General features: G+C 44.7%; 2 protein-coding genes across 2 annotated transcripts; one reads left to right on the top strand and one right to left on the bottom strand.

Annotated features, from left to right (window-relative positions):
* Nucleotides 1–46,910: 46,910 nt before the first annotated feature.
* LOC309564175 (oxidized low-density lipoprotein receptor 1-like) lies at nucleotides 46,911–276,559 on the top strand (the record flags this gene model as incomplete). Its single annotated transcript, XM_082268801.1, has 4 exons — nucleotides 46,911–46,979; nucleotides 50,002–50,153; nucleotides 262,619–262,731; nucleotides 276,415–276,559. The coding sequence occupies exons 1-4, from the start codon at nucleotides 46,937–46,939 to the stop codon at nucleotides 276,557–276,559; spliced, it is 453 nt and encodes a 150-aa protein (XP_082124927.1). The 5' UTR covers nucleotides 46,911–46,936.
* Nucleotides 104,979–195,839, bottom strand: LOC309563274 (C-type lectin domain family 2 member D-related protein-like; the record flags this gene model as incomplete). Its single annotated transcript, XM_082267679.1, has 7 exons — nucleotides 104,979–104,992; nucleotides 109,543–109,622; nucleotides 110,911–111,017; nucleotides 129,421–129,602; nucleotides 143,617–143,724; nucleotides 173,471–173,530; nucleotides 195,788–195,839. The coding sequence occupies 7 exons, from the start codon at nucleotides 195,837–195,839 to the stop codon at nucleotides 104,979–104,981; spliced, it is 603 nt and encodes a 200-aa protein (XP_082123805.1).
* Nucleotides 276,560–288,358: the final 11,799 nt, after the last annotated feature.

The following is a 288,358-nucleotide window of genomic DNA, read 5'->3' as shown; positions in this document are numbered from 1 at the left end:
TGCACTGGATTGTCTATGTGGCTGAGCTCTCTCCACATGCGTCTTGCTCCGATGACATCCAGACATGCCTCCCCATAATATTTTTATTGAACATGAAACAGTGAAATATACAGGATCCACATTTAGTACAGGAATGGTAAAGTTAAACAGAAAGGTAGGCCTGGATTATCCCAATGCCTATAAAAACTGCAAACATATGTGGGTAGCTTGACGTAGCCTTAAGTGAACGACAATGAGCATTGATGAAGCTTAAAGTCAAATAAGAAAATCTTATCCATGCATATCTGCTGAGTCTAAACATTGTGTAGCACCCTCCTAGTTAGGTGCTAGGTAAAAGCATTTATTTGCTCTCCTGCTTATCAGGGAGCAGGATTTCTAGTTTTGCCTGTTACATGTGTCCATGTGTGATTCACTTGGTCTGAGGGAGTGTCCCCACTGTATCCAATAGGGGAGCCTGTTGGACAGTGGAGGAAACCCAGCCAGTGACACACAGGCTTTTGTGACAGTCCCAGTGGGAGGGCACAATTGCAGTACATCCTGGGATTGGTGATAAAGGCCAAGGGCACATGTGACAGGGCATCTTTGGGTGGGAAGCCAGGTCCCGGGAAGGAGGGTGACGGCTGTCTCTCCTTCTGTCAGGTTGGAAAGTGGTCACAGGCAGTCGGCCTTGTGGAGCTAAACTGTGTGGTCCGGTGGAAACTGACAGTGGAGCAGTGGCAGATATTCCTGTGAAAAACACTGTCCATGAGTACCAGGGAGCTTGCCAAGGGTCTGCCCAGGAAGGGGACCACTCCAGGGAAAGTCAGTGGACAAGAGCCAGCACACACAGTGAGTAAGAAAGGGGGTGCCAAGTTAGACCCTAAAGAGAAATTCAACATATTATTCACCTTTGAAATCTTCACCTCAGTGGCAAAGTAAAGCAGCGGCCTTGCCGCATACACCTCACGTAGTTGTCCTCAAGTTGTGCATTGTTGCTAGTTGGAGCATCCCACTCATCCCTTCTCCCATCCCAGTTCTAAATAAATACAAAAACAACCAAATCCCTTGGACTGTTCATTGACTTAGCCGAGGACTTAAAGTGATACGTTTATTTGCCTGTTGCTATGGGTAACCCAGGGGAATCCATTCTTAGCAGCTCCCATGGGGGCAGTGCTACAATTGATTAGAAATATTATGGATGATGGCATGCAAAGCATTTCTGGGATCGGGGCAATATAAGCTTATATGTGACCTGCACATATATTTCTTGGAATGAGAGATTGCTGTGGATTGTTGAGGTACATAGAGCGTGGGGTTATAAGGGGCGGAAGAGGAGGGAGATGTGATTGAATGCATTTGCGATAGGGTTAAGAAGGCGATGATATGAGTGCATATATAACGGATAAGAAATGGTCACCATAGTGTTGTGGGGATAAAAGGGGGGGGAGGGATAGGTAAGGAGGGAGAGTGTGAGAATGAGGAGAGAAAAGATTAGAGAGGAAAGATGAGGAGGAGAGGAAAAAATAAAAAAACATTTGGGGGAAGTAAGAGGACATACTCTTGGTTTATGTGTTTTTGTATTGGCCATTTTCCCTTGGTTTTATTAAATTATATGGAGGTTAGGAAGGTTTGTTTAGATCCCTTTGATAAACTGCAGAGGATTGGTAGTGCAACCAACTTTCCCAGGTGGACGCAAATTTGGTTGGCCTGTCTTTGGCTGTAGCAATCAGTTTTTCTATTTTGGCTACTTTCCTGTCATGGGGCCGGGTACTTCCGATAGATGGAATTTGGAACAAGCCTGTTTGAAGCATTGGAGTGTTGGCCCAATGAGGGGGTGGTCACTTAGGGATTTGGGAATATGTGAACGACGTAACCAGGGGACTGAGCTTATACACAAAGGGGAGAAAGACTCCTCTAGTACAACACAATCTTTGGTTTGGCGGTGTATGTTCCAGTTTACTACACGGGATAAGTGGCATGCCCAATAGTAGTGTTGCAAGTCCAGGAAGGCGAGTCCTCCTTTGTTTGGGCCTTGTAAGTTGAGAATAGCTGATCCTAGGGCGTTTTTGGTTCCAAAGGAACTAAAAGCATAGATGTCTGATCGAATGGAAGAAAACTTTTCGGGAGGTTAATGGATATTGTTTGAATAAGATATAGTAGGCGTGGGAGGACATTCATTTTAATCATTGCGGCTCTACCAAACCAAGAGAATGTAGGGTTCTTCCTTTTTTTCTTTTTGAGGTTTTCAGCTTTGGTGTGAAGGATTGGGATATGATTGTTTGCGTATAAGTCATGTATTTGAGAGGACAAGTGAATCCCCAGGTATGTAATATTAGACTGCCAAGTAAAAGGAAAGTGGCGCTGGCAGTGTTGTATTTGTTCGGGAGAAATAGTTATGTTAAAGCTTGTGATTTAGTAAAGTTAATTTTAAAGTGGGATATGTAATGAAACAGGTTGAAGTCCACCAGGAGGTTCGGTATGGTGATTAGGGGCTCAGTGAGAAAGAGTAAGATATCCTCAGCGCAGGCTGCAAGTTTATATTGATAGTGAGCTATTTTCACACCCTTAATGTTATCGTTCAGGCGGATCCAAGTCAAGAGTGGTTCCAAGGTACGTATAAACAATAGTGGGGAGAGAGGACATCCCTGGCTAGTACCATTTTTTATGGAGAAGGCGTCTGAAAGAAGGCTGTTCGTTCGCACCCTTGCCCTGGGGTTACTGTATAAAGCCATAATAAAGCCAATTAAGCGATTCCCCCAACATGAGTGAATGCAGTACTGCTTCCAGATTGGCCTGGGACTATCTGTCAAACGCCTTCTCTGCGTCTAAGTATAGGAAAAACCCCTTCTGATTTGATTTGGGGAGCCAGTGGTGAATGCTGATTGCTTTTATGGTGTTGTCTCTGGCTTCTCTTCCCGGCAGGGATAATGTTTGTCAAAAGCGGGAGAAGGCGGTTTGCCAAGATTTTTGTGAATATTTTGATGTCTACATTCCGTAGCGAAATGGGTCTATAATTAGATGCTTGGGTGGGGTCCTTACCTGGTTTTGGAATCACTGTAATGTGTGCTTCAAGGAGGTCATTCTGTGGGGAATGTGATTCGGGGAAAAGATTGAATGCTCTTAGGAAAGGTTGAGTTAATGAATTCGTAAACGTTTTATTGTAGACCACAGATAGGCCATCTGGGCCTGGGCTTTTACCTGGTTTCATTTGGTGTAGGGCCTCGGTGAATTCCTCAGAAGTAGTGAAGGACGAACATCGGCCGGGGCGGTTCGCGAAAGTCAGCCGCAAATTTTCTCAAAAGTCTGCAAACCGCAAGTTTGCGGCTGGCCCCATTGACTTTAATGGGAGGCGAATTTTAAAAACCTTTAGGTCATATTTGCAGCCACAAAATACATACTAGCTGTGCACAAATAGTCCCAGCACATGGACAATGTCATAACAGAAGTATTGCAATTGGAAAAGTTGCCCTAAAAATTATTATTTTATTATTATTTTTTTTCATAAATCAGCCAGAACTGACAGCAGCCGGTAAATACATGTCTAATACATATAGGGTCCATTCACACATCTGTAAAATGAGTCCGCATCCATTCCACAAATGGGTCCGCATCCATTCCACAATTTGGCGGAACCTTTACAGACTCATTGATTTTCAATTCCAGTCTGAAAAATTAGTCATTCACAGGATACAGAAGTAAGTGTCGGCCATTCCAGGCCCCAAAAATTAGCCCACATGGGTTTACCTGACAGCTAAGAACGTAGTATTCTGTGGCTGAAGGTACATTAGGCATTCACAGGATACAGAAGTAAGTGTCGGCCTGTATAGGTCCCAAAAATTAGCCCACATGGGTTTACCTGAAAGCTAAGAACGTAGTATTTGGTGGCTGGAGGTACATTACGCATTCACAGTATACAGAAGTAAGTGTCGGCCTGTATAGGTCCCAAAAATTAGCCCACATAAAGGGGCACTCTGACAGGGACACACTGTCAGCCTGTGTCCCCCCTCATCCAGCCTGTGTCCCCCCCCCTCACCCAGCCTGTGTCCCCCCTTATCCAGTCTGTATTCCCCCGTCATTCAGCCCATGTCACTGCTGCCATGCAGCCCGTGTCCCCCGCCGTCATTCAGCCTGTGTCCGTGTCCCCATCAGAGTCCTCCTTTACATCCAGTGTGTCCCTGTCAGAGTGCCTCCTTTACATCCATGTCCCCATCAGAGTGCCCCTTTACATCCAGTGTGTCCCCATCATGCCCCTTTACATCCAGTGTGTCGTCTTTAGAGTGCCCCTTTATGTGTCCCGCTCAGAGTTCCCCTTTATTATTCCCGTCAGAGTGCCCCTTTATTATTCCCGTCAGAGTGTCCCTTTAATATTGCGGTCAGAGTGCCCCTTTAATATTGCGGTCAGAGTGCCCCTTTATTATTCCTGTCAGAGCTGCAGCAACGCTCAGTCACCACACCTGTCACAATGCTGCACAGTGCACAATAATACTAATAATCCACTATAATATGCTTTCTACAAAGTATATTATACTGTGAATTACCCCCCCCCCCCCTCTATATAGTGCACTGCACAGCAATACCAAAAAATTTGCAGCCCTTTAAATGACTTTTGTGGACATTAACAGAGCAATTTGTGTGACTGCAGCCGATCTCTCTCTAACTGCCCCTAAAGCACAGACTGGATACCTGCCCCTAACCTGAAAAGAGACTGGACCTATACCGAAATACCAGCCCTGAAAATGACTTTTGTGGACATTAACAGAGCGATTTGTGTCACTGCTGCCAATCTCTAACTGCCCCTAAAGCACAGACTGGATAACCTGTCCCTATACTGAGAAGATACTAGTAGACCTATACCGAAATACCAGCCCTGAAAAGGACTTTTGTGGATCTTCACAGGGCTATTTGTGTCTGGCAATCTCTCCCTCATGAGCACAGCAGACCTCTCCCTACACTGACAAAATGTGGAATGTGAAATGGCCGACAGCTCAGGTCTATTTATAGGGTAGGGGGCATGTCCATGTGCTGAAATGTTTTAATTGGCTGTCCCGTTCCACCTGACGGCTGTGTCATGGGTCAAAGTTCTTCTGAATGAAAAAGAAAATGGCGGCGCGGACATATTCGCGAACATCGGCAAAAGTCTGACTTTTTGCGAACAAGAAAATTCTCTGCGAACCGACCACCGGGCGAACCGCAGGGCCATCTCTACTCAGGAGTGATGGGGTTATACAATTCATTTGCATGAGGTTTAGGCATTGGCGTCAGGCCATATGTTTTGAGGAAGTCTTCTATAATTTGTGAGCGGGATCTCCCGTCTTTGGGTGGTTTTTGTTGCAGGGGAAGGGAATTCGGAGTAGAATTGTGCAAAATGAATGGCGATGTCATCATTATGAACTAGGGTATGGCCATTGTGGTCCCTAAGCTGTCTGATTGTCATGTTGGCTTTCTTGGCTTGTATTGCTCTGGCTAGAGGTTTGCCGCTTTTGTTCCCCATCTCATAGAAGAGATTCTGAGAAAAAATGTAGTAACGCTTGGTCTTTTTGTTTAGTTCATCCATTAGTAATGTACAGGCTTTAACCAGCTCATTCCAAGTGGTTTGCATTTGTGTGAGTGTATGCACTTTTTCTAATTTTTTGATTTTCGCGAGAAGTGCGTTTATGGATTCCTGTTGTGTTTTTTTCCTAGCTGCTGCGAAGGCCATAAGGGATTCCCTGATAAAGCACTTATGTGCTTCCCATTGGGTAAAATAGCAGTGGTGTCTTCTGTGTTGTTGTCAGTGAAAAAGTTTAAGTTTGTTTTCAAGGATTTTACATTTACAGGGTCTGTCAATAGCGTTGCATCAAGTCTCCACATTTTGCAGAGGTGAATTTGGTTTGGAAATTCCAGAGAGATAGTGATGGGATTATGGTACAATTTATTATTATCTTTTCATGTGACAACACTGAAGAAATTACACTTTGCTACAATGTAAAGTAGTGAGTGTACAGCTTGTATAACAGTGCAACTTTGCTGTCCCCTCAAAATAACTCAACACACAGCCATTAATATCTAAACCACTGGCAACAAAAGTCAGTACACCCCTAAATGAAAAGTCTAAATTGGGCCCAAGTGTCAATATTTTGTGTGGCCACCATTATTTCCCAGCACTGCCTTAACCCTCCTGGGTATGGAGTTCACCAGAGCTTCACAGGTTGCCACTGGAGTCCCCTTCCACTCCTCCATGACGACATCACATAGCTGGTGGATATTGGAGACCTTGCGCTCCTCCACCTTCCGTTTGAGGATGCACTACAGATGCTCAATAGGGTTTAGGTCTGCAAACATGCTTGGCCAGTCCATCACCTTTACCTTCAGCTTCTTTAGCAAGGCAATGGTTGTCTTGGAGGTGTGTTTGGGGTCGTTATGTTGGAATATTGCCCTGCAGCCCAGTCTCTGAAGGGAGGGGATCATGCTCAGCTTCAGTATGTCACAATACATGTTGGCATTCATGGTTCCCTCAATGAACTGTAGCTCCCTAGTGCCAGCAGCACTCATGCAGCCCCAGACCATAACACTCTCACCACCATGCTTGACTGTAGGCAAGACACACTTGTCTTTGTACTCCACACCTGGTTAGCACCACACACACTTGACACCATCTGAACCAAATAAGTTTATCTTGGTCTCATCAGACCACAGGACATGGTTCCAGTAATCCATGTCCTTAGTCTGCTTGTCTTCAGCAAACTTTTTGCGGGCTTTCTTGTGCATCATCTGTAGAAGAGGCTTCCTTCTGGGATGACAGCCATACAGACCAATTTGATGCAATGTGCGGCGTATGGTCTGAGCACTGACAGGCTTACCCCCCCACCCCTTCAATCTCTGCAGCAATGCTGGCAGAACCCATACATCTATTTCCCAAAGACAACCTCTGGATATGACCTTGAGCACATGCACTTAACTTCTTTGGTCCACCATGCGAGTTCTGCTCTGAGTGGAACCTGTCCTGTTAAACTGCTGTATGGTCTTGGCCACCATGCTGCAGCTCAGTTTCAGGGTCTTGACAAATCTTCTTATAGCCTAGGCCATATTTATGTAGAATAATAAAACGTAAAAGTGTAGCGCTAAAAGTAAAAAATGATAAATAGTGTCCAAATGAATAAACAGCTAATAATCACAATACTGTGTATATGAGAAAAAAGGAAAACAATAGTGTCCAAATGAATGAGTCCCATAGAAAACTGGTGTGAAGTCAAATCAATCCGCATGCACAATAATCCAAGGGGGGATTCTTCCCGTAACACCAAGGGTATGTGGAAGAAAGGAACACCTCTGTGATGGGGTAATAAAAGCAGCTTACCAGATTTCCGTGGCTGCTCAACTTAATGAGTCAGCCTCTCCCAGCTCTTAATCAAGACCACTGAAGATCTGATATTGCATGGATGCTTATTCAATACAGATGGACCACCTCTCAAGATGTGTAAAGGGATCAATACAGGATAGAATTTCCTCAAAATTTTCCAACAGTCATAAATGAATATGTAGGGAAAAAGAAAACGTAGCCCATAGCGTGATCCCGTTTAAAAATACAATCTTATTTATTTAAAATGGTACTCACAATGTGGCATGAATAAAAAGGCAAATCAATTGGTATTCCAAGGGATGGAGGTGCGGCGTCCCGCAGGTTATCCCAGGCAGTAAGATAATAAAGGCCGGCGAAAGTTGCAAGGGGCGTGTGGACGTTGCGTCTGGAGTCGCCAACGTTTCGTCTCAATAGACTTCGTCTGGGCGTGACTCCAGACGCAACTCACACGCCTAAGTACCCCCAAATCTCAGCTTATTGGTCATGGGGTCCGCAGCAGTCTGTCTGCAATTAGCTATAGCGACGAGCGTCTACCGATCCGCAGTGGGCGGAAGCGACGCTCGTCTGCCAATCCGGTGTCCGCATGTCTGCAATTGGCTAAGGTGACCGGCGTCTACCAATCCGCAGTGAGCGGAAGCGACGCCAGTCAGCCAATCTAGTATCGGCGGAAGTGATGTTCATCATCCCCGGCGGAAGTGACATGACGTGCGTCAGTCAATCCTATGCCGGAGGAAATGACGCTCACTTCCGGCGGAACACCATAATGACGAGCACCTGCGGAGATCACATGACTTGACAACAGAGGAAGTAAACAACCATGTAGTATATCGCTCCTCCCGCTGCCCCCAGCTTGGCCAATCTATTCATGGCCAAGTGGGAGGAGGATGTCGTCCTTACTAACCGTCCACAGCAATTAATTTTGTGGCGGAGGTACATCGACGACATCCTCCTCCTATGGGATGGCAGTGCCCCGTCGCTTGACTCCTTTATTTCCTGTTTAAATGTCAATAATAGAGGCATTAAACTGGATCATACCAGCAGCTCTACTGACATTACTTTTCTTGATCTGAACTTGATGGTACAGGGTGACAAAATTATAACCACCACTCATTTCAAGAAAACAGACCGGAACAGCTTTATTCCACGTGATAGTTGCCATCACCAATCATGGCTTAATGCCGTCCCTAAAGGCCAGTTTCTGCGGTTACGCAGAAACTGTACCCGACGGGAGGACTTCCTATTACAAGCTAATACCCTTAAGGTTAAATTCATAGAAAAGGGATATGATGCCAATCAATTGGATGCCACTATTAAAGATATAGTGGCTGTAGATAGGTCGTCTTTACTATGCCCAAAATTGAAGGGAAATGATAGCGAAGGTTTCAAGAATTCGTTCGTCACTTCCTATTCTACTCAACATTTTCTGATTAAGAAAATTATTAAAAAACATTGGCCGGTTTTGAAAAATGACCGGATCCTGGGCCCTTTATTATCTGAACATCCCAAGATCATCTTTAGGGGTGTGCCTTCCTTGAGACATAAAATAGCCCAAAATGTTATCGAAAGACCCATCCAACCTACCTTCTTTGGCGATTTTAAAGGTTTTTATCCATGTCATAGATGTAAAATTTGTGTTCTCAACTCCTTCAAGGGAAGGAAAGTTGAGAAATTTACATCCTCTGCAACAGGACGAGAGTATAAGATTGACTCACTTATTACCTGCTCGTCCACTTATGTCGTATATATGCTTCAATGCAAGTGCGGACTACAGTACGTGGGCCGCACGACAAGAAAATTACAGGTTAGGTTGGGAGAACATGCTGGCAATATTAGGAAGGGATTCCCAGGCCATAGTGTATCAAAACACTATGACCAGTGTCACCACAATAACCCTAAAAATACGCTATTCATAGGGATAGACAAGTTTTCACCTCATTGGAGGGGATCCAATGCGAGACGCGAAATATCAAAAATGGAGACTCGCTGGATCTATATCCTTAAATCTTATACTCCCTATGGGTTAAATGTGGAATGGGATGTAAATGCTTTTATTAATAATAGTTGATTTTAAATACATTTTATCCTTTTAAATTAGTCTTAATTCTCATGTTTTTATGTATGAAATTCTTTGTTTGTGAAATCTTTGTGGTAGTGTGTCTATGTGTTACTATCATTGTGATACACATCTTGCTGTATATATTTTTCATAAATTTGCACTTTATATATTCAGATAAGGCCGTTATTGGCCATTTTTTGCTTAGCACTTTATATAGTTTAATGTGTGATCGTCACTGATCTTTTTTCATATTCACTATTATATAAATTATTACGGAGTCACTCCCATATAGTTTTTCATGAACACTTTTAATATTTCTTCTTTAAGTTTTTCTGTCACATGTTTTTTTAGTGGATTTATATATTCTATTAGGTGTTTAAATGTCACACCACTTTTTGGCCACTAGATGGCGTCTTTTATAGCCAGATGAAATAGACACACTGCCTTAGAGTCTCACTATAATTATTAATTAATTATTTATTAAGAGATTGTTAAAATTTTTTATAATGATATAAATTCTTTTTTGTCCGCTCTTCTATAATATTATATATATTTCCCACCGTTTGTGTCTTATAAATGCCCGCTCCCTTGTTAATACCAACAGCGGGAGGAGCGATATACTACATGGTTGTTTACTTCCTCTGTTGTCAAGTCATGTGATCTCCGCAGGTGCTCGTCATTATGGTGTTCCGCCGGAAGTGAGCGTCATTTCCTCCGGCATAGGATTGACTGACGCACGTCATGTCACTTCCGCCGGGGATGATGAACATCACTTCCGCCGATACTAGATTGGCTGACTGGCGTCGCTTCCGCCCACTGCGGATTGGTAGACGCTGGTCACCTTAGCCAATTGCAGACATGCGGACACCGGATTGGCAGACGAGCGTCGCTTCCGCCCACTGCGGATCGGTAGACGCTCGTCGCTATAGCTAATTGCAGACAGGCTGCTGCGGACCCCATGACCAATAAGCTGAGATTTGGGGGTACTTAGGCGTGTGAGTTGCGTCTGGAGTTACGCCCAGACGAAGTCTATTGAGACGAAACGTTGGCGACTCCAGACGCAACGTCCACACGCCCCTTGCAACTTTCGCCGGCCTTTATTATCTTACTGCCTGGGATAACCTGCGGGACGCCGCACCTCCATCCCTTGGAATACCAATTGATTTGCCTTTTTATTCATGCCACATTGTGAGTACCATTTTAAATAAATAAGATTGTATTTTTAAACGGGATCACGCTATGGGCTTCGTTTTCTTTTTCCCTACATATTCATTTCATTTAATTCAAGTTGAGCAGCCACGGAAATCTGGTAAGCTGCTTTTATTACCCCATCACAGAGGTGTTCCTTTCTTCCACATACCCTTGGTGTTACGGGAAGAATCCCCCCTTGGATTATTGTGCATGCGGATTGATTTGACTTCACACCAGTTTTCTATGGGACTCATTCATTTGGACACTATTGTTTTCCTTTTTTCTCATATACACAGTATTGTGATTATTAGCTGTTTATTCATTTGGACACTATTTATCATTTTTTACTTTTAGCGCTACACTTTTACGTTTTATTATTAATTTGAGTCATTGTTGGTTGATTTTGTGTTGGCTGCTGACATTTATCATTATTTCACTTATCACACTAGCGCGGAAATTTTTTTGAATTCTATTCATATTTATGTAGAGCAACATTTTTTTTGTCAGATCCTCAGAGTTCTTTGCCATGATATGCCATGTTAAACTTCCCATGACCAGTATGAGAGAGTGAGAGCGATAACACCAAATTTAACACACCTGCTCCCCATTCACACCTGAGACCCTGTAACACTAACAAGTCACATGACACTGGGTAGGGGAAATAGCGAATTGGGCCCAAATTGGACATTTTCACTTAGGGGTGTACTCACTGTTGTTGCCAGGGGTTCAGACATTAATGGCTGTGTGTTGAGTTATTTTGAGGGGACAGCAAATTTACACTGTTATACAAGCTGTACACTCACTACTTTACATTGTAGCAAAGTGTCATTTCTTCAGTGTTGTCACACAAAAAGATATAATAAAATAGCTACAAAAACGAGAGGCGTGTACTCACTTTTGTAAAATTCCCAGCTCAACTCACCAACCAGTCTGATTACCAACCGAATTAACCTGTCCAACTGTATGCGTTAAAAACAGGGGTTTAGTTAGCACACATTTGCAAAACGCATCCGTAAGCTGCAAGGCCCCTTCTAGGTCGTCTGAGAGTTCCCCTCAGTCCTCTGGACTTGCTTAAAGTAATTCTAAAGGCAAGAGGTTTTTTACATCCATGCATGCTTTTAGAATCACTTTAATAGTCTCAACTTTCTCAGGCCTCCAGTCTCGCTTAGCCGTCTCCACTTTTTCAGCCCTTCGGACAAGGAACCTCCTGACTCCAGCATGGAGTACTGTTTTCTGAGCAGAGTACACCTGTTTACTAATGGGAGCCCTGATTTATGCCCAGGTCTGTCATTATATAGGCTGTGCACATGTCACTCTTACTCCTAACATAGGTGGTCAGACACTATAGCTGGCTTCTGTGTTCGTCACCTATAGCAGCTCCCTTTTCCATAAGGTAAGCAGGCCTACCGCCACTTGGTTGCCCCCAGGACTTATACACAATGTTTTAGTGTCTGGCAGCCTGTCATGGACCTGCAATAGCGTCTGGCAGCTTACCTTCTCCACCATGTCTTCATTAAGAGGCCTGATTCTCCTTCTGGCTGCCTTTTATCGTCTCTCCTCCCTGTATGGCTCCACCCCAGGCCATTCCAGGAAGTCTATATTAACCAGTGCACTGCAGGTGTAACGTTAGAAAAGCATACCCCGTGAAAATTGCATACCCACGTCACTTCCTGTGAGGAACAGCTGAGCAACGTAGCAGTGCGCATGCTCACAGCCCCAGATACGTAATTGAACAGCTGAGGAGCTTACTAGTGCGCAAGCACGGAGGGTATGAAATTATGACGGCAGTGTGTGTAACGTTACACCGACTCAGCTGTTGCGGCGGTTACATTAAAACAGCTCTGCTGCAATATGAGTCATCTCCGCTCCTATCCCGGTCACTTCCCTGATCTTCGCTAGTAAATATAAAAGCGGCGGCGGGTGTATGTAATCTAAATGAACGGCGATCTCGGCTCCGTGATTTATCTTTTCATACACCCGCCGCCGCTTTTATATTTACTAGCCCAGATCAGGGAAGTGACAGGGGTAGGAGCGGAGATGACTCATATTGCAGCCGAGCTGTTTTAATGTAACCGCCGCAACAGCTGAGTCGGTGTAACGTTACACACACTGCCGTGAAAAATCCATACCCTCCGAGCATGCGCAGTAGTCAGCTCCTCAGCTGTTCAATGACGTAGGTGCTGAAGTAGGTGCACCGGAAGTGACGAGGGTATGAAATTTTCACGGGTAGGTTTCTTTCACGGAACACAGGTCTGCTTTGCTGTTCAACAGTGTTTGTTTGCTTGTGTTCCTGTCTGCCGTTTGCTACATCTACCTTTCTGTGTACCGATTTTGGCTCGTCTCTGACTACTCCTGTTTGCCTGTGACCCTGACCTTTGGCCTGTTCCTTGGTTACCCTTGTCTGCCTGTTGCCCTGACCTCGGCTTACCCATCACTATCCCTTGTGTCCTGAGTGGCTGCTTCCCCTCTTTCCAAAGAAGCGTGACCCGGGGGACCCCAGGGGCCGTGACCTGGGTCCAGTTGCAGCGAAGTCCATCCTCACCACTAGAGGCTCTGGTGAACACCTGCTTGGCCTTAGACTCCACAACCTGGGGAATCTTGGGCTCACGTTTCCTGTCCATCTGCAGCAGTCAGCTATTAAGTTCACTACCTTGCGGTGCATCCTTGTCCCCAACAGAGTGCAGCTGTGACCTGACACAACCACACCGGGGCAGGTGCAAACACAGCAAAGAAAACAGGTACTTGTGGTTAGAAGACAGGCAGAGTGGTTCAATGAAAATCCAGGTACAAAGCAGGCAGAGTTCAGAATAGTAAGGGTCAATTGTTAGCCAAAAGTCAGGCATAGTTCAGAGAATAGTCGATATCTAAACCGAGATCGTCAATTATGGGAATCCAAACCGCAGAGCAGGACAGGCAAACAGAGAGCTTGGAGCATGTGTTACAGATGCAATGTCACAAGCATGAGACTGCAGGCTTGGCTGGCTTAAATCCAGGACAGGCAAACAGAGAGCTTGGAGCATGTGTTACAGATGCAATGTCACAAGCATGAGACCGCAGGCTTGGCTGGCTTAAATCAGGTTTGGTCTCCACTCAGGAACTGGCCACATCAATCACCTTGCAGGTGGAAAGACAGAGAGAATGTATCACAGCCAAAACCAGGATGCTGGGATGAGACCAGCAGCTGTCAAAGAACAGGGGAGGTCACAGTACCTGTTCCTGACAGCACACCTGAACACACTGCCTGCTGGTCTCCAGCAAGACCTGGACACTGGGTTGGACACTGCTACTCTCTCAAAGCACTTTGAAGACACTAAACTATGGAATCCGATCCGGGAGGGACTATCAAAAATTTGGAGTTAATAAAACATGTTTCTCTGCTCCAAATCAATATTCCAGATCCCCGCATTTGACATTCATATGAACCCTCTATTTCCCTTTTCACAGTGGCAGGGCCTTGCACTGTCACAATGCTAATGCACATTATGTGTTAATGCATGGCCTCTTAAGGGCCATACACACTATAAGATTTTCTGAAGACTTTTTCCTTTAGACTCACCAAAACCATATAATATGAGGTCAAACCTAAACACTTTCAATTTGTATGCAATCAGGCAGGCCCTTGCACTACATAGAAAAGGTAAATCTGAAGGAAAAAGTCTTCATAAAATCTTATAGTGTGTATCCAGCTTTAGAGTTTTATGAAATTTGTTAGCTTTATAAGGGCTGATTGGAAGGAAGAGTTCTCCAGCAACTAACATAACTAGGAAGAAGTGGCCCTACTTGGTCCTGGCCACATTTTCCCAACTATGGCCGTTAATGAGTACAGCAGGTAAACTGACAGTAATAACTGTGATGTTCTGAGGCCTCAGTGGGTGTTTATGGTCAGCCTTAAGGTAGACTAATTATATATTTGATGTTATCACACAGGAAGCCGACTGGAAATTAGGGCAATGTATATAGAGGTGGTTTCAGTAGGTGGGGATTTCAGACACCATTCGTCAGTAAGCAAGACATGAACACTCAGGGTAGGTGGCTAATCTCTATTATTTGTGACATTCTATTATTTATTGTGTATTTATTTAATATATATTTGCAATATACAGTACATATTTATAATAAAATTAATTATTTTAATTATAATTATATTGTATGATGTCTTGCAGTTTGGAAATGTTAAAGGCAAATTTTGCCATTTTGCTGGTTTTCTATAGAGTGGCAAAAGGTTCAAACTGAAGTTTGGGTAAATTTTTTGGTATACAACACCAGGGAAAACACTTACTGAAGTGCTCCCCCCACCCCTGTCCAGTTTGTTTATGCATATTGTAGAAATCTTCTCCCAACTTAGTGCTGATCTTTAGGCTTTTTGGTGGTTAACACTGGCATTTGACAACATTATTATTATTATTATTATTATACAGGATTTATATAGCGCCGACAGTTTGTGCAGCGCTTTACAATATGAGGGAAGAAAATACAGTTACAATACAATACAATTCAATACAGGAGGATTTAGAGGGCCCTGCTCGTTAGAGCTTACAATCTAGATCAACAACCCTGGACACAGCCGTAAGCAACTTCCTCCTTCTGCTCCAGGCCAACCACAGAAATGTTGCTAAGATGGATTACCCTGCAGCTGCCCAGACCAGGGACGCAATTACTAAACTGGAAAGACACATCCTTTTAACTGGCGGCAAAATCAGGAACTTTTGTAACTCATGAAAATGAGGACTGTCCCTGGAACCTGAGGACATCTGGTCACCCTAGACTAGGGTCAGCATTTCTGCAGAGTTCTGGCCACATTTAATCCCCCCAGGTGGCGTGCACCCATAGCACAGAATGCAACAAACTACACCTCCTTGGCCATCCGACTAAATGCAGCCTTGGAAAACTTTTACAGGGACAGGTGTCCTCACTGGAAGATTTTACCTTGCTTTATGTCTCAGTAACAAAAGTCAACAGGACAAATAAGGAAGATGAGTCTTCTAAGCAAAGGTCATATACCACTATAAAAAAATAAATAAAAAATTTACAAATGTAGTGCTACCCCGTAGGAGCCGCTGGTATGTTCCCCTGCTCTTTCCCACTTTTGTCACACAGCCAGGCACACGGTAGATTCACACAGCTAGGTGCACACACTTTGTTTTCTTCAATGGTCAGTCTAGGGGCTTTGTTTTTGTTGATTTATTTTTGGAGAACTTGAATAGGGAAGAGGATTTAGTGGGATACTCCAAGAAATAGTGCTCCCAGAGCATTAGAACGCAATCACCCTGCCATTATTGTCATTCCTGGGACCGACTGTCACGGACCTGTTAACGCGGAAGTGGTGCCGCCTGTGTCTGATTCGGACCCTGAGTTGAATGCCCTTTTACCTGTTTTTGATGTAAGTGTGTCCATTTTATTTTTAATAAAACTGCTTGAACTTACTTCACTATCCTGGCCATTCCTTTATTTATATATCGCTGAGGAGCGTAAGGTGGCGGAGGAGTGTGGAGTTCTTTGGTTACAGGCGCACTGGAGTGGATACCTTTGGAGGGCCTGGTCTTTCACTTTGGAGTCTGGTCACAGTGAACCATTCTGCTTGCACTGACCCCCTATAATAAGGGGTCGGTGCCTTCTGGTAAGCATATTCATGCACTGGGTGCTTATTTGGTGAAGGGACTGAAGATATGTGCTTATGAGGAAGATTTATCCCTTGGAGATTGTACTCGTTATCTGTTCATTTATTTGCTGATATTTGGGACTGTATTTCCTCATTGACTTTTTGATGCACTCTATATATGCACCTTTTTTTTAAGGAACGATTGTCACGTTTACATACACATTTTTGTAATTTTCCAGGAAACAAGTTTTATTATTTATGCACGCTATATGAGAATTTTACTACTTATTGCACATTGTACCTTTTTTTGGTGAGCGCAGCTTAGTACACCTTAGGTGTATCATCTAACACTTTCCACATTTTCACGATTAAGCCACAGCTCCCCATTTTTGGTTTACACCATTACACTGTGCACTTTTACCTATATCATTAATTGAGTTATACACGCACAACTCTTTCCTCTATTATAATATATACCCATTAGCGCAGGTACTTTTGGCGCCTAACGCCATTTCATTTACCACTCCAAGAAATAGAACTATTCACACCGAGGACTCTAGCTTCCTTACAGAACTGTAGTGAAGTCCTTGCAGAAGGCAGATAAAGACTTCTCTTCTTCACAGAGCTGAGCAGTGTCCCTTAAGTAGTGGGCAATATTGGGCAAAGCTCTTCTGAACACAAGCCAGTGATCCCTTGCTCAGACCCTCAACTGACTAAATAGTACACCAGAAAGGGTTCAGAGCACAAGTCTATAGATCCTTTAGGTTGTTTGTAATCCCCAGGGACAGCTGGTAGCCTCCTTCCAACTTCCAAGGGACACTCTATACCAGTAATACCAGATCTTCGAAAGGAAGCCCCCTCAGCCAGCTCTCTGTAGAACCAGGGTCACTCTTACTAACTTCAGGCCCTCAAGTCACCCACCCACCTAAGACCACGTGTCAGCAATCTAGACCCTCAGGTCGCCCACCTTAGGCCACATAGCAGAAATGGCCAGGGGGGGGGGGGCAGCCTCACCCCTAGCTGGTACAATGCACTCCTGGGAAAAGACCCAGAGCCCATGTGCTCCTAGAATATAAATACAAGCACCCAGCATGCCTATGGGCACCTTTACTTGTAGTTTTCCAGGGCTGTATGAATATTATATCTCGCATCTGCATGTTTTTTACCTATTATCCAGAACCTTCCCTGGTTGCTTGGATACAGGGAAACTCATAAGCAGCACCCGAGCATACTGAGCAGACTACACTAGCCAAACACAGCTCTCTCTTAAGCAGACAGTCATTAAATTTACCTAGCTGTCCCTCTGTAAAGCAGAGAAACCAAAACTATTCTATACCAATCCTAGCACCTGCCTAGGAGGGTGCTGCATAAACTTCACCTTTTCTACCCAAAACTATCAAAAATCCTTTATATGTACTTTTACTAGTGCAGCACTGCCCCCGCAAGGACTGCTTGATATTCACTCTGTGGGTCCCCCCTGGTTACCAGCACATGGCCATAAGCAAAGATGATTCCTTAATTCTCCTTGACTCACACTCCAATAATCAGTCCAGGGGTATTTGGTTGTTTTTGTGGTTCAGGGCCGGACTGGCCATAGGGCAGACCGGGCATATACCCGGTGGGCTGACCTCCGGTGCATGTCATTTTGTGTCCCAGTCCCAGACAGTGTCCCTCCCTCCGAGTCCCGTCCCGAGCTGGCCTCTCCGCGGCCGGCCGGCCGCATTACCGCATATTCTTCTGGCCGGCCGCTGGCCGGGTATGTCACTGCACTGTGTAGTGTCCCCACTCCTAGTCCTAGGCACTTAGTGGCAGGCTGGCAGCCGCCGGGCTGCGCTCACTGCGGCCGGCTCCACAGGCGCAGCCATCGCCATCCAGCGTAGTTAAGCTCAGGACTGGAGGGGGAGGACTGGCTGTGAAGGGGTGGAGCTAGAGGGGACCCCTTATGCTTGATTTGGGAAGCGGGAACAGTGTGCAGCTGCACCGAAGACACCGGCACCCAAGGCTTGCAACTGCAAGGTAAGGAAGAAAGGGTACAACACAACTTCACAAGACACTCTGCTGTGCCTCATCCCATCCCTCCCACCGCCATCCCTCTGCTGTGCCTCATCCCATCTCTCCCACTGCCATCCCTCTGCTCTGCCTCATCCCATCCATCCCACCTCCATCCCTCTGCTCTGCCTCATCCTATCCATCCCACCTCCATCCCTCTGCTCTGCCTCATCCTATCCATCCCACCTCTATCCCTCTGCTCTGCCTCATCCCATCCATCCCACCTCCATCCCTCTGCTCTGCCTCATCCCATCCATCCCACCGCCATCCCTCTGCTCTGCCTCATCCTATCCATCCCACCGCCATCCCTCTGCTCTGCCTCATCCTATCCATCCCACCTCCATCCCTCTGCTCTGCCTCATCCTATCCATCCCACCGCCATCCCTCTGCTCTGCCTCATCCTATCCATCCCACCTCCATCCCTCTGCTCTGCCTCATCCTATCCATCCCACCGCCATCCCTCTGCTCTGCCTCATCCTATCCATCCCACCACCATCCCGCTGCTGTGCCTCATCCCATCTCTCCCACCGCCATCCCTCTGCCTCATCCTATCCATCCAACCGCCATCCCTCTGCTCTGCCTCATCCCATCTCTCCCACTGTCATCCCTCTGCTCTGCCTCATCCCATCTCTCCCACCGCCATCCCTCTGCTCTGCCTCATCCCATCCCTCCCACCTCCATCCCTCTGCTCTGCCTCATCCCATCTCTCTGCTCTGCCTCATCATATCTCTCCCACCGCCATCCCTCTGCTCTGCCTCATCCCATCTCTCCCACCGCCATCCCTCTGCCTGATCCCATCCCTCCCACCGCCATCCCTCTGCCTGATCCCATCCCTCCCACCGCCATCCCTCTGCCTGATCCCATCCCTCCCACCGCCATCCCTCTGCCTGATCCCATCCCTCCCACCGCCATCCTTCTGCCTGATCCCATCCCTCCCACGGCCATCCCTCTGTCTGATCTCCAGCCCTCCCATGAGGCAGTGGTGATGGGGGGGATAGGGATAACATCAGTAGCGCTGGTGATGGGGAGGTGGGGATAGGGATGGCATCAGTGGCAATGGTGGTGAGGATAAGGATGACATCAGTGGCAGTGAACATTGTCATTCCTATCCCCACCACCACTGCCACTGATGTCATCCTTATCCCCACCACCACTGCCACTGATGTTATCCCTATCCTTTCCACTACTCATACTATCCATCCCACCTCCATCCCTCTGCTCTGCCTCATCCCATCCATCCCACCTCCATCCCTCTGCTCTGCCTCATCCCATCCATCCCACCGCCATCCCTCTGCTCTGCCTCATCCCATCCATCCCACCGCCATCCCTCTGCTCTGCCTCATCCTATCCATCCCACCGCCATCCCTCTGCTCTGCCTCATCCTGATGTCATTCCTATTCCCACCACCACTGCCACTGATGTCACCCCTATCCCCACCACCACTGCCACTGATGTCACCCCTATCCCCACCACCACTGCCACTGATGTCACCCTTATCCCCACCACCACTGCTACTGATGTCATCCCTACCCCACCACCACCATACGAAACTACATACAAATTTTGGGGGCGCCTGTGAACAAAAACCTTGATTTTACTACACGTGTAATATATGACCCTGCACACTGGAATGAGAGCATTAATTATAGGATCATTATTCATGGTTAACTCTGAACTGATGACCTCTATGATCTTTAATAGCTTTGCCTATAGAAAATATAGGGTACTGAAATGTGTTGCTATTTTCGGGCATGCATAGTCTTAAGGTTTGACATGTTGGGTATTTATTTACTTGACACGAACTCATCTTTTATATTTTACACAAAAATTGGGTAATATATTTTTAATGTACCCTAAAATTACCTGTTATCTCTTAGCCTGGGTTCACACTAAATGCGGACTGCATCTAAATAGCAACCCGTCCATGCAAACAGATTGTGGAGTGTATGTTAGGTTAACGACACCCCCCAATCGGTTTTCAAAACACAGTGCGATTTGCAGAATCGGATCGCATGGGTGTGCAGGCTAAATATAACTAAAAAACATAGAGACACCGGTAGTTGTTTATCATTGGTCATTTAAAAAAAAAAATGGGCTGCTCAGCCTAAAAGGCCCGGGCCTATTTTTTGTCCCAGTCCGGGCCTGTTGTGCTTTATTGTAAAATGGGGATAGAAGAAGGAAATAGTGGGATACTCCAACTTTACCTATTCACAGTGATTGAGGACTCCTATCTTCTCTGCTTTACTATAGATTCGGAACAGCCAGGCTGTTGATTCATCCTGCCACTTTGGATGAATGTGGATTAAGCCTCTTATCCTTAACCTCCCTGGCGGTAATCCCGAGCGTGACTCGGGGTGGATTTTTTAGTCCAGGATCGGTAACCCCGAGTCACGCTCGGGGTAGATGTGCAGAGAGCGCAGCTGTGTCTCTTACCTTCTCCTGGCAATCCAGCGATGATCTCTCATTGCTGTGACCGCCAGCCGAGAGTCCCGCCGCTCGTCCGTCCTCCGTCGGTGTGATGACTTCCTAGTTCCGTTCCCTGCAGCAGCAATGCTGCATGGGAGCGGAACTAGGGAGGGAAATTCAAAATGTTGCACAAAACACAAACACATAACACATTTTATAATATATATATATACACACACACACACATATAATATATAACGCATGAATTATAATCTAATCAATAATATAATTTTATTATAAATATTATATATTATATAATAAAATTATATTATTGATTCGATTATAATTCATGCGTTTGTGTTTCAAATTTATCACATCTGGGATGTCTACTAGACTCTTGTTTTGGTCAGGTTTAAGTCAGTAATTACTAAGAATTGTAGGCCTATAATACATAACGCCAAATTTCCATGAAAAAAATTGTACCGCTTTTGGTATATAATTCCTGACATAATCATACCGCCAGGGAGGTTAAGATGACTTGGTGAACAACTAGTGATCTTTAGGACACTCTCCCTAGTATCTATTCTCTTTGGCTGACACCCATCCATTGACTGTCCTACTAGCTCCTCTCATAAAAAAACAAAACACAGAGCGCTACGAAGACCTCCAGCATATGAAGGGTGGATAAACAAAACTAATAAGCAGCTGAATCCAGGGAAGGGAAGGGGGAGGGGAGGGAAGGAAAAAAGAAAAAATAAGAAATAAAAAAAAAAAAAGAAAAAATAAACACAGGCAATAAAAGGGGTGTAGCTGCAAATGGACATAAGCATAAAATGGTACCATACAATAGGGGACAGTGGGATACCATAAATAGGTTGATGATCCTTGTGATGGTGTTCACCATCACTGGAATTTGGGTGAGGGGTTGAATTGCTTCATTTTTGTCAGCAAGGTCAATTGTTCCCTTTGCCATGAGGTTTCTGAGCAGGAAGCCCACTCCTAATATGGTCATCCCAGGAAGTTCTGAGGAGCCGGACTGTCTGGGGTGGCTCCCCATTCAACTATTGTCAGGTGGTCTAATGCTAATGACCGCACCTGTTGTCTGCTAAGGGAGGTATTGACACAGAGTAATGTGTATTGAGGGCTCGTTAGGGACCCATTGTTCTGTGTCTGACTATTGTGTGCATTGACTGCCCCCTGGGGCTTCTGTCTCCTTGCATTGGTCAAAGCTACCTGACCAATCCCTGTTGACTCATTTTCAAGTCCTCATTTGCATTTCCTGGTCAAGCTATTTGACCAATCACTACTGACTCATTTTCAAGTCCTCATTTGCATTTCCTGGTCAAGCTATCTGACCAATCACTACTGACTCATTTTCGAGCCCTCATTTGCATGTCTGGAGAGGACCAGAATGGGAACTGCAGGTACTTTGCAATTGACCAATGGGAAAGCGGTTGTTGGGGGCAGGATGTTCCAAATTCTGTATAAAAGTGTGCCGTGTTCTTCCAATAAATTGTCTTCCTGTTTGAACTTACATACAGCTTGCTTGGTGTTTGTTCTAATGGATTCCGGACGGCACATAGCTGTAGTTCGGATCCCGGATCCTTGGTTGACCGAACCATCAGACGTTGCGATCTGCAAGCTGACTTACTAGAAACAAAGGAGTGTCGGGAGAGTGGACAGAGCGAGCAAGGGTCTCATCACAATCCTAAAAGGGATAAAGACCGTAGGCGCTGAGCTGCTCTTCCACAGATGAGGAGGAAAAATCTGTATAGACAAAAAGAAGAGGGGAGAAGCGCTCAGAAACGCGTCGTGCATGCCGTAACACATTGGACAGATTCCACCATCCCTGTGGGTGAGAGTGCCTCCATCCATCACTCGCAACACGGAGCTGCAGATCCGAGCTGCTTGACCGCTCACCGCTGATGGTGTGGGAGACAGCCGGCTTTTTTCCCTCCCACCGCCAGTGACAGTACTGCATACAGCTTCCTGTGACCAGAGGACACCCTCCAGAGGATGGCTGCAGGATTGCTTTGACACATACAGCTTTTCAGTCTTCATGTCTAGTGAGTGTATATTACCTGCCTTGTTATCTGCAATAAATTGTCTGCACTTAGAGCGCTTCTCCCCTCTTCTTTTTGTCTATACTAGCTCCTCTCCACCACTGCTCTGGCCCTCAGGATGACTTCCTGCGACCGCATGGCACCTCTACAGAGGAGGAGGCAGCCGCCCCCCTCCCTCCGGGACTCTGCTTTCCAGCCAAAGACCCCGCAGCACATGTGCTACTGGTTTTTATACAGTATCCCAGAATGCACTGAGGCAACCTGCCCTCTGCCAATCACCAAGACTGTATAAAAGCCTATGCACCCATTCGTCAGGTTTCCTCCCACTGTCCAACATGCCTCCCTATTGGACCAGTGTGAAACCCTCTCCAGACTGAATGAATCCCATACTGAGAACAATGAGCAGACCTCACTAACAAATACTGCTCTCTAATAGATTTACCTGCAGCCCCTCTGGTTAGCAGACAGAGCTCAAAACTATACTCTCTCACTAGCACCTACCTAGGAGGGTGCTACACTATTTAAGCTCTTTGATCATACTACGTACGTCCAAAAATTGAACCCTTAAGCAGAAGTAGCCATCTGCCTGTGCCCATTTTGTTCAGCCGGTTCATGGCTTGAAAGTGATCTGTATCTGTGGCTGTATAGCCGCTGGATCATTTTCACAGAGTGGGCGGCGCAGTGCTACCATCATGGTTCCTGGGTTCCCAATTTTTTTACCGGAAGCCCGGGACAACAACTGCCGACTTAAGGAAGGAGATCAGAAGAAGACTGAGACATGGATTTGTAATGCCTCTACTGAAAGAAACCGGAAGCAACAATGATTTTGTCACTTCTAATTTCAGATACTCTATTTCCTGGTCGGTACAGCCAGGGGGAACATCTAATTAAGCAAGTCTGTGCTTGGCTAGATGGTGTGAAGGGTGGGGGAGACATTGGGGCCAATTAGACCCCTAATGTCTCAATAAAGAGTACCTGTCACCTGCCAAGTGCTGTCTCACTAGGCTTCATTAACCGTTTGTGATAGCAATAAAGCAAAAACAAACAAGTAAAAAAAAAAAAAAAAAAATTAAAATAAAAGGTAATAAAAACAATTTTGCCATAATTTTCATATAACCAGTTATAACCAGTGTGTGTGGGGGGGGGGGGGGGCAGTAGACGGACCTGACCACGGACCCCACCAGCTCCAGGCCGCACTGCACACCATACCCCCCCCCCCCGGTCGCCGACTCACTCACCCTGTGCTGCCCTTGGACTGATACGGCAGTGGCGGCGGCTTCCCCCTCAGTCTCCTCCGTGTCCCCCTTCATTGGTCGGATTTCCCCTGTGTCTCCTCCCTCCTCCTCCTTCGCAAATAGGATGGCTTCTCCTTTCAGCCAGTTGGGAAACAGGTCTCAGGACCCGCTTCCTCATTGGCCAGGAGGAGAATCCGTATGACAATAGTGAATATTCATTTGCTATTGTCACACAACGGGGTGGGTTCAGGGCGCAGTGCTCTGCGCCCCGAGCCCACCTTTTTTGAAGCCTATTAGAGCCTCTGGCTCTAATCATGTGCTTCAAAAAAAAAAAATTCCCCATTGGAATCCATGCATCCAGCACCCTGCATGTAGATTAGGGGGCCCGACGCATGGAGGGGGGGGGGGCTGCCACTGGTTATAACCCCTGTCACATCTTTTCGCCATCTGTGTCTCATTGCAGAGATTTCCCTTCACTTCCTGTCCCATAGCCAAACAGGAAGTGAGAGGAAATCCCAGCAAATTAAGGGAATTCCTTGGCGACCTCTAGGCCAACAGGGCTAATGTACCCGTTGGAAGATTTGCCCTCCTATTTCTTTTCTGGGGACAACCGAAAAATTTGGGCAATTGTTTTACTTTCACTTTTAACCACTTCAATACTGGGCACTTTCACCTCCTTCCTGTCCAGGCCAATTTTCAGCTTTTAGCGCTGTTGCATTTTGAATGACAATTGCGCAGTCATGCAACACTGTACCTAAACCAAATTTATGCCATTTTGTTCCCACAAATAGAGCTTTCTTTTGGTGGTATTTGATCACCGCAAGGTTTTTTTCTATTTTGCTACACAAAAAAAAAAAAGAAACACCGAAAAGTTTGAAAAAAAAAAAGTTTTTATGTTTATGGCATAGAATTTTGTAAATAAATAAGTTTTTTTCGGCACTGATGAGGAGGCACTGATGGGGTGGCACTGATAGGCGGCACTGATGGGCACTGATAGGCAGCACTGATATGCAGCACTGATGGGCACTGATATGCAGCACTGATGGGCACTGATAGGCGGCACTGATATGCAGCACTGATGGGCACTGATAGGTAGCACTGATATGCAGCATTGGTGGGCACTGATAGACGGCACTGATAGGTGGCACTGATAGGCGGCACTGGTGGGCAATAATGGGCACTGGTGGGCGGCACTGATAGATTGCAATCATGGGCAGCTCTGATGGGGAGGGCACTGAAAGGGTCCCTGAGCCCTGATTGGCATCCCTGGTGGCCATGGGTGGGCATCCCTGGTGGCACCCCCCCCCCCCCCAAGGGTCTGCACTGGTAAACCCCCGGGGGCGCGCAGAGCGCTCTATCCTGCTGGATGTCATATGACGGCCAGTCAAGATAATACAACGATTTTGCCGCCGTCAATACGCTATAGGGCGGGCGGCAAGTGGTTAATGATAATGGTAAACCGGACAAACAGAGAGGGTGAATCCCCTTAACGGGGGCACAGACTGCAAAAATAAAAAAATAAAAAAAACTGACAGGTGTTCTAATCCTTTTCCACTCTATCCAAAACTTTAAAATATAGTTTTGCAATTAGTTATACTTTAAGATTTTTACTTTTGTTATAAAAATAATTAGCAGAACTAGTTAAATAACACTCAGTTGACAAATCAGGTGCTGGTTGGTTCTTTTATCATGCAACAACAACAGCTTTTTAAAACATTAGCATTCATTTTATAAAGATCTACATAGTAATCTGGTAACATTTGCTCATAGCATTATAAAGCAGCAAGTGTTCAGCTCTTTCAGGACATCTAGTGGCTATCCACACAAACTGCAATGCCTTAAACTTTTTTGAACCCTTTTGCTGTCAAAGCTGTTTTTTTCTTTTGTTTTTTTTTTTTTTCGCACACATAAAAATCCTTTTAGACCCGAAGATTATGTAAAACCCCCCTGACATTATATGTTTTCTGAAAGCAGACACCCTAGGGCAGTGACGGCGAACCTTGGCACCCCAGATATTTTGGAACTACATATCCCATGATGCTCATCACCTCTGCAGTGTAGGGGAGCATCATGGGAAAATGTAGTTCCAAAACATCTGGGGTACGGCTCTCCGTCACCGCCCTAGGGAATAAAATAGTGGCAGTTTAAATTTTGTATGCCATGTGATATTAGAGCAACAGTTTACGAAACACTAAATTTTTGTAAAAATACACTAAAAAGTCAACTTTAGAGCACATAAAAGCAAGGAGTTATTTTTTTGGTAAAATATAAAAGATGAGTTTGCGCCAAAGAAATAGATACCCAACATGTCAAGCTTTAAAACTGCACGTGCCTATGAAAAGGCGACAAACTTCAGTAGCCTATATTTTCCATAGGCGGCAATGTAAAAGCCCCTACAGAACTTCAGCTTAGAGTTAGCCATGAATAATGGGTCTAGAAATATTGCTCTCACTCCGGTGTGGTGATGTATAACATTTGTACCGCAATTGACATTTTGGTGTGTAGCCCCCCCCCCCCAAAAAAAAAACGTATTTACAGTCGTACGTGCGTTTATGTGGGGGTGGGGGGGGGCTTCAAAAATGTTTTGATGGGGGATGTTACAAAATTTTTTTTTAGGAAAAATTAAATCGGACACATAAACAGGGTAATACAGATATGGTATATAAAATAGCAACAATTAATATACAATAAAAATATATATTTGGAACAAAAAAATAAAAAATGAAAAAATAAAAAGAAGGAGAAGGGGAGGAAAAAGAGAAGAAATAAAGGAGAGTAGAAGAAGAGGTGGATTAGGATATGCTGGGTTTAGGTGAATGGTGGATCTATTTATGGGGAATTTAAAAGTAACAATAAAGGCAGTTTATTTTTTTTATACTTACCTGCTCTGTGTAATGGTTTTGTACAGAGCAGCACGATCGGGGGTTGGGTCCCCCCTTGGCACTCAAGCCCCCTCCCTCCTGCCTAGTGCCCCCATAATGGGCACCCAAACAGGCTGGCTTCCAAGCTGCTGCTCAGTGTGTGCATTGACACATGGAGCACAGCTTGGCCCTGCCCCAATTTCTCCTCATTGGTGATTGACAGGAGCATGTGCCAATGGCTACTGCTGCTGTCTCAGCCAATGGGAGGGGGAGCGACCCGGGAGAGCTGAGGCTCTCATGGACATTGCTGGATTGAGATGGGTTTTAAGTAAGTATTGGGGGGGGGGGCTACTGCACACAGAATATGCTTATAGAATGCATGAAGGTAAAAAAAAACTTGAGCCTTTACAAGTGCTTGGGTGAAACTTGACATTTTTTACAGTATTTTTTTTAAATAAACTTTTTGTTTTTCATCACATGGGGAGAAAAATTCCCCTATGTGATATATTTTTAGTGACAGGTTCTCTTTAACCTCTTAAGGACTGCCCTTGCAGATATACTGCGGCAGGGTGGCCCTTCTGCGCGATATCAAGTACCTGTACGTGATTTCGTACAGTGGGTTCGAGGCGCTGGCGTCCAATCACAACAGGAGCCAATCAGCGGGTGCGGCAAATGCGTAGTCTGCCAGAACCCACCGATCGTTCTCAGGAGAGGAAGAACAGCGGTCTGCCTATGTAAACAAGGCAGATCACTGTTCTGTGGGAGGAGAAGACAGAGATCCTGTGTTTCTGATAAGCAGGAATACGGATCTCTGTTTCCCCACAGTTAAAGCACCTCCCCCACAGTTAGCATGCACTCCCTAGGAGCACATTTAACCCTTTGATCACCCCTGATGCTAACCCCCTCCCTGCCAGTATTATAGGTACAGTGACAGTGTATTTTTTTTAGCACCAATCACTGTATTGGTGTCACTGGTCCCCAAAAGTGTCAGTTAGGTGTCCAATTTGTCATAGTCCCGCTAAAAATCGCTGATTGCCACCATTACTAGTAAAAATAAATAAATAAAAAGTCCATAAATATATACCCTAGTTTGTAGACGCGATAACTTTTGCACAAACCAATCAATATACGCTAATGTCAATTCGATGTCCGCCGACCACCCGCGATTATTCCCGGGAGAGGCAGAACAGCGATCTGACAGGGGAGAAGATGGAGATGTTGTGTTTCTGCTAAGAAGGAACACAGATCTGTCTTCACCCAGTCAGAGCACCTCCCCCACAGTTAGCAAGCACCCCCTAGGGACACACTTAACCCTTTGAGCGCCCCTGGTATTAACCCTTTCCCTGCCAGTGTCATTAGTACAGTGACAGTGCATATTTTTTAGCACTGCTCATTGTAATAATGTCACTGGTCCCCAAAAAGTGTCAAATGTGTTAGTTAGGTGTCCCATCTGTCCACCACAATGTCACAGTCCGGCTAAAAATTGCTGATCGCTGCCATTACTAGTTAAACATAAAATAAAAATTAAATAAATATATCCCCCAGTTTGTAGACGAGATAACTTTTGAGGACGCCAATCAATAAATGGTTATTGGGATTTTTACCATTTTTACCAAAAATATATAGCAAAAATATATATTGGCCTAAATTGGTGAAAAAAAATGTGATTTTCTTTATTTTTAATAAATTTGCAAAGATTTCAAACAAACTTCTTTCACATTGTCATTATGGGGGGTTGTTTGTAGATTTTTTTTAGGAAAATAATAAATTTAATCCATTTTGGCTGTAATATAACAATATGTAGAAAAAGTGAAGTGCTGTGAATGCTTTCCGGATGCACTGTACATATTTGGAACACTACTCAAATTTTGGCATGAGGTTCTCTCATTGGTATGGCCAGCTGAAGAAATACATGGGTGACCACCTTACTCCAACAATGTTACATGAAATGTGCCATCACACCATACTGATATACTAATAATTCACATACATTTTATTATGAATCACTACAGATAATAACACAAGGAACCTCTGGCTGCCTTCCTGGAAAGGAGTAATTATCACGCTGCTTGTGGGAACCAATATCATTCTAATCCGTGTCGTTGGAGCTCTGAGTAAGTAATGTCCTTAAAGCGTATCTACGGTCAAAATGTAAATATCTTCATTTCCCTACTGTAATATTTCTCGACTACTCTTAACCACTCCCGGGCCGCCGACCGTGTACATACGTTGGTACTTTGATGCTAAATACCGGGGTTATGGAAGCTAGTTGCCATAAATCGGAGGTCTGTTGGACAGTGGAGGAAACCTGGCCAAATGATGCACATGCTTTTGTGGGAGTCCCAGTGGGAGGGCACCACCGCAGTGCAGCCTGGGATTGACCTTAAAAGCCAAGAGCAGAGTCCCAGGAGGAGGGTGATGGCTGTCTCTCCTTCTGTATGCTGAGGAAGGTGGCCACAGGCAGTCGGCCTGGTGAGCCAGGTGTGGAGCTGAGCCTTAAAGGTCCTGCAGAAACTGACAGTGGAGCTGAAGGCAGAGCTACCTGGGAAAAACCGTGTCCGTGAATACCAGGGGGCTTGCCAAGGTGTCTGCCCAGGAAGGGGACCACTCCAGTGAGGTCAGTGGACAGAAGGTCAGCGCACACAGTCAGTGAGAAAAGGGGTGCCAAGTAGAACCCTGAAGAGTAATCTACCAAGTAGTTTGCCTTTCGCATACTTCACTTTAGTGGCAGGGTGAAGCAGGGGCCTTGCCGCATTCAATATAGATAGATTTCCTCAAGATTGTGCATAGTTTGCTAAGTTAGAGTATCCCACTCATCCCTTCTCGGATCCCATCATCAAATAAAAACAACAAAAACCAAATCCCCTGGACTGTTTACTGACCGAGCCAAGAATCTAAAGTACTAGGAATTTAGTCGTTGCTATGGGTAACCCAGGGGAATCCGCTTTAAGCAGCTCCCATGGGAGTAGTGCTACATTTGGGGGCTCGTCCAGGATGCCGCCCTGGGTTACAGGAACAGTTGCTAATGGCAATGACCAAAGAAATGGCAAAGAAAATCTGTGAAAATGTCTTTTTTTTTCTCTTAAGAACTATGTTCTAATGCTCAAGACAAGTGTGAGGTCTGCTCTACAGGAGATAGGGAGAGTGGAATGAAGAGAAAATTGCACAATAATGGTTGCCCGGGGCCACGGAAAATTTCCTGTCAGAATCGCAAATTGTTTGCTCAAGTGATGTGCTGGAGAGATGCATCTTTCTGTGAACATGGACTGTGTCTGCCTAACAGTAAATGTTGCCAGTGTGGACGGAGAAAATGGCGGCCCAGGGCATGCGGATCGGTGTGCCAAGAGCCGCGTGTGTGCCAGAGCTATACAGAAAAGTTTAGTGCATCTAATGACAGCAGGACATTCTTTTGATATAGTGGCAATGTGGATGCTGTAAATAAATCTGTCGGCCATGCATTTAATGACAGTGGGACATTTTTCAAGTATAGTATGGTGAATCTTTCTTGTACAAGTGCTAACAAGAGAAATGTTGGCCGTGCATATGACAACGGGACAATGCTACGGACTAGCAAAGAGGGTCAGCTGGCTCAGAGCCCTGGTACAAGTAAGGATGACGGATGAGTGCAAGTTGAGAGGCCGCTTTACAGTAACTTCCATGCAGGCTGATTTGAGAGAGAGCAGCATTGGAGGGGTTACTGTACCGCGTGGGAAAGCGCGCATTGAAAGTTCTGCCTGGCAGGAGGAGCCACCGCCAATCTGTAGATGTGGGCGGAGATGCCGCACACGCACAGCCAATCGAGAACGGGAAGGAAATTCTATAATTACTTCCACCTCCAGGTGTGGCTGATAGGGAAACACATGTGCGGAGGAGCAAGATGGCGAGTACCGGATTGAGCTGCAGCGCAAAGGCTAACCCACATCTTGGTATAGAACCTGCGGAGCAGACCGGAGAGCCAAAGGCGTCCACCCTGTGGGATACAGGGGTGCGGATGGTGCCCAACGGAAGACTGGCTTTGTGCACTAAAGGAGGCGTGGAGCATTTGGGCCTGGTATGTCCTCAATGTCTGAATGTGTCCATGCGTGTGCAAGCTTGGGGCCAGTGCAGGCACTTTGGCAATCTTCTGCTGTGGGCAGAGAGGAGTGAAGGTTGGAACAAGAAGTTAAGTGTGACATGGGAGACCGGGGTCACTCGTGTTTTGTTGGCTGCCGAGTCAGGGCCCCTCCTGGGCCGTGGAAGAGGAATGCTGTGGTTCATGATGCAGCTGGAGACCATGCAGACTGACAGTGGTCCAGCATGCAAATGGAAGAAGGCCTGAATGTCCGAGCCAGGGTGCATGCAGGTAGTGCGGGCCAGGGAGTGGCCACCTGGTGCATTGACGACTGCAGTGGCAGAGACAAAGTCTGCTCTTACACAGGCAGAGGAGAAAAGATGGCCAGTGGTGACCGGGGCTGCTAGTGTGAGTTTGAGGCCGGGGTCATCGATGTGGTGTCTCCTAGTTTTCAGAATCGATTTGGGCCCTTGGAGAAAGAACTAGATGTCTGGAAATCTGAGGAGGAGACTGAATGGGACTGGGGGTCCGAAGAACTGAGCAGTCCAGCCAGTCTTGATGTGCTAGATGAGAAGTCTAGGGATTATGTGGTGTTAGGAGAGTGCACCAGGAATCTGGGGCTCTGTGAGGCCTATATCATTCTGGTCCCAGACCTAACCCCACCCAAGAGCTATGCCCATGCTCGGGATGAAAATGAGGCCTATGACTCCCTCATCAAAAGAGAAGAGACCCCATATTCTCCAGCTGGGAGAGGAAACCGGAAGACCCTCCCTAGATTTTCCAGGATGCAACGGTAAATACAGAGGAAGGTGGCCTTGGAGTATGGGTATGACTATCCCTACGCTCCACGGGAGGTCATGCTTGAGATCGAGGCCAGGAGAAAGTCCTGGTGTGATAAGGCCATATGGGACTTCCTTTTTGTCCCCAAACCACATCGGAACCAATCCAGGATGGATCTTTGGAAGATTTTTTTTGTCAGTCAAAACTTGGAATCATGGGTGGTCCATCTACCTGGACCTAGTAGAGGTCCACAGCCCAGATGGATCTGGCCAGGCTTGGTCGATCCGCATACGGGATCAGGTTCGCATCCCCCATCCAGATTTCTACTGTTGAGGAGAATATTCAAATTCAAGTAAGGCTGGCTAGCCTCTGTTTGTGAACTGAACAAGAAGAAAAAAAATGTCAAGCTCAGTTATTGTATGGGCTTATGCCCTCTTTCCATTACCCCTCCCCCTTCTATCCTTGCAGAAGGGGTTGGGAAACTAAGAGACACCCACAGTGAATGGACTTATATCAGAGGGCCGACCCTCTCAGGAGAACTTTGAAAACCTCAATTTTTCCAGAGAAACCCTTTGGGCCATCGGGCCAGGGTCACGGATTACAAAAAAAAGAAAACGAAAATAGCACTACGTTCCATGTGAACTACTTAGGCCAATGGGCCAGAACTGGAACTATGGGAGTGATTGCCTGGAAGAAGTGGAAAAAACTCCAAGATTCTTTTGTTGGGGGGTACCCTGGTGCCAGGGGCCCCTGAAGAATTCTTGTTTCACGGGACTGTTGGGTTGCCCAGGCTCCAGAAACCCAGTTCCTGTGAGAGGAAGAAAATTGATGCTGGGTGTGCCTAGAAGAAGGACATCGCAGTCATCATCACTGGGCTGTTGTAGGTAGTCAGTGGCAGGGTTCAGGATCGCCTTGAAGGAGCGAGCTGAGCGCCGAGTCAAGACTACGTGTGGAACTGATTCATCTAGTTAGGGATGCTGGACGAGGAGGCTGCCCCCGAGGGGAGGGTCTTCTCATCAAAACTGAGTGAGGTTGCATTGCTTTAAAATATGTGATTGCAGAAGTGCCTAAATTATATTTTCTTTTTTTTTCAGGTTGTTAGAACTAGAGAAATAGATAGATAGGATGTTATAACACCCACCAAGCGGAGTTTTGTTTGGTGGGGGGTGCATTCTCCTAAATGAACCGGAAGTGTATATTTGTACAGCGGATGTCTATTTTTCTACTTAATTTATTATGTATATTTGTTCTCCCTTTTCCCCTCTCCAAGTTGGTGGGATACTCTGTTTTTTTTGTAGGATTTTTGTAGGGGGCGGTTGCCCCAGAGCCAATGGGGACATGGCTCAAATTTGGTGGGGGGTGGATGTAGCACCCTCCTAGATAGGTGCTAGGTAAAGCATTTGTTTTGCTCCATCTGCTTATCAGGTTAACCTGATCTTTTAGTTAGGCCTGCTCTCTGTGCTCAATGTGCATTCATTTGGTCCGAGGGAGTGTCCCAATAGGGAAGTCTGTTGGACAGTGAAGGAAACCTGGCCAATGATGTACAAGCTTTTGTGACACTGATGGGCACTGATATGCAACACTGATGGGCACTGATAGGTGGCACTGATGGGCACTGATAGGCGGCAATGATGGGCACTGATGGGTGGCACTGATGGGCAAATATGGGCACTGATGGGTGGCACTAACAGATGGCACTGATAGGCAGCCCTGATGAGGTGGCACTGGCAGGCAATACTGATGGGCACTGACTAACATTACTAATGGGCATTGATTTGGCATCCTTTATGGGCACTGATTGGCATAAAATGTGGGTACAGGTGGGCACTGATTGGCATCACATGTGAGTACAGGTGGGCATCACTGGTGTAGCACTAATGGGCATCACTGGCGGGCACTGGTGGGCAATGCTTATGGGTCTGCACTGATAATCAATACGCTGATTATCAACGCAGACCCTCCTGTCAGGAGAGCCTCTACCTGCGCTTTGTCAGCACAAATAGTGGAATGCAGATAAACTGCACTTCCTGGTTACCATGTGATCAGCTGTGATTGGACACCATAGCCTCTTTACCTAGATCGGAGATGCGATGTGTTGGATCGACACACTGCACCACTGATTGCCATGATGCGCGCGCCACTGGGGGCGAGCACAAGGGGCTCATCCTGCTGGACGTCATATGGATAACAGAACCACCCTGCGGACATCATTCTGCATACGGCAGGCAGGAAGTGGTTAAAAAAAACCTGATTGCCCTCCCCCAGGGTAATACAGTTTTACTATGCACCAGGGAAGCAGCCAATTAAATACAGGAAACAACAGCTCTGAAAACCAGAAGTGATGAAATCCTTGTTGTTTCAGCCTTTATTCGGCATGGAGGAGATCAGAGAATGGTGCTTCCTCCATCTCCTCTGCAGGAAATTGTCCTATCAGCTTACCGTGGCCCCAGGCTCCCTGGAGAAACAGGGACAGTGAATTGCTGACTGAAAAGAACGGTAACAGGGTCATGGCTACAGCTGCTTGATGTCCACAATGTTTTAATAGTGGTTAAACTAGTGGGGGCCCATGGACTGAAACAACTTGGGGCCCAAAGTACAATTAACAAAACAATAATTGAAGATATATTTTCACGTATTCTTTGTAAAATGTAAGCGTTGTATTGGTCCGGTTTTATCATCTTTCTCTGTTTCTTCCAGTTTCTAAAGGTCAGTCTTTAGAAAATGAGATCAGCCAGATGAAGAAGTTGTTGATGAACAGCACCCAGACTTCTACAAGTAAGTATATTAATATTTTTAGAAAAGCCCTAGGTGAGTAATAAATCCCCCACCGACTCTCACTCCTGTTTTTGTTTTGTGTCTTTTAAGGTTCTTTGCGGTATAAGCACGGAAGCAATTAAACTTCTGTTTAAATACAAACTATTACAATTATAGGAATACGGTACAAGACTGACAGATATTACTGAATATGCCTACAATGTACACATGCACAAGCTATCTTTTCTAGCAAATTGTCATGGATAATGTATGCAAGAAGGATACACTAAAAGTTACCTAGGTTGTAGATTTATTGTCATCCCCGGGTAACATTCCTATTTTCAGTCTATCTTTATGATAGAGTCATCTTCCAGGAGCCAGGAATCTTCCAGAACTGAAGTCCTGCAAATCTTCCTTTTGCCTCTAGCAAAATGTTACCAGTACACGCCCCTTTGTCTTGAGCACATGGTATGTTCAAGTCCCTTTCCCTCCCTACTTCCTGTAGCACCATTTCATGTCCTGAGTTTCAAAAACAAGTCTAACAGGGATGTTAACATATCAATAGGAGAATCTTAGCTTCTAAATAGTGGTGGTCGAACGAACGGTACATCGTCTGTTCAGTAGTGATGTCGCGAACCTAAAATTCGCCGTTCGCGAACGGCGAACGCGAACATCGGCAAATGTTCGCGAACCGGCGAACCGGGCGAACCGCCATAGACTTCAATAGGCAGGCGAATTTTAAAACACACAGGGACTCTTTCTGGCCACAATAGTGATGGAAAAGTTGTTTCAAGGGGACTAACACCTGGACTGTGGCATGCCGGAGAGGGATCACGCAAAAAAAAGTTCTTAAAAATTATAATTTTTTGATAGAGAGCCAATTATTGGAAAAATTAAAAAAAAATAAAAATAAAAAATTTCTTTGGATTTAGCATCTGGGGGGTCTGAAAAGTGTACCTGTGAAGTTTCAGCTCTGTAGCATGTCCAGAACCCCTAAAAAACAGCATTTGTCTTATATTTTCAGGAATATGGCTTCTCTGCGGCTGGCTTTTTCTCTTGCAGGCATTTATCGGGCATTTTTTTAGACAGGCATGTCATTTTTTGTATTTAGTGTCTGGGGGGTCTAAAAAGTGTACCTGTCAAGTTTCAGCTCTGTAGCATGTCCAGAACCCCTAAAAAACAGCATTTTTCTTATATTTTCAGGAATATGGCTTCTCTGCGGCTGGCTTTTTCTCTTGCAGGCATTTAGCGGGCATTTTTTTAGGCAGGCATGTAATTTTTTGTATTTAGTGTCTGAGGGGTCTAAAAAGTGTACCTGTCACGTTTCAGCTCTGTAGCATGTCCAGAACCCCTAAAAAACAGCATTTTTCTTATATTTTCAGGAATATGGCTTCTCTGCGGCTGGCTTTTTTTCTTGCAGGCATTTAGCGGGCATTTTTTTAGGCAGGCATGTCATTTTTTGTATTCAGTGTCTGGGGGGTCTAAAAAGTGTACCTGTCAAGTTTCAGCTCTGTAGCATGTCCAGAACCCCTAAAAAACAGCATTTTTATTATATTTTCAGTAATACGGCTTCTCTGCGGCTGGCTTTTTCTCTTGCAGGCATTTATCGGGCATTTTTTTAGGCAGGCATGTCATTTTTTGTATTTAGTGTCTGGGGGGTCTAAAAAGTGTACCTGTCAAGTTTCAGCTCTGTAGCATGTCCAGAACCCCTAAAAAACAGCATTTTTCTTATATTTTCAGGAATACGGCTTCTCTGCGGCTGGCTTTTTCTCTTGCAGGCATTTAGCGGGCATTTTTTTAGGCAGGCATGTCATTTTTTGTATTTAGTGTCTGGGGGGTCTAAAAAGTGTACCTGTCAAGTTTCAGCTCTGTAGCATGTCCAGAACCCCTAAAAAACAGCATTTTTCTTATATTTTCAGGAATACGGCTTCTCTGCGGCTGGCTTTTTCTCTTGCAGGCATTTAGCGGGCATTTTTTTAGGCAGGCATGTCATTTTTTGTATTTAGTGTCTGGGGGGTCTAAAAAGTGTACCTGTCAAGTTTCAGCTCTGTAGCATGTCCAGAACCCCTAAAAAACAGCATTTTTCTTATATTTTCAGGAATATGGCTTCTCTGCGGCTGGCTTTTTTTCTTGCAGGCATTTAGCGGGCATTTTTTTAGGCAGGCATGTCATTTTTTGTATTTAGTGTCTGGGGGGTCTAAAAAGTGTACCTGTCAAGTTTCAGCTCTGTAGTATGTCCACAACCCAAAAAAAACAGCATTTTTCTTATGATTTTTAGTAGAAAACTAATGCAGTGTCTTTCCAGCTGTCTTTTTTTCTTTCTGGCAAGCTGAAATATGATATGCCAAGGCAAACATGCCTATCAGTTGAGCTATGACACAGACAACACTGCACACATGGGGAAATATGTAAAACAAAAAACAGGAAAAGGAAATTAGGTGACGGTCACAAAACATGATATTGTGATTGGCCAAATAAAAAGTCGCCTCGCGATGAGGTCGCGCCAAAGTCACGCTAAGTCGCGCCAAAGTCGCACTGGAAGCGACGCTACTTTAGTGGTAGCGGCAGTGTAAACCAGCACTAAAACATCCAGTGTGTGAATACGATCAGGTATGATGTTTTATCGGTCAAGTAGTGTAAGGGTTACGCCCGTCGCCAGCTTCACAGTGACAGACCAAACTCTGACAGACCAAACTCCCCGTTTAACAGTCAGTCAGTCCATTTGCACAACCGCAAACTCCCCATTTGCACAAGGTTGGATACCAAGCTAGCCATGTCCCGTTCCTTGTCCTCACTGACATCATTGAAGGTCTCTTCCTCCACCCAGCCACATACAACACCAAGGGTCCCCGAAAGGTGAGAACAAGCCCCCTGGGACGCCTGCTGTGGCTGGTATTCCACCTCCTCAAAGCCACCTTCCTCCTCTGACTTCTCTTCTTCAGACTCCTCTCTCTGCGTTGCCACAGGTCCAGCAATTGACAACGACAAGGCTGCTTCTGGTGGTGATGAGGACCACAACTCTTCCTCTTCATGCTCATCTACAGCCTGATCCAGTACTCCTCGCAGGGCACGCTCCAGAAAAAACGCATATGGGATGAGGTCGATGATGTTGCCTTGGGTTCGACTGACCACCAGGGTTGTCATCTCCGCAAAAGGACGCATGAGCCTACAGCCATTGTTCATGAGCATTCAGTAACGCGGCCAAAAAATACCCAGCTCCGCAGAAAGAATGAAAGAAAATGAATGTTTTTTTTTATGAAAAATTATCCTGCGGATCGCTTTTGGTCTGTACACAATGAAGCAATGACCTTATCATCTGGGGTGTGCCAACACAATCCTAGAGGTGATCGCTTCATTGTGATACACAAGCCCCTTCACCACGACAAGGTAACGATCACGAAGGGGAATTGACACATGTATGTGCCTTTTTTTTTGTTTTTTGTTTTTTTGCAGCCACAGTGTAGCACCAGAGGCCAGAAAAATTAGGCATGTACACATGCATGAAAAAGTAGGTATTGTTGCAGCCGCTGCTGTAGCAGCGGCCTGAAAAATTGAGGTTTTAAGGCAGAAAGTGCACTAAAACATTGCGGCTTGAACCGTAGTTGGTGGCGGAGACGTCACGTAAGTCATCCGGCATGCAGAAAATGATTATATACAGCAGCGTGTGGACCATTTTTAGGCCAAGGCATCTCAGTCATCACCAGGCCTTTTTTAGTCAAATGCATCCCCCACTGTCAGTCCCTTCGGGATCCATGCCTCATTCATCTTAATAAACGTGAGGTAATCAAGACTTTTTTGACCTAGGCGACTTCTCTTCTCAGTGACAATACCTCCTGCTGCGCTGAAGGTCCTTTCTGACAGCACACTTGAAGCGGGGCAGGCCAGAAGTTCAATGGCAAATTGGGATAGCTCAGGCCACAGGTCAAGCCTGCACACCCAGTAGTCAAGGGGTTCATCGCTCCTCAGAGTGTCGATATCTGCAGTTAAGGCAAGGTAGTCTGCTACCTGTCGGTCGAGTCGTTCTCTGAGGGTGGACCCCGAAGGGCTGTGGCGATGCATAGGACTAAAAAAGCTCCGCATGTCCTCCATCAACAAGACGTCTGTAAAGCGTCCTGTCCTTGCCGGCGTGGTTGTGGTGGTAGGAGGAGGATTACTTTCACCTCTTCCCCTGTTGGATTCCCGTTGTGCTGTGACATCACCCTTATACGCTGTGTAAAGCATAGTTTTTAACTTATTTTGTAGCTGCTGCATCCTTTGCGACTGCCGGTAATTGGGTAACATATCACAGACTTTCTGCTTATACCGGGGGTCTAGTAGCGTGGCCACCCAGTACAGGTCGTTCTCCTTCAGCCTTTTTATACGAGGGTCTCTCAACAGGCATGACAGCATGAAAGACCCCATTTGCACAAGGTTGGATGCCGAGCTACTCATGTCCAATTCCTCGTCCTCACTGATGTCATTGAAGGTGTGTTCTTCCCCCCAGCCACGTACAACACCACGGGTACCAGATAGGTGACAACGAGCACCCTGGGATGCCTGCTGTGGTTGGTGTTCCTCCTCCTCAAAGCCACATTCCTCCTCTGACTCCTCTTCCTCACACTCCTCTTCCAGTGTTGCCGCAGGTCCAGCAATCGATGGTAAGGCTGTTTCTGGTGGTGGTGATGGTGACCACAACTCTTCCTCTTCCTCTTCACGCTCATCTACGGCCTGATCCAGCACTCTTCGCAGGGCACGCTCCAGGAAAAAAACATATGGGATGATGTCGCTGATGGTGCCTTCAGTGCGACTCACTAGGTTTGTCACCTCCTCAAAAGGACGCATGAGCCTACAGGCATTGCGCATGAGCGTCCAGTAACGTGGCAAAAAAATATCCAGCTCCGCAGAGGCTGTCCTAGCACCCCGGTCATACAAATACTCGTTGACCGCTTTTTCTTGTTGGAGCAGGCGGTCGAACATTAGCAGTGTTGAATTCCAACGTGTCGGGCTGTCGCAAATCAAGCGCCTCACTGGCATGTTGTTTCGCCGCTGAATATCTGCAAAGTGCGCCATGGCCGTGTAGGAACGCCTGAAATGGCCACACACCTTCCTGGCCTGCTTGAGGACGTCCTGTAAGCCTGGGTACTTCTGCACAAAACGTTGCACAATCAGATTCAACACATGTGCCATGCACGGCACATGTGTCAACTTGCCCAAATTCAATGCCGCCAACAAATTACTCCCGTTGTCACACACCACTTTGCCGATCTCCAGTTGGTGCGGGGTCAGCCACTGATCCACCTGTGCGTTCAGGGCGGACAGTAGTGCTGGTCCGGTGTGACTCTCTGCTTTCAGGCAAGTCAACCCCAAGACAGCGTGACACTGTCGTATCCGGCATGTGGAATAGCCCCTGGGGAGCTGGGGGGGTGCAGTTGGTGTGGAGCAAGACGCAACAGCAGAAGAGGACTCAGCCGAGGAGGTTAGCAAAGAGGATGGAGTAGGAGGAGTAGAGGAGGTGGCAGCAGGCCTGCCTGCAAGTCGTGGCGGTGTCACCAACTCCTCTGCAGCAGAGCCACGCATTCCATGCTTGGCAGCCGCCAGCAGGTTTACCCAATGCGCAGTGTACATTATATACCTGCCCTGACCGTGCTTTGCAGACCAGCTATCAGTGGTCAGATGGACCCTTGCGCCAACACTGTGTGCCAGACGTGACATGATTTCCTTTTCCACAATAGAGTACAGGTTGGGGATTGCCTTTTGTGAAAAATAATTTCGGCCGGGTACCTTCCACTGCGGTGTCCCAATAGCGACAAATTTTTTGAAGGCCTCAGACTCCACCAGCTTGTATGGTAAAAGCTGGCGGGCTAAGAGTTCCGACAAGCCAGCTGTCAGACGCCGGGCAAGGGGGTGACTCTGCGAGATTGGCTTTTTACGCTCAAACATTTCCTTGACAGACACCTGACTGTGGGCAGGTGACGAGCAGGAACTGCTGAAGGTGAGAGGCGGAGGGGCGGGTTGTTGATAGGGGGCATGGAGGACAGCAGTGGTTGACGTGGCTGAAGATGCTGGACCAGGAGGAGGATGGTGGCTTTCAGTTTGTGTGCTGCTTTTACTCATGTGTTGATCCCATAGGCGTTTGTGATGTGAGATCATGTGCCTTCGCAAAGCAGTTGTACCTAGGTGGGTGTTGGACTTCCCACGACTCAGTTTCTTTTGGCACAGGTTACAAATGGCATCGCTGATATCAGAGGCAGACACACAAAAAAAATGCCACACTGCTGAGCTTTGCAAGGACGGCATTCTGGTGGTGGCAACAGCTTGCGTTGATTGGCGTGCTGTCTGGCTGACCCCGGGTGCCGAATCTACATGCTGTCTGACTGCGCCACTAGCTCCTTGCGATGACCTCCTCCCCCTGCTTCCAACTCGTCTCCTCCTCCTCTCTGTCTCCCCATCTGAACTTTCCCCCTCTTCTTCTGCTCTTCGAGCAGGCACCCAGGTGACATCCACAGACACATCGTCATCATCAGCCGCTTCACTTGACAACTCAGCAAAGGCAGCAGCAGCAGGTACAACATCATCATCATCACAATGTACGTCCATGTGTATAATGCTGCCTGACTGAGACATATCCCCGTTATCTACATCCTCTGGCACTAATAGTTGCGCATCACTTATTTCTTCCAACTGATGTGAAAATAACTCCTCTGACGGATCAAGTGAAGCGGCTGTGGTGCTAGTGTTGGTGGTGGTGCCGGCGGGCTGGCGAGTGGTAAATTGAGAGGTGCCCGAAGCTGAGCTGGAGGAGGATGGTGCATTAGGTTTCCGAGCGGAAGCTGTAGACGATTGGGTGTCTTGTGTAAGCCAGTCAACTATGGCCTCAGAATTTTTTGAGTTCAGGGTCTGTGGTGGCCTCTGAACACTGGGCATTATTCTAGGGCCTAAGGAAATCACAGCACCACGACCACGACGGCCCTTGCGGGGTGGCCTGCCTCTGCCTGTCATTTTCTTTTTTAATGTGTTGTGTACTATGAGTGCAAGGTGCTGTGCCACCCTATAGGAGTGTTGGGCAGTGGGTACACTCTGTGGACCTGACAGTCACTGGCACTCAGGCAACTGCAATTAAAAAATATATATATTTTTTTTACTTGGCAAGCTGCTGTGCCACCTTATATATCAGTGGTGGGTGGGCAGTGGCACAGTACACTCTCTGTGGACCTGACAGCAGTCACTGGCACCCAGGCAACTGCAATTTTAAAAAATATATATTTTATTTTACTTTGCAAGCTGCTGTGCCACCTTATATATCAGTGGTGGGTGGGCAGTGGCACAGTACACTCTCTGTGGACCTGACAGCAGTCACTGGCACCCAGGCAACTGCAATTTTAAAAAATATATATTTTATTTTACTTTGCAAGCTGCTGTGCCACCTTATATATCAGTGGTGGGTGGGCAGTGGCACAGTACACTCTCTGTGGACCTGACAGCAGTCACTGGCACCCAGGCAACTGCAATTTTAAAAAATATATATTTTATTTTACTTTGCAAGCTGCTGTGCCACCTTATATATCAGTGGTGGGTGGGCAGTGGCACAGTACACTCTCTGTGGACCTGACAGCAGTCACTGGCACCCAGGCAACTGCAATTTTAAAAAAATATATTTTATTTTACTTTGCAAGCTGCTGTGCCACCTTATATATCAGTGGTGGGTGGGCAGTGGCACAGTACACTCTCTGTGGACCTGACAGCAGTCACTGGCACCCAGGCAACTGCAATTAAAAAATATATATATTTTTTTTTGCTTTGCAAGCTGCTGTGCCACCTTATATATCAGTGGTGGGTGGGCACACAGTGGCACTGCAGTGGGCACAGTACACTCTGTGGACCTGACAGTAACTGGCAGCCCAGGCAACTGCAATAATAAAAAATATTTTTTTTTTTTAAATTTGCAACAAGATGCTGTGCCACCGTATATATATCAGTGGTGGGCAGTGCACTGCAGTGGGTACAGTGCACTCTGTGGACCTGACACAGCACTCACTGCAATTATGACAGAGGAAAAAAAAAATATTTTTTAAAATGCAAGGTACTGTGCCTGTGCCACCCGAAATGAGTGTGGTGTGCACACAGTACAGTCTGTGGTAGGTCTGTGGCCTCTCACACACAGCGGGCAGGCAACTGCAGTGTACAATAGATATATATAGATATATATATAAAGAAAAAACTCTATTACCTTACCAGCCCTTAAAAGGGCTTTTGGGGACACTATATATATATATATATATATATATATATATATATATATATATATATATATATGTGTATATATATAAATAAAAAAAAATCCTCAATTACCAGCCCTTAAAAGGGCTTTTGGGGACACTAGATAGATATAGATTTATATATATAAGAAGAAACAACTCAATTACCAGCCCTTAAAAGGGCTTTTGGGGACGCTAGGTATATATATATGTATATATATAAAAAAAAAAATTACACAAATACCAGCCCTTAGAAGGGCTTTTTGGGGTGCTGATATTACAGCAGTAGTGGACCAAGAACACTGCAAGACCAGGAACACTGACTAACTGTCCCTAGCTTAACAGCAGCAGCAGCAGCAGCAGCAGCAGCTCTCTCCCTACTCTCACTACACACACTGCTTCAGAATGATCTAAGATGGATGCTGCCCTTGCTTATTTATAGGGGGTGGGAGGGTGTGGGAGGGAGGTATGCTGATTGGCTGGAAATGTGTCTGCTGACTGTAAAGTTCAGGGTCAAAGTTTGCCTCAATGATGTCTTATGGGGGGCGGACCGAACATCGCATATGTTCGCCGGCAGCGGCGAATGCGAACATGCTAAGTTCGCCGGCGAACAGTTCTATACATCTCTACTGTTCAGGTGTTTGCCAAACATCCAAATTTTCTGTGCGTTCAGCAGGATGTTTGCCCACCAAGCAGACAGTCAATATGTTGTTAATAAGTGGGGCCAGGAAGTCCTTAACAAGAAATGAGTCATAGACTCATTTTTAGTAGGGATGATCAAACTTTTGAAAAGTTTGGGTCGACCAGAACACCCGAACCTCCCAAAAGTTCGGTCCGGATTTCAGAACCCCATTGAAATCAATGGGACCCGAACTTCGGTAATCAAAAAACACCATTTTGAAGCCCTAAAACCCAATAAATGCCCCTAAAAAGTGTCTAGGGTTCTGGGTCATACCCCAGGGACTATTAATCACACAAAAAAAGTTCTTAAAAATTGTCATTTTTGATAGAGAGCCAATTATTGAAAAAAAAAAAAATGTCTTTGGATTTATTATCTAGGGGGTCTAAAAAGTGTACCTGTGAAGTTTCAGCGCTGTAGCATGTCCAGAACCATAAAAAAAAGATTGTTTGTATTTTGTCACTTATAGAACAGGTTAGTGGCTTCTCTCTTTTCACACCTTGCCGGTTTAGTAGCAAGCGTTTTTTTGGGCATTTTTTGGGGTCTTTTCAGGCAGGCAAAACATCTGAACTTGTGTATACAGGTATATATACACACATACTTATATGTATATATACACCTAGACATATATAGGTGTGATAGTAGCAGAAATATATGCTTGCGCTAATGAAATCATTTACACGAATATGGCTCCGCTCCTATAACACCTATATATGTCTAAGTGTAAAATACATATAAGTATGTGTGTATATATACCACTATACACAAGTTCAGATGTTTTGCCTGCCTCCAGAGAACCCAAAAAAATGCCCAAAAAAACGCTAGCGCCAAAAAAAAGAACGCCCAGGTGTGTTGTTGCAGGCCTTTTTTGGGGGTTTTTGGAGGCAGGCAAAACATCTGAACTTGTGTATAGTGGTATATATACACACATACTTATATGTATTTTACACTTAGACATATATAGGTGTGATAGGAGCGTAACTATATTGGCGTTAATTATTTCATTAGCGCAAGCATATATTTCTGCTGCTATCACACCAATATATGTCTAGGTGTATATATACATATAAGTATGTGTGTATATATACCACTATACACAAGTTCAGATGTTTTGCCTGCCTCCAAAAACCCCCAAAAAATGCCTGCAACAACACACCTGGGCGGTTTTTTTTTTTTTTGGCGCTAGCGTTTTTTTGGCATTTTTTTGGGTTCTTTGGAGGCAGGCAAAACATCTGAACTTGGGTATATGGGTATATATACACACATACTTATATGTATATATACACCTAGACATATATAGGTGTGATAGTAGCAGAAATATATGCTTGCGCTAATGAAATAATTAACACCAATATAGTTACGCTCCTATCACACCTATATATGTCTAAGTGTAAAATACATACAAGTATGTGTGTATATATACCACTATACACAAGTTCAGATGTTTTGCCTGCCTCCAAAAACCCCAAAAAAATGCCTGCAACAACACACCTGGGCGTTTTTTTTTTTTTTTTTGGCGCTAGTGTTTTTTTGGGCATTTTTTTGGGTTCTTTGGAGGCAGGCAAAACATCTGAACTTGTGTATAGTGGTATATATACACACATACTTGTATGTATTTTACACGTAGACATATATAGGTGTGATAGGAGCGTAACTATATTGGTGTTAATTATTTCATTAGCGCAAGTAGTGTTTTCTGCTCCTTTCACACCTATATATGTGCAGGTGTATATATACATACATGGGTGTGTATATATACCCCCTATACACATGTTCAGATGTCATGCCTGACTCCAAACATGTGCTCAAAAAATCCCTATAGACGCCTGCAGCCAAAAAGCAAGCTGACAGGGGCGAAGCCATATTACTGCAGCGAAAGTGACTTCAGAGAAACTAGCTTTTCTCTATAGCGGTCACCCTGATATGGAAGGGTTTGGTCACCCTGCCATAGCAGTCAGTGTCAGTTCACCCTACACTACACTACGGTCACCCTGGCACTTAACACTTTCCCTACAGAAACTAAATTATTAAAGCTAACTAAAGTGTAAAAGAGCACCCTAACTACACTAGATATCCCTTTCCTCACACTAATAAATGTTAAATGACACTTTGTAGCAGAAGTCCACGAACTGCTTCCACTCTCTTCCATGTCCCTGTATAACAATGCTAGGAATTTGGCGGGGGCTATCTTATATACTGGGGGGGCGTATTCACTAATGATTGGCCTATGGACCCCCTAGTCACTCCAATCACATTCCTAGCATTCTCCTGTCCCCTCAGTTGGCTTTTGCTAATGGTTCTGGTCCAATCATGGGCTTTTAAAGCCCATTTCCTGTCCCATTGCATTTTGGTCGGTTCTGGTTGCCGAATTCCGAACTTTTTGGGCAAAAAGTTCTAAATTCGGCCGAACCTCGAACAGCCAATGTTCGGGTCGAACCGATGGCCGACCCGAACCGTTCGATCATCCCTAATTTTTAGCTGTCAGCCGGAAATTTGCCCGGAATGCAAAAAAATAAATAAAACAGAAATGGCCCAACACCCTTGTGCATGCTGGGTCTGTGATATCACAAGGGGCAGGGCCACCAGGAGGTGTCGCCAGATGGCCCTGCCCCTTACCTATTTAAGAACTGTCAGACGGCAGAGGAAGCATTCGGTGGTCTGCCTTTGACGAGCGCAGGCATGTGGCCTGGTATGGGGGGGGGGGGGTGGATAAGGTGGATAAGGGTCGGCTATGGATATAGGGTGGGACACCACGCCGTTTTTTTCTTTTAATTTTGGCATGGGTTTTCCCTAAAATCCAGACCAGACCCAAAGGGCCTGGTATGAACTGGGGGGTGGACCCCACGCCGTTTTTTTTTTTTTTTTTAAATAGTCAGGTGCCAGCAATTGCAACTGCAAGTCAATTTTTTTTTTCTTTAGAAACTTAAGTTTTGCTGCAGCAGGTTCTATACATGCTACAGATACACCACTTTACAGGCAGACTAAGGGGACCCCACACGCACTATATTTAAAATAATTTTTCATTTTTATTGTTGCACTTTAAGAATAAATAAAATAAATGCTCCTTTAAAAGTTATAGTTTTTAAAACATTTTTGCATTAATACATGTCCTCCAAGGGCAGTATTTGGGCCCCCATACCCTTTTTATGACCAATAACTTGCTTATAAGCCTTCAAAATTTGGACTTTTGATTTTTCATGTCCGGCTCCCATGGACTGGAAGTTTGCGGTTCGGTGGTCGAGCTTTTCCCCTGTTTGGGAGTTTTGCTGTGAACCGAAACAGGGCCCAACTCTAATTCTAAACAATACATGGTCTCAATTTTTTTTTTCATATTTGTTATAAAAATCACTAAAATAGCCATAGCAGCACAACATCATATGGGGATTATCCTCTTTTAGCTCATGTCGTGCTTACCCCCAAAGGACCCGATGATGTATGGATCCCCTGACTTTAGCTTTGACTAAGAGTTTCAGGGAGAAAGCCAAATGGTGTTATTCTGAAAAAAAAAATGATACTGTCACTGTATATTGTATATATTAGCTATGTCAGTAATATATTCATACAGATTTGGAAAATTGCTAACGTATTCACTTTAAATAAAACCTTCATGGCCTATGTCCTTTTTTCGTTTCTAAAGACCATTCACATGTTTTGATAACGATGGAACGGATCAAACAGCAGCTGTGTATAAATTCTGATTCAGGTAAGAACAGTCCTTTGTGGACATCTGTCTTATATCTGGTTTGTGTCCCCCTTTAACACCTCAAGTTTGATGTGGCCTTCTAATCAGGGAAGATTTGTTAGTATGTCTTCAGCTGTCGCTCATCTTTTAAAGTTTGTCATTAGTTAAAGGCCAAATGTTTCAGGCCAGCCACAGGACTTGCAAGGTGTTCTTACTCTGTGGAGTGATTAGGTTACCCCTGCGCCGTTTTTTTTTTTTTGTGCCAGAAATACCCCATAAAATCAGTACCAGAACCTAGTCTGGGATAACGGTCTGATATGGATTTTTAGGGGGGGCCCTATGCTGTTTTTTGTTTTCAATTGAACATGAATGAGTCCAGTTGTATATATCAACACCACGTCCCAAAGTAGTGCAGGAAAAGCAAATTCAAGAAAAACAGGGATTTTTAAGGTGTTGAGTCCTTCTATTAGAATGATTCACAGATACCCTTGCATTCTTAAATAATATGTTTTATTACAAATTCATATAGTGTATCAATCCTCTAAAAGCATAAAGATATTCAGCAAACCATATTCAATATCGCAACCCCAAAATGAGAGGCAACTCCCCTCAATACATATATATGTAGGGCTATCCCCGCAGGAGCCGATGGGTTCTGAAATCTGCCTCTCAACCCTAAGAACAATCTCAGCCCCTCTGGCACACCTGTTAATAGTGTAAGTGCAAAGACCAATTGAAACAGACACATTATGATGAAACACAGACATATCTTTACTGTAAGGTTTCTGTGAAAACGTCACAAATAATAACAGTATATTCTTGAATTTATTAGCTAGAGAGCAAAAACTGAGGGCAAAAGTAATATAATTCAATATATTATATCAGGCTGCTTCTAGGGGTTCCACAACTGTAACCCCCAGAACCAGAGGCAAACATTTCAAGGACAATAAATTGAAATATTTCAGTAGCAAAATTGGGAGTGACCCCAAAAAAAGAAATTAAAAGAGGAGATAGGTACTAAGTGCCAGAGCCTGTCACCAAAAGTGTTGAAAGAGGAGAGGTTGTCCAAGGAGAAAAGAAGGACAGGAAGGGAGTGAAAATAAACAAAGGGCTGGTGGGATTTTTAATGGTACCGTACCACTCTAAATATATAGACACATTGCCATAGAATAAAAAATACAAGATGTATTTATACAAAATATTAAAAACAACATTCACATAACAGGAAAAATGTAGAAATATTTGTAATACATCCGATATGAAAAAAACGGATATTAACCCAATACCCTTTTTATTACTAATACCTACCTCGAACACTACTCCCTTCTTTTTAAAATATTTCAGCTTTATATTGGCTTGATGACCTTCTACTTAGATTGGCGCTATGAGTCCAGTCAGGAGGAGAGCAGAAGAATGACTTTCTCTCTTCTATCCCCTGACATCAGAGGCCCAATCACCAACACTGTACCTAATTCAGTGCTCAGTGGCTTAACTCCCAATTGAGACTACCATGCATTCACCCTACATACACAGAGCCCTTAGCATGTGTGTGAGAGTTAGTATGAGACAAGTAACTTCAGTCCCCAGGAGAAAGATGCGGCCTTGTATCTTCAACTAGCCACTGCAGATGATGAACTTTAAACTCCTGCTATGCAGAGTGTAAACTGTTGTATACTGACAGTATCCAGATAGCAAGGCTGACACTGTGACTGCTTAACAAGACTCCAGTGAGATCCAGGTGCCAGCAAGTGAGGGTAAAATGGAGTAACTCTGTCTGTATTAAATGTGCCGGATTCCTGCAAATGGGCAAGTGCCCTCTCACCAATCCTGCAGTCAAGGGCCAAAACTGGTCACCTCACCCTGGAGTGCTTCACACAGATGTTGCAGGTGTGCCTGGATATGTACCTGGGTTCCCCCTCTCTCAGGCTGGATGTCTGGAACAACGCGGGGGGGGTGACTGGGGAGATAGCACCTCTCTCCTACATCCAGTCTCTTCTCCTGCCTCGTGGTGAACTGATCTACTTAGCAGACAAGATGGACCTCTTCTCCTCCTCTTGCCAGATAATCCTGGGGTGTGTAGTTCTGTTTTCATTCAAGGCTATGGGGCCATTTTTTTTGTGGGGACTACATGTCCCATAATGCTTTGCTGATTGCTCCGGATTGTCTCTCTTCTCTCTGCCAGTGAGGAAGCAGGGGAGGGAGCAGAACAAACAGAGTCAGTGTCAGTGAGGAGAAGGAGAGGGGAGAAATCCCTTGCAGGGGCTGAGAGGCATTCTCTTCTCTCTGTGAGAGACTCGTCAGCTTGGCATGACTGTAATAGATGCGAGGCACCCGCTACATATACACTGTGATATTAAGTATGAATACAATAACCCACATTCCATAAGAAAAAAAAGGGGGAAGAATGCCTCATCTTGACACATTCTGCACTGAAGGCTTTCTCAGGGGTTCATAGGGTGCAGTAGGGTATGCTTGCTGGAAAAAGAAGAATATACATAATGATACATGAACAAATACATAATACAATATTGCACTGAAGCTGCAAAAGCCTATAAAACATACAAAAAACACTGAAAAACAATGTCCACCAATAAGGGATACAGTCAATGACAATAATGATCTCCCAAAACGGGGTTTGGGAGCATAAATGATGCAGAATAGAAACAGTGTAGGAGTAGGAGCAGTGATATAGGCAATAGCCTCAAGGGGGTCTTGGGGGTTTTTGTTTTTACTTAGGGATGTGGGCTGGTACGATTCATAATTGGGGGGGCGGTACACTCAAGACCCCCTTTCCTGGCTGCATGCCTGGATAATGGTCTGGTATGGATATTGAGGGGAACTCCATGCCAAAAAACAACAAACTGGTGTGGGTTCCCTGAAAATTGCATAGCAGACCCTTATCTGGGCATGCACATGTCCTCAACACTTGAGAGTGCCACTTGCTGGGCACATTGCCCTCATGTTGATGAGAACATCAGCATTTACATAGAATGTTTTTTTCTATTTGAGATACAAACATGGAATAATACAATATCTTTGACAGATTGCATGGTGTGTCCATCCGGATGGTTGTGGCACAGAGCCGACTGTTATTACTATTCATCTGTAAGGCAACAGGGGACATGGAGGAAGAGCCAAGATTTGTGTGCTGTGATGGGAGCTCATCTTCTGGTTTTACAAGAAAAGAAAGTGCCGGTATGACATAGCAACTAAAATACCAACTTGCAACCAGAACTGTTATTTTCCTTGAGATGGCATTGCTGAGTTGATTCACAATGATGGCTTTGTATATGTCCCACTCTCTCTAATAGCAAAACTTCTTCTCAGGAGTAGTTTCTACCTTTGAATTAATTGGGTTTATTCCCACGCAAAAGGTATATGATGTTCAAAATGTGTGTCCCCTGATATCCAAATGAACTTGCTGCCAACCCGTCTACTTCCCCTGGAGGAAAGTATAAAAGTACTTTTTTCTAGTTTCTACCTCTGCTCGCTGCCACAAGGCCAAACTAACTAGGGTTCCATGATACCCTAGGGGCTCCATGAGGTCACTAGTGTTTTAATAAACATTGTTTTTGAACCTAGTGCTCACTGTGGTTAGAAGTGACTGATCAGCTGTGATAGCTATAATATCTGTGGGCATGGTACAGGAGATGCAGGGGCTGCGGGCATGGTACAGGAGATGCAGGGGCTGCGGGCATGATGCAGGAGATGCAGGGGCTGCAGGCATGGTGCAGGAGATGCAGTACTGTGGACATGATGCAGGGCTGTGGGCATGCTAGATACAGGACTGTGGGCATGGTACAGAAGATGCAGAGGCTGCAGGCATGGTGCAGAAGATGCAGGGGCTGCAGGCATGGTGTTTGGAAGATGCAGGGCTGCGGGCATGATGCAGGGCTGTGGGCATGGTACAGGAGGGGCAGTGCTGCGGGCATAGTACAGAAGATGTAGAGGCTGCAGGCATGGTGCAGGAGATGCAGGGGCTGCGTACATTAAGCAGGGGGGGGGGCTATTATCCCCTCTCTCATACAACGTGACCAGATGGGATTTGTGAAGGAGTGCCAGACCTCAGAGGCCTTTAGAAGGCTTATAAACATTATTCATTACGCTGAAAAAACACAAACTCCTTCTTTGCTACTTTCCATAGATGCAGACACGGCGTTCGAAAGGGTCCACTGGGGAATATGTCTTTGGTCCTCTCCAAATTTTAATTCCAAGGCCCTATCTTACAATCTGTGCTTGCACTATACTCCTGCCCTACTGCACAGGTTTATACATCTGCCCTCCTATCTAAAATCTTTAACATTTCTAATGAGACTCGACAGGGCTGCCCCCTCTCCCTGTCAATCTTCAATTTGATGATAGAACCCCTTGCAGAAGCGATACGCACACACCCCTTAATCACAGGATTCCAGGTTGACTCTCACCCACATGTAATCAACTTATTTGTGGATGATGTTATTCTCCTCTTGACAGACCCACTCACATCTCTTTTGCACGCCCATAAGGTCCTAACAGACTTTGGTAACATTTCTTACTATAAGGTCAGCTTTGCTAAATCCCTCATCCTAGAATTAGGAGTACAGAAGCACAACAGGCAAAAACGTAAGCAAACCTTACCCTACAAGTGGAATGACCACGGTATCCTATACCTAGGCATAACACTAACAGCCACATCATCATTAGCCAGCAACAATTTCAAGCTTCTAATCACCAAAGTAGAAATCCAATTAAAAGAAATATTAAAGAGAGAACTGTCCTGGCTAGGAAGAATAGCAGCATTTAAGATGACATTACTACCCAAAATCCTATATATATTTTGTGTTCTGTCTATCCCCACCCCCTCCCATCACCTCTAAACCTTGTTGAGGAGTGGAAATGTATCTGGGGGGGGGGGGTATAAGAGAGAGATGCAGATGTTCTAACCTCATTACCCACAAACAAGCAGGATGAGCTAGACTGGCAGATATCTGTGACTACTTTTGAGCTGTTAGATTAGACCAACTTAGATGGTGGTTCAATACAGACAGCGAGCCATTATGGGAGGGGCTGGAGAGGTTCCCAACCCCCAATGAAAGACTTAACAGCATTTCTAGTAGGAGACCTTTGGAAACCATGGGATACCCTGGACCCCTCCATACAAGTCTCTATACAGGCTTGGAGACTGCTAAACAGCCACGGTGGTACCAAATCCTCTATAGTGGAATACCAACTCCTACTACATATACTAGAAGCCAAAATTCCTATGCTATCTACAAAACCGTTCCAATGCTATGGTACCACCTCAATACAAGACTTCCTATCCAACTTTACTCCAAAGAATGTCGAGCGGCTAATAACAAAATATGGTCTGCCAAGAAGCATACACTTCCCCTGTACATGTGTATTGCATTTCCTGGGCAAATACCCCATTCCAGAGATTCAGCTCCCTCCCAATATCTGGCAATTTTACTACTCCCCAAAACCCATCAACAAAGGTATATAGCTCTTTAATAATTTTATTCAAGAGAGGCAAACATTTTGTAAATCTGTTGCTCTCACCAAGTGGGAATCAGATCTAAGCCTCACATTTACAGCGGACCAGTGGAAGTTGGGTTTCATCGGAATCTCTAAAGCTTCGCATTGTATCAGCCATTGAGAAATGATGCTTAGGATTTACAATAGATGGCAATACACTCCCCATAGACTAGCAAAATATTCCCTAACACATCCCCTATGTGCTGGCGCACCTTCTACACACCTTCTGGGGATGTCCAAGTCTAAAAAGCTTTTGGAACCAAGTTTTCCAACTAATCTCCTCAACCACAGGATGTATAACACAGCCCAATCCTGAACTTGCAATACTCCATATTGGCATTGAGAAATTCCCTCCGAATTTCAGACCTGTTATTTCCCACGTGCTCTTAGCTGCTCACACACTAAACTGGATAAAGGGTAATAAAACTGTTAACATATCGGAGGTAAAGACATTAGTTCAACAAAACTATACCTTCTAATGCCTACTAGCTACCGACTCCCTGTCATGCTCATCCTTCGACAAATTTTGGAAAATTTGGACTAAATATTGTACAGGTCCTCAGCCCTAAATATTTGTTATGTCATTTTTGTTGATATTAATCATATGAATAGGGTTGAGCGGACACCTAGATGTCCGTGTTCGACGGGTTCGGCCGAACTTTAAAAAAAAGTCCGGGTCCGTGTCCCGGACTTTTACCGAACTTTTCCCGGACACCGAACCCCATTGAAGTCAATGGGGACCCGAACTTTAAGGCACTAAAATGGCTCTAAAACACCAATGGAAAGGACTAGAGTGCTGCAAATGGCAGCAAAACGTAGTTAAGAGCATGGCAAGTGCTCTGCAAACAAATGTGGATAGGGAAATAACTTAAAACAACAAAAAAAAAAAAACAGAAAAATAAAACAATGTTCTTCATCTCTGAAGGACGAGGCCCATATGGAGTAGGAGGGAGGTTGAGGTGGTGGTGGATGTGACGGTGTCATAGGCGTGCGCACAGGGTGTGCCGGGTGTACCTGGGCACACCCTAATCACCTAGGGCACATAGCATTATCGCTCTGTTTGCCAGTGAGGAGATGGGAAAGATCTCCCTCGGACCTGCTCTGCTCTATTTCTCTTTGCCAGCAGGGAGAGTAATGTATCGGGGCCATGTACATGTAGGCAAACACATGCATGTGTATTTCAACTTTGGGGTGCACACCCTAATGCAATAGGCTGCGCACACCTATGGGCGGTGTAGGTGGAAGCGGCGGTGGAGGAGGACCAGGGCCGGATTAAGAGCATCATGGTCTTGGTGCTGAGGATTTTGAAGGGCCTTAAGGGCCGTGCCTTGGCATGCACCCAGAGGAGGAAGGGTGCAGCCATGCATGCCTAATTCAACATGGGATGCTGTCTCTGAAGCCCATAAACACATCCATGCATCGGCAACTGTCCCTCCTTGTCAGGCCTTCGCGCTGTGTGGGGAGGTTCTGAGGGTGCTGCCTGGGGAAGCGAGCATAGAAGCCAGACTTCTGTGTTTACAAGTGACAGAAGAGCGGTCACAGTGAATATGGCCAACCCGGGGCCTATATAAAAGGTAGGGGCCTGGAGCTGCAGCTCCAATAGCCCCTACGTTAATCTGGCCCTGAGGAGGAGGACGAGGTAGCCAACACTGCTTCTTTTCACAAATTTTAAATGAGGGTACACCCCAAAAGAGTGAGAAAGAGCAAAAATGGAACAATGGGTGGGTAAGGTCGGTATCCATTGCTATTCTGCACAAGGTACTGAAAAGTCCCGTGGGATCCATGCCTGGTTCATTTTAATGAACGTGAGCTTGTCCACATTGTCTCTGGACAGGCGGCTGCGCTTGTCTGTTATAACGCCCCCAGCCGTGCTAAATACCCGTTCAGATAATACACTGGCTGCAGGGCACGCCAGCACCTCCAAGGCGTAAAGGGCAAGCTCAGGCCATGTGCCCAATTTGGAGACCCAGAAGTTGAAGGGGGCAGACCCCTCATTCACTACGTGTAGGCGTGTGCACACATACTGCTCCACCATGTTGGTAAAATGCTGCCTCCTGCTAAGACGTTCCATCTGAGCTGCTGGTGCTGCTGTTTGTTGTGGCGTGCTGACAAAGCTTTTCCACATTTCGGCCATGCTAACCCTGCCTTCTGAGGTGCTGGCGGTGCCCTGATTGTGTTGGCGACCTCCTCCTCCTCCTCCTCTTCCTCCTCCTCTGCCTTGTGCTTCCACTGTGGCCCCGCTGTCAGATGGGAATGCCAGCAGCATCGTATCTACCAGCGTGCGCTTGTACTCGCGCATCTTGCGATCGCGCTCCAGTGAGTGAATTAAGGACGGTACGTTGTCCTTGTAATGGGGATCCAGCAGCGTGGCCACCCAGTAATCAGCACAAGTTAGAATGTGGGCAACTCGGCGGTCATTGTGGAGACACTGCAGCATGTAATCGCTCATGTGTGCCAGGCTGCCCAGAGGCGACGAAAGGCTGTCCTCTGTGGGAGGTGTATCGTCCGTGTCCTCTGTATCCCCCCAGCCACGCACCAGTGATGGCCATGAGCTGGCCTGGGTGCCACCCTGCTGTGAACATGGTTCCATCTCCTCCTCCAGCTCCTCCTCCTCCTCATCCTCCAGAACTGTGCCCCTGCTGGACAATTGTGTCCCTGGCATTTGTGTGTGCAGGAACCCACCCTCGGAGCCACTTGCAAATGACTGCCCTGAAAGCCTTTGAAATGTTACCTCTTCATCCTCCTCCTCCTCCTCCTCATCCTGTGCCACATCCTCTTCCATCATCGCCCGAATTGTTTTTTCAAGGAGGCATAGAAGTGGGATAGTTAAGCTGAGAACGGCGTCATTGCCACTGGCCATGTTGGTGGAGTACTCAAAACAGCGTAACAAGGCACACAGGTCTCGCATGGAGGCCCAGTTATTGGTGGTGAAGTGGTGCTGTTCCGCAGAGCGACTCACGCGTGCGTGCTGCAGCTGAAACTCCACTATGGCCTGCTGCTGCTCGCACAGTCTTTGCAGCATGTGCAAGGTGGAGTTCCACCTTGTGGGCACGTCACATATGAGGCGGTGAGCGGGAAGGCCGAAGTTACGCTGCAGCGCTGCCAGGCGAGCAGCAGCAGGGTGAGAACGCCAAAAGTGCGCACAGACGGCCCGCACTTTCTGCAGCAGCTCTGACATATCGGGGTAGTTTTTAAGGAACCTCTGCACCACCAAATTCAGCACATGCGCCAGGCAAGTGATGTGCGTCAAACCGGCTAGGCCCAGAGCTGCTATGAGATTTCGCCTATTATCGCACACCACCAGGCCGGGCTTGAGGCTCGCTGGCAGCAACCACTCATTTGTCTGCTGTTCCATGCTCCTCCACAACTCCTGCGCGGTGTGTGGTTTGTCCCCCAAACAGGCAAGTTGTAAAACTGCCTGTTGTCGTTTAGCCCTGGCCGTGCTGAAGTTGGTGGTGAAGGTATTACGCTGTCCGGATGAGGAGGGGGTAGAGGATGAGGTAGCGGAGTAGGATGAGTTAGGAACAGGAGGCAAACTGAAGCGCCCTGCAATCCTCGGTGGTGGAAGGACATGCGCCAAATTGCTATCCGCCTCAGGCCCATCCGCCACTGCATTTACCCAGTGTGCCGTTAGGGAGATATAACGCCCCTGACCGTGCTTACTGGTCCACGTATCGGTAGTTAGGTGGACCTTGGCACAGATGGCATTGCGCAGTGCACACCTGATTTTTTCCCCCACTTGGTTGTGCAGGGAAGGGATGGCTTGCCTGGAAAAGTAGTGGCGGCTGGGCACGACGTACTGTGGGACAGCCACCGACATAAGCTTTTTAAAACTGGGCGTATCCACCAGACGGAATGACAGCATTTCAAAGGCCAATAATTGTGAAATGCTGGCATTCAGGGCCAGGGATCGCGGGTGGGTAGGGGGGTACTTCCTCTTCCTCTCAAGTGTTTGGGAGATGGAAAGCTGAACACTTCCACGGGACATTGTGGAGATGGTTGTTGGTGACCCAGGTGGTGGTGTTGCTGACAGATCGTCTGTTTGCGGGGTGGCAGGTGCCGGTATGACTACAGAGGTGGCTGGAGCGGCCGAGACTGCAGCAGAAGAGGAAGCAGGATGAGGCAGAGACGTTTCTTGGTTTTGAAGGTGTGTACTCCACTGCAGCTCGTGCTTTGCACTTAGATGCCTGATCATGCAGGTTGTGCTCAGGTTGAGAAGGTTTATGCCTCGCTTCAGGCTCTGATTGCACAGGGTGCAAACCACTCGTGTCCTGTCATCAGCACATTTTCTAAAGAACTTCCACGCTAGAGAACTCTTTTGAGCTGACTTTGGTGCGCTCGTTCCCTTGCTGCGTTGGGCAGTAGCAGGCGTAGTGTCTAGGGCACGGCCGCTCCGCTTCTGCACCCTGCTCCCTCTTCTGCTGTGCTGGTGGCTCTGTGCGACCACCGCCTCTTCCTCCAAAATACTCAGGTCACCTGCATGACCTTCATTCCATGTGGGGTCGAGGACCTCATCGTCCTCCACATCATCTTCCACCCAGTCTTCACCCCTGCCCTCCCTGTCGGTCTCCACAATGCTGAACGCCGCAGCAGTTGGCAACTGCGTTTCGTCATCATCGGAGACGTGCTGTGATGGTCCTTCCATGTACTCATCTTGAGAAATAAGTGGTTGGGCATCGCTGCACTCAATCTCTTCCACTTCTGGGGCAGGGCTAGGTGGATGGCCCTGGGAAACCCTGCTGACAGAGTCATCAAAAAGAAGAAGAGACTGCTGTATGGCTTGGGGCTCAGACTGCTTGCCTGATTTGCAAGGGGGTGAGGTGAAAGACGGTTGGACATTGGCTGCAGGTGCCAACTCTGACCTTTCTGCAGTAGACTGGGTGGGAGACAATGTGAAGAAAGTTCTCATATAAAGTCCCAAATTGCCCATTTCTTGTATCATACTAGGGATGGAGACGCTTGCTTTACAGGCGGGTGTCTCACTCAAAGTCCCCATTTGCCTATGGCATCTTTACTAAAGGGATGGGGGTGTGTGTCTCCCAGCTGATCACATTTAGTTTGCACCCCATGGCTTTTTTGTGCAGCCATGCGTTTTTCGTTGCCAGTCGTGGATTGGAGCAGGTGGGGGAGGATTGGGCGGTCTCCAATCCCATCTGTTTCCAATCCACCTATTAGCAAGCATGTACTTCCCTTTGTGAAGACACTTATACACTCAGGTTGAGCAGTGTTATTTAGTGTTAGGTTCTGCAAGAACGCAGGATGCCTTGTCGCTGGCCTTGCAGCTTCCGCATGCATTTGCAAATATGTGTTAACTAAACTCCTGCTTTTAACTTATTTGTTAGACAGGTTTATTTTGGTTTGTTAGCAGACTGGTGGGTAAGTATTTCAAACTAGGGATCGGCTGTTTTTCACACACCCTCATTTATCCCATCTTGTTTTTCAATTGACAGGGATGGAGACACTGTGCAGTGCTCGCCAGTTCTCATATAAAGTCCCAAATTGCCCATTTCTTGTATCATACTAGGGATGGAGACGCTTGCTTTACAGGCGGGTGTCTCACTCAAAGTCCCCATTTGCCTATGGCATCTTTACTAAAGGGATGGGGGTGTGTGTCTCCCAGCTGATCACATTTAGTTTGCACCCCATGGCTTTTTTGTGCAGCAATGCGTTTTTCGTTGCCAGTCGTGGATTGGAGCAGGTGGGGGAGGATTGGGCGGTCTCCAATCCCATCTGTTTCCAATCCACCTATTAGCAAGCATGTACTTCCCTTTGTGAAGACACTTATACACTCAGGTTGAGCAGTGTTATTTAGTGTTAGGTTCTGCAAGAACGCAGGATGCCTTGTCGCTGGCCTTGCAGCTTCCGCATGCATTTGCAAATATGTGTTAACTAAACTCCTGCTTTTAACTTATTTGTTAGACAGGTTTATTTTGGTTTGTTAGCAGACTGGTGGGTAAGTATTTCAAACTAGGGATCGGCTGTTTTTCACACACCCTCATTTATCCCATCTTGTTTTTCAATTGACAGGGATGGAGACACTGTGCAGTGCTCGCCAGTTCTCATATAAAGTCCCAAATTGCCCATTTCTTGTGACAATGTGAAGGAACTGGAGGCACTGTCAGCAGCAAACCAATCTACTATCGTCTCTCTGTGTTCTGGCCTCATCACTTCTAGAGGCGTATGATGCCCTACCAAATACTGCTGCAGGTTCTGTCGCCTACTCACACTTGAGGAAGGTGTTTCACTTGTGCGTGTAGCTGGCACAGATCGACCACGTCCTCTCCTTGCAACAGGAGCTCTAGCAGCAGCACCACGACCCCGGCCACGGCCCCTATTTGACGCTCTCCTCATATTTCTGAAATTTAAGATCTTGCCCTAGAAAGGTTTTTTTTGAATAGCAGAACAAAAGAACAACAGTATCGCACGGGTGTATCTCACAGTCAAATATGCAAACTATGCCGCAATTTAATGTTTTTTACACCAAAAGGGTGTGTATTGAATAGCGGAATAGGATAAAAAACTGTGTATCTCACACGTACAAACACAGACTAGGCCCGATTAAATTTTTTCCTACCCTAAAGGGAGGATGAGGAAGAGGAGTATGGAACAGGCAGCACCCTCAAATCTTCAGAAGTATGAGATGAACCCCAAAAACTTGGAAAGGTGGATCTCACACGTACCGACACAGACTATTCCGCAATTTAATTGATCCCCAAAGGTTTTTATTGAATAGCGGAATGGGAAATATGATCAAAAAAAGTGTATGTATCTCACACGTACAGAAGCACACTAGGCCCCAATTACTATTGTTTGTACACCTAAAAGGATGGAGGAGGAGGAGGAGGAGGAGTATGGAACAGGCAGCACCCTCAAAGCTTCAGAAAGATGAGATGAACCCCAAAAACTTGGAAAGGTGGATCTCACACGTACCGACACAGACTATTCCGCAATTTAATTGATCCCCAAAGGTTTTTATTGAATAGGAAATATGATCAAAAAAAGTGTATGTATCTCACACGTACAGAAGCACACTAGGCCCCAATTACTATTGTTTGTGCACCTAAAAGGATGGAGGAGGAGGAGGAGGAGTATGGAACAGGCAGCACCCTCAAAGCTTCAGAAGTATGAGATGAACCCCAAAAACTTGGAAAGGTGGATCTCACACGTACCGACACGGACTATTCCGCAATTTAATTGATCCCCAAAGGTTTTTATTGAATAGCGGAATAGGAAATATGATCAAAAAAGTGTATGTATCTCACACGTACAGAAGCACACTAGGCCCCAATTACTATTGTTTGTACCCCTAAAAGGATGGATGAGGAGGAGGATGAAACAGGCAGCACCCTCAAATCTTCAGAAGTATGAGATTGTGTTCACTGTACCCCACAAAGATTGTGTTCACTGCACCCCAAAAGGATTGTCTTCACTGCACCCCACAAAGATTGTGTTCACTGTAATCCACAAAGATTGTGTTCACTGTACCCCCCAAAGATTTTGTTCACTGCACCCCACAAAGATTGTGTTCACTGTACCCCACAAAGATTTTGTTCACTGCACCCCACAAGGATTGTCTTCACTGCACCCCACAAAGATTGTCTTCACTGCACCCCACAAAGATTGTGTTCACTGTACCCCACAAAGATTGTGTTCACTGCACCCCAAAAGGATTGTCTTCACTGCACCCCACAAAGATTGTGTTCACTGTACCCCACAAAGATTGTGCTCACTGTACCCCCCAAAGATTTTGTTCACTGCACCCCACAAGGATTGTCTTCACTGCACCCCACAAAGATTGTGTTCACTGTACCCCACAAAGATTGTGTTCACTGCACCCCAAAAGGATTGTCTTCACTGCACCCCACAAAGATTGTGTTCACTGTACCCCACAAGGATTGTCTTCACTGCACCCCACAAGGATTGTCTTCACTGCACCCCACAAAGATTGTGTTCACTGTACCCCACAAAGATTGTGTTCACTGCACCACAAAAGGATTGTCTTCACTGCACCCCACAAAGATTGTGTTCACTGTACCCCACAAAGATTGTGTTCACTGTACCCCACAAAGATTTTGTTCACTGCACCCCACAAAGATTGTGTTCACTGTACCCCACAAAGATTGTGTTCACTGCACCCCAAAAGGATTGTGTTCACTGTACCCCACAAAGATTTTGATCACTGCACCCCACAAGGATTGTCTTCACTGCACCCCACAAGGATTGTCTTCATTGCACCCCACAAAGATTGTGTTCACTGTACCCCACAAAGATTGTGTTCACTGCACCCCAAAAGGATTGTCTTCACTGCACCCCACAAAGATTGTGTTCACTGTAATCCACAAAGATTGTGTTCACTGTACCCCACAAAGATTTTGTTCACTGCACCCCACAAGGATTGTCTTCACTGCTCCCCACAAAGATTGTGTTCACTGTACCCCACAAATATTGTGTTCACTGCACCCCAAAAGGATTTTCTTCACTGTACCCCACAAAGATTGTGTTCACTGTACCCCACAAAGATTGTGTTCACTGTACCCCCCAAAGATTTTGTTCACTGCACCCCACAAGGATTGTCTTCACTGCACCCCACAAGGATTGTCTTCACTGCACCCCACAAAGATTGTGTTCACTGTACCCCACAAAGATTTTGTTCACTGTACCCCACAAAGATTGTGTTCACTGTACTCCACAAAGATTTTGTTCACTGCACCCCACAAAGATTGTGTTCACTGTACCCCACAAAGATTGTGCTCACTGTACCCCCCAAAGATTTTGTTCACTGCACCCCACAAGGATTGTCTTCACTGCACCCCACAAGGATTGTCTTCACTGCACCCCACAAAGATTGTGTTCACTGTACCCCACAAAGATTGTGTTCACTGCACCCCAAAAGGATTGTCTTCACTGCACCCCACAAAGATTGTGTTCACTGTACCCCACAAGGATTGTCTTAACTGCACCCCACAAGGATTGTCTTCACTGCACCCCACAAAGATTGTGTTCACTGTACCCCACAAAGATTGTGTTCACTGCACCACAAAAGGATTGTCTTCACTGCACCCCACAAAGATTGTGTTCACTGTACCCCACAAAGATTGTGTTCACTGTACCCCACAAAGATTTTGTTCACTGCACCCCACAAAGATTGTGTTCACTGTACCCCAAAAGGATTGTCTTCACTGCACCCCACAAAGATTGTGTTCACTGTACCCCACAAAGATTTTGTTCACTGCACCCCACAAAGATTGTGTTCACTGTACCCCACAAAGATTGTGTTCACTGTACCCCACAAAGATTTTGATCACTGCACCCCACAAGGATTGTCTTCACTGCAACCCACAAGGATTGTCTTCACTGCACCCCACAAAGATTGTGTTCACTGTACCCCACAAAGATTGTGTTCACTGCACCCCAAAAGGATTGTCTTCACTGCACCCCACAAAGATTGTGTTCACTGCACCCCAAAAGGATTGTCTTCACTGCACCCCACAAAGATTGTGTTCACTGTAATCCACAAAGATTGTGTTCACTGTACCCCACAAGGATTTTGTTCACTGCACCCCACAAGGATTGTCTTCACTGCACCCCACAAAGATTGTGTTCACTGTACCCCACAAAGATTGTGTTCACTGCACCCCAAAAGGATTTTCTTCACTGCACCCCACAAAGATTGTGTTCACTGTACCCCACAAAGATTGTGTTCACTGTACCCCACAAAGATTGTGTTCACTGTACCCCCCAAAGATTTTGTTCACTGCACCCCACAAGGATTGTCTTCACTGCACCCCACAAGGATTGTCTTCCCTGCACCCCACAAAGATTGTGTTCACTGTACCCCACAAAGATTTTGTTCACTGTACCCCACAAAGATTGTGTTCACTGTACCCCACAAAGATTTTGTTCACTGCACCCCACAAAGATTGTGTTCACTGCACCCCAAAAGGATTGTCTTCACTGCACCCCACAAAGATTGTGTTCACTGTACTCCACAAGGATTGTCTTCACTGCACCCCACAAAGATTGTGTTCACTGTACCCCACAAAGATTGTGTTCACTGTACCCTCCAAAGATTTTGTTCACTGCACCCCACAAGGATTGTCTTCACTGCACCCCACAAAGATTGTGTTCACTGTACCCCACAAAGATTGTGTTCACTGTACCCCCCAAAGATTTTGTTCACTGCACCCCACAAGGATTGTCTTCACTGCACCCCACAAGGATTGTGTTCACTGTACCCCACAAAGATTTTGTTCACTGTACCCCACAAAGATTGTGTTCACTGTACCCCACAAAGATTTTGTTCACTGCACCCCACAAAGATTGTGTTCACTGCACCCCTAAAGGATTGTCTTCACTGCACCCCACAAAGAGTGTGTTCACTGTACCCCACAAGGATTGTCTTCACTGCACCCCACAAAGATTGTGTTCACTGTACCCCACAAAGATTGTGTTCACTGTACCCCCCAAAGATTTTGTTCACTGCACCCCACAAGGATTGTCTTCACTGCACCCCACAAGGATTGTCTTCACTGCACCCCACAAAGATTCTGTTCACTGTACCCCACAAAGATTGTGTTCACTGTACCCCACAAAGATTGTGTTCACTGCAACCCAAAAGGATTGTCTTCACTGCACCCCACAAAGATTGTGTTCACTGTACCCCACAAGGATTGTCTTCACTGCACCCCACAAAGATTGTGTTCACTGTACTCCACAAAGATTGTGTTCACTGTACCCCACAAAGATTGTGTTCACTGTACCCCCCAAAGATTTTGTTCACTGCACCCCACAAGGATTGTCTTCACTGCACCCCACAAGGATTGTCTTCACTGCACCCCACAAAGATTGTGTTCACTGTACCCCACAAAGATTGTGTTCACTGTACCCCACAAAGATTTTGTTCACTGCACCCCACAAAGATTGTGTTCACTGCACCCCAAAAGGATTGTCTTTACTGCACCCCACAAAGATTGTGTTCACTGTACCCCACAAGGATTGTCTTCACTGCACCCCACAAGGATTGTCTTCACTGCACCCCACAAAGATTGTGTTCACTGTACCCCACAAGGATTGTCTTCACTGCACCCCACAAGGATTGTCTTCACTGTACCCCACAAAGATTGTGTTCACTGTACCCCACAAAGATTTTGTTTACTGCACCCCAAAAGGATTGTGTTCACTGCACCCCAAAAAGATTGTGTTCACTGCAGCCCACACACAGAAAAATGGATGTGGATCACTGACACCTGCCTATCCCACACCACACAGCAATATCGATTGTAGTTTGTAGAACACACTGACCCTATAATTCAGCAGACTCTATCCCTAAAATGCCTACAACTCGCCCTGCCTAAACACTCCGACCTGACCCTAAATTCTATCCGGACACCAATTCGTTTTCCCTGCCTGTCTTTCCCTAATCAGCAGCCAGCACGTATGTGTGCTCTGTCCCTGAGCTAAGCAGCAGAATGACGCCGCTGCGGCTGCCTCAAACTTATAAAGACTTGGTCACATGCTTCAGACGGCCAATCACAGCTACTGAGACATTTGCAGGCATGGCTGGGATAGCTTAAGGCACACCAGTTAAACGATTGTTGATTGGCTGTTGAAAGCCCGCCATGAAAAGAGCGCCAAAACATGCAAAACCCGGAAATAAAACGACCGAACACGGATTTTTTACCCGAACATACAGTAAAGTGTCCGTGTCCGTGTTCGGGTAACAAAAATCCAATTATTCGGTACGAACACGAATAATACAGTCCGTGTTCGCTCAACACTACATATGAACTATTCTATGTTTAATGATAAGCATGTATCCACAAAAAAATTGACAACATCAATAAAGGTTATTGAAAAATGAACTGAAATCAGAAAAATTATCGTAATTTTGTCCAAAGATTTTTCTGTTGGGTTCAGATGAAGCATTAATGATCCAATCCCCCTGTGGTCAGTTGAAACCCCTAATTTTTTAGATCAGTTTCTCACAATTTTGGTGTCAGCTCAATTGAACGTGGTTGAAATTGTTGGGACCGGTATGGCCAGTTGAGACTTGTGAACATGAGTTTGTCTGCATAAGAATTACTTTTCTCTGTACAAATCAATAGGAATGCAAACGTGTCTTGAAACAGCTGGTTGCACCCAAAAGCAAGGCGCATTAGTCCATCTACACAAGGCTGTGAACAAGCTCTTCAAAGGGAGTACATTCATGGTAAATTTGCATTCTATAGAAGAAAAATTTTACTACTAGTATAAAATATCAAGGAGGACATTTACAAAAAATGTTCTTTCCTATAGCTTACATGCAGTACAAATGATACCTTTTGTGGCGATGGGGAACCAAAGAAAAATGTAGAAGAAAAAGGCCGAAAAAATTGTATTCTCTGCTCAAAAAGGCATTGACAATTATTACAGGATTGGCATATCTTTAATAATTTAAAGAAAGTTGAGAAAGATTGCTAGAGAGAATCCACTGTAATGGGCGCATGAGTTGGGTGGAGGTCCAGTGAGGACATCTCATTGCTGGAGTCGCAGACACATAACAAGCCAGCATATGATTCAAATTTTCAGCAGCCATCAAAACTTAAATATCAGTTTTGGATAAAGTATTCTTTTACTAATCAGCTTTTCATGACTCATTGTTTCATCACATCTAGGAGTTTATACAGAGATTGCTCGGACAGCAAACGGATGACAAATTCTGGACCGGAATGTACAAGGATGGAGATGTATGGAAATGGGTAAACGGTCAACCATCTAATAGCAGCCTGTAAGTAAATCTAACATTTTACTGATCTGTGGATTTTAGAGCAGCTAGTGTGGTGTGTATTTGAGCTCAAAATGTTCCCTCCTATTGCTCCTTTTTGCCTTGGTAGGATGTGGAGCAAAACCTGGCTTCATATATCTATCTGGGTGTATTCAGATGTGGCCAACTTTGCCCCAGGATGACCTAGTGAAGCTGGACAAGTTTGCATAGGACCTAAAGGACATGTGTGGTGGGACAATCTTATGCATGTCTTTACCATATACAGTATAAAAGTAAAAACATATGCATTTTGTTGTAACGATAAGCTCATAAAAATACACATAAAATCAAGGCTGATAAAGAAGCTTAGTGTCAGGACCTGGGTCTGAACCTGCAACATCTGCCGTGTTTTGCAATGTATCTTCTTGCTGAGCCACCTGAGATGCTGGACAGCTTACTGTTTGATTGTTTGGACTTTCTTGCCTTGCCTTTTGTTTTTGGTGAACCTTGAATTCTTTGCTCCTCCCATGAACTTCCCTTATATAAGTCAAATCTCTGCACTTCATGTTTGCCTGATTATTGTGCTCTCTCTAGCTGATATCTCACTCTTGTCTCTACTGCTGCTGTCCGTATCTCCACTACCACTCGTTACTGACCTTTGAGCTATTCCTCGACTACACTTATGCTTAGTCCCAACCTGCAACCACTTGTTACCAACCTTTGGCTTGTTTACTGACCTTGCTCCTGCTTGATCTCTACCTGCTATATCTGCTACTGGACCCGGCTTGCTCCCCTGCTGGTGGGGCGATCCAGAGGACCGTGATCTGGTACTAACACCTATCAAAACCCATCTCCACCATCAGGAGCTCTTTTGAACACAGTTAGTGCTTAGACTCTGCACATCAGATGTGTCACCTGCCAGGTTGACCTGCTGCTGCACTTATCCAGCTGGTCATGGGAGCTATACCTATAGCTACTGGTCTCTGAACCTGACCCTGGACCGTGACACTTAGTCCTCAAGAGGATATGGATTTTCATCAAACTTTATGAATACCAACAACAGGTCTTGCATAGCACATAGTGTTGATCTTGTGGATAACCCAATGCGCATTGATGCTTTCTTCCTCAGGAAATAGAATAAATATAAGAAAAGTACTTATTACAGAATTGGTCAGCCATGCATTATAACCACTATCAGTTTCTCCCATGCGGTCTGCCGTTACGTAGAAGGAGATAGGAAGGGCGTGCACAAAGGGTTGCATGGAGAATCCCCAATGGTACTATCCATTACCACACTGGTCCATCCTCCCAAATGCCATCCAGCCCATTCCAAGCAACCCTTTGTGTGTGCCCTCCCTGTCTCCTTCTGAGCGACAACAGACCGTACTGAAGAAGCTAATAGTGGTTTTATTGCATGGCTGACCAGATTTGTAATACAGTGTATGTACCTTCCTTCCAATTCACTAGGAAGAATAACTTGAATCACATTGGGTTATCCACAAGGTCAGGGTCCTGTGCTATACAAGATCTATCGGTATTCATGATGTTTGGTGTAACATAGAATGTGGAAATTTATATTCTTTTGCATGAGGACTAAGCATCCTTGTCAGCCTTAATTTTATGTGTATTTTTATGGGCTTATTGTTACAATAAAATGTATATGTTTTTTACTTATACATTGTATGTGGTATAGAGACATTAGTTGCATATGACTGTGCTTAAACAAAATCCCACCACACATGTCTTTCGGGTTATTTACAAAATTTAGGCACATCTCAGTACAGTTTGCATAGTACCCACCAAGACTAAGAGGGAAACTTCTGGCCTTTTGTTGACAGCTGACAAATGAACTTGTAAATTCAACAGAGAAATGAGAGTTACACACAGGAAGAACAGTCAATCACATTGCTAAGACAGCACGATTGAGATGACCACAGTCACATGTTTGACTCTGATATATGTTGCACTGACTTCCACACAGTTCCATCAAAGTCCTTTTTTGACTAATGCAACCTTGTTTTGGCAATGACCTCATTCCTGTATACTTTCAGTAGGTGAAGACAATATTCCAATCTTCTTAAAGTAGATGTAAAACTTGAATAATCTCCTGCAGCCTCTGCCACCCGCTTTTTATCTACATACACTCACTTCTGCATCGAGTCCACATCATTGGTTTATGGTAGACCAAGCCAGTGGTGGGATTCAAAAATTTTAGTAACCAGTTCCGACTTTCCCAGCAGAATGACCAGTGTGCCCCCTTTTAATGAAGAATGACTAGCGTACCCCCTTTCAATGCACAGTGACCAGCGTGCCCCCCTTTCAATGCACAGTGACCAGCGTGCCCCCCTTTCAATGCACAGTGACCAGCGTGCCCCCCTTTCAATGCACAGTGACCAGCGCTGCGTGCCCCCCCTTTCAATGCACAGTGACCAGCATGCCCCCCTTTCAATGCACAGTGACCAGCATGCCCCCCTTTCAATGCACAGTGACCAGCGCTGCGTGCCCACTTTCAATGCACAGTTACCAGCGTGCCCCCCTTTCAATGCAGAGAGACCAGCCTGCCCCCTTTCAATGCACAGTGACCACAGCATTGCCCCCAATCATTGCAGAGTGCCACAGCATTGCCCCCAATCATTGCAGAGTGCCACAGCATTGCCCCAATCATTGCAGAGTGCCACAGCATTGCCCCCAATCATTGCAGAGTGCCACAGCATTGCCCCAATCATTGCAGAGTGCCACAGCATTGCCCCCAATCATTGCAGAGTGCCACAGCATTGCCCCCAATCATTGCAGAGTGCCACAGCATTGAATAAACACACACAAATCATGAAAAAGTATTTTGCTAAAAATTCCATAAATAAAAAAACAATGTCACCTGCTGTAAATTCATTATCAATTTCCAATCAGGCAACAATGTAGAGCCAGCCTCAATCATGAAGACCCACCACCACAATGTCCTCCTACCTGATAATGTTGCCCAGGTTGCCTGTCACCACCATGACCTGCTGTCTGACAGTCTTCTTCTTCTCCAGGTTCTGTGAGTGACAGTGAGTCCCATGCTGCGCACCTGCAGACAGTGCAGTGAACACTGAAAGTGGGTAGAGGCGGAGCCAAATTGTAATAGGCAGGGACTGGGAGGCGGCGGCGCGGCGGCCTGGAGGAGAAGAGGCTCAGAAGGGGTGACGTCACTGGTTGCTAGATGCTAAGCGGCCTCTAGCCTAGCAACAAGTGCTCCCCACAGAGAGAGAGCGCCGCCGCCGCAGCCACAGGACACAGAGGACAGGCGCAGAGAGCGGATGATAGATGGTCAGTAAGGCAGTTCGGCAAACTGCCAAATGTTTAGTAACCGGTTCTGTGGAACCGGTGAGAACCGGCTGAATCCCACCGCTGGACCAAGCCATCACAATGTGTGTTGCCACTTCCACTTTTAGTTCCTTTAATCACATCCCACAAAAGAGCAAAGTGAAATCTACATAACACAAATACTGTATATGTGACTGTAAAAGTGACAACTAAATATTTCATTTAAAAAAATAAATACAGTATATATAATATAAAATACTGTGAACCTTAAAGTGATCAATAGTGAATAAATATGTCCAAAAAAATCCATGAGCAGTAATGTACAGGTACATCTCATAAAATGAGTTTATCGTCAAAAAGTTCATTTATTTCAATAATTCGACTCAAAAAGTGAAACTCATATATTTTATATAGATGCATTATACACAGAGTGATATATATTTCAAGCATTGTTTTCCTTTTATTTTTAAAATTATGGCTTACAGCTAGTGAAAACCAAAAATTCAGCATCTCAGAAAATTAGAATAATACACAAGACCAATAAAAAAAGGATTTTTAATACAGAAATGTTGGCTTAGTGAAAAGTATGTCCATGTACAGTATAGTATGCACTCAATACTTGGTTGGGGCTCCTTTTGCATGAATTACTGCATCAATGCCCTGTGGCACTGCTGAGGTGTTATGGAAGCCCAGGTTGCTTTGATAGCGGCCTTCAGCTCGTCTGCAGTGTTGGGTCTGGTGTCTCTCATCTTCCTCTTGACAATACCCCACAGATTCTGTATGGGGTTTAGGTCAGGCGAGTTGCTGGCCAATCAAGCACAGTGATACCATGATCATGTGACCAGGTATTGGTAGTTTTGGCAGTGTGGGCGGTGCCAAGTCCTGCTGGAAAATGAAATCAGCATCTCCTTAAAGCTGGTCAGCAGAGGGAAGCATGAAGTGCTCTAGAATTTCCTGGTAGAGGGCTGCCCTGATTTTGGACTTGATAAAACACAGTGGACCAACACCAGCAGATGACATGGCTCCCCAAATCATCACAAAAAAATAACAAAGACTAAAATTGTAATTCAGTTCATTTTTAACAGATTAGAAATGTCTGTTGTATATTTACATTAGAAGACTAGCAGGCTAAACGAATGGAATGTAATCTGGGGGAAAAAACATATTCCAGTGCCTTTGTTGTGAAATTTTAAGTTGTGAAATTTCTCCACAACACCCATAGCTACAGAGATAAATAAAGACTTGTTTTAAAGTGCTATAGTGCTATTTAATAATAGCTATTTAATAATTTATTGTGCCTAGTCTGAGCAAAGGATCGCTTAATCATCCCGCCCGGCCAATAGCAAAATGACGGCTGGGCAGTGGCTTTACCGGGGGAATATATAGATAAGCTCAAAAAGCATAAAAAAAAAACTGAAGGAAAAAATAGAAATCCCCTGTTCCATGGCTGCTGATTTTATTGATTTTATTATTTTTTTATTATTATTATTTTAATTTTTTTCTTTCAGTTTTTTTTTTTTTTTATTCTTTTTGACCTGATCTATATATTTCTTGTATCTACTCCTGATGAGTGGGCCAGCTCCATGAAACGTGTAGCGTGTTAGGATGATAAGCGTTTCTTTTATTATGCGACAATATTTATGCCTATACTGCGATGAATATGTAATTATAATTTTATACCTATTTATTGATTGTGGATTAGCTCATTATATATAATAATTTTGGGTGCTAGGATGACAAGCAATTATTTTATTATGCAATAATATTAATGCCTATACTGCGATTAATATGTAATTATATTTTTATACCTATTTATTGATTGTGGATTAGCTCATTGTATATAATAATTTGATGTCATTTTGTACCATTAAATCTATTTTTTCTACCATGTAATAAAAGTATTAATATGCTTATTTTGTGTGTTGCCTCATCTAAAGTCCCATGACCCATGTATTTTCCATAGTATTGTATTTAGGGATGGAGGCATCTCGCTTTTGATGCATCAGATAATTTTCTCTTTTTTGGCAGTACAAACTCCCCCCTTATGTCCGGCCACAATTCCATGCCACATTTTACCATTCTACTCTCTTAGCCATGAATTCCAGAACAAGGTCTTTTTAACGCAGTTCATCACTTCTTCCTAGAGTGTTGTTTATTCAGCAGTTGATGGATAGTCATAATGATGTCGTATTTTTGTTATTATCAGGTTCCCGCCACCAAAGGAATCCTCAGGAAATTGCGTATTGTTGCAGCAATCCGGTGAATATTACGCTGAGGACTGTATTACACAACACAGATGGATATGTCAAAAGAATGCTGTGAAGATCGACTTCAATGTCACATACTACTGACACCGTGGAAAAACAAATAACACCCACCTCTGCAATATAAATATATTTTAAAGTTGGTTTAACCACTTGCCGCCCGCCAGCAGTACATACACTGCGGCAAGGTCGGATCTATTGCGCGAAAAGGCTTACCTGTGTGTAGTTACATGAAATAGCCAGCGGGGGCCCGAACGCTGATTAGCCAGAGGGTGAGCCAATTAGTGGGCCCGGCGGACATCACCCGCGATCGCTCCCCAGAGAGACAGAACAGCAGTCTGCCGATGTAAACAAGGCAGGCCACCGTTTTATCAGAGATGAACACAGTGATCTTTGCAATTTAGGAACACGGATCTCTGTGTGTTCATTTAGTGCAGTAATGGTGAACCTTGGCACCCCAGATGTTTTGGAACTACAATTTCCATGATGCTCATGCACTCTGCAGTGTAGTTAAGCATCATGGGAAATGTAGTTCCAAAACATCTGGGGTGCCGAGGTTTGCCATTACTGATCTAGTGAATCCATCCCCCGCACAGTTAGAAAGCACCCCCTAGAGCAGTGATGGTGAACCTTGGCACCCCAGATGTTTTGGAACTAGATTTCCCATGATGCGCATGCACTCTGCAGTGTAGCTGAGCATCATGGGAAATCTAGTTCCAAAACATCTGGGGTGCCAAGGTTTGCCCTCACTGATCTAGGTATACATGTAACCCTTTGATCGCCCCTGAAGTTAACCCCTTCCCTGCCAGTGTCATTTGTACAGTGACAGTGCATATTTTTAGCACTGACCACTGTAATAATGTCACTGGTCCCCTCAAAAGTGTCAGGTAGGTGTCCAATCTGTCTGCCTCAATGTCGAAGTCCTGATCACCACCATTACTTGTAAAAATAAAAGAAAATGCCATAAATCTTTCCCCTAGTTTGTAGACGCCATAACTTTTGGGCAAACCAATCAATATATACTTATTGGAATTTTTGTTACCAAAAAATATGTAGCAGAATACATGTTGGCCTAAAGTGATGAAAAATTCGATTTTTTTTTATTTATTTTTTTTATTGATTGTGTTTTATAGCAGAAATTAAAAAATAATGTTTTTTTTTCAGAATTGTCGCTCTTTTTTTATTTATAACGCAAAAAAAAAAAAAAAAACCCACAGGTGATCAAATACCACCAAAAGAAAACTCTATTTGTGGGAAGGAAATAATATAAATTTAATTTGGATACATCGTCGCAACACTGCGCAATTGTCAGTTAAAAAAAGCAGTGCCGTATCACAAAAAATTACCTGTTCAATAAGGGGGTAAAACCTTCTGGTCCAGAAGTGGTTAATTACTATCTCTCACCTGTAGGGCCAATGCCAGACTTTTTTGTGCCCTAGGCAAGACCAGCTACTTGCACCCCCTCCACAAAAAAATAAATAAATAATGGCTCCAATTGCAGCCTTCATAGGGATGCTTTCTCACCTCCTTGCTAATGCTAGCTGCTCCGTATGCAGGCTGACTAGGGAGCTGGGAGGAAGTGATGTTGCGCGCAGCACAGCTTGGGTGGCACCTCATTGGCTGGATACTTCTTCTTCACGGATTGGCTGAAATTTGCAGGAGACTGCTTAGCCTCCAGCTAACATCAGCCAATCGTGCAGAATGTCGGAGCAGTGTGTGGGGAACAGAGCGCCCATCAGAAATTTTGGGGCCTCTTACACAGCTTTAGGCCTGGGCCCCTCCAGGCCTGACCCCCTTACATGAGAGTTTACCCCTTCCATTAGGGTCGTCAAAGTTTCCTACCCCCACTTACATCAGGGTCCCAAGAGTCCCTCTTGTTAAATCAGGGTCCTCAGAGTCCTCCCCCCCCCTCATCGACCTACATCAGAGTCCCCAGAGTTCACCTTTACAACAGAGACCCCACTTTCATTAGGATTCCCAAAATCTTCCCTTACATCAGAATCCCAAAGTCCGCTCTTACATCAGGGTCCCCATAGCGCCCCTTATATCAGGGTCCCTTGAGTCCCCCTGGCCGTGGCTGTCCCCTAGGCAGCAGTGCGTCCTAGGTGGTTGCCTAGTTGGCCTTGTGGTTGCACCGGATCTACTTATCTGTATGTTGCAGTGTTTAGGATGCATCATGGAAATATGACTGTGTGCAAAAGCAGCTGTTTTGTCTTCTGACATGCAAGTTGGAGCTTGAAGTGGTTCCAATGCATTTCCTGTATTAAGGTAAAAGAAGACCCCGCAAACTGTTCCTCCACACCCTTAAACCTCACTCCTGTCACTGTCCCAGCGCTGTCTCTGCTGCAGCACTGCTCCTCTCACTTCGTGGTCACACAGGAGACATTGTAGGCAGTAAGGGGCCATAAGCTCCTACTGCTGTCAGTCACCACTCCTGTGAGGAGGGAGCGGGGGCGTGGCATACCAGTGCTGCGTGTATCTATAAACGCACACACCCAGTTTGCTAAGGAGGCGCCCAGAGCAAGGAGAAGCAGACAGTGCCAACAGAAGACTTCCAGAATAGGAGGTAAGGGACTGCTCTGTGCAGTATTATGGTGCAAAGCAGGTAAGAATAACATATTTTTTATTTTATTTAAAACAAAATAATAACTTCATTATCACTTTAAGTGAACCCGTGCTTTCCCGATGTAAGGCAAATCAACAGGTTCATTCCCACTCATCCTAATCACCCACCATAACCTATCGAGGCATGGACACCACTAGACCTCTGAAGGTATGCTGTGGTATCCAGCACAAAGCCGTCAGTAGCAGATCCTTTAAGTCCTGTAAGTTGCAAGGTGGAGCCTTCATTGATCGGACTTGCTTTTCCAGCACATCCCACAGATGCTTGATTGGATTGAGATCTGGAGATATAGGAGACCAAATCAACACGTCAAACTCATGGTGTTCATAAAACCATTCTTGAATTCATCAGACTAGGCCACCTTTTATATTTGCTCCATAGTCCAGGTCTGATGCTCATGTGCCCATTGTAGGCTCTTTTGGTTGTTGACACGGGCCAGCATGGGCACCCTGACCGTTCTACGACTACACAGCAAACTGTGATGCTCTCTGTGTTCTGACACCTTTTCAGCAATTTGAGCCACAATAGCTCTTCTTTTGAATCGGGCTACACAGGCCAGCCTTCCCTCCCTATGTATATCAATGTGCCTTGGCCACCCATGAATCCGTCACCAGTTCACTGGTTTTCCTTCCTTGAACTACTGTGGTTCTGACCACTGCAGACCAGGAACATCCCACAAGAGCTGACCCAGTCCTCTAGACCAGTGGTCCCCAACCCTGGCCCTCAGGGCCCACTAACAGGCCAGGTTTGCAAGATAACTGAAATACATCCCAGGATATATAATTTGCTGCTCAGTGATTGCAGTATTCTAGTCTGCATCTCTGCTCTAGACATTAATATTTGGCCCTTGTCAAGGTCGCTCAAATCCATTTAACCTGTCAGTGGTCATAATGCTGATGGATGAAAAAGTGGGAAAAAATTCTGAGTTTCGGGTAGAGGGTTTTACAGAGGCAAAGTGGGTTTCTTGAACAAAAAGGATATCTCCTCTCAGGGGTTGTACTTGCAGGCAGGTGTAATTCTCCCTATATTCAGTAAGCAGCATCTGGCCGCTGTGTGGAAGGAGTGGAGACTCAGGGGAATGATGTTCCTTGGCTTGTGTGAAAGTTATAATGTCCACAAACTATGTTAATTATTTGAAAACTGATCAATCCTGATGTACTGATGGCTGATCTAATTTCTTGAGGTCCAAAAATGTCAGGACAGTACAAATACCCCCCGAATTACCCCTTTTTGGAAGGAAGGCAGTCCAAGGTATTTAGAAAGAAGCATGGCGAGTTTGTTCTCATTTTTCATCACAATTTAGAAAATATCAAATGGGATAGAACCCTGGGAACAAAGAACACGGAGGAAAAATGGGAGTGCTTCAAAATCATACTTAACAAAGGGATTGACCAGTGCATTCCAAAGGGAAATAAATTTAAAAGAGCAAAACTAAACCCTGGGTGGCTAAACTCCAACATAAAAATGCATATTAATACTAAAGAAAAGGCCTTCAAAAAATACAAGACTGAGGGGTCATTGGCAGCATTCAAGCATTACAAAGAGTGTAATAAGAAATGTAAAGACGAAATCAGGGCGGCTAAAATAGAACACGAGAGACATATAGCGGAAGAGAGTAAAAAGAACCCCAATAAATTCTTTAAGTATATAAACAGTAAGAAAGCGAGGCCAGAACACATTGGCCCCATAAAAGACGATAAGGGAGTTTTGGCCACTGAGGACAGGGAAAAGGCGGTAGTGTTAAATAAATTCTTCTCTTCAGTCTTCACAAAAGAATAGGGGGGGCTACACTAACCCAGCTTGTAAGGCCAAACTAAACAACACACCTCAGGAAATACCGCCATGGCTAACAGAAGATAGACTTAGAACTAAACTAGAGAAACTTAACATAAATAAATCACCGGGACCGGATGGCTTGCACCCGAGGGTTCTAAAAGAGCTCAGCCAGGTGATTGCCAGACCATTATTCTTGATTTTTAAGGATAGTTTACAGACGGGTATGGTGCCAGCTGATTGGAAAAAAGCCAACGTGGTACCAATATTTAAAAAGGGGCCGAGATATATCCCGGGTAACTATAGGCCGGTCAGCCTAACATCGGTAGTCTGCAAGATTTTCTTTCCAGTGATGTCATCCACATGTTCCCGCTGACCAAGCCTCGCTTTCAATCTAAGGACGCTTCCGCTCCAGCTTCGCCGCTTACTGCCGGCTGCGGTGAAGAACAGACCGGCCCCTAAGAGTTGGCAGCACGGACTGGATGACCTCTCTCCAACCGATCCATCTTGGAATCTCACAGGAGGGTTCTTGATAGATTTTCTTTACACACGCACAAATGTGAGTGCATATTTTTATCCAATAAATGTGTCTTTTATAGTCTGCACTTAGAGGCGCCTCTCTCTTTCTTTTTTTGCATTCAGTTTGGAGAACCCTTGGCTTATTGGTTCTGGACGGCTGCCCTATTTGCTGGACTCTCCATGTCTCTTCCCCCTTATCCTAATTTATTCCATTTTATTTATCTATATTTACTGGACATTATATGGACTTATATGGACTCGTGTTTTATTGTGTGGTCAAGCGCCTGTCATATGTTTTTTAAGATTTTGGAGGGGATGTTAAGGGACCACATACAAGACTTTAGTAATGAAAACGGTATTATTAGTAGTAATCAGCATGGATTCATGAAAAATCGTTCTTGCCAAACCAATCTATTAACCTTCTATGATGAAGTGAGCTGCCACCTAGATAAAGGAAAGCCTGTGGATGTGGTGTACCTGGACTTCGTAAAGGCCCACAAACGCTTACTGTAAAAACTAAGGAAGGTAGGTATGGACCATAAGGTGAGTACCTGGATAGAGAACTGGCTCCAGGGGAGGTTGCAAAGGGTGGTGATTAATGGGGAGTACTCAGATTGGGCGGGTGTGGAAAGCGGGGTTCCCCCAGGGTTCTGTCCTGGGGCCAATCCTGTTTAATTTATTCATGAATGATCTAGAGGAGGGGATATCGAGTACAATCTCAGTATTTGCGGATGATACTAAACTAAGCATGCCAATATCTTCTGGGCAGGATGTGGAAACCTTACAAGCGGACCTGAACAAAATAATGGGGTGGGCAACTACATGGCAGATGAGGTTTAATGTTGAAAAATGTAAAGTAATGCACCTGGGTGCCAGAAACCAGAAAGCAAGCTACTCACTAGGGGGGGGGGGAACCTCTGGGTGAGTCTAGGATGGAAAAGGACCTCGGGGTACTGGTAGACAACAGGCTTGGCAGTGGCATGCAATGCCAAGCCGCTGCAAGCAAAGCCAACAGAATACTGGGATGTATAAAAAAGGGGATTCACTCCAGAAATAAAGAGATTATTCTCCCACTATACAAGACTCTGGTCCGGCCACATCTGGAGTATGCTGTGCAGTTCTGGGCACCGGTCCTCAGGAAGGATGTGCTGGAACTGGAGAGAGTCCAGAGAAGGGAAACCAAAATAATTAGGGGAATGGAGGACATCAGCTATGAGGAAAGACTACAAGCACTAAACTTATTCTCTCTGGAGAAGAGACGATTGAGGAGGGATATGATATCAATGTACAAATACTGTACTGGAAACCCTAGTATATGGAAAAACCTATTCAGAGAAAGGAAATACAATAAGACGCGTGGCCACTCACTAAAACTAGAGGAAAGGCGGTTTAACCTTAAAATACGCAGGGGGTTCTTCACTGTAAGAGCAGTAAGGATGTGGAATTCTCTTCCGCAAACAGTTGTATCAGCAGGGAGCATCGATAGTTTCAAAAAACTATTAGATGGGCACCTTAAAGACCACAACATACAGGGGTATACAATGTACGGTTAACAGTAGACACACACACACACATCATAGGTTGAACTGGATGGACTGATGTCTTTTTTCAACCTCACTAACTATGTAACTATAATTTTATGGAAAATGAAATACATTTTTTTCACAATTTTTTTTTCCATACTGTCAACAGTGCAGCACAGCGTCATCATATAACCTGTGTGGCGGTGACCAGGGACACTGACTGGTGATTATTATGTTAAAAAAAATGTAATGATTTTTTGTTCATTTTTTTTTCTTTTTTTCTATTTTTTTACATACTTTCATCAAAGTAGTTCAATGTCACCATGGTGACACTGTACTTCTCAGGGGGGTGATCAGGGGTTTTTTTTCCTACTCTTTGATTGCTGTTAGAGATGATCACTGTACCAAAGTTTTGAATTGTTATGAATGGGTTACATTCAGAACAGCTGTGATTACTATTGTGTGCTGTGATTGGCTCACAGCTATCACATGGTACAGGATGCTGTGATTCACTCAGGTACCATGTGGTAGCTGTGGTCCAATCATAGCATCACTACAGGAATCTCAGATGTTGAGGAAAAAAATATTTTCAGAGTGGACAAAGTAGGGACAGGAACCTGTTATTAAGGATAGACAATTTAGCATCATGGAAAGGCTCCGGTACGTGGAGGGAAAGCGTAGGCATATTCTATATATAAATCTGGACCTTGCACTCAGCCACTAATGGAGCAAGACTGCTGCACTAAAGAAGTTCTTGAATAGTGGATCTAGATGAAATTAAACTGATTGTAAAGTCTTGTGTGTTTTTTTTTTTATATAAATAACAAACATGTTTTACTTACCTCCTCTGTGCAGTGGTTTTGCAAAGAGCAGCCCAGATCCTCCTCTTCTTGGGTCCTGGCCCCTCCCTAATGACAAGTGCCCCCACAGCAAGCAGCTTTCAATGGGGACACCTGAGTCCATTCAGACACAGAGCTGCTGTTTGGCCCCGCCCCTTCTCTCTCCTGATTGGCTAACTGACTTTGATTGACAGCAGCTGGAGCAAATGGCATTGCTGCTGTGTCTCAGCCAACAGGAGGGAGAGTCCCGAATGGCTGAGGGACTCGTGGACATCACTAGATAGATAAGGGGCTCAGGTAAGTATTAGGGGGGCTGCTACACACAGAAGGCTTTTTAACTTAATGCACAGAATGCACCTTCTGACTTTACAACTCCTTTAGCCTAAAATAGGAATATGCTGTCTCTTTAACCACTTCTGGACCGGAAGATTTTCCCCCTTAATGACCAGGCCATATTTTGCGATTCGGCACTGCATTATTTTAACGGACAATTGCACAGTCGTGAGACGCTGTACCCAAATAAAATTGATGTCCTTTTTCCCCACAAATAGAGCTTTCTTTTGGTGGTATTTGATCACCTGTGCGATTTTTATTTTTTGCGCTATAAATGAAAAAAGAGCGACAATTTAAAAAAAATATATATATATATTTTTTACATTCTGCTATATAACATTCTCAATTTAAAAATCTAAAATGTTTTAACATTTTAGGCCAATTTGTTTTCTGCTACATATTTTTGGTAAAAAAAAAATCTCAATAAGTGTATTTTGATTGGTTTGCACAAAAGGTATCGCGTCTACAAACTAGGGGAAAGATTTATGTCATTTTTATTGTTTTTTTTTTTACTAGTAATGGCGGTGATCTGCGATTTTTAGTGGGACTGCGACATTGCGGCAGACAGATCGGACCCCTAACTGACATTTTTGACACTTTTGGGGGGACCAGTGACATTACTACAGTAATCAGTGCTAGAAATATGCACTGTCACTGTAATAATGACACTGGCAGGGAAGGGGTTAACACTGTGGGTGATCAAGGGGTTAAATGTGAGCCTAGGGGAGTAATTCTAACTGTGGAGGGGCGTGGCTTGTGAAATGATCATAGAGACCTGTGTTCCTATATAGAAGGATCACAGGCACTCTGTGATCATTCCAGGGAGAAGAACGGTCAGCTGTGTTTCCAACAGCCGACCGTCCTTCTCTCTCTGCGGGGAACGATCGTGTGTGTCAGGCAGCAATCAGAGCTGCCTGAGCCGTACATCGGCTTCCCCGCACCCGGGTTGGGGCGGGAGCGTGCTGCCTCCAAGTGGCCGATATAGCCCTACGTTGGTTTGCCTGGGAGAGCCACACTGCCGCAGTATATATGCGGTAAGCAGTCGGCAACCGGCTAAATATCAGGTATTACTACTAGTGAATAATTTATATTCTAGTGACATGCAATATCCCACAATATGGCAGATCATGTGCAAAATAGCAATAAAAAGTAAAAAAAAGTGCTAATAAATTCATAATTCATATGTAAAAAATCATGGAAATCAAGTGTCCAAAAAACAAAGTAAAAGTACAAAGTGCAAACAAATGTAATGAACATATAAATAACTGAATATCAGTTCATATTTTTAGAGTAAAAAAGTTCATCGTTCAAAAAAGTCCATCCAGGTGCTAAAACAAAAGATGCTCTGCGCTCAAAATCATAACAGGTGCTTCAGTGTCACAGACGTGCTCTTTAAAGCGGTAGTAAACCGTGGCGGTTTAAAAAACAAAAACACCTGTAAGGCAATTGCATAATGTGCTAGAATGCATCAATGTCACATGCATTGCATTATGAAATACTTACTCTAGAACAAAGCCCCCCTGTGGCTTGCTGTCACCACTAAGAGGTCTGCCATCTTCCCCTGGTCTTTATTCCGGGTTATTGCAAAAAGATCCCCTGGGGGTGGGACTTTGAATGGCAAAAAACAGAGTTTGAGTAAGTTTGAACAGCTTTATTTGTACAATCTAGAACATTCATAGACAAAACGTGGAAGTAATTGTGTACATAAATGAAAAACATATAGTGATTAAAAACAAGTGGCCGAACAATACATCACAGATAAGAATGGCTGGGATTTCTTGGAGCGAAGGGACCAGACGCGTTTCGGTTAGTAACCTTTCTCAGTGGTCCAGCAGAAAAAATCTCAGACTAGAGATGTGAAACAAATTACGGTCATTAGAAAGAAGGAATAATAGAAAAATATTGCATATAAAGACATTTACATCCATATTTTCTACAAGATGTCTGTTACACCCATATAGGGTCATCAAATTTCACAGCATAATTTCATATCAATGAGTATTTACATACCTTGAAAAAACATCCTAAGTGTGATGTGGAAGAAAAGGCCACAAAGCTTAAAAAACAGAGCCAGAGATGTCTCTGGCTTGTATTATCGACAGAATTCACCGGGTATCAGCCTCTCCAGGTCTTTGTCTGGCCTTTAAACATAATTTTGTACCAATTGACATGTCAATTATCAAGGTGCAGATGGCTATATGAGACGGGAGGGGTGCAGCTGTCCCACAAGAGACTCCCACGAGGATCACCAAAAAGGTGGCCCACACTGTGCGGCGTCTGTGAATAGAATATTAGTGGATATTAATCTGGCCCATATTGTATGTCCATACCTACAATGGATATCGTACAGGATTGTAATGTTGTATACATACGGTAGAGATAAATGTCCAACGTAGATTCCTTGCAAAGGCGATAATGTGCTGTTCTGAGCCCCTTTGTAACACAAAAACCTTCTATAACCTATCGCAAAACCCAATCTTTGTAAGATAAACTGGTTAAAAGTGAATTCACTGGGGAATTTAGATGTGACCCCTGCAAAAGGACAGGGACTTTCAAATGTGGGGGTTGTAATATCTGTCAGTACATGTGTACCCGTAAAGATATCAAACTACCCAACGGCTGTCCATACAAGCCGATACATTTTGCTAATTGCAAAACTGCAGGGGTAGTCTATCTCCTCCTCTGTTGCTGTGGATGTTTTTATGTGGGTAAAACCAAAAACAAATTTTTAAAACAGGCACAGAGGCACATCTCCAGTATGCGCTCGTGTAACCCAGATCTCCCCCTAGGGAGACATGTACAGGGACTACACAATGGTATTTTTCCACAAGTTTATTTCATTGTTTTAGACCGCATACATCCCAGCAACAGAGGAGGAGATTGGGACAAAACCCTACTACAACGTGAATCCAGGTGGATTCACACATTAAGGGCCACCATCCCCCCCGGTTTAAATGACAATAAAAACACTCTGGAAGTCAAACACATGCTGATTTCCGACACTACTCATGCCATGGTGGCAGACTGTATATCATGAAATACACCCACCATTTTACCATCAACAGTCGACGAAAATAGCGATATTGTAAATTTATCTAATTATCCCCTCTCAATAGCTGAAATTTCACTACTGCGAAAGGGTCTCACCTTTTGTCCATCCACAGATATTGATAAATTTGAATTAAAAAAGGATCCCAACCTTTTCGCCCGTAAAATATTATTACAGAGCCAATATGCACAGCAACATAATCCAAAAATGTTACAACCTAGATCAAAAAAACTTGAAAACACAGCTTTGGATACTCTAATTTCTCTTTTAGAGGAACAGGAGGGCCTAGACCTAATTGATCGAATAGATTTAGATGCTCTGTTGGGCAATCAATCCCAACCCAATACCCCCTCTCGCTTTCAAAAAAAGTCTGATAAATTTCCAGCACTGAATACGAACACAAATCTAGCTGCGTTCGTGATGCTAGTATCTAGCGAGGTAGAAAAAATCAAACTATTCAAACACAAGAAAACCTCCAACTTAAATGAACAGGAAAGCCAAGCACTTACCACTCTCATAGACCAGACCCAACTAACTATTAAGCCCTCCGACAAGGGGGGCAACATTGTGGTCATGAACAATGAACACTATGCTAGAATGTGTTGGAATATCTTGAATAATTCCAAATGGTACAAAAAAATCTCTAGAAGTACCATAGACAAATTCTTTACTGAATTCTATGAATTAGTGGATAGTGCTTTTCTTTCAGGCTGTATAGACAAGCCCACTTGGGACTATCTACGAATAAAATATCCCAAAATCCCCACATATTACAGCCTCCCAAAAATGCACAAAAACAGAATTGATCCCCCAGGGAGACCCATAGTCTCGGGTAGAGGGAGTATCGCGGAGAACCTAAGCAGATTCGTAGACAGCAAATTGCAACCTTTTGTTCAAATTCTTCCATCCTACGTGAAAGACACCATTCACCTATTACAACTCTTGGAGGGCCTGTCGATCCCCCCGGATGCCCTGCTGGTGGCCATTGATGTTGAAGCACTCTACAGCTCCATCCCCCACCAGCAGGGCATCAAGGCAATCGAACGGGTCCTCATACAATCCAATACGGACTCTTCTGCTATGCACAACTTTATTCTGAAATCTTTGGAATACATTTTATCACAAAATGTTTTTTCTTTTGACGGTTCCCATTTCCTCCAGGTGCAGGGCGTGGCAATGGGGACATGCTGTGCCCCATCGTATGCCAACCTGTACCTGGGGGAGTGGGAACGGTCTTTTTTATTGGACGAGACTCATGCATCACACACTCAATATATCCTGTCTTGGCACAGATATATTGACGATGTACTAATTGTCTGGACTGGTACCCCTGATCAACTGACTAACTGTGTAAAATGTATGAACAAGAACAATTATAATCTGTTTTTCACTCTGAACTCTAGTCCACACTCTATCGACTTTCTAGATATCACGATCACCAAAGATCGTGAAGGCCAGATCAAAACTTCTCTCTACAGAAAACCCACGGCAGCCAACACTATACTTTATGCCACTAGTTCGCATCCAACTCCATTAATACGGTCCATTCCTTACGGACAATATCCCCGTTTATGGAGGAATTGTTCCGATCAACGTACTTTCAAAATGGAAGCAGATAAATTAAGGATGAGATTGACCCTAAGAGGATATTTACAAACATGCCTTAAAAAGGCCTATAAGAGAGCCCAATCGCATACAAGACAAACCTTATTGTTTAAAAGTCAAATTAAAAAATCGACTGCATTGGTATCCCCGATGGAGAATCCCCAACACCAATCCCGGATTATTACCAAGTATACGAAACAACATGACCGTGTCCAAAAAATTGTGAGCAAGTTCTGGCACCTGCTCACGTGTGACCCTGTTCTGAGCCCCTTTGTAACACAAAAACCTTCTATAACCTATCGCAAAACCCAATCTTTGAAAGATAAACTGGTTAAAAGTGAATTCACTGGGGAATTTAGATGTGACCCCTGCAAAAGGACAGGGACTTTCAAATGTGGGGGTTGTAATATCTGTCAGTACATGTGTACCTGTAAAGATATCAAACTACCCAACGGCTGTCCATACAAGCCGATACATTTTGCTAATTGCAAAACTGCAGGGGTAGTCTATCTCCTCCTCTGTTGCTGTGGATGTTTGGGTAAAACCAAAAACAAATTTTTAAAACGGGCACAGAGGCACATCTCCAGTATGCGCTCGTGTAACCCAGATCTCCCCCTAGGGAGACATGTACAGGGACTACACAATGGTATTTTTCCACAAGTTTATTTCATTGTTTTAGACTGCATACTTCCCAGCAACAGAGGAGGAGTTTGGGACAAAACCCTACTACAACGTGAATCCAGGTGGATTCACACATTAAGGGCCACCATCCCCCCCGATTTAAATGACAATATTAGTTTTAAACCATTTTTGGAGGGATTTGCAAAAATAAAAATCAAATGTCCACCATGATGGGTATTTTTTTCTTTTTTATTTTTCCTTTTGCCCCCCCATATATAACACTGTGACAGATCCCATCTAATTAGGTGACAGAAAATCAAATTGTTTTCTTTGGTTTTTTATGACCAAACTATATCGATGTTTCTGCTTTAGCTGTTTCCTCTTTTTCTCCTTTTTCCATTTGTTGTCTCTTCAAACACTTTTCCCAATATCTACTGTTAAGCACTTTCTGCAACAATAACGGGTAACATGGCATTGTTCGTGTTTTTTCTATGTAACAATATCATTCATATTTACACATTTCTATATGTCTGGCCTATGGATTTTTTTCATTGCAACATCTGGTATGCAATCATGTCTGCCTTAACCAATTGTCAAACATTATGTCTGTTCCTCCATTATAGATCGATCGGGACATGTCTGGGGTGCTTCTTTTCCCATTTTTCTGACTCCCCACAGCGCGCAAAGGGGCGTTCCCACGCCCCTTACATTGACTATACGGTGTCGACTATGTTGACATCTGGCGGTCACATGGTGCGCGCTGGCGTGCCCGGAACGCACGCCGCGGTCCACACTTGTTGTGGGCGGCGCCGCTGCGCTGCGGACACGGGGAATCACATCCGGCCCAGACGCGCAGGCGGGGCAGCCACGCCCCCGAACACACTGCGCATGCGCCGGCGTCTTTTTATGGCGGACACTCGCATCCAGAGTGCGCACCGCCATTACCTTACATCGGATGGATACAAGGTAGGATTCGAGCTGGATAGGAATTCACCACCACGACACACCACTACAACTATTGATTACCTTACCCTTGGGGATTCCTTTGGGCTATTTAGTAACTTTCTTGCTGCCTTTCCCTGATACTTGGTGATAAGGTATAAATCTACTATATCTATTTCTATGCACCCCTTAAGAACCAATATGAGTGCTCTGTATGTTATATACTGGATTGATAAATGACTTAGTGAGAATGACCAATATTGACCTATCTGTCTACTAAATTATATGCATCACAAAGCACTCATATATATATACTGTTCTGAGGGATCCTAACGACCTGATATTTTCTACATTTACAACTGGCATTTTTTCTATTCTTATCTAGAAGCACACAAATTTCTTACCAGAGACCACTCAATTATTGAGGGGATGTCTGGGGTCTCCCACATTTCTGGTTTCCATGTGTCTCATGGTGGTGATGCTATCCACTGCTTCCATGGGCGTAGGAACCGGGGGGGACCGGGGGGACACATCCCCCCCAGGAAATAATGCGGGGGGGACAGGTATGGTGAAATCCCCCCCAGTTTAGTACATCGCCGGTCAGTGGCGTGTGCCCACAAAAAGCCCCGAGTCTCGTGTGGATGATTTTCTGTAATTAGCCCCGAGTGTCCGTCCACTGTCTCATGCTTCCCTTCTCCTGCCTGGCCTGCCACACTGGTTGCTACTATCGCCTGGCGACGCATCTAGCAACCAATGATGTCACTCGTCACATGACCAGCAGGAGAGGCTCTCATTGCACAGATCGGCGGAGGATTTTAAATGCCTCCTCGGCGCGTAGAATCGGCTCCACCTCCCTCTTCTTCCGGCTGTAGATCAGAGGTGGTGTTCTGTCAGAACAGCGGCAACGGCGATGGCAGCAGGTGAGTGCCAAAGCAAGGCTCCCTATGTGACTCTATAGGAGGGGGAAGGGGCAGCTGCGTATGGAGGAATTGATCTTTACATATTCCTTCTGCAGCTGCTGGATGCTTGATTCTCCTCTCCCTTCTGCAGGCATTCAGCAGCTGCAGAAGGAATATGGAAAAATCAAATCCTCTATATGTAGCTGCCCCATCCCCCTCCTATACAACTTATTTTGCTGGCCGGGCCCCCCAGTGCTGTCTAACACCCCCCCACTTTCCAACACCCCCACCAAGTGCTCTTCAGCCCCCCTCTCTCCTGCCCCCCCATGTGCTCTTCAGCTAACCACAGTGGTTTTCAGCTCTCCCCCCATGCTCTCTGGCCCCCCCACCTCAGTGATCTACAGTTTCCCCCATTGCTCTCCAGCCCCCCGTTCTCTCTGTCCCCCTGGGTTTCCCTGCCCCCCACCCCAGTGCTCTCCAACCCCGGCGCTTTCCAACCCCCCTGCAATGCTTTCCAAACCCCCTTAATTCTTTCCAGTCCCCCCCCAATGCTCTCCTGTCGCCCCCTCCTGCCCTTCAGCATCTCCAGTGCTCTCTGCTTCCCCTGTGCTCTCCGGCCCCCCTAGTGCTTTTCTATCTTCTATCATAACTACAGTCTCTGACCATCTCTTGTATGATGTCTGCAGTCTCTGACCATATCTTTTGTCACGTCTGCAGTCTCTGACCCAGTGGCGGCCGGCTCGTTAGGGGCGCAGGGGCGCCACCCGCCCATCCATGCGTCCGGCCCCCCAATCTGCAAGCAGGGGCGCCGGACGCATGGAGTTCAATGGTGGATTTTTTTTTCATCACCTGATTAGAGCCAGGCGATGGAAAGGGTGGTCTCGGGGCGCAGAGCAGTGCGTCCCGAGCCCACCCATTGTGTGACAATAGCGAATGAAAATTCGCTATTGTCACACCGATCCTCCTCCTGGCCAATCAGGAAGCGCGTCCGATACACGCTTTCTGATTGGCCGCAAGGCAAACCCCATGCCATTGGCCCAGGAGGAGGCAGGACCGGAAGTACTGGAAGAGACGCGCCGGGACCGAGCAGAAGAAGCCGTTCGGGGGACTGAGGAGGAGCCGATCGCTGCCGCTGCTGCTCCAGGTATGTAAGGGGGCTCGCACGCTGATCTCTGCATTGGGGACATGTATACTGGTCACTGCATTGGGGGCATGTATACTGGTCACTGCATTGGAGGCACACACGCTGATCTCTGCATTGGGGACATGTATACTGGTCACTGCATTGGGGGCATGTATACTGGTCACTGCATTGGATGCACGCACGCTGATCTCTGCATTGGGGACATGTATGCTGGTCACTGCATTGGAGGCACGCATGCTGATCTCTGCATTGGGGACATGTATACTGGTCACTGCATTGGATGCACGCACGCTGATCTCTGCATTGGGGACATGTATACTGGTCACTGCATTGGATGCACGCACGCTGATCTCTGCATTGGGGGCATGTATGCTGGTCACTGCATTGGAGGTGCGCACGCTGATCTCTGCATTGGGGACATGTATACTGGTCACTGCATTGGGGGCACGCACGCTGATCTCTGCATTGGGGACATGTATACTGGTCACTGCATTGGGGGCATGTATACTGGTCACTGCATTGGGGGCATGTATACTGGTCACTACATTGGGGGCATGTATGCTGGTCACTGCATTGAAGGGGGCATGTACGCTGGTCACTGCATTGGGGGCACGCACGCTGATCTCTGCAATGGGGGAATGGTATGCTGGTCACTGCACTGAAGGGGGCACGCACGCTGATCTCTGCATTGGGGGAATGTATGCTGGTCACTGCATTGAAGGGGGCACGCATGCTGATCTCTGCATTGGGGGCATGTATGCTGGTCACTGCATTGGGGGCATGTATGCTGGTCACTGCATTGGGGGAATGTATGCTGGTCACTGCATTGAAGGGGGCATGTACGCTGGTCACTGCATTGAAGGGGGCATGTACGCTGGTCACTGCATTGAAGGGGGCATGTGGGCTGGTCACTGCATTGAAGGGGACATGTACACTGGTCACTGCATTGAAAGGGGGCACGCTGGTCTCTCTGCATTGAAAGGGGGCACGCTGGTCTCTCTGCATTGAAAGGGGGCACGCTGGTCTCTCTGCATTGAAAGGGGGGCACGCTGGTCAGTCTGCATTGAAAGGGGGGCACGCTGGTCACTCTGCATTGAACGGGGGCACGCTGGTCACTCTGCATTGAAAGGGGGCACGCTGGTCTCTCTGCATTGAAAGGGGGCACGCTGGTCTCTCTGCATTGAAAGGGGGCACGCTGGTCTCGCTGCATTGAAAGGGTGCATGCTGTGGTCTCTCTGCATTGAAAGGGGGCACACTATACCTTAATTACTGAAGGCCCCTTTCACACTTTTGGGACCTCAAAGTCACGCAATGTTTTTACAGCGTTTTTTGCCGCAAAGCAATGTCTATTACATTTTTCTGTTTGCGCCCCCCCCCAAAAAAAATTTTGAGCACCAGCCGCCACTGCTCTGACTATCTCTTGTATCATGTCCGCAGTCTCTGACCATCTCTTGTATCATGTTCGCAGTCTCTGACAATCTCCTGTATGATGTCCTCAGTCTCTAACCATCTTTTTTGTCACGTCTGCAGTCTCTAACCATCTCTTTTGTCACGTCTGCAGTCTCTAACCATCTCTTTTTTCATGTCCACAGTCTCTGACCATCTTTTGTATCACGTCCACAGTCTCTGACCATCTCTTGTATCACGTCCAGTGTCTCTGACCATCTCTTGTATCAAGTCCACAGTCTCTGACCATCTCTTGTATCATGTCCACAGTCTCTGACCACCTCTTGTATCACGTCCAGTGTCTCTGACCATCTCTTGTATCACGTCCAGTGTCTCTGACCATCTCTTGTATCACGTCCAGTGTCTCTGACCATCTCTTGTATCAAGTCCACAGTCTCTGACCATCTCTTGTATCATGTCCACAGTCTCTGACCACCTCTTGTATCACGTCCAGTGTCTCTGACCACCTCTTGTATCACGTCCAGTGTCTCTGACCATCTCTTGTATCACGTCCAGTGTCTCTGACCCTCTCTTGTATCACGTCCACAGTCTCTGACCATCTCTTGTATCACGTCCAAAGTCTCTGACCATCTCTTGTATCACGTCCACAGTCTCTGACCATCTCCTGTATGATGTCTGCAGTCTGCAGCCTTTCAACCTAATTTACTGAAACTGTACAAACCAATTAGAATTCACCTTTTGCTAGTGTGATGTCAGATAAGTAACATTTTGTTTTGTGCATTGTTTCTTGAACAAGCTCTTGATGTTCAACTTTCCCAGGAAGTCATAGAGGAACTGACTCACCATTTTCTGGTTACAGCTAATTTGGAAAGATTTGGTGTTGGTGCTTCATCTAGGCTACTGGGAAATACATTTCTCTTGTGTGTTGTGGATGTTCTGGGACCTCTGCTATTTCGAAAATGACTTAAGCAGTTCCATAGGAGCCTCCAGAAAGGCTTCTGCATAGGACACCCTGATTGCCATAATTGGTGCTCTCAATTGCTTTTAAGGGAAGAGTTACAAGTAAAAGTGGAGATTGGAAAGTTGAGAGATTAACATGCGTGTGGTCACATTTTATAAAATTTTATGATGGGGCATTGGGTGGAGCTTGGGCGGGACTTACTTTAAAATGTGGGCAGGGTCATCAAATTTAGGTTTGGGCTGAAGCCCCTGGTCTTTTTCTCACCTAGCAACGCCCCTGTCGCCGGTGTTCCGGCCTATGTGGTGGCTAAAGGGGGGGTGGGGTTTACGACCCAGAAAGGCGCCGATTGGCTGCCTTCTGGGGGTGTAACCTGGGTGCAGGAAAGAGCGCTTGGCCACCCCCACCTTCGTGATGTCCTGGCTGTGATTGGTCCAGTCTCCAGCCTGGTCCAATCATCATCCAGGACATCCGATCCATGACGTTGCAATGGGGGCGGTGCGTGCGTCAGTCACTCACCGTCACCGCCGCTCACCTTCCCACCGGTTCCCGCTGCAGAGAAGAGGAGAGGCCGCCCGCCGGTTCCCGCCGCAGAAGAGGACGAGGGAGAAGCCGCTCACCTTCCCGCCGCCGCCGATAGCCGAGCCGCTGCCAGGTAAGTGCATTGGGTTGAAGGGAGCACGAACGCTGGTCTCTGCATTGATTGGGGGACAATGCTGTGGCACTCTGCAATCATTGGGGTACAATGCTGTCTGGCACTCTGCAATCATTGGGGTACAATGCTGTGGCACTCTGCAATCATTGGGGTACAATGCTGTGTGGCACTCTGCAATCATTGGGGTACAATGCTGTGGCACTCTGCAATCATTGGGGTACAATGCTGTGGGCACTCTGCAATCATTGGGGTACAATGCTGTGGGCACTCGCAATCATTGGGGTACAATGCTGTGGCACTCTGCAGTGATTGGGGACAATGCTGTGGTGCTCTGCAGTGATTGGGGACAATGCTGTGGGCACTCTGCAGTGATTGGGGACAATGCTGTGGTGCTCTGCAGTGATTGGGGACAATGCTGTGGCGCTCTGGATTGAAAGGGGCTTGCGCGCATATACCTGGCGAGTAAAAATGCTGTCCCCCCCAGATTTGTGTGGGTTCCTACACCCTTGACTGCTTCCCTATTTTACACCAAGGACCCCTGGTTCTGTCTGACCTACCCCATTTCTTATATCATACACAGGAACTCCCCCTACTAAAGGAGACATATACTTTCTGATTAGGCTACATTATCGCCTTTGCAAGGAATCTACGTTGGACATTTATCTCTACCGTATGTATACAACGTTACAATCCTGTATGATATCCATTGTAGGTATGGACATACAATATGGGCCAGATTAATATCCACTAATATTCTATTCACAGACGCCGCACAGTGTGGGCCACCTTTTTGGTGATCCTCGTGGGAGTCTCTTGTGGGACAGCTGCACCCCTCCCGTCTCATATAGCCATCTGCACCTTGATAATTGACATGTCAATTGGTACAAAATTATGTTTAAAGGCCAGACAAAGACCTGGAGAGGCTGATACCCGGTGAATTCTGTCGATAATACAAGCCAGAGACATCTCTGGCTCTGTTTTTTAAGCTTTGTGGCCTTTTCTTCCACATCACACTTAGGATGTTTTTTCAAGGTATGTAAATACTCGTTATGCTGTGAAATTTGATGACCCTATATGGGTGTAACAGACATCTTGTAGAAAATATGGATGTAAATGTCTTTATATGCAATATTTTTCTATTATGCCTTCTTTCTAATGACCGTAATTTGTTTCACATCTCTAGTCTGAGATTTTTTCTGCTGGACCACTGAGAAAGGTTACTAACCGAAACACGTCTGGTCCCTTCGCTCCAAGAAATCCCAGCCATTCTTATCTGTGATGTATTGTTCAGCCACTTGTTTTTAATCACTATATGTTTTTCATTTATGTACACAATTACTTCCACGTTTTGTCTATGAATGTTCTAGATTGTACAAATAAAGCTGTTCAAACTTACTCAAACTCTGTTTTTTGCCATTTAAAGTCCCACCCCCAGGGGATCTTTTTGCAATAGTCTTTACTCAGGGATGCTGGCAATTTCCAGGGTATTAAAACATAAAGTGTAGCGCTAAAAACAATAAATGATTATAACAAAAAAATTAAAGAATAGTGTCCAACTGAATGGAAAAACTATTAATCACAATAGTGAAAGGGAAGATAGTGTCCAATTGATAAAGTCCCAAAAACAGATTGATCTGAAATCAAATCCAAAATCATGCAAGATAATCCAAAAGGGGGGGTTTCTTCCCATGACACCAAGGGTATGTGAAGGAAGGGGCACACCTCAGTGATGAAATAAAAGCAGCAGCTTACCAGATTTCCATGGCTGATCAACTTAATGACTCAGCCTCTCCCAGCTATATAATCAAGGCCACTGGAGATCTGATGTTACATGGATGCTTTATTCCAAAATAAACCACTTCTCAGGATTCATGGGATCAAAGCAGGAAAGGAGCACTTCTCAGTATTTCTCATCGATCATAAATTGAAATATGAAAGGAAAAAGAAAGCGAGGCCCATAGCGTGATCCCGTTTAAAAATAACAATCTTGTTTAATAAAAAAGGTACTCACAATATAACATAGGCTTCCAGGCATGTATACAATAGTTGTACAAGGGATGGATATGCGGCGTCCCGCAGACTGTCCCAGGTAGCACAGTAGTAGAGGCCGGCGAAAGATTCAAGGGGCGTGTGGACGTTGCGTCTGGAGTCGCCAACGTTTCGTCTCAATAGACTTCGTCTGGACGTCCATTCAGTTGGACACTATTCTTTAATTTTTTTGTTATAATCATTTATTGTTTTTAGCGCTACACTTTATGTTTTAATATCTATTTGAGTCATTGTTGGTTGATTTTGTGTTGGCTGCTAACATTTATTATCAATTTTTTTTCATTTCATTAGCGCGGAAATTTTTCTTGTATTTGATTTAAATTTCCAGGGTAACCACCGCATCCGAATTCTCTATTCCTTATTCCGGGTTTTTGCAAGCTCTGGCTTGTGTGAGTGGCCAGAGTGATGATGTCAGCCCTTGGTTCCGGCGCGAGGCTCTCGGTAAGCCGCACCTTCAGAGCACACGCACCAATGACGTCACTGGCTGCCTGCAGGATTAATAGCTCCTAAACTGTTTTGCAGATGACACAAAATTAAGCAGGACAATAACTTCACATCGTGAGGCAGACATCTTACAGAATAACAGAGTGGGCAACTACATGGCAAATGAGGTTTAATGTGGAGAAGTGTAAGGTTTTGCACTTGGGGACTAAAAACATAAACGCACAATAAACTTTGGGGGGGTGAACCCCTGGGGAAATCAAAAATGGAGAAAGGTCCGGGGGTCTTAGTAGAGGATAGACTTGGCAATAGCATGCAATGTCAAGCTGCAGCTGCCAAAGCCAGCAGAATATTAGCATGCATAAGGAAGGGATGTATTCCAGAGATAAATCTATAATCCTACCACTTTATAAAACTCTGGTCCGACCACACCTTGAGTATTCTGTCCAGTTCTGTTCGCCAGTCCTCAGAAGGGATGTGTTGGAGCTGGAGAGAGTCCAGAGAAGGGCAACTAAGCTAATAAGGGGATTGGAGGACCTAAATTATGAAGAGCACTTACAAGTGCTTGATTTATTCTCCCTGGAAATGAGATGCCTGAGAGGGGACATGATAGCAACTTACAAATACCTCAATGGTGATCTCAGCATAAAAAAAAACTATTCAGTCACAACTAATGTATGAGGACACGAGGCCATACAATGCGATTAGAGGAGAAGAGATTTAATCTCAGGCTACGCAGTGGGGTTTTTTTACAGTAAGGGCAATAAGATTGTGGAATTCTCTACCACAAATGGTAGTAACTGCGGGAAGTATGGCTACTTTTAAAAGACTCTTGGACGTACAGCTCAAGAATCAAAACATTCAGGGGTATGGGAGATGAATACGTCCACACACACTTACACAGGTTGAACTGGATGGACTATTGTCTTTATTCAACCTCAACTACTATGTAACTGTGTAACTATATAAACAGTGCAAGTTTAGAAGAAATTAATTTTACCTACAAATAACAGTATCAGGGCAATACAGTAATCCACAAGTAATTAGCCAAGCAGTGACCAGAACAACAGGGCATGAATATCAGAAGGACACAGTAGCGAGTACATATACTTGAAAGTATCTGGAACAAGTATCAATGAAGTGGAACAACTACATGACCATGTGAAGCGGGGGGACCAGGAACACTGTGAACGACCTATGGACCAGGGAATTATGTAGGGGAGGGGGGCGAGGCACCGGGTCCAGCACATGTCTCCGGGGCCTGGATCCACCTATCCCATATCTTAGTAAATTTCGTGGGGCATCCACGATGAGTATACAGAAGTTTCTTGTACGGAATAGTGGCATTGACTTCCCTCAGCCAGTCATGAAAAGTAGGAGGTCTATTACGCATCCAACTTCTCGCAATCAGCTTTCGGGCAGAGAACAGGGTTTCGTGTAGAAAAAGCGTGGAAAACTTATTCATGCTGGTGTCAGGGAATATTCCCAATAGACACGGTTTGGGGAACAGCGAGAGGGGGGAGCCCATGGTGTCATGAAGGAATTTGACTATCTGCGCCCAGTATCCCTGAACCTCTGGGCAACTCCACAACAAGTGGTAAAAAGTTCCCCGCTCCCGTTTACACATAGGGCAGGTGTCTGAGGTGTCACGTCTGTATTTGGCCATCAGAATGGGGGTAAGATACGCACGATGAAGGATATATATCTGCGTGAGGCGGTCAGACAATTTAGGGGAAGCCAATTTACAAGTATCTGGGGCGTTACTCCACTCGTCATCCTCCAGGTCTCCCACATCCTCCTCCCACCTAGCCTTAGGAACATAAGCCAGAACTGTGGACGCCGGCTCGTGCAACATAGTATATAAAATTGAAATGAGGTGACTAGGATCCGAGCAGCTAACCACCTCTAGTACAGGAACTGGAGGAAGTTCAGGCAGAGGCTGAGGGAATTGTGCTTGGAAAGCGTGTCTCAGTTGAAGGTACCGATAATGCATATGAGGGGGAAGATGGAACCTGTCGGAGAGGGACTCAAAGGTCCTAATAGTACCATTTGTAAGGAGATGAGATAAGAAAATGACGCCGTGTCGGACCCATACATGCACATCCGGCACAGTCTGGAACTCAGGGAGGCATTACACCACAAAGGGGTATATTCGTGAAGGTCCGGGAGGGCCAGCCTGCTCGAGACTACGTCCCACAGCCTCCGATAGTGAAATAACATTGAAGTTCTGCTGTTCCTGTTAACCGCCCCCCGTATACCCGAGACAATAACGGATAGCGGATCTGTGAGTGCATGGGTCCGAGACGGCGCTAGGAGCGCTAGAAATCTATCCCTATCAGAGGAATTAAAATGGAAAAAGTGAGATAACTGCGCTGCAATATAATATAAATTAAAATCCGGGAGAGCCATCCCCCCAAGAGTGGTAGCGTTCTTCAGTTTCCACCAGGACAACTTGTGCCTGGAAGATCCCCAGACAAATGGTTTAAGAAGAGATTCCAATTGAAGGAAGTACCGGAGTGGGAGATATATCAGGGAATGCCACAAGACGTAGAGCAGTTTTGGAAGTAGCACCATTTTTATAAGATTGATGCGCCCCATGACCCCCAGTGACAATCGAGCCCAAGTTTGAGTCCACGTTTTGACCATGGTAAGGAGAGGTAGTAAGTTGTCCAGGACATAATCAGACGCTCTCTTCGTGACGTGAACTCCCAAGTATTTGATGCGGTCCACCCTACATAAGGGGAACTCCAGACTATGGGGGACCGACGAGATATCGTCGATGGGCAGGATTTGGGACTCATCCCAGTTAATCTTTAAGCCCGAGAATTGGCCATATCGGCCAATCAGGGACAGCGCTGTATGGAGAGAGGTCTCTGGGTCCGCAAGAAACAGCAACGTGTCGTCCGCGTACATGCTAATTTTCTCCTCCAGGGACCCCACGCGTAGGCCCCCTATATCCGGGTGGGTCCTAATAGCAATAGCCAGAGGCTCCGCAACCAGAGCGTATAACAATGGGGACAACGGGCAACTCTGTCTCGTCCCTCTACTAAGAGGGAAGGCATCAGATGTCCAGCCGTTGGCCAACACTCTGGCCACCGGGGCCTGGTACAGAACCTGCACCCAGCAGACAAAATGCGGGCCAAAGCCAAATCCCTCTAGGCATCTCCAAAGAAACCTCCACTCGACGGAGTCATAAGCTTTGGCGGTGTCAAGGGACACCACCACTCTGGCACCCACATTATCGTGCGTGGCCTGTAAATTCATAAATAATCTTCGCAGATTGAAGGAAGTATTCCTACCGGGCATAAAGCCCGACTGGTCAGTGTGGATCAGAGAAAGGATGACCTTGTTAACCCGTATGGATAAGAGTTTTGCCAAAATTTTCATGTCCACCTGGAGAAGGGATATGGGTCTATAGGACTCTGGACGTTGCGGATCCTTACCGGGCTTAGGTATCAGAACCACCAGAGCCTCTCTCATGGATGGGGGCAGAGTAGAGGTCTCAAATATAGCCTCGCCAACCCGGTCTCGCAGCTTCTGCTGGTCCTGTCGGATCAGGGAGATGTCGACTTTGATCTCCTCGATTTTGGCCGTTAGGGAGGACTGGCAGATCGAGATCGCATCTAGGACACGGACTGTGTCTGCAGCCGCCACGCTACCTCCCGCTCCCGCCTCGGCGCCATCTTGGGAAGAGCCCTCCTTCTCCTGGCGGCGAAATTTATCAAGTTTAGCCACGGTGTCTGCGGGTTTTTTCGGCGGCGACATGGTGCCTAAGTGCTGGGGCACAAGGAGGATGCCGTGGAGCCAAAAGAGGAACCCGGGATGCAGGATAAACGGGGTTAAAGGATAATCGGCCGGCGGAGCTCTAGTCTCTAGCGTCCTACTTCATGCCGCTCCAGGCCACGCCCCCACTTTACTAACACTTTAAGCCAAAGAGGCTGCTTACCAGACTGATATATTCTCACAAGAGGAGATCACCAGTGCTTTAGTGTGTTCCACTTTAGAGAAACAACACTCTCACCGTCTGGACACAGCCACCACGTAAGCCACCTCTGTCCACGGTGTCCCCAATGTAAAAGAGTAGTAATTAGTCTGGACTCCACCAGCAGACTCCAGCATACACCTGTGACCCCTCAGCAGCATATTCTGTACGCACCTTCTCATTCTGTAAACGTAGGCATATATCGCTGGACACTTCTCAAGCACTGGTTGTCAGAGCTGCTGCCACCACCTTCTCAATAGCCTCTCTGAACCAATAGCTGAGTCCGCTGCCCTGCCAGTCAGTCACCCCTCCAGCAGATGCTGTCTCAATAAAGTACCGTATATACTCGAGTATAAGCCGACTTTTTCAGCATGTTTTTTAATGCTGAAAAAGCCCCCTTCGGCTTATACTCGAGTCAGAGTCTCACTTACCTGTTCTCCGGTGCAGTGTGCATGCGCCGCTCGGGAAAGCCCGTACACATTCGGCTATTCCCAGGCAGACGGCGCATGCGCAGTGACGTGTTTTTAAACGTAAGGCGTCTCACTGAAAGGTAAGTGAGATTCCTCCGCAGCCCCTGCATCTCCTAAGGAGATGCAGTGCTGCAGGCATGGTACAGGAGATTCTCCTGTACCATGCCGGCAGTACTGCATCTCCTGTACTATGCCCGCAGCCCTGCATCTCCTGTGCCATGCCTGTACCATCCCCTGTGCCATGCCTGTATAACCGGGGAGAACGCTATTGCCTATGTTACTTTTGGTGCCATTATTGCCTGCATCTGATTATTTGAGTGAAGCATTAATCCTACCAATTACTAAGACTGTTACTGCAAGAGTTACTGCACCTGTTACCGCAAGTGTTCATACCATTGATACCAACTGTGTTGTAAACCACTGCAATAAAAAAAAAAAAAATACCCCTGTTCGACAACTGCATAATGTTCTAGTATGTTTTGCGAAGATCCCTTGGGCCAGAGAAATGCTTAAGGAAACTGTGTGAGTTGCTACCTTGTGAAAGAAGGGTAGCAGCTTACTGTCTTTTCAGAAAGGGGAAGCCAGAGTGAAGGGTCCCTTGAAGAGACTCTCAAGCAAGGCAAGCTTTGCTCAGGCTCCAGCAAGAATAGTTTGCCGCCAGAAGATGTGTTGCCTCAGTGTTACAGAAGGAAAGAACACTGTGAACACCAGTCGGGTGGACTCCACATTTCTTCATCCTAACTTGTGGGTCTGACTATAATAGGAAAGAGTCAGTGCCCTGGTGTCTAAGAAGGACTGTACCTATTACTAGTCCCAGATGGAATCGGTGATAATGTGTTAGTTACCTTGGCAGGATTTGTTCTGTTTTGTCTATTACAGGTGCACAACAGAGCCATGAGTCAAGCATGCCCTTAGGGGGTCGGCAGTGTTGGAGATGTCTACGGGAATGTTAGAGCTAGAGATGATGCTGGTGAGAAGGTTTCCTCTATGGAGAGGGCAGTCTCACCGTGAGTATATAGGATGTACAAATTGCTGTGTACTCACCCTTTTCCTTTGCAGGCTTACAGAGGACCTTCGGGCCTTGAAGAGGGCATCCACTGTCCTCATTTGTACATATGCAAAGTCCTTATTTGTAGCCTAGTTAGCTAGGATGTTTACCTTAACCTGTCAATCAGATTTTAGTTTGGCGGGGGTGCATTGGTCCAAATGCACCCGGTACCTTTCTATGTGTATATGTTGTACAGCCAAGATATTTTTTTTTTCACATAACTTATTTTATTCACTGGCCACATATGAGGTATGCCCCATGGTCCTGTACATATGTTGTTTCCCTTTTCTCCCCTTTTCAAGTTTGTGGGATACTCCTTGAAAATAGTTGTACAGGTATTTTTGTAGCGGTGGATGCCCAGAGCCAATGAGGACATGGCTTAGTTTGGCAGGGGGGTGAATGTAGCACCCTCCTAGGTAGGTGCTTGAGAGAAAGTATAGTTATGAGTCCTGTCTGCTTACCAGAAGGACTGCAGGTAAATCTATATTGTTCTCTTGCTACCAGAGAACAGGATCTGTTAGTGAGATCTGCTCATTGTGCTCAGGTGCAACACTGGTTTAATAGGGAGGCATATTGGACAGTGGGAGGAAACCTGACAAATGAGTGCACAGGTGTATGATACAACCCTGGTGATTTGGCAGAGGAAAGTGCCTCGTTGCATGCTTCGATACTGTATAAATGCCAGGAGCACATGTGCTCGGGGTCTTTTGGCTGGATAGCGGAATCCTGGAGAGAGGGGGCGGCTGACTCCTCCTTTGGAGAGGTGCCATGCGGTCTCAGGTGGTCGACCTGAGGGCCTAGAGAGTATCAGTAAGGGGCTGAACCCAGAGGTCTAGTGGAGCTGACTGAGAGGGGAGACACGGGAGGATCTGATTCTGCAGTACAGTGAGTACAGATCTGTGTCATGGAGGCTTGAAAATTGTTGTACAGGTATTTTTGTAGCGGCATATGCCCAGAGCCAATGAGGATATGGCTCAGTTTGGCAGGGGGGTGAATGTAGCACCCTCCTTGGTATGTGCTTGAGAGAAAGTATAGTTATGAGTCCTGTCTGCTTACCAGAAGGACTGCAGGTAAATCTATATTGTTCTCTGGCTACCAGAGAACCGGATTTGTTAGTGAGATCTGCTCATTGTACTCAGGTGCAGCATTGGTTTAATAGGGAGGCATATTGGACAGTGGGAGGAAACCTGACAAATGAGTGCACAGATGTTTGATACAACCCTGGTGATTTGGCAGAGGAAAGTGCCTCGTTGCATGCTTCGATACTGTATAAATGCCAGGAGCATATGTGCTCGGGGTCTTTTGGCTGGATAGCGGAATCCCGGAGAGAGGGGGCGGCTGCCTCCTCCTTTGGAGAGGTGCCATGCGGTCTCAGGTGGTCGACCTGAGGGCCTAGAGAGTACCAGTAAGGGGCTGAACCCAGAGGTCTAGTGGAGCTGACTGAGAGGGGAGACACTGGAGAATCTGATTCTGCAGTACAGTGAGTACAGATTTGTAGGAATAGAAGAGAAAAGCCGCTCAGGTGAGGCTAAGTAAATCGGTGCTGGTCAGATCTGCCATCCAGAGCTAGCACAAACGAAGAAAGTTGGACCGCACTCGAAAAAATATGAAATCAAAGATGTCTTTTATTCCTCATAAACGAATCCATACAGACGGTGTATTAAGAGACATGCCAGGTTGACGCGTTTCACTATATAGATAATCGCTTACTCATAATCATGTGCTAGAAGAGTCAGTGGATGGGTGTCAGTAAAGGGAATGCTAGTGAGTGTCCCGAAGATAATGTAGATTCACCAAGTCTATTGCTGGAGAGAAAAGAGCAAGGAGACTTAACCCTTTCTTTACATGTGGCAGTTTGGATTAAGCAGTGCAGTTGCTTCCACAAGCAACCTGTTGAGGCCAAGTGAGAGTTGTCCTTATCCATTGTGAATAGTTACAGTTGGAGTATCCCACTATTCCCTTCTCCCATCCAAGTTCCACAATAAACCAATACCCCCTGGACTGTTTATTGTGTGATGAGCCATCTGGAGAAGGAGAGATGTGTGAACTGTTCCCTAAGTGACTGTCTGCAGGTAATCAGAGGAAGCCCAACAAGTCATTAGAGATGTCCCGAACTGTTCGCCGGCGAACAGTTCCCGGTGAACTTCGCATGTTCGCGTTCGCCTCCTATACATTATCATTGAGCAAACTTTGACCCTGTACCTCACAGTCAGCCAATCAGCATACCCTCCCTCCCAGACCCTCCCACCTCCTATAAAAAAGCAAGGGCAGCATCCATCTTAGATTCATTCTGAAGCTGCAGAGTTAGTTAGAGCAGGGAGAGGGCTGCTGCTGTTGCTGCTGAATTGATAGGGAAATCATTAGCTAGGCCAGTGTTCTGTGTCCACTCCTGCTGCAAGGACAGCATCCTGACAGCAAATTATCTGGTTCCGGACATGCTACAGAGCTGAAACTTCACAGGTACACTTTTTAGACCCACCAGACACTAAATCCAAAGACATTTATTTTTTTTTTTTATTTATTTTTTTTTTTTTTAATTTTTCCAATAATTGGCTCTCTATCAAAAATGACAATTGTTAAACAGGGAGTTTGGTCTGTCACTGTGAAGCTGGCGTAACCCTTACACTACCTGATCGATACAACATCATACCTGATCGTATACACACACTGGATGTTTTAACCACTTTACCACCGGAGGATTTTGCTGTCTTCCGTCCAGGCCACTTTTTGCGATTCGGCGCTGTGCAAATTTAACTGACAATTGCGCGGTCATGCGACGCCGTACCCAAACGAAATTTACGTCCTTTTTTTCCCACAAACAGAGCTTTCTTTTGGTGGTATTTGATCACCTGTGCGATTTTTACTTTTTGCGCTATAAACAAAAAAAGAGCGTTTATTTTGAAAAAATAACAATATTTTTAACATTTTTTTATATGAAATTCCCCCCAAAAAATATGTAAAAATCATTTTTTTTTTAAATTTTTGGCCAATTTGTTTTCTGCTACCTATATTTGGTAAAAAAAAATCGCAATAAGCATATTTTGATTGGTTTGCGCAAAAGTTATTGCGTTTACAAACTAAGGGAAAGATTTCTGTCATTTTTGGTGTTTTTTTTTTTAACGCGTAATGGCGGTGATCTGCGATTTTTTTTTTGCGGGACTGTGACATTGCGGCGGACAGATCGGACCCTTGACTGACATTTTTGACACTTTTGGGGGTACCAGTGACATTACTGCAGTAATCAGTGCTATATATATGCACTGTTACTGTAAAAATGACACTGGCAGTGAAGGGGTTAATTTTATTGGAGAGGGAGGGGTTAATGTATGCCTAGTGCTTACTGACGTGTAGGGGGGGAGGTGACTGTGTGACAGAAGGACAGATCGGATGTCCAGCTATGCTGAACAGTCCGATCTGTCACTCTCTGTCACTATGGAGATCCCAGACTCGATCCCAGACGATCGGGTAAGAGCAGCGGCGATCGCCGCTGCTCCTCCCCTGGCCCGACGCCCGCTGTGAATGAAAACAGCGGGAGCGCGCCTCCGGCGGCACGCGAGCGCCGCCTACAGGGGGAGGAGTCCAGCGATGTAGGTCTACGTCACTGGACGGGAACGAGCCACTGTGCCGCAGTAGCAGCACAGTGGCCGGTGGGCAAGTGGTTAAAGCACGTTATTCCAAACAATTTAGGAATGTTAGGTGATTTATACCCTTTATGGATTAAAACCTGACTCTGCGTTAACTACGTAATTTTCCATGGGAGTTTTGCCATGGAATCCCCTCCGGCATGCCACAGTCCAGGTGTTAGTCCCCTTGAAACAACTTTTCCATCACTATTGTGGCCAGAAAGAGTCCCTGTGGGTTTTAAAATTCGCCTGCCTATTGAAGTCTATGGCGGTTCACCCGTTCGCGAACATTTGCGGAAGTTCGCGTTCGCCGTTCGCGAACATTAAATTTTATGTTTGCGACATCACTACAAGTCATCACATAGCAAGCCCTACAGGGACAGTGCTTCACATACTTCATCTTATCTTTCTGTATGCTAAGGCTAGGTATTAAAGGATAAGTTCATTTTTAACAAAAAATAAATAAATTCACCTATTTTTTAAAGGTAAAAAAAAAGTGCATTTATTAATGAATTTTTTATTTATTTTGAAGTCTGTAAAGCATTGCACCAGCGTTTAGCAGATCACTGGTACCATGCAGGTTTCCTGTAGATCTTTCTGTGTATCTGTGTGCCTGTACCTCCCACACGGTCAGGCAGATACACTGACAGGAAGTACCAATGAACTACCATGGCGCTCCACAGCACCGTGTTAGTTCACTGAGAACTACAAGCTGACACCTGCAAAGGATGGCGTGCAGTTCATTCACACACAGAGCTCTGTGAACGAAGGACGCAGCCGTTTGGGCGGAGCCCCACACAGCTGCACGGATTTCAAAAAGTGACAGTTAGTACAGGGAACTTCTCCTCAATCTACTGTCACAATCAGGCAGCAGCTGCAGCTTTGGGAACTTGTTACGTGTTCCACCCTAACAATGGGGGAACATGTAACATGTTCCCAAAGGTGAACTTATCCTTTAACCACTTCAGGTTTTACACCTTTAACCACTTTAAGACCAGAAGGATTTGCCCCTTAATGACCAGGCCATATTTTTAATTCGGCATTGCGTTACTTTAATGGACAATTGCGCGGTCATGCGACGCTGTACACAAATAAAATTAATGTCCTTTTTTCCCCACAAATACAGCTTTCTTTTGGTGGTATGTGATCACCTGTGCAATTTTTTTTTTTTTTTTTTTGCGCTATAAACAAAAAGGAGCGACAATTTTGAAAAAAAAAATATATATATTTTTTCACATTCTGCTATATGACATTCCCAAAAAAAAAAAAGTAAAAATCAAAAAAAAAATCTAAATTTTTTAACATTTTAGGTCAATTTGTATTCTGCTACATATTTTTGGTAAAAAAAAAAAAAAAATCGCAATAAGCGTACTTTGATTGGTTTGCACAAAAGTTATCGTGTCTACTAAGTACGGGAAAGATTAATGTAATTTTTTTTGTTTTTTTGTTACTAAAAAATGGCGGCAATCTGCAATTTTTAGCGGGACTGCGACATTGCAGCGGACAGATCGACCCCTGACATTTTGACACTTTTTTGAGGACCAGGTGACATTATCACAGTAATCAGTGCTAAAAATATGGATTGTTACTGTAATAGCTGACAATGGCAGGGAAGGGGTTAAGGGGTTAACATCAGGGGCAATCAAAGGGTTAAACGTGTCCCTAGGGAGTGCTTTCCAACTGTGTGGGGGAGGTGCTCTGACTGGGGGAAGACAAAGACCCGTGCCCTGCTTAGCAGGAACACAAGATCTCTATTTTCCTCCCTGTCAGAACAGCGATCTGCCTTTTTTTACATAGGCAGACTGCTGCTCTGTGTCTCTCGGGAACGATCGCAGGTAGCCGTCACACATCGGGTCCGCTGGACCCGCTGATTGGCTCCCCCTCTGTCCGATCAGCGTGCAACTGCACCTCGGGAGGAATGCATGCATACCCCCCCAGTGGCTGTTGCACGAAATGATGTACAGGTATGTGATTTTGAGCAATAGAGGCGACCTGTCGCAGTACATGTACGTTAGGCGGTCGGCAAGTGGTTAATCTAGGGGAATGTAAGGCCTAATCTACATTTGCTAATGGGGAACAGTAAAAAAAAAAAAAAAAACATATGGTTGAGCCATGTTTATACCCCCCCCCCCCACCACCACCACTTCTCCCATTCAAACTGCAAAGGTTGCAATGCTTTGCATTCCGGCACGAAAAATATCCCCCTTGTTGCATTTGGTGGACAGTACCACCGGTCCAATGTGACCCATTTAGCTGAAAGGCGCTGTGTCACATCTGCATGCAATGCTCTCAGTTGCGGTGCAGTGGTGCGGGTTTTTAGGTGTTAAAAGGCAGTGAGGAAGTAACATACCAACTCCCGTGTAAATGAGCCCTACAAACATTTTACCTACCAGATCCTTTGCTTCCCTGGAAGACGGCCCTCCCCAATCACCAGGCGGTGGACTGTCCCTCATCACCCTTGCATTCAGTGCAGGGCAATGGACACTGCATTAGTCATGATGACATCAGGACCTTAGACCACTGGAGCATGGAGGAGAAGACAGGTACCAGTCCAGCAGCAGTAGGAATACCTACTTTTCTATGCCCCCCCCCCCCAGACCTAAGCAAGCAATTAACCCACACATGGGGGGAAAAGCCCCACTAAAGGAGGAGTTTTCTGTGGTCAGCTTTAACTAGTTCCGGACCGCTCGCTGTGTATTTAGGTCGTGACTTTGACGTTAATTATCAGGGTTTTGGCAGCAGACACTCCCACCACCATGCTTGACTGTAGGCAAGACACACTTGTCTTTGTACTTCCCACATGGTTGCTGCCACACACGCTTGACACCATCTGAACCAAATACGTTTTTTTGGTCTCATCAGACCACAGGAGATGGTTCCAGTAATCCATGTCCTTAGTCTGCTTGTCTTCAGCAAACTATTTGTGGGCTTTCTTGTGCATCATCTTTAGAAGAGGCTTCCTTCTGGGACAACAGCCATGCAGACCAATTTGATGCAGTGTGTGGCGTATGGTCTGAGCACTGACAGGCTGACCCACTACCCCTTCAACCTCTGCAGCAATGCTGGCAGCACTCATACATCCATTTCCCAAAGACAACCTCTAGATATGACGCTGAGCACGTGCACGCAACTTCTTGTCGACCATGGAGAGGCCTGTTCTGAGTGGAACCTGTCCTGTTAAACCACTGTATGGTCTTGGCCACCGTGCTGCAGCTCAGTTTCAGGGACTTGTCAATCTTCTTATAGCCTAGGCCATCTTTATGTAGAGCAACAATTATTTTTTCAGATGCTCAGAGAGTTCTTTGCCATGAGGTGCCATGCTGAACTTCCAGTGACCAGTATGAGAGAGTGAGAGCGATGACACCAAATTTAACACACTTGCTCCCCATTCACACTAATAAATAATGTAACACTAACGAGTCACATGACACGGGGGAAGGGAAAATGGCTAATTGGGCCGATTTTGACATTATAACATAGGGGTGTACTCACTTTTGTTGCCAGTGGTTTAGACATTAATGGCTGTGTGTTGAGTTATTTTGAGGGGACAGCAAATTTACACTGTTATACAAGCTGTACACTCACTACTTTACATTGTAGCAAAGTGTCATTTCTTAAGTGTTGTCACATGAAAAGATATAATAAATTATTTACAAAAATGTGAGGGGTGTACTCACTTTTTTGAGATACTGTGTCATATGGCTATGCCTGAACCATGAGAAATTAGACATTCGTACAACAAATCAATTATAAGAATAATTCAGAACAAATAATTCTGCTCCAGGATACACTTGGTGGTTAAAAGAGCCCATGCCTAATCACACAAGTACATTTTTATCTTCTCAACCAATGGAAAAAAGTTCAATCTTCTGGGCTAGGCTTATAATAATTTTTATGAGTTTATTGTCCCAAAACAGTATATAGGAGATCACACTTGATCATCAAGACACACAAACACATTCACACACAGATTCACACACTACTTCACTACATACACTTCATCATATTTCATACATACATCATACCCTCATCATCACGCCTCATACTCTTAAACTTTAAGGACACAAGACGCAAGCTCCTCCTTAACCAGCCACCATTTTGGGAAAGGCAGCCGTCTTAGGGAACTCTGGTAATGACCATTGTGAGCCAGCAGCCATTTTGGAAGGGTAAATATGTTTTATTGATTTTGTCATTGATTATTTGACTACTGGATATCGAATGCTCATAATATTTAGATTATGATTCCCCAGATGTAACAACCATCATAGATTTTTCCTTAACTTTATTTATGTTTTACAAAATTTTACCTTTTTTGTGTATAATAATGTATAACCTATGTAAATAATATCCAGAGAGTACAATAATAATAAAAAATAGTCCATGTAAAACAGTATAGGGCAACTTAAAAGCAGACTTGTATAAAGTACTCGAAATTTCTACTTGAGTAAAAGTACAAGTGCTCGATCAAAAAGTGACTTAAGTAGAAGTGGAAGTGCTCGCAGAAAAAGTTACTTAAATGGAAGTACTAAAGTATTCAACATTTTTTTTACTTAAGTATTGCAAGTAGTTTTTTCAAAAAAATTGCTACTTAAAGCGCAGTTCCGGGCACAAAAATTTTTTTTTTTTTTGTGCCCCTCCGCTAGGTATGCCTCACCTGAAAAGGAATTGGATAGTTATTTTTTTTTTTTGTTTACTCACCTTTTTATTGAAGATCGTAAATACTCACCTATGACAGCTTCCTCCTCCAGCGCCGAGGCTCACCCCATCACTTCCTGCCTCGCGATGATTCCTGGGAGCTAAACGTCATAGCTCCCAGGAATCAATGCGCCGCACCGGCCCCGCTCGTCATTTCCGGGCGACGCCGCATTCCCCTGCTAAACAGCTTCTGGGCATGCCCAGAAGCTGGTTAGGAATGCGGCGCCGCACCGGAAGTGACGAGAGGGGCCGGTGCAGTGCATTCTGGGACACGAAGACGCGGAAGAAGACAGAGAAGAGGACCGCGCCGGCTTCAGCTGCCCACAACCGAGATGGAAACGCTGTGGAAGAAAATTTCTAAGTAAGTATTTCTTCTTACAGGTAAGTGCGAACCGGGACAGATCAGAGGCTAGCCATTGTGGAATGTGCTAGCCCTGACTGTCCCGGGGGTATGTTCAGAAAAAAATCGTTTCTCTGCCCGGAACTCCGCTTTAAGTACTAAAAGTAAAAAGTACCAGTAGTTTTGAAAAAAAAATTCTACTCAAGTACTGAAAGTAGAAGTAGAAGTACTGTGTTATGTAGTTATTAAAGAAAGAAGTCAAAAGTTTGAACATAATATTGTTTTTTATTATTTCAAATGATTTATTCAAATGATTAACCTAAAGGACAATCACAATTCCTTTGGCTGTAACTTTTTGTAAACAAAAAACAGATAAAGTACGTCCCTCCCTTCCCCTTTTAAAGCATCCCTCCTTCTCTTCCCTGCCTGTTTTGTTTTTCTCCACAGCTTATTGGTGCGCAAAATCATATATAAACCAATGTGATATACAACAATATATTCCAATAATGAAATAAAGGAAGAGTGTATGAAATCAAAGTCAATAAAAAGTTCAAAATATTGTGAATCTTCAAATATATATATGTGACAAAACATGATGAATATAATTTCATATCTGCTGTTAATGGGAAAGATCCTCCCAACCAGGGCCGGCCTTAGGTGTTCAAGCGACCTGTGCGAGCTGATCCTGTGGCGCCCCCACCAGCGCCCTGCACATTTTTTCTTGCACTTTTTTTGCACTTCATTTGACTTTTCTTTTTTTGTGATCACTACACTTTTCTTTTTTATGATCACTAAAAAACTTAGCCCCCCTTACATTAGAGACCCCCCCTTACATCAGAGACCCCCCAACGGAGCCCCCCTTACAACAGAAACCACCCAACGGAGCCCCCTTACAACAGAAACCCCCCACAGAGGCCCCACTTACATCAGAGACCCCACACACAGAGCACCCTTACAGAAGAGACCCCCCAGCCCCCACAAAGAGCCCCCTTTAAATCAGAGACCCCCCACACAGAGCCCCCCTTACAAAGACCCCCCACACAGAGCCCCCTTACATCAGAGACCCCCATACAGAGCCCCCTTTACATCAGAGACCCCCCCCCACACAGAGCTCCCCTTACATCAGAGACCCCCCCACAGAGCCCCCTTACATCAGAGCCCCTCACACAAAGCCCCCCTTACATCAGAGACCCCAACACAGAGCCCCCTTACATCAGAGACCATCCCCACACAAAGCCCCCTTACTTTAGAGACCCCTCACACAAAGCCCCCCTTACATCAGAGACCCCAACACAGAGCCCCCTTACATCAGAGACCATCCCCACAGAGCCCCCCTTACATCAGAGCCCCCCCATAGAGCTCCCCTTACATCAGAGCCCCTCCACACAGAGCTCCCCTTACATCAGAGCCCCCCACATCAGAGCCCTCCCACACAGAGCCCCCTTACATCAGAGACCCCCACACATCAGAGACCCCCCACACAGATACCCCTTACATCAGAGACCCCCCACACAGACCCCTTTTACACCAGAGACCCCCCACACAGAGCCCTCTTACATCAAAGACCCCCCACACAGCACCCCCTTACATCAAAGACCCCCCACACAGAGCCCCCTTACATCAAAGACCCCCCACACAAAGCCCCCCTTACATCCAGAGACCCCAACACAGAGCCCCCTTACATCAGAGATCATCCCCACAGAGCCCCCCTTACATCAGAGCCCCCCCCATAGAGCCCCCCACAGAGCTCCCCCTATATCAGAGCCCCTCCACACAGAGCTCCCCTTACATCAGAGCCCCCCACATCAGAGCTCTCCGACACAGAGTCCCCCTTACATCAGAGACCCCCCCACATCAGAGACCCCCACACATCAGAGACCCCCCACACAGAGACCCCTTACATCAGAGACCCCCACACAGAGCCCCCTTACATCAGAGACCCCCCACACAGAGCCCCCTTACACCAGAGACCCCCCACACAGAGCCCCCTTACATCAAAGACCCCCCACACAGCGCCCCCTTACATCAGAGACCATCCCCACAGAGCCCCCCCATAGAGCCCCCCACAGAGCTCCCCCTACATCAGAGCCCCTCCACACAGAGCTCCCCTGACATCAGAGCCCTTCCACACAGAGCCCCCCTTACATCAGAGACCCCCCTTATATCAGAGACCCCCCACACAGAGCCCCCTTACATCAGAGACCGCCCACACAAAGCCCCCCCTTACATCAGAGACCCCCCATGTTTCCCTTAACCAAGATGGCCGCCAGTGCCTCGATCGCACTGCGCATGCGCACGTGCCTCTACTGTGCGGCCGCCGGAATCCCCGCCTCCCAGCGCTGAGACGTCAGCGAATGGAGACAAGGAGCGGAGTGGCCGAAGGCTGCCGCACATGAAAAAGGGGGGTATCTTTACCTTTTCCTTCCTATAGAAAAGGGGAGGGGAGGGGGGGAAGGCAGAATAGGGAGGATAATTGAAAGAGTAGGAGAGAGCAGTAAGGAGGGAAACCAAACAAAAAAGAAAAAAGGGAAAGGCAGAGAAAAGTAACGAGTAACGATGCAGCACAAAAAAAAAAATATCAGAGTAGAAGTATCGAAATCATCGAAAAAATGTAGTGAAGTAAAAGTAGAAGTAGGAGAAAAAAATTCTACTCTAGGAAAGTACAGATACCGCATTTCGGTACTTAAGTACAGTACTTAAGTAGTTCTACTTCGTTACTATACATCTCTGCTTAAAAGAGGAAGAGGAGCCTTGAGTGGAAAGAGATGGAAGTTATCTTCATGTACTGGAGACCCGTGAAGATACATCCCATCCACCAAGAGGCTTCGCTGACCCCGCTGATGAAGCCCCGCCTATAGACAAAACGCATACGGGGGGGAGTAGTTATGACATCACCCACGGCCACCACGCTGTATTGCTGATTTTCATGCTGCTTTCATCTTGCACTGACTGACAGTGTATCATTTGTGAATATACGATTATATGTTGCAATAAACCATTAGATTCAAAACAGAGCACTAGATCCTTTTTACTGTATGACATTGTTAATATTATACTTATACATTATACTTTTTCTTCTTAATTTTTAATCCTTAATAATAATTATTATTATTAATAATAATAATATTATTATTATTATTATTATTGTTATTATCTCTGTGTGCTAGGGAGGATGATCTAAAAAATTTCCAGCTGCAAATCCATTTCTTTTTATATCTTTCACCATCGCTTTTAAAACCTTTGTCATCCAGATAAACATGCTCTGATTTACCAGGGACTAGTGGCTTTCTAGAAATATTAAATCTGAAAACAAAGAACAAAACATAATAATAAGTAAAAAGTTTGCCGTTATTAGATAATGATCACATACTGTATATAATGGTTTTTCCATATATAATTTTCTTTCTACACCTTTTATAGTCAGGACTAATAAATACAAATTTTAAAAGTATATATTTTTTTATGTCAGGTGAAACGTAGCGTATGAATATTTTGTATGTTCATATAAAACCAGCAGGTGTGGTGCTTTGTTCACACGTTTACCTGTTCATTGTAATCTGCTTTGCTGAAGGAAGTCTTTTTTTAGAGCTCATAGAATATAGATCCAACTCTGATAATGCAGAGCTAATAAATGTTCATGACAACAACAGATTTTGGATAAACCATGTGCAATCCTAATTGTATGATCTCCAAACAATCATAATAGTAGCCCTGTGATTGGAAGGCATACAAAGCCGCTCTCCATTTAGCAGAGCCAAACTGGGACCAGTAGGTCTGATAATAATGACTTTGTACTGGACCCCCTGATCACTTAGTAATGCACTGGAGAAGTTAAAGGGTAACTCCACTTTCGTGAGGAAAAAAATAGCAAATACAGAAAAAAAAACAATATAGCGTATACAATTGCGACACAAATCATATTGTAAATGAATGTTATTAAAAATGACCTTTCCTTTTAATCTGCAGCTGTTGTAATTTTGTGAAAATGCAATGCAACATGGCCGCCTGGAGCTGTTCTGTACACAGAATGTATACTGACCACACCCCCAGAAACATCATTTCCTGCTTGTGTGATTGGCTCACCAATTTTCCCAGAAGTCTGCACTAAGATACAAGTCAGATTTCTGGCATCCCCTGCAACAAAAATTTCATTTTTGGTGAGATACTCCCAATAGGAACACGTCTAAAGGGATGCAGGCCCAGCGGCTTTCCTCATTAGAGCCCTGCAGCTGCCACAGCTGATAGATAATTATGAAACCACTCCCATTTGACCCACTCAGCACAGAGGAACAAACAATGATTTCTTCAGAATAACAAAAGGTAGGAATCTGCAACAAAGTTTGGTAAAATCCCTGCAATGTACAGAGATCAGCCAGAGGGGAATGTTTTTTTTTCTCAACAAAAGTGGAGTTACGCTTTAAGTAAAGTCTTGGCACACATTTCAAACTACTGCAAAGAAAGTTTCCACTGGGGTCTTTATGAAATAAAAAGGAGGGGGGGGGGAGGGAAAGTCAATAGAACAATGTAGAACCAAAACTGAAATATTGGTTTTAGGTGAAGCTGAGCTTTACATTTTAGGAGTTAAACTTACAATGTTTCTGAGTAGAATCTTCCATTGGTCCAGACCCAGCTTGAGTTATCTTGTGTCCTGCTCAGTCCAATCCAGTAGCTGTTATGTTTCAGGAGATTTAAAAAGTTCTACAACACATAAAGACAATCTATTAAAATAACAGACATTATTTTACCATAAAAACTACTTAGACCATAGTACTGAACTGGAATCTATTCCGGTGGTGCTTAAAGAGGAAGTAAATCTTCCTCTGTAACTTGTACCTATATGTAAGCAGGGCCGGTGCAAGGATTTTTGCTGCCCTAGGCAAAATAAAAAATTGCCACCCCCTGGAAAACATATTTGTTTTCCTGGCACTGCAGGACCCTGTAGTGCCCCTCTCCCTCCCACCCCCCTTCCCAAGTTGCTAAAGGGGTTAAAACCCCTTCAGTGACTTACCTCGGTGCTGGGTCAGGCTCCGCCTACTCCCCTCCCCTGCTGACGTCAGCCAGGGGGGTAGACCTAATGCGCATGCTCGACAATGGCGGCGCACGTGCATTTGGCCTCCCCATAGGAAAGCATTATTCAGTGCTTTCTTCCTATGGTGACTTCGGCAATGCTGGAGGTCCTCACATAGTGTGGCTTGCTTTAGTGCTCAGGCGGCACGGCATAAGGAGTGCCGCACCGGCCGGCAGCCAGTCCATTACTGATTCCGGGTGCAGGATGCCGGTGCCCCCTGCTTAGTTGCGCCCTAGGCAGCTGCCTAGGTCGCCTTACAGGTAGCGCCGGCAATGTATGTAAGCCTATGACAAGGCTTACCTATAGGTACTGTAAATATCTCCTAAACTTGCACCGTTTAGGAGAATTTTACTTTGCATGCAGCCAGTGACATCACTGATTCTCTGAAGGAAAGGCCTCCTGTGCCGTTCCTTCAGAGCCCTGTGCCGTGAACGGCGGCTTCCATGCACATGCGTGGGAGTGACGTCATCTCGGCTCCAGCCATTTGGATGGCCGGAGGACGCCAACCCAGAAGGAAGACGGGTTAACATGTCGGCCGTGTAAGCGGTGTGCGGGCGGCGCTGCGGAGGCTTTCATCCTAAGGTAAGTATTTCATACGTATTGCGATGCATACTAGCTCATTATGCCTTTGTCTTTCAGGTTTTTATTTATTTTAGTTTTTTTTTTGAGGTTTAGTTTTTTTTTTTTTTTGAGGTTTACAACCTCTTTAAGGGTCTATTCACACCCGAGCGTATCAATTAACTGGCATTTTTTTTTTTTCTTTTTTAAAGCATTTTAGAAGTGTATTACACACGTTTTACAGCTTCAGGGATTTTTGTTTAGCCAATATAAAGCACTAGGGGGAGGGGAGAAGAGGGAGAGGAAATTAGGGGTGAAGAGCTGCTATTTGAGCATTTTACAGATGTTTTTACGTTTTTCTGCTCAAGTCAGGCATTTCTGTTATGTTAAGTCTATGGGGCCAAAAACACCTGTAATCTGCCAAAAAAAAAGAGCTCATGTACTTTTTGGAGCTTCAGACGTTTTGCTTCAGGCGACAGAACGCTCAGATGTGAACAGGGGCCATTGAAATGAATGGGATTTTACTTGTTGGGCGTTATGGAGCTTCAGAGATTAGCATTTTACAAGATGAAAATGCTCAGGGCCTTACACATAGGGGTTATTTATACATTATGCTTATCCATAAAACTTTAGCCCTTCACGACCAGAGACATTTGAGATTTTGTGTTTACATGTTTAAAAAAATTATTTTAAGAATGTAGATTACATAACCCCCCCCCCCCCCATAACATTATATATTTTCTGAAAGCAGGCACCCTGGAGAATAAAATAGTGGTTGTTCCAATGTTTTATGTCACTTGATATTAGTGCAAAGGTTTAGAAAATGCAAAAATTCAGTGAAACAAAAACAAACTTCATTACTCCAGAGTGAATGGAAAATAGACATGGGCAGAATGAAAAGTTTTGGATCGATTTGTTAAGTTACTAACTTTGTTTCGCTTAGTTTGTTTATTAATTTTCCTTTGCTTTCCATTCTATTCTGTTTCAGTCTATTCTATTGTTTTTCAGAATTCAAATTTCATAACATGGCTAAATTCTCATACACCCAGTCTTTGAAGGAAATTAGCAATAGTCAGCCATGTGTTTCTATTTCAAACAGGTTTTCAAATTCAATTTGAATTTGGATAATTTGCTATTTTGGACGAAATTTTGTTTTGCTTAAATTCATTACTATTGTAATTCAGAAATTCAGATACATCAAAACTTCAGAATAATTAAAACTTTGTCCGAATTCAGATTCAGAAAGAAAAAATCTGCACATGTATAAATGGAAATACAATTCATCTTGAACTCCCCAATTCCCCTAGATGTAAATAATCTGTGTGCGCTGTGAGAAGACTAACCAGTGTGAGCAGAGTAATATGTGAACAATAATGACAGTATTATCTGTGTGTATGGAGCCACTGAGCCCTTCTTCAGATGCAGGAATCGTGGCATTTATATTTAAATAATTATTTTGCACAACATTTGTATTTTATTATAGAAATTAGGAAACTGCAAATGACCTAAGACACAAACCCAATACCCACATCCGTGTAAATATAGGAATGAGAAAAAGAAAAAAAAAAAAAGGCCTCACTGTATAAATAATTTTAGGACCAGATAACTACAGTGGGTCTATTGTGATCAGACTTTGAAGGGTATGGGTTTGTTGAAGTGAGCACACATGAACATAAAATTCAAAAACTTTATTTAAATCATGAATAAAAACATCAGACTGACTGTCATAGAAAAGTTACAAACTGTAAACATTATGAAAATAGGGCATCCTATATAGTTCAAAAAATGTATATTTTATTGTGTATCTGTAGGTATTCCCTGCTACTAGATAAAGAAACTTTGCTTGGAATTGGCAGTATTTCTATTTTTCATTTTTCGTGTGTTTAGAAAGGAACAGATAATACAAAGAGGGTGCAGCGCTAAAAAGATATAAAATTCACATAAAATTCCTAAAAGTAATAAATATACTAAAAGTAATCCAAGGCAATAAATATATAAACATGGATGCAAAAAGGAAGTCCTTGAAACTTCACAAAGCCAAGCATAAAGATTTAAGAAGACCCGTGCTTTAAAGGATGAAGAATGCACCATTTCATTCGTGACTCCATCACCAGAGTTAGTGCTAGCCTCTCACCTCCATTACTTGACCTATAAGGTCATTGCGCTTTGTGTCAAAATATCAGATGGACTCCTGTTAATCCGATCTCCCAAGCTATGCCTCCAGTTCAAGATAGCTCAACAGTTGTGCATTCCACCAAAAAAGAGAATAGGGACATCTAGTGCTCTCCGTATAAACAACATTTATTGTAGGATAAAATCAGTTTACTTACAAATAAGGCACTTTCCAAGTGCATAAAGATCAGCAGATAAACATGAACAGTACACGCAGTGTGCTCGATGTCCGATCCCTTAGGAGCGTCGCGGGTGACGTCACAGCTCCTCCCCCGTACGCGTTGCGTCAATGGGTGTGACTTCTTCAGCGGGGACACTGAAGAAGTCCCAATATAAGTGGCTTTCTTCTTGCCACTCTTCCATAAAGGCCAGATTTGTGCAGTATACGACTGATTGTTGTCCTATGGACAGAGTCTCCCACCTCAGCTGTAGATCTCTGCAGTTCATCCAGAGTGATCATGGGCCTCTTGGCTGCATCTCTGATCAGTCTTCTCCTTGTATGAGCTGAAAGTTTAGAGGGACGGCCGGGTCTTTTGTAGATTAGCAGTGGTCTGATACTCCTTCCATTTCAGTATCATCGCTTGCACAGTGCTCCTTGGGATGTTTAAAGCTTGGGAAATCTTTTTGTATCCAAATCCGGCTTTAAATTTCTCCACAACAGTATCTCGGACCTGCCTGGTGTGTTCCTTGTTCTTCATGATGCTCTCTGCGCTTTAAACGGACCTCTGAGACTATCACAGTGAAGGTGCATTTATACGGAGACTTGATTACACACAGGTGGATTCTATTTATCATCATTAGTCATTTAGGTCAACATTGGATCATTCAGATATCCTCACTGAACTTCTGGAGAGAGTTTGCTGCACTGAAAGTAAAGGGGCTGAATAATTTTGCACGCCCAATTTTTCAGTTTTTTATTTGTTAAAAAAGTTTGAAATATCCAATAAATGACACTTTTATATCTTTATGTTTGAAGCCTGAAATGTGGCAAAAGGTCGAAAAGTTCAAGGGGGCCGAATACTTTCGCAATGCACTGTATATATTGTAATGTTTGGGGGTTCTAGCTCCAACGGATTGAGTGCACAACCGTTTAAAATATAAACAAAAAGGCTTTATTTCAGCAAAACTCAAACATGGCTTCCAGCAGCACACAAATAAAACACAAAAAGTTCGATTATCTTCAGCACAAAGGAACAAAGTAAGGAAAAGGCACATACAGTCTTCGTAGATGGGTTTTCACCCCAAGGTTTGTAACAGCCCTTTACAGACCTCTTAGCAGCTTTTGGCAGACTCCAGCAGACTTACAGCTCTCCCAAACAGGTGCAACCACCAACTACTCCTCCTCCCCCTCATCTATTGCTGCTTCCTGTCTCTTAAGGTCTGCTTCTCAAGGGTCTTAACCCTGTGTGCGCTGGAATCCCTTTTAGTCAGAGGTGGGGGCTCTTTCCCACCCGAATACGGGTGCCCCCCGTATACAGAGCCCCCCAAATTCCGGGTCCCAAATATCTATTTTTAAAATACAAAGAGAACTGCGAGTCAGTCCTCCTGATTTTTACTATTCCCAGGAATTTCTCACCAGACGTGGGTGACCCCCTGAACATTTACAAACTTCCCTTAAAGGGACCATAACCCAAATACAGGAGGTATATAGCGACTGTCCAGGACCCAACCTTGGCATCCTGTACATATCCCCCCCCCCTCTGCCTCAACGCGGAGGTGTTGGAGGCACCACTCGATAGCATATAGTGGACTCGGGAGAGTGCATCGGCATTCTGATGCTGTCTCCCGGGTCTGTGTTTTACCACAAAATTAAACTGCTGAAGAGAAAGGAACCACCTTGTCACCCTGGCATTGGTGTACTTGTTCTTTCTCATCCAAGTCAATGGGGCATGGTCTGACACCAAGCGAAACCTCCTACCTAAGAGAAAATAACGTAGGGAGTCCAAAGCCCACTTGATGTCAAGACACTCCCGCTCCACCACCGCATAGTTTCTCTCTGCTGTCGTTAGCTTCCTACTTAGAAAAACCACGGGGTGCTCTTCCCCATTGACCTCTTGAGAGAGGAACGCTCCTAATCCTTCACTTGAAGCATTTGTCTGCACTACAAAATCTTTGGAAAAATCTGGAGCTACAAGCACCGGATGCTGGCACAATGCCGCCTTAAGCTTCTGAAAAGCTTCTTTGGCATTGGCACTCCACTTTATCATCACTGACTTTTTAACCTTTGGTCAAGTCAGCCAATGGTGCAGCAATGGTGGAAAAGTTGGGGACAAACCTCCAGTAGTAGCCAACTATGCCCAAAAATGCTCTGACCTGCTTTTTGGTTAGAGGACGGGGACAGTCCTGTATGGCTTCTACCTTACTCATTTGGGGATTAACCAGCCCTCTACCCACAATGTACCCTAGGTTGGCTTCATCCATCCCAATTGCACACTTCTCCGGATTGATGGTGAACCCTGCTCTTCTCAAGGAGTCTACAACTGCCTGAACTCGTGGAAGATGGGACTCCCAATCAGTGCTGAAGACAACTATGTCATCCAGGTAGACGGAAGCATATCGTTGATGTGGACGTAAAGTTTTATCCATGGCCCGTTGGAATGTGGCAGGGGCAGAGTGTAGACCAAATGGCATCCTTTTGTACTGGAAGTGGCCTTCCGGGGTAGAGAAGGCTGTTTTCTCCCTGGCCTCCTTGGTTAGGGGAATCTGCCAGTACCCTTTTGTGAGGTCAAGCGTGGTGATATACCTGGCTGGACCCAACCTCTCAATTAGCTCGTCTATCCGGGGCATAGGATATGCATCAAACTTGGAGACTTCATTCAGCTTTCTGGAGTCTGAAGCAGAAGCGAAAAGTGCCATTGGGTTTAGGCACCAACACGATTGGACTCGACCACTCACTCTGCGACTCTTCAATGATATCAAGCTCAAGCATTCTTTTTACCTCCTCAGACACTGCCACCCTATGAGCTTCTGGGATACGATATGGCTTTACCTGGATTTTTTCATTGGGCTCGGTTACAATGTCATGCTTGATGATGTTGGTGAGACCAGGTAACCCTGAAAATATATCCCTATTTCTTTGCAGAAATTCTTTTGCCTGTTGGGTTTGGGGCCTAGACAGGGTAGCAGCCACCTGCACCATGTCAATCCCTGCAGGGTCCCCTAACTGGACACCTACCACTGCGGACACCTGTTCTCTGTCTCTCCATGGTTTCAACAAATTTATGTGGTAGATCTGGTATGGCTTTCTTTTCCCAGGCTGGTGTACCTTGTAGTTCACTTCCCCCACTTTTTCCACTATCTCAAACGGACCTTGCCACTTGGCAAAGAACTTGCTCTCCACCGTTGGTATTAGGACGGCCACCCGGTCTCCTATTTGAAATTGTCTGACTTTAGCAGACCGGTTGTACACCCTTCTTTGGGCATCCTGAGCCTTCTGCAGATGCTCCCTCACCAACGGCATTACCTTAGCCACTCTCTCTCGCATTTGGGAGATATGCTCTACCACGGTTTTGTGTGGGGAAGCCTCACTTTCCCATGTTCTAGGTCTAGCAACCCCCGGGGCCTTCGCCCATACACTAACTCAAACGGTGAGAAAGCCGTTGATGCTTGTGGAACCTCCCGGAAGGCAAACAACAGGGCCGGGAGTAACATATCTTAATCCTTCCCATCTTTCTGGACCACTCTTTTTAACATGGACTTTAAGGTTTTATTAAACCTCTCAACTAGGCCATCGGTCTGCGGGTGATAAACGGATGTCCGTAACTACTTAATCTGGAACAGTTTGCACAAGTCCCCCATCACTTTTGACATGAAAGGGGTGCCCTGGTCCTTCAGTATTTCTTTGGGGAACCCAGTTTGTGAAAACATTTGAAATAGTTCCCTGGCAATGGCCTTAGAGGAAGTTTTCCTCTGTAATGGGACACAGGGGCAGTTAACTGGCAAGTCGGACAAGATGCACAATACCTTTTAATCTTGGCCTTTACCCCTGGCCAGTAAAACCGGTCAGTTATCCTGGCCTCTGTTTTTTACGCCCCCAGGTGTCCTCCTAGTGCATGGTTGGGGGCAAGATCGAGGAGCATCCGCCTATAAGGCTGGGGAACCAGCAACTGCTCTACAGTTTTACTTCGGTTTTCAGCCACTCGATAAACCAAGTTCCCTTTTAATGCAAAATGAGGAAACCTCTGGTCTGCACCTTGTATTTGTGGGACCCCATTAATAACAGAAACCTGCTCTCTAGCATTGACCAAGGTAGGATCCTGCAATTGAGCAGTGCCAAACGCACCCCTGGATATGTCCAGGTCTGGATGCATTGGCCTTGAGGAGGTTTCCCCTTCACTCTCCTCAACCAGGGAATGCGACAGGGAGAGTTCTTCATCATCCTCTCCCAGCATAACCTGTAATGGGGAGTCCCCCCCCCTTTTTTTATATAGGAAAAATAAAGTTGGAGTTTTGGCGACAAGCATATCGCCATATTACTAGCATGCGAAAATCGGACCCTGAGCTCCCCCTTGGCGACATGTGGGTTTAGTCCATGGTGGTAAATTTCCTAAGATAAAATTCTTAATCTTGGATCGTGTCCACCCCAGCCCCAGGGGAGGGGACTGGAACAAAAGTCTCCTCCAGCTCCAGCTGAGGTGGATACATTCCCTAAGAGCAACCGAGCCCCCTGGCCTAAATGGGGTTATGTCATTCAAGCCATTTCTAGAGGGATTCACCTCAGGTGGAATGGAAATCTGAATATCTAATCATCACTGTTATGGCATTGTTTCATATACAATATAATGCTTTCTGTATCTGGTATACAATGTATTATAGTTTATATGCCAATACTTATTGTGATCAGTTAAATCCAAGCTGTTCCCGTTGTTCCCGTTGGATATGCAGCATAGTTCAAAAACACTTAGTCATAATTACCAACTGATCACTATAGGAATTTGATACACAATTATTATGCTTTAATAGTATTTATTTTGAACTATTTCAGTACAAATTGATTCACAGTCCTTGGTTCCTCCCCTGTGTCCACCCCGGCACGGGTAGACAGATCGCCTACTGGCGCTCGCTGTCACTGGTCAATACCATCCGTCTCCGCCCCTTCTAGGCTTGAGACGATCTGACCAACCGGAAACCGGATGTATCTTCATACTTCCGGCTCCGCATCCGTGCCGGTGGAACGCACACGCCACTTCCGCCCACGCCGGCATCATGACGTTCGTCATGCTCACTTCCCCCGGGGGGGGGGGGGGGGGGCGCGGTCCTGGCGTGTGTGATCCAGGAAGCCCCTCTCCATGGACGCCAGCTGCTAACTATTACGCCGTATCACAGGTAACATTTAAGCAATGCACACACTCCGTTCAGCCTTTGTGCTGTCCGGAGCTTGTGTTGCATCTCAGAGGCATTCCTTTCCTGCATGACAGGTAACTATGGACATTTTCTTGGCTGATGGACCATCTATTGGACCTTATCAGGGACATGTGTCTATCAAATACATTACTATTGAACTTGAATATGCTTTATGACTGATATGCCCCATATATTCTCTATCTCCCCTTTTAGTTGGCTTATTCTGCCGATACTGTGGCGTCCAATTTTCTGGGACTTCAGGTGGCCACACTGTGTTGGGAGGCACGACTGTCCACTCACACCCTATGATACATCTGATCTAATATCTAGGGTATATATATGACCCTGCGGGATATACATTATAGCAATGCAGATCCACAAACACGGTGAACTGGCTTGTTTTTAACTCGTCCAACAGGCAATATAGCATATTGCAAGCATAACCATGTAAGTGTCTCTTTTCAACGTATATATATGTACAAGCTTACAAACTAACATATAATGATCTATATGTCTGTACAACGCTATTTATATGTACATTATGTTTGAAATGCAAAAGTAATTGCTGTTATGATGTATAGTGTTGTAATTATGCTGTTATTTCGTTGTTAGAGCACCTCAAAAGAGAACCGCCCTTGAAGAAAGAAAAAGTTATTTTCCGAAATATATCGAGCTCAGGTTCCTGTCATCTACATGGTTATACCCCTATGGTTTTATTCTTGCTTTTTTACTATATAAATACAATAAAGCAGCGCTAAAACCTAATATGAACGTGGTACAATATTGACAGTGAGAGTCCATGCAAAAAAGCCCGTGGTGAAAGGTGAACACACTTTCTGGCAGGATCAACAGGTGCTCTAAGTGCTTGAATCCACCACCGAGTGAAATGGCCTCTCACCTCACGCTTATTAGACATAAGCATAAAATCAAGATATCATGAAGCGATCTTCCCCTTATCACAGGCGGTGGGTGGGATGTCCCTCCCTCTTGTATTCCACCAAAGAGACCTCACATTGACCAGGTAAACGCCACAATGTTCCCAGAGCGGACCTTGCACTGATCACAGATAAGCTTCAGCCGGCAGCTCCCCTTAAACCATGAGACAGGGAAAAACACCGGGCAAGCCCATAGCGTAATACTGACAAAAGCTTTATTGGGTATAAAATAAAGACAGCCTCTTACTTGTGAAAGAAGGGTAAAATTACAGTAATGCCGGCAGGTCCCGTGGGCACCACACCGAATCTCCAGACAGCAGTGGGCGACGTCTGCTTGCTCCACCTTCCCCCCGGACGCGTATCGTCCCCCAATGGATGGGGACTTCTTCAGCGGTATGTAAAGGTAAGTGTTAACGTCGCCCCTTAAAATATACCACCATGTCCATTGATTGGACAGGCGGAATGGACCTTCTCATTGGCCAGCCTCCAATGCCTGGACTATTACATGTACTTCCGCCCTTACTTGGGCGGAAGAAAACAATGCCCTGTATTAGGAAACTACTGCAGATGGCTCCGATGCCCGGACTATTATAAGTACTTCCGCCCTCACTAGGGCGGAAGTGACGTTGCCCAGTATTCGGAGACCGCTGCGGACGGCAGTGGTGTACTTCCGCCCTCACTAGAGCGGAAGTGACGATCCTCTACATCGAGAGACCGCCCCTTCATCGCTCTCTGCTACAATGACCGGGTCCTATTGGAGGCGGATCACTCGTCGTCATAGCGACAATGGACGCCACCGCTCTGTTTAGAGAGGGGAGCGCCCCTGTTAGCCATCAGAGGACCGCCCCTTCCAGAAAAACAATACTGTATCATACCAATGGAAGTTCATGGTACCTCCCATAAACAATACTGCTACAGGGTATGCATAGGAAAAGAAGACACAAACGGATGCATCTCCTTCTAGTCTGGACAAAAAAGATAATAATAATAATAATATGGCTGTATAAAAACATGTTAGGACACATAATATACATATATGTCTCACATGATGTCAATATAAACCTGTATTAAATGCATGGATAAAATTAGGCTATGGATGGAGGTCCTCTTCATATGATATATCCCGGCACCCACCATAGGTACACGTTATTAGATATACCTCCGCCACTAGCAAGACCTAATGTCCATATAATGGTAACAGTATTAGAAGATAAAAAAACTTTTGTAGAAAATTAAAAAAATATTTTTTTATAATTTAAAATATGGAGCTGTAGACGTCCCACTGTTGTCTGGGTTACATTAAAACATAGAATAAAACGCATGTAAATATGAAATATAAAACACTCAAAAAACCTTAAAACCAGGAATTGTATTTATCTATCCGAAATAAAACAATTGAGGTCGAACTCTACGTTCAGACCTCGAGGCACCCCCACTTTAGTCTCATATATCCAAAAGGACTCTCGTTGACTAAGTTTCCTGATCAGATTACCCCCCCTCCAGTGTTTATGAACCCTTTCTATGCCCCAAAACTTCAGATTCCTAGGATCTTTATTGTGGAATTTTTTGAAATGTTAGGTCACACTGTGGGGGGTTTTTCCTTTTTTAATGCTCCGGACATGTTCGGCAACCCTAGTCGTTAGGGCCCTTGATGTCCTACCTACATACTGCAGGCCGCAGTCACATTCTAGCATGTATACTACGCCTGTAGTCGAGCAGGTGATCAGGTCTTTGATTACATAGTTCCTTCCTGTTGCATTTGCTATGTACTCCTTTCTGCGTTTCAAGTTCCCTTTGGCTGTTCTACACACCACACACTTGCCACAGGCATAAAAACCTGACAAATATTGCAACAGTATGTTGTTAATCTGTGTAGGTGGGTCCACTACCCCTGGGGCTAAAAGATTCCTGAGAGTCGGTGCCTTTTTATACACAAACGATGGTCTGGTAGGTATAATTGCTCCCAGGGTCTTATCCTGTTGAAGGATGGGCCAGTGTTTCTTAAAAATCTTTTCGATTTTTTTATGCTGGATATTATAGTCTAGTATTATTCTGATCTCATCCTTCTTAGGTTTAACTACTTTGGGGGCAATAGACAAAAATGACTATCTTCCTCGAGCTTGTCTCTGCAATATCCTTTTTGCATAAATCTGTCACAGTAAACCTTTGACTGTGAAGCAAAATCTGTATCTGAGGCGCAGTTGCGTCTTAGGCGCATAAACTGCCCTTTAGGAATATTGCAGAGCCATGTGCGGTGATGGCAACTGTCTAATGGAATGTACCCATTCCGGTCCGTAGGTTTTGAAAAATTGGAGGTAGTGATTTTATTTCCGGTAACCGAAATGACCAAGTCCAAGAATACTACCTTTTCTTTACTAGTGGTCCAGGACAAGGTAATATTTTTGTTGTTGCAGTTCAATCTGTCCATGAACTTATTTAAGCCCTCCATGTCTCCTTCCCATATAAGGAACATATCATCTATGTACCTTCTATAACATGTTAGCTCTGGGGGACGATCTTTAAACACCACTTCTTCCTCCCAGTGGGCCATAAACAGGTTGGCCACACTGGGAGCGAAGCGTGCCCCCATCGCCACACCTCTGGTTTGAAGGTAGTATGTCCTATTATACCAGAAGTAATTCCTAGTGAGACAAAACCACAAGCTGCTCAGTAGGAAGCTTCTGAGTTTTCTGGGTAAGTCAGACTGGGAGAATGCCCATTTGACAGCTGCTTCTGCGGCGTCATGTCCAATTATGGTGTAAAGCGAACTGACGTCTGCTGTTACCAAAATCGTAGATGATGTGCACGGGAACTCTTGTAGAATCTGTAAGATATGTTTGGTATCTTTTAGGTAGGACCTGGTTTTGACTACCAGGGGTTGTAGATACACGTCTATAAATTGTCCTAATCTGGACGTCACAGATTCTATGCCATTTACGATAGGCCTTCCGGGTGGGTGTTCCTTGTCCTTATGGATTTTTGGTAAGAAGTAGATGATAGGAGTCCGGCAATAGAGGGGGTCAAGATACATAGACTCCCTTTTATTTAGGACTCCTTTCTTCTTGCCAGATTCAACTAAGGTGTTTAATTCTCCTTTAAATTCCGGAAGTGGGTCACGTCGTAAGGTATTATAAGTACTCTGATCCGAAAGAAGGCGCGCCATTTCATTTTTGTAGTACTCCTTGCTGAGGACTACAAGGCCCCCTCCCTTGTCTGCCGGCCTGATGACAATCTCTTTATTCTCCTCAAGAGCTTTTATACCGGCTTTGATGGATTGGGGGTCAGTCACTTTCCTTACTTTTAGGTCTTCTAAATCCTTAACCACCATATGTTTGAATACATCAACATATTTATTCCCCTTGTTTTGGGGGTTAAAAGTTGACCTGTTCCTCAAATTGGTGTGTTGGAAGACTCCGGAAGGGTTAGTAGGGACCGGGGGGCCTCCAGGGGGGTCAGAGGAATTCTTCATAATGGGGTTATTCATGCAATATTTTTTAATATTGAGAGAGCGGATAAATTTCTGGATTCCCACATAGGTTTGAAATTTATTTAAATTTCGCACCGGTGCGAACTTAAGGCCCTTATCTAGGGTCCTTAATTCGTCCTCTCCCAATCGTACCCCACTTAGATTAAAGATGCCGGATCCTACCGGGATCTTTTTCCTCTGGACCCTCCTGCCTCCTCGGTTTCCTCTCTGTTTCTTTTCCCTCCTTTTCCCCCTGGGGTGCCTTCTCCTGGTGCCCTCCACCAGTTCTCCGACTGGCTCTGAAAAGGTGGAGGGGGGCCCCTCTCTTGTCCCCCCATATTCCCTAAAAAAGGATTCCCATACTGGTTATTTTGTAGGGGATCAAACCTATTGTAGGTGGCTACTTGGGCATAGGATGAATGGTTCCCTTTATTGGGGTATCCTCGGTTCGATTGGCCTCCTCTTTGTGGATAGGCTGCACCCCCTCTTCCCCGGCCCCTCCCTTGTGAGGTGTGTCTTGGGGTTTGTGGGCGATCTCTATGGGGATTGGGATACTGCTCATTGTGATAGTTATTTGGAGGGGCAGGATAGTTACCTCTCCCTGGGGTGTTAAATTTCCCTCTGCCCCCCCTCCCTCCCCTTTTCCGTCTGCAGCGGTCTCCGAATACTGGGCAACGTCACTTCCGCCCTAGTGAGGGCGGAAGTACTTATAATAGTCCGGGCATCGGTGCCATCTGCAGTAGTTTCCTAATACAGGGCATTGTTTTCTTCCGCCCTAGTAAGGGAGGAAGTACATGTTAATAGTCCGGGCATTGGAGGCTGGCCAATGAGAAGGTCCATTCCGCCTGTCCAATCAATGGACATGGCGGTATATTTTAAGGGGCGACGTTGACACTTACCTTTACATACCGCTGAAGAAGTCCCCATCCAATGGGGGACGATACGCGTCCGGGGGGAAGGTGGAGCAAGCAGACGTCGCCCACTGCTGTCTGGAGATTCGGTGTGGTGCCCACGGGACCTGCCGGCATTACTGTAATTTTACCCTTCTTTCACAAGTAAGAGGCTGTCTTTATTTTATACCCAATAATACCCCCCCCCCCCCCAGAGGTCAACTCGGTTTTGAGACCTGAAACAGAAACAACATCGTCCACATTAACATTTTCTGTAATGTCATTATTAGTGACAGGTATCTCTCCATTAGGGGGTTTTGTTGTGGGGATTTCAGGCCCGGACCACTCAGACTCTGTCCCTTCGAGGCCGAGTGTCCCCAGTCCCCTTGGCTGTCCAGGCAGTTCACACTGTACCCGGTTCCATAGTTCAAAAAACAGCGGGCAGTCCCACCCCACTATCACATCATGTATCAAATTTCCTAACACCCCAACTTCTTGTGTCACGGAGGTACCACAATAGGCAACAGTCACTGGCACCAGGGGGTACTCCCTGGTGTCCCCATGGATACATACTACCCATAGAGTCTTACTTACTGGGCCGAGTCTTCCGATCACCCTGGTATGTACCAGCGTTACCATGCTACCCCAGTCCAGCAGAGCCTTGGCAGGAAGTTGGCTACCCGTAGAGTCTTACTTACCAGGGTGATCGGAAGGCTCGGCCCAGTATGTACCAACATTACCATGCTACCCGAGTCCAGCAGAGCCTTGGCAGGAAGGTGGTTCACCCATAGTTCCCATTCAAACTGTCCGGCAGCTAGGTCAAGATGGGTGGCACATGCTTTTTGCACATAAAAAGAGCTTCTCCGAACAGTCCCGCACTCCATAGGCTCCTCCTGAAGTGGGCATTGTGCCCGGGTATGCCCCCAGGACCGACATCGCCAGCACTGTAAGTCTCCCATCCTTGGGACAGGAACCAACCTTCGTGGTTCTGCTGAAGAGGATACCGGTTTGTGGGTGACAAGGTCTGGCGGAGCTCCTCTCCTCGGTGCTGTGGCTGGCATGGTTGCCCTAAGTGTGGGTTCCCAATGCTTGGCAGGCCTGAGCAGGTCTTCCACCACGGTGTATCTTTCGACCAACTCTATCAGCTGGTCAGTGGTTGCAGGGTCTCCATGGCTTACCCAGCGCTGTAGATCATCTGGTAGGGACCGCAGGTACCAGTCCATCACCACCCGTTCCACCATTTGCGGGCCTGTCAGCTTTTCTGGTTGCAGCCATTTCTTTAACCAGCTGTACCAGTTTGTGCATTTGGGACCTGGGTGGTTGGTTAGGTTTGTACCTCCAGCGGTGCACCGGACAGCTGTGGTCACCCCCAGGCGGGCCAAGATCTCTGCCTTCAGGTGCTCATAGTCGCTGATGTGCTCAGCTGGAAGGTCAAAGTAGGCTTTTTGTGGGTCACCGGTAAGGAAAGGGGAGATAATGCCAGCCCATTGGTCACGGGGCCACCCCTCTCTCTCCGCTATCCTCTCAAAAGTTGTGAGAAAAGCCTCCACATCATCACTGGGGGCCAGTTTTTCCAAGTAATGGCTGGCTCTCACAGATACCGGGTTGCTAGCGGCGATGACCGCTTGCTCTTGTCCCTGAGCCAAACACTGTACTGCCTCCTGCAAGGCAGCCACCTGTGCTTGAGTGGACTCCTGCTGGGCAGTAAACTGAGCAGCTAGCAACCGTGTGTTTTCCTGTTGTGCAGCTACAGCCTGTGCCAGGGCTTGCTGCTGCTGAGCCATAATTTCCTCATGGCAACGGTTTGCCTCTACTGAGGCTTGCTGCTGGGTCACAGTGGCTTGCTGCTGGGTCACGGTGGCTTGCACCAGTGCTTTAATGACCTCCTCCATGCCTGCTGTTTGCAGTGTCTGAGCTGTTTTCACCCAAGACATGCCATTGGTATACTGTCTCTTTAAATGTCAGTTTCCACGGCTTTTGCGGTTGCAAAATGCACTCTGCCCACATCCGGGACACCAGTTGTAATGTTTGGGGGTTCTAGCTCCACCGGATCGAGTGCACAACCGTTTAAAATAGAAACAAAAAGGCTTTATTTCAGCAAAACTCAAACATGGCTTCCAGCAGCGCACAAATCAAACACAAAATAAAGTTCGCTTATCTTCAGCACAAAGGAACAAAGTAAGGAAAAGGCACATACAGTTTTTGTAGATGGGTCTTCGCCCCAAGGTTTGCAACAGTCCTTTACAGACCTCTCAGCAGCTTTTGGCAGACTCCAGCAGAATTACAGCTCTCCCAAACAGGTGCAACCACCAACTCCTCCTCTCCACCCACATATTGCTGCTTCCTGTTTCTTAAGGTCTGCTTCCCATGGGTCTTAACCCTGTGTGCGCTGGAATCCCTTTTAGTCAGAGATGGGGGCTCTTTCTCACCCGAATATCACTACAGAGCCCCCCAAATTCCGGGTCCCAAATATCTCTTTTTACAATACAGAGAGAACTGCGAGTCAGTCCTCCTGATTTTTACTATTCTTAGGAATTTCTCACCCGTCCTGGGTGACCCCCTGAACATTTACAAACTTCCCTTAAAGGGACCATAACCCAAATACAGGAGGTATATAGCGACTGTCCAGGACCCAACCTATATATATACTTTAACTTATTTATAGTTATTTATTATATTAGAATTCATGATTTTGTGTTTCAAATTTATAATACCTGAGATGTTATAAAAAAGAAAGCACAGTGAAAAAAAAAAAAATCATATGTAAATAGTTGGTTTGGGCTGCTCATCCTTAAGAATTACTAGCAAAAGAATTGTACCGCTTTAAGCACCTAAATCGGAATCTATCATACCGCCAAGGCGGTTAAAACACATATGCATTTTTATTGTGTTTTTTTTCAACGGAGCAGTGTGAAAGCACCCCAAGGGTTGTAAGGGTAAGTTTACACTTGCTTCCACTAACACACACAATTAAGCACCTACCGCTTCAACATGCTTTTCTGATGTGTTTTTTTATGCTTCTGCGATGCTTCGGTGGTGTTTTTTTGAAGCATAATCACATACTTGCAATTTCTCCACAACAAAGCAAAGCGAAAGTTGAATAAAAGCCTCTGGAAAGCTGCAGGCGCTTTAAGCAAGCTTTGTCATAGACTTCTTACCGGTGACCCACAAAAAGTGCATCCGCACTTCCGGCTCTGACCCCCGTGTCGGTGGAGCGCAGACGCCGATCCCGCCCACGTTGCGTCATGTGTGACGCATGTTGGTTGGGGGCGGGCTCGGCACCGGCGTTCCGGGAAGCCCTTCCCTGAAGCCAGCTGATACACGTCTTGTGCTAATCGGCCAGCACTCTTATAGTGCACCTCTCGCAACACGCAGCCAGCGCAATTGTTTGCTGGCTGTGGTGCTGAGAGGTCGCCGTTTAGCTCTACCATCATTTAACATCCAGGTATTTATCTTCCATCTAATTTCCTGCCTATTCCTTTCAAAAGATAAAAAACCCCTTTTTGATCGGCTTTGTATATGTATATGCAGTGACATATTTTATGTGACCCTATTGCCCCCTTTTTGTTGGGCTACCTCTTTGGCACATTTTTTGATATAGTGTTTTTTACATATTCACTATAATATATACAAACATGTGGCTATTTCACATGTCGACATCCATCATTATACATTTCCTTCCTTTTGCTTTTTTGATTAGATATATTAATGTATTTAGTCCTGATCTGTCTACTCTTCAGATCGGCATTACTTACATCCTTGCCATTTATCTATGTTTTAAGGCTGTTCCTGGCCTCTCCTAATTAAGGACTTCAGACGTCCACTGATTGTGGGCCACACACCTGACCTCAACAGCTGTCGGTTTACTGACCAGTACACTCATCTACCATCTTATCTATTGCATTTGGTCGCAAGGACACTCGTACCCACCAGATGGTTTTAATCGTGCAGGCTACCTGAGCACAGCTATTTTTTCAACCCTGTGAGTACTCGCTAAATGTCATCAAAAATTACCATGTAAAACTCTAAAGAGTCATTTTGGAATGTTTTCTTCCTAAAAAACCATAAAAAATTCTTTGGTTTTTATATTTCTCATATTTTCTTATTCATTAGAGTACCGTTTGAACCATCCCCTGAAGAAGAAGCAAAATTTCTCTTTGGCTTCGAAACATGTTGGGTGTCTGTTCAGACTACTGTGGTTGATTTACCTGTTCCTCTTCTTTGCCTGTACTGTTTTTAATTATTATATTTTCGTGTTTATAATAAAATAATTTTTTCTATTACCTCTATCATATATTTTCATATATATTATATTTTATGTGCCTAAAAAATCCCACAAGGGGACCCCCATTTCTTGCCTGTCATAGACTTCTATGGAGGCTTTGAAGACGTTTACAAAGCACCACCAAAGCGACATGGGCTAAGATTTTTGAAGAAAAGCAAACACAAGGTGTAAACAGGACTGTAAGCTAACCATTTTATTTAGTGACAGGGACTTTGACTGACATTCAGAGAGCTTTAACAAAGCGTGTCCCCAGCCATGTTTTGAAGCAAGCGTAACTGAGCCCTAAGAGTGTAATGTTGTATTCAGGTATAATGAATAATAGAAATGTATTTTGAACATGCTGAGTGTCAGTTGATTGGTGTAAATGGGACTATTATTACTCACCATTTCTTTTTCATTATCAATAATTGCCAGGGATGCATTGTGGGATTTGCAGAAGTTCTGGCTGTTCATCCATGTATCAATCTGGTCTGAGAAATAATAACATTTTCCTCTGTATGAGACCCAATCATCCATACATTGATCAGCGGTTGAACCGTTTACCTCCTTTGTTTCAGGTGTCTTTTCTACAAATAGATGAGAGTTTTATTTTAGCCACTTTATTTACTTATTAACAAGAAGACTTTTTTTTTTTTTAGAAATTGACAAAAACTATAAAAAAAAAAAAAAAAAAGATATTACAAAAATACAAACAATATTATCAAACAACATGTTATCATTGTCTAACAAAATGTTTACTTGGCATGTTTAGTGTGTAGAGGTGAAAGGTCCTATCAGAATATAGTAATGGCCACCGCACCGGGGCTGTCTCACTATGATCGAGAGATGGAGAGATAGAGAGACATCCCCAAACATTGTTTTGATTAGAAAATGTGCTACGCTTTTATTGCTGTCTATGTCCCTGGTGGGGAGATTCACCTTGTCAGTTTGTCCAGGTTACATTGTTACTTGGGCAGGAATTTCCGGAAATGCATAATTGTTGAGTTGTCACCAGAGGGAATTTTATTTTCTCCATGTCAAGGCAAAAGGTCAGCCCAGGGTCAAGCTGTAAGTTCAACGTAAGCTGGCCAATACATTGATCGAAATTCAGCCTGGTTCAGCACCGGATGAATTTTAACCACTTTAGCCCCAGAAGGATTTGCCCCCTTAATGACCAGGCCCTATTTTGTGATTCGGGACTATATTACTTTAACACACAATTGCGCGGTCGTGCGACGCTGTACCCAAACGAATCTTACTTCTTTTCCCCACAAATAGAGCTTTCTTTTGGTGGTATTTGATCACCTGTGTGATTTTTTTTTTTTTTGAGCTATAAACAAAAAAATAGCGACAATTTTGAAAAAAAAAATATATTTTTCACATTCTGCTATATAACATTCTCAAAAGAAAAAAAAAATTAAAATATAATTTTTTTTTAACACTTTAGGCCAATTTGTTTACTGCTACATATTTTTGGTAAAAAAAAAAAAAAAAAAAATCGCAATAAGCGTATATTGATTTGCGCAAAAGTTATTGCATCTACTAACTACGGGAAAGATTTATGTCATTTTTAATGTTTGTTTTTTTTACTAGTAATGGCGGTGATTTGCGATTTTTTGCGGGACTGCGACATTGCGGCGGACAGATTGGATCCCTAACTGACATTTTTGACACTTTTGGGGGGACCAGTGACATTACTACAGTAATCAGTGTAAAAATATGCCTAGTGGCCTTCAAGTGAGCGACATATACCTATGTTGTTTTGCCTGTAGGAGCCAGCCTGTACAAAATATACAGGAGGCCTCACCTACCTATGGGAGTGTGACAGATATCAAACATAGCTAAAGTCCATAGCAATAGGCGGTTTTAAATATTTAAATTGAATTGGCTTAATAAAAGGTCCCATGGACATAACGGACTTGGCAGATGCTACTGGCACCTATTTAAACAAAAAATCTGAACAATCGCTGTGAGCAGGCAGTTAGCAACAGAAGAAGAAGCTTGTATGTGTGGATGGAGTAGTTGGGTTAGTTTTTTCTGTTCAACCCCCTGACAAAATAACAAAATGGCGGCCGCAAAGTGGTTGCTCTATCCTGACTGGGCGTCATATGAGCGGCGATCGGTGGTGCGGCATATCACTCTGACACACCGCATCTCCGATGTAGGCTCTTTACCATGTGACCAGCTGTGTCCCATCCCAGCTGGTCACATAGTAAATAGGAAGTGCCACTGATCGGCTTTCCTCAGTTCACGCCTGACAGGTGTGAGCAGAGGAGAGCTGATCGGAAGCTCTCCTGACAGGGGGGGGGGGGGGTCTGTGCTGGTAATCAGAGCATTGATTACCAGTGCAGACCCTTATTGGATGGCACTAGAGCCACCAGGGATTGCCCATCCATGGCCACCAGGGATGCCCACCCATGCCACCAGGGATGCCAATCAATGCTCAGGGAGCCTGTCAGTGCCCTCCTCATCAATGCTGCCCATCATTGCCTACTATCAGTGCCGCACACTAGTGCCCATCATTGCTGCCTATCAGCGCCCATCAGTGCTGCCTATCATTGCCCATCAGTGCCACCTATCAGTGCTGCCTATCAGTGTCTATTAGTGCCCAGAAATGCTGCATATCAGTGCTACCTATCAGTGCCACATATCAGTGCCCATCAGTGCTGCATATAATTTTCATAGTTCCATAGTTAGTCAGGTTGAAAAAAGACCATCTGGTTCAACCAAAAAAAAAACACAGTATTGAAAACCCAACCATACAATCCCATATAAACAATCCTATACCCGTTGTTGATCCAGAGGAAGACGAAAATAAACCCCAGCAAAGCATGATCCAATTTGCTACAGCAGGGGGAAAAAATTCCTTCCTGATTCCCCCCAGGAGGCAATCGGATATTCCCCGGATCAACTTTACCTAAAAAAAAAAATGTAATACCCATTTATATTATGTACACCTAGGAAATAATCCAGGCCTTTTTTAAAGCAATCTAGTGAGCTGGCCAGAACCACCTCTGGAGGGAGTCTATTCCACATTTTCACAGCTCTTACAGTGAAGAAACCTTTCCGTATTTGGAGACAAAATCTGTTTTCCTCCAGACCTAAAGAGTGCCCCCTTGTCCTCTGTGTTGACCTTAAAGTGAACAACTCAACACCAAGTTCACTATATGGACCCCTTATGTCTTTATACATGGAGATCATATCCCCCCTTAATCTCCTCTTCTCAAGAGAGAATAAATACAGTTCCTCTAATCTTTTCTCATAGCTGAGCTCCTCCATGTCTCTTATCAGTTTGGTTGCCCTTCTCTGCACTTTCTCCAGTTCCCCCGATATCCTTTTTAAGAACTGGTGCCCAAAACTGAACTGCATATTCCAGATGAGTTCTTACTAAGTCCCGGTTCACACTTGTGCGATGCGGGAAGGCTGCAAATTCGCAGCCTGTTCCCGCATCACAAACTCACCTCTGGCAGTTCACACTGCCATATGCGATACGCAGGGGGTGTCAAAGTGTATGGCTGAATTTGCATCTGCACATCCGATCGCATGCAATGAAGGAGCAGTGCGCTCCGAATTGCATGTGATCGCCGCACTCGCACAAATGTGAACCGGCCCTTATTATTTGTACAGGGGAAAAATTATATCTCTCTCTCTGGAGTCCATGCCTCTGTTAATACAAGAAAGGATTTTGCTTGCTTTGGAAACAGCAGCTTGGCATTGCATGCTATTATTAAGCTTATGAACTACCAGAACACCTAGATCCTTCTCCGCTATGGATTCCCCCAGTTCTACTCCACCTAGTATGTAGGATGAATGCATATTCTTAGCCCACAAGTGCATAACTTTACATTTATCAACATTAAACCTCATTTGCCACATAGTTGCCCAATGAAACAGTGCATTGAGGTCGGCTTGTAAGTTGGAGACATCCTGTAAAGAAGTTTTTTCACTGCAAAGCTTGGTGTCATCTGCAAAGACTTTTAATCCCAGATCCTATATAATTTATAAAGATATTAAAAAGTAAGGGTCCCAACACTGAATCTTGGGGTACACCACTGATAACTTTAGACCATTCGGAGTAAGAATCATTAACCACTACTCTCTGAATTCTATCTTTTAGCCAATTTCTATCCAATTACACACTGATCTTTCCAAGCCAGTAGACTTTACCTCACACATTACCCATTTGTTGGGAACTGTGTTAAACGCTTTTGCAAAATCCAAGTATACTACGTCCCCAGCCACCCCTCTGTCCAAGGTTTTACTTACCTCCTCATAAAAAGAAATCAGGTTTGTTTGACAATGACAACTTCGGCCTCTCATGAATCCATGCTGCCTGTTGCTTAAAATATTTTTTTCCAGCAAGAACTCATCTATGTGATCTTTTATTAAACTCTCCAATATCTTCCCGATTATAGGATTATAGAAGTTAAACTAACAGGTCTATAGTTACTTGGCAAAGACTTTGATCCCTTTTTAAATATAGGCACCACATTGGCCCTACACCAATCCAGTGGTACTATTCCAGTGCTTAACGAGTCCCTAAAAATTAGAAACAAAGGCTTAGAAATTACAGCGCTCAGTTTTTTTAGGATGCGTGGGTGAATGCTATCTGGTCCAGGCGCTTTATCCACCCTTATTCTGTCTAAATATTTCTGGACCATATCACTTTTGAGCCATTGTGGATCATTTGGGGCTGTGTCAATACCGTCCTCATTATGGTCATGAGCTCCCCCATGCTCCTTTGTATACACAGAGCTGAAGAAAGTATTTAATAAATTTGCCTTCTTTGTCCCCAGTCACCCACTCCTGATTATTTTGTAAAGGGCCTACATGCTCAGACCTAACCTTTTTACTGTTAATATATTTGAAGAATTTTTGGGGGTTTGTCCTACTATCTTTTGCAATCTGTCGTTCATTTTGGATTTTTGTGTCCCTGATTTCCTTTTTACATATTCTGTTATATTCTTTGTAACAATTAAACAATGATAGTGTTCCCTCATTTTTATATTTTTTAAAAGCTCCTTTCTTTTTATCTATAGCTTTTTAACTTTTGCCATGAGCCACATAGGTTATATTTTTAGCCTTTTAAACTTATCGCCCATGGGAATATACTTTGCAGTGAGTTTGCATACAGTCTTTTTGAAAAACTCCCATTTCTGTTCTGTGTTCATCGATGCCAATATTCCCTCCCAGTCTAAATCCTGGAGAGCAGCCCTCATCCTTGGAAAAATTTGCTCTCTTAAAGTTAAGTGTTTTTTTATTTCCTGTGTGCGTTTTTTGCTTACAGCTAACATTAAATGAAATTATATTATGGTCACAGCTACCCAGATGTTCTTTTATATGAACATTGTTAATAAGCTCTGCATGGTTTGAGATTACCAGGTCCAACAGAGCATCATTTCTAGTGGGGGCCTCAATAAGCTGCACCATAAAATTGTCTTGTAGTAGGTTTATAAATGTTTGTCCTTTAACTGTTCCAGCAGTGCCATTACTCCAGTTAATGTCTGGGTAGTTAAAATCCCCCATTATTATCACTGTCCCAGCCCTTGCAGCCCTTTCTATTTGTCCCAAGAGCCGAGTCTCAACCTCCTCATTAATAATGGGAGGTCTATAACAAACTCCAATGATAATCTTTGTATTACGCACACCCATGTACATTTCCACCCATACTGCTTCAGATTCATCACACTCTCCATCAACTAGGTCATCTTTAACACTCACTTTGAGATCACTTCTCACATAGAGACAAACACTACCACCCCTCTGTTTTACCCTGTCTTTCCGAAAGAGAGCATAGCCAGGAATATTAATAGCCCAGTCATGTGAAGAATGAAGCCAAGATTCAGCAATACCAATTAAGGCATAGTTCTCCTTGTGCACCAGAGCTTCCAACTCACCTATTGTGCTTGGCAGACTTCTGGCATTGGTGAAAAAACACTTTAAATCATTGTCCCATTTTGCACACTTATTTTGCATGTTTTTAATTTTGTTACAAATAGTACCATTTCCAATGGTTGTTTGTAACATGGGAACCTTCTTATCCTCTTGTAGTGCCTCATCATCAGTGCCACCCATCAGTGCCTCATCGTCAGTTGTCGTGGCATACCTATCTCGCATTTTCTGGATACCTTATTGGCCTTTACAGGATGCCTTGACTGGCATTTAGAATGGTTATCTTAAACAAAATGTCTTTTGAGTTAATCTCATTTTACTTTGATTTCTTTACATGTGTCACTGAGCTTGCAAAGGCTAAGAATATATCAGATGACCGAAACAGTGGAAATTCCCTATCTCTCAGAATATCAACTCTGTCTGGACAGCTGACCACAAAGCCAATAATATCTTCTAAAAAGCCCCTTTGGAACTTTTATTGAGTGTCACCAAGAAATTTCCCTGATGACAATCACGATATAGATTGACATAATGCTTACTATAATTAGTTGTTAACTTTGATTGGACAAAAGATGTTAATAACAACCCATTTCTTGTACGTCAGATTGTAATGACAAACCCATTTTTGAGTATATTTAAACTCCAGCAATGTTGTAATAAATCAGGTCACTATGATTCAGCCATCTTGAGTCTTGTCTGATCTCATTATATATATATATAGCTATATATTGTCTGATTTGGTATCACTGACTAACAGGTAACAGTTATTTTGTACCTGAGAAAAATTCCACAACAATTTGGCGAGCCAGCCAGGAGAGGTGACGTCATCTGCGGACGGAGTGAGACATTTGGACTGCATTGGATACACTGAAAATATCTGGCCAGGTAAGCCCATTGTCTGCTTACAATGTTTTTCAGTCCATCCAATGACGTCCAGGTAACTCTGTTTATTTTTGACGTAATACCCTCTTAAAGAACCTAAACCCTTAGTCGGTGTATATATTGCTACTAACATTTGTTGCGAAAGGTGAGGTTGGGTCAACCCTCACCACTGTGGGTGTCTTGGACACGCAGGAACCCCCAGTTGTGTTCTGGTAAAGCGGTCTCATTTCGGAGTGTCCATTTGAGACGTAGCAAGCATTGAATGTATATGACTGTTTTAGCCTGACATTTCATATACATGTAAAGGTTTCTATCTCTATGTTATAGTATATATGTAAACATATGCATATTGTAATAGGCTGATTTTAAGTTAGAAGTTATCCTGACATTGTGTATCAGCTGTGTAAGGGCCGAAGTCCAGGTCAGGGTACTTGGAAGTTAGAAGTTATCCTGACATTGTGTATCGGCTGTGTGAGGCCGAAGTCCAGGTCAGGGTACTTGGGAGTTAGCCTGACATTGTGTATCGGCTGTGAGGGCCGAAGTCCAGGTCAGGGAACTTGGGAGTTAGCCTGACATTGTGTATCGGCTGTGTAAGGGTCGAAGTCCAGGTCAGGGAACTTGGGAGTTAGAAGTTATCGGCTGTGTGAGGGCCGAAGTCCAGGTCAGGGTACTTGGAAGTTAGAAGTTATCCTGACATTGTGTATCGGCTGTGTGAGGCCGAAGTCCAGGTCAGGGTACTTGGAAGTTAGAAGTTAGCCTGACATTGTGTATCGGCTGTGAGGGCCGAAGTCCAGGTCAGGGTACTTGGGAGTTAGCCTGACATTGTGTATCGGCTGTGAGGGCCGAAGTCCAGGTCAGGGAACTTGGGAGTTAGCCTGACATTGTGTATCGGCTGTGTAAGGGCCGAAGTCCAGGTCAGGGAACTTGGGAGTTAGAAGTTATCGGCTGTGTGAGGGCCGAAGTCCAGGTCAGGGTACTTGGGAGTTATAGGTAGTTATTCTATTTTTTGGATAACAGTGAAATGGGAAACTGGGTTTCCGTAGATACCGACCAGGGGTCGATGAGAAAGGTCATTGGGACCATGGCCTTAGAGTGTATGGGTAACAGGGTTACCAGATAAATGGGGCAGACCAGGGAGTTTGCATTCGAAGATTAAATCCTCTGGGAGCATAGTTTTTGGGCTACACAGCCAATTAAAGTGTTCTGTAGTTGGACAGCTAATAATCCTAGTTGTAGGATAAGATAAGATAGGATATGGCAGATTTTTGTAAAGTGTATGAAACAGATTTGGCAAGAACAAACTTAAAATCAGTTGCAGAAATATGGAAGCAGGAGAGTATGAAGTTGAATGAGTATTGATATATTATAAATGAGTTGGGGTGTGTTGAATTGAGAAAACACAGCAAATCTTGTATTCATAAGAAGAAAGTAAGGATGATCGTTGCCCTTTAATTCGTAAGTCTGTTGTGGTTTTTTTTTTTTAAGACAGAAGCAGGCTGTGTCTTTAATATAAAAAGAGGAAGTAGCCGAAGAGGTTCCTTCTCCGTGAGCTCGGAGAAAAAAAAAAAAAAGATTGTTTCTTTATACGATAAATGAACGGCATATGATATTTTTGGGGTTATTTTGTATTAAATTAAACTAAGATGAAAAATAATAGGTTGCCCTTTAAACCAGGAATCTTTGTTTAGACATTAAGGGTTACCGCAATTAACATGACCATTGAACCCTATTGGCACTGAGCCAAAAGTTTTAAAATAGAATAACTTTTTATATAATTATGGTATATTAAGTGGTATTTCAGGGGCATCCTCCGTAACCAAAGGGGAACCTCTGATAAGATTTTTGAAATTCGGGACAAAGTTTTAGAGGATATTTGTTTGAAAGATAAAGGTACATTACTTCCTGTCATTATGGGTGTATAAAAAGTGACCTACTACAAATAGTGTAAAGACAGGACATTAGAGCAAAGAATTGCAGCCAGCCCCTCTCCCCCAGATAGACAGTAAATAAGGTATACAGCTAACCTGTGTCCACATGTCCCATCAGAAGCAGTCCCAAAGGTTTACTGAATAACAGTAGCAAGGGTGAGAGTGGTTTCCTGCCTGGCTTCAAAGGAAAGGGGAAGTCATTTAAAAAAAAAAAATGTTTGTGTCGAGTTAAAATTTCAGTGTTCAGTTTCAGATGAAGTGCCCATTAATCCAGTATGTAGCATATGTCTTTTGCCAGCTTGACCCAGTGATAAAAGGTGCGGGCCACAGCCTGCAAAAAAGCTGCTGGATAAAACAGGTGCAATGTATTTAAGCCAGTTTAATTCCAGAGCAGGCACTAGAGGGGGAGGGAAAAAAAAAAATATGTTTGTTAAATACCCCCCATTACTGTTTTGAGCTGATGATGGCAGAATCTGAATCATTGAGCCCTGCAAAAAAAGGCTCCTCTCTAGAGCCCTGATGAGACCCTTTATGTAGATGGATCATGTTTATAAACAGAGGAGGGTAAGCCTGTAACTGGGTATGCAGTAGTAACAGCAATAAATAAACAAAAGGAATGCAGAGGCATTAAATCTAAAGTTCTAAGCACAAGCAGCTGATGGTTTTGGCAAAGACCTGTGAATTTTAAAGAGTTAACATTCACATTGACATGATTTTGGTCATATTTTTGAAAGCTTGTAACTTTTTGACCTCAAAGCATGCAGATATAATAGAGACTGTTCTTAGTCTTCCAGTGTTCCACCAAGGTGGCCATTTATTAAAAAAACCAAGGCACATGCAAGAGAGGACACAGAAGAAGCTGCAGGAAACGCAAGGGCCGACAGAGCAGCGAAGAAGGCTGCACTGGAACAGGTCCCTATCCGGGTACTGACACTCGTAGGAAAGCAACCAACTCCTGTAAGTATGGCAATCTTGATATCATTGCAGAAAAAGCCCCCTCACAGGAGCGTGAGAAGTGGCGGAAGAACAGTGCAACACAGGATGTAACTGGTTGCTGGAGGATGGAGGAACATTTCTGTCTGATCTCAGGCCCTATACCCTGAGGTGGCAGCCACAGCTCACGGATCGTGTCATAACTCAAAGACTCTAATGACCACCTTGGAAATGCAACACTGGTTAGCACCAGGTTTTCCTGGAGTAGCTGCAAAATATACTGCTTCTTGTCTTACCTGTGCTAGGTACAAAGCTGGTAGAGCTGTAAGCACCCCATAAAAGCACCGCCTAAGTCAGACTGTCCTTTCCAAGGAGTTCAAATAGATTACATTGATTTCCCACAGTCTGGTCCCGATGCACATGTTTTAGTTTGTATAGACATTTTTCAGGATGGCCTGAGGCCTGGCCAGTCTCTAGGGGTAAAGTACAAACCACAGGAAAAAGGCTTTTGCCCCAGGTAATGTGCAGGTATAGAATCCCAGAAACTATGAAAAGTGACAGGGGTACTCACTTTAAAGGAAGGGTTCTACAAGAACGTCAGTGCAGGAAAAAACATATTTATTTACAAAAAATTTTAACATAATCAAAAACATTTCGGTCTTTTTTTATTTGTTTAGCAAAATAGGAAAAAACTTGCAGTGATCAAATACAGTGGAACCTTGGTTTACGAGTACCTTTGTTTTCGAGCGTTTTGAAAGACGAGCAACATTTTTTTTAAAAATCTGTCTTGATATACGAGCACTGTCTTGATATACGAGCAGTTTTATACACTAAAAGCATGCCATCCCCTCTGTTAATGCCCTCTGTCACATACCATTATGTGTCCCAGTGCTTGTACTGTATATAAAGATCCCTATATATACTTTTCAGAGTGTTTCCCTGCACTTACTGACTGTGTACGATTCCTAGTCCCTGTGTCTCTCTCTGGTCTCCGTCTTCTCTGCTCTCCCTGGCGGGAGGGGCCGATCACTCCTCCTGACGTCATCTGAGGAGGAGGGGAGAAGAGCAGCAGAGCAGGGCTGAGGAATCACACAGTGCCACAGACGCTCTAATAAAGTATAAATCAGCATTTGTTATATACAATACAGACACAGGGACACATAATGTTATTTAACAGAGGAGATTGCATACTTTTACTGTATAGGAATGTATTACATAGTTACATAGTTAGTGAGGTTGAAAAAAGACACAAGTCCATCCAGTTCAACCCATGATGCGTGTGTGTTTGCTTTTAACCGTACATTGTGTACCTTATGTACTTTATATATAATAACAGCATATCTTTATTTATACCATTAAATGCTTGTGGAACGAATCATCTGAGTTTCATTGCTTTCTTATGGGAAAACTTGCTTTGATACAGTATACGAGTGCTTTGGATTACAAGCAAGCTGCTGGAACCAATTATACTCGCAAACCAAGGTTCCACTGTACCACCAAAAGAAAGCTATTTGTGGGGAAAAAAATTACATAAATTTGGTTTAGGTACAGTGTTGCATGACTGTGCAATTGTCATTCAAAATGCAACAGTGCAAAAAGCTGAAAATTGGCCTAGGCTGGAAGAGGTGAAGTGCCCGGTATTGAATTGGTTAAACAAAAAAGGGACTCGTGTATGGCCAGCCATAGAGGCCAAGCTGTCTCCTGTCAGAGCTGAGAGTTATTAACTGACACTGTCTGGCTGTTGGGGGGAGTGGGATAAACTGTAAATTAATAAAGTCCTTCGTTTTCTTTCATGAAATCCTGATAACTTTGTTATAGAAGGTTTTTCTCAGCTTTGGCAGCTATCAGTGAGCTCAGACTGGAGAAGGACAACCTCTATGGGGGCCTTACAGCCTGACACTCCTGCCCTGACAGGGAGAGAATACAAGTAATCAAATACAAAAGACAATTCTAACAATTCGAGAGTGAACATTCATATTATTACAAATACATTGCCTGCTGGTGACTAGCTCTCCCTAAAAGAGCTCCTCAATCATTTCCATTGTTTTTATCATTTTGTAAGGTGAAATGTTAGATGGTCAGTCCACCACCAGTCCCAATCTTTCAGATCAGATGAGAGTGGATGCAGACATGTCACATCATCCATTGGGGGGGTCATCATATCATGTGCAAGCAAAAATCAATTTTTCTTTAAATTTTTTGGAGATGTGATTAGATGGACTTTTCAAAGTAAATGTTAACTTTGCTCCACCTTATTCACTAAAAAAATTGAACATTAATTTTAAAACTGAGCATGCCCTACTCCTTTAGTAAATCAGGATCATTTTGTATCTCTTGTGAGTTCCAATAATATGAATAGCGAAAATACCTGGTAATCTTTCCTGAACTGCAGGGTTCTTGTCATTTCCTCTGCAAGCTGTTAAAAAAAAGCACAGAGAACCTTATCTCTATAAAGTACTATATTGTGTCAACTGCAAGCCCCATCAACACACCATGTACTGGAGATAAACAAAGGCAGATCATTTTGTAATCCAACCTGTGTGACAACCATGGCTCCCTCCTTAGATACCATGGAGAAATGAGTGTAGACATGAAGAGTGTTATTTGCAGGGTCACCAGGTGAAAATAAAGAGGAAAAAAGCCAAAAAAAAAAAAAAAACCACGAATGCAGCTACTACATCTAAGCTGCAATATATTATTATTTTTTGGAAGAGGGGTTCAGATGATCTTTAACCACTTGCCAACCGCCGCACGACTATTTACTGCGGCGGTCATCCCCGTACAGGCAAAGTGACGTAGTACCACGTCGCTAGCCTGTGAGCCTCTAGGGGGCGAGCGCGCGCCGCCGGAGACACGCTCCCGCCCCCGCTCGTTCCCTAACAAGTCCGCACGTGTGACCGGCGGACCCGATGTCCGCCGGCCACTCACGATCTCCCCGTGGAGGGGCAGAAAGGCAGGCGGCTGATGTAAACAAAGCAGTCTGTCATTCTCCCTGATGTAACTGCAGAGATCATACGGTCCTGCTATGTAGGATCATATGTCTCTGTGCTTACATCACTAGCCACACCCCTTTACAGTTAGAATCACGCCCCTAGGGACACACTTAACCCCTGCATCACTACTAAAGTTAACCATTTCCCTGTCAGTGTCATTTTTACAGTAACAGTGCATATGTATTACTGTAGTAATGTCACTGGTACCCCCAAAAGTGTCAAAAATGTCAGTCAAGGGTCCGATCTGTCCGCCGCAATGTCACAGTCCCGCAAAAAAAAAAAAAAGAATCGCAGATCGCTGCCGTTACTCGTTAAAAAAAAAAAAAACACAAAAAATGACTGAAATCTTTCCCTTAGTTAGTAAACGCAATAACTTTTGTGCAAACCAATCAAAATACGCTTATTGCAATTTTTTTTAACAAACATATGTAGCAGAAAACAAATTGGCCTAAAATGTTATAAAATTTTGATTTTTACATTTTTTTTTGTGGGGGGGGGGGGGGGATTTCATATAAAAAATGTGAAAAATATTGTTATTTTTTCAAAATTGTCTCTCTTTTTTTATTTATAGCTCAAAAAGTAAAAATCGCACAGGTGATCAAATACCACCAAAAGAAAGCTCTGTTTGTGGGGAAAAAAAAGGACGTCAATTTCTTTTGGGTACAGCGTCGCACGACCACGCAATTGTCTGTTAAAGTCACGCAGTGCTAAATCACAAAATAGGGCCTGGTCAGGAAGGGGGTAAAAAAAAAAAGTGGTTAAGATCCACCACAATGGGTGCACCGAGATAAAGATGGACACACATTAGAAGAATTTTGTTCAAAATGTTTCGTTTTGAGAAGATTAGTATGATTTTCGAACATTTTTCTTGTCATTTTAGTTCAGAAAAGTCCACTCATTCCAAACTTATAGCAAATACAATTCAAAATACTTACAAATGACTTTCATCAAGTCATTTAGGCCCCGTTCACATAGCAGCGACGCTACTTCCCGGGGCGACCTCCGAGGTCGCGCCGCGCTGCTCGCCCCACGACCTCGGAGCGGCCGGCACGGACTTCATAACATTGAAGTCTATGATGGTCGCTCCAGGTCGCCCCAAAGAAGCTCCGGACCCTTTTTCTAAGTCGGAGCGACTTGTGTCGCTCCTATTAGAACAGGTTCGCAGCTTCCCTATGGAAGGCGACCTACGGCGACCTGTGAGGTGATCAGGTCGCCTCACAGGTCGCCCCAGTGTGAACCGGGACTGACTGTACTAGGAACTCATTAATGTTTGTACAAATGTTTGATCAGAAATCTATATTAGTGCATGACCAACTTAAGACCTCCAAGCCAGGAAAAATGAAATAGGTGGCACAATCCGCTGGCTTCCATGTATGATGGAGACAGTTGTATTTGGACGTAGCCTTTCCTTATCTTTCACACTTTCTACTATTAACAGTAGCAATTTTGTAAAGCCTTGTGCACACAATCAGAAAATATCACGTCAAATACCGTTCAAAGCAATGGTACAATATTCTGATCGTTAGCACACAACTTTCAAGAGCTGACGATGACAATCCATCCGAAATTGTCCAGAGGGACAAACAACTTTTTTCTCATATGATACTAGAACGTACAATTTTGGTTTGAACAGTACAGTATTCGTCCAAAAAAAATAAAAAATCAGAAGAGCAAGACAATGCATGCTCAGAAAAGACAGAATACATTACAATACAACGAATTCCATCACTTCCAAAGTTGTATTCTGTCATACAAGAATTTTTGTAACTTTAGTATTCTCTTCATTTTTGATATAAGACTAGCATGCAAAAAAAATAAAATAATGGACGATCATTCGTCTGATATTCTCATCGTGTGTACGAGGCTTTAAGGATTGGAATCGCTCTTTGAAACATTGGTTCCTCTTTTGTCAGATTCTGCCTTGTTTTCTCATTAATAAACATTCTGTAGAGTCGATAGAATTTAAGACTTACTTGTTCCAAGGAGAGCAGCGAGGATGATGATCACAGTTACTAATATTGTTGCTCCAATTATAACATAGAGCGGAGGAACTGCAGGTGACCTGAGTTTCTGCCAAATTCCTAAAAACAAAATAGAGATCAGACATTAGAAGGACATCAATCTGATATTTATCATTATTGGTGTAAAAATCAGAGAGACAGAACATAATGGAGTCACAGATGAACACATCATATCATATCTTCTTGTAGAAGAGCTCAGAGTGAATGAAGGTCACTGTCCACTGCTTGTATGTGATGTAGCACCCTCCTAGATAAGTGCTAAGTAGGCACAGTAGTTTTGGCTCTGTCTGCTTAACAGCAGAGCAGCAGGCTATATTTATGTGCCCCCTGCTTCTCAGGGAGCAGGATTTGTTAGTGCTCCATGTGTCCAGTGTGTGATTCATCTGGGCTGAGGGAGTGTCCCCTTTGCGTCCAATGGGGAGGCATGTTGGACAGTGGAGGAAACCCAGCCAGTGACACACAGGCTTTGTTACTGCCCCAGTGATTGGCACAGACCGGCTGTCTTGGTGCATGATGGGGCAGGGTATATAAAGCCAAGGACACATGTGCTCAGGGTCTTTGGGCAGGAAGCCAGGTCCCAGAAGGAGGGTGACGGCTGTCTCCTCTTCTTCAGCAGTGGATGGTGGTCACAGGTGGTCAGCCTGGTGAACCAGAGTGTGTGGCTGAATCCGGAGGTCCAAGAGAAGCTGACTAGTGGAGTTGGGGGCATTGGTGACTCTGGAAAAACAGTGTCCGTGAGTACAGAGGAACTTGCCCGGGGTCTGCCCAGGAAGGGGACCACTCCAGAGTGTAGGAGTCAGTGGACGGGTGTCAGCTACACAGAGAGAAAGAATGGGGGTGCCAAGTTAGAACCCTAAAGATAATTACAAGTAGGAACATTCAAATTACCTTCATTCCAGTGGCAGAGTGAAGCAGCGGCCTTGCCGCATCAAGTCAGGTGTCCTCAATACTTTGAATAGTTACTAGTTGAGTATTTCACTCATCCCTTCTCCTATCCCAGTTCTAAATACAACTACAAAACAACATCCCCTGGACTGAGCCAAGTACTTAAAGTGATAAGTTTCTGCACGCAGTTGCTATGGGTAACCCAGGGAAATCCAGAAAGTGTTATATCCAGCAGTCCCCTAGGGGGCAGTGCTACAGTTACATGGAGAACAAAATAGACTTAATGATGTATTAATGAATAGAGATCTGCATAATCTGTGTCTTTTACATATTTCTGGTGTTTAGCCTTAGGGGGGGGCTCAGTGGTATGGAAAAGGTTAAACACATATGTATGAACCTGGATATTCTTTCCTAGAGCAGAGGTTGGCATAGTCACAATCTTATCACACAATGCTGGTATATCTCCTGGGCTTGCCCCTATAATTGCAGCCAAATCTGTGTGTAGTGAAGTACAGAGGTTTCATTGCTGACCTCCTTCTGAGAATGTTAGTTACACTGAAACTGATCCAAAACCATTAATGATTCTCTCTGATAAGTGGGCCTACAATGAGATACAGTGCCTTGTGAAAGTATTCGGCCCCCTTGAACTTTGCAACCTTTTGCCACATTTCAGGCTTCAAACATAAAGATATAAAACTGTAATTTTTTGTGAAGAATCAACAACAAGTGGGACACAATCATGAAGTGGAACGAAATTTATTGGATATTTCAAACTTTGTTAACAAATAAAAAACTGAAAAATTAGGCGTGCAAAATTATTCAGCCCCTTTACTTTCAGTGCAGCAAACTCTCTCCAGAAGTTCAGTGAGGATCTCTGAATGATCCAATGTTGACCTAAATGACTAATGATGATAAATAGAATCCACCTGTGTGTAATCAAGTCTCCGTATAAATGCACCTGCACTGTGATAGTCTCAGAGGTCCGTTTAAAGCGCAGAGAGCATCATGAAGAACAAGGAACACACCAGGCAGGTCTGAGATACTGTTGTGGAGAAGTTTAAAGTCGGATTTAGATACAAAAAGATTTCCAAAGCTTTAAACATCCCAAGGAGCACTGTGCAAGCGATAATATTGAAATGGAAGGAGTATCAGACCACTGCAAATCTACGAAGACCTGGCCGTCCCTCTAAACTTTCAGCTCATACAAGGAGAAGACTGATCAGAGATGCAGCCAAGAGGCCCATGATCACTCTGGATGAACTGCAGAGATCTACAGCTGAGGTGGGAGACTCTGTCCATAGGACAACAATCAGCCGTATACTGCACAAATCTGACCTTTATGGAAGAGTGGCAAGAAGAAAGCCATTTCTTAAAGATATCCATAAAAAGTGTAGTGTAAAGTTTGCCACAAGCCACCTGGGAGACACCAAACATGTGGAAGAAGGTGCTCTGGTCAGATGAAACCAAAATCAGACTTTTTGGCAACAATGCAAAACGTTATGTTTGGCGTAAAAGCAACACAGCTCATCACCCTGAACACACCATCCCCACTGTCAAACATGGTGGTGGCAGCATCATGGTTTGGGCCTGCTTTTCTTCAGCAGGGACAGGGAAGATGGTTAAAATTGATGGGAAGATGGATGGAACCAAATACAGGACCATTCTGGAAGAAAACCTGATGGAGTCTGCAAAAGACCTGAGACTGGGACGGAGATTTGTCTTCCAACAAGACAATGATGCAAAATATAAAGCAAAATCTACAATGAAATGGTTCACCAATAAACATATCCAGGTGTTAGAATGGCCAAGTCAAAGTCCAGACCTGAATCCAATCGAGAATCTGTGGAAAGAACTGAAAACTGCTGTTCACAAACGCTCTCCATCCAACCTCACTGAGCTCGAGCTGTTTTGCAAGGAGGAATGGGCAAAAATTTCAGTCTCTCGATGTGCAAAACTGATAGAGACCTACCCCAAGCGACTTACAGCTGTAATCGCAGCAAAAGGTGGCGCCACAAAGTATTAACTTAAGGGGGCTGAATAGTTTTGCACGCCCAATTTTTCAGTTTTTTAATTTGTTAAAAAAGTTTGAAATATCCAATAAATTTCATTCCACTTCATGATTGTGTCCCACTTGTTGATTCTTCACAAAAAAATTACAGTTTTATATCTTTATGTTTGAAGCCTGAAATGTGGCAAAAGGTCACAAAGTTCAAGGGGGCCGAATACTTTCGCAAGGCACTGTATATTTTTGTGTTAAGTGCATTATGATACATAAATGTGTAACATTCCCAAGTATTTATCACCTCTCTCAGAGATCACAGCACTCCCCCTGACAATGCCTTCATCTGATTTTTTTTTTCCCCAAGAAGGACAAAGCCATCTTTATTCAGGCATCATCCAGGATCACCACCTACTTCCTGGACTGATATGCCTGCTCAGAAGTTACACAACCATGTCCCCAATGTCTAGAAAAATACACTATATTACCAAAAGTATTGGGGCGCCTGCCTTTACACGCACATTAACTTTAATGGCATCCCAGTCTTAGTCTGTAGGGTTCAATATTGAGTTGCCCCACCCTTTCCAGCTATAAAAGCTTCAACTCTTCTGGGAAGGCTGTCCACAAGGTTTAGGAGTGTGTCTATGGGAATGTTTGACCATTTTTTCCAGAAGTGCATTTCTGAGCTCAGGCACTGATGTTGGACGAGAAGGACTGGCTCACAGTCTGCGCTCTCATTCATCCCAAAGGTATTCTAACAGGTTGAGGTCAGGACTCTGTGTAGGCCAGTCGAGTTCCTCCACCCAAAACTCACTCATCCGTGTCTTTATGGACCTTGCTTGTTGCACTGGTGAGCAGTCATGTTGGAACAGGAAGGGGCCATCCCCAAACTGTTCCCACAAAGTTGGGAGAATGAAATTGTCCAAATTGTCTTGGTATGCTGACACCTTAAGAGTTCCCTTCACTGCAACTAAGGGGCCAAGCCCAACCCCTGGAAAAACAACCCCACACCATAGTCCCTACTCCACCAACTGATTTGGACCAGTGCACATAGCAAGGCCCATAAAGACATGAATGAGCGAGTTTGGGGTGGAGGAAGTTGACTGGCTTGTAAAGAGTCCTGACCTCAACCCGATGGAACACCTTTGGGATAAATTAGAGCGGAGACTGCGAGCCAGGCCTTCTCTTCAACATCAGTGCATGACCCGTGGCATGTCGGGAACTGTGTGTCCTGTTATCGAATCGATTCCGCAGAAGTGGAGATTCTGATTGATTACATCTGTCAAGGATCTACATATCACCCTCCATGGTCGGTGAATTCTGTGGGAATACATCTCTACTTTTTCAAGTCTGTTTGACCCCCTTGCTATATGGCAGGGGCGTAACTACAGGGGTTGCAGGGGTTGCAATCGCTACCGGGCCCCATGCTCCGGGGGGCCCGGTAGCAAACCAGTGGGTGAACTTCCAGGATCGCAAAGGTCACACTTGCGACCGGACGCTGGCATTGCACCACTGTGGGGAGGCCCCAAGATTGCAGGAAGGGGGCCCACAAGATTGCAGGAAGGGGGCCCACTGCAGAACTTGTGAAAGAATCCTGCTGCGGGACCGTAATAAAAGGCCATGCAACGAGTGTAAAGAGCCCCAGGATTAGTGGGAAGAGCCCTGGGCTTGAAGGTAAGGGCCCCGGCCAGGGGTCTGGGGGGCCCTTCATGGTTTCTTGCATCAGGGCCCTTAAGGTTCTAGTTACGCCTCTGCTATATGGTATTCGGGGTCCCATCCATCTGGTGAGCGCATTTCATATATATCTTCACTGGTGTTGGGATTTGCTGCACAACCAATTTTTAGTTACAAGTTTGGATTATTTTCATCAAGTTTATCTTCACGAGATTTTCTCATGGGACTTTGTTCAATATATGTCGGACTCTATTAGCGCTACACATTTTGTTATTTTGTATTTTTATCACTCTACTGTCTAGTGATTGGTGTTAGCTGCTTGCACACATTTTTAGTTAGCGCAGTATTTCTCCTTATAATTAGGAATGACCTAGAGCCAGTTTACACTACCGCGACCAGAAAGTCGCCCCATGAAGGAGCGACATTTTAGCATGACTTTGAAGAGACTTTGAAGAGACTTAAATGATAAACGACTGTCTGTGGGGAATGCCTGGGTAATCTTTTTCTTCTTCCTGGAAAGTCGGATCACATTCGCTTGAAAATAGATAAGGATCCGACTTAGAGGCGACTCCCATTGAAGTCTATGTGCACAAGTCGGATAGAGGTCGCCTTGAAGTAGTACAGGACCCTTTTCTGAAGTCGGAGCAACTTCAGTAGTGCATATTAAGACGGTTCTCATTCATTTATATTGAATTTGTTATGACAAGCAACTTGGGGCGACTTGAGGTCGCACAAGTCTTGTCCCAAGTCGGAGTAGTGTGAACCAGCTCTTACAGAGGGTGATAAAAACAGCACAGAAAATTATTAAGGGGGGCATATTTACCAAGCATTGAAGAACCGGGTTTTTGCTTTCAGAGAGCTATTACTATCCTGAAGGATAGCTCCCATCCTACGAATGCCAGTGTTGCCTTCTGGCAGGCGACTTAAAAGTATTTCTTCTCGTATCACCAGGTTGCAGAAACAGCTTCTTTCCACAATCGTTACATTTTTGAATGCTAGAGGCTTTTTAAGGTTAAATTAAAATATGTGGTATGTATTTTTATTATACAATGTATGTGTTGTTTTTATGAAGATAACGTCCATGTGAGGTATGTGATGTGAGGAAGCTGCATCTGCATTTCATTTTATAATTTTTTATTGCAAATTGATAATAGATCATTCGGATTCATTGGCCTTTTGGTTGTGGCATTAGGATGGGGGCATGGCCTGTTTGAAATAGTTTTCACCTGGAATAGGGGGGGGGACCACCAGTCCTCCTGTAGGGGGCCCCAGCACATAGGGGGCCCAAACAGCAAGGGGAAATCAGTGTGGTTGGGCGGAGGGGCAATGCTGAAGCTCTCTGCAGCAGCTGAAAGCCTTTTTCTCTCCCACTGGCTTTCAGCTGCTGCAGGGAGAGACACAGGGCATTGTTCCTGACTATAATTGCTTCCCTGGCCCCCTCCCAGTTCTGTCTGTTTCTGATCCCCTTGTCTGCCCCCCTGTCAGTCTGACACTCCCAGATTTTTAAACATTGTAATAAATACTTTTTATAAATTGTAAAATAAAATTAAATAGTTTTAAAAATGTAAAAAACAATTAACAAACAATTAAAAATGTTATGTTTGTGTCCGCTAGTAATGATTTGTGATTAATGATTAGTGTATTTTAAGTGAAAATATTGCATTGATATATTTGGAGGGGCCCTGCCAGGTAGCTGTATGGGGCCCCATGATTTCTAACAGCAGCCCTGGTCTTCTTTTATCCCACCACATCAGGAGGATAGGGGGGTTTTGTCCCGAAGGCAGTTTTCTATAGTACAGGTACATAGTTGCCAACATTTGAAAACAATTTCCAGGGACACTTTGCAGCACAGCTATCAATTACTTACCACACCCACTTCCCTGAAGCTCTGCCCACATAATTAATATCCGCCTACTTATCAAATTATAGGGTCTACTCAATAAAGAGCAAATTACAGGAAATTGAAAAGGGAATTTAAACTTGAGGCCAAAGTAGAAGAGTTGGAATAATTCTCCCATTCAGCTGCACTACTTCTGCCTAAAGTTTAAAATTCTCATCACAATTCCCTGCAATTCTAAAGTGTCAAATGTGACCATACAAAAAATGTAAATATAAATAAAGTGCAAAGTGTAAATAAGCACATTGCTGGGACAATGTAAATTACCCGGGACAGGCTCCTATTTGCCGTGACTGTCCCGGCAAAAACGGGACAGTTGGCAAGTATGCAGGTAGGAACAGCAACCAGATTCCTGCTGCTATGATTTGAAGACTAGAAAGTCTGTAATGTAGACAATTTCTAGAAAAAGATATTAGCCTGCATTGGAAAAATGACTGAAATCTGTCAAGTTGTAACAATCAATCCTCTTCTCTCTATCTAGTGCAAACATATGTTACATAGTTACATAGTTACAGTTAATGAGGTTGAAAAAATACATCAGTCCATCCAGTTCAACCTATGATGTGTGTGTGTGTTTGCTTTTAACTGTACATTGTATACCCCTGTATGTTGTGGTCTTTAAGGTGCCCATCTAATAGTTTTTTGAAACTATCAATGCTCCCTGCTGATACCACTGCTTGTGGAAGAGAATTCCACATCCTTACCGCCCTTACAGTGAAGAACCCCTTACGCATTTTAAGGTTAAACCGCCTTTCCTCTAGTTTTAGTGAGTGGCCACGTGTCTTGTTGTATTTCCTTACTCTGAATAGTTTGTTCCTTATGCTAGGGTCGCCAGTACAGTATTTGTACATTGATATCATATCCCCCCTCAAGCGTCTCTTCTCCAGAGAGAATAGGTTCAGTGCTTGTATTCTTTCCTCATAGCTGAGGTCCTCCATTCCCCTAATTATTTTTGTTGCCCTTCTCTGGACTCTTTCCAATTCCAGCACATCCTTCCTGAGGACCGGTGCCCAGAACTGGACAGCATACTCCAGATGTGGCCGGACCAGAGTCTTGTAGAGCGGGAGAATAATCTCTTTATTTCTGGAGTGAATCCCCTTTTTTATACATCCCAATATTCTGTTGGCTTTGCTTGCAGCTGCTTGGCATTGCATGCCACTGCCAAGCCTGTTGTCTACCAGTACCCCCAAGTCTTTTTCCATCCTAGACTCCCCCAGAGGTTCCCCCCCTAGTGAGTAGCTTGCTTTCTGGTTTCTGGCCCCCAAGTACATTACTTTACATTTATCAACATTAAACCTCATCTGCCATGTAGTTGCCCACCCCGTTATTTTGTTTAGGTCCGCTTGTAAGGTTTCCACATCCTGTATAGAAGATATTGGCATGCTTAGTTTAGTATCGTCCGCAAATACTGAGATTGTACTCGATATCCCCTCCTCTAGATCATTTATGAATAAATTAAACAGGATTGGCCCCAGGACAGAACCCTGGGGGACCCCACTTTCCAACCCCGCCCAATCCGAGTACTCCCCATTAATCACCACCCTCTGGACTCTCCCCTGGAGCCAGTTCTCTATCCAGGTACTCACCTTATGGTCCATACCTACCTTCCTTAGTTTGTACAGTAAGCGTTTGTGGGGAACGGTGTCAAAGGCCTTTGCAAAGTCCAGATACACCACATCCACTGGCTTACCTTTATCTAGATGGCAGCTCACTTCATCGTAGAAGGTTAATAGATTGGTTTGGCAAGAACGATTTTTCATAAATCCATGCTGATTACTACTAATTATATTGTTTTCATTACTAAAGTCTTGTATGTGGTCCCTTAACATCCCCTCCAAAATCTTGCAGACTACAGATGTTAGGCTGACAGGTCTATAGTTACCCGGGATACACCTCGGCCCCTTTTTAAATATTGGTACTACGTTGGCCTTTTTCCAATCTGCTGGCACCATACCTGTCTGTAAACTATCCTTAAAGATCAAGAATAATGGTCTGGCAATCACCTGGCTGAGCTCTTTAAGAACCCTCGGGTGCAAGCCATCCGGTCCCGGTGATTTATTAATGTTAAGTTTCTCAAGTTTAGTTCTAAGTCTGTCTTCTGTTAGCCATGGCGGCACTTCCTGAGGTGTGTTGTTTAGATTGGCCTTCCAAGCTGGGTTCGTGTAGCCCCCCGATTCTTTTGTGAAGACTGAAGAGAAGAAATTATTTAACACTTCCGCCTTTTCCCTGTCCTCAGTGGCCATATTTCCTTTGTCATCTTTTATGGGGCCAATTAAAGAACTTCTTGGGGTTCTTTTTACTCTCTTCCGCTATATGTCTCTCGTGTTCTATTTTAGCCGCCCCGGATTTCATCTTTACATTTCTTATTACACTCTTTGTAATGCTTAAATGCTGCCAATGACCCCTCAGCCTTGTATTTTTTGAAAGCCTTTCCTTTAGCACTAATATGCATGTTTATGTTGGAGTTTAGCCACCCAGGGTTTAAATTTATTTCCCTTTGGAATGCACTGGCCAATCCCCCTGTTTAGTATGCTCTTGAAGCACTCCCATTTTTCCTCCGTGTTTTTTGTTCCCAGGTGTCAGGGACTCAGACGCCGCTGTGCAGCCTACGATCCATCTAGGCGAGTGCGCATGCGTGTGCGTCATGTCGCACATCGTACCAACCCAGCCTCCTCTTAAGGATCGCTCACCCTCTCATCCAGTGCTGGATTATCGTCAGCTTCCTGTTTCCTGTTTCCTGCTTCCTGCTTCCTGTTGTGACCCCGGCCTGCTCCACGGACTTGTCTCTGCCTGTTTGCTTGTGTACCGACCCCGGCTTTCTCCACGGACTTGTCTCTGCCTGATAACCTGTTTACCGACCCCGGCTTGCTCTACGGATCTGCTTCTGCCTGCTAACTTGTGTACTGACCCCGGCTTGCTGTTACTTGGACTGACCACACGTGTATGACCCCCGGCCTGGCATTTACCACTGCACTGCTTGATTTCACTGGAGATTCTCAGAAGGGACCCGGATATCCCTCTCAGCCATCCACCTGCACCACCACAAGCATCCAGTGCTACTTGGGTCGCGTCACCTCCTGTCTCACTTCCAGGGGTGATTCGCACCGAGCTGCAAGGGAAGCCCTCTCAGCACATCGGCCTCCACCCAGTGATCTGACAGTATAATCCTGCCATGTCAGAGGCCGACAGAGGCGCTTCCCAGCTCGAGGCACTGTGTCAGCAAGTTTCCAGTCTGACCCATGCAGTTCAAAGACTGCAGGATGGCTACTTCCAGCTGGAGGGTCGAGTATTAAATCTTGCAGGCTCACCACCTCCTGCTAACCCCAGTCAACCTCCTGCCAGCTCGGTGCCTGTCTCCCCTCCGCAAGGACCAGTTACAGCTACCACACCTGAACCCAGGGTCCCCACTCCTGAACGCTTTCGTGGGGAGCGAAGAAAATTCAGGTCTTTTAAAAACGCCTGTCTTCTGTACTTGGCACTTCAACCTAGAACCTTCTCTTCCGAGACGGTCAAAGTGGGGTTTATAATCTCTCTGCTGGCTGAAGAGCCCCAGACCTGGGCTCATAACCTCCTGGAGCAAAAGAGTCCAGCCCTGAATTCCGTGACCTCTTTCTTTGAGGCCATGGCCCAACTATATGAGGATCCGCAACGTACAGTCACGGCCGAATCCGCTCTGCACGTCCTACAGCAGAATAAACGTCCTGTGGAGGATTACACCGTTGACTTCCGCCGATGGGCCGCGGACACGGACTGGAATGAGGCAGCCCTTAAGTACCAGTACCGACATGGACTGTCTGAAGCCCTTAAGGACGAACTAGCTCGGGTAGAGGCCCCCGCATCTCTGGAAGACCTGATCTCGCTAGCGATTCAGCTGGACAGGCGCTTGCGGGAGAGACGCTCGGAGCGTCTTCAAGGGGCTCGGCCCACCTGGGTAATGCCCAAGGTTCCACTTGCTGCCTCACCGCATCCTGAGCCTTTTGCCACCACGGGACCTGAGGCTTCAGGCCCATAATCCGCAAATTGATTGGGTTAATAAAAAGGTCGCCTTTACCTCTAACTATTGTCTGAATCATTGCCTTCCTTCAGGATCCAATATCCCTGCTGCCTGCCTGGCCGTCGGTCCAGTATCGGATCTTCCCGAAAACGTCCCCACAGTCTATAGGGAATTCACAGACGTTTTCGACAAGAAAAAGGCCGAAGCTCTTCCTCCGCACAGACCCTACGACTGTCCTATCGAGCTTCTTCCAGGTGCAGAGATTCCTTTCGGGAGGATATTCCCTCTGTCAGAAAAAGAATTGGAGACCCTCCGAGTCTATGTTAATGAAAACCTGGAAAAAGGTTTTATTCGCCCCTCTTCTTCACCAGCAGGAGCGGGCATATTCTTTGTGGAAAAGAAGGACGGTACCCTCAGACCCTGTGTGGACTACAGGGAACTTAATAAGATCACTATTAAAAATCGGTACCCTCTACCCCTTATTCCAGAACTGTTCCAACGCTTCCGCTCAGCCCGGGTCTTCACAAAATTGGATCTCCGCGGAGCTTACAACCTGGTCCGCATCCGGAAGGGAGATGAATGGAAAACGGCCTTTAGAACTCGTTTTGGCCATTTCGAGTACTTGGTCATGCCCTTCGGGCTATGTAATGCTCCGGCCACCTTCCAACATCTGGTCAACGATATCTTCCGGGAATTTCTGGATAACTTTCTCATCGTCTACCTGGACGATATACTCATCTTTTCTCCCAACCTCGAGCTCCACCGGGTCCATGTTAAGAGAGTACTGTCTACCCTAAGGGAACATGGTCTTTATGTAAAGGCAGAAAAGTGTGAGTTCGAAAAGAGCTCCATCCAATTCCTGGGGCTTATTATTTCCACCAACGGCATTTCCATGGACCCACAAAAGGTGAAGTCCATCCTGGAATGGCCAGCCCCCACCGATAAGAAGGGGGTCCAACGATTCGTGGGGTTTGCCAACTTCTATAGAAGATTTATAAAAGGATTCTCCACAATTATTTCACCTATTACCCAGCTGACTCGTCAACAGGTGCGTTTCCATTGGTCGCAAGATGCTCAAATGGCTTTCGACAAGTTAAAAACCTTGTTTATCTCGGCACCTATTCTTCAGCATCCTGACCCAACCATGGCCTATGTGCTTGAAGTAGATGCATCAGAAATAGCCACTGGAGCAATTCTGTCTCAACGTCTAGGCCCAAAGGCCCTTCTTTACCCCGTTGCCTTTTTCTCCCGGAAAATGACTCCTCCTGAGAGGAACTATGATGTGGGGGACCGGGAACTTCTGGCCATAAAATGCGCCTTGGAGGAATGGCGATACCTACTGGAAGGGGCTGCTCATCCCATCATGATTTACACAGACCACAAAAACCTGGAGTATCTCAGGACAGCTAAACGCCTGAGACCCCGTCAGGCCCGATGGGCCTTATTCTTTTCTCGATTTAACTTTCACCTAACCTACAGACCAGGATCAAAGAATGGGAAGGCAGACGCCCTTTCCCGGATGTTTCCAGACATTCCAAATACGACTGAGCCTAACACCATTCTTTCGGCTCAAAATTTTTTACTTATCCAGACTGATTTACGGTCAGCAATCCAGCAAGCTTCCGTTCACTGTATAGAGCCGGGTGTCTCTTCCTTGAGACGACAAGAAGGATTCTTATGGTACCGTGAAAAGATCTTTGTCCCAGCACAAGCTAGACTACAGGTCTTGGAAACCTTACACGACCACAAGCTGGCCGGCCATTTCGGGGTCAAGAAGACGTGTGAGCTCATTCAGCGTCTCTTCTGGTGGCCAAATCTGGTCCGGGACTGTACCAACTATGTAAGTTCATGTGTCACGTGCCAGCGGAATAAGGGAGCTAAAACTAAATCCTGGGGTCTACTGAGACCACTGCCAATCCCTGAACAACCATGGAAGGGAATCTCCATGGACTTCATAGTGGAACTGCCACCCTCGGAAGGGTTTACCACCGTTCTGGTGGTTGTAGACCGTCTCTCTAAGATGGCTCACTTTCTGCCCATGATGGGCACACCCTCTGCAGTTGACACAGCCAATGCCTTTATAAAAGAAGTGGTCAGGCTACACGGACTCCCGGACAGTATAGTCTCAGATAGAGGTGTTCAGTTCACTTCCAAGTTCTGGAGAGAACTCTGTAAGTCTCTGTCTATTGAGGTTTGCCTATCGTCTGCCTATCATCCGCAGAGTAATGGGCAAACCGAACGAACCAATCAGACCCTTGAACAGTATCTGCGTTGCTTCTGTACCTGCTCTCAAGATAACTGGGTCCAGCTTCTTCCCTGCGCGGAGTTTGCATATAACAACTCTTTGCACTCTGCAACTAACCAGACTCCGTTTTGGGCAAACTACGGGTTCCATCCATCCTTTTTACCCAACATCTTACCTGAGTCATTAGTTCCTGCAGTACAGGATCGGATAACTACCATTAAAACCAATTATCGACTGCTACAGGATAACATCGCAAAAGCGCAACAGGAGTACAAAAGATTCCACGATCTCGGGAAAAAGGAAAATCCTGCATTTAAGATTGGGGATGAAGTCTGGCTCTCCTCAATCAACCTAAAGATCTCATGTCCTTCTAAGAAATTAGGACCAAGGTTTATCGGACCCTTCAAGATCAGGAGGATCATCAACCCTGTGGCCTTTGAACTGGCCCTACCGGGCTCCTACAAGATTCATCCTGTGTTCCATGCTTCCCTGCTGAAGCCTGCAATGCCTAGTCCCTTCCCAGGGAGGGAAGAGCCGCCTCCACCCCCAATCACGGTGGAGGGGGAATCGGAATTCGAGGTCGAGTCCATCCTGGATTGTCGGAAGAAGGGTAATTCTACGCAATACTTAATCAAATGGAAAGGTTACCCCCCTGAGGACAATTCATGGGAACCTGTAAGTAACATTCACGCCCCTAAACTCATAAAAGAATTCCATGACAAGTTCCCTGAAAAACAAGCCCAGTTGGGCATCCGGAGGCTGCCCTTTGGGGGGGGGCACTGTCAGGGACTCAGACGCCGCTGTGCAGCCTACGATCCATCTAGGCGAGTGCGCATGCGTGTGCGTCATGTCGCACATCGTACCAACCCAGCCTCCTCTTAAGGATCGCTCACCCTCTCATCCAGTGCTGGATTATCGTCAGCTTCCTGTTTCCTGTTTCCTGCTTCCTGCTTCCTGTTTCCTGTTGTGACCCCGGCCTGCTCCACGGACTTGTCTCTGCCTGTTTGCTTGTGTACCGACCCCGGCTTTCTCCACGGACTTGTCTCTGCCTGATAACCTGTTTACCGACCCCGGCTTGCTCTACGGATCTGCTTCTGCCTACTAACTTGTGTACTGACCCCGGCTTGCTGTTACTTGGACTGACCACACGTGTATGACCCCCGGCCTGGCATTTACCACTGCACTGCTTGATTTCACTGGAGCTTCTCAGAAGGGACCCGGATATCCCGCTCAGCCATCCACCTGCACCACCACAAGCATCCAGTGCTACTTGGGTCGCGTCACCTCCTGTCTCACTTCCAGGGGTGATTCGCACCGAGCTGCAAGGGAAGCCCTCTCAGCACATCGGCCTCCACCCAGTGATCTGACACCAGGGTTCTATCCCATTTGATATTTTCTAGCAGCGAGCGCAGTTTTGGGAAATTGGCTCTTTTGAAATTCAGCGTCCTTAAATTACCCCTCTGCTTCCTATTACTATAATTAATACTGAAACTTATTGACCTGCGGTCACTGTTTCCTAAGTTCTCCCGTATTTCTATATCCGTGAGCAGGTCTGTATTGTTGGTAATCAGTAGGTCAAGTACCGCATTGTTTCTTGTCGGTGCATTCACCATCTGACCCATGAAATTGTCCTGCAAGATATTTAGGAACTGCCTAGCCTTGGCCGAATGCGCGGTTCCATCTGCCCAGTCTATATCTGGATAATTAAAGTCCCCCATTATAATGACATTTCCCATCCTTGCTGCCAATCCTATCTGTAAAATGAGGTCCGCCTCCCCCTCCTCCCTCAGGTTGGGGGGCCTATAGCATACGCCCAATATTACCTTCCCCACTGTGCCTTCCCTTTGAAGCTCTACCCATAGGGATTCTGCCTCGTCCTTAGCTGCATTATTAATATCATCCCTCATATTTACCTGCACACTGTTCTTAATATACAGACATACCCCTCCCCCTTTTTTACCTTCTCTATCTCTGCGATAAAGGGAATACCCCCGAATAGTCGCCATCCAGTCATGAGAGCTGTCAAACCAAGTCTCAGTTATCCCCACAAAATCTAAGTCCTCCTCAAACATCAGTAGCTCCAGCTCTCCCATCTTGTTGGCCAGGCTTCTGGCATTGGTATACAAACCTCTTAATTTTGAGTGGCTACATATATCCTCATTTGATATTTTTAGGTTGCCCTCCTGATTTTTCCCCGTACCCACCCTGGGTTTAGGAGCTCCGTACACCCTACCGCTAGTGCCCCCATTTCTGCCCTCTGCAACTTGCTTTCCACTGGCTAATTCTACATCTGTACCCTCCCCCCCATTCCCTAGTTTAAATGCCCCTCTAGCTTTTTGGCCATCCTCGCACCCAGTACGGCTGCACCCACCCCATTTAGGTGCAATCCGTCCCTACAAAAGAGCTGGTGACCGACTGAGAAGTCAGCCCAGTTCTCCAGGAACCCGAAACCCTCCTTACTACACCAGCTCCTCAGCCACTCGTTAACTTCCCTAATCTCCCGCTGCCTCTCTGGTGTGGCTCGAGGTACAGGTAGTATTTCGGAAAATACTACCTTGGAGGTCCTAGTCCTCAACTTAGCCCCTAAGTCCCTGAAATCGTTTAGGACTCTCCGTCTTCCTCTGCCTATGTCATTGGTACCCACGTTTACCATGACAGCTGGGTCTTCCCCAGCCCCACCCAATAATCTGTCCACCCGATCCGCGATGTGCCGAACCCGAGCGCCCGGCAAACAACAGACTGTTCGGCACACACGGTCTTTGTCACAGATTACACTGTCTGTCCTTCTAATGATTGAGTCCCCTACCACCAGCACCTGTCTTTCCTTTCCCTTTCTCCCGGCCTCACTGGAGGAGTTCTTCCCCTGGCAGCTAGGGGCGTCACTCTGCTCCAGCAATGCTGGTCCCTGACTGGTTTCCCCAACATCACACAATGGGGCGTATCTATTGGGGTGCTCCAGCCCAGGATCAGCCTCCTTGCCTTGTCCCCCTCTACCCCTCCTAACTGTCACCCCACTACTCTGCTCTGATGCCTGCACCTCCAATACTCCGCCCACCTCTGTGCAGACCCCTGCCTGCACCTGACTGGTACAATCCTGGCACTCCTCCGGTATGGACATTCGTCTCAGTGTTGCCAGCTGCTTCCCTAGATTCAGGACCTGAGCTTCCAGGGAAGCAACGTGCTTACATTTTGCGCATTTGTATTCGCCCTCGATCACATGTCTGAGGAACGCATACATATTACAAGATGTACACCGAATCGCATCTCCACACCCGCCGGGCATTGTACCTACTATCTAATCTAATGGGGATTCAGTGATTTAAGACTATCCTATGTGGCTATTTCCTGGCTTCCTAACTCTACCTTCTCACCCTCTGGTACTCCGCTTCACTCACTTGACACTCAGTTGCACAACACTCACAATCTCACAGCCCGGTCAGTCGCACGACACTCCCAGCCGCACCACCCGGTCAGTCGCACCACACTCCTGTCGCACTCACTCACAGTCTCACAGCCCGGTTCAGTCGCACCACCCTCACAATCGCACAGCCGGTCAGTCGCACCACTCTACCAGTCGCAAGGACACTCACCAGTCGCAAGGACACTCACCAGTCGCAAGGAAACTTCACCAGTCGCAGGGACACTCACCAGTCGCAGGGACACTCACCAGTCGCAGGGACACTCACCAGTCGCAAGGACACTCACCAGTCACAGGGACACTCACCAGTCGCAAGGACACTCACCAGTCGCTAGGACACTCACCAGTCGCTAGGACACTCACCAGTCGCAAAGATACTCACCAGTCGCAAGGAAACTCACCAGTCGCAAGGACACTCACCAGTCGCAGGGACACTCACCAGTCGCTAGGACACTCACCAGTCGCAAAGATACCCACCAGTCGCAAAGATACTCACCAGTCGCAAGGAACTCACCAGTCGCAAGGACACTCGCCAGTCGCAAGGACACTCGCCAGTCACAAGGACACTCACCAGTCGCAAGGACACTCACCAGTCGCAAGGACACTCACCAGTAGCTAGGACACTCACCAGTCGCAAAGATACTCACCAGTCGCAAGGACACTCACCAGTCGCAAGGACACTCACCAGTCGCAGGGACAATCACCAGTCGCAAGGAAACTCACCAGTCGCAGGGACACTCACCAGTCGCAAGGAAACTCACCAGTCGCAAGGACACTTCACCAGTCGCAAGGACACTCACCAGTCGCAAGGATAATAACCAGTCGCAAGGACACCCACCAGTCGCAGGGATACTCACCAGTGGTAAGATGCTCACCAGTCGCTAGATACTCACCAGTGGTAAGATGCTCACCAGTCGATAGATACTCACCAGTCGCAAGGACACTCCCAGTCGCAAGATGCTCACCAGTCGCTAGATACTCACCAGTCGCAAGGACACTCCCAGTCGCAAGGACACTCACCAGTTACTCGCTGAGCCTCAGTGATCAACCTCAGTCACCAGTCCTGTATGTGTGTGTGTTCCTTTAAGCCTGACACTTGCTTAGGCTCCTGTCTCCCTCCTCTGTCACTTGCCGATCAGTCTCCCCTCAGCTCCTCTCCCTGCCAATGGCCAGGTCAGGAATTGTGTGTCTCCTCTGCCCCCCCTGTCCTCTCTTTGTCTGCCGCCCGCCCGCCCTTGCAGGGGGGGGGGGTGGGTTACCTCACCGCTCTCACACCACGCTCTTACCTCTGGGGGGGTCTCGCCGCCGCTCTTCTCAGGGGGGGGGGGTCACGCACCGCTCACCGCCGCTCTTCTCAGGGGGGGGGGGGTCTCGCACCGCTCGCCGCCGCTCTTCTCAGGGGGGGGGGGGGGGTTCGCACCGCTCGCCGCCGCTCTTCTCAGGGGGGGGGGTCTCGCACCGCTCGCCGCCGCTCTTCTCAGGGGGGGGGGGTTCGCACCGCTCGGCGCTGCTCTCTTTAGAAGGGGGGGGGTGTTCACACACACACACACTCGCTCCTTTGGTCAAACACACACACGCGCTCCTCACACACGTCAGCCTCTGCTCCCTGCCTTGTCAGCCTCTGCTCCCCGCCTTGTCAGCCTCTGCTCCCCGCCTTGTCAGCCTCTGCTCCCCGCCTTGTCAGCCTCTGCTCCCCGCCTTGTCAGCCTCTGCTCCCCGCCTTGTCAGCCTCTGCTCCCGCGCTGCTCAAGTCCGCAGCACAGCATACATGTGTACAGTATGTTTGCATTAACCAAGGCCTGTCAAACCTCATTTCCTTAAAGCAGTTTTCTAGGCAGATATTTAAAAAAAATAAGCAAGTGCCCCAACTCTTTTGTTATAATGTTTCTTCAGACAGCCATCTGCTCCTTTTGCCTCCAGTCCATCAGGAAATGCTGATCTGTTCATATGAAACATTTCTTTTGAGGAGACCAATCTCCCTATCCAGCTATCTGGTTGCTGGATAACCTCCTCAACACCAAACCCCAGTAGTGATCTCCTCAACACCAAACCCCAGTAGTGATCTCCTCAACACCAAACCCCAGTAGTGATCTCCTCAACACCAAACCCCAGTAGTGATCTCCTCAACACCAAACCCCAGTAGTGATTTCCTCAACACCAAACCCCAGTAGTGATTTCCTCAACACCAAACCCCAGTAGTGATTTCCTCAACACCAAACCCCAGTAGTGATCTCCTCAACACCAAACCCTAGTAGTGATCTCCTCAACACCAAACCCCAGTAGTGATCTCCTCAACACCAAACCCCAGTAGTGATCTCCTCAACACCAAACCCCAGTAGTGATCTCCTCAACACAAAACCCCAGTAGTGATCTCCTCAACACCAAACCCCAGTAGTGATCTCCTCAACACCAAACCCCAGTAGTGATCTCCTCAACACCAAACCCCAGTAGTGATCTCCTCAACACCAAACCCCAGTAGTGATCTCCTTAACACCAAACCCTAGTAGTGATCTCCTCAACACCAAACCCCAGTAGTGATCTCCTCAACACCAAACCCCAGTAGTGATCTCCTCAACACCAAACCCCAGTAGTGATCTCCTCAACACCAAACCCCAGTAGTGATCTCCTCAACACCAAACCCCAGTAGTGATCTCCTCAACACCAAACCCCAGTAGTGATCTCCTCAACACCAAACCCCAGTAGTGATCTCCTCAACACCAAACCCCAGTAGTGATTTCCTCAACACCAAACCCCAGTAGTGATTTCCTCAACACCAAACCCCAGTAGTGATTTCCTCAACACCAAACCCCAGTAGTGATCTCCTCAACACCAAACCCTAGTAGTGATCTCCTCAACACCAAACCCCAGTAGTGATCTCCTCAACACCAAACCCCAGTAGTGATCTCCTCAACACCAAACCCCAGTAGTGATCTCCTCAACACCAAACCCCAGTAGTGATCTCCTCAACCCCAAACCCCAGTAGTGATCTCCTCAACACCAAACCCCAGTAGTGATCTCCTCAACACCAAACCCCAGTAGTGATCTCCTTAACACCAAACCCTAGTAGTGATCTCCTCAACACCAAACCCCAGTAGTGATCTCCTCAACACCAAACCCCAGTAGTGATCTCCTCAACACCAAACCCCAGTAGTGATCTCCTCAACACCAAACCCCAGTAGTGATCTCCTCAACACCAAACCCCAGTAGTGATCTCCTCAACACCAAACCCCAGTAGTGATCTCCTCAACACCAAACCCCAGTAGTGATCTCCTCAACACCAAACCCTAGTAGTTCTGCAGGGTGCACTCATGTAACTTAGCTCCACAGCCTCCTCCATCCTGCAGTATTTGCACATACGTCAAAACTGTAAACATGACTCGGATTTTTTTGTTGAATCAAAAAAACTTCAAAAGAGACTACTGTTACGTGGTTAAGATCTTAAGGAAAGCCTTCAATAAAGGCAAAAGCCTGTTCAAGGACTGACTTATTATATAATAAGAAGATCATTAACAACACATCAACAGTTAGACTCATCACCCAATACTCAAATAATACCACACAATTACGTTCTATCTTGGATAAACATTGGCACCTTTTAAGTGAAGATCATACTCTCTCTAAATATGTAAAGACCTTCCCTGAACTTGTGTTCAGAAGGGCCACTTCTATTCGAGATCATTTGATAGCGAACCATTATGGGGGATCATACCCCTAAACACATAGGCTCACCAGGAACATATCAATGTGGGCATTGTCCTCGATGCCCTTGGATTAAAGAAGGCCCTATCATCACTTTACCTAATGGTCAGACACACAAATTCTGTGGTCACGCCAACTGCTCCACACGAGGTGTGATTTTATTTGATGCAATGTCGCTGCTCTGCTTTCTATATAGGAAAGACCATCAGACAGCTAGGTCAAAGAATAGGGATGATCAAACTTTTGAAAAGTTCGGTTCGACCAGAACACCCAAATTTCCCAAAAGTTCGGTTCGGATTTCAGAACCCCATTGAAATCAATGAGATTTTTTGATTTTTACTTTGGATTTAGTATCTGGGGGGTCTAAAAGGTGTGCATGTGAAGTTTCAGCTCTGTAGCATGTCCAGAACCATAAAAAAAGATTGTTTGTATTAGAAAACTTTCAGACAGGGGGTTGGCTTCGCTGCTGTAACACCTTGCCGGTTTAATAGAAGGCATTTTTTTTGGGTTCTTTGCAGTCAGGAAAAACATCTGAACTTGTGTATCGTGGTATATATACACACATACATATATTTATATACACACCTAGACATATATAGGTGTGATAGTAGCAGAAATATATTACTGTAAATGATTTCATTAGCGCAAGCATATATTTCTGCTACTATCACACCTATATATGTCTAGGTGTGTATATAAATATATGGATGTGTGTATATACACCACTATACACAAGTTCAGATGTTTTGCCTGCCTCCAAAACCCCCCAAAAAATGCCAGCAAAAACACACCTGGGCATTTTTTTTTTGACGCTAGCGTTTTTTTGGCATTTTTTGGGGTTCTTTTGAGGCAGGCAAAACATCTGAACATGTGTATAGGGGGTATATATACACATATATGTCTGAATATATACCCCTAGACATATATAGGTGTGATAGTAGCAGAAATATATTACTGTAAATGATTTCATTAGCGCAAGCATTTATTTCTGCTACTATCACACCTATATATGTCTAGGGGTATATATTCAGACATATATGTCTATATATACCCCCTATACACATGTTCAGATGTCATGTCGGGGCGGCTAAAATAGAACACGAGAGACATATAGCGGAGGAGAGTAAAAAGAACCCCAAGAAGTTCTTTAAGTATATAAACAGTAAGAAAGCGAGGCCAGAACACATTGGCCCCATAAAAGATGATAAAGGAAAAATGGCCACTGAGGACAGAGAAAAGGCGGAAGTGTTAAATAATTTCTTTTCTTCAGTCTTCACAGAGGAATCGGGGGGCTACACGAACCCAGCTTGTAAGGCCGAACTAAATAATACACCTCAGGAAGTGTCGCCATGGCTAACAGAGGATAGACTTAGAGCTAAACTAGAGAAACTTAACATAAATAAATCCCCGGGACCGGATGGCTTGCACCCAAGGGTTCTTAATGAGCTCAGCCAGGTGATTGCCAGACCATTATTCTTGATCTTTAAGGATAGTTTACAGACAGGTATGGTTGGTGCCAGCTGATTGGAAAAAAGCCGACGTGGTACCAATATTTAAAAAGGGGCCGAGATATATCCCGGGTAACTATAGGCCGGTCAGCCTAACATCAGTAGTCTGCAAAATTTTGGAGGGGATGATAAGGGACCACATACAAGACTTTAGTAATGAAAACGGTATTATAAGTAGTAATCAGCATGGATTCATGAAAAATCGTTCATGCCAAACCAATCTATTAACCTTCTACGATGAAGTGAGCTGCCACCTAGATAAAGGTAAGCCTGTGGATGTGGTGTATCTGGACTTTGCAAAGGCCTTTGACACCGTTCCCCACAAACGCTTACTGTACAAACTAAGGAAGGTAGGTATGGATCATAAGGTGAGTACCTGGATAGAGAACTGGCTCCAGGGGAGAGTCCAGAGGGTGGTGATTAATGGGGAGTACTCTGATTGGGCGGGTGTGGAAAGTGGGGTCCCCCAGGGTTCTGTCCTGGGACCAATCCTGTTTAATTTATTCATAAATGATCTAGAGGAGGGGATATCTAGTACAATCTCAGTATTTGCAGATGATACTAAATTAGGCATGCCAATATCTTCTATGCAGGATGTGGAAATCTTGCAAGCAGACCTGAACAAAATAACGGGGTGGGCAACTACATGGCAGATGAGGTTTAATGTTGAAAAATGTAAAGTAATGCACCTGGGTGCCAGAAACCAGAAAGCAAGCTACTCACTAGGGGGGGAACCTCTGGGTGAGTCTAGGATGGAAAGGGACCTGGGGGTACTGGTAGACAACAGGCTTGGAAGTGGCATGCAATGCCAAGCCGCTGCAAGCAAAGCCAACAGAATACTGGGTTGTATAAAAAAGGGGATTCACTCCAGAAATAAAGAGATTATTCTTCCACTCTACAAAACTCTGGTCCGGCCACATCTGGAGTATGCTGTCCAGTTCTGGGCACCGGTCCTCAGGAAGGATGTGCTGGAACTGGAGAAAGTCCAGAGAAGGGCAACAAAAATAATTAGGGGAATGGAGGACATCAGCTATGAGGAAAGACTACAAGCACTGAACTTATTCTCTCTGGAGAAGAGACGATTGAGGGGGGATATGATATCAATGTACAAATACTGTACTGGCGACCCTAGCATAAGGAACAAACTATTCAGAGTAAGGGAATACAATAAGACACGTGGCCACTCACTAAAACTTGAGGAAAGGTGGTTTAACCTTAAAGTGCGTAAGGGGTTCTTCACTGTAAGAGCGGTAAGGATGTGGAATTCTCTTCCGCAAGCAGTCGTATCAGCGGGGAGCCTTGATAGTTTCAAAAAACTATTGGATGGACACCTTAAAGACCACAACATACAGGGGTATACAATGTACGGTTAAAAGCAAACACACACACACATCATAGGTTGAACTGGATGGACTTGTGTCTTTTTTCAGCCTCACTAACTATGTAACTATGTAACTATGTCTGACATCAAACATGTCCTCAAAAAAGCACTGGCAGTGGCAGCCCCTGCAGCATGAAAAATGCCTGGCTGGTGAGAAGCCATATGGGTGTGCCGAAGCAATTGAGAGAAATGATCATTTCTCTATAGCGGTCACCCTGCTATGGAAGGGTTTTGTCACCCTGCCATAGCAGTCACTGCCAGTTAACCCTACACTACACTACGGTCCCCTTACACTTAGCACTTTCCCTACAGAAACTAAATTTTTGAAGCTAACTTAAGTGTAAAGGAGCACTAACTACACTAGATATCCCTTTCCTCACACTAATAAATGCTAAATGACACTTTTAAAGTAAAATTAACAGAACTGCTTCCACTCTCTTCCATGTCCAGTATAACAATGCTAGGAATATGGCGGGGGCGATCTTATATACTGGGGGGCGTATTCACTAATGATTGGTCTAGGGACCCCCTAGTCACTCCAATCACATTTCTAGCATTCTCCTGCCCCCTCAATTGGCTTTTGCTAATGGTTCTGGTCCAATCACGGGCTTTTAAAGCCCATTTCCTGAAGCATTGCATTTTGGTCGGTTCTGGTTGCCGAATTCCGAACTTTTTGGGCAAAAAGTTCTAAATTCGGCCGAACCTCGAACACCAATTGTTGGGGCCGAACCAATGGTCGACCCGAACCGTTCGATCATCCCTATCAAAGAATAGCAGACCACGTCTATTATTCAGATGGTGGTAAAATTCTTACGCCTGTAACACGCCACATAGGCTTGCGTCACAAATTCGTCACAAATGCGACAATACCAACGTCTCCTTTAGGGTTCTGGAAATTGTTCCTCCAGACCCTAGGAGGGGGTGATTGGGATTGTCGTATTCTACAACAGGAGACAATCTGGATAGAGAGGCTTAATGCCCTCTCACCTCCAGGTCTCAATGAGGCACATACTTACAAATCATTCCTATAAATAGTGTTGCTTGATTGGATTTACTTCCTTTTCTTTTATTATCTTTTTATTTCCCTTATTTATTTTAAATCTAACTCCTCCCCTTATCCCCCCTCCCTTCTTCTTCCCCTCCCCTATTTTCCCTTCCTTCCCTATCCTTCCCCCCCCCCTTTTTCTCCCCACCTTTTCCTTCCCCTCTTGCTTGTCCCCCGTCCCCCTCTCCTTGTCTGCTTTTCCCATTCTCTTTTTTCAACTAACCTCCTTCCCCCTCCCTTCCCCCTTTACCACCTTTGTTTCCCTGTCCATTCTATTGCCCTTTTGATCCACCCCAATTCATTACTATACAAGAACCAGACTCCGTATTTTGGGAAGTCTGCGTTTTTTTTGGGACATATCTTGTCTCATATATTCAATAATATACTATGTTTTGTTTGTTTATTATGCATACTGACTTATTGATTACTGCATATTTATGTATGTTTTACTGCATATTTATGTATGTTTTGATTTTATAATAAACAATCTTTGTATTTTGTTTTATGTAGGAATATATGTATTTCTGTAAATGTTGCGGTCACAAGGGGGAGCTCTTGGTTTCCACTCCATGCCCCTTCTGCCACGGCCCCTTCCTTGTCTTTGGACGGACCTGACTTCTCCTAGTTCCCCTCATTCCATTCTTTTCAGGGGGGATCGTTTTGGGTGTTTTCCCAGTGGCGGGCATGTGGCGTCCGTCTTGGTCTGCCCTCCCTTCTGGGTCGTGCGTCTGGCCACCCCCTTCCTCTCCTCTTGTGGGGGGTAACACGGCCGTCACCGGCCCTCTGCCTGCCCACCATTGACGAGTATCCGGGTCCGGCCACACTATACGCCTGCGCGTCTATCCCGTGCGCATGCCCAATGCGTCGGTGTTTCTTCGTGCACTCGGCACGTCGGCCCCAGACATGTCTCCTGACGCGGCCCCTACTCGGAGCCTACGCAGGTTTGTTTGGGGCGGAGTATCCCTCTATATCAGGCGCCCCATTTCCTCTCCAACCCCACTTGGCATCAGGACATGCTGCTGTTTGGATCTCCAGGTACTTCTATTCTCATTTTGCTGACACTATCATATTTGCCGTGTATTACTTTCACACAAGCTAGCAATCCTATGATACTTACCATCATCCTTTATTCACATTGCTGTTCTATATCCATTCCCCTTCTAACGCCCTCTCATACTTCTATCCCTCTATACATTTTTTACTTCTTGCTCACTTATTTTTATTTCACTATTGTGACGACATGTGGGTTAGCTTGTACCCTACAGATATGACATGTCACCTCTACATGCATATGCTATATATATTTTGTTTTTTCCTGCTCTTTCCACGCCATATTTTTTATTTTTGTTTTCTTACACAAAAAAATATATTATTTTATATATATTTATTATTTTATCACACCCATTGATTTTTATGGTTCTTTAAATATATTCTTATATATTTTCCATTCATACACTGGCATTATTTAACAGCATATACACATATATTCATTATATATACTTTTCTTCACGCCCCTCTTTCATTTCCTTCCCCTCACTTATTCACCTAATGATTATTTCTCACAATCACATACCTATTCTAGGATCACCTGACTATACTTGGATCCGCTTCTTCTACTGTCCATCAGCTTAGAGTACACCAACCGCCACCCATTTTGCCTCATCTTTTGGACGGACTGGATTTTTTGTGGGTAAGATATGTAATATGTAATCATTGTATCTTTTCTACACTAAAAATATATATTGACAATTGACATTATTACCACATTTTATTTATATATGTGGAAAATTGATTTATTTCTATATATAGAAGTCTTTATTTACTCCATACATCAAATTACAGTTCCATTACATGTTTCACCCCTTTAGACCAAATCCCACGGGATTATTTTGTTCCCATCAACCACCTGGCCTTTTATGGTTTGGATTGTTCCCGTGCTCGCCCTGGGGGAATATCCCTACCTTATGATCCCTGGTCCGTCTCATTTGATTTAGGAGTGGTCAAGTTGCAGGTTGGTTTTTTGGTTTTGGTTTTTTAGCCTACGCTCTCCCTCGGGACCTCCACATCTTAATGAGTAACTATGTATCTCAAAATATTTACTCCGTTTTCTTTATCTCTTAGTAGCATTTGTGATGTTCTTATATCTCTTTAAATGCCCCTGAGGAAGCGGTGTTCCACGAAACATGTCATGCTAGTTCATGGGCATCAACGTCTACTACATCAAAACCTACCAGTTGCAATATTTCTGGTCAGCAAAGGTTCCGTGGGGGTTTGAGCAACCATCCCTTTATGTAGGAAAAATTCTGTTGCCTATCTATTTTGCTACTCCTTGTTCTCTTTTTATGTGATATTTGTTAATATCATTACTCGTGTTCTTAGAACTATAGTAATTTTAATGTATGTTTATTTTCAATAAAAATATATTATTATTTTTTTGTATATATGCTTACCTAGATCTATTATTCTGATGACGGTACCCCCTATAAAAGTCCCCCCGCCCCCTCCTTTTTTCTCTTTTTACTTTACGTTCTATTCTGGGTTGTTATTGACCTCTTTCTTCTTACAGACTAATATATATTTGATTCTCATAAGGAGAATTCCTCAATCTTTGGGGACCAAAGAACTTCAAGTGGGGGGGGGGGGGAGATGTAGCCAAGCCGGGACTACTATATATATTCAAGTTTTCATTATTTAATAATGTAGCCAGAGTGCCCCTTTAATGTTTTCACAAGCGAGGGTTGGCTTTCTCTGGAAATTGACAAATTGGATTGTGAGAGAGGTAGTCTAGATCTGAAGGCAGACTGTTGTGTGGATTGCAGGAGGGACTATACTCCCAGGAAGCTGCGGGAGAGTGAAGGATCATGGGAGAGCTGATATACCTATCTGCTGCGCCGAGCATGCGCTCTCTTGCTTCCGGGACTCGTGGAGGACAGATCGGTCAGAGAGGTGTGAGAGAACACTGTCGGTGACGGGGGCCAGAGAGTGCGGCCTAAGGAGAGCGGAGCCTATCCTCAGCGGTGCGGATGCTGGTAATCATGCGGCAGTGATAGATCCAGTGGAGCTGAGTAGAAAACGGCTGAAGCTGAACTGACTGACCGGGACAGCCGAGTGCCGAACATCCCCAGTGATGCATCAGTGTGGGGAGACACATTGCCTGGGTGGCAGGATAATCACAAGTGGACACTATCGTGTGAGAGAGTGCCTGGTGAGATCCTAAATCGCAAGTATAAATCTACATCTATTATACACCCTCGCACATGCACTGTTACTCTGGGATTACAAATATCATGCTGAAGAGTGAAATGAGCTCCAATTGCCGGCGAAGATTTAGCAAGGCCTTGCTAGGACATAAACTTCAGCATAAGCTGTCTTAAAAGGGACCTGTTAGGATGCTGTTGCATACTCATTAAGCGGGAATTAGATATTGCTAGCCGTGATTCTAGAGGGGTCCGGCCAGAGTCAAAAGTCAATACATGCTGCACTAATTTTGACAGTTAGATCTGATAATATAGTCAGTTTACATTATCCTTTGATATAACACCCTGTCTGCTGAGTATTTACATTTACAGTGTTGGTTCCTTGAGCCCCATTGTGGTTGGTGGGGTTTAATTGTCACTGCTACACTTGTTATAATTTATTTTGTTATCAATAAGTTCTATTGATTACCCTTTTTCCAGTAAAACAATAAGATTCATATTCTCATTGTCTCAGTGTGTCTTTGAAGATTACAATTACAATGTTGGAACCTAAAGTGTCCAGTGGGTTGGAAAATTCTCAGGGTCAGTCGAGTGCAGAGGAACATCCGCTAACCAGCAGCCCTCAAGGGGGCAGTGCTACAGCTCTATAAATCCTGTATAATAATAATAATAATATTATTTTAACATTTCAATAAAGATTGTTGAAATAGAAAATACTCTTCCATGTGCACCATGCCCTTCCATATGAGTAATACAATGTAAATATCTGTTCAGGTTCAAACAAAAGCCAACCCAAGCTGTGAAAACATCCAGCAAAGGAACAGCAATCTATCTCACTACAGTACACAATCTTTGTACATACTGTAAAGTTTGGGGGTTCTAGCTCCACCGGATTGAGTGCACAACCGTTTAAAATAGAAACAAAAAGGCTTTATTTCAGCAAAACTCAAAACATGGCTTCCAGCAGCGCACAAATTAAACACAAAATACATTTCGCTTATCTTCAGCACAAAGGAACAAAGTAAGGAAAAGGCACATACAGTTTTTGTAGATGGGTCTTCGCCCCAAGGTTTGTAACAGTCCTTTACAGACCTCTCAGCAGCTTTTGGCAGACTCCAGCAGAATTACAGCTCTCCCAAACAGGTGCAACCACCAACTCCTCCTCTCCACCCACATATTGCTGCTTCCTGTTTCTTAAGGTCTGCTTCTCATGGGTCTTAACCCTGTGTGCGCTGGAATCCCTTTCAGTCAGGAGTGGGGGCCCTTTCCCACCCGAATATCACTACAGAGCCCCCCAAATATCTCTTTTTACAATACAGAGAGAACTGCGAGTCAGCCCTCCTGATTTTTACTATTCCCAGGAATTTCTCACCCGTTCTGGGTGACCCCCTGAACCAGAGGCGTAACTAGAACCTTCAGGGCCCCGATGCAAGAAACCATGAAGGGCCCCCCAGACCCCTGGCCGGGGCCCTTCCCTTCAAGCCCGGGGCTCTTCCCACTAATCCTGGGGCTCTTTAATCTCATTGCATGGCCTTTTATTATGGTCCAGCATCAGGATCCTTTCACAAGTTCTGCAATGGGCCCCCTTCCTGCAATCTTGGGGCCTCCCCACAGTGGTGAAATGCCAGGGCCCGGTCGCAAGTGTGACCTTTGAGATCCTAGAAGTTCACCCACTGGTTTGCTACCGGGCCCCCTGGAGCATGGGGCCCGGTAGCGATTGCAACCCCTGCAACCCCTGTAGTTACGCCCCTGCCCTGAACATTTACAAACTTCCCTTAACCACTTGCCGACCGCTCACTGGAGCTCTACTGCGGCAAAGTGGTTAGTTCCCGTCCAGCGACGTAGACCTACTTCGATGGACTCCTCCCCTTGTGGGTGGCGCCGGAGGCTCGCTCCCGCTGTATTCAGTCACAGCGGGAGTCAGGCCAGGGGAGGAGCGGCCGCTGCTCTTCCCCGATCGTCGGGGGAATCGGGTTTGGAGATCCGCCCGCTTGTGTAAACAGAGCGGGCGGATCTCCTAAGTGACAGACAGGGACAGATTACAGGATTCAGCATAGTTGAACATGCGATCTGTCCCTGTGTCACTCAGTCACCTCCCCCCCACACACGTCAGTAAGTACCAGGCATACATTAACCCCTCCCTCTCCAATAAAGTTAACCCCTTCCCCGCCAGTGTCATTTTTAAAGTAACAGTGCATATTTATAGCACTGATTACTGCAGTTATGTCATTGGTACCCCCAAAAGTGTCAAAAATGTCAGTCAAGGGTCCAATCTGTCCGCCGCAATGTCGCAGTCCCGCCAAAAAAAATCGCAGATCGCCGCCATTACTCGTTAAAAAAAAAAACACCAAAAATGACAGAAATCTTTCCCTTAGTTAGTAAACGCAATAACTTTTGCGCAAACCAATCAAAATACGCTTATTGTGATTTTTTTTTACCAAACATATGTAGCAGAAAGCAAATTGGCCAAAAATGTAAAAAAATTTTGATTTTTACATTTTTTTGGGGGGGAATTTCATATAGAAAAATGTGAAAAATATTGTTATTTTTTCAAAATTTACGCACTTTTTTGTTTATAGCGCAAAAAGTAAAAATCGCACAGGTGATTAAATACCACCAAATGAAAGCTCTGTTTGTGGGGGAAAAAAGGACGTAAATTTTGTTTGGGTACGGCGTCGCACGACCGCGCAATTGTCAGTTAAATTCGCACAGTGCCGAATCGCAAAAAGTGGCCTGGACGTAAGACAGCAAAATCCTCCGGTGGTAAAGTGGTTAAAGGGACCATAACCCAAATACAGGAGATATATAGCGACTGTCCAGGACCCAACCTTGGCGTCCTGTACAATACATACTCCTTTTTATACCTTGTTCAGGATTATTTGTAGGATTGTCTGGGTCTCTGTTTCTGGGCGGTGTTGAACATTCTGTACAGAGATAAAAAACATAACTCTTCTTACATCTACTCTTAGGACAATATATCAATGCACAGTATAGGAGCAGCAGCAAATAAAGTACAGGACTACACTGCATGGCCTTATTTTTGTAGACACCCCTCTAAATGTTTTGGTTCAGGTGTGTTTAGTGAAGGGGTTGTGCAACGCTGTACCCAAATAATGTTCTTTTTTCCCCCCACAAATAGAGCTTTCTTTTGGAGGTATTTGATCACCTCTCTGGTTTTTATTTTTTGTGGTATAAACTAAAAAATTACCAACAAATTTGAAAAAAAAAAACAATATTTTTTACTTTCTGCTATAAAACATATCCAAAAATTTTTTTTAAAAAAATCTAATTTCTTTATCAGTTTAGGCCAATCTGTATTCTGCTACATATTTTTGGTAAAAAAAAAAAATCCCAATAGGCGTATATTGATTGGTTTGCGCAAAAGTTATAGCCATGACAATTACGGGATATTTTCATTAATTTTTATTTTTATTTTTTACTTGTAATGGCGGCAATCAGCGACTGTTAGCAGGATTGCGATATTGCAGTGGACAAATCAGACACCTAACTGACATGTTTTAGGGACCAGTGACACCAATATAGTGATCAGGGCTAAAATATATGCACTGTCACTGTACTAATGACACTGGCTGGGAAGGGAGTTTACATCAGGGGTGAGCAAAGGCTTAAATGTATGGCAAGTACTTTGAGGTGCTTTGACTAAGGGAAGGCAAAGATCCGTGTTCCTGCTTTGCACAGATACAGGATCAATACCTTCCCTTCTGACGGAACGGTGGTCTGCCTTGTTTACATAGACAGATCGCCATTCTGCCTGTGTTCTGTGTAATTGGAAGGTGCTGGTGGACATTGAGAAAAAAAAAAGATCGCCAGCTGCTGTCAGATAGACATCAGTCCCTGAAGACGAAGAGCAACTGTGCTCACCAGTGCCACCTATCAGTGCCCACCAGTGCCACTTGTGTCCACTAGTGCCACCTATCAGTGCCAATAAGTGCCCCATCATCAGTGCTGCCTATCAGTGTCACCTGCCAGTGCCTATCAGTGCCACTCATCAGTGCCACCTATCAGTGCCACCTATTAGTGCCCATCAGTGCCCACGAGTGCCACCTATCAGTGCCACCTATCAGTGCCCACCAGTGCCGCCTGTCAGTGCCCATCGGTGCTACCCATCAGTGCCACCCATCAGTGCCCATCAGTGCCACTTATCAGCGCCTATCGGTGCCCATCAGTGCCTCCTCATCAGCGCACATAAATGAAGGAGAAAAATTACCTGTTAGCAAAATTGGGTACAGTGTTGCATGGCCGCGCAATTGTCATTCAAAGTGCGACAGAGCTCAAAGCTGCGAATTGGCCTAGGCAGGAAGGGGGGTTTAGGTGCCCGGTAGGCAAGTGGTTAACGACAGCTCACCATGTATTTACGTCGCTACTTTGACATTAAATACCAGAGTTATGGCAGCAGATAGCTGCCATAACCCCACAATTTTCAAACACGGCGAACGGTCTGCTTTACCATAAAAATGGTCCCAGTGGTGGATTCGCCATGGGATCACTTTTATGGGCGGGGGGAGAGTTGTCTTCCCACTGCTTCCTAGTCATTTTACTTGCTTATCAGAGCCGTCGGTAGTGGGGAAAAAAGATCAGATCCTCTTGATTCATGGGAAGATAGTTAAGTGAGGGCAAGATGGCCCCTACTGAACTCTATGCCCTTGGAGGACCGAAGAGACGTCAAACATCACTTCCACACAATGGCCTTAGAGGGCCACATTTTTTTTTTTTCAATAATAAAAAAGACTTTTATTTTTTAAATTGCTTTTAAGTGTAGATGTGAGATGTGAGGTCTTTTTGACCCCAAATCTCATATTAAAGAGGTCCTGTCCTGCTTATTTCTATTACATAGTTACATAGTTAGTGAGGTTGAAAAGAGACATCAGTCCATCCAGTTCAACCTATGATGTGTGTGTGTGTGTTTGCTTTTAACCGTACATTGTATACCCCTGTATGTTGTACATTGTATACCCCTGTATGTTGTACATTGTATACCCCTGTATGTTGTACATTGTATACCCCTGTATGTTGTACATTGTATACCCCTGTATGTTGTGGTCTTTAAGGTGCCCATCTAATAGTTTACATTCCTTGTAATAGGATTAAAAGTGATTCAAAAAACTTTTTTTTTTCAAAGGGACAGTGCAAAAATAAATAGTAAAATAAATAAGAAAAAAAAATATTAATGCGCCCCATCCCTCAGAGCTCATGTGCAGAAGTGAACGCATACGCAAGTCGCTCCCACATATGTAAACTGTTTTCAAACCACACATGTGATGTATTGCTGCAATCGTTAGAGCGAGAGCAATAAACTCTAAATTGGTAACCTGTAAACATTTTTAAAGCGTCGCCTATGGAGATTTTTAGGTACCAAAGTTTTTCGCCATTCCACAAGGGTGCGCAATTTTGAAGTATGACATGTTAGGTATCAATTTACTCGGCGTAACATTATTTTTCACATTTTAGAAACAAGTTGGGCTAATTTTACTGGTTTCTTATTTTTTAATTAAAAAGAGTGTATTTTTCCCCAAAAAATTGCTTTGTAAGACCACTGCGCAAATACGGTGTGATATAGAGAATTGCAATGATCTCCATTTTATTCTCTAGGGTCTCTGCTAAATAAAAAATATATAAAGTTTGGGGGTTCTAAGTAATTTTATAGCAAAAAAATACTATTTTTTTTTAAACAACAAGTGTGAGAAATAGGCCTGCTCCTTAAGTGGTTAATTAATGCAGGTATAAATACCGACCTCTATCTTCATGTTATTGTCCCAGAATCCTATGCACACCATTGCACAGTGCTTCAAGTTGTATCTCACACCAACCCTAAGGCACCCCTTCTGTTTCTCATTACCTCATACATTTTCTCATACGTTTCCTCATACCATGGATGCAAATCTGTAACAAGCCTTGGCACAGGAACTTATTTCAAAAATCAGACAAGCTTGTTCTACCGGGACTGTTGATGGAAAAAAACGCTACCGAATACTATATTCCAAGCAGATAACAGCGCTTGCTTCTATACACAGTGCACCGTCAGCCTAAGCCATACATAGAAAACTGTCATATCAAATAACATTATTTGTGCAACACCATACACTTCTATAGTGCATAAAGAATCCAAAAAAAAAAAAAAGTAAGTCCAACTGAATCATAGGAAGATAAAAAGAACCCCACAAAGTAGAGAACCCCCCTCCATGTCCTTTCAAAACAATGTGTTCCTCTTATCGTGCTGGGTCAGTGTATCCCAACCATGGATGGATATATGGATGCAGGGAGCCAGGTGCATTTAAAGCGGAGTTCCGGCCACAAAATCGACATAACCGATTTTGTGGCCATCCGCTTGCTTTTCCCCACCTGAAACAGAATTGGATAGTTAGGATATTTTTTTTTTACTTACCTTGTAATTGTAGAAAGAAATACTCACCTGTCTTCCACTTCCCCCCTTGGCGGCCGCGGCCCGCGCCGTCACTTCCAGTTTGCAATGATTACTGGGAGCTGAACATCCGGTGTGTCACTTCCGGTGTGACGCCGCATTCCTTGCTAAACAGCTTCTGGGCATGCCCAGAAGCTGTGGAGGAATGCGGCGCCGCGCCGGAAGTGACGAGAGGGGCAGGTGAAGGCGCATTCTGGGAGAAGAAGACGCGGAAGAGGACGCAGAGGAGGATCGCCTTGGCTTCAGCTGCCCACAACAGAGATGGCAACGCTGGAGAAGAAATTTTATAAGTGAGTATTTCTTCTTGCAGGTAAGTGCGAACCGGGACAGATCAGAGGCCATCCATTGTGGAATGTACTAGCCCTGACTGTCCCGGGGGTATGTTTATTGAAAAAATGTTTTTGTGGTCGGAACTCCGCTTTAATGAGTGTAAGAATTCCCACTGACCGGATGGTGTTGATCCTACTTACCTTATGGCAATAGGATCAAAACGGGCTTGTTTGGTCGCTATGACCCAGATGGCATATCCTGTGATGCTTCCTCCTCTGCCTCCAGGATTCCAAGCTCCAGGGATGGTATTGCAGAAAAGATATTAAAAAACAGAGAGCAAACTCCACTTCGTGTAATAACGTAAGGTATAAAAAAAAAAAATAAAGATTACATCTGTCTCATGTGCTCAGGGTGAACCTGCTCTCATCTGTGAAAAGCTGCACAGGGTGCCAGTGGTGGACCTGCCAATTCTGGCGTTCAATGACAAATGCCAATTGAGCTCCACAGTGTCGGGCAGTGAGTACATCGCCCACTGGAGGATGTCGGGCCCTCAGGCCACCCTCATGAAGTTTGTTTCTGTTTGTTTGGTCAGAGACATTCACACCAGTGGCCTGCTGTAGATCATTTGGTAGGGTTCTGGCAGTGCTCACCCTGTTCCACCTTGCACAAAGGAGCAGATACCAGCCCTGCTGATGGGTTAAGGACCTTCTACAGCCCTGTCCAGCTATCCTAGAGTAACTGCCTGTCTCTTGGAATCTCCTCCATGTTCTTGAAACTGTGGTGGGAGACACAGCAAACCTTCTGGCATTGACACGTATTGATGTGCCATCCTGGAGGAGTTGGACTGCCTATGCAACCTCTATGGAGTCCAGATATTGCCCCATGCTACCAGTAGTGACACTGGCCCTAGCCACATGCAAAACTAGTGAAAAACAGTCAGAAAAGACGAGTAAGGAAAAAAATAGTCAGTGGCCTTCATCTGAAAACCATTCCTGTTTTGGAGGTTGTCTCATTGTTGCCCATCTAGTGCACCTGCTGGTAATTGCATTACCACAAAAGCAGCTGATACTGATTAACAACCTCCTCTGCTTCTTAACTGACCAGATCAATATCCCAGCAGTTTAACTGACTTGATGCTATACTCTGATTAAAAAGTGTTCCTTGCATTTTTGAGCAGTGTATAATTCCTACATTATACATATAGCACAATTCCCAGCTGTTTTGCTGGATATGGGTCCCCCTGGGTTACCACTAACAACAGCACATTTAAGCATGTTCTCCAAGTGTGAGCACTGAGACAATGACCAGTCCAGTATCTTTGGGTTTTTTATATTTATTGAGAACTTGGATAGGAGAAGGGATGAGTGGGATACTCCATTGGCTCAACATACACAGTTTTCTGGGGACAAACGGAAAATGCTTGTTGGCGCTGACTTGATGCCGGTCAACGCCGGTTAACACTGGCCTGCTGCCTGTTAACACTGGACTGAGTTCTGATCACCTCCTTGTGACTCAAAGTCCTTTTGAAGCTCCCTTTGGCACTCCTTGCTAAGGTAGCTACCTTATCACTGCTGCACTGCTGAACACTTGTACAATTCAGGCACCCTCTCTCACACACTTATCTTCAGGGCTTAGACACAGGCACCCCCTCTTCTAAGCCTTCTCTACTGGTTAGCTCGCTCCCAGATCCCTCTGACCTTCTGGAGTGGCCGACTGCCGAGGATGCTGACAGAAGGAGAGACAGCCGTCACCCTCCTCCTGGGACTCTGCTTCCGCCAAAAAAAAACTGCGTCATGTGCTCCCCTCAGACTTATACCCTATCCCAGGATGCCCTCTGAGATGGATACAAGCCCCGGTGTGCTATTGGCCAGGTTTCCTCCACTGTCCAATAAGAGCCCTCATTGGACATAGTGGGGAGACTCCCCAAGCTCAACAGACACACCTGGAAACACATGACAGCCTAGCTGAACAACCAGGCACAGACAGGGCCTCCCTTAAGGTTTTCCTAGCACCTACCTAGGAGGGTGCTACATCCATTTCATACATCGAACATTTCATACATCATACAGTATATTTCAGTACCTGGTTAGTTTAGCTTTTCACATTTTCACATCTCCAGCCAAACAGAGAAATCCACAATTGAAATATATTTTTCCTGATCTCTATTATCTGACAATGTTTTTTTTTTTTTTTTTTTATTCTGTCCAGATACTTCTACAATTTATACTCCTCTGCCAGATGGGTGAAACCACTTTTTGCTGTTTTGAGCCAACTTCCTGCCTGCAGCACATGTGCATTCAACAAAGCCTGATTGGCTTCGAATGTAAGCTTAGCAAATCTGGGAAGCATCCTTTGTTAAAAGAGAAGAATGGCCAAAGCTTTTTTTGATCATACTTCTTGTGTTGGTCACAGGAGAGAACTTGCGTTCCTGTGACGCAAAATCAGCTGACAGCGGGCTAAAGTTTTCTTTCAGTTGACGTGGCAGAGCCGCTCCAAGCTCTAGAAGGATCCTGAACATATTGTGAGGATCCACCCAGCTTCCTTAATGACAGCTGACTCCGCCTCTCAGTGCACCGCTAAGCCCGCCCCCCTTCCTGACTCAGAGCTTGTCATGGACTTGCAATAGTGTTTTGCAGCTTACCTGCTCCTTACTGCCTGCATTAGAGGCCAGACTCTACTTCTGGCTCCTTTTTATCATCTCTCCTTCCTGTTCGGCCACACCCCAGGCCATCACAGAAAGTCTATATTAACCAGTGCACTGCAGGTCTGCTTTGCTGTTCAACAGTGCTTGTTAGTTGTCTTCCTGTCTGCCGTGTGCTTGATCTATCTTTCTGTATACTGACTTTGGCTTGTCTCTGACTATTCCTGTTTGCCTGTTACCCTGACCTTTGGCCTGTCCTGTCAGCCAATACTCCCGACAGTCCTTTGGTTACCCTCGTCTGCCTGTTTCCCCGACCTCGGCTTACCCATCACCATTCCGTGTGTCCTGAGTGGCTGCTTCCCTTCTCTCCCTACGGTGTGTGACCCGGGGGACCCTAGGGGCTGCGACCTGGGCCCAGCTGCAGCCAAGTCCATCCTCACCACTAGAGGCTCTGGTGAACACCTGCTGGGTCTAAGACTCCACGCCCTGGGGATTCTTTGGCTCACGTTTCGGTCCATCCTCAGCAGTCAGCTATCGGGTTCACTACCTTGCGCTGCACCCCTGCCTCCAACAGGGTGCAGTTGTCACCTGGCTACAGGTAGAGTCCAGATTGGGGAGACTGCTCCAGGTGGGATGGGTGTCAGGTGCTGGTCGGATCCGTAGTCCAAAGCCGTATGAAACAAAAAGAGATGACCGCACTCCGATGCATATCAAATTGGAGTATGTTTATTCCACATCAAACAATAGGCAAAACTTGAAACATCACACTGAGTGCAGGACAAAAGAGGTAGACGCGTTTCACAACTTAGAGATGTCGCTTACTCATTACCATGTCCATTCTGAGTGTGCATCAACCACAGATAAACACATGTATGCAGATGAAACTGATCAGATTCATTAACTGGCTGTTCATTCAAGTAAACAGCTGCTGAGAATCTGTGGCTTTGATTGCACAAAACAGGATGGCCCCAAACAAAATCAAACACACAATATGGTGATAATATACAGCAAAACATTGATCTCAAAAGTGAAAGATAAAAGTAAAATACAATATATGACTTGTGCTGATCAGGACTGAATATACAATGATTCTGACCACATAAAAAATATTTAAAATATTGTCATATACTTCACATAGATGCATTAAAATCACCCGACAATAAAGTTCCTGTGTAAACCTTAAGTTCGTGACATGAGTGCTTCTTAGATTGTGCTGAGATGCATATGGGAATAGAAGTTGAAGTAAATAAGAATAATAAAAATTATAATCCATATGTGAATATGACCAAATAAATTTAACCAAATAAATGTATTTAAATAATTTAAATTGTGCACGAAATTACTAGTCGGTGCTCGATCAAAAAACATTGTAGCCGATATGTGCAGAACCCCAATGTGGTGACGGTGGGATAAACGGAGTGTGTATACAGTGAAGGAAAATATATGTGAAAATATATTTAATAAAAAATATATTTAAAGAGGTTGTAAACTTGTATAAATTTTTTTTTTTTTTTTACAACCTGCAAGAGAAAGGCATAATGAGCTAGTATGCATCGCATACTAGCTCATTATGCAATACTTACCTTAGAACGAGCCCTCGCCGTGCCGCTCACTCACCTGTATGACGAGCGACATGTTCAGTCGCCCGTCTTCCGGGATCGCGGCATCCGGCCATCTGATTGGCCGGAGCCGCGGTGACGTCACTCCCGCGCACGCGCGCAGGAGCCGACGGTCACGGCACGGGGCTCTGAAGGAACGGCACGATCAGCCGTTCCTTCAGAGCGCATGCGCCAGTGACGTCACTGGCTGCATTAAAGGTAAATATCTCCTAAACGGTACAAGTTTAGGAGATATTTACAGTACCTATAGGTAAGACTTATCATAGGCTTACCTATAGGTACAACTTCCCGAGGAGGGTTTACTTCCTCTTTAAAGAAAAACTCCGACCCAAAAATATAAAAACACTGTTGGAAATTGTATATAAAAAAGCAGTGAAAAAAAGTGTATGTGTATATAATATATAAATAATGTATATAAAAGTGTACTCATAATATACATATAGAAACATAAATTATATAAATACAAGGAATGTGTGTAGGAAATAATCAATAAAATGTGTCATGTTATTGCAATCTACAGCAATAAGGACCTTTTGTTGTAATATCTCCTATCGCTGTACAACATCATCTATAGAAATTCAATTACACACATGATCTTTCATCAACTCGTTCCATGAACAGTATTTAAAACCACAAATTTTGAAAAACTCACAGTGTAAAAAATACTGTTGCTGATTAGCAACACAGGAGTATAATTCTTGTGAGTATAAAGAGAGGGGGGGGGGGGAGGGAAGGGGGGAAGGAAATAGCGGGTTGAGTCAGATTGCATAGCAATTTGTTGGATCCGACTGATCCGTATTAGAATAGCTCAGTTGCTGCTAAAAAAAACCCTGATGTCTCAAATCGGCCCATATGTGGATGATGTGGGAAATCATCCAATCCAATCCGAATCTGCCACAAACATTAGGTTCTAAAGCCAGTTCCCATATATGGAACCATGTAATACAACAATATATAAAAGGACCCCATAAGTTGTGGCTGTCAGATTGTAAATCATGGATGAAAGAGCCATAATTATTTATTCGCTCAATTGCAAAAATTATTAAAAAGGCTAATTACTCCCACTCATCCCAATGGTGGGGAAGAAAACAAAGATTAGGAAAAATCTTATTTGGACGAACCCGCTGGAAGTTGAATCAGGACTATTTGGCCAATTGTATTTAAAGTAAATTTTAAGAATATTAGGGTATAAAGTATGAATACAACTATATGCCTATCATGTGAAAACTGCACAATCAGTTTAGTGTATAAAGGATTTGTTATATATATAGATATCCGGAAGAATGCATTTCAGGGATGGGCCTGGAAAAGCTATTGGGGGGGGGGGGGGGTGAGACCAATTATTCTATATGTGTAAATGTATGGATGATGCTTTATATCAAGACATATCCACATTATCAAACCTCATTCATATACTACATATACACATAATTTCAAATATTGATTTTTTATATAGTGATGTCAAATGTGGGTGTACGTTTTACACAAATATAGATTAAATAAAATAAAATAAAATGTCGCTTGATACAATTTAAGTGTAAAAATGTGTCACATCCCACTCGAAGTTCATGCCTTCAGGTATTCGTGTACGGAGCTTATATATCCAGAAAACCTCCCGTTTTCAGAGGATCTGGAAGAGGTCTCCCCCTCTCTTAGGTTTTAGAATCTTCTCTATCACTTGGACCATTACTAGGGAAGTGTCACCTCCATGTAGATCATTGAAGTGACGAGCCACATTGATCGATTTTAGGCATCGGATGTCACTTAAATGTTCCCTAAATCTCTCTTTTAGTTTCCTAGTGATTCTGCCTACGTATTGTGTTGAACAATTTTTGCAGGTGATCAAACATATAATATATTCAGTGTTGCAGTTGTAGAATTTATTGAGCTTGTTCAACACAATACGTAGTGCAGTTTTCACATGATAGGCATATAGTTGTATTTATACTTTATACCCTAATATTCTTAAAATTTACTTTAAATACAATTGGCCAAATAGTCCTGATTCAACTTCCAGCGGGTTCGTCCAAATAAGATTTTTCCTAATCTTTGTTTTCTTCCCCACCATTGAGTAATTAGCCTTTTTAATAATTTTTGCAATTGAGCGAATAAATAATTATGGCTCTTTCATCCATGATTTACAATCTGACAGCCACAACTTATGGGGTCCTTTTATATATTGTTGTATTACATGGTTCCATATATGGGAACTGGCTTTAGAACCTAATGTTTGTGGCAGATTTGGATTGGATTGGATGATTTCCCACATCATCCACATATGGGCCGATTTGAGACATCAGGGGTTTTTTTTGCAGCAACTTAGCTATTCTAATACGGATCAATCGGATCCAACAAATTGCTATGCAATCTGACTCAACCCGCAATTTCCTTCCCCCTTCCCTCCCCCCCCCCCCCCCCTCTCTTTATACTCACAAGAATTATACTCCTGTGTTGCTAATCAGCAACAGTATTTTTTACACTGTGAGTTTTTCAAAATTTGTGGTTTTAAACACTGTTCATGGAACGAGTTGATGAAAGATCATGTGTGTAATTGAATTTCTATAGATGATGTTGTACAGCGATAGGAGATATTACAACAAAAGGTCCTTATTGCTGTAGATTGCAATAACATGACACATTTTATTGATATGTTATTTCCTACACACATTCCTTGTATTTATATAATTTATGTTTCTATATGTATATTATGAGTACACTTTTATATACATTATTTATATATTATATACACATACACTTTTTTCACTGCTTTTTTATATACAATTTCCAACAGTGTTTTTATATTTTTGGCTCGGAGTTTTTCTTTAAATATATTTTTTATTAAATATATTTCCACATATATTTTCCTTCACTGTATACACACTCCGTTTATCCCACCGTCACCACATTGGGGTTCTGCACATATCGGCTACAATGTTTTTTGATCGAGCACCGACTAGTAATTTCGTGCACAATTTTAATTATTTAAATAAATTTATTTGGTTAAATTTATTTGGTCATATTCACATATGGATTATAATTTTTATTATTCTTATTTACTTCAACTTCTATTCCCATATGCATCTCAGCACAATCTAAGAAGCACTCATGTCACGAACTTAAGGTTTACACAGGAACTTTATTGTTGGGTGATTTTAATGCATCTATGTGAAGTATATGACAATATTTTAAATATTTTTTATGTGGTCAGAATCATTGTATATTCAGTCCTGATCAGCACAAGTCATATATTGTATTTTACTTTTATCTTTCACTTTTGAGATCAATGTTTTGCTGTATATTATCACCATATTGCGTGTTTGATTTTGTTTGGGGCCATCCTGTTTTGTGCAATCAAAGCCACAGATTCTCAGCAGCTGTTTACTTGAATGAACAGCCAGTTAATGAATCTGATCAGTTTCATCTGCATACATGTGTTTATTTGTGGTTGATGCACACTCAGAATGGACATGGTAATGAGTAAGCGACATCTCTAAGTCATGAAACGCGTCTACCTCTTTTGTCCTGCACTCACAGTGTGATGTTTCAAGTTTTGCCTATTGTTTGATGTGGAATAAACATACTCCAATTTGATTTGCATCCTAGTGCGGTCATCTCTTTTTGTTTCACCTGGCTACAGGTAACCTGACAGAGCTCAGCTTTATTGTGACTGCTCAGTTCTCAGCTTAGAGCCAACATGGGAAGGCTGCACATGATTGGATGATGGAAGTCAGCAGAGCTTTCCCTCATGTGCTAAGCTCTGGAGTGTGATGGATTAGGTAAAATGTCTGTTTTTCTATGTCTATTTTTGTACATGTAAATATGCTTTTTTTTTTCCTTACTCAAAATGGCCGCTAGCTGCTCCCCCTCCCATCGAGTGAAGCTTGTGTAACTAAGATGGCGCCTCCATCCAGGACTACACCCAAGATGATGACACGTAGATCCTGGAGGAAGTTTACCTTACATGGACATGACCAATCAGAAGCTACAAGCAATCAGATAACGCTATGCTTATGACGCACTTGCCCACGACACTAGCCGCTCACCTATATAACCCATTATTAAATGATAGCAACAGAACAAAAGTAATGATCAAATACAAAGAGAATGAAAGAAAAACCCACAAATACAAAACAAAAAACTAAAATAACAAAATAACAGTGATAACCCTGGCATTAAAAGCAGGCATTAAAAATGCCCCTCAAGTGGCTATGTAAATGATACAATGGACAGCACACAGTGCGATACCAATACATGAAGCATTAGCATTGCGTTGCTTTGTTTCAAAATTGAAGCCTCAAGTCGAGTCAGGAGGCGTTTGAAGCCTTTCAGCGCCTCCCATTCAAGTCTATGGTAATGCTTTGCAAACACTCTGGCAAGCGTTTGCGGGGTGTTAATATTAGTCTATGTCCTGTAATGTTTTTAATACGCCATAACGGTCATCAAACACTTTAAAACTGCGCATAGGGCATTTGGGGAGCATTTTAAACTCGTCATTAATGCTTGTAAAACACCAGTATAACACCCATATTAAAGCTCATTGACGCCAGTCTAACACCCATACTAAAGAATATTGATGCCAGTCTAACACCCATACTAAAGCTCTTTGTCGCCAGTCTAACGCCCATACTAAAGCATATTGACGCTAGTCTAAAACCCAAACTAAAGTTCATTGACGCCAGTCTAACACTAAAGCATATTGACACCAGTCTCACACCCATACTAAAGCTCCTTGATGCCAGTCTAACACCCATACTAAAGCTCATTGATGCCGGTCTAACACCCATACTAAAGCTCTTTGATGCCAGTCTAACACCCATACTAAAGCTTTTTGATGCCAGTTTAACACCCATACTAAAGCTCACTGATGCCAGTCTAACACCCACACTAAAGCATATTGACGCCAGTCTCACACCCATACTAAAGCTCCTTGATGCCGGTCTAACACCCAGCTTATAGCTTGGAGTGTCTACTTTGCAAAATGGGGTCATTTGGGGGGGGGGGGGGGGTTGTGCTATCTTGAAATCTCAGGGCCTCTGAAACTGTGACAGGTAGTGCAGAGGTAAGATACACAATTTACGCCAATAGAAAATCTGAAGGTGGGGATTGGATTTCAGGGTCCCGTACACAGCTAGGCTCCCCAAAGGTCTCACACATGTGGTATCCATGTACTCAGAAGTAGCAGAATGTATTTTGGGGTGTCATTTCCCATATACCCATGGCATGCGTGAGCAATATATCATTTAGTGACAACTTTGTGTAAAAAAAAAAAAACGAATTTGTAATTTTCCTGAAACTTAGGGCAAAATGTAAAATACTCCATGGACTCAATATGCCTCTCAGCAAATAGCTTTGGGTGTCTACTTTCCAAAAAGGGGTCATTTGGGGGGTGTTTGAACAGTCCTGCCATTTTATGCTCAATCTTAGCCACACATCACCCACTCTTCTAACCACTTGAAGACCAAGCCTTTTCTGTGACTTTTTGTTTACATGAAAAAAAAAAATTTTTTCACAAGAAAATTACTTTGAACCCCAAACATTATATATTTTTTTAAAGCAGAGGCCCTACAGAACAAAATGGTGGGTGTTGCAATTTTTTTTGTCACACGGTATTTGCGCAGAATGTTTGTGTAAAAAAAAAACACTTTTTTATATTTAATGCAGAAATACACTATATAATTCCTAATTGTTTGGTAAAATTTAAAATATGATCTTATGCTGAGTTCATAGACACCAAACATGACATGCTTTAAAAATTGCGCACCCCGTGCAGCGGCAAAAAACTACCTACGGTTTTAAAAGCCTTCAAAAGTCTTTACCGGTTACCACTTTGGACTTACAGAGGAGGTCTACTGCAAGAATTACTGCACTTGACCTGGCATTCGTGGTGATACCTCGCATGCATGGTGCAATTGCGGTTTACATATGACACTAGACCAACGCTTGTGTGCGCATTTGAGTGAAGCACGGGGGGACAGGGGGGCTTGATTTTTTTTTTTTTTTGCTTTTTTATGTTATTTTGACACCTTTTATTTCTTTTTTTTTATAATTTTTATTGTTATCACAGTGAATTTAAATGTCCCCTATGATAGCAATCTGTAGTGACAGGTACTCTTTTTTAAAAAAATTGGGGTCTTTTAGACTCTAGATCTCTCCTCTGACCTTAACGCATCCGACCACACCAAAATTGGTGTGATAAAATGCTTTCCCAATTTCCCAATGGCGCTGTTTATTTCTGGCTAAACAGAAGTCATGAAATAAAAAAGGGTAGGAATTCCGCGCTTATGGATGTAAATAAGGCTGCAGCCCACCTCAAAATATAGTCCAAAGGGCTATATCAAATAGTAAAAGAGTAAAACGAGGTAAAATGGCGCTGCCTATAAAAAGGTAAAAATACACGTATGGAAGGGATAAAAATAATAAATTATTAATGGGCAATTAGATGTAAAACACTGTGAATAGATCTATATAAGAAAATAAATAATTAGATAAATTGTGATCCAAAATACACGTAAATATATAAATTAGAAATAAAAAGTAAGCACATAAATAGTGAGCATAAAGTGATATGTGCAAATAAAGTGACAATGGCAAAGTGCTAGTGTGGTGATATTCAATGCAGTCACCAAAGGTATTAAATAATAAGTCCAAACTCAGTCCATAAAGTGCTTGAAAAATTCTGTGATTCAAAAAAACCGTGGTGGTTCAATATTATTCAGGGGGTGATCCGGTGATAGGTGTAGGGTGGGAACAATCATGCACCCCTCCAGTGTATCCCGCACTCACCAGAGATATATACCCCTGCAGGGGTAGTAAGCCTTAGGGTAATAGCCTTTTCCTAGGAATCCCAATAGTAGGCTCTTGAAGAAGTCATGAAATGCTCGTAGCTTCCAGTATCTTAGGCCATAGAGATGATTGGAGCCATTCTCATCTCCAATCAGCTCTATGGTTAGATAACTGAACCCCCGACTGCACTCTCTGGTTAACTGGTGGGACAGGAGAGCCCCAAAAAAAAACAGCTGAAGGCGACGGAAGACGGCAGGAGGGGGGGGGGAGTCCCCTCCCACTGCATGTAAAAGCAGTCTAGTGGGCAATTATCCACTAGGATTGCTTTTACATGTAAGCCGACCGCTGGCTGTAAAAAACGATACCAAGATGATGCCTAAATCTGCAGGCATCATCCTGGTATAACCACTCAAAGTCCAGCAACGTACCAGTACATTGCTGGTCCTTGTTTGGCATATAGTGTAGGTTTTTTTTTTTTGTTTTTAATGCAGCCTGTGGGCTGAACAAAAAAAAAGAGAACCTAACAGAAATCACCACAGGAATATTGTGTAGTATTACACACCATTAACCGCCCAACAACCAAACCCACTGATCTAATGGTGGGTATACATGACAATATTCCACGTATACCTAAAGGTATTTTAACCACTTTACCACCGGAGGATTTTCCTGCTAAAAGACCAGGGGTTATTTTGCGATTTTTTACTGCGTGACTTTAACGGACAATCGCGCGGTCGTGCGACGCTGTACCTAAACGAATTTCACGTCCTTTTTTTCCCACAAACAGAGCTTTCTTTTGGTGGTATTTGATCACCTGTGCGATTTTTTGATCACGCGCTATAAACAAAAAAAGAGCGTAATTTTTGCAAAAACAACAATATTTTTCACTTTTTTTTATATGAAATTCCCCCAAAAAAAAATGTAAAAATCAAAATTTTTTAAAATTTTCGGCCAATTTGTTTTACGCTACTTATGTTTGGTAAAAAAAATCGCAAAAAGCGTATTTTGATTGGTTTGCGCAAAAGTTATCGCGTTTACTAACAAAGGGAAAGATTTTTGTCATTTTTGGTGTTTTTTTTTTTAACGAGTAATGGCGGCGATCTGCGATTTTTTTTGCGGTACTGCGACATTGCGGCGGACAGATCGGACCCTTGACTGACATTTTTGACACTTTTGGGGGTACCAGTGACATTACTGCAGTAATCAGTGCTATATATATGCACTGTTACTGCAAAAATGACACTGGCAGGGAAGGGGTTAACAGTATTGGACAGGGAGGGGTTAAGTGTGTCCTAGGGGCGTGATTCTAACTGTGCAGGGACAGGTCTACTAGTGTAAAAACAAAGATCAACAGTTCTACATAGTAGAACTGTTTGATCTTCACTTTTACACAGGGAGAACTGACAGGTGGCTTGTTTACACAAGCCGCTCTGTCTTTCTCCCGCTGTAGCGGCGATCGTAGTGTGACCGGCGGACATCGGGTCCGCCAGTCACACTCCCGCACTCCTCCGTGAACGAGCCTCAGCGGGCGCGCGCCTCAGCGGGCGCGCGCCCGCCCGCTATTGGCTCTGGAAGGAGTGACAGGCGAGCGACGTAGACCTACGTCACTCTGCCTGGCCGGGGCCGACTGCCGCAGTAAATATACTGTGCGCAGTCGGCAAGTGGTTAACTGCAGTGGTGAAATCAGCCTACCACAGCTGCTGCCATCAGAGGTATCCATATATGCTGAGCGCAAAAGCTGTTTGTGTCAAAATATATAAAATCAGTGTGGCAGCCGAAGGGTACCTGCAAGAGAAACAAGTTAACAAATGAATGAAAAACAAACAAAGTACAGTAAAAGTACAGTAGGAAGTGTAGAAGAACATAGAAATAACTTAGACGGCAACTATTTTTGGCTTTTTTATTTTATGTTTTTAGGTATTTTTTTTTACACTTTTTTGTCTTCAACGTTAGAGTTCCAAATTCCAGGTTAGGGTCTCTCAAAATGACGATAGCCATCGAACATCTTTTGAGACACTGTGTAAATGTGTCCTAAACTGTGCCGTGCTGTACCCTACGCTAATAATCCACTAGTGTGTGGTAGCGACGGAAACAGTCACCGTGGCAAAGACCAGGTCGGTCAGGACAGTCGGGACAATAATTACGGGTGTCACGCCTAAATCTGCGCTTGCTGCAGACACGGCATCTTTTTTGGGGGTATCTTTGGGTAGGGGTACTCGGGAGGAATTCCGGAAAATGCCTCTCATGCAGCCGGCTCACTGCATCTGGTTGGGGAATTTGGGCAGGAGCACCAGCTGGATACAGAAGGGATGTATGTAAATCAAGTTGCGCTAATGTGATCTATGGAGGTATAAAGTCCACAAAGTCCCAATATTGATGACAGATGGAAAATATCTTGGGTAAGATCCTGAACTCGACTCCCTTAAGAGTGTACGCTTACCAGATTGAGGTAAGAATAAAGCGGATATGCTTAATCTTGTCACTTTGATAGATGATCCAGGCCCGTGTGAGCAGTGAACTCGGAGGTCATTGGATCATGTAAAAAATACAAACAAACGCAATAGCGTAAAACCCAACAAAAAAATATATAGTATCACCTTGAGTGTGACTTAAAGTGGAGATTGGGAAACGTGTAAAAGGCTGCCACCAAAATAGCAGAGTGAAACAAAAAAAAAAAAAAAAAAAAATTTTTTTTAAAAATTTATAAAAATTTGGGGTGAATAACCCTAACAAAACAGATGCAGGATAAGGTGCAAAAAATATTCCAGTTGGAGTTGCCTCTTACCAGACAAAATTATCTTATAAGCCCAAGTGAAAGATAGAGTGTTGAAGATATGTGTTTGGACCATCACCAACTAGATCAGCCTCTTACCAAAAACAAGTTTAAAGCAAATGTGTAGAAATCAATCCAAGTGACACAGGATGCAATACCAGATAAGCACCAGTAGGGGTCGCCTCTTACCAGATGTTACACTCAGTCAAGCTTGTATGGAAATCAATAATCGGGGTCCAAACATGAATTCTGGGATCCTCGCTCTCTCTCTCAATGTTCTCTTCTATCCGCGGCGGCCATCTTGATACAGAAGGGCTCTGATTATCTTTAATGTTCCGGCAGACGCTTTGTATAAGACAAAAGCGTTTTTGTACCAGCATCTGGCCTTACGAGCAATTAAGTATGGTCCCATCATCTGATCGTTGAAGTCCACCCCTCCCATTTTACGGTTATAGTCGTGGACACAGAGGGGCTTCTCAACAACAACACCGGTGACCGTAGTAATTTCGACTGCCGTGTCTGGGTGAATGGAGGACAGAACGAAAATGTTTCGTTGGTCCCTCCACTTCACTGCAAGCAATTCATCGCACCTCAAGCAGGCTCTCTCCCCCGGGCTCAGTGGGGCATTTACTAGCCGTTGGGAGAAGCCCCGGTGATTAGATCGCACGGTGCCACAAGCGCCAATTTGCAATTGAAAGAGGTGTCTAAAAAATGGCACGCTTGAATAAAAATTGTCCACGTACAAGTGGTACCCCTTTCCGAATAAGGGTGACACCAAGTCCCAAACTACCTTACCGCTGCTCCCTATGTAGTCTGGGCAGTTGGGGGGCTCCACAGAGCTATCTTTTCCCTCGTAGACATGGAAACTAACTGTATAGCCTGTGGCCCTGTCATACAGCTTGTACAGTTTGACCCCGTATCTGGCAAGCTTGCTGGGGAGATACTGTTTGATAGCAAGGCGGCCAGTAAACTTTATCAGGGACTCGTCAACGCAGACATCTTGTTAGGGGGTAAAAAAGGCTGCAAACCGCTGATTGAAGTGGTCTACGAGGGGCCAAATTTTGTGGTGCCGATCATATTCAGGGTCTCCCCCCGAGGACGACAGAGTTCATTGTCGCTGAAATGCATGAACCAAAATATTTGTTCGTATCGAGCCCTGGACATAGCAGCAGAGAACACATGCATTTGATGAATTGGGTCAGTGGACCAATATAACCGCAATTTATTCTTTTTTGTAATGCCCGTGTTGAAGGATAGGCCCAGGAAAATTTTTAAAAACGGGAATCGTTATAGGATTCCAGGCGAATGGTCTGGCAAGGGGTTAATTTGGGTTGGCGGCGATGAATTGTTGTGCGTATAAATTTGATTGATCCACAATAGATCTAAAAAAGATCTTCAGTGAAAAACAGCTCAAAAAAGTTGATGGGATTAAAACCAGCTGTTTCCACTCGAATTCCAGGTTGGGCAGTGAATGGGGGAAGTACTGGTGCTGTGGAATCTGTGGGCTGCCAATTAGGATATGCCAGCGCTTCAGGGAGGGCATTATGAACTCTACGGGCCTGTCTTCGAATACGCGGTGACTGCGGGCCACTACTTGTGCTAGCCACCGCACCAGCTTCAACTGCACTTATGGGACATGCCACGTCACCAAGTGATACTGCAGTGCTGGTTGTAATAGGTCCAGGGTGTACTAGGCTGCTCATGCTTGCCAGATCACGAGAAGTGTGAGTGGCACTAGTACTGGCACTCTGCTGCATATGAGAAACATCCGGTTCTTGCATCTCAGCAACTCCAGATGGGGTCGGGTACGCCTGACCTTAAAAGGGACCCCTCCGTCATCGGAGCTATCTGTCAGGGAGCCGCTGCTGTCATCAGGTTTGTATACTGACCCTGATTCTGCCAGTGAGGCTTCCCCATCGCTTTCATCTGACATGGTCAGTATACTGTAAGCCTCTCCACTACCGTACCAACGTTTGGTCATTTTAGTAACTAAATTTACTGGTACAGTAGTGTGACTAACAGGTAAAAAAGCACCTGGTTGTCAAGGACTATTTGGCTGCTACAAAAAAAACTGCTAGTGCTAGCAGAGATCAGGCCTGACTTTGTGTGATTTTGGAAGTGACAGTAATCTATTGATTACTGCACTTGCCTTGGTAGGGTGGGCTGGGCGGAGGGGCTAAACGCAGGTGCAGCAGGAATCAGTGCTGATTGGGAACACTAATGGGGATGCTAGTATAGTTCTGATCAGATCAGATATTGATCTGTTCAAACACTATACTAGTAATGGAGGTGTGTGTGTGTGTGTGTGTGTATGTGTGTTAGTGTACTTGACTCTAGCTGACGCTAAATAACGGTGGTGTGGTGGGACCCTGGCGCTAACTAGCCTAAGTAGCGTCACCCGTGACACTAATACAGTGATCGGTAATCACTGTATATAGTGAACACTGTGACAGGGCAGTGAAGGGGTTAACTGGGGGAGATCAAGGGGTTAAACCTTTATAGGGGATAGATGGCGGGTGGCCTAAACCTATTTGGGTTTAGCGCAAGTGCAAATTAGGGTCACAAGTGACACTAATACAGTGATCAGTAGTTATCTGATATACTGTATATATTAGTGCACTGTGTGATAGGGAATGAAGGGGTTAACTGGGGGAGATCAAGGGGTTAAAAGTTTATTATAGGGATAGATGGCGGGTGGCCTAAACCTATTTGGGCTTAGCGCAAATTAGGGTCACAAGTGACACTAAATACAGTGATCAGTATTTACCTATATACTGTATTTAGTGCACAGAGTGATAAGGAGTGAAGGGGTTAACTGGGGGTGATCAAGGGGTTAAAACTTTATTAAGGGATAGATGGCAGGTGCCCTAACCCTATTTTGGCCTAACACAAGCGCAAATTAGGGTCACAAGTGACTCTAATACAGTGATCAGTAAAAGATCTGTATACCACTGTATATAGTGTTCACTGTGAGGGGTTTGGGGGGTGATCAGGGGTGATCAAGGGGTTCAATGTGCCTATGCGAGGTAGTGTCAGTGTAGTGTTTGTTGGAACTCACGTTTAGCTGTCTCTCCTTCTTCTCCTGGAACCGAAAGGGCTCCAGAAGGGAAAGTTACATCACTTCCCCTGCCTGTGTTTACATTACACAGGCAGGAGACATGATGCCATTGGCTAGAACCGATCACCAGATCCAGACCAAAAATCATTGGTCCGTATCTGGGGACTGATCGGTTCTCAGCCGTGATCGCGCCTGACGTAGGTCTACGTTGCCAGACGATATCGAGCAACTTTGCCGCAGTAGAAGCTCAGTGAGCAGTCGGGCAAGTGGTTAAAGCATATTGATGCCAGTCAAACACCCATACTAAAGTTAATTGATGCCAGTCTAACGCTCTAACTAAAGCTCATTGACGCCAGTCTAACACTCATACTAATGCTATAGGAGCATTTGCTAGGCATTAGAGATTTAAGCTGGCCATACATGTTCAACTTTTGTTGTACAATTTTCTGGTAGATCTACCACAAACCACATAATGTGAGGTCAAAGCTAAACAACACATTCACTTGTATCTAATTAGGTAGGCCTTTGTACTACATACTTGAAGGTAAATTTCAAGAAAATTGGACAGAAAATTGTAAGAAAATTGGATCATGTATGGCCAGCCTTAGTCAAGTGTGAACAAGGCCTTAAGACTTCATGTACACTTCATATAAACTTGAGTTTAAAAGCTTTTGGGGTTTTTTTGCCAAAACTCCTAATCTGAACTCTCCATAAAAGCCTATGTGTCCATGTACAGATAGGCTTTTAGGATTGTTTAGGAGGTGCTGCAGTTCAACCTCCATCTCCTGATCATGGATGAATTGTGTTCAGAATAGGAACTTTTTAAACGCCGGCTGCAAAACGCGGCAAAATCACGGTAAAACCATGGCACGTTTTGCGTTTTCCTGAGGCAGGCAGTCATAATAGGCTATGTGTACATGAAGCCTAAATCTTGCAGCCCCAGGCTGTTACAGAGATTGGTTTCATTCAAGATATAATTCAGTAGAAACAGCTTCAGCTTGGTGCAATGAGGCTGATTTACTAAAACTGGAGAGACTGATGCAGCTCTGCATAGAAACCAATCAGCTTCTAACTTCAGCTTGTTCAATTAATCTTTTCTGTACATTTTTTTTATTTATTCTTTTTATTTAAAGGTGTGATACAGATACAATAAAATGTACAATTCACAATCTGTATGAGGTGCTTTTGTCGCATTCAATATACAAAAACTCCTTGGACATCTACCGAAAGGTAGTGTGTAAAACAAACGCCAGTGTCTAAGATATAGTGTACAAATGGAGACAAAGGGAGCTCGCTGGGGGGGGGGGGGGGGGGGGGGGCAGCTCAGGGGCCAACCCTGCATAGGAACAAAAAAAAGTCCCTCTGACCCCCTAGGAGGAGCGACAAAGTTCCCGAGGGGAAGTCAAGTGCACGAGGTCCTGCTGAGGTTTGTGCACCCTGATTTTTTAATTAGGCTATGACAATAAAACACGGAGGCTGATTGGCTACTGTGCACAGCTGCACCAGAATTTGCATTCTCCAGTTTTAGTAAATCTCACCCAATGTGTCTTAGAAGAGCTGTGACAGCTGCAATGAATGTGGGGAAAAGGGCGACTTACCTTCCTCTGCATTCTTGGTGTTACGATTTTTTTGCTGTTCTTCTATCCCCATCCTGTGCTGCGTGTGAAGACTTGAAGTTTCCAAATACAACTAGACAGTAAACCCCTCCCCCATAGAGGAAGAGACATGACGCTGCAAACACAGCAAGGTGGGAAGAGAAACAAAATTATTTTTTTCATACGAAACTCACACAACTTTCACGCAAGTTTCACTCATTGGGAAGATTTATTAAAATTAGAGCACTCAGTCTGGTGCAGCTGTCCATAGTTGCCAATCAGCTTCCAACTTCAGCTTGTTCAATTAATCTTTAGAAATTAAAACCTGTCAACTGGTTGGTTTCTGTGCACAGCTGCACCAGATTTTTCACCATACAGTTTTGGTAAATAACTCTCCCCCCCCATTGAATTCAATGGGGGAAACCTCTGTAAAGTATATCACCAAAGCGTAAGCGTAAGCTAAAAAATCCAATTATCATTTTACCCTCCTTTATGACCAGGCCATTTTTGGTAATACAGCACTGCGTTACTCTAACTGACAATTGCGCAGTCATGTGACGCTGTACCCAAATAAAATATATGTATTTTCCCTCACAATTAGATCTTTCTTTTGATGGTATTTGATCACCTCTGCAGTTATTTTTTGCAAAATGGAAAACAATTGATATACTGTGAATTAGCAATAACACAGAAAAGGAGATTAGGTTACAGTCCAGACACATAGCACAGATTGAACATGTATAATGATGTAGGACAGTCCACAGAAAGAGAATTCCAAGGTGTAGATGTAGGGATGATCAATCCACCACCAAAAGGTCACTCCAAAAAACCACGGTGAAGCATGCTGTGGGTGTACCCTTACCAAAAGGAAACAGATTAAAAGCCTTGTAAGATCTCAAACGACCAGCTACAGTTATAGTTGTAGTTTTGCGTTATAAACAAAAAAAGTCCAAAAATTTTGAAAAAATTATATATATTTTTTACTTTCTGCTATAAAACACATCCAATAAAAACAATGTAAAAAAAAAAAAAAAATGTCTTCATCAGTTTAGGCTAATATGTATTCTGCTACATATTTTTGGTAAAAAAAAAAAAAAAAATCCCAAAAAGTTTATATTGATTGGTTTGAGCAAAAGTTATTGCATCTACAAACTATGGGATAGATTTACGGAATTTTTATTTGTCTATTTATTTTTACTAGTAATGGCGGCGATCAGCAACTTACAGCAGGACTGGGATATTGCGGCAAACATTCTGACACCAACTGACACTTTTTGGGAACCAGTGACACTAATACAGTGACCAGTGCTAAGAATATGCACGGTCACTGTACTAATGACACTGGCTGGGAAGAGGTTAACATCAGGGGCAATCAAAGGGTTAAATGTGTGCCTACCTAGTGATTTTGTGTAGTTTGGGAGGAGCTTTTACTAGGGGAAGGCATGGCATGCTTTGCAGGAACACAGGATCCATGCCTTCCCTACTGATAGACCGCCGTTCTGTCTCCATACAAAATGACTGGAGGGTGCCGGTGGACATGGAGTCCACAGTACATGCCGATCAGCTCCCGCTGTGTATAATCACAGTAGAAGCCAGCCACCGGCAGCACGCATTGGTCCCCACAACCCTGAAGAGCCAAATCCTGTATATATATATATATATATTTATATATATATAGTCTAAAAATGGTCTAAGGTTATCAGTGGTGTACCCCAAGGTTCAGTGTTGGGACCCTTACTTTTTAATATCTTTATAAATGATATAGGGTCTGGGATTAATATTTAATTTCAGTCTTGGCAGATGAGACCAAGATATGCAGTGGAATAACTTCCTTACGGGATGTCTCCAATTTACAAACTGACCTCAATGCACTGTTACATTGGGCAACTATATGGCAAATGAGGCTTAATGTTGATAAATGTAAAGTTATGCACTTGGGGGGTAAGAATATGCATGCATCATACATACTAGGGGGAATAGAACTGGGGGAGTCAATGTTGGAGAAGGATCTGGGTGTTCTGGTAGATCCTAAACTTCATAACAGCATGCAATGTTAATCTGCGGTTTCCAAAGAGAGCAAAGTCCTTTCTTATATTAAAAGAGGCATGGACTCCAGAGAGAGAGATATCATTCCCCCCCCCCCCCTGTACAAATCATTAGTAAGACCTCATCTGGAATATGCTATTCAGTTTTGGGCACCAGTTCTCAAAAAGGATATCGGGGGAACTGGAGAAAGTGCAGAGAAGGGCAACCAAACAGGTAAGAGGCATGGAGGAGCTCAGCCATGATGAAAGATTAGAGGAACTGAATTTATTCTCTCTTGAGAAGAGGAGATTAAGGGGATATGATCACCATGTATAAATACATGAGAGGGGGGTATGACCACCATGTATAAATACATGAGGGGGGGGGATATGACCACCATGTATAAATACATGAGGGGGGATATGACCACCATGTATAAATACATGAGAGGGGGATATGACCACCATGTATGAATACACGAGGGGGGGATATGACCACCATGTATAAATACATAAGGGGGGATATGATCTCCATGTATAAATACATTAGGGGTGATATGATCTCCACGTATAAATACATAAGGGGGAGATATGATTAACATGTATAAATACATCAGGGGGGGATATGATCTCCATGTATAAATACATGAGGGGGATATGACCACCATGTATAAATACATGGGGGGGGGGGGGTATGACCACCATGTATAAATACATAAGGGGGGATATGATCACCATGTATAAATACATAAGGGGGGATATGATCACCATGTAAAATACATAAGGGGGGATTACATCACCATGTATAAATAGATAAGGGGGGATATGATCGCCATGTATAAATACATAAGGGGGGGGGATATGATCACCATGTATAAATACATAAGAGGGGATATGATCACCATGTATAAAAACAAAAGGGGGGATATGACCACCATGTATAAATACATGAGAGGGGGATATGACCACCATGTATAAATACATGAGGGGGGATATGACCACCATGTATAAATACATGAGGGGGGATATGACCACCATGTATAAATAAATGAGAGGGGGATATGACCACCATGTATAAATACATAAGGGGGGATATGACCACCATGTATAAATACATAAGGGGGGATATGACCACCATGTATAAATAAATGAGATGGGGGATATGATCACCATGTATAAATACATGAGGGGGGATATGATTACCATGTATAAATACATAAGGGGGGGATATGACCACCATGTATAAATACATAAGTGGGGATATGACCACCATGTATAAATACATAAGAGAGGGATATGACCACCATGTATAAATACATAAGGGGGGATATGACCACCATGTATGAATACATGAGGGGGGGATATGACCACCATGTATAAATACATGGGGGGGGGGGTATGACCAACATGTATAAATACATGAGGGGGGATATGCCCACCATGTATGAATACATGAGGGGGGGATATGACCACCATGTATAAATACATGAGGGGGGGGGATATGACCACCATGTCTAAATACATAAGGGGGGATATGATCTCCATGTATAAATACATAAGGGGGGATATGATCTCCATGTATAAATAAATGAGAGGGGGGGATATGATCACCATGTATAAATACATGACAGGGGGATATGGCCACCATGTATAAATACATGAGGGAGGGATATGACCACCATGTATAAATACATAAGGGGGGATATGACCACCATGTATAAATACATAAGGGGGGATATGATCTCCATGTATAAATACATAAGGGGGGATATGACCACCATGTATAAATACATAAGAGGGGGATATGACCACCATGTATAAATACATAAGGGGGGATATGACCACCATGTATGAATACATGAGGGGGGGATATGACCACCATGTATGAATACATGAGGGGGGGATATGACCACCATGTATAAATACATGGGGGGGGTATGACCAACATGTATAAATACATGAGGGGGGGATATGCCCACCATGTATGAATACATGAGGGGGGGATATGACCACCATGTATAAATACATGAGGGGGGGGGATATGACCACCATGTCTAAATACATAAGGGGGGATATGATCTCCATGTATAAATACATAAGGGGGGATATGATCTCCATGTATAAATACATGAGGGGGATATGATCACCATGTATAAATACATAAGGGGGGTATGACCACCATGTATAAATACATAAGGGGGGGATATTACCACCATGTATAAATACATGGGGGGGTATGACCACCATGTATAAATACATAAGGGGGGATATGATCACAATGTATAAATACATAAGGGGGGATATGATGACCATGTATAAATACATAAGGGGGGATTTCATCACCATGTATAAATAGATAAGGGGGGGATATGATCACATGTATAAATACATAACGGGGGGGGATATCTCCATGTATAAATACATAAGGGGGATGTCATCACCATGTATAAATACAAAAGGGGGGATATGATCACATGTATAAATCCATAAGGGGGGGATATGATCTCCATGTATAAATACATAAGGGGGGATATGATCACCATGTATAAATACATAAGGGGGGATGTCATCACCATGTATAAATACATAAGGGGGGGGATATGATCACATGTATAAATCCATAAGGGGGGATATGATCTCCATGTATAAATACATAAGGGGGGGGGGATATGATCACCATGTATAAATACATAAGGGGGATGTCATCACCATGTATAAATACATAAGGGGGGGATATGATCTCTATGTATAAATACATAAGGGGGGATGTGATCACCATGTATAAATACATGAGGGGAGATATGATCTCCATGTATAAATACATAAGGGGGGGATATGATCTCCATGTATACTGTAAATACATAAGGAGTCAGTATAGTGAATTTTGTGTTGAGTTATTATCTTTAAGGTTATCACAGAGGACAACGGGGCGCTCTTTACATCTGGAGGAAAGGGGATTTAATCTCCAAATACAGAAAGGTTTCTTCACAGTAAGAGCTGTGAAAATGTGGAATAGACTCCCTCCAGAGGTGGTTCTGCTCAGCTCAGTAGATTGCTTTAAGAAAGCTATCTCTCCTCCTGTCTGAGGAAGGCGGATGTCTCAGCGTGTCGCTTGAGAGTCCAGAAAGTGCTGAGTTGAGCTGAGGGGATCCGATGTGCCGAGAACCTGCGGAGAGAGAGAGAGAGTACTGCGGATTGCCCCTGGGGGTCTTCCTAGAGTCAGAGGGGACCATTCCGGGAGAGGTTCTGGGATCCAGTGTCAGCTAGCTGTTAAAGGGGGTACCTAGGTTGAGAACCCTGAAGTTGCAAAGAGGGTACATCCAAAAATCAGGTGCGTACAAGAGCAATAGCCCACATAAGCACTAGCAGCGCTAAATACAACCTATCTAAACAAGGTCAGCGGATATATGGCTATATACATTTAGCAAGTGGATCCTTTCGGAACAATATTGTTAGTAAAGTCCAAAAACAGTTTTTAGGGTAGGAGTCCTGCAGAAAGCAAGGTGTATAGGAGACTCAGTGTTCTGATGTAAATAGTAAGAACCAGTGCTGCATAACTCAGAATCTTCCTTACTGGACCTACAGCAACCACCAAGATCCTTCACCACACCGCTGTGCTCCCCCCTATAGCGTGCACACGTACCCTTAACACTTGGGTAAAGCGCTTTATCCAACCAGAGATCCTCCACTTTAAAATGGCGATCCTCCATGGCATTAGACTCCAACTGGTAGAGTAATGGTCAGCACCTCCTCCTCTCCTCTCCTCTCACATGCAAAGAGAACGACAGGGACCCATAGCGTAATATGCACACACTAAACTTTTATTAATAATTAAAATCACACTCACATGGGATGAAACATGATTAGGCAGAAGTACATGTCCAAGACAATATCCCGGTCCTTCCGCCGTCAACGTTGTCCCCACTGAGCTGCACGATATGGGTGATCCTGCCAGCGATATCCCAAAACGTCCGGACTCCAATGGTGTGACCCGGGGACCCCTAGGATAATCTAAATGTACCAAGATAGGCCGCGTGCTCACGCCATTGGAGTCCGGACGTTTAGATTATCCTAGGGGTCCCCGGGTCACGCCATTGGAGTCCGGACATTTTGGGATATCGCTGGCAGGATCACCCATATCGTGCGGCTCAGTGGGGACAACGTTGACGGCAGGAGGACCGGGATATTGTCTTGGACATGTACTTCTGCCTAATCATGTTTCATCCCATGTGAGTGTGATTTTAATTATTAATAAAAGTTTAGTGTGTGCATATTACGCTATGGGTCCCTGTCGTTCTCTTTGCATGTGAGAGGAGAGGAGAGGAGGAGGTGCTGACCATTACTCTACCAGTTGGAGTCTAATGCCAAGGAGGATCGCCATTTTAAAGTGGAGGATCTCTGGTTGGATAAAGCGCTTTACCCAAGTGTTAAGGGTACGTGTGCACGCTATAGGGGGGAGCACAGCGGTGTGGTGAAGGATATTGGTGGTTGCTGTAGGACCAGTAAGGAAGATTCTGAGTTATGCAGCACTGGTTCTTACTATTTACATCAGAACACTGAGTCTCCTATACACCTTGCTTTCTGCAGGACTCCTACCCTAAAAACTGTTTTTGGACTTTACTAACAATATTGTTCCGAAAGGATCCACTTGCTAAATGTATATAGCCATATATCCGCTGACCTTGTTTAGATAGGTTGTATTTAGCACTGCTAGTGCTTATGTGGGCTATTGCTCTTGTACACACCTGATTTTTGGATATTGATAAGATATAGCAGCTGCTTCCTGCTGATATTGGCTTTTTGTGATCTAACACCTTGCTGAGTTGTTTGGTGTTTAGTGTCTATTCTTTATGAGCATTGCATAATACCTAAGCGCTGAGTGGGTTGGACGGGAACTTGGTTTCATTCTCACTCCTTTTTTCAATTTAAAGAGGGTACATAGTTAGTGGACCCTGAAGAGTTCAAGGTCAAAGGGGCACCAGCAGTCTGGGCCCTGAAGTGTACAGGGTGTGCCAGTTACAGTGACAGTTATACAGAGTTCTACAATATACTACCTCAAGCTGTGCCAGGCGGAGGGAGATTATTCAGTGACTTTCACAGTACAACAGTGCCAGGAGTTTTACAGTTCTTAGTCTTGGATCTACTGGACTATATGTCGGGGATTCAACACTTCTTTTGCTACACAGAGGTTCTCAGAGTCAGTGAGCGTTGGCTGATGCTGGCTGGCGTCAAGGAAGCACCAATGGGCATTTTTTGTAGAAAAGTCCCAATTGTAACTAGTTTGAGCCTCAAGGAATATCCCACTTATTCCCTTCTCCCATCCCCTTCATTTCAATAAAACTACAAACAAAGATGCCAGAGTTGTCGCTGCTTCAGTTGTCACACCCAGGGTTACAGCTCACAGGGACTGGAGAGGATTCCGGTACTGATGGCAGAACCACATCAGGCCACAGGCCTGGAAACCTTGCTAAACTGGTAAAAGGCATCACCTGGGTGAGGATTCAAATCAAGGACCAGGTGGTCGAATAGATTGGGGTAGTCGTGACCTGCGGCCCAGTTAACCCCTTAGTGCTCTTAGTGTTGGGCATTAACATTTTGAAAGGGGGGCGTGGCTTGGCGCGCAGCGAGGATGGCTGCCTGAAGAGAGAGCTCCGGACCCACACGGCTCTTAACACACTCTGCGGCCGTTTAACAAACCTGATCCACTCAAATATGGGCAGATTATCCAAGCCTATCTCCCAGAGCAAACAAATAAAGACCGCTAAGGCGGTAAACGGCAAGATCATAGCCGATATTTTTAAGTCACAAGCTCCGGCCCGGAAGAACACCACAGGCCTCAAGATGGCGCGGAGACAGGCGCGGGAGGAGGACGAGGAGTACGATGCAGACTCCATTGCAGCATCGGAGGACACAGTAAGTGACTCCCCACTAATCGATAGACAGCTTACATACAATGACATGACCGCTATAGCGGCGGACATAAAGGGGTCATTTGCTGCAGCCATCACCGATCTGAAAACTGATATAGCCAGACTGTATGAACAAATGGCAGGGGTGGAAAGGTCGGGCAAATGCGGGGATAAGGCGATAAAGAGACTAGAGGAAGTAACTAATACACATTCCAACCACCTCATTTCTATAAACAGACATTTGGAGGATTTGGACAATCGTGGGAGAAGGAACAATATTAGGATCAGGGGTCTGCCTGAATCTGTGGAGGGGGGTGACATCAGGCATGCTCTGACCTCAATTTTCAACAACCTACTGGAAAGACCAGCAGAATCCCCAATAGAACTGGAAAGAGCGCACAGAGCTTTGAGACCGAAGGCCCCTGATCCCTCTCCTCCCAGGGATGTGATATGCTGTTTACTGAGCCACACGCTTAAGGAGGAAATTCTCCACAAGGCAAGACAGAACTAACAAATTTTATTCAATGAGGTACAGATACAACTCTTCCAAGATCTGTCTCCAATCACTTTAAAAAACAGAAGAGCTGTCAGACCCATCCTGGATGCTCTTAGGGAGAAAAACATCCCTTACAGGTGGAAATATCCATTTGCTGTCCAAGCCACATATCGAGGTAAGCAGTACCTGCTACGCACGCCAGAGGACTTGCCTGCCTTTTGCACTAACTTACAAATCGACCTGATCGCCTTACCGGATTGGTATGCCAAATTCCTCTTACCGCCATCCCCTGCTATGCATTCCAACGGCCCTGGAACACCCAGTGATCACAGATCGCCTTTTGCCAAAAACAAAAAAAACAAGAATAAAGGGTATCATCTCCCCTTCTCCTCCCCGCCAAAAACACCCAGATCTAGAGATCACAACTGAGAGACATTGGATCACATTATCCCAGACGGGACATACAGACTCACTGGATGAAAGATGCTTTCTTCATTTACTCCCGAGCACTTGATTGACCATACTTAACTCAGGGCTTTTCCTTCCTCTGATATCCCAATGACAATCTCTGATTTAAGCTTCTGCCGTGTTAAAAGGATACATGATCTCATCATGGAAGTTTTATCCTAGAGAAGGATCGCATATTTGCACGTTTGCCTTGCTGTTATACAGGAATTACTTGCCTCTGTTAATGACATTTTTATTTTCAGATGAGATGTTACCTTTCTCCAGTAGATGGCGCACTTTCACAACATATTGTTCAGATTCTTCAGACAAACTTAGCGTCTTGCATCCAGCCGAAAATAAAAGGATTTGGACTGATGATTCGGACGATCCTGGAACCTCCAAACTGACCAACCATCAATAATCTGGACTCTAGAGGTACCTCTGTATCTACCCATCTCACGACACTTAAACACTGAATTACCTATACTATAATCTGCACCCACACAAGGACGCAGTTCGGAATAGGTACCTTCTACTTGAGATCTCCCAAAATGGCCCTGTCATAGTTGTCACAAATGGAACTACAACCTTATTGTTATTTGTAGCGTATACAGGTCATAACATTATGGTCTCATTCTTCATGTGCCAGTTGCTGACATTCAGTTTCTCTTTTTGGCCCGTTCTATGTTACTTTTGGCCGCAGAGTTCTTTTTCTTTTTTTTTTTTTTTTTAACTATGCACTTGCTCATTGAGCCGTAAGTGTGGGTTTGGACTAACTGTCCTATTGTTTGATATCTAACTTGTTAAGTGGGACGCCTCCTTTTTGCGCTTCTCCCACTGTCCCCAAAAGGCATTTTTGTCGGATTTTTGTTTTTTCACAGAAACTCTGTAATATCTAAATAACCTGCGTACAATCTTGCCTACTGATTAGTGAGCGTCTGGGCATTTTTTCCCCAACCGCCCACTTACTACGGTATTTGTCTTTACTTCCTTCCTCTCTGTATTTCTTTTTCCTTACCTCTCTGTGTTCCTTCCTCCCCTTATTCCCCTTCCCCATCCCATCACTTGAGATATGGTCATGGCTTTTTCACACCTGGGTGAACATCCCATGATCATATCTCTCAACATTAATGGTCTTAATATCCCCGAAAAGAGGAAAAAAGTTCTGACCGAACTCAAAAAGAGCAAAGCACAAATAGTTTTCCTTCAGGAAACTCATTTTAAAAAAAAATGCTGTCCCTAAAATGACAGATAAATATTTCACGGTAATGTACGAAGCATCAAATCCTTTAGCCAAGACCAAGGGTGTAGCAATATTGATGAGCAAGAACGCTCCATTTGTGTTGGAAAACCAATACCTAGAACCAGAAGGCAGATTTATCTTCCTCGCGGGTACACTTCATGGGCGTCCTTGCAAATTAGCAAATGTCTACTTTACTAACAGAGCCCACGTGTCTTTCTGCAACAATCTCATATCTGAACTTAAAAGCTTTGCTATGGGATGTGTTATCCTGGGGGGGGGGACTTCAATATCCCACTGGACCCTATACAGGATACCTCCTCTGGCAAAACTTGCATAGCATTCAAATTGTTGAAAAGAATTAAGGATATGCTGAGATCCATGAGTCGATACGTGGAGAACTTTACACCCCACTGAGAGGGACTTCACATATTACTCGGCTCCACACGATAGGTATGCAAGGAATGATCGTATATTTATCACTCAAAGAGACCTACCAGATTTGTTGGAGGCTGAGATTGGAGTTATTTCAATATCTGATCATGCTCCGATATCAATCTCCATCTCAACTAACTCGAATTGTAAAAAAGAAAAGAAAAGGAGGCGCAAACACCTAGTGCATTACCCGTGGTACTGTTAAAATTGATTTAATAAAAATGCTGAATGCATACTCACAAACATGAAGAATAAAAATCGTATTGCAAATTCCCGTCACCCATGTGTTGGACCATGTCCTGGAAATTGCGACCGCTAACGCGTTTCGGGAGTCAAGCTCCCTTCCTCAGAGCTGGTCATGTCATAGCAGATTGAAGTTTATATAGAGAGTAGCTCAGTGTTCCTCTGCCTCTTCCCCTCCCCTGCCCCTCCCTCCCCCCAGGAAGGAGGGGGCGGGACCATCCAGTGTCAACAAAAAAACTACTCCTGATGGGCCTGTGTCTCAGTCCTCATATCTCTATGGCCTCTAATTTTATGTTTCATATTTCATGTTACATATCAAGTGAAGACTGTCTTGTAAGCATATAGCCACAACCTGCACATGTCACAATAAATGTCAAAACACAGGGGACCCCAAGGCTGGGAATGTGGTCCAGGAACAACATCTGGACAATGTGCATACAAATGTTCCATGCTGTTATACAAGTCTGTGCACACTCCAGACTCTTCAGAGAGGGGGATGCCAGAGTGAAGGATCCCTTGAAGAGTTCTTATAGAGACTCAAAAGTAAGGCAAGCTTTGCTCAGGTTCCAGCAAGAATAGTTTGCCGCCAGTCGAAGATGCGTTGCCTCAGTGTTACAGAAGGAAAGGACACTGTGAACACCAGTCGAGTGGACTCCACATTTCTTCAGCTAATTTGTGGGTCTGACTAGAATAGGAAAGAGTCAGTGCCCTGGTGCCTGAGATGGAATCGGTGATAATGTGTTAGTTAGCTTGGCAGGATTTGTTCTGTTTTGTCTATTACAGGTGCACAACATGAGTCAAGCATGCTCTTAGGGAGTCAGCAGTGTTGGAGATCTCTACGGGAATGTTAGAGCTAGAGATGATGCTGGTGAAAACGTCACCTCTATGGAGAGGGCAGTCTCACTGTGAGTATATAGGATGTACAAATAGCTGTTGTAGGGGCTAGGCCTGGCTATGAAGGAGTGAGAACACACGGCGCCAGAGCTCCGCACCCGCTGCCGCTTCACACTCAGCTTCCCGGGATCCCCCGGCCTTCAGCTCTTACCCGCGATGTCCCACCATCGCCGGACAGCCTCCCAGCCACCGCAGCCTGACAGATCCAAACAGGGACGCCTCCCTTCCGTCTTCTTGGAGACCCGCGGCAGGGAGGCCCGGACTTCACCACGAGGCGAGCCCTTCCTGGACCACAGATCCTGGACTCTCCCCACAGCGGTCCATGAGTACACCAGTCCCCCCAGCAACCTCCCCTTCCCCAGAGTCTCCATTTTAGGAGATGGGGACTTAAGGAGGCACAATTGGGGCCTTGACTACTAAGGCAGATTTAGACAGATTAATCACAAGGGTGGAATTGGCTTTCAAGGAGGACATTGCCCAACTCAAAACTGACACCTCTCATTTGGGGTCCCGCATGGAGACATTAGAACAGCGATTGGATGAGACTATCCCTGTTATCTCCCGACTTCAGGCCCGCTGTGTGGACCAGGATTATTATTATTTTTGTTATACAGGATTTATATAGCGCCAACAGTTTGCGCAGCGTTTTACAATGTGAGGGAAGACAATACAGTTACAATACAGTTCAAAACAGGAGGAACTAGAGGGCCCTGCTCGTTAGAGCTTACAATCTAGAAGGGAGGGTCAAGTGAAACAAAAGGCAATAACCGTGGGGGATGGGTTGACGGAGAAAATGGAGGTACATTTATTAGGGGTTGGTAGGATAGGCTTCTCTGAAAAGGAGGGTTTCCAGAGATCGCCTAAAAGCTAGATAATCGGACAGATAAGGGTAAGGAGTTCCATAGGATTGGAGAGGCTCTGGAAAAGTCCTGGAGGCGAGCATGGGAGGAGGTGACGAGGGGGCTAGAGAGCAGGAGGTTTTGAGAGGAACGAAGAGAGCGATTAGGTTGGAATTTTGAGACAAGGCTGGTGATGTAGCTAGGGGCTAAGCTGTGGATTGCTTTGTAAGATGTTGTAAGTATTTTGAATTTAATTAGTTGGGTTAGGGGAAGCCAGTGGAGGGCTTGACAGAGAGGAGCAGCGGACACTGAGCGATTGGTGAGGTGGATGAGTCTGGCGGCAGCATTCATGATGGATTGAAGGGGGGATAGCCTGTGTAGAGGTATGCCAACGAAAAGGGAATTGCAGTAGTCGAGGCGCGAGATGACCAGAGAGTGAACTAGGAGTTTTGTTGTGTCTTTGGTTAGAAAGGGGTGTATTTTGGAGATGTTGCGGAGGCTGAGGCGGCAAGATTTGGACAGTGATTGGATGTGGGGTTTGAAGGAGAGTTCAGAGTCCAGGACAAGGACAACACCTAAGACCTTGGCATGCGGGGATGAGCTGATAGTGATGCCGATATTGACGAGAAATCAGGGGAAGGGGCACGCGGTGGAGAAAAATTATAAGCTCGGTTTTGGATGTATTGAGTTGAGAAAGTGGTGAGACATCCAGACCAATATATCTGATAGTAAATTAGTGATACGTGAGGAGACTGAGGGAGAGAGCTGAGGGGTGGATAGATAGATTTGGGTATTGTCAGCATAGAGATGGTATTGGAAGCCGTGGGAGGCTATCAACTGACCCAGAGAGGAGGTGTAGATTGAAAATAGGAGGGGTCCAAGAACAGAGCCTTGGGGGACCCCAACAGAGAAGGGAAGAGGAGAGTAGGAAGTAGAATTGTACATAATGCTAAAGGTGCGGTTGGATAAGTAGGAAGATAACCAGTGAAGAGTAAAGTCACGGAGACCAAAGGTATGGAGTTTTTTGAGGAGGAGGGGATGGTCAACCGTATCAAAGGCAGCAGAAAGGTCCAGGAGTAGGTGGACAGAATAGTGTCCATTGGTTTTGGCCATTAGTAGATCGTTTGTCAGTTTTAGGAGAGCAGTTTCAGTGGAGTGTTGAGGCCGAAATCCAGACTGAAGGGGATCAAGGAGGCTACTCTCGGCAAGGTGTTCGCACAGTCGGTTGTAGACTAGACGTTCGAGGAGTTTGGATGAAAAGGGGAGCAAGGAAATAGGGTATAGATTGTTCAGATCGGTTGGGTCCAGTGAGGGCTTTTTTTAGTATGGGGCTGACTAGTGCATGTTTTAGAGAGATGGGGAAGATGCCAGAAGAGAGGGAGAGATTGAAGATGTGGGTTGGAGAGTGTAGAATAGGGCCAAAAGGTGAACGTAACATTTGTGAGGGAACAGGATCCAGAGGGCAGGTGGTTAAGTGGACGTTAGCAAGTAGTTTAAATGAATAAAGATGAGGACCAATGCGCTACCTAAGGAGTTTGAAAGGAGCAAGCCAATTATCCTAAATCATAAACGAAAAAGCTGCCAATTTTAATCGGTGTCCCCACCGTGAATAGCAATGTGTATGGTGAAACAAAATCTGCGCTAATTCAAAATCGTGATGGAAGTGTAAAATAAAAATCTGTGTATAATCAAACACAATAAATAAATCAACATCAACACTGAACTGCTGCAGGAAAATCAAAATATGCCAAGATCATAATAAACTCAAGATTAAGTAATCTTGTGATCAAGATAACATAATAAAATGTGAACCATTGCTGTGTGCTAAATAAGAGGTGCAGTCTGTCCAAATGTCCTGCAAAGTAAATATGTCCAAAATGAAGGAATATAAACAAAAATCTTCTGTGCTTAAATAAATCTTCAAAGAAACATCAAATAATCAAACATTCATGAAGTGAAACGTGCAAAACAATGTTGATCCAATCTTGGTGCTGTATGGTGTGCAGTGGCTGCTTACTAGAGATGTATAGAACTGTTCGCCGGCGAACAGTTCCCGGCGAACTTAGCATGTTCGCGTTCGCCGCTGCCGGCGAACATATGCGATGTTCGGTCCGCCCCCCATAAGACATCATTGAGGCAAACTTTGACCCTGAACTTTACAGTCAGCAGACACATTTCCAGCCAATCAGCGTACCTCCCTCCCACACCCTCCCACCTCCTATAAATAAGCAAGGGCAGCATCCATCTTAGATCATTCTGAAGCAGTGTGTGTAGTCAGGGCCGGCCTTAGGTGTTCAGGCGCCCTGTGCAAGCTAATCCTGTGGCGCCCCCCCCCCCCCACATCTTCTTGCACCTTTTTTGCACTTTGACTTTTCTTTTTTTACTATCACTAATAACTTAGCCCCCCTTACATTAGAGATCCCCCTTACATCAGAGACCCCCCCCACAGAAGCCCCCCTTACATCAGAGACCCTCACAGAGGCCCCCCTTACATCAGAGACCCTAACAGAGGCCCCCCTTACATAAGAAACCCTCACAGAGGCCCCCCTTACACCAGAGATCCTCACAGAGGCCCCCTTACATCAAAGACCCTCACAGAGGCCCCCCCTTACATCAGAGACCCTTACCTCCTGCTGTGCGGCCTGATCATCTGCGTGCTGTGATGGCCGCACGGCGCCCCTGTTGCCCATGGCGCCCTGTGCGGCCGCACAGCTCGCACACCCCAAAGGCCGGCCCTGTGTGTAGTGAGAGTAGGGAGAGCTGCTGCTGCTGCTGCTGCTGCTGCTGTTAAGCTAGGGACAGTTAGTCAGTGTTCCTGGTCTTGCAGTGTTCTTGGTCCACTACTGCTGTAATATCAGCACCCCAAAAAGCCCTTCTAAGGGCTGGTATTTGTGTTTTTTTTTTTTTATATATATATATATATATATACCTAGCGTCCCCAAAAGCCCTTTTAAGGGCTGGTAATTGAGTTGTTCTTTCATATATATATATATCTATATCTATCTAGTGTCCCCAAAAGCCCTTTTAAGGGCTGGTAATTGAGGATTTTTTTATTTATATATATACATATATATATATATATATAGTGTCCCCAAAAGCCCTTTTAAGGGCTGGTAAGGTAATAGATTTTTTTCTTTATATATATATCTATATATATCTATTGTACACTGCAGTTGCCTGCCCGCTGTGTGTGAGAGGCCACAGACCTACCACAGACTGTACTGTGTGCACACCACACTCATTTCGGGTGGCACAGGCACAGTACCTGGCATTTTAAAAAATATTTTTTTTTCCTCTGTCATAATTGCAGTGAGTGCTGTGTCAGGTCCACAGAGTGCACTGTACCCACTGCAGTGCACTGCCCACCACTGATATATATACGGTGGCACAGCATCTTGTTGCAATAAATTGAAAAAAAAAATATTTTTTATTATTGCAGTTGCCTGGGCTGCCAGTGACTGTCAGGTCCACAGAGTGTACTGTGCCCACTGCAGTGCCACTGTGTGCCCACCCACCACTGATATATAAGGTGGCACAGCAGCTTGCAAAGTAAAAAAAATATATATATTTTTTTAAATTGCAGTTGCCTGGGTGCCAGTGACTGCTGTCAGGTCCACAGAGAGTGTACTGTGCCACTGCCCACCCACCACTGATATATAAGGTGGCACAGCAGCTTGCAAAGTAAAAAAAATATATATATTTTTTTAAATTGCAGTTGCCTGGGTGCCAGTGACTGCTGTCAGGTCCACAGAGAGTGTACTGTGCCACTGCACACCCACCACTGATATATAAGGTGGCACAGCAGCTTGCAAAGTAAAAAAAATATATATATATTTTTTAAATTGCAGTTGTCTGGGTGCCAGTGACTGCTGTCAGGTCCACAGAGAGTGTACTGTGCCACTGCCCACCCACCACTGATATATAAGGTGGCACAGCAGCTTGCACTCATAGTACAACAGTAACAACACATTAAAAAAAAAAATGACAGGCAGAGGCAGGCCACCCCGCAAGGGCCGTCGTGGTCGTGGTGCTGTGATTTCCTTAGGCCCTAGAATAATGCCCAGTGTTCAGAGGCCACCACAGACCCTGAACTCAAAAAATTCTGAGGCCATAGTTGACTGGCTTACACAGGACACCCAATCTTCTACAGCTTCCGCTCGGAACCTTAATGCACCATCCTCCTCCAGCTCAGCTTCGGGCACCTCTCAATTTACCACTCGCCAGCCCGCCGGCACCACCACCAACACTAGCACCACAGCCGCTTAACTTGATCCGTCAGAGGAGTTATTTTCACATCAGTTTGAAGAAATAAGTGATGCGCAACTATTAGTGCCAGAGGATGTAGATAACGGGGATATGTCTCAGTCAGGCAGCATTATACACATGGACGTACATTGTGATGATGATGATGTTGTACCTGCTGCTGCTGCCTTTGCTGAGTTGTCAAGTGAAGCGGCTGATGATGACGATGTGTCTGTGGATGTCACCTGGGTGCCTGCTCGAAGAGCAGAAGAAGAGGGGGAAAGTTCAGATGGGGAGACAGAGAGGAGGAGGAGACGAGTTGGAAGCAGGGGGAGGAGGTCATCGCAAGGAGCTAGTGGCGCAGTCAGACAGCATGTAGATTCGGCACCCGGGGTCAGCCAGACAGCACGCCAATCAACGCAAGCTGTTGCCACCACCAGAATGCCGCCCTTGCAAAGCTCAGCAGTGTGGCATTTTTTTTGTGTGTCTGCCTCTGATATCAGCGATGCCATTTGTAACCTGTGCCAAAAGAAACTGAGTCGTGGGAAGTCCAACACCCACCTAGGTACAACTGCTTTGCGAAGGCACATGATCTCACATCACAAACGCCTATGGGATCAACACATGAGTAAAAGCAGCACACAAACTGAAAGCCACCATCCTCCTCCTGGTCCAGCATCTTCAGCCACGTCAACCACTGCTGTCCTCCATGCCCCCTATCAACAACCCGCCCCTCCGCCTCTCACCTTCAGCAGTTCCTGCTCGTCACCTGCCCACAGTCAGGTGTCTGTGAAGGAAATGTTTGAGCGTAAAAAGCCAATCTCGCAGAGTCACCCCCTTGCCCGGCGTCTGACAGCTGGCTTGTCGGAACTCTTAGCCCGCCAGCTTTTACCATACAAGCTGGTGGAGTCTGAGGCCTTCAAAAAATTTGTCGCTATTGGGACACCGCAGTGGAAGGTACCCGGCCGAAATTATTTTTCACAAAAGGCAATCCCCAACCTGTACTCTATTGTGGAAAAGGAAATCATGTCACGTCTGGCACACAGTGTTGGGGCAAGGGTCCATCTGACCACTGATAGCTGGTCTGCAAAGCACGGTCAGGGCAGGTATATAACGTACACTGCGCATTGGGTAAACCTGCTGGCGGCTGCCAAGCATGGAATGCGTGGCTCTGCTGCAGAGGAGTTGGTGACACCGCCACGACTTGCAGGCAGGCCTGCTGCCACCTCCTCTACTCCTCCTACTCCATCCTCTTTGCTAACCTCCTCGGCTGAGTCCTCTTCTGCTGTTGCGTCTTGCTCCACACCAACTGCACCCCCCCAGCTCCCCAGGGGCTATTCCACATGCCGGATACGACAGTGTCACGCTGTCTTGGGGTTGACTTGCCTGAAAGCAGAGAGTCACACCGGACCAGCACTACTGTCCGCCCTGAATGCACAGGTGGATCAGTGGCTGACCCCGCACCAACTGGAGATCGGCAAAGTGGTGTGTGACAACGGGAGCAATTTGTTGGCGTCATTGAATTTGGGCAAGTTGACACATGTGCCGTGCATGGCACATGTGTTGAATCTGATTGTGCAACGTTTTGTGCAGAAGTACCCAGGCTTACAGGACGTCCTCAAGCAGGCCAGGAAGGTGTGTGGCCATTTCAGGCGTTCCTACACGGCCATGGCGCACTTTGCAGATATTCAGCGGCGAAACAACATGCCAGTGAGGCGCTTGATTTGCGACAGCCCGACACGTTGGAATTCAACACTGCTAATGTTCGACCGCCTGCTCCAACAAGAAAAAGCGGTCAACGAGTATTTGTATGACCGGGGTGCTAGGACAGCCTCTGCGGAGCTGGGTATTTTTTTGCCACGCTACTGGACGCTCATGCGCAATGCCTGTAGGCTCATGCGTCCTTTTGAGGAGGTGACAAACCTAGTGAGTCGCACTGAAGGCACCATCAGCGACATCATCCCATATGTTTTTTTCCTGGAGCGTGCCCTGCGAAGAGTGCTGGATCAGGCCGTAGATGAGCGTGAAGAGGAAGAGGAAGAGTTGTGGTCACCATCACCACCACCAGAAACAGCCTTACCATCGATTGCTGGACCTGCGGCAACACTGGAAGAGGAGTGTGAGGAAGAGGAGTCAGAGGAGGAATGTGGCTTTGAGGAGGAGGAACACCAACCACAGCAGGCATCCCAGGGTGCTCGTTGTCACCTATCTGGTACCCGTGGTGTTGTACGTGGCTGGGGGGAAGAACACACCTTCAATGACATCAGTGAGGACGAGGAATTGGACATGAGTAGCTCGGCATCCAACCTTGTGCAAATGGGGTCTTTCATGCTGTCATGCCTGTTGAGAGACCCTCGTATAAAAAGGCTGAAGGAGAACGACCTGTACTGGGTGGCCACGCTACTAGACCCCCGGTATAAGCAGAAAGTCTGTGATATGTTACCCAATTACCGGCAGTCGCAAAGGATGCAGCATGTTGATGAAGGACATGCGGAGCTTTTTTAGTCCTATGCATATGAGGGTCCACCCTCAGAGAACGACTCGACCGACAGGTAGCAGACTACCTTGCCTTAACTGCAGATATCGACACTCTGAGGAGCGATGAACCCCTTGACTACTGGGTGTGCAGGCTTGACCTGTGGCCTGAGCTATCCCAGTTTGCCATTGAACTTCTGGCCTGCCCCGCTTCAAGTGTTCTGTCAGAAAGGACCTTCAGCGCAGCAGGAGGTATTGTCACTGAGAAGAGAAGTCGCTTAGGTCAAAAAAGTCTTGATTACCTCACGTTTATTAAGATGAATGAGGCATGGATCCCGAAGGGACTGACAGTGGGGGATGCATTTGACTAAAAAAGGCCTGGTGATGACTGAGATGCCTTGGCCTAAAAATGGTCCACACGCTGCTGTATATAATCATTCTCTGCATGCCGGATGACTTACGTGACGTCTCCGCCACCAACTACGGTTCAAGCCGCAATGTTTTAGTGCACTTTCTGCCTTAAAACCTCAATTTTTCAGGCCGCTGCTACAGCAGCGGCTGCAACAATACCTACTTTTTCATGCATGTGTACATGCCTAATTTTTCTGGCCTCTGGTGCTACACTGTGGCTGCAAAAAAACAAAAAACAAAAACAAAGGCACATACATGTGTCAATTCCCCTTCGTGATCGTTACCTTGTCGTGGTGAAGGGGCTTGCGTATCACAATGAAGCGATCACCTCTAGGATTGTGTTGGCACACCCCAGATGATAAGGTCGTTGCTTCATTGTGTACAGACCAAAAGCAATCCGCAGGATAATTTTTCATAAAAAAAAACATTCATTTTCTTTCATTCTTTCTGCGGAGCTGGGTATTTTTTGGCCGCGTTACTGAATGCTCATGAACAATGGCTGTAGGCTCATGCGTCCTTTTGCGGAGATGACAACCCTGGTGGTCAGTCGAACCCAAGGCAACATCATCGACCTCATCCCATATGCGTTTTTTCTGGAGCGTGCCCTGCGAAGAGTACTGGATCAGGCTGTAGATGAGCATGAAGAGGAAGAGTTGTGGTCCTCATCACCACCAGAAGCAGCCTTGTCGTTGTCAATTGCTGGACCTGTGGCAACGCAGAGAGAGGAGTCTGAAGAAGAGAAGTCAGAGGAGGAAGGTGGCTTTGAGGAGGTGGAATACCAGCCACAGCAGGCGTCCCAGGGGGCTTGTTCTCACCTTTCGGGGACCCTTGGTGTTGTATGTGGCTGGGTGGAGGAAGAGACCTTCAATGATGTCAGTGAGGACAAGGAACGGGACATGGCTAGCTTGGTATCCAACCTTGTGCAAATTGGGAGTTTGCGGTTGTGCAAATGGACTGACTGACTGTTAAACGGGGAGTTTGGTCTGTCAGAGTTTGGTCTGTCACTGTGAAGCGGGCGACGGGCGTAACCCTTACACTACTTGACCGATAAAACATCATACCTGATCGTATTCACACACTGGATGTTTTAGTGCTGGTTTACACTGCCGCTACCACTAAAGTAGCGTCGCTTCCAGTGCGACTTTGGCGCGACTTAGCGCGACTTTGGCGCGACCTCATCGCGAGGTGACTTTTTATTTGGCCAATCACAATATCATGTTTTGTGACCGTCACCTAATTTCCTTTTCCTGTTTTTTGTTTTACATATTTCCCCATGTGTGCAGTGTTGTCTGTGTCATAGCTCAACTGATAGGCATGTTTGCCTTGGCATATCATATTTCAGCTTGCCAGAAAGAAAAAAAGACAGCTGGAAAGACACTGCATTAGTTTTCTACTAAAAATCATAAGAAAAATGCTGTTTTTTTTGGGTTGTGGACATACTACAGAGCTGAAACTTGACAGGTACACTTTTTAGACCCCCCAGACACTAAATACAAAAAATGACATGCCTGCCTAAAAAAATGCCCGATAAATGCCTGCAAGAGAAAAAGCCAGCCGCAGAGAAGCCGTATTACTGAAAATATAAGAAAAATGCTGTTTTTTAGGGGTTCTGGACATGCTACAGAGCTGAAACTTGACAGGTACACTTTTTAGACCCCCCAGACACTAAATACAAAAAATGACATGCCTGCCTAAAAAAATGCCCGATAAATGCCTGCAAGAGAAAAAGACAGCCGCAGAGAAGCCGTATTACTGAAAATATAAGAAAAATGCTGTTTTTTAGGGGTTCTGGACATGCTACAGAGCTGAAACTTGACAGGTACACTTTTTAGACCCCCCAGACACTAAATACAAAAAATTACATGCCTGCCTAAAAAAATGCCCGATAAATGCCTGCAAGAGAAAAAGACAGCCGCAGAGAAGCCGTATTACTGAAAATATAAGAAAAATGCTGTTTTTTAGGGGTTCTGGACATGCTACAGAGCTGAAACTTGACAGGTACACTTTTTAGACCCCCCAGACACTAAATACAAAAAATGACATGCCTGCCTAAAAAAATGCCCGCTAAATGCCTGCAAGAGAAAAAGCCAGCCGCAGAGAAGCCGTATTCCTGAAAATATAAGAAAAATGCTGTTTTTTAGGGGTTCTGGACATGCTACAGAGCTGAAAATTGACAGGTACACTTTTTAGACCCCCCAGACACTAAATACAAAAAATGACATGCCTGCCTAAAAAAATGCCCGATAAATGCCTGCAAGAGAAAAAGCCAGCCGCAGAGAAGCCGTATTACTGAAAATATAATAAAAATGCTGTTTTTTAGGGGTTCTGGACATGCTACAGAGCTGAAACTTGACAGGTACACTTTTTAGACCCCCCAGACACTAAATACAAAAAATGACATGCCTGCCTAAAAAAATGCCCGCTAAATGCCTGCAAGAGAAAAAGCCAGCCGCAGAGAAGCCGTATTCCTGAAAATATAAGAAAAATGCTGTTTTTTTAGGGGTTCTGGACATGCTACAGAGCTGAAAATTGACAGGTACACTTTTTAGACCCCCCAGACACTAAATACAAAAAATGACATGCCTGCCTAAAAAAATGCCCGCTAAATGCCTGCAAGAGAAAAAGCCAGCCGCAGAGAAGCCATATTCCTGAAAATATAAAAAAATGCTGTTTTTTAGGGGTTCTGGACATGCTACAGAGCTGAAAATTGACAGGTACACTTTTTAGACCCCCCAGACACTAAATACAAAAAATGACATGCCTGCCTAAAAAAATGCCCGATAAATGCCTGCAAGAGAAAAAGCCAGCCGCAGAGAAGCCATATTCCTGAAAATATAAGACAAATGCTGTTTTTTAGGGGTTCTGGACATGCTACAGAGCTGAAACTTCACAGGTACACTTTTTAGACCCCCCAGATGCTAAATCCAAAGAAATTTTTTATTTTTATTTTTTTTTAATTTTTCCAATAATTGGCTCTCTATCAAAAAATTATAATTTTTAAGAACTTTTGCGTGATCCCTCTCCGGCATGCCACAGTCCAGGTGTTAGTCCCCTTGAAACAACTTTTCCATCACTATTGTGGCCAGAAAGAGTCCCTGTGTGTTTTAAAATTCGCCTGCCTATTGAAGTCTATGGCGGTTCGCCCGGTTCGCCGGTTCGCGAACATTTGCCGATGTTCGCGTTCGCCGTTCGCGAACGGCAAATTTTAGGTTCGCGACATCACTACTGCTTACCTCAAACACACAATAGAGTACATTTGTACATCCAAGTTATAGGTTCTGTGCTCCAAATCCAGCTCCACCGATAGTCTACTCCAATGGATGGATGGTATAATCCCTGTGGTCAGTGATGAGCAGGTATCCTGATACAGTGTAGATCCTCCGTTCTCCAATTCTGTGTCACAAGCACCCATCGAGCCTCATAGGGATGTAAAAAATGAGAGCGCTCATGGTGCAGTATGTAAAAAACTTTTAATGAATAAAAAGTATCGCACTTACATGAAAAAAGTAAATAACAAGCAGTAGCTCCGCTCAATGCGGCTCACAGTAGGACTTCCGGTTACGGCCGTGAACACGGAAGTGACGTCACCCGGCTCCTCCCGACGCATTGCGTCACTACGCACGTGACTTTATCAAGGGATGTGAGCGTGGGTGACTCGCTGCCGGTCTTTATAGTGTAGCGGTTACCATGGGATCAATCAGCTGAATTTCATTCACCATTTCACTACCGATATCTGACACTTAGTTATAATGAGCAACGGTCAGTACTATGAATCGACCTATATAGATTGTTGGAAGCTCATCTTGATATTAAACTGATCACATCGATGTGTGATGGACAATAGATTGACAGATGCCCCATTTCAACAATATTGTATCTAATGCAGTCCAATCAGATGGTAAACAAATCGATCAGCAGGGAAATGGTATAGCATGTATTAATACATATATATCAAAAAGGATAACCATAAATAGATAATATGGGCCAGAGAATGAATAAAATATACTGCTAGTGTCCAAATATGCCAAGATGTATAAAAAAAATAAAAAAATATAACAAATACATAAAGGATGCAGTGATCATGAATAAATTGAGTAAAAATGTAAAGATTTACATGTATATAAAAAAAATATATATAAAAAAATATATATATATATAAAATTATGTAAAAAAAAACAGGAGAAAGCCAATCTAAAAATCAGAGATGAAACAATTCAAGTCAAATTCGACATTGAGACCTAACGGAATAAAACTCTGAATCTCAAATATCCATCTGGATTCAGCTTGACTAAGGGTCCTTATCTTGTTACTGCCCCTCCAGTGGGCTTTATATTTCTCAATCCCCCAAAATTTTTAAAGTTTTGGATCTTTATTATGTTTTTCAGTGAAGTGTTTAGAAATACTGTGCTTCAAAAAGCCTTTTTTAATGTTTTGGGTGTGTTCTCGCAAACGCTTCCAGAGGGGTCTTTTTGTGCGTCCTACATACTGTAATTTGCACGGACATTCCAGTATGTATACCGCCCCTTCTGTCCTGCAAGTTATAAAATCCTTAATTTTATCGGATCTTCCTGTAACTGTGGAAACAAATTCCTCTTTCTTTATTTTGTTACCTTTTTTATGTTTACAGGCGTAGCAGGTTTTGCAAGGGTAGAAGACCTTTCCTTGAAACCAACTTAAAAAGTTATTTTTAGGCTATTCAATAATATTTTTTGCTACCCTATCTCTTAATGTGGGAGCCCTCCTATATACAAATTTAGGTTGTTCTGATAAAAAGGTAGCAATAGTCCGATCAGCTGTCAGTATATTCCAATGTTTCCGTATTATAGCTTCAATTTTTTTGTGCTGGATGTTAAAATCTAAAATTACTAATGGATTTTGGGAATAAGATTGTTGTATATTTCCTTCTTCTTTGTTTTCCAATAGTTTTTGTCTTTCCAACTTTCCAACTTCTTCAATTTTCTCTGTAATTTGCGCATTACTGTACCCCTTTTCTCTAAATCTTGATCCTAGTATTTTCGCTTGTTCTTCATAGTCACTTTGTTTTGTACACTTTCTTCTTATTCTTGTAAGTTGGCCTTTGGGTATGTTGATCAGCCACGATTTATGATGGCAACTATTAATGGGCAGGTAACTGTTTCTATCAACAGGCTTGAAGTATGTCTTTGTCTGTAGACAATTATCTTCATACCATATTTCTAGATCCAAAAATGAAATTTTATCTTCTGTAATTTCCCATGACAAGTTGATATTTTTGTCATTGTCTGCCAACGTATCTTTAAATCTCATTAAACTTTCACGACTTCCAGACCAGACGATAATCACGTCATCAATAAAACATTTATAAAATAATAATTCTTCTGGTTTATTATGGTAAATAGCTAACTCCTCCCATCTTGCCATATATAAATTTGCTACACTGGGCGCAAATTTCGCGCCCATTGCAACGCCCCGTAGCTGTTTGTAATAGTGGGAGTTGAACCAAAAATAGCTATGATCAAGACAATATTCTAAACATTTTGTAATAAATTTTCTTTGTTTATAGTGTAAATTACTAAAATTCCTTAATGCCCATTTTGTTGATAAAACAGCCTCTTCATGATCTATAATCGTATACAAGCTGGCTACATCAGCTGTAGCCAATATTATATTCCCATCTTCAATTTTCAAGTCTTGTAATTGTTGGATTAAATGTTTCGTATCTTTGATATATGACTTAGTCTTCTGTACCATAGGCTGTAGAAAGTGATCAATATATTCCCCCAGGCGTGCTCCAACAGAATTGATCCCATTAACAATGGGCCTGCCTGGGGGTTTTATTGCGTACTTATGTATTTTCGGTAAGGTATATAGGATGGGGGTACGGCAAGTGCTTGGTACTAAATAGCATGCTTCCTTAACATTCAAAAAATCCTTCGTTTTACCTTCAGATATCAGTTTTTCCTGCTCTTTCTTATATGTTCTTATAGGATTCATCATGAGTTTAGCATAAGTATTGGAATCTGACAATTGGTGATTTATCTCCTTATTATACTTTTCTTTCGATTGAATAATGTAAAATGTTGCGGATATTAAAAAATATCTGTAGCGTCTTTTCAGGCGTTGTGTTCAAATAGTTCATTAGCCAGGCTGACTTAAACAAAGTGTGATTTTATTTAAACACACTTGGCACATCAAGCATAAATACAATGTAAAAAGAAGTACAGTTCAGTACATTGTAAGGGATAAAAAGCAATAGTTAGATTGGCTTCCTGCTTGCTTTGCTTCTAAAAGGTGTCTGAGAAACAGCTGTTGAAGTTAGGCTGAGTGTGACGGCCTAAAGAAAACAATGAAATGAGGTTTCAGCATGTATGTGTTATCCTTCAGTGTGAAGGAGTGTGTGATGTGAGTGTCTGATGTCTGATGTCCTGCCATCTATGTTTGAGGAGACTGCATTTATACTGTTTCAGACCTTCAAAACTCATAATGCAGTTATGACCTAATACAGTTTAACCACTTGCCTACAGTGCACTTTCACCCCCTTACTGCCCAGACCGATTTTCAGCTTTCAGCGCTCTCACACTTTGACTGAGAATTACTCAGTCATGCAACACTGTACCCATACAAAAATTGTGTCCTTTTTTCACACAAATAGAGCTTTCTTTTGATGGTATTTGATCAATACTGGGTTTTTTATTTTTTGTGCTATAAATAAAAAAAACTGAAAATATCGTGAAAAAACGCATTTTTCTTTGTTTCTGTCATAAAATTTTGCAAATTAGTCATTTTTCTTCACAAATTTTGGCCAAAATTTATACTGCTACTTATCTTTGGTAAAAAAAAAACAAATAAGTGTATATTATTTGGTCTTTGTGAAAGTTATAGAGTCCACAAGTTATGGTGCTATTCATTGAAAATTGATCACACTTGATCACACCTGATGTACTGAAGGCCTATCTAATTTCTTGAGACACTAAAAGGTCAGGAAAGTACAAATACCCCCCAAATGACCCCTTTTTGGAAAGTAGACATTCCAAGGTATTTAATAAGGGGCATGATGAGTTTTTTGAAGTTGTAATTTTTTCCCACAATGCTTTGCAAAATGAAGATTTATTTTTTTTTTTTTTTTTTTTTTTTACAAATTGCCGTATTAACAGGTTATTTCTCTCACACAGCACATGTATACTTGCAACTACACCCCAAAACACATTCTACTACTCCGCCTGAGTATGGCGATACCACATGTGTGAGACTTTTTCACAGCCTGGCCACATACAGAGGCCTAACATCCAAGTAGCAGCGTCCGGCATTCTAGGAGCACAAATTACACATATAATTTCCTGACAACCTATCGCACTTTTGAAGGCCCTGGAGCACCAGGACAATGGAAACCCCCATAAAATGACCCCATTTTGGAAAGCAAACAGCCCAACGTATAATTTTTGAGGCATAATGAGTCTTTTGAATATGTCATTTTTTTCCACAAGTTTTTGGAAAATGTGGAAAGAAAATGAAAACACATTTTTTTTACACAAAGCTGTCCATTTATGCAATATTTCTAACACATCGCATGTACATAGCAAAACTTGCACCCCAAAATACATTCTGCTATTCCTCCTGAGTATGGCGATACCACATGTGTAACACTTTTTCACAGCCTGGCCACATACATAGGCCTCATATCCAAGTAGCGCTTTACACAAAGTTGTCCATTTATTCACTTTAAGACTGGGCCTATTTTTGACACTTGGTGTTTACAAGCTAAAATCATTTTTTTTGCTAGAAAACTACTTTGAACCCCCAAACATTATATATTTTTTTTTAGCAGAGACCCTAGAGAATAAAATGGAGATCATTGCAATATTTTTTATCACACCATATTTGCGCAGCAGTCTTCCAAATGCGATTTTTTTGAAAAAAATTCGCTTTTTTGAACTAAAAAATAAGAAAACAGTAAATTTAGCCCAATTTTTTTCCATAATGTGAAAGATAATGTTACGCCGAGTAATTAGATACCCAACATGTCATGCTTCAAAATTGCGCATGCTCACAGAATGGCGCCAAACATTGGTACTTAAAAATCCCCATAGGCAACATTTTAAAAATTTCTGCAGGTTACTAGCTTAGAGTTACAGAGGAGGTCTAGGGCTCAAATTATTGCACTCGCTCTAACGATCGCGGCGATACCTCACATGTATGGTTTGAACACCGTTTACATATGTGGGCAGGACTTGCGTATGCGTTTGCTTCTGCGCGCGAGCTAACGGGGACAGGGTGCTTTAATTTTTTTTTTTTCCTATTTATTTTATTTATTATTTTTTTATTTTTACACAGTTTAAAAAAAAAAATGTTTTGATCATTTTTATTCCTATTACAAGGAATGTAAACATCCCTTGTAATAGAAATAGGCATGACAGGTCCTCTTTATTGTGAGATCTGGGGTCAAAAAGACCTCACACCTCTCAACTACACTAAAAAAGAAAAAAAAAAAAAAAATTGTTGAAAGAGGAAAAAAAAAAAGCAAAAAAAAAAGCGGCCCTTTAAACCGGTTGCTAGGCAACGTCTTTTGACGTAGCTCCGGTCCTCCAAGACCATAGAGTTGAGTGAGGGCCATCTTGCCCTCACTCGACTTCCTGTCTCTGAGGATCCGGGACCGGATAGTTTTCCCCGCTGCCGGCGGGTCCGGTAAGGTGGGAAAACGTCTGGGACGCGGCAGGAGGGGGGGGCACCTCTTCCCCTGCACCGTAAGGGTAATTCCGCGGCGAATCCGCCACTGGGACCACCCTTATCTGAAAGCCGACCACCCGCCGTTTCAAAAAATACCGGGGTTATGGGGGCTATCTGCTGCCATAACCCCAGTATTTAGCTTTTAATGGCCGACGCATATAGTCGTTAGGCGGTCAGTAAGTGATTGCATGTATATGGCAAATAGGTGACGATGACTGACGGGGTGACAGGTGACGATGACTGATGGGGTGACAGGTGACGATGATTGATGGGGTGACAGGTGACGATGATTGATGAGGTGACAGGTGATGATGATTGATGGGGTGACAGATGACGATGATTGATGGGGTGACAGATGACAGTCACTGACGGGGTGACATGTGACGATGATTGATGGGGTGACAAGTGACGATCACTGATGGGGTGTCAAGTGACGATGACTGATGGGGTGACAGGTGACGATAACTGATGGGGTGACAGGTGACGGTGATTGATGGGGTGACAGGTGACGGGCGATGGTCACTGATGGGTGACAGGTGACGGGCGATGGTGCACGGCGGTACTGATGGCAGTCTCTGGTGACCGGTGAACTTTAGGCTATGTTCACATGTGAGCGTAGCGATCACGGGCAGAATCACTGCGATTCTGCCCGTGATCCAGAAATCATTGCAAATTGCGGGGCGCCTGTGCGTTGCCCGTGATTTGCAATAGCACCCCAAATGCTGTGCGATGTTGCTGCGATTTCCGCCTGCCGAATCGAGGTAACCTCGCGCAAACAACGCATGACGCTCCAAAGAAACTCTTGTACCTTTTTTGGGCGTCATGCGATGTTTGCGCGATATTACCGCGATTCGGCAGGCGGAAATGGCGGCAACATCGCACAGCGTTTGGGGTGCTATTGCAAATCAGGGGCAACGCACAGGCGTCCCGCGATTTGCAATGATTTCCGGATCGCGGGCAGAATCGCAGTGATTCTGCCTGCGATCGCTGCGCTCACATGTGAACGTTATGGGTGTCAATTTCTGGGCACTGATGAGGTGACTGTTGGGTGACAGGTGACATTGGGGGGGGCTGAGGACTGTGTGGGGACATTTATTAGTGTGATTTTTACTTTGTGACATGTGTACAGAGCAGTAACTCACTATTTTTAGCTCTTCTCCCCTCATACTGGAAACTGTATGAGGGGAGAAGAGCTAGTAACACTGAGTTACTGCTCTTTGTTTACATTTTGTGATCGGCTGTGAATGGATTCACAGCCGATCACATAGTAAACTGTCACTGTCAGTGACTGTTTACTACCGCCGGTGACAGCTGTGTTCCTACAGAACACAGTGCCACCGACACGACCGCGCTGCGTGCTCCCGATCGCGCATGCGCGGTCATCTGGTGGGCGCCTTCATTGTGATCGGCTTTGTCATTGGAACACAGCCGATCACATGGGAAACAGCCACGCCCATTGGCTGTTTCCCCCCTGCCGGTGACGGGGGGTGTCCCGGGGACACCCCGACACCGGCACTGCAGGGCGGCGCGCACGCGATCGCGCGCCTGCCCTGCTTAAAGTGCCGCCGTCATATGACGGCGGCCCAGGATAATGGTCGCTCCGCTCCGCCGTCATATGACAGCGGGCGGGCGGCAAGCGGTTAAGCTAAATGTGTGATGCCCATATTAGTAATAATTCCTAATATGTATATGACCAAAAAGCTGACTTAGACTTGAACTACTTTGATTGACAGAAACACATAGTAGTATTCTGAAATACACTGTAGTATGGAATGACCTTTTGTCAAGTCAAAATAGATCACCTTTGTAACATATACATTCTTTACAACAGTAACCAAACTTACAAATGGATAATCAATTTCAATATTATATATATATATATATATATATATATATATATATATATATATATATATCATAACACACAATTCTTAACGCACTATATTAAACAATTAATTAACTTAAATAAGTAACTTAAATTCTAACTTTATTATAGATAACCCACTATTCTTGACATAAAAGATATGTTCATGTGTCTAGTTAAGTATGTCTCAAATATCTCTGAAGTTATATTTTGACAAGTTAGCCACTGACCTGGTGACCTCTCAAGCAATGAATTCTGGACAAGAGAAGGGAGACAACTGGACAAAAATGGCATTCAAACTCATATATTAGGATTTGACCTTATGCCTAGGCTCCCAGTAACAAGGCTTAAAGAGAACCTATGAAAGTTGGCATAAATGCAAAATCCATGATAAAGCCGAATTAATAAAATAATTCTACACTCATGCCTGATCTAACCGATGCGGGAACCCCCAGAAATCACCCCTGAAGATCGCCACACAGAGCGGATCCTCCTCAGGAGCATCGACTTAATCTACAAAAAGGCCAGTAAAGAAAAAGCCGTGCATGGTCTCCCTAGGTCAACTGCAGCCAGAGCCACATGTGGAGGTAAGCGTGCCCAGCACTGTTAATCACACTGCCCCTCTCCTCAGAAATGACCACATGGCTAACTTCCCAACCTCGGATGAACCGATATCTAACACTGCGCTCAAAAACATGCTGTTATCCCTAAGGGCATATTAACAGGGATCAATGAATGCCAAGCTGAGGTGCAAGCCATAGGCAATAGAGTCGACCACGTCAAACAAAAATGGGAGAATACACCTCCTGGTTTAACACCCTGGTAGACGCACGTACCGCTCAGAATCAGGAAATAGCCTGGTTATAAGATAAAGTCACAGACTTGGAATTTAGATCAAGAAGGAACAACATTAAAATCAGAGGCATTGCGGAATCTGTCCTAGCCACACAGCTGCAACAATACGCCCAGGACCTCTTCACATTGGTGCCTTCTCTGTCAGCTCAAGATCTCCTAATAGACAGAATCCACAAGGTGCCCAAGCCTTCATCCCTTCCTGCAGAGACAGCCAGAAATATATTACTGAGGGTACAGTTTTACCATGTAAAAGAGCAAATTTTACTTGCATCTAACATATTTGAAAACGTAGCATCCCCGTATGCAACCATACAGCTACTCCCAGATTTATCAAGGCACACTCTGCAACACCGCCGCAACCTGGCGACCAACAAAAAGGCCTTGAGAAACCACAAGGTTCCACATAAATGGAGATAACCCACAATGCTGTCTATCACTCATAATTAGGGTTGAGCGGACACCTAGATGTCCGTGTTCGACGGGTTCGGCCGAACTTTAAAAAAAAGTCCGGGTCCGTGTCCCGGACTTTTACCGAACTTTTCCCGGACACCGAACCCCATTGAAGTCAATGGGGACCCGAACTTTAAGGCACTAAAATGGCTCTAAAACACCAAAGGAAAGGGCTAGAGTGCTGCAAATGGCAGCAAAACGTAATTAAGAGCATGGCAAGTGCTCTGCAAACAAATGTGGATAGGGAAATAACTTAAAACAACAAAAAAAAACAGAAAAATAAAACAATGTTCTTCTTCATCTCTGAGGGACGAGGCCCATATGGAGTAGGAGGGAGGTTGAGGTGGTGGTGGATGTGGCGGTGACATAGGCGTGCGCACAGGGTGTGCTGGGTGTGCCTGGGCACACCCTAATCACCTAGGGCACATAGCATTGCCAGTGAGGAGATGGGAAAGATCTCCCTGGGACCTGCTCTGCTCTATTTCTCCTTGCCTACAGGTACATGGCCCCGATACATTACTCTCCCTGCTGGCAAACACATGCATGTGTATTTCAACTTTGGGGTGCACACCTTAATGCAATAGGCTGCGCACACCTATGGGCGGTGTAGGTGGAAGCGGCGGTGGAGGAGGACCAGGGCCGGATTAACAGCATCATGGGCTTGGTGCTGAGGATTTTGAAGGGCCTTAGGGCCGTGCCTTGCCATGCACCCAGAGGAGGAAGGGTGCAGCCATGCATGCCTAATTCAACATGGGATGCTGTCTCTGAAGCCCATAAACACATCCATGCATCGCCAACTGTCCCTCCTTGTCCGGCCTTCACGCTGTGTGGGGAGGTTCTGAGGGTGCTGCCTGGGGAAGCGAGCATAGAAGCCAGACTTCTGTGTTTACAAGTGACAGAAGAGCGGTAACAGTGAATATGGCCAACCCGGGGCCTATATAAAAGGTAGGGGCCTGGAGCTGCAGCTCCAATAGCCCCTACATTAATCTGGCCCTGAGGAGGAGGACGAGGTAGCCAACACTGCTTCTTTTCACAAATTTTAAATGAGGGTACACCCCAAAAGAGTGAGAAAGAGCAAAAATGGAACAATGGGTGGGTAAGGTCGGTATCCATTGCTATTCTGCATAAGGTACGGAAAAGTCCCGTGGGATCCATGCCTGGTTCATTTTAATGAACGTGAGCTTGTCCACATTGTCTTTGGACAGGCGGCTGCGCTTGTCTGTTATAACGCCCCCAGCCGTGCTAAATACCCGTTCAGATAATACACTGGCTGCAGGGCACGCCAGCACCTCCAAGGCGTAAAGGGCAAGCTCAGGCCATGTGCCCAATTTGGAGACCCAGAAGTTGAAGGGGGCAGACCCGTCATTCACTACATGTAGGCGTGTGCACACATACTGCTCCACCATGTTGGTAAAATGCTGCCTCCTGCTAAGACGTTCCATCTGAGCTGCTGGTGCTGCTGTTTGTTGTGGCGTGCTGACAAAGCTTTTCCACATTTCGGCCATGCTAACCCTGCCTTCTGAGGTGCTGGCGGTGCCCTGGTTGCGTTGGCGACCTCCTCCTCCTCCTCCTCTGCCTTGTGCTTCCACTGTGGCCCCGCTGTCAGATGGGAATGCCAGCAGCATGGCGTCTACCAGCGTGCGCTTGTACTCGCGCATCTTGCGATCGCGCTCCAGTGAGTGAATTAAGGACGGTACGTTGTCCTTGTAACGGGGATCCAGCAGCGTGGCCACCCAGTAATCAGCACAAGTTAGAATGTGGGCAACTCGGCGGTCGTTGTGGAGACACTGCAGCATGTAATCGCTCATGTGTGCCAGGCTGCCCAGAGGCAACGAAAGGCTGTCCTCTGTGGGAGGTGTATGGTCCGTGTCCTCTGTATCCCCCCAGCCACGCACCAGTGATGGCCATGAGCTGGCCTGGGTGCCACCCTGCTGTGAACATGGTTCCATCTCCTCCTCCAGCTCCTCCTCCTCCTCATCCTCCTCATCCTCCAGAACTGTGCCCCTGCTGGACAATTGCGTCCCTGGCGTTTGCGTGTGCAGGAACCCACCCTCGGAGCCCCTTGCGAATGACTGCCCTGAAAGCCTTGGAAATGTTACCTCTTCATCCTCCTCCTCCTCCTCATCCTGTGCCACATCCTCTTCCATCATCGCCCGAATTGTTTTTTCAAGGAGGCATAGAAGTGGGATAGTTAAGCTGAGAACGGCGTCATTGCCACTGGCCATGTTGGTGGAGTACTCAAAACAGCGCAACAAGGCACACAGGTCTCGCATGGAGGCCCAGTTATTGGTGGTGAAGTGGTGCTGTTCCGCAGAGCGACTCACGCGTGCGTGCTGCAGCTGAAACTCCACTATGGCCTGCTGCTGCTCGCACAGTCTTTCCAGCATGTGCAAGGTGGAGTTCCACCTTGTGGGCACGTCACATATGAGGCGGTGAGCGGGAAGGCCGAAGTTACGCTGCAGCGCTGCCAGGCGAGCAGCAACAGGGTGAGAACGCCGAAAGTGCGCACAAACGGCCCGCACTTTCTGCAGCAGCTCTGACATATCGGGGTAGTTTTTAAGGAACCTCTGCACCACCAAATTCAGCACATGCGCCAGGCAAGGGATGTGCGTCAAACCGGCTAGGCCCAGAGCTGCTATGAGATTTCGCCCGTTATCGCACACCACCAGGCCGGGCTTGAGGCTCGCTGGCAGCAACCACTCATTTGTCTGCTGTTCCATGCTCCTCCACAACTCCTGCGCGGTGTGTGGTTTGTCCCCCAAACAGGCAAGTTGTAAAACTGCCTGCTGTCGTTTACCCCTGGCCGTGCTGAAGTTGGTGGTGAAGGTGTTACGCTGTCCGGATGAGGAGGCGGTAGAGGATGAGGAAGCGGAGTAGGAGGAGTTAGGAACAGGAGGCAAACTGAAGCGCCCTGCAATCCTCGGTGGTGGAAGGACATGCGCCAAATTGCTATCCGCCTCAGGCCCATCCGCCACTGCATTTACCCAGTGTGCCGTTAGGGAGATATAACGCCCCTGACCGTGCTTACTGGTCCACGTATCCGTAGTTAGGTGGACCTTGGCACAGATGGCGTTGCGCAGTGCACACCTGATTTTTTCCCCCACTTGGTTGTGCAGGGAAGGGATGGCTTGCCTGGAAAAGTAGTGGCGGCTGGGCACGACGTACTGTGGGACAGCCACCGACATAAGGTTTTTAAAACTGTGCGTCTCCACCAGACGGAATGACAGCATTTCAAAGGCCAATAATTTTGAAATGCTGGCATTCAGGGCCAGGGATCGCGGGTGGGTAGGGGGGTACTTCCTCTTCCTCTCAAGTGTTTGGGAGATGGAAAGCTGAACGCTTCCACGGGACATTGTGGAGATGGTTGTTGGTGACCCAGGTGGTGGTGTTGCTGACAGATCGTCTGTTTGCGGGGTGGCAGGTGCCGGTATCACTACAGATGTGGCTGGAGCGGCCGAGACTGCAGCAGAAGAGGAAGCAGGATGAGCCAGAGACGTTTCTTGGTTTTGAAGGTGTGTACTCCACTGCAGCTCGTGCTTTGCACTTAGATGCCTGATCATGCAGGTTGTGCTCAGGTTGAGAAGGTTCATGCCTCGCTTCAAGCTCTGATTGCACAGGGTGCAAACCACTCGTGTCCTGTCATCAGCACATTTTCTAAAGAACTTCCACGCTAGAGAACTCCTTTGAGCTGACTTTGGTGCGCTCGTTCCCTTGCTGCGTTGGGCAGTAGCGGGCGTAGTGTCTAGGGCACGGCCGCTCTGCTTCTGCACCCTGCTCCCTCTTCTGCTGTGCTGGTGGCTCTGTGCGACCACCGCCTCTTCCTCCAAACTACTCAGTTCACCTGCATGACGTTCATTCCATGTGGGGTCGAGGACCTCATCGTCCTCCACATCATCTTCCACCCAGTCTTCACCCCTGCCCTCCTTGTCGGTCTCCACAATGCTGAACGCCGCAGCAGTTGGCACCTGCGTTTCGTCATCATCGGAGACGTGCTGCGATGATCCTTGCATGTACTCATCTTGAGAAATAAGTGGTTGGGCATCGCTGCACTCAATCTCTTCCACTTCTGGGGCAGGGCTAGGTGGATGGCCCTGGGAAACCCTGCTGACAGAGTCCTCAAAAAGAATAAGAGACTGCTGTATGGCTTGGGGCTCAGACTGCTGGCCTGATTTGCAAGGGGGTGAGGTGAAAGACGGTTGGACATTGGCTGCAGGTGCCAACTCTGACCTTTCTGCAGTAGACTGGGTGGGAGACAATGTGAAGGAACTGGAGGCACTGTCAGCAGCAAACCAATCTACTATCGCCTCAACTTGTTCTGGCCTCATCACTTCTAGGGGCGTTTGATGCCCTACCAAATACTGATGCAGGTTCTGTCGCCTACTCACACTTGAGGAAGGTGTTTCACTTGTGCGTGTAGCTGGCACAGATCGACCATGTCCTCTCCTTGCAACAGGAGCTCTACCAGCAGCACCACGACCCAGGCCACGGCCCTTATTTGACGGTCTCCTCATATTTCTGTAATTTAAGATCTTGCCCTAGAAAGGTTTTTATTGAATAGCGGAATAGAAAATATGATCCAAAAAAAGTGTATGTATATCACACGTACACAACCACACTAGGCCCCAATTACTATTGTTTGTACCCCTAAAAGGCTAGATGAGGAGTAGGGGGAGTATGGAACAGGCAGCACCCTCAAACCTTCAGAAGTATGAGATGAACCCCAACAACTTGGAAAGGTGGATCTCTCTCACACGTACCGACACAGACTATCCCGCAATTCAATTGATCCTCAAAGGTTTTTATTGAATAGCGGAATAGGAAATATGATCAAAAAAAGTGTATGTATCTCGCACGTACACAACCACACTAGGCCCCAATTACTATTGTTTGTACCCCTAAAAGGCTAGATGAGGAGTAGGGGGGGTATGGAACAGGCAGCACCCTCAAACCTTCAGAAGTATGAGATGAACCCCAACAACTTGGAAAGGTGGATCTCTCTCACACGTACCGACACAGACTATCCCGCAATTCAATTGATCCTCAAAGGTTTTTATTGAATAGCGGAATAGGAAATATGATCAAAAAAAGTGTATGTATCTCGCACGTACACAACCACACTAGGCCCCAATTACTATTGTTTGTACCCCTAAAAGGCTAGATGAGGAGTAGGGGGGGTATGGAACAGGCAGCACCCTCAAACCTTCAGAAGTATGAGATGAACCCCAACAACTTGGAAAGGTGGATCTCTCTCACACGTACCGACACAGACTATCCCGCAATTCAATTGATCCTCAAAGGTTTTTATTGAATAGCGGAATAGGAAATATGATCAAAAAAAGTGTATGTATCTCGCACGTACACAACCACACTAGGCCCCAATTACTATTGTTTGTACCCCTAAAAGGCTAGATGAGGAGTAGGGGGGGTATGGAACAGGCAGCACCCTCAAACCTTCAGAAGTATGAGATGAACCCCAACAACTTGGAAAGGTGGATCTCTCTCACACGTACCGACACAGACTATCCCGCAATTCAATTGATCCTCAAAGGTTTTTATTGAATAGCGGAATAGGAAATATGATCAAAAAAAGTGTATGTATCTCGCACGTACACAACCACACTAGGCCCCAATTACTATTGTTTGTACCCCTAAAAGGCTAGATGAGGAGTAGGGGGGGTATGGAACAGGCAGCACCCTCAAACCTTCAGAAGTATGAGATGAACCCCAACAACTTGGAAAGGTGGATCTCTCTCACACGTACCGACACAGACTATCCCGCAATTCAATTGATCCTCAAAGGTTTTTATTGAATAGCGGAATAGGAAATATGATCAAAAAAAGTGTATGTATCTCGCACGTACACAACCACACTAGGCCCCAATTACTATTGTTTGTACCCCTAAAAGGCTAGATGAGGAGTAGGGGGGGTATGGAACAGGCAGCACCCTCAAACCTTCAGAAGTATGAGATGAACCCCAACAACTTGGAAAGGTGGATCTCTCTCACACGTACCGACACAGACTATCCCGCAATTCAATTGATCCTCAAAGGTTTTTATTGAATAGCGGAATAGGAAATATGATCAAAAAAAGTGTATGTATCTCGCACGTACACAACCACACTAGGCCCCAATTACTATTGTTTGTACCCCTAAAAGGCTAGATGAGGAGTAGGGGGGGTATGGAACAGGCAGCACCCTCAAACCTTCAGAAGTATGAGATGAACCCCAACAACTTGGAAAGGTGGATCTCTCTCACACGTACCGACACAGACTATCCCGCAATTCAATTGATCCTCAAAGGTTTTTATTGAATAGCGGAATAGGAAATATGATCAAAAAAAGTGTATGTATCTCGCACGTACACAACCACACTAGGCCCCAATTACTATTGTTTGTACCCCTAAAAGGCTAGATGAGGAGTAGGGGGGGTATGGAACAGGCAGCACCCTCAAACCTTCAGAAGTATGAGATGAACCCCAACAACTTGGAAAGGTGGATCTCTCTCACACGTACCGACACAGACTATCCCGCAATTCAATTGATCCTCAAAGGTTTTTATTGAATAGCGGAATAGGAAATATGATCAAAAAAAGTGTATGTATCTCGCACGTACACAACCACACTAGGCCCCAATTACTATTGTTTGTACCCCTAAAAGGCTAGATGAGGAGTAGGGGGGGTATGGAACAGGCAGCACCCTCAAACCTTCAGAAGTATGAGATGAACCCCAACAACTTGGAAAGGTGGATCTCTCTCACACGTACCGACACAGACTATCCCGCAATTCAATTGATCCTCAAAGGTTTTTATTGAATAGCGGAATAGGAAATATGATCAAAAAAAGTGTATGTATCTCGCACGTACACAACCACACTAGGCCCCAATTACTATTGTTTGTACCCCTAAAAGGCTAGATGAGGAGTAGGGGGGGTATGGAACAGGCAGCACCCTCAAACCTTCAGAAGTATGAGATGAACCCCAACAACTTGGAAAGGTGGATCTCTCTCACACGTACCGACACAGACTATCCCGCAATTCAATTGATCCTCAAAGGTTTTTATTGAATAGCGGAATAGGAAATATGATCAAAAAAAGTGTATGTATCTCGCACGTACACAACCACACTAGGCCCCAATTACTATTGTTTGTACCCCTAAAAGGCTAGATGAGGAGTAGGGGGGGTATGGAACAGGCAGCACCCTCAAACCTTCAGAAGTATGAGATGAACCCCAACAACTTGGAAAGGTGGATCTCTCTCACACGTACCGACACAGACTATCCCGCAATTCAATTGATCCTCAAAGGTTTTTATTGAATAGCGGAATAGGAAATATGATCAAAAAAAGTGTATGTATCTCGCACGTACACAACCACACTAGGCCCCAATTACTATTGTTTGTACCCCTAAAAGGCTAGATGAGGAGTAGGGGGGGTATGGAACAGGCAGCACCCTCAAACCTTCAGAAGTATGAGATGAACCCCAACAACTTGGAAAGGTGGATCTCTCTCACACGTACCGACACAGACTATCCCGCAATTCAATTGATCCTCAAAGGTTTTTATTGAATAGCGGAATAGGAAATATGATCAAAAAAAGTGTATGTATCTCGCACGTACACAACCACACTAGGCCCCAATTACTATTGTTTGTACCCCTAAAAGGCTAGATGAGGAGTAGGGGGGGTATGGAACAGGCAGCACCCTCAAACCTTCAGAAGTATGAGATGAACCCCAACAACTTGGAAAGGTGGATCTCTCTCACACGTACCGACACAGACTATCCCGCAATTCAATTGATCCTCAAAGGTTTTTATTGAATAGCGGAATAGGAAATATGATCAAAAAAAGTGTATGTATCTCGCACGTACACAACCACACTAGGCCCCAATTACTATTGTTTGTACCCCTAAAAGGCTAGATGAGGAGTAGGGGGGGTATGGAACAGGCAGCACCCTCAAACCTTCAGAAGTATGAGATGAACCCCAACAACTTGGAAAGGTGGATCTCTCTCACACGTACCGACACAGACTATCCCGCAATTCAATTGATCCTCAAAGGTTTTTATTGAATAGCGGAATAGGAAATATGATCAAAAAAAGTGTATGTATCTCGCACGTACACAACCACACTAGGCCCCAATTACTATTGTTTGTACCCCTAAAAGGCTAGATGAGGAGTAGGGGGGGTATGGAACAGGCAGCACCCTCAAACCTTCAGAAGTATGAGATGAACCCCAACAACTTGGAAAGGTGGATCTCTCTCACACGTACCGACACAGACTATCCCGCAATTCAATTGATCCTCAAAGGTTTTTATTGAATAGCGGAATAGGAAATATGATCAAAAAAAGTGTATGTATCTCGCACGTACACAACCACACTAGGCCCCAATTACTATTGTTTGTACCCCTAAAAGGCTAGATGAGGAGTAGGGGGGGTATGGAACAGGCAGCACCCTCAAACCTTCAGAAGTATGAGATGAACCCCAACAACTTGGAAAGGTGGATCTCTCTCACACGTACCAACACAGACTATCCCCCAATTTAACTGATCCCCAAAGGTTTTTGATTAAATAGCGGAATAGAAAATATGATCCCAAAAAAGTGTATGTATATCACACGTACACAACCACACTAGGCCCCAATTACTATTGTTTGTACCCCTAAAAGGCTAGGAGTAGGGGGAGTATGGAACAGGCAGCACCCTCAAACCTTCAGAAGTATGAGATGAACCCCAACAACTTGGAAAGGTGGATCTCTCTCACACGTACCAACACAGACTATCCCCCAATTTAACTGATCCCCAAAGGTTTTTGATTAAATAGCGGAATAGAAAATATGATCCCAAAAAAGTGTATGTATATCACACGTACACAACCACACTAGGCCCCAATTACTATTGTTTGTACCCCTAAAAGGCTAGGAGTAGGGGGAGTATGGAACAGGCAGCACCCTCAAACCTTCAGAAGTATGAGATGAACCCCAACAACTTGGAAAGGTGGATCTCTCTCACACGTACCAACACAGACTATCCCCCAATTTAACTGATCCCCAAAGGTTTTTGATTAAATAGCGGAATAGAAAATATGATCCCAAAAAAGTGTATGTATATCACACGTACACAACCACACTAGGCCCCAATTACTATTGTTTGTACCCCTAAAAGGCTAGGAGTAGGGGGAGTATGGAACAGGCAGCACCCTCAAACCTTCAGAAGTATGAGATGAACCCCAACAACTTGGAAAGGTGGATCTCTCTCACACGTACCAACACAGACTATCCCCCAATTTAACTGATCCCCAAAGGTTTTTGATTAAATAGCGGAATAGAAAATATGATCCCAAAAAAGTGTATGTATATCACACGTACACAACCACACTAGGCCCCAATTACTATTGTTTGTACCCCTAAAAGGCTAGGAGTAGGGGGAGTATGGAACAGGCAGCACCCTCAAACCTTCAGAAGTATGAGATGAACCCCAACAACTTGGAAAGGTGGATCTCTCTCACACGTACCAACACAGACTATCCCCCAATTTAACTGATCCCCAAAGGTTTTTGATTAAATAGCGGAATAGAAAATATGATCCCAAAAAAGTGTATGTATATCACACGTACACAACCACACTAGGCCCCAATTACTATTGTTTGTACCCCTAAAAGGCTAGGAGTAGGGGGAGTATGGAACAGGCAGCACCCTCAAACCTTCAGAAGTATGAGATGAACCTCAACAACTTGGAAAGGTGGATCTCTCTCACACGTACCAACACAGACTATCCCCCAATTTAACTGATCCCCAAAGGTTTTTGATTAAATAGCGGAATAGAAAATATGATCCCAAAAAAGTGTATGTATATCACACGTACACAACCACACTAGGCCCCAATTACTATTGTTTGTACCCCTAAAAGGCTAGGAGTAGGGGGAGTATGGAACAGGCAGCACCCTCAAACCTTCAGAAGTATGAGATGAACCCCAACAACTTGGAAAGGTGGATCTCTCTCACACGTACCAACACAGACTATCCCCCAATTTAACTGATCCCCAAAGGTTTTTGATTAAATAGCGGAATAGAAAATATGATCCCAAAAAAGTGTATGTATATCACACGTACACAACCACACTAGGCCCCAATTACTATTGTTTGTACCCCTAAAAGGCTAGGAGTAGGGGGAGTATGGAACAGGCAGCACCCTCAAACCTTCAGAAGTATGAGATGAACCCCAACAACTTGGAAAGGTGGATCTCTCTCACACGTACCAACACAGACTATCCCCCAATTTAACTGATCCCCAAAGGTTTTTGATTAAATAGCGGAATAGAAAATATGATCCCAAAAAAGTGTATGTATATCACACGTACACAACCACACTAGGCCCCAATTACTATTGTTTGTACCCCTAAAAGGCTAGGAGTAGGGGGAGTATGGAACAGGCAGCACCCTCAAACCTTCAGAAGTATGAGATGAACCCCAACAACTTGGAAAGGTGGATCTCTCTCACACGTACCAACACAGACTATCCCCCAATTTAACTGATCCCCAAAGGTTTTTGATTAAATAGCGGAATAGAAAATATGATCCCAAAAAAGTGTATGTATATCACACGTACACAACCACACTAGGCCCCAATTACTATTGTTTGTACCCCTAAAAGGCTAGGAGTAGGGGGAGTATGGAACAGGCAGCACCCTCAAACCTTCAGAAGTATGAGATGAACCCCAACAACTTGGAAAGGTGGATCTCTCTCACACGTACCAACACAGACTATCCCCCAATTTAACTGATCCCCAAAGGTTTTTGATTAAATAGCGGAATAGAAAATATGATCCCAAAAAAGTGTATGTATATCACACGTACACAACCACACTAGGCCCCAATTACTATTGTTTGTACCCCTAAAAGGCTAGGAGTAGGGGGAGTATGGAACAGGCAGCACCCTCAAACCTTCAGAAGTATGAGATGAACCCCAACAACTTGGAAAGGTGGATCTCTCTCACACGTACCAACACAGACTATCCCCCAATTTAACTGATCCCCAAAGGTTTTTGATTAAATAGCGGAATAGAAAATATGATCCCAAAAAAGTGTATGTATATCACACGTACACAACCACACTAGGCCCCAATTACTATTGTTTGTACCCCTAAAAGGCTAGGAGTAGGGGGAGTATGGAACAGGCAGCACCCTCAAACCTTCAGAAGTATGAGATGAACCTCAACAACTTGGAAAGGTGGATCTCTCTCACACGTACCAACACAGACTATCCCCCAATTTAACTGATCCCCAAAGGTTTTTGATTAAATAGCGGAATAGAAAATATGATCCCAAAAAAGTGTATGTATATCACACGTACACAACCACACTAGGCCCCAATTACTATTGTTTGTACCCCTAAAAGGCTAGGAGTAGGGGGAGTATGGAACAGGCAGCACCCTCAAACCTTCAGAAGTATGAGATGAACCCCAACAACTTGGAAAGGTGGATCTCTCTCACACGTACCAACACAGACTATCCCCCAATTTAACTGATCCCCAAAGGTTTTTGATTAAATAGCGGAATAGAAAATATGATCCCAAAAAAGTGTATGTATATCACACGTACACAACCACACTAGGCCCCAATTACTATTGTTTGTACCCCTAAAAGGCTAGGAGTAGGGGGAGTATGGAACAGGCAGCACCCTCAAACCTTCAGAAGTATGAGATGAACCCCAACAACTTGGAAAGGTGGATCTCTCTCACACGTACCAACACAGACTATCCCCCAATTTAACTGATCCCCAAAGGTTTTTGATTAAATAGCGGAATAGAAAATATGATCCCAAAAAAGTGTATGTATATCACACGTACACAACCACACTAGGCCCCAATTACTATTGTTTGTACCCCTAAAAGGCTAGATGAGGAGTAGGGGGAGTATGGAACAGGCAGCACCCTCAAACCTTCAGTATGAGATTGTGTTCACTGTACCCCACAAAGATTGAGTTCACTGCACCCCACAATGATTGTGTTCACTGCACCCCACAAAGATTGTGTTCACTGCACCTCACAAAGATTGTGTTCACTGTACCCCCCAAAGATTGTGTTCACTGCACCCCACAAAGATTCTGTTCACTGTACCCCACAAAGATTGTGTTCACTGCACCCCAAAAAGATTGTGTTCACTGCACCCCAAAAAGGATGTTGTTCACTGCACCCCAAAAAGGATGTTGTTCACTCCACCCCAAAAAGATTGTGTTCACTGCACCCCACAAAGATTGTGTTCACTGCACCCCAAAAAGATTGTGTTCACTGCACCCCAAAAATGATTTTGTTCACTGCACCCCAAAAAGGATTTTGTTCACTGCACCCCAAAAAGGATGTTGTTCACTCCACCCCAAAAAGATTGTGTTCACTGCACCCCAAAAAGATTGTGTTCACTGCACCCCACAAAGGATTTTGTTCACTGCACCCCAAAAAGATTGTGTTCACTGCACCCCAAAAAGGATGTTGTTCACTGCACCCCAAAAAGGATTTTGTTCACTGCACCCCAAAAAGATTGTGTTCACTGCACCCCACAAAGGATTTTGTTCACTGCACCCCACAAAGATTGTGTTCACTGCACACCAAAAAGGATTGTGTTCACTGCACCCCAAAAAGATTTTGTTCACTGCACCCCAAAAAGATTGTGTTCACTGCAGCCCAAAAAGATTGTGTTCACTGCAGCCCAAAAAGATTGTGTTCACTGCAGCCCAAAAAGATTGTGTTCACTGCAGCCCAAAAAGATTGTGTTCACTGCAGCTCACACACAGAAAAATGGATGTGGATCACTGACACCTGCCTATCTCCAATCCCACACCACACAGCAATATCGATTGTAGTTTGTAGAACACAGTTTCCCTAAAATTCAGCAGACTCTGTCCCTAACAGGATTGAGAAGAGATCGTAGATCAGGATTGAGTGCAGACCCCACCCCCCACACAGCAATATCGATTGTAGTTTGTAGAAGACACTGACCCTATATAATTCAGCAGACTCTATCCCTAAAATGCCTACAACTCGCCCTGCCTAAACACTCCGACCTGTCCCTCAATTCTATCCGGACACAAATGGTTTTTTCCTGCCTATCTTTCCCTAATCAGCAGCCAGCACGTTGATGTGTGCTCTGTCCCTGAATCTAAGCAGCATAATGACGCCGCTGCGGCTGCCTCGAACTTATAAAGACTTGGTCACATGCTTCAGACGGCCAATCACAGCTACTGAGACATTTGCAGGCATGGCTGGGATGGCTTAAGGCACACCAGTTAAACGATTGTTGATTGGCTGTTGAAAGCCCGCCATGAAAAGAGCGCCAAAGCATGCAAAACCCGGAAATAAAACGACCGAACACGGATTTTTACCCGAACATACAGTAAAGTGTCCGTGTCCGTGTTCGGGTACAAAAAATCCAATTATTCGGTACGAACACGAATAATACAGTCCGTGTTCGCTCAACACTACTCATAATGGAACCACCACCTACGTCACCACAATAGAAGAAGACATAAAAGCTCTGCGTCAATGGGGAATTATCCCAGATCAGGCACCAACTCCCACAGAGACCCAGCAAATGCTGGCACTTCAGGAGGATTGGCAAGTGTTATCCCACAAATGCCACAAAAAAAAAAAAAAACACTAATTGAGGCTCCTGACCAACATTTATTAATCCTTACAATTTCTCTCTGGTCTCGGAAGACCATTGCATTCCTTCTAGTTCCCTCATATCTTTTCAGCAGAAATTCCCACTCACAGATCTATCAAGAGATCCCTCTTTTTATGGTTGTACCAATGTTCTTGCTACTAACTTTTGTTTTTGTGTTGTTCTCTCTACTTTGTTTGGCACACACAGAAATGCTCTACACTCAATGCATGACCCCTGAAGAAGCCACGTGACGCGGAAGTGGCGTAACGCGTAGGGACGCTCGGACCGGAAGTGACGCACATCGCGGAAGTGAGAACTGCGATCCCACTCCGACGCTATCCTTTTGCGCTTTGTTTACTCAGCAAATGTGAGTGGTTTTAATTATATTTTAATAAAGTACCCGTTATCCATACATACTTGCACTATCTTGAGTATTCTGCTTTGAGATCCATTGTGACCGTGGGGATTCTGGAGAGGGAGAGGGAGCCAAGTCACCCGCAGCAGCCCAGATATCTGACCCCAGTGGAGCACGGTATAAGATTGGAGAGGAGCCCCCTGGATTATTGATAAGGCTTTTACCCTTAGTCTTGAAGGTGAGCGGCTATAACACCTAGAGGGGATAAGGAGAAGCACCCCACTATTTTCAGCACGGTGTTTGGTGAAGGAGTAGCACCTGTGGACATACTTTACCCACTTGAACACTTACCTTAATTATTTGGATGTTATTTACACCCAGACCGTTATATATTTTTTGTGAAGCACAGAGGACACTTTGTTTTATATATATGCACCTGAGCACTTTATCTGTCACTAGAGCATCATCAGCACATTAAGTGGTTTTTTAGAGTACTGCACCAATATTTTAAATTGTTTACTATGAATATGGATTTATTTTATATGGTTTAGTTTCCTTCTATATTTATTGTGATAGGCACACACACTAGGTACAGTTTATTTATTTATTTATTTAATATGGTTTACCTACCCAGAAGCGCAGTACCCCCCACCTGTTTATATCAATGCATGCACATACTGGCATCTATGCAACCAGTTTTTTGCACCTAAGCAAACAAGGAGGCCCTCACCGGACACATCAGAGGAGCCATCTGCAGTCCAGGGAAAAACACCGCTTGCACAGTGAGTACCACAATTTCACCCTCGCACACCAACACATAGTCCACAAATGACCATCAATTGCTTATCCCTAAATGCACTGTGACTTAACCACCCCGCAAAAGGGTATTCTATGTGGAGAGAGGCTACCAAACAACAAGTGGATATCCTGTGTACACAAGAGACTCACTTCCAAACTTTCAAAACCCCCAATGCTCCCACAGAGTCTACCCACACATCTTTTTTGCTACCACTCCTGGATAGTGTTGAGCGAACACGGACTGTATTATTCGTGTTCGTACCGAATAATTGGATTTTTTGTACCCGAACACGGACACGGACACTTTACTGTATGTTCGGGTAAAAATCCGTGTTCGGTCGTTTTATTTCCGGGTTTTGCATGCTTTGGCGCTCTTTTCATGGCGGGCTTTCAACAGCCAATCAACAATCGTTTAACTGGTGTGCCTTAAGCCATCCCAGCCATGCCTGCAAATGTCTCAGTAGCTGTGATTGGCCGTCTGAAGCATGTGACCAAGTCTTTATAAGTTCGAGGCAGCCGCAGCGGCGTCATTATGCTGCTTAGATTCAGGGACAGAGCACACATCAACGTGCTGGCTGCTGATTAGGGAAAGATAGGCAGGAAAAAACCATTTGTGTCCGGATAGAATTGAGGGACAGGTCGGAGTGTTTAGGCAGGGCGAGTTGTAGGCATTTTAGGGATAGAGTCTGCTGAATTATAGGGTCAGTGTCTTCTACAAACTACAATCGATATTGCTGTGTGGGGGGTGGGGTGAATCTGCACTCAATCCTGATCTACGATCTCTTCTCAATCCTGTTAGGGACAGAGTCTGCTGAATTTTAGGGAAACTGTGTTCTACAAACTACAATCGATATTGCTGTGTGGTGTGGGATTGGAGATAGGCAGGTGTCAGTGATCCACATCCATTTTTCTGTGTGTGAGCTGCAGTGAACACAATCTTTTTGGGCTGCAGTGAACACAATCTTTTTGGGCTGCAGTGAACACAATCTTTTTGGGCTGCAGTGAACACAATCTTTTTGGGCTGCAGTGAACACAATCTTTTTGGGGTGCAGTGAACACAATCCTTTTTGGTGTGCAGTGAACACAATCTTTGTGGGGTGCAGTGAACAAAATCCTTTGTGGGGTGCAGTGAACACAATCTTTTTGGGGTGCAGTGAACAAAATCCTTTTTGGGGTGCAGTGAACAACATCCTTTTTGGGGTGCAGTGAACACAATCTTTTTGGGGTGCAGTGAACAAAATCCTTTGTGGGGTGCAGTGAACACAATCTTTTTGGGGTGCAGTGAACACAATCTTTTTGGGGTGGAGTGAACAACATCCTTTTTGGGGTGCAGTGAACAAAATCCTTTTTGGGGTGCAGTGAACAAAATCATTTTTGGGGTGCAGTGAACACAATCTTTTTGGGGTGCAGTGAACACAATCTTTGTGGGGTGCAGTGAACACAATCTTTTTGGGGTGGAGTGAACAACATCCTTTTTGGGGTGCAGTGAACAACATCCTTTTTGGGGTGCAGTGAACACAATCTTTTTGGGGTGCAGTGAACACAATCTTTGTGGGGTACAGTGAACAGAATCTTTGTGGGGTGCAGTGAACACAATCTTTGGGGGGTACAGTGAACACAATCCTTTTTGGTGTGCAGTGAACACAATCTTTGTGGGGTGCAGTGAACAAAATCCTTTGTGGGGTGCAGTGAACACAATCTTTTTGGGGTGCAGTGAACAAAATCCTTTTTGGGGTGCAGTGAACAACATCCTTTTTGGGGTGCAGTGAACACAATCTTTTTGGGGTGCAGTGAACAAAATCCTTTGTGGGGTGCAGTGAACACAATCTTTTTGGGGTGCAGTGAACACAATCTTTTTGGGGTGGAGTGAACAACATCCTTTTTGGGGTGCAGTGAACAAAATCCTTTTTGGGGTGCAGTGAACAAAATCATTTTTGGGGTGCAGTGAACACAATCTTTTTGGGGTGCAGTGAACACAATCTTTGTGGGGTGCAGTGAACACAATCTTTTTGGGGTGGAGTGAACAACATCCTTTTTGGGGTGCAGTGAACAACATCCTTTTTGGGGTGCAGTGAACACAATCTTTTTGGGGTGCAGTGAACACAATCTTTGTGGGGTACAGTGAACAGAATCTTTGTGGGGTGCAGTGAACACAATCTTTGGGGGGTACAGTGAACACAATCTTTGTGAGGTGCAGTGAACACAATCTTTGTGGGGTGCAGTGAACACAATCATTGTGGGGTGCAGTGAACTCAATCTTTGTGGGGTACAGTGAACACAATCTCATACTTCTGAAGGTTTGAGGGTGCTGCCTGTTCCATACTCCCCCTACTCCTCATCTAGCCTTTTAGGGGTACAAACAATAGTAATTGGGGCCTAGTGTGGTTGTGTACGTGTGATATACATACACTTTTTTGGGATCATATTTTCTATTCCGCTATTTAATCAAAAACCTTTGGGGATCAGTTAAATTGGGGGATAGTCTGTGTTGGTACGTGTGAGAGAGATCCACCTTTCCAAGTTGTTGGGGTTCATCTCATACTTCTGAAGGTTTGAGGGTGCTGCCTGTTCCATACTCCCCCTACTCCTAGCCTTTTAGGGGTACAAACAATAGTAATTGGGGCCTAGTGTGGTTGTGTACGTGTGATATACATACACTTTTTTGGGATCATATTTTCTATTCTGCTATTTAATCAAAAAACCTTTGGGGATCAGTTAAATTGGGGGATAGTCTGTGTTGGTACGTGTGAGAGAGATCCACCTTTCCAAGTTGTTGGGGTTCATCTCATACTTCTGAAGGTTTGAGGGTGCTGCCTGTTCCATACTCCCCCTACTCCTAGCCTTTTAGGGGTACAAACAATAGTAATTGGGGCCTAGTGTGGTTGTGTACGTGTGATATACATACACTTTTTTGGGATCATATTTTCTATTCCGCTATTTAATCAAAAACCTTTGGGGATCAGTTAAATTGGGGGATAGTCTGTGTTGGTACGTGTGAGAGAGATCCACCTTTCCAAGTTGTTGGGGTTCATCTCATACTTCTGAAGGTTTGAGGGTGCTGCCTGTTCCATACTCCCCCTACTCCTAGCCTTTTAGGGGTACAAACAATAGTAATTGGGGCCTAGTGTGGTTGTGTACGTGTGATATACATACACTTTTTTGGGATCATATTTTCTATTCCGCTATTTAATCAAAAACCTTTGGGGATCAGTTAAATTGGGGGATAGTCTGTGTTGGTACGTGTGAGAGAGATCCACCTTTCCAAGTTGTTGGGGTTCATCTCATACTTCTGAAGGTTTGAGGGTGCTGCCTGTTCCATACTCCCCCTACTCCTAGCCTTTTAGGGGTACAAACAATAGTAATTGGGGCCTAGTGTGGTTGTGTACGTGTGATATACATACACTTTTTTTGGATCATATTTTCTATTCCGCTATTTAATCAAAAACCTTTGGGGATCAGTTAAATTGGGGGATAGTCTGTGTTGGTACATGTGAGAGAGATCCACCTTTCCAAGTTGTTGGGGTTCATCTCATACTTCTGAAGGTTTGAGGGTGCTGCCTGTTCCATACTCCCCCTACTCCTAGCCTTTTAGGGGTACAAACAATAGTAATTGGGGCCTAGTGTGGTTGTGTACGTGTGATATACATACACTTTTTTGGGATCATATTTTCTATTCCGCTATTTAATCAAAAACCTTTGGGGATCAGTTAAATTGGGGGATAGTCTGTGTTGGTACGTGTGAGAGATATCCACCTTTCCAAGTTGTTGGGGTTCATCTCATACTTCTGAAGGTTTGAGGGTGCTGCCTGTTCCATACTCCCCCTACTCCTAGCCTTTTAGGGGTACAAACAATAGTAATTGGGGCCTAGTGTGGTTGTGTACGTGTGATATACATACACTTTTTTTGGATCATATTTTCTATTCCGCTATTTAATCAAAAACCTTTGGGGATCCGTTAAATTGGGGGATAGTCTGTGTTGGTACGTGTGAGAGAGATCCACCTTTCCAAGTTGTTGGGGTTCATCTCATACTTCTGAAGGTTTGAGGGTGCTGCCTGTTCCATACTCCCCCTACTCCTCATCTAGCCTTTTAGGGGTACAAACAATAGTAATTGGGGCCCAGTGTGGTTGTGTACGTGTGATATACATACACTTTTTTGGGATCATATTTTCTATTCCGCTATTTAATCAAAAACCTTTGGGGATCAGTTAAATTGGGGGATAGTCTGTGTCGGTACGTGTGAGAGAGATCCACCTTTCCAAGTTGTTGGGGTTCATCTCATACTTCTGAAGGTTTGAGGGTGCTGCCTGTTCCATACCCCCCCTACTCCTCATCTAGCCTTTTAGGGGTACAAACAATAGTAATTGGGGCCTAGTGTGGTTGTGTACGTGCGAGATACATACACTTTTTTTGATCATATTTCCTATTCCGCTATTCAATAAAAACCTTTGAGGATCAATTGAATTGCGGGATAGTCTGTGTCGGTACGTGTGAGAGAGATCCACCTTTCCAAGTTGTTGGGGTTCATCTCATACTTCTGAAGGTTTGAGGGTGCTGCCTGTTCCATACTCCCCCTACTCCTCATCTAGCCTTTTAGGGGTACAAACAATAGTAATTGGGGCCTAGTGTGGTTGTGTACGTGTGATATACATACACTTTTTTTGGATCATATTTTCTATTCCGCTATTTAATCAAAAACCTTTGGGGATCAGTTAAATTGGGGGATAGTCTGTGTTGGTACGTGTGAGAGAGATCCACCTTTCCAAGTTGTTGGGGTTCATCTCATACTTCTGAAGGTTTGAGGGTGCTGCCTGTTCCATACTCCCCCTACTCCTCATCTAGCCTTTTAGGGGTACAAACAATAGTAATTGGGGCCCAGTGTGGTTGTGTACGTGTGATATACATACACTTTTTTGGGATCATATTTTCTATTCCGCTATTTAATCAAAAACCTTTGGGGATCAGTTAAATTGGGGGATAGTCTGTGTCGGTACGTGTGAGAGAGATCCACCTTTCCAAGTTGTTGGGGTTCATCTCATACTTCTGAAGGTTTGAGGGTGCTGCCTGTTCCATACCCCCCCTACTCCTCATCTAGCCTTTTAGGGGTACAAACAATAGTAATTGGGGCCTAGTGTGGTTGTGTACGTGCGAGATACATACACTTTTTTTGATCATATTTCCTATTCCGCTATTCAATAAAAACCTTTGAGGATCAATTGAATTGCGGGATAGTCTGTGTCGGTACGTGTGAGAGAGATCCACCTTTCCAAGTTGTTGGGGTTCATCTCATACTTCTGAAGGTTTGAGGGTGCTGCCTGTTCCATACTCCCCCTACTCCTCATCTAGCCTTTTAGGGGTACAAACAATAGTAATTGGGGCCTAGTGTGGTTGTGTACGTGTGATATACATACACTTTTTTTGGATCATATTTTCTATTCCGCTATTTAATCAAAAACCTTTGGGGATCAGTTAAATTGGGGGATAGTCTGTGTTGGTACGTGTGAGAGAGATCCACCTTTCCAAGTTGTTGGGGTTCATCTCATACTTCTGAAGGTTTGAGGGTGCTGCCTGTTCCATACTCCCCCTACTCCTCATCTAGCCTTTTAGGGGTACAAACAATAGTAATTGGGGCCCAGTGTGGTTGTGTACGTGTGATATACATACACTTTTTTGGGATCATATTTTCTATTCCGCTATTTAATCAAAAACCTTTGGGGATCAGTTAAATTGGGGGATAGTCTGTGTCGGTACGTGTGAGAGAGATCCACCTTTCCAAGTTGTTGGGGTTCATCTCATACTTCTGAAGGTTTGAGGGTGCTGCCTGTTCCATACCCCCCCTACTCCTCATCTAGCCTTTTAGGGGTACAAACAATAGTAATTGGGGCCTAGTGTGGTTGTGTACGTGCGAGATACATACACTTTTTTTGATCATATTTCCTATTCCGCTATTCAATAAAAACCTTTGAGGATCAATTGAATTGCGGGATAGTCTGTGTCGGTACGTGTGAGAGAGATCCACCTTTCCAAGTTGTTGGGGTTCATCTCATACTTCTGAAGGTTTGAGGGTGCTGCCTGTTCCATACTCCCCCTACTCCTCATCTAGCCTTTTAGGGGTACAAACAATAGTAATTGGGGCCTAGTGTGGTTGTGTACGTGTGATATACATACACTTTTTTTGGATCATATTTTCTATTCCGCTATTTAATCAAAAACCTTTGGGGATCAGTTAAATTGGGGGATAGTCTGTGTTGGTACGTGTGAGAGAGATCCACCTTTCCAAGTTGTTGGGGTTCATCTCATACTTCTGAAGGTTTGAGGGTGCTGCCTGTTCCATACTCCCCCTACTCCTCATCTAGCCTTTTAGGGGTACAAACAATAGTAATTGGGGCCCAGTGTGGTTGTGTACGTGTGATATACATACACTTTTTTGGGATCATATTTTCTATTCCGCTATTTAATCAAAAACCTTTGGGGATCAGTTAAATTGGGGGATAGTCTGTGTCGGTACGTGTGAGAGAGATCCACCTTTCCAAGTTGTTGGGGTTCATCTCATACTTCTGAAGGTTTGAGGGTGCTGCCTGTTCCATACCCCCCCTACTCCTCATCTAGCCTTTTAGGGGTACAAACAATAGTAATTGGGGCCTAGTGTGGTTGTGTACGTGTGATATAAATACACTTTTTTTGGATCATATTTTCTATTCCGCTATTTAATCAAAAACCTTTGGGGATCAGTTAAATTGGGGGATAGTCTGTGTCGGTACGTGTGAGAGAGATCCACCTTTCCAAGTTGTTGGGGTTCATCTCATACTTCTGAAGGTTTGAGGGTGCTGCCTGTTCCATACCCCCCCTACTCCTCATCTAGCCTTTTAGGGGTACAAACAATAGTAATTGGGGCCTAGTGTGGTTGTGTACGTGCGAGATACATACACTTTTTTTGATCATATTTCCTATTCCGCTATTCAATAAAAACCTTTGAGGATCAATTGAATTGCGGGATAGTCTGTGTCGGTACGTGTGAGAGAGATCCACCTTTCCAAGTTGTTGGGGTTCATCTCATACTTCTGAAGGTTTGAGGGTGCTGCCTGTTCCATACTCCCCCTACTCCTCATCTAGCCTTTTAGGGGTACAAACAATAGTAATTGGGGCCCAGTGTGGTTGTGTACGTGTGATATACATACACTTTTTTGGGATCATATTTTCTATTCCGCTATTTAATCAAAAACCTTTGGGGATCAGTTAAATTGGGGGATAGTCTGTGTCGGTACGTGTGAGAGAGATCCACCTTTCCAAGTTGTTGGGGTTCATCTCATACTTCTGAAGGTTTGAGGGTGCTGCCTGTTCCATACCCCCCCTACTCCTCATCTAGCCTTTTAGGGGTACAAACAATAGTAATTGGGGCCTAGTGTGGTTGTGTACGTGTGATATACATACACTTTTTTGGTATCATATTTTCTATTCCGCTATTTAATCAAAAACCTTTGGGGATCAGTTAAATTGGGGGATAGTCTGTGTCGGTACGTGTGAGAGAGATCCACCTTTCCAAGTTGTTGGGGTTCATCTCATACTTCTGAAGGTTTGAGGGTGCTGCCTGTTCCATACCCCCCCTACTCCTCATCTAGCCTTTTAGGGGTACAAACAATAGTAATTGGGGCCTAGTGTGGTTGTGTACGTGCGAGATACATACACTTTTTTTGATCATATTTCCTATTCCGCTATTCAATAAAAACCTTTGAGGATCAATTGAATTGCGGGATAGTCTGTGTCGGTACGTGTGAGAGAGATCCACCTTTCCAAGTTGTTGGGGTTCATCTCATACTTCTGAAGGTTTGAGGGTGCTGCCTGTTCCATACTCCCCCTACTCCTCATCTAGCCTTTTAGGGGTACAAACAATAGTAATTGGGGCCCAGTGTGGTTGTGTACGTGTGATATACATACACTTTTTTTGGATCATATTTTCTATTCCGCTATTTAATTTAACTGGGCCTCCATGCGAGACCTGTGTGCCTTGTTGCGCTGTTTTGAGTACTCCACCAACATGGCCAGTGGCAATGACGCCGTTCTCAGCTTAACTATCCCACTTCTATGCCTCCTTGAAAAAACAATTCGGGCGATGATGGAAGAGGATGTGGCACAGGATGAGGAGGAGGAGGAGGATGAAGAGGTAACATTTCCAAGGCTTTCAGGGCAGTCATTCGCAAGGGGCTCCGAGGGTGGGTTCCTGCACACGCAAACGCCAGGGACGCAATTGTCCAGCAGGGGCACAGTTCTGGAGGATGAGGAGGATGAGGAGGAGGAGGAGCTGGAGGAGGAGATGGAACCATGTTCACAGCAGGGTGGCACCCAGGCCAGCTCATGGCCATCACTGGTGCGTGGCTGGGGGGATACAGAGGACACGGACGATACACCTCCCACAGAGGACAGCCTTTCGTTGCCTCTGGGCAGCCTGGCACACATGAGCGATTACATGCTGCAGTGTCTCCACAACGACCGCCGAGTTGCCCACATTCTAACTTGTGCTGATTACTGGGTGGCCACGCTGCTGGATCCCCGTTACAAGGACAACGTACCGTCCTTAATTCACTCACTGGAGCGCGATCGCAAGATGCGCGAGTACAAGCGCACGCTGGTAGACGCCATGCTGCTGGCATTCCCATCTGACAGCGGGGCCACAGTGGAAGCACAAGGCAGAGGAGGAGGAGGAGGAGGTCGCCAACGCAACCAGGGCACCGCCAGCACCTCAGAAGGCAGGGTTAGCATGGCCGAAATGTGGAAAAGCTTTGTCAGCACGCCACAACAAACAGCAGCACCAGCAGCTCAGATGGAACGTCTTAGCAGGAGGCAGCATTTTACCAACATGGTGGAGCAGTATGTGTGCACACGCCTACATGTAGTGAATGACGGGTCTGCCCCCTTCAACTTCTGGGTCTCCAAATTGGGCACATGGCTTGAGCTTGCCCTTTACGCCTTGGAGGTGCTGGCGTGCCCTGCAGCCAGTGTATTATCTGAACGGGTATTTAGCACGGCTGGGGGCGTTATAACAGACAAGCGCAGCCGCCTGTCCAGAGACAATGTGGACAAGCTCACGTTCATTAAAATGAACCAGGCATGGATCCCACGGGACTTTTCCGTACCTTATGCAGAATAGCAATGGATACCGACCTTACCCACCCATTGTTCCATTTTTGCTCTTTCTCACTCTTTTGGGGTGTACCCTCATTTAAAATTTTTGAAAAGAAGCAGTGTTGGCTACCTCGTCCTCCTCCTCAGGGCCAGATTAATGTAGGGGCTATTGGAGCTGCAGCTCCAGGCCCCTACCTTTTATATAGGCCCCGGGTTGGCCATATTCACTGTTACCGCTCTTCTGTCACTTGTAAACACAGAAGTCTGGCTTCTATGCTCGCTTCCCCAGGCAGCACCCTCAGAACCTCCCCACACAGCGTGAAGGCCGGACAAGGAGGGACAGTTGGCGATGCATGGATGTGTTTATGGGCTTCAGAGACAGCATCCCATGTTGAATTAGGCATGCATGGCTGCACCCTTCCTCCTCTGGGTGCATGGCAAGGCACGGCCCTTAAGGCCCTTCAAAATCCTCAGCACCAAGCCCATGATGCTGTTAATCCGGCCCTGGTCCTCCTCCACCGCCGCTTCCACCTACACCGCCCATAGGTGTGCGCAGCCTATTGCATTAAGGTGTGCACCCCAAAGTTGAAATACACATGCATGTGTTTGCCAGCAGGGAGAGTAATGTATCGGGGCCATGTACCTGTAGGCAAGGAGAAATAGAGCAGAGCAGGTCCCAGGGAGATCTTTCCCATCTCCTCACTGGCAATGCTATGTGCCCTAGGTGATTAGGGTGTGCCCAGGCACACCCAGCACACCCTGTGCGCACGCCTATGTCACCGCCACATCCACCACCACCTCAACCTCCCTCCTACTCCATATGGGCCTCGTCCTTCAGAGATGAAGAAGAACATTGTTTTATTTTTCTGTTTTTTTTTTGTTGTTTTAAGTTATTTCCCTATCCACATTTGTTTGCAGAGCACTTGCCATGCTCTTAATTACGTTTTGCTGCCATTTGCAGCACTCTAGCCCTTTCCTTTGGTGTTTTAGAGCCATTTTAGTGCCTTAAAGTTCGGGTCCCCATTGACTTCAATGGGGTTCGGTGTCCGGGAAAAGTTCGGTAAAAGTCCGGGACACGGACCCGGACTTTTTTTTAAAGTTCGGCCGAACCCGTCGAACACGGACATCTAGGTGTTCGCTCAACCCTACTCCTGGACATAAAAGAAGCTGCGTATTAATAGCTTTGAGAAACTCGTTCTCATTCCAACTCAAAGAAGCCTTTTTAGAGGAAGGAGGCAGATATAGCATCATCACAGGGGACATTAACTCACAGCCATACACCCTAGTAGCAGTTTACACACCAAACTCCCACCAACTTGGCTTACTACGCAAGCTGCTGAAACGTATAGCTATCATGAGATATGGAAACTTCATTATATGCTGGGATTTCAACCTGATCATGGACACAAAGCTGGACACCACAACCAAAAATCCAACTCACACCAAGACCCTACCTCACCTTCTTCACACAGAGGAACTGTTTGATGCCTGGAGATGCCTCCATGCCAGCGAACTACACCTTTTAGTCACATAGACACTGTTCATATTCACGCATTGATATGTTCTAGACGGACAAGTGGCTCCTTCAAAAGGAGTCCACCGCCCAAACCCAGGACATTACCTGGTCCAACCAGGCAATAACGTTGTCAATTGCAAAAAAGGATGTCCCCCCTTCCTCCCCCATCTGGCGCTGTTAAACGTATACAAAAACCTCAATCTTGTCATGTTGTCTCTCAGCACCTCAGGGACTTTTTTTTTAGCAATAATGAAACCTCTGTAGAGGACCCTTACACCTTATGGAGTGCCCACAAAGCATACATGTGAGGCATATTCATACAACTAGGAGCTTAAAAAAAAAAAGAAACGCTACACGGCAAAGCTTAACTCCCTACTGTCAGAAATTTATAGGCTAGAATCTCACAACAAAATCTTGCCCAATATATCACTCGCAAACTTATATCCAAACTTAGGAAGAGCCTGAGGGGACTCCTCTCACAACAATACGATAGGCACCTTAGACGTTTAAAACTGCACTCCTATGCTAACGCTAATAGAGTGGGCAAATAATTAGCCAACAGAAGTAAAGAAGCACGCACTAAATTAAGAATAGCCCCACCTATCCACCTGACCCTTCATTACAAAATCACCAACCCGCAAGCAATAGCCAATCAGTTTGCTGACTACTACGAAGCACTTTATAACCTACATGACACTTCAACTCCTCAACCGACTAGCAAACATAAAATAATTTCTCCAAAGGCTTAACCTACGCTCCCTCTCAGAATCACACGTTCTAGCACTAAATGCCTCTTTCACAGCACCCGAAACAGAGTCAGTCATCAACACATTGCCGAACAGGAAATCCCCTGGCCTTGACGGCGTCTTCAACAAATATATCAAAACATTTAGAAACATTCTCTCCCCATAGAGATGGGAATTTGTGGGGAGTCTAGGGTTGGAAAACCAAACTCATCTTGACTCAACACAAAGACAAAAAACTGGACTTTCTAAGGCACATTATGAAATGACTCATGTCAACTCACAGATTCTCTTAAAACAAATTTTTATTACAGAAAAAATTACAATAAAATATTCGAAAGGACAAAAGTGTCCAAACAAGAACATACAAGACACAGTGGAATCATTAAAATCAAATAGCCCAAGACTATTTTTACTCATAAATACTCAATCAGAGATATGAGAAAACAGTGTGGGTTATTATTAGGTTCACAAAGTTATTTTGAATAACATCATAGAATACATAGTTACATCCGACATTTGGTCTATGTGTTTCGCAACATGCTTCTTCAGGACCGTATTTGAATATCAGAAGTTTCTTAAAGCAAACAGAACGTTCATTAGTATCATGTAGGCAAACATAGCATAATAACATATGTGCTGAAGTCCATATGCTGTATAGGGAAAACACCTGTGCTAGACTGTAGCCAACGTCTCCCAGGCGAGCATAGAAGACGCCGAATAATAAGGAGCCGGGCATCAGTGGGAGGAGACTCCTCCCCCAGCGGCGTCAATGATAGAAACCCTAAATAGACTACTTAGGATATCTAGGTGGTATCAACTATATCCCCTTGAATGTGACCAAATATATTATTCATTGGCACAAAGTAAGTATTCCTTATACCCATAAGTTTGTTTTATATAGCCTTATCAATGAGGGGTACTAGTTTTACTAATGAGGGGCATTATAATGAGCTATATATTTGTATAGTCATATATTGTATATAATATATACATATATATACTTTTTCTAGGCTGTTGGGCTCTGCTTTAACAAACCAACTTTTCCTATACATGCTTGCCTGAATTCCTACTGTTTTGAGAAGGTAAAGCTCCCCCTCTCTTTTCAAATATTCACCCTTATTCATAAATTAGGTGAATTACATATAAACATCTTATTCATCCTTTCATTTAGATAATGCTATCCCACCCCCTATTTGGGTCTGGATAATAACATAATCTACTATATATCCCGCCGTCCATCATACTACTGCCTTTAGAGATTCTAAGGTAATGTTTCTATGAAGGAATCTCTGCCTTCATATGCTTATATTTATATTTTTTGAGTATATTTAGGTGACTATGCTCCTTGTTCATTATATAGGGCCTGAATCGGGCTCAGGATTTACCAACCCTGAGTCTCTTCTATCTATATACAGTGGGTACGGAAAGTATTCAGACCCCCTTAAATTTTTCACGCTTTGTTATATTGCAGCCATTTGCTAAAATCATTTAAGTTCATTCTTCTTCCTCATGAATGTACACATAGCACCCCATACTGACAGAAAAACACAGAATTGTTGACATTGTTGCAGATTTATTAAAAAAAGAAAAACTGAAATATCACATGGTCCTAAGTATTCAGACCCTTTGCTCAGTATTTAGTAGAAGCCCCCTTTTGATCTAATACAGCCAGAAGTCTTTTTGGGAAAGATGCAACAAGTCTTTCACACCTGGATTTGGGGATCCTCTGCCATTCCTCCTTGCAGATCCTCTCCAGTTCTGTCAGGTTGGATGGTAAACGTTGGTGGACAGCCATTTTTAGGTCTCTCCAGAGATGCTCAATTGGGTTTAAGTCAGGGCTCTGGCTGGGCCATTCAAGAACAGTCACGGAGTTGTTGTGAAGCCACTCCTTTGTTATTTTAGCTGTGTGCTTAGGGTCAATGTCTTGTTGGAAGGTAAACCTTCGGCCCAGTCTGAGGTCCAGAGCACTCTGGAGAAGGTTTTTGTCCAGGATATCCCTGTACTTGGCCGCATTCATCTTTCCCTCGATTGTAACCAGTCGTCCTGTCCCTGCAGCAGAAAAACACCCCCACAGCATGATGCTGCCACCACCATGCTTCACTGTTGGGACTGTATTGGACAGGTGATGAGCAGTGCCTGGTTTTCTCCACACATACCGCTTAGAATTAAGGCCAAAAAGTTCTATTTTGGTCTCATCAAACCAGAGAATCCTATTTCTCACCATCTTGGAGTCCTTCAGGTGTTTTTTTGCAAACTCCATGTGGGCTTTCATGTGTCTTACACTGAGGAGAGGCTTCCGTTGGGCCACTCTGCCATAAAGCCCCGACTGGTGGAGGGCTGCAGTGATGGTTGACTTTCTACAACTTTCTCCCATCTCCTGTCTGCACCTCTGGAGCTCAGCCACAGTGATCTTTGGGTTCTTCTTTACCTCTCTCACTAAGGCTCTTCTCCCCCGATAGCTCAGTTTGGCCGGACGGCCAGCTCTAGGAAGGGTTCTGGTCGTCCCAAACGTCTTCCATTTGAGGATTATGGAGGCCACTGTGCTCTTAGGAACCTTAAGTGCAGCAGAAATCTTTTTGTAACCTTGGCCAGATCTGTGCCTTGCCACAATTCTGTCTCTGAGCTCTTCAGGCAGTTCCTTTGACCTCATGATTCTCGTTTGCTCTGACATGCATTGTGATCTGGAAGGTCTTATATAGACAGGTGTGTGGCTTTCCTAATCAAGTCCAATCAGTATAATCAAACACAGCTGGACTCAAATGAAGGTGTAGAACCATCTCAAGGATGATCAGAAGAAATGGAAAGCACCTGAGTTAAATATATGAGTGTCACACCAAAGGGTCTGAATACTTAGGACCATGTGATATTTTAGTTTTTCTTTTTTAATAAATCTGCAACAATGTCAACAATTCTGCGTTTTTCTGTCAGTATGGAGTGCTATGTGTACATTCATGAGGAAGAAGAATGAACTTTATGATTTTAGCAAATGGCTGCAATATAACAAAGAGTGAAAAATTTAAGGGGGTCTGAATACTTTCCGTACCCACTGTACTTTCCTCTTATTGAATTTGAAAAGATTTATTATAATCAGGTAATTTTTACTCTTCTTTTTACCTTAGTAGATGATAAAGTAAAATATTTACCCTCTAGGCCCCTTAAACATGATACTACCTACTCATTTTCTTTTTATTAAATTGTTGCCATAGATCCTTATTATTCGGCGTCTTCTATGCTCGCCTGGGAGACGTTGGCTACATTCTAGCACATTCTAGCACAGGTGTGTTCCCTATACAGCATATGGACTTCAGCACATATGTTATTATGCTATGTTTGCCTACATGATACTAATGAACGTTCTGTTTGCTTTAAGAAACTTCTGATATTCAAATACGGTCCTGAAGAAGCACGTTGCGAAACGCGTAGACCAAATGTCGGGTGTAACTATGTATTCTATGATGTTATTCAAAATAACTTTGTGAACCTAATAATAGCCCACACTGTTTTCTCATATGTTTGGACACTTTTGTCCTTTCGAATATTTTATTGTAATTTTTTCTGTAATAAAAATTTGTTTTAAGAGAATCTGTGAGTTAACATGAGTCATTTCATAATGTGCCTTAGAAAGTCCAGTTTTTTGTCTTTGTGTTGAGTCAAGATGGGTTTGGTTTTCCAACCCTAGACTCCCCACAAATTCCCATCTCTATTTATTTTTGGATGATGGCACTAGTTGGGTAGTTCAGTATCCTTACAATTCTCTCCCCATACTTACAAAAGGTTTTTACCAAAGCCGCAACATCTTCCTCATTTCCCTCTGACATGCTGAGAGCTTACATAGTGACACTACCTAAACCAGGGAAAGATCCCACCACACCGCCAATTTTAGGCCCATATCACTTCTAAATTCTGAAGCTAAAGTGTGCGCTAAGTTACTGGCCAAACGCCTAACAAATATTATCCCCTCTCTCATACAACGTGACCAGATGGGATTTGTGAAGGAGTGCCAGACCTCAGAGGCCTCTAGAAGGCTTATAAACATTATTCATTACGCTGAAAAAACACAAACTCCTTCTCTGCTACTTTCCATAGATGCAGAGAAGGCATTCAACGGGGTCCACTGAGAGAATATGTCCTTGGTCCTCTCCAAATTTTAATTCCAAGGCCCTATCTTAAACGCAGTGCTAGCACTATACTTCTGCCCTACTGCGCAGGTTTATACATCTGGCCTCCTATCTAAAATCTTTAACATTTCTAATGAGACTCGACAGGGTTTCCCCCTCTCCCTGTCAATCTTCAATTTGATGATAGAACCCCTTGCAGAAGCGATACGCACACACCCCTTAATCACAGGATTCCAGGTTGACTCTCACCCACATGTAATCAACTTATTTGTAGATGATTTTATTCTCCTCTTGACAGACCCACTCACATCTCTTTTGCACACCCATAAGGTCCTAACAGACTTTGGTAACATTTCTTACTATAAGGTCAGCTTTGCTAAATCCCTCATCCTAGAATTAGGAGTACAGAAGCACAACAGGCAAAAACTTAAGCAAACCTTACCCTACAAGTGGAATGACCACGGTATCCTAAACCTAGGCATAACACTAACAGCAACAATATCATTAGCCAGCAACAATTTCAAGCCTCTAATCACCAAAGTAGAAATCCAATTAAAAGAAATATTGAAGAGAGAACTGTCCTGGCTAGGAAGAATAGCAGCATTTAAGATGACATTACTACCCAAAATCCTATATTTATTTTGTGTTCTGTCTATCCCCACCCCCTCCCATCACCTTTAAACCTTGTTGAGGAGTCTCATGTGGAAATTTATCTGGGGGGGGGGGTGTATAAGAGCGAGATCCAGATGTTCTAACCTCATTACCCACAAACAAGCAGGAGGAGCTAGACTGGCAGATATCTGTGACTACTTTTGAGCTGTTAGATTAGACCAACTTAGATGGTGGTTCAATACAGACAGCGAGCCATTATGGGAGGGCCTGGAGAGGTTCCCAACCCCCAATGAAGGACTTAACAGCATTTCTAGTAGGAGACCTTTGGAAACCATGGGATACCCTGGACCCCTCCATACAAGTCTCTATACAGGCTTGGAGACTGCTAAACAGCCACGGTGGTACCAAATCCTCTATAGTGGAATACCAACTCCTACTACATATACTAGAAGCCAAAATTCCTATGCTATCTACAAAACCGTTCCAATGCTATGGTACTACCACAATACAAGACTTCCTATCCAACTCTACTCCAAAGAATGTCGAGCGGCTAATAACAAAATATGGTCTGCCAAGAAGCATACACTTCCCCTGTACATGTGTATTGCACTTCCTGGGCAAATACCCCATTCCAGAGATTCAGCTCCCTCCCAATATCTGGCAATTTTACTACTCCCCAAAATCCATCAACAAAGGTATATAGCTTTTTAATAATTTTATTCAAGAGAGGCAAAATTTTGTAAATCTGTTGCTCTCACCAAGTGGGAATCAGATCTAAGCCTCACATTTACAGCGGACCAGTGGAAGTTGGGTTTCATCGGAATCTCTAAAGCTTCGCATTGTATCAGCCATTGAGAAATGATGCTTAGGATTTACAATAGATGGCAATACACTCCCCATAGATTAGCAAAATATTCCCTAACGCATCCACTATGTGCTGGCGCACCTTCTACACACCTTCTGGGGATGTCCAAGTCTAAAAAGGTTTTGGAACCAAGTTTTCCAACTAATCTCCTCAACCACAGGATGTATAACACAGCCCAATCCTGAACTTGCAATACTCCATATTGGCATTGAGAAATTCCCTCCAAATTTCAGACCTGTTATTTCCCACGTGCTCTTAGCTGCTCGCACACTAAACTGGAAGGGTAATAAAACTGTTAACATATCAGAGGTAAAGACATTAGTTCAACAAAACTCTACATTCGAATGACTACTAACTGTCAACTCCCTGTCATGCTCATCCTTCAACAAATTTTGGAAAATTTGGACTGAATATTAGGTCCTCAGCCCTAAATATTTGTTCTTATTTCATTTTTGTTGATATTAATCATATGAACTATTCTATGTTTAATAATAAGCATGTATCCACAACTGTGTGTTCCCTTTTCTTGTTTTACTACTCTTTGAAAACAGTAAAACTCAATAAAGGTTATTGAAAAATGAACTGAAATCAGAAAAATTATCGTAATTTTGTCCAAAGATTTTTCTGTCGGGTTCAGATGAAGCATTAATGATCCAATCCCCCTGTGGTCAGTTGAAACCCCTAATTTTTTAGATCAGTTGCTCACAATTTTGGTGTCAGCTCAATTGAACGTGGATGAAATTGTTGGAAAGTTGCGACCGGTATGGCCAGTTGAGACTTGTGAACAGGGCCGGTGCAAGGATTTTTGGCGCCCTAGGCAAAATAAAAATTGCCGCCTACCCCCCCCCCCCCCCAAAGCACAAAAAGCCATAATGTAAAATAAAGTGCAAATTTTAATAGTTTAATACAAAACATTCTGAAAGTGCAATACAACATATAGTTGTTAAGAGAAAAATACATGCCACACATTTTTACTGCGGGTCTGCGACAGGCTGGCCCTCAAGCGCAAAACGGCGTAGACCTACGACGGTCGCTCACCTGCAGCTATGAGCTGTGAGCACCTGTAGTCCCGGTTCACATTTGTGCGATGTGGGAATTCTGCGAATATGCAGCGTGATCCCGCATCACATCCGCACCCCTGGCAGTTCACACTGCCATATGCGATACGCAGGGGGGGTGTCAATTAAAAGTTAATGACACCCCCAGATCAGATTGCATCTCGCAGTGCAAACTGCATGGCGGATTTTGCACCGCACAGAGATCGCATGTAATGAAGGAGCAGTGCGCTCCGAATTACATTCGATCTCTGTGATCGCACAAATGTGAACCGGTCCTAAGTGCCGGTTCACATTATTGCGGCTGTGGTGATCGCATGTAATATCGGAGCGCACTGCTCCTTCATTACATGTGATCTCTGTGCGGTGCGAATTCAGCCATACACTTTGTATGGCTAAATTTGCACTGCACCCGCAGCAAAGACGCACAGGACCCTTTTTTTTCAGCCGCATCAGGATCGGATCGCACAGTGGTTCACACTTGTGCGATCCGATTCTGTGCTAACTGTAAGGTCTGGTTCACACTTATGCGATGCGGGAAGGCTGCGAATATGCAGCGTGTTCCCGCATCGCAAACACACCCCTGGCAGTTCACACTGCCATATGCGATATGCTGGGGGTGTCAATGAAATGTTAACGACACCCCCAGTTTGGTCGCATATCGCAGTGCGATCTTGCAGTTTGCACAGGATCAGATCGCACAAGTGTGAACCACCATGCGATCCGATCCTGATGCGGCTGAAAAAAGGGTCCTGTGCGTCTTTGCTGCGAGTGCAGTGCGAATTTAGCCATATAAAGTGTATGGCTGAATTCGCATCGCACAGCCGATCGCATGTAATGAAGGAGCAGTGCGCTCCGATATTACATGCGATCGCCGCAGCCGCACATATGTGAACCGGCACTAAAGATTGCACTGCGATATGCAATCACACTGGGGGTGTCGTTAAAATTTCATTGACACCCCCTGTGTATCACATATGGCAGTGTGAACTGCCAGGGGTGCGTTTGCGATGCGGGAACAGGCTGCGAATTCGCAGCCTTCCAGCATCGCATAAGTGTGAACCGGACCTTAGGCAGAATACAATAGGGAGCCGAGCACAAGACAAGAGAAGTAGAGAAGATTTTTTAAAACAGCCACAATAAAACAATTATACTCCATCCCAAGGATAAATGTAATGTTACCTCTCCCTCACCTCACTGAATATAGCAATTTAAAATGCACATTTTCACTCACGTTTTATGCGTGTTCAAAATGGCACCAGGTGGTCGGACAGGTCCTCTTCTCCTGGATGGATCTTCTTCCTTCTCTATCTTCCTGGATCTGGGGGTCTGGCCGGGGGCGGGGACTGGACTGGTCCTTCTTGCACTATTGCATCTGAATCTGCTGCTCCTCTGATTCAAAATGTGTCCTTCCCGCTCTGCGCCCGCCCGCTCTCCTCCCCCCGCCCGCCCGCTCTCCTCCCCGGCTCCCCCCGCTCTCCTCTCCGGCTCCCAGGCCTCCCCCCGCCCGCCCGACGTCATTGGCAGGGCAGGGGGAACCTCCACAGCTCCACTGCTGTGATGCAAAGACGCGCGGCGCTGCCTGTCACAGTCTCTGTGTGAGTGTCACACAGAGAAAGACAGAGAGAGACATGATGATTGATTTGATCCGCCGAGGGCGCCGCCGCCCACCGAGGCCGAGCCGATCGTACTGTTAAGCAGCACAGCAGCAAGAGGGGTGCCGGCATACAGTCATTGTGGACAGGACAGACAGTGCAACTTGGTGCAACAAGTAGAATGCTGGCACCCCCCTGCTGAGTGGCGCCCTAGGCGACTGCCTGGGTCGCCTTACAGGTAGCGCCGGCCCTGCTTGTGAACATGAGTTTGTCTGCATAAGAATTACTTTTCTCTGTACAAATCAATAGGAATGCAAACGTGTCTTGAAACAGCTGGTTGCACCCAAAAGCAAGGCGCATTAGTCCATCTACACAAGGCTGTGAACAAGCTCTTCAAAGGGAGTACATTCATGGTAAATTTGCATTCTATAGAAGAAAATTTTACTACTAGTATAAAATATCAAGGAGGACATTTACAAAAAATGTTCTTTCCTATAGCTTACATGCAGTACAAATGATACCTTTTGTGGCGATGGGGAACCAAAGAAAAATGTAGAAGAAGAAGGCCGAAATAGACAAGGACTCAAAAATTGTATTCTCTGCTCAAAACGGCATTGACAATTATTACAGGATTAGCATATCTTTAATAATTTAAAGAAAGTTGAGAAAGATTGCTAGAGAGAATCCACTGTAATGGGCGCATGAGTTGGGTGGAGGTCCAGTGAGGACATCTCATTGCTGGAGTCTCAGACACACAAGCCAGCATTTGATTCAAATTTTCAGCAGCCATCAAAACTAAAATATCAGTTTTGGATGAAGTATTCTTTTACTAATCAGCTTTTCATGACTCATTGTTTCATCACATCTAGGAGTTTATACAGAGATTGCTCGGACAGCAAACGGATGACAAATTCTGGACCGGAATGTACAAAGATGGAGATGTATGGAAATGGGTGAACGGTCAACCATCTAATAGCAGCCTGTAAGTAAATCTAACATTGCTCTTTTAAAGAGAACCTGCCCATTATTTACTGATCTGTGGATTTTAGAGCAGCTAGTGTGGTGTGTATTTGAGCTCAAAATGTTCCCTCCTATTGCTCCTTTTTGCTTTTGTGGGGTGTGGAGCAAAACCTGGCTTCATATATTTATATGGGTGTATGCAGATGTGGCCAACTTAGCCCCAGGATTAAGGATGATCGAACTTTTGAAAAGTTCGGTTCGGCCAGAACATCCGAACTTCCCGAAAGTTTGGCCCGGATTTCAGAACCCCATTGAAATCAATGGGACCCGAACTTCGGTAATCAAAAAACACAATTTTGAAGCCCCAAAACCCAATAAATGCCCATAAAAAGTGCCTAGGGTTCTGGGTCATGCCCCATTAACTATTAATCACACAAAAAAACAGTTCTTAAAAATTGTCATTTTTGATAAAAAAGCCAATTATTGAAAAAATTAAAAAAAAGAGAGAGATTTTTTGATTTTGACTTTGGATTTAGTATCTGGGGGTCTAAAAGGTGTGCATGTGAAGTTTCAGCTCTGTAGCATGTCCAGAACCATGAAAAAAAAAAAGATAATTTTTCAGTAGAACAGGGATGTGGGACCCTCCTTTAACTTTAACACCTATATGATCTTTTTTTCTGGTTCTGGACATGCTACAGAGCTGAAACTTCACAGGTACACCTTTTAGACCCCCCAGACACAAAATCACACAAAAAAAAGTTCTTAAAAATTGTCATTTTTGATAAAAAAGCCAATTATTGAAAAAATTAAAAAAAGAAAAAAAAAGAGATTTTTTGATTTTTACTTTGGATTTCAGATCTGGGGGGGGGGGGGTCTAAAAAGTGTACATGTGAAGTTTCAGCTCTGTAGCATGTCCAGAACCATAAAAAAAAGATTGTTTGTATTAGAAAACTTTCTGACAGGGGGTTGGCTTCGCTGCTGTAACACCTTGCCGGTTTAATAGAAGTGTAAGATCCTGGTACTTTCAGTACCTTCTAGCCTCTTACTTCCGGGTTGCGTTCCACCATTTAGGTAGGTGGAACGCATATAGCTGCATGTCTCTTTAACAACTGATGATGTCATCACTAGGCGCCGCTCTGAGCGGCTATTTCAACCGACGGTCTGCACTCACAAGGTGTTCGTGCAACCGCTCATTATAAATGCCTGTCTGATGCTGCCGTACCCTCCAGCTATCTTCCCTATACCTGGACTGACCGGAGCCTCGCTACCTGATCCTCTACCTCGCTTACCAGCTAGTGATAAGTACCCCGCAGGGGATCCCTTCCTACCAAACCACTTGCTATCATTTCCTGCATACTAAGAACTGTTACTAAACTCTAGGATACATGCTCTTCACCATCTATCACCTGCATCGTTACCTAGAGTGCTAGCTCTTGAGCCTACTACCACCTGTAACCTATATCCTTGTAATTGCTTAGCATCTCCTGTACACTTCATCTGCTATCACCTACCACCTATTACTTGTACATGATTGCTATCTCTCCTGCATACTATCTATCACCATCTGCTATCGCTCCTGCAACATTACTACCTGAGTGCCTATCATTAATTGCTATCACTACTCAAGCCTATTCCTTCAGTATATCACCTCAATACTATTGCATAGATATCTATCACTCCAACAACATCTTCTCTGAGTGTTTGTGTGTGTGCATACTGAAGCAGGCTGAGCCACTATGATGAGTCAGGAGAGTTGGATAAGGTGATTCAACACATCTCTACATGACTACTGAGTGGAAATTCTGCAGCTGCAAATCCAGTTCACTAAATCAAACCCCAGAGCGTTACAGATTGCACGAACCAGAAAAAATGGATTCAGCAGAATTAGCCACTCATGTGATGCACCTAACACAAAAGGTAGATGCATTAATTGTTACTCTTACCGAAGTGCAAAAAGAAAATCAGACTTTGAGACAGCAGGTAGCCCGTGTGTCACAGCTCACTGCTGCTCAACCCCGTGAGCCCAAAATAAACCCTCCACAAGTGTTTACAGGTGATCGGAAAAAATTTAGTGAATTTAAAAACGCATGTCAATTGCTTTTTAATTTAAAACCTTGTACTTACAATACAGACCAAATTAAAGTCTGTACCACTATCTCATATTTGTCAGGTGATCCACGGGCTTGGGCAGACTCTTTCTTTGAGAAAAATGACCCTCTTCTCAACTCCTATCCTGCGTTCCTAGCAGAACTTTCTAGCCTGTATGAAGACCCAAACAGGCAGAGTACTGCTGACACCCAATTGAGGGCTTTAAGACAGGGAAGGAGACCTGTTGAATACTTCGTAGCAGAGTTCAAGAGATGGACCCTTGATTCAGGGTGGAATGATGCATCTCTTCGAACCCAGTTCAGGCTCAGGTTATCCGAAGCCGTTAAGACGAGCTCGCCCGAGCGGATTTACCTGGCACTTTGGATGCCTTAATACAACTCAGCATCAATATTGACAGACGTTTACGAGAAAGGAAGGCTGAGAAAATGGGAGTACCATTACCCAATCCTTCTCGGTTTTCGTCCTCTGACCCTACCCCTATGGAGGTAGGAATTATACGCCCACCATTATCGTCTATTGAACGAGCCAGGAGAAAATCTCAAAATCTCTGCATGTATTGTGCATTCGCTGATCATCTGATAAGCGTCTGTCCCCTTGTCCTCAAAAAAGAGGGTGAGTGTTCATATGTATTACTGGGGGGATTAACGACTTCTTTTTCTAATCCCTATCATTTCATTCATTTGATCTTACAGTTGGACCAAAATAGAATCACTACCAAGGCTATGATCAACACAGGATCTTGTGGGAACTACATTGACACTAGTTTTGTTGCTTTGAATAAAATACCTATTATTTCAAAACCTATTCCTGTCTCTGTCAGTTTAATTAACGATATTCTGTTATCTTCTGGTCCAATTACCAATCAAACACAAGCACTTCTTGTTACTACTAACGAGTCTCATGTTGAGACCACCACCTTTGATGTATTACCTTCACCACATTTTCCCATTATTTTGGGGCTTCCCTGGTTACACATACATCAACCAAACATTGATTGGAAAACGCGGACACTAACCTTCCCCTCTCACTATTGCGAGACCACGTGTAACCTCCAATCTTATAAAAAAATCCTGTCTATGGTGTCAGATGAAATCACACCACCACCATGCTATCAGGATTTGTCGGAAGTCTTCCTTGAGAAAAATGCTCAAGTATTGCCTCCCCATAGGGACTATGATTGTTGTATCGATCTACTCCCTAACAGTAAACTACCTTTCGGACATGTTTATCCTCTATCTCAGGATGAACTTTCTCATCTTAAGGAATACTTAGATGAGAATTTAGCGAAAGGGTTTATTAGACCCTCTACTTCTTCCACAGCTGCAGGACTTTTCTTTGTCCGCAATAAGGATCTAAGTCTTAGGCCTATCATTGACTATAGGCAGTTAAATACTATCACAATAAAGGATCGCTATCCTTTACCTCTCATTCCGGAACTCATTGAACAAGTGCGTGGAGCCACTTACTTTTCAAAGTTGGACCTAAAAGGGGCTTACAATCTCATCCGCATCCGTGATGGGGATGAGTGGAAGACGGCATTCAGAACTAGATACGGACTATTTGAATATCTAGTGATGCCCTTTGGATTGTGTTATGCTCCCGCAGCATTCCAGCGCTTTATAAATGACATCTTCAGAGACCTACTCGATGTTTGTGTTGTGGTATATCTGGATGATATACTCATTTACTCTCAATCCTTGTCTGAACATGTAAGACATGTACGACTTGTGTTGTCCAGATTACTCGCACACAATTTATATGTAAAGCTGAAGAAATGCCTATTCCATAAGGAAGAAGTATTATTCCTAGGATACATCATATCAAAGAATGGCATTAAGATGGATATGAGCAAGATATCGTGTATTCTGGATTGGCCTGTACCAACAACTCGTAAGGCATTACAACGATTCCTCGGGTTCTCAAACCTCTATAGGAAGTTCGTCAAGAACTTCTCTTCTATTGTAAGACCGCTCACACAACTCACAAGTGTGAAAAAAACATACAAATGGTCTGAAGAAGAAAATAAAGCTTTCCGCTTGTTAAAATCAAGCTTCACTTCTGCTCCCATACTACGCCATCCAGACCCATCCCTCCAATACATCCTAGAAGTGGATGCGTCAAATATGGCTGTAGGAGCAGTTCTTTCCCAACGACCAACAAACACTTCACCACTTCACCCAGTTGCTTTCTTCTCTAAATCACTAAGTAGCCCAGAGGTGAACTACCCAGTGGGTGAAAAAGAGCTGCTTGCCATAAAACTGGCACTTGAAAATTGGCGACATTTACTCGAAGGTACCCGGTTGCCAATACTCATATACAGATCATAAGAATCTCCAATACCTTCAGACCAACAAGACCCTTTCCCATCGGCAGGTACGGTGGTCATTATTCTTCCTAAGATTCAATTTCTTAGTGACCTACACTCCTGCAGATAAAAACAAGAAGGCGGATGCGTTATCACGGTTAACCGAAGATAACTGTGCTGAAATCCCTTCACTTCCTATAATACCCCATGATCGTATTATTGTGTTGTTCGTTCCTTAAAGGAAGAGATTCTGCACAGTCTAGGACTGGATTCACCACCACCACAACTAAGTGCTGATGCAGAAGGCTTCCTCTACTTTGACAACAAACTCTACATACCTCCTGGTATGCGTACTAAAATTTTAGAACTATCACATGACGTACCTATGGCAGGACATATGGGTATGACTAAGACATTTAATTTACTCACCAGGCAATTTTGGTGGCCTGGAATGAAGACGTCTGTACAGAAATTTGTTTCCTCATGTGACATCTGTGCAAGGTCCAAAATTGACACTACAAAACCATTTGGTCTACTTTGCAGTCTACCAATACCCAAAGTTCCATGGGAAGTTGTGTCTCTAGACTTCATAGTAGAGTTACCACCTTCCAAAGGATTTACTACCATCTTAGTGTCAGTGGACCATCTGACAAAGATGGCACATTTCATTCCTATTCGCAGACTACCTTCATCTAAGGAAACAGCGGAATTACTAGTGAAACATGTGTTCAAACTACATGGAATTCCAAAGACTCTCCTATCTGACCGGGGATCACAGTTCATCTCTAAGTTTTGGCAAGCTCTATGTCGCATACTGCGTATTGAGCGGAAGCTTACTTCCCCTTATCACCCACAGACCAATGGACAAACTGAAAGAGTCAACCAGTGTATTGAACAATATTTGCGTTGCTACACCTCATACCTACAGGATGATTGGGTGGACCTCCTCCCTTTGGCGGAATTTGCTTATAATAATGCAACCCACAGTACTACTAAGCAAAGTCCGTTCTACCTAAACTATGGGTTTCATCCCACACTTCTTCCACCACGCATCCTACCATCAAGTAATCCAGTAGCCTCTGACTATCTCACCCAAATAAAAGACTCTCTGGATTTACTTAACACCACCATCTCACATGCTCATAGCCATCAAAAAAGGTACTACGACCTTCGTAGAAGACCTTCTCCTCAATATACTATTGGGGATCTTGTTTGGCTATCTACAAAAAACTTGAGGTTGAAAATCCCCAGTAAAAAGCTTGGACCTCTGTTTTTGGGACCTTTCCCAATCGAGAAACTCATAGGAACATTTGCAGTTCGACTCACATTACCGGCGGATCTTAAGATACACCCCATTTTCCACGTATCTCTACTAAAGCCACATATACCCAACCAAGGAATTAGACCTACCATCTTACCTCCACCTCCAGTACAAGTTGAAGGGGGAGAAGAATTTGAGATTAGGGAGATTTTGGATTCTCGTATCCAGAGAGGAAAACTCCAATATCTCATCAGATGGAAAAACTATGGACCCCAAGACGACACCTGGTTGGATGCTTCTGACGTTCACGCATCCAGGCTTATATGAAGATTCCACTCCAAATACCCTGAGAGACCAGTGCTATAGGCCTTCTGGAGCCGGCCTTAGGGGGGGGGGGGGGTACACTAAGATCCTGGTACTATCAGTACCTTCTAGCCTCTTACTTCCGGGTTGCGTTCCACCATTTAGGTAGGTGGAACGCATATAGCTGCATGTCTCTTTAACAACTGATGATGTCATCACTAGGCGCCGCTCTGAGCGGCTATTTCAACCGACGGTCTGCACTCACAAGGTGTTCGTGCAACCGCTCATTATACATGCCTGTCTGATGCTGCCGTACCCTCCAGCTATCTTCCCTATACCTGGACTGACCGGAGCCTCGCTACCTGATCCTCTACCTCGCTTACCAGCTAGTGATAAGTACCCCGCAGGGGATCCCTTCCTACCAAACCACTTGCTATCATTTCCTGCATACTAAGAACTGTTACTAAACTCTAGGATACATGCTCTTCACCATCTATCACCTGCATCGTTACCTAGAGTGCTAGCTCTTGAGCCTACTACCACCTGTAACCTATATCCTTGTAATTGCTTAGCATCTCCTGTACACTTCATCTGCTATCACCTACCACCTATTACTTGTACATGATTGCTATCTCTCCTGCATACTATCTATCACCATCTGCTATCGCTCCTGCAACATTACTACCTGAGTGCCTATCATTAATTGCTATCACTACTCAAGCCTATTCCTTTAGTATATCACCTCAATACTATTGCATAGATATCTATCACTCCAACAACATCTTCTCTGAGTGTTTGTGTGTGTGCATACTGAAGCAGGCTGAGCCACTATGATGAGTCAGGAGAGTTGGATAAGGTGATTCAACACATCTCTACACGACTACTGAATGGAAATTCTGCAGCTGCAAATCCAGTTCACTAAATCAAACCCCAGTGCGTTACAAGAAGGCATTTTTTTGGGTTCTTTGCAGTCAGGAAAAACATCTGAACTTGTGTATAGTGGTACTGTGCACAAGTTCTGATGTTTTGCCTGCCTCCAAAAACCCCCAAAAAATGCCAGCAAAAACACACCTGGGCATATTTTTTTTTTGACGCTAGCGTTTTTTTGGGCATTTTTTGGGGTTCTTTTGAGGCAGGCAAAACATCTGAACTTGTGTATAGTGGCGCGCAAATGCAAAAGAAATTACTACCAAATCTCAAGAGTCCATAAATAAAAATGGGGGTTTGGTCCCACCATATGGCCATATCGTGCTCAAGCCCACTACTGCGTCAAAGTACCCCATTATCAGTGGGTCCTACACTATCCATGAAAAAGAGATGAATCCAGCCCTTCTAACCCTTGGAGACAACACTCCTTGCTGGGAAAAATGTGCAAATGCACTACAGGGGACTCCTCCTATATCCATTTGATGGTGGACACTGATTGAGTACAGGTGTATGTGGGGGTGGGGAGGGCTGCTCAACCTCGATAGTCTGGTCAGACCGAATACATAATAAACAGGCAAAAAATTTGGGGGAGCATACCCATGTATTTCCAAAGCTGCTGCAGCTATGAACCAAAAGACATGTATATTAAAAAAGAATAGCGCGCAAATGCAAAAGAAATTACTACCAAATCTCAAGAGTCCATAAATAAAAATGGGGGTTTGGTCCCACCATACGGCCATATCGTGCTCAAGCCCACTACTGCGTCAAAGTACCCCATTATCAGTGGGTCCTACACTATCCATGAAAAAGAGATGAATCCAGCCCTTCTAACCCTTGGAGACAACACTCCTTGCTGGGAAAAATGTGCAAATGCACTACAGGGGACTCCTCCTATATCCATTTGATGGTGGACACTGATTGAGTACAGGTGTATGTGGGGGGTGGGGAGGGCTGCTCAACCTCGATAGTCTGGTCAGACCGAATACATAATAAACAGGCAAAAAATTTGGGGGAGCATACCCATGTATTTCCAAAGCTGCTGCAGCTATGAACCAAAAGACATGTATATTAAAAAAGAATAGCGCGCAAATGCAAAAGAAATTACTACCAAATCTCAAGAGTCCATAAATAAAAATGGGGGTTTGGTCCCACCATATGGCCATATCGTGCTCAAGCCCACTACTGCGTCAAAGTACCCCATTATCAGTGGGTCCTACACTATCCATGAAAAAGAGATGAATCCAGCCCTTCTAACCCTTGGAGACAACACTCCTTGCTGGGAAAAATGTGCAAATGCACTACAGGGGACTCCTCCTATATCCATTTGATGGTGGACACTGATTGAGTACAGGTGTATGTGGGGGGTGGGGAGGGCTGCTCAACCTCGATAGTCTGGTCAGACCTAATACATAATAAACAGGCAAAAAATTTGGGGGAGCATACCCATGTATTTCCAAAGCTGCTGCAGCTATGAACCAAAAGACATGTATATTAAAAAAGAATAGCGCGCAAATGCAAAAGAAATTACTACCAAATCTCAAGAGTCCATAAATAAAAATGGGGGTTTGGTCCCACCATATGGCCATATCGTGCTCAAGCCCACTACTGCGTCAAAGTACCCCATTATCAGTGGGTCCTACACTATCCATGAAAAAGAGATGAATCCAGCCCTTCTAACCCTTGGAGACAACACTCCTTGCTGGGAAAAATGTGCAAATGCACTACAGGGGACTCCTCCTATATCCATTTGATGGTGGACACTGATTGAGTACAGGTGTATGTGGGGGGTGGGGAGGGCTGCTCAACCTCGATAGTCTGGTCAGACCGAATACATAATAAACAGGCAAAAAATTTGGGGGAGCATACCCATGTATTTCCAAAGCTGCTGCAGCTATGAACCAAAAGACATGTATATTAAAAAAGAATAGCGCGCAAATGCAAAAGAAATTACTACCAAATCTCAAGAGTCCATAAATAAAAATGGGGGTATATATACACACATACATATATTTATATACACATCTAGACATATATAGGTGTGATAGTAGCAGAAATATATTACTGTAAATGATTTCATTAGCGCAAGCATATATTTCTGCTACTATCACACCTATATATGTCTAGGTGTGTATATAAATATATGGATGTGTGTATATACACCACTATACACAAGTTCAGATGTTTTGCCTGCCTCCAAAACCCCCCAAAAAATGCCAGCAAAAACACACCTGGGCATTTTTTTTTTTTGACACTAGCGTTTTTTGGCATTTTTTTGGGTTCTTTTGAGGCAGGCAAAACATCTGAACATGTGTATAGGGGGTATATATACACATATATGTCTGAATATATACCCCTAGACATATATAGGTGTGATAGTAGCAGAAATATATTACTGTAAATGATTTAATTAGCGCAAGCATTTATTTCAGCTACTATCACACCTATATATGTCTAGGGGTATATATTCAGACATATATGTCTATATATACCCCCTATACACATGTTCAGATGTCATGTCTGACATCAAACATGTCCTCAAAAAAGCACTGGCAGTGGCAGCCCCTGTAGCATAAAAAATGCTTGGCTGGTGAGAAGCCATATGGGTGTCCCGAAGCTATTCAGAGAAATGATCATTTCTCTATAGCGGTCACCCTGCTATGGAAGGGTTTTGTCACCCTTCCATAGCAGTCACTGTCAGTTAACCCTACACTACACTACACTACGGTCCCCTGACACTTAACACTTTCCCTACAGAAACTGAATTTTTGAAGCTAACTAAAGTGTAAAGGAGCACTCTAACTACACTAGATATCCCTTTCCTCACACTAATAAATAGCTAAATGACACTTTTAAAGTAAAATTAACAGAACTGCTTCCACTCTCTTCCATGTCCAGTATAACAATGCTAGGAATATGGCGGGGGCGATCTTATATACTGGGGGGCGTATTCACTAATGATTGGTCTAGGGACCCCCTAGTCACTCCAATCACATTCCTAGCATTCTCCTGCCCCCTCAATTGGCTTTTGCTAATGGTTCTGGTCCAATCACGGGCTTTTAAAGCCCATTTCCTGAAGCATTGCATTTTGGGCGGTTCTGGTTGCCGAATTCTGAACTTTTTGGGAAAAAAGTTCTAAATTCGGCCGAACCTCGAACACCCAATGTTCGGGCCGAACCAATGGTGGACCCGAACCGTTCGATCATCCCTACCCAGGATGACCTTGTGAAGCTGGACAAGTTTGCATAGGACCTAAAGGACGTGTGGTGGGATTATTTTTAGGCACAATCATATGCAACTTATGTTTTTACCATATACAGTATAAAGGTAAAAACATATACATTTTGTTGTAACGATAAGCTCATAAAAATACACATAAAATCAAGGCTGATAAAGAAGCTTAGTGTCAGGACCTGGGTCTGAACCTGCAACATCTGCCATGTTTTGCAATGTATCTTCTTGCTGAGCCACCCGAGATGCTGAATAGCTTCCTGTCTGATTGTTTGGACTTTCTTGCCTTGCCTTTTGTTTTTGGTGAACCTTGAATTCTTTGCTCCTCCCATGAACTTCCCAATATAAGTCATATCTCTGCACTTCCTGTTTGCCTGATTATTGTGCTCTCTCTAGCTGATATCTCACTCTTGTCTCTACTGCTGCTGTCCGTATCTCCACTACCACTCGTTACTGACCTTTGAGCTATTCCTCGACTACACTTATGCTTAGTCCCAACCTGCAACCACTTGTTACCAACCTTTGGCTTGTTTACTGACCTTGCTCCTGCTTGATCTCTACCTGCTATATCTGCTACTGGACCCGGCTTGCTCCCCTGCTGGTGGGGCGATCCAGAGGACCGTGATCTGGTACTAACATCTATCAAAACTCATCTCCACCATCAGGAGCTCTGGTGAACACAGTTAGTGCTTAGACTCTGCACATCAGATGTGTCACCTGCCAGGTTGACCTGCTGCTGCACTTATCCAGCTGGTCATGGGAGCTATACCTATAGCTACTGGTCTCTGAACCTGACCCTGGACCGTGACACTTAGTCCTCAAGAGGATATGGATTTTCATCAAACTTTATGAATACCAACAACAGGTCTTGCATAGCACATAGTGTTGATCTTGTGGATAACCCAATGCGCATTGATGCTTTCTTCCTCAGGAAATAGAATAAATATAAGAAAAGTACTTATTACAGAATTGGTCAGCCATGCATTATAACCACTATCAGTTTCTACCATGCGTTCTGCCGTTACGTAGAAGGAGATAGGAAGGGCGTGCACAAAGGGTTGCTTGGAGGATCCCCAATGGGACTATCCATTACCACACTGGTCCATCCTCCCAAATGCCATCCAGCCCATTCCAAGCAACCCTTTGTGCGTGCCCTCCCTGTCTCCTTCTGAGCGACAACAGACCGTACTGAAGAAGCTAATAGTGGTTATATTGCATGGCTGACCAGATTTGTAATACAGTCTATGTATCTTTCTTCCAATTCACCGAGGAAGAATAACTTGAATCACATTGGGTTATCCACAAGCTTAGTGTCATGTGCTATACAAAATCTATCGGTATTCATGGTGTTTGGTGTAACATAGAATGTGCAAATTTATATTATTTTGCATGAGGACTAAGCATCCTTGCCAGCCTTGATTTTATGAGTATTTTTATGGGCTTATTGTTACAATAAAATGTATATGTTTTTTACTTATACATTGTATGTGGTAGAGACATTAGTTGCATATGACTGGGTTTAAACAAAATCCCACCACACATGTCTTTCGGGTTATTTACAAAATTTAGGCACATCTCAGTACAGTTTGCATCGTACCCACCAAGACTAAAATGGAAACTCCTGGCTCTTTGTTGACAGCTGACAAATGAACTTGTAAATTCAACAGAGAATGAGAGTTACACACAGGAAGAACAGTCAATCACATTGCTAAGACAGCACGATTGAGATGACCACAGTCACATTGTTTGACTCTGATATATGTTGCACTGACTTCCACACAGTTAAATCATAGTCCTTTTTTGACTAACGCAACCTTCTTTTGGCAATGACCTCATTCCTGCATACTTTCAGTAGGTGAAGACAATATTTCAACCTTCTCAAAGTAGATGTAAAACTCGAATAATCTCCTGCAGCCTCTGTCAGCCACTTTTTATCTACATGCACTCACTTCTGCATCGAGTGCACATCATCGGTTTATGGTAGACCAAGCCAGCACAATGCGTGTTGCCACTTCCATTTGTAGTCCCTTTAAATCACATCCCACAAAAGAGCAAAGTGCAATCTACATAACACAAATACTGTATATGTGACTGTAAAAGTGACAACTAAATATTTCATTTAAAAAAAGAAATACAGTATATATAATATAAAATACTGTGAACCTTAAAGTGATCAATAGTAAATAAATATGTCCAAAAATCCATGATGAAAATCCTGAGCAGCAATGTACAGGTGTATCTCATAAAATGAGTTTATCATCAAAAAGTTCATTTATTTTGGTAATTCAACTCAAAAAGTGAAACTCATATATTTTTTATATATTATTATTATACAGGATTTATATAGTGCCAACAGTTTGCGCAGCGCTTTACAATGTGAGGGAAGACAATGCAGTTACAGTACAATTCAATGCAGGAGGAACTAGAGGGCCCTGCTCTTTTATATAGATGCGTTAAACACAGAGTGATATATTTCAAGCATTTTTTTCCTTTTATTTTGATTTTAAAATTCAGCATCTCAGAAAATTAGAATAATACACAAGACCAATAAAAAAAAAAAAAGGATTTTAATACAGAAATGTTTGCTTACTGAAAAGTCTGTCCATGTATGCATGGAATACTTGGTCAGGGCTCCTTTTGCATGAATTACTGCATCAATCCGGTGTGGCATGGAGGCGATCAGCCTGTGGCACTGCTGAGGTGTTATGGAAGCCCAGGTTGCTTTGATAGCGGCCTTCAGCTCATCTGCATTGTTGGGTCTGGTGTCTCTCATCTTCCTCTTGACAATACCCCACAGATTCTCTATGGGGTTTAGGTCAGACGAGTTGCTGGCCAATCAAGCACAGTGATACCATGATCATGTGACCAGGTATTGGTAGTTTTGGCAGTGTGGGTGGTGCCAAGTTCTGCTGGAAAATGAAATCAGCATCTCCATAAAGCTGGCCAGCAGAGAGAAGCATGAAGTGCTCTAGAATTTTCAGCTAGAGGGCTGCGCTGACTTTATGCCTATGCGACAATGCGACAATATTTATGCCTATACTGCGATGAATATGAAATTATATTTTTATACCTATTTATTGATTGTGGATTAGCTCATTATATATAACAATTTTGCGTGTTAGGATAACAAGGGATTATTTTTTTATGCGATAATATTAATGCCTATACTGCGATTAATATGTTATTATATTTTTATACCTATTTATTGATTGTGGATTAGCTCATTATATATAATAATTTGATATCTGTCATTTGATTGTACCATTAAATCTATTTTTTCTACCATGTAATAAAAGTATTAATATGCTTATTTTGTGTGTTGCCTCATCTAAAGTCCCATGACCCATGTATTTTCTATTGTATTGTATTTAGGGATGGAGCCATCTCGCTTTTGATGCATCAGATCATTTCCTCTTTTTTGGCAGTACAAACTTCCCCCTTTATGTCCTGCCACAATTCCAATGCCGCATTGTACAATTCTACTCTTCCAGTTCATCACTTCTTCCTAGGGTGTTGTTTTATTCAGCAGATGATGGATAGTCATAATGATGTTGTATTTTTGTTATTATCAGGTTCCCGCCAGCAAAGGAATCCTCAGGAAATTGTGTATTGTTGCAGCAATCCGGTGAATATTACGCTGAGGACTGTATTACACAACACAGATGGATATGTCAAAAGAATGCTGTGAAGATCGACTTCAATGTCACATACTACTGACACTGTGGAAAAAAAAAAAAAAAATAACACCCACCTCTGCCATAAAGTTATATTTTAAAGTTGATTTAACCACTTGTCTGCCGCCAGCAGTACATACACTGCGGCAAGGTCGGCTCTATTGCGTGAAATAATGTACCTGTGTGTAGTTACATGTAATAGCCTATCAGTGGGTCCAGCGGACATCAACCAGGGAGACAGAACGGCGGTCTGCCGATGTAAGCAAGGCATGCCATCGTTCTGTCAGAGATGAACACAGTGATCCTGTGTTCCTGAGATTTAGGAAAATGGATCTCTGTGTTTATCTAGGACAGTGATGGAGAACCTTGGCACCCCCAATGTTTTTGAACTACATTTCCCATGATGCTCATGCACTCTGCAGTGTAGTTAAGCATGATGGGAAATGTAGTTCCAAAACATCTGGGGTTCTACGGTTCACCATCACTGATCTAGTGAGTCCATCCCCCACACAGAAAGCACCCCCTAGGGCAGTGATGGCGAACCTTGGCACCCCAATGTTTTTGAACTACATTTCCCATGATGCTCATGCACTCTGCAGTGTAGTTAAGCATGATGGGAAATGTAGTTTCAAAACATCTGGGGTTCTACGGTTCACCATCACTGATCTAGTGAGTCTATCCCCCACACAGAAAGCACCCCCTAGGGCAGTGATGGCAAACCTTGGCACCCCAGATGTTTTGGAACTACATTTCCCATGATGCTTAACTACACTGCAGAGTGCATGAGCATTATGGGAAATGTAGTTCCAAAACATCGGGGGTGCCAAGGTTCGCCATCACTGCTCTAGTGAGTCCATCCCCCACACAGTTAGTAAGCACCCCCTAGTAGTGAGTCCATCCCCCACATGGTTAGTAAGTACCCCCTAGGGCAGTGATGGCAAATCTTGGCACCCCAGATGTTTTGGAACTATATTTCCCATGATGCTCAGGTACTCTGCTGTGTAGTTGAGCATCATGCGAAATGTAGTTCCAAAACATCTGGGGTGCCAAGGATCGCCAACACTACCCTAGGGACACACTTAACCCTTTGATCGCCCCTTCTTTGCCAGTGTCATTAGTACAGTGACAGTGCATATTTTTAGCACTGACCACTGTAATAATGGCACTGGTCCCCTCAAAAGTGTCAAAAGTGTCAGTTAGGGGTCCGATCTGTCCGCCGCAATGTCGCAGTCCCGCTAAAAATCACAGATCACCGCCATTACTAGTAAAAATAAATAAAAAATGCCATAAATCTTTCCCCTAGTTTTTAGACACAATAGCTTTTGTGCAAACCAATCAACAAACACTTATTTGGGATTTTTGTTACCAAAAACATGTAGCAGAATACATATTGGCCTAAAATGATCAAAAATTTTGATTTTTTTAATTTTTTTATTGGATGTGTTTTATAGCAGAAAGTAAAAAATAGTTATTTTTTTCAGAATTGTCGCTCTTTTTTTTATTATAGCGCAAAAAATAAAAACCACAGAGCTGAATACCACCAAAAAAAAGCTCTATTTGTGGGAAGAAAAGGATATACATTTTATTTGGGTACAGTGTTGCATGACCGCACAAATGTCAGTTATATAAAAAGCAGTGCCGTATAGCAAAAAATGACCTGGTCATTAAGGGGGTAAAACCTTCCGGTCCAGGAGTGGTTATTAACTATCTCTCACCTGCAGGGCCAGTGCTAGACTATTTTGCGCCCTAGGCAAGACCAGCTACTTGCACCCTCCCCCCCACAAAAAAAAAAAAAATGCCTCCGATTGCAGCCTGTATAGGGATGCTTTCTCACCTCCTTGCTAATGCTAGCTGCTCCGTATGCAGACTGACTAGGGAGCTGGGAGGAAGTGATGTTGTGTGCAGCACAGCTTGCGCGGCACCTCATTGGCTGGATACATCTTCTTCATGGATTGGCTGAAATTTGCAGGAGACAGCTTGGCCTCCAGCTAACCTCATCCAATCCTGCAGCAGTATGCAGAATGTCGGCGCAGTGTGTGGGGAACAGAGGAGCCATCAGAAATTTCGGGGCCCCTTACACAGCCTTAGACATGGGCCCCTTAGGCCTGACCCCCTTACATCAGAGTTTACCCCTTTCATTAGGGTCGCCAAAGTTTCCCACCCCCCACTTACATCAGGGTCCTTAGAGCCCCCCCTCCAACAGTGCAGCACAGCGTCATCATATAACTTGTGTGGCGGTGACCTGGACACTAACTGGTATATTAAAAAAAATGTAATCATTTTGTTTTCCTTTTTTTACTATTTTTTTTACATACTTTCATCTGAGTAGTTCAATGTCACCAAAGTGACACTGTACTACTCAGGAGGGCGATTACAGTTTTTTTTTTTTTTTTACACTTTGATAGCTATTACAGAGATGATCACTGTACCAATGTATTGAATTGTTATGAATGGGTTACATTCAGAACAGCTTTGGTTACTATTGTGTGCTGTGATTGGCTCACAGCTATCACATGGTACAGGATGCTGTGATTCACCCAGGTACCATGTGGTAGCTGTGGGCCAATCATAGCATCACTACGTTATGAATGCAATTATTTTCAGAGTGGACAGAGTAGGGGCAGGAACCTGTTGTTAGGGATAGACAATTTAGCATCATGGAAAGGCTCCAGCATGAGCAGGGCAAGTGTAGGCATATTCTATATATAAAATCTGGACCTCACGCTCAGCCACTAATGGAGCAAGACTGCTGCACTAAACAAGTTCTTGAATATGGGATCTACATGAAATTAAAGTGATTGTAAAGTCTTGTGGTTTTTTTTTGTTTTTAAATAACAAACATGTTATACTTATACAGCGGTTTTGCACAGAGCAGCCCGGATCCTCCTCTTCGTGGGTCCTGGCCCCTCCCTCTTGACATGTGCCCCCACAGCAAGCAGCTTGTTATGGGGGCACCTGTGTCCATTCAGACACAGAGCTGCTGCTTGGCCCCGCCCCTTCTCTCTCCTGATTGGATAACTGACTTTGATTGACAGCAGCCGGAGCCAATGGCACCGCTGCTGTGTCTCAGCCAATCAGGAGGGAGAGTTCCGGACGACTGAGGGACCTGTGGACATTGCTGAATAGAAAGGCTGCTACACACAGAAGGCTTTCTATCCTAATGCATAGAATGCATTAAGATAAAAAAAACCTTCTGCCTTTACAACTCCTTTAACTTAAAAAAAGGAATGTGCTGTCTCTTTGAATATCAGGTATTACTACTAGTGAGTAATTTATATTCAAGTGACATGCAATATCCCAAAATATCGCAGATGGTGTGCAAAATAGCAATAAAAAGTGATAAAGTGCTAATCAATTAATATTTCATATGTAAAAAATCATGGAAATCAAGTGTCTGAAAAACAAAGTGAAAGTGCAAAGAAAATTCATGAATGTAAAAATAACTGAATATCAGTCCATTTTTTTCAGAGTAAAAAAGTTCATCGTTCAAAAAAGTCCATCCAGGTGCTAAAAAGAAAAGATGCTCTGCACTCAAAATCATAACAGGTGCTTTAGTATCACAGACGTGCTCTTTAAAGCGGTAGTAAACCGTGGCAGTTTAAAAAACAAAAACACCTGTAAGGCAATGGCATAAGGTGCTAGTATGCATCGATGTCACATGCATTGCATTTTGAAATACTTACCTTAGAACGAAGCCCTCCAGTGGTTTGCTGTCACGGCTGCGAGGGCTGACATATTCCCCTGGTCTTTTTTACAGGTTTTGCAAGCTCTGGCTTGGGTGAGTGGCCAGAGCGATGATCCAAGCCCTTGGTTCTGGCACGAGGCTCTGATGTTCCAGCGCCGTAAGCCGGACCTTCAGAGAACATGTGCCAGTGACGTCACCGGCTGCCTGCAGGATGAATATCTCCTAAACCAGGCATGCCCAACCTGCGGCCTGCGGTCGAGTCGGGAGCACGGCCACGGCGGCTTCCAACTAACTGTAGGCAGAGGCTGCCTCGGAGGGGAGGGGAGGGAGGTGAGCGCCGCCAGATTACAGACAGAGTGGGGATCTCCTGCTTACCCAGCGGCCGATGTCATAGGAAACCCTGCCTCCTGGACCGGCTCCTATGATAGACAGCACATTGGTGATGTCTATCATAGGAGCCGGTCCAGGAGGCAGGACTTCGTATGACAGTGGTCGCCGGGTAATCGGGAGATCCCTGCTTTGTGTAATCCAGTGGCTCTCCTCTCTCTTCATTGCAGATTGCATTGAATGGGCATGAACTGGTGAGGCTAAATTGGATGGACACTGATCAGGCTGCATTGGATGCGCATGCACTGTTGAGGCTGCATTGGATGGGCACTGATCAGGCTGCATTGGATGGGCATGCACTGTTGAGGCTGCATTGGATGGGCACTGATCAGTCTGCATTGGATGGGCATGCACTGTTGAAGCTGCTTTGGATGGGCATGCACTAGTGAGGCTGCATTGGGTAGGCCTGCACTGGTGAGGCTGCATTGGATGGGCACTGGTGAGACTGCATTGGATATGCACTGATCAAGCTGCGTTGGATAGGCATGCACTGGTGAGGCTGCATTGGATGATCACCCCCTGGGTTAACCCCTTTCCCTCCAAGTGTCATTATTACAGTAACAGTGCATATTTTTAGCACTGATTGATGTAGTAATGTCACTGGTCCCCCCCAAAAAGTATCAAAAATGTCAGTTAGGGGTCCGATCTGTCCACCGCAATGTCGCAGTTCCACTAAAAATCGCAGATCGCCGCCATTACTAGTAAGAGATAAATAAATAAATAAAAATGACATTGATCTTTCCCCTAGTTTGTAGACGCGATAACTTTTGCGCAAACCAATCAAAATACGCTTTTTGCAATTTTTTTTTTTTTTACCAAAAATATGTAGCAGAATACTAATTGGCCTAAAAGGATGAAAGATTTTGATATTTAAATTTTTTTTTTTGGGAATGTTTTATAGCAGAATGTGAAAAATATTGTTTTTTTTTTCTTTTCAGAATTGTCGCTCTTTTTTGGTTTATAGTGCAAAAGTAAAAAAAAACGCAGAGGGGATCAAATACCACCAAAAGAAAGCTCTATTTGTGGGAAAATAAGGACATCGCAAAAAAGGGCATGGTCATTAAGGGGGCAAATCCTTCCGGGCCAGAAGTGGTTAAAGTGATGCAAAATGGCTTGGTCATGAAGGGGGGTAAATCTTCCAGAGGGCGAGTGGTTAATCTGGCCATACACTAGCAGAATTTTGTGAACATTTTTTGTCTCAAGAACATTTATTTGACTTTCCAATTATTGGTGGGCTCAATCCGCCGTTCATTTTGACTGCAGTGATGAGAAATCTCAAAGGAGTCGGACGTAAATTGGTTCTCGGAGGAATAAATATGGAACAGTGAATGTGGTTTTCTTTGTAAAATTACATTCATTCCAAAAAATGTAATATTATAAGTAGAGTTGAGTGGACACCTGGATGTCCGTGTTCGGCGGGTTCAAGCCTAACTTGAAAAAAAAGTCCGGGTCCGTGTCCCGGACTTTTTCCGAACTTTACCCGGACACCGAACCCCATTGAAGTCAATGGGGACCCGAACTTTCAGGCACTAAAATGGCTCTAAAACACCAATGGAAAGGGCTAGAGTGCTGCAAATGGCAGCAAAATGTAGTTAAGAGCATGGCAAGTGCTCTGCAAACAAATGTGGATAGGGAAATAACTTAAAACAACAAAAAAAAACAGGAAAATAAAACAATTTTCTTCATCTGTGAAGGACGAGGCCCATATGGAGTAGGAGGGAGGTGGATGTGGCGGTGTAGGTGGAAGCGGCGGTGGAGGGGGACGAGGTAGCCAACACTGCTTTTTTTCAGTCATTTTAAATTAGGGTACACCCCAAATGAGTGAGAAAGATCAAAAATATAACAATGGCTGGGTAAGGTCGGTATCCATCTCTATTCTGCACAAGGTACGGAAAAGTCCTGTGGGATCCATGCCTGGTTCATTTTAATGAACGTGAGCTTGTCCACATTGTCTCTGGACAGGCGACTGCGCTTGTCTGTGATAACGCCCCCAGCCGTGCTAAATACACGTTCAGATAATACACTGGCTGCAGGGCACGCCAGCACCTCCAAGGCGTAATGGGCAAGCTCAGGCCATGTGCCCAATTTGGAGACCCAGAAGTTGAAGGGGGCAGACCCATCATTCACTACATGTAGGCGTGTGCACACATACTGCTCCACCATGTTGGTGAAATGCTGCCTCCTGCTAAGACGTTCCATATGAGCTGCTGGTGCTGCTGTTTGTTGTGGCGTGCTGACAAAGCTTTTCCACATTTCGGCCATGCTAGCCCTGCCTTCTGAGGTGCTGGCGGTGCCCTGGTTGCTTGGCGACCTCTTCCTCCTCCTCCTCCTCTGCCTTGTGCTTCCACTGTGGCCCCGCTGTCAGGTGGGAATGCCAGCAGCATCGCGTCTACCAGCGTGCGCTTGTACACGCGCATCTTGCGATCGCGCTCCAGTGAGTGAATTAAGGACGGTACGTTGTCCTTGTAACGGGGATCCAGCAGCGTGGCCACCCAGTAATCAGCACAAGTTAGAATGTGGGCAACTCGGCGGTTGTTGTGGAGACACTGCAGCATGTAATCGCTCATGTGTGCCAGGCTGCCCAGAGGCAACGAAAGGCTGTCCTCTGTGGGAGGTGTATCGTCTGTGTCCTCTGTATCCCCCCAGCCACACACCAGTGATGGCCATGAGCTGGCCTGGGTGCCACCCTGCTGTGAACATGGTTCCATCTCCTCCTCCATCTCCTCCTCCTCCTCCTCATCCTGTGCCACATCCTCTTCCATCATCGCCCGAATCGTTTTTTGAAGGAGGCATAGAAGTGGGATAGTTAAGCTGACAACGGCATCATCGGCACTGGCCATGTTGGTGGAGTACTCAAAACAGCGCAACAAGGCACACAGGTCTCGCATGGAGGCCCAGTTATTGGTGGTGAAGTGGTGCTGTTCCGCAGAGCGACTCACGCATGCATGCTGCAGCTGAAACTCCACTATGGCCTGCTGCTGCTCGCAGAGTCTTTCCAGCATGTGCAAGGTGGAGTTCCACCTTGTGGGCAAGTCACATATGAGGCGGTGAGCGGGAAGGCCGAAGTTACGCTGCAGCGCTGACAGGCGAGCAGCAGCAAGGTGAGAATGCCGAAAGTGCGCACAGACGGCCCGCACTTTCTGCAGCAGCTCTGACATATCGGGGTCATTTTTAAGGAACCTCTGCACCACCAAATTCAGCACATATGCCAGGCAAGGGATGTGCGTCAAACCGGCTAGGCCCAGAGCTGCTATGAGATTTCGCCCGTTATCGCACACCACCAGGCCAGGCTTGAGGCTCGCTGGCAGCAACCACTCATTTGTCTGCTGTTCCATGCTCCTCCACAACTCCTGCGCGGTGTGTGGTTTTTCCCCCAAACAGGCAAGTTTTAAAACTGCCTGCTGTCGTTTACCCCTGGCTGTGCTGAAGTTGGTGGTGAAGGTGTTACGCTGACCGGATGAGGAGGCGGTAGAGGATGAGGTAGCGGAGTAGGAGGAGTTAGGAACAGGAGGCAAACTGAAGCGCCCTGCAATCCTTGGTGGTGGAAGGACATGCACCAAATTGCTATCCGCCTCAGGCCCATCCACCACTGCATTTACCCAGTGTGCCGTTAGGGAGATATAACCCCCCTGACCATGCTTACTGGTCCACGTATTGGTAGTTAGGTGGACCTTGCCACAGATGGCGTTGCGCAGTGCACACCTGATGTTTTCCCCCACTTGGTTGTGCAGGGAAGGGATGGCTTGCCTGGAAAAGTAGTGGCGTCTGGGCATGACGTACTGTGGGACAGCCACCAACATAAGGCTTTTAAAACTGTGCGTCTCCACCAGACGGAATGCCAGCATTTCAAAGGCCAAAAATTTTGAAATGCTGGCATTCAGGGCCAGGGATCGCGGGTGGGTAGGGGGATACTTCCTCTTCCTCTCAAGTGTTTGGGAGATGGAAAGCTGAACGCTTCCACGGGACATTGTGAAGATGGTTGGTGACCCAGGTGGTGGTGTTGCTGACAGATTGTCTGTTTGCGGGGTGGCAGGTGCCGGTATCACTACAGAGAAAGATGAAGAGGCTGAGACTGCAGCAGAAGAGGAAGCAGGAGGAGCCAGAGACCTTTCTTGGTTTTGAAGGTGTCTACTCCACTGCAGCTCGTGCTTTGCACTTAGATGCCTGATCATGCGGGTTGTGCTCAGGTTGAGAAGGTTTATGCCTCGTTTCAGGCTCTGATTGCACAGGGTGCAAACCACTCATGTCCTGTCATCAGCACATTTTCTGAAGAACTTCCACGCTAGAGAAATCCTTTGAGCTGGCTTTGGTGCACTCGGTCCCTTGCTGCGTTGGGCAGTAGCAGGCGTAGTATCTAGGGCACGGCCGCTCCGCTTCTGCACCCTGCTCCCTCTTCTGCTGTGCTGGTGGCTCTGTGCGACCACCGCCTCTTCCTCCAAACTACTCAGGTCACCTGCATGACCTTCATTCCATGTGGGGTCGAGGACCTCATCGTCCTCCACATCATCTTCCACCCAGTCTTCACCCCTGCCCTCCTTGTCGGTCTCCACAATTCTGAGTGCCACAGCAGTTGGCACCTGCATTTCGTCATCATCAGAGACGTGCTGCGATGGTCCTTCCATGTACTCATCTTGAGAAATAAGTGGTTGGGCATCGCTGCACTCAATCTCTTACACTTCTGGGACAGGGCTAGGTGGATGGCCTTGGGAAACCCTGCTGACAGAGTCATCAAAAAGAAGAGACTGCTGCATGACTTGGGGCTCAGACTGCTTGCCTGATTTGCAAGGGGGTGAGGTGAAAGACGGTTGGACATCGGCTGCAGGTGCCAACTCTGACCTTTCTGCAGTAGACTGGGTGGGAGACAATGTGAAGGAACTGGAGGCACTGTCAGCAGCAAACCTATCTACTATCGCCTCTACTTGTTCTGGCCTCAACACTTGTAGAGGCGCATGATGCCCTACCAAATACTGCTGCAGGTTCTGTGGCCTACTCACACTTGAGGAAGGTGTTTCACTTGTGCGTGTAGCTGGCACAGATCGACCACGTCCTCTCCTTGCAACAGGAGCTCTACCAGCAGCACCACGACCCAGGCCATGGCCCCTATTTGACGGTCTCCTCATATTTCTGTAATTTATGATCTTGCCCTAGAAAGGTGTTTATTGAATAGCGGAACAAAACAACAACAGTATCTCACAGTCAAATAGGCAAACTATGCCGCAATTTAATTTTTTTTACCCCAAAAGGGTGTTTATTAAATAGCGGAATAGAAAAACAGTATACAAATACAAAGGGTGTATCTCACAGTCAAATATGCAAAGTATGCCGCAATTTAATTTTTTTTCACCCCAAAAGGGTGTATATTGAATAGCGGAATAGAAAAAAGGATATAAAATGGTGTATCTCACACGTACAAACACAGACTAGGCCCGATTACAATTTTTTGTACCCTAAAGGAAGGATGAGGAAGAGGAGTAGGAGGAGTTCGGAACAGGAGGCAAACTGAAGCGCCCTGCAATCCTCGGCGGTGGAAGGAGATGCGCCAAACAAATTTAAAAGGTGTATCTCACACGTACCGATATAGACTATGCCGTAATTTAATTTTTTACACTCCAAAAGGGTGTATATTGAATAGCGGAATAGAAAGAAATTTATAAAACGGTGTATCTCACACGTACAAACACAGACTAGGTCCCGATTACTATTTTTTGTACCCTAAAGGCAGGATGAGGATGAGGAAGAGGAGTAGGAGGAGTTCGGAACAGGAGGCAAACTGAAGCGCCCTGCAATCCTCGGCGGTGAAAGGAGATGCGCCAAACAAATTTAAAAGGTGTATCTCACACGTACCGATACAGACTATGCCGTAATTTAATTTTTTACACTCGAAAAGGGTGTATATTGAATAGCGGAATAGAAAAAAATTTATAAAACGGTGTATCTCACACGTACAAACACAGACTAGGCCCCGATTACAATTTTTTGTACCCTAAAGGCAGGATGAGGATGAGGAAGAGGAGTAGGAGGAGTTCGGAACAGGAGGCAAACTAAAGCGCCCTGCAATCCTCGGCGGTGGAAGGAGATGCACCAAACAATTTTAAAAAGGTGTATCTCACACGTACCGATACAGACTATGCCGTAATTTAATTTTTTTACACTCCAAAAGGGTGTATATTGAATAGCGGAATAGAAATTTTTTTATAAAACGGTGTATCTCACACGGACAAACACAGACTAGGCCCCGATTACAATTTTTTGTACCCTAAAGGCAGGATGAGGAGTAGGAGGGGTTCGGAACAGGAGGCAAACTGAAGCACCCTGCAATCCTCGGCGGTGGAAGATGCGCCCCAAAAATTTGGAAGGTGTATCTCACACGTACCGATACAGACTATGCCGCAATTTAATTTTTTTTCCCCAAAGGGTGTAGATTGAATAGCGGAATAGAAAATATGATATAAAAAGGTGTACCTCACACGTACAGACCCAGACTAGGCCCCGATTTCAATTTTTTGTACCCTAAAGGCAGGATGAGGAGTAGGAGGAGTTCGGAACAGGAGGCAAACTGAAGCACCCTGCAATCCTCGGCGGTGGAAGATGCGCCCCAAAAATTTGGAAGGTGTATCTCACACGTAACGATACAGACTATGCCGCAATTTAATTGTTTTTACCCCAAAGGTGTAGATTGAATAGCGGAATAGAAAATATGATATCAAAAGGTGTATCTATCTCACACGTACAGACCCAGACTAGGCCCCGATTACTATTTTTTGTACCCTAAAGGTAGGATGAGAAGTAGGAGGAGTTAGGAACAGGCAGGAGGCAAACTGAAGCACCCTGCAATCCTCGGCGGTGGAAGATGCGCCCCAAAAATTTTGAATGTGTATCTCACACGTACCGAAACAGACTATCCCGCAATTTAGTTCTTTTTACCCCAAAGGGTGTAGATTAAATAGCGGAATAAAAAATATGATATCAAAAGGTGTATCTATCTCACATGTACAGACCCAGACTAGGCCCCGATTACTATTTTTTGTACCCTAAAGGCAGGATGAGGAGTAGGAGGAGTTAGGAACAGGCAGGAGGCAAATTGAAGCACCCTGCAATCCTCGGCGGTGGAAGATGCGCCCCAAAAATTTGGAAGGTGTATCTCACACGTACCGATACAGATTATGCCGCAATTTAATTTTTTTTATCCCAAAGGGTGTAGATTGAATAGAGGAATAGAAAATATAATATCAAAAGGTGTATCTATCTATCTCACACGTACAGACCCAGACTAGGCCCCGATTACTATTTTTTGTACCCTAAAGGCAGGATGAGGCGTAGGAGGAGTTCGGAACAGGCAGGAGGCAAACTGAAGCACCCTGCAATCCTCGGCGGTGGAAGATGCGCCCCAAAAATTTGGAAGGTGTATCTCACACGTACCGATACAGACTATGCCGCAATTTAATTCTTTTTACCCCAAAGGGTGTAGATTGAATAGCGGAATAGAAAATATGATATCAAAAGGTGTATCTATCTCACACGTACAGACCCAGACTAGGCCCCGATTACTATTTTTTGTACCCTAAAGGCAGGATGAGGAGTAGGAGGAGTTCGGAACAGGCAGGAGGCAAACTGAAGCACCCTGCAATCCTCGGCGGTGGAAGATGCGCCCCAAAAATTTGGAAGGTGTATCTCACACGTACCGAAACAGACTATGCCGCAATTTAATTCTTTTTACCCCAAAGGGTGTAGATTGAATGGCGGAATAGAAAATATGATATAAAATTGGTG

This window comes from Pelophylax lessonae (assembly GCF_965119305.1).
Source record: "Pelophylax lessonae genome assembly, chromosome: 9".
Classification (NCBI taxonomy): domain Eukaryota; kingdom Metazoa; phylum Chordata; class Amphibia; order Anura; family Ranidae; genus Pelophylax; species Pelophylax lessonae.
This window is presented reverse-complemented; position numbering and strand designations above follow the sequence as displayed.